The following is a 288,358-nucleotide window of genomic DNA, read 5'->3' as shown; positions in this document are numbered from 1 at the left end:
ACCGCATTTAAAGGGTAAAAAGATGTTAATTAAATTAAACGTAACAATACCAAAATTCTTCACAAGTTTATCAGATTCCTTTTTGTTTAGCCAAAGAAAGAACTGAGACTATACTTGAATGTATACATTTTATTCATTGAATTACATAAGTAACAAATACATTCATAAATAAGGAGTTACAGAAAGCAAAGCAATGTGATATGACAATCAAAGTTCAATCCATGCATTTAACATGGGGTCGTTATCACACTTTTATCAAATAGGTATAATCAGAGCTAGATAATTCATTTCACACATCAGAAAGCGGCGATTTTAGCAAAATCATCTTAATACAGAACAGAATTAACTACCCAGTGTAAGTCCTTTAATACAGGTCATTGTTCAACACGGAATTGGCAGAAGTAGAAGTTTCCCACAATTATTACACTTTGAAAAGCTCAATAAGGTTTAAGGAATCCCCTAAAGCTGCAGAAATGCTACCCTCTTGAAAGTCTCTGGAGATATCTTTATTCTGCCTGGTCATCTTCATCCAAGATTTTGGAATTAGGAATGACAGTAAGAACTGAGGTAGCCAGGTGGGTCCTGCATCCTTGTTGAGCTAAAAATTCAAACCTCAGTGCTTTCAAACACCTACCCGAAATTAACTTTCACACCAATTAAATTGCACCAAACAGGCAACCTCAGCTTTGCCCTCTAAATACATCTACTAATGTACGGATACAAAAACATCTAGAATTGCCAACAATTCACACTAAACCAATACCAGAAAAACAGTCATAATCACAAAATACTGCACCTCCACCCAAATACCAAGACTTAACAGAAAAATACCTACCTAAAACATCCACATCATCATCCTTTGAATTCAATAAGCGTAAAGGACTACTAAAACACCACAACTGCCACTTCCACCAATGGACACAACTACTAAAAACACTCTCACTTCTGACACAATAGATGCAAAGTTAATTTTGAATGTGTGGTACACTTTGGTTGGTGTGACCGTTTAAGTAGAGCAGGTGTTTGAAAGTTGTGAAGTGCGGAGAGTAACTGCCAGTTGCCAAAACATTTAGTTTTGTTTGCTTCCTTTGAGAAATGTGTGAGAAATACACAAGTTAGGCGTTACCTGGAGTAAATGTTAATTTTCTGAACCTTAACTTTATTTGAAGAGTTTTGGGGGGAGAATTGGAGGGGAGGGGAGGATTCAAATGTATACCTTCCCTTAAGTGACATCTTTGCACTTCCAGTAGGAAATGATGATTTCTTAATAATAGGAAGTTATAATTCTATACAACTTGAGTGTTTAAGGTCCATGCATTTCAGATTCACAGTTATACCATGGTACTGACACTTCCTTCTTCTCCACTTCTGCTTCATGATGCCTGAATCAGAGAGAGGGAGCACAAGGAGTGTGTAAATGAGAACCGCTTTCGACAACGGTCCAAAACCGCCCCGGACACTCCCTTTCGGATCTTACCACCAATAGCATGTCAGGTCTCCAAGAGTCCAAGAAGTGAGTAGAAAGCAGGAGACTTGGCTGCAGAATTCCAGGCAAGTTGGAAGCGCTGTTGGAAGGGCCGGAACCCTTGACACAGTCTCATGGGGGCGCCAGAAATAGTAGCAGATGAGACCTGTACGCTGTTTACAGGGTGCTCATTCAGAGCAGTGGCTGCATTTGGCCAAGTGCCAAGAGACTAGAGGGCAAAGACCAGATCCCTGATTACAGGGCGGTTGTTGGCAGCAGGCTGTGAAGACAGCACGAGGCCAAGAGACCCAGAGGGCCTCGGAGACGCACACCCTAGTTACAGGGAGGTCAAGCTGCCCATGTTATGGTCATGATTCTAATCCCCCAGATTTCAAAAGCGAGGTGCAACCTGTACCCTGATTACAGGGTGGTCGCTGGCATTAGCCAAATAGGGGAGACCATAACCTGAATTACAGGAAGGTCAAGCTGTCAAAGTACCAAAGAGCTCGATATGTCCCATCCTAGAGAGGCTTGTGACATGGACCCTAATTACAGGGTTGTCACGCTGACTAATGGGGCAGAGCACGGCGTAAAGCCAAATGAGCAAGAGGGCAGAGACCCAGACCCCAGTTACAGGGCGGTCACATTGCTCAGTTTAACAAAGAGCTCAATGCCCCTCCAAAGACACGGGGAGTTGACTTGCACCCTGATTACAGGGCAGTCACATTCACCAACTCTATAACGGAGACGCAAACCCTAGTTACAGGGAGGTCAAGCTGCCCATGTTATGGTCATGATTCTAATCCCCCAGATTTCAAAAGCGAGGTGCAACCTGTACCCTGATTACAGGGTGGTCGCTGGCATTAGCCAAATAGGGGAGACCATAACCTGAATTACAGGAAGGTCAAGCTGTCAAAGTACCAAAGAGCTCAATATGTCCCATCCTAGAGAGGCTTGTGACATAGACCCTAATTACAGGGTTGTCACGCTGACTAATGGGGCAGAGCACGGCGTAAAGCCAAATGAGCCAGAGGGCAGAGACCCGGACCCCAGATACAGGGCGGTCACATTGCTCAGTTTAACAAAGAGCTCAATGCCCCTCCAAAGACAGAGGGAAGTGACTTACACCCTGATTACAGGGCAGTCACCCTCAATAGCCAGATATCGGAGCAGAATGTCAAAACGACACAATAGCACAGACCGGGACCCAGCTTACAGGGCGGTCACGCTGCTCAAGGTATTAAGAGGCTCGAGATTTCCCTACAGTCTAATTACATGACCTGAGGCCTGATTTGAGGTTGGTTACTGTGCCCAGAGTTCCTTTCCTTTTCCTCCATCTTCTTTTCTCCTCTGTGTGTGGCATTCCTGACACTTCCTTCTTCTCCACTTGTGCTTCATGATGTCTGAAACGGAGAGAGAGAGCACAAGGCGTGTGTAAGTGAGAACGGACAATGCCATGTCCCGCACGCAAACTCAGTGTAATCTACTGATACACTGTTCCTTTCCGCATCTGCAGACAGTCTGGATATTTAGGTCCAAGACAGTTCTTTGTGGTCCTCAGACACTTCCACAAGCATTTCCCGCTCCTCCCAAGCTGCACTGGGTGAGAAAACTACTGGGCCCATTCCCCTCTAAAGCCACAATCTCCAGATTTCCCCTTGACAATTATTTCACCAGGCAGCCTCCATACAAAATCAGGAGGAATAAAATGATGAAGGGGGGTAAGGAATTAATTGACAAGTATTCTTAAATCAATATGACAAGGTATACTGCCTGGAATGACTTAGTCCAAAACAGCCCCGACACTCCCTTTCGGATCTTACCACCAGTAGCCTGTCAGATCTCCGAGAGTCCAAAAAGTGAGTAGAAAGCAGGAGACTTGGCTGCAGAATTCCAGGCAAGTTGGAAGCGCTGTTTGAAGGGCCGGAACTCTGGACACAGTGTCATGGGGGTGCCATAAATAGTAGCAGATGAGACCTGTACCCTGTTTACAGGGTGCTCATTCAGGGCAGTGGCTGCATTTGGCCAAGTGCCAAGAGACTAGAGGGCAAAGACCAGATCCCTGATTACAGGGCGGTCGTTGGCAGCAGGCTGTGAAGACAGCACGAGGCCAAGAGACCCAGAGGGCCTCGGAGACGCACACCCTAGTTACAGAGAGGTCAAGCTGCCCATGTTATGGTCATGATTCTAATCCCCCAGATTTCAAAAGCGAGATGCAACCTGTACCCTGATTACAGGGTGGTCGCTGGCATTAGCCAAAGAGGAGAGACCATAACCTGAATTACAGGAAGGTCAAGCTGTCAAAGTACCAAAGAGCTCAATATGTCCCATGCTAGAGAGGCTTGTGACATGGACCCTAATTACAGGGTTGTCACGCTGACTAATGGGGCAGAGCACGGCGTAAAGCCAAATGAGCAAGAGGGCAGAGACCCAGACCCCAGTTACAGGGCGGTCACATTGCTCAGTTGAACAAAGAGCTCAATGCCCCTCCAAAGACAGGGGGAGGTGACTTGCACCCTGATTACAGGGCAGTCACATTCACCAACTCTATAACGGAGACCCAAAGGGCCTCGGAGACGCAAACCCTAGTTACAGGGAGGTCAAGCTGCCCATGTTATGGTCATGATTCTAATCCCCCAGATTTCAAAAGCGAGGTGCAACCTGTACCCTGATTACAGGGTGGTCGCTGGCATTAGCCAAATAGGGGAGACCATAACCTGAATTACAGGAAGGTCAAGCTGTCAAAGTACCAAAGAGCTCAATATGTCCCATGCTAGAGAGGCTTGTGACATGGACCCTAATTACAGGGTTGTCACACTGACTAATGGGGCAGAGCACGGCGTAAAGCCAAATGAGCAAGAGGGCAGAGACCCAGACCCCAGTTACAGGGCGGTCACATTGCTCAGTTGAACAAAGAGCTCAATGCCCCTCCAAAGACAGGGGGAGGTGACTTGCACCCTGATTACAGGGCAGTCACATTCACCAACTCTATAACGGAGACCCAAAGGGCCTCGGAGACGCAAACCCTAGTTACAGGGAGGTCAAGCTGCCCATGTTATGGTCATGATTCTAATCCCCCAGATTTCAAAAGCGAGGTGCAACCTGTACCCTGATTACAGGGTGGTCGCTGGCATTAGCCAAATAGGGGAGACCATAACCTGAATTACAGGAAGGTCAAGCTGTCAAAGTACCAAAGAGCTCAATATGTCCCATCCTAGAGAGGCTTGTGACATAGACCCTAATTACAGGGTTGTCACGCTGACTAATGGGGCAGAGCACGGCGTAAAGCCAAATGAGCAAGAGGGCAGAGACCCGGACCCCAGATACAGGGCGGTCACATTGATCAGTTTAACAAAGAGCTCAATGCCCCTCCAAAGACAGAGGGAAGTGACTTACACCCTGATTACAGGGCAGTCACCCTCAATAGCCAGATATCGGAGCAGAATGTCAAAACGACACAATAGCACAGACCGGGACCCAGCTTACAGGGCGGTCACGCTGCTCAAGGTATTAAGAGGCTCGAGATTCCCCTACAGTCTAATTACATGACCTGAGGCCTGATTTGAGGTTGGTTACTGTGCCCAGAGTTCCTTTCCTTTTCCTCCATCTTCTTTTCTCCTCTGTGTGTGGCATTCCTGACACTTCCTTCTTCTCCACTTGTGCTTCATGATGTCTGAAACGGAGAGAGAGAGCACAAGGCGTGTGTAAGTGAGAACCGACAATGCCATGTCCCGCACGCAAACTCAGTGTAATCTACTGATACACTGTTCCTTTCCGCATCTGCAGACAGTCTGGATATTTAGGTCCAAGACAGTTCTTTGTGGTCCTCAGACACTTCCACAAGCATTTCCCGCTCCTCCCAAGCTGCACTGGGTGAGAAAACTACTGGGCCCATTCCCCTCTAAAGCCACAATCTCCAGATTTCCCCTTGACAATTATTTCACCAGGCAGCCTCCATACAAAATCAGGAGGAATAAAATGATGAAGGGGGGTAAGGAATTAATTGACAAGTATTCTTAAGTCAATGTGACAAGGTATACTGCCTGGAATGACGTAGTCCAAAACAGCCCCAGACACTCCCTTTCGGATCTTACCACCAGTAGCATGTCAGATCTCCAAGAGTCCAAAAAGTGAGTAGAAAGCAGGAGACTTGGCTGCAGAATTCCAGGCAAGTTGGAAGCGCTGTTTGAAGGGCCGGAACTCTGGACACAGTGTCATGGGGGTGCCATAAATAGTAGCAGATGAGACCTGTACCCTGTTTACAGGGTGCTCATTCAGGGCAGTGGCTGCATTTGGCCAAGTGCCAAGAGACTAGAGGGCAAAGACCAGATCCCTGATTACAGGGCGGTCGTTGGCAGCAGGCTGTGAAGACAGCACGAGGCCAAGAGACCCAGAGGGCCTCGGAGACGCACACCCTAGTTACAGGGAGGTCAAGCTGCCCATGTTATGGTCATGATTCTAATCCCCCAGATTTCAAAAGCGAGGTGCAACCTGTACCCTGATTACAGGGTGGTCGCTGGCATTAGCCAAATAGGGGAGACCATAACCTGAATTACAGGAAGGTCAAGCTGTCAAAGTACCAAAGAGCTCAATATGTCCCATCCTAGAGAGGCTTGTGACATAGACCCTAATTACAGGGTTGTCACGCTGACTAATGGGGCAGAGCACGGCGTAAAGCCAAATGAGCCAGAGGGCAGAGACCCGGACCCCAGATACAGGGCGGTCACATTGCTCAGTTTAACAAAGAGCTCAATGCCCCTCCAAAGACAGAGGGAAGTGACTTACACCCTGATTACAGGGCAGTCACCCTCAATAGCCAGATATCGGAGCAGAATGTCAAAACGACACAATAGCACAGACCGGGACCCAGCTTACAGGGCGGTCACGCTGCTCAAGGTATTAAGAGGCTCGAGATTCCCCTACAGTCTAATTACATGACCTGAGGCCTGATTTGAGGTTGGTTACTGTGCCCAGAGTTCCTTTCCTTTTCCTCCATCTTCTTTTCTCCTCTGTGTGTGGCATTCCTGACACTTCCTTCTTCTCCACTTGTGCTTCATGATGTCTGAAACGGAGAGAGAGAGCACAAGGCGTGTGTAAGTGAGAACCGACAATGCCATGTCCCGCACGAAAACTCAGTGTAATCTACTGATACACTGTTCCTTTCCGCATCTGCAGACAGTCTGGATATTTAGGTCCAAGACAGTTCTTTGTGGTCCTCAGACACTTCCACAAGCATTTCCCGCTCCTCCCAAGCTGCACTGGGTGAGAAAACTACTGGGCCCATTCCCCTCTAAAGCCACAATCTCCAGATTTCCCCTTGACAATTATTTCACCAGGCAGCCTCCATACAAAATCAGGAGGAATAAAATGATGAAGGGGGGTAAGGAATTAATTGACAAGTATTCTTAAATCAATGTGACAAGGTATACTGCCTGGAATGACTTAGTCCAAAACAGCCCCGACACTCCCTTTCGGATCTTACCACCAGTAGCATGTCAGATCTCCGAGAGTCCAAAAAGTGAGTAGAAAGCAGGAGACTTGGCTGCAGAATTCCAGGCAAGTTGGAAGCGCTGTTTGAAGGGCCGGAACTCTGGACACAGTGTCATGGGGGTGCCATAAATAGTAGCAGATGAGACCTGTACCCTGTTTACAGGGTGCTCATTCAGGGCAGTGGCTGCATTTGGCCAAGTGCCAAGAGACTAGAGGGCAAAGACCAGATCCCTGATTACAGGGCGGTCGTTGGCAGCAGGCTGTGAAGACAGCACGAGGCCAAGAGACCCAGAGGGCCTCGGAGACGCACACCCTAGTTACAGAGAGGTCAAGCTGCCCATGTTATGGTCATGATTCTAATCCCCCAGATTTCAAAAGCGAGATGCAACCTGTACCCTGATTACAGGGTGGTCGCTGGCATTAGCCAAAGAGGAGAGACCATAACCTGAATTACAGGAAGGTCAAGCTGTCAAAGTACCAAAGAGCTCAATATGTCCCATGCTAGAGAGGCTTGTGACATGGACCCTAATTACAGGGTTGTCACGCTGACTAATGGGGCAGAGCACGGCGTAAAGCCAAATGAGCAAGAGGGCAGAGACCCAGACCCCAGTTACAGGGCGGTCACATTGCTCAGTTGAACAAAGAGCTCAATGCCCCTCCAAAGACAGGGGGAGGTGACTTGCACCCTGATTACAGGGCAGTCACATTCACCAACTCTATAACGGAGACCCAAAGGGCCTCGGAGACGCAAACCCTAGTTACAGGGAGGTCAAGCTGCCCATGTTATGGTCATGATTCTAATCCCCCAGATTTCAAAAGCGAGGTGCAACCTGTACCCTGATTACAGGGTGGTCGCTGGCATTAGCCAAATAGGGGAGACCATAACCTGAATTACAGGAAGGTCAAGCTGTCAAAGTACCAAAGAGCTCAATATGTCCCATCCTAGAGAGGCTTGTGACATAGACCCTAATTACAGGGTTGTCACGCTGACTAATGGGGCAGAGCACGGCGTAAAGCCAAATGAGCAAGAGGGCAGAGACCCGGACCCCAGATACAGGGCGGTCACATTGCTCAGTTTAACAAAGAGCTCAATGCCCCTCCAAAGACAGAGGGAAGTGACTTACACCCTGATTACAGGGCAGTCACCCTCAATAGCCAGATATCGGAGCAGAATGTCAAAACGACACAATAGCACAGACCGGGACCCAGCTTACAGGGCGGTCACGCTGCTCAAGGTATTAAGAGGCTCGAGATTCCCCTACAGTCTAATTACATGACCTGAGGCCTGATTTGAGGTTGGTTACTGTGCCCAGAGTTCCTTTCCTTTTCCTCCATCTTCTTTTCTCCTCTGTGTGTGGCATTCCTGACACTTCCTTCTTCTCCACTTGTGCTTCATGATGTCTGAAACGGAGAGAGAGAGCACAAGGCGTGTGTAAGTGAGAACCGACAATGCCATGTCCCGCACGCAAACTCAGTGTAATCTACTGATACACTGTTCCTTTCCGCATCTGCAGACAGTCTGGATATTTAGGTCCAAGACAGTTCTTTGTGGTCCTCAGACACTTCCACAAGCATTTCCCGCTCCTCCCAAGCTGCACTGGGTGAGAAAACTACTGGGCCCATTCCCCTCTAAAGCCACAATCTCCAGATTTCCCCTTGACAATTATTTCACCAGGCAGCCTCCATACAAAATCAGGAGGAATAAAATGATGAAGGGGGGTAAGGAATTAATTGACAAGTATTCTTAAGTCAATGTGACAAGGTATACTGCCTGGAATGACGTAGTCCAAAACAGCCCCAGACACTCCCTTTCGGATCTTACCACCAGTAGCATGTCAGATCTCCAAGAGTCCAAAAAGTGAGTAGAAAGCAGGAGACTTGGCTGCAGAATTCCAGGCAAGTTGGAAGCGCTGTTTGAAGGGCCGGAACTCTGGACACAGTGTCATGGGGGTGCCATAAATAGTAGCAGATGAGACCTGTACCCTGTTTACAGGGTGCTCATTCAGGGCAGTGGCTGCATTTGGCCAAGTGCCAAGAGACTAGAGGGCAAAGACCAGATCCCTGATTACAGGGCGGTCGTTGGCAGCAGGCTGTGAAGACAGCACGAGGCCAAGAGACCCAGAGGGCCTCGGAGACGCACACCCTAGTTACAGGGAGGTCAAGCTGCCCATGTTATGGTCATGATTCTAATCCCCCAGATTTCAAAAGCGAGGTGCAACCTGTACCCTGATTACAGGGTGGTCGCTGGCATTAGCCAAATAGGGGAGACCATAACCTGAATTACAGGAAGGTCAAGCTGTCAAAGTACCAAAGAGCTCAATATGTCCCATCCTAGAGAGGCTTGTGACATAGACCCTAATTACAGGGTTGTCACGCTGACTAATGGGGCAGAGCACGGCGTAAAGCCAAATGAGCAAGAGGGCAGAGACCCAGACCCCAGTTACAGGGCGGTCACATTGCTCAGTTGAACAAAGAGCTCAATGCCCCTCCAAAGACAGGGGGAGGTGACTTGCACCCTGATTACAGGGCAGTCACATTCACCAACTCTATAACGGAGACCCAAAGGGCCTCGGAGACGCAAACCCTAGTTACAGGGAGGTCAAGCTGCCCATGTTATGGTCATGATTCTAATCCCCCAGATTTCAAAAGCGAGGTGCAACCTGTACCCTGATTACAGGGTGGTCGCTGGCATTAGCCAAATAGGGGAGACCATAACCTGAATTACAGGAAGGTCAAGCTGTCAAAGTACCAAAGAGCTCAATATGTCCCATCCTAGAGAGGCTTGTGACATAGACCCTAATTACAGGGTTGTCACGCTGACTAATGGGGCAGAGCACGGCGTAAAGCCAAATGAGCAAGAGGGCAGAGACCCGGACCCCAGATACAGGGCGGTCACATTGCTCAGTTTAACAAAGAGCTCAATGCCCCTCCAAAGACAGAGGGAAGTGACTTACACCCTGATTACAGGGCAGTCACCCTCAATAGCCAGATATCGGAGCAGAATGTCAAAACGACACAATAGCACAGACCGGGACCCAGCTTACAGGGCGGTCACGCTGCTCAAGGTATTAAGAGGCTCGAGATTCCCCTACAGTCTAATTACATGACCTGAGGCCTGATTTGAGGTTGGTTACTGTGCCCAGAGTTCCTTTCCTTTTCCTCCATCTTCTTTTCTCCTCTGTGTGTGGCATTCCTGACACTTCCTTCTTCTCCACTTGTGCTTCATGATGTCTGAAACGGAGAGAGAGAGCACAAGGCGTGTGTAAGTGAGAACCGACAATGCCATGTCCCGCACGCAAACTCAGTGTAATCTACTGATACACTGTTCCTTTCCGCATCTGCAGACAGTCTGGATATTTAGGTCCAAGACAGTTCTTTGTGGTCCTCAGACACTTCCACAAGCATTTCCCGCTCCTCCCAAGCTGCACTGGGTGAGAAAACTACTGGGCCCATTCCCCTCTAAAGCCACAATCTCCAGATTTCCCCTTGACAATTATTTCACCAGGCAGCCTCCATACAAAATCAGGAGGAATAAAATGATGAAGGGGGGTAAGGAATTAATTGACAAGTATTCTTAAATCAATATGACAAGGTATACTGCCTGGAATGACTTAGTCCAAAACAGCCCCGACACTCCCTTTCGGATCTTACCACCAGTAGCATGTCAGATCTCCAAGAGTCCAAAAAGTGAGTAGAAAGCAGGAGACTTGGCTGCAGAATTCCAGGCAAGTTGGAAGCGCTGTTTGAAGGGCCGGAACTCTGGACACAGTGTCATGGGGGTGCCATAAATAGTAGCAGATGAGACCTGTACCCTGTTTACAGGGTGCTCATTCAGGGCAGTGGCTGCATTTGGCCAAGTGCCAAGAGACTAGAGGGCAAAGACCAGATCCCTGATTACAGGGCGGTCGTTGGCAGCAGGCTGTGAAGACAGCACGAGGCCAAGAGACCCAGAGGGCCTCGGAGACGCACACCCTAGTTACAGGGAGGTCAAGCTGCCCATGTTATGGTCATGATTCTAATCCCCCAGATTTCAAAAGCGAGATGCAACCTGTACCCTGATTACAGGGTGGTCACTGGCATTAGCCAAAGAGGAGAGACCATAACCTGAATTACAGGAAGGTCAAGCTGTCAAAGTACCAAAGAGCTCAATATGTCCCATGGTAGAGAGGCTTGTGACATGGACCCTAATTACAGGGTTGTCACACTGACTAATGGGGCAGAGCACGGCGTAAAGCCAAATGAGCAAGAGGGCAGAGACCCAGACCCCAGTTACAGGGCGGTCACATTGCTCAGTTGAACAAAGAGCTCAATGCCCCTCCAAAGACAGGGGGAGGTGACTTGCACCCTGATTACAGGGCAGTCACATTCACCAACTCTATAACGGAGACCCAAAGGGCCTCGGAGACGCAAACCCTAGTTACAGGGAGGTCAAGCTGCCCATGTTATGGTCATGATTCTAATCCCCCAGATTTCAAAAGCGAGGTGCAACCTGTACCCTGATTACAGGGTGGTCGCTGGCATTAGCCAAATAGGGGAGACCATAACCTGAATTACAGGAAGGTCAAGCTGTCAAAGTACCAAAGAGCTCAATATGTCCCATCCTAGAGAGGCTTGTGACATAGACCCTAATTACAGGGTTGTCACGCTGACTAATGGGGCAGAGCACGGCGTAAAGCCAAATGAGCAAGAGGGCAGAGACCCGGACCCCAGATACAGGGCGGTCACATTGCTCAGTTTAACAAAGAGCTCAATGCCCCTCCAAAGACAGAGGGAAGTGACTTACACCCTGATTACAGGGCAGTCACCCTCAATAGCCAGATATCGGAGCAGAATGTCAAAACGACACAATAGCACAGACCGGGACCCAGCTTACAGGGCGGTCACGCTGCTCAAGGTATTAAGAGGCTCGAGATTCCCCTACAGTCTAATTACATGACCTGAGGCCTGATTTGAGGTTGGTTACTGTGCCCAGAGTTCCTTTCCTTTTCCTCCATCTTCTTTTCTCCTCTGTGTGTGGCATTCCTGACACTTCCTTCTTCTCCACTTGTGCTTCATGATGTCTGAAACGGAGAGAGAGAGCACAAGGCGTGTGTAAGTGAGAACCGACAATGCCATGTCCCGCACGCAAACTCAGTGTAATCTACTGATACACTGTTCCTTTCCGCATCTGCAGACAGTCTGGATATTTAGGTCCAAGACAGTTCTTTGTGGTCCTCAGACACTTCCACAAGCATTTCCCGCTCCTCCCAAGCTGCACTGGGTGAGAAAACTACTGGGCCCATTCCCCTCTAAAGCCACAATCTCCAGATTTCCCCTTGACAATTATTTCACCAGGCAGCCTCCATACAAAATCAGGAGGAATAAAATGATGAAGGGGGGTAAGGAATTAATTGACAAGTATTCTTAAATCAATATGACAAGGTATACTGCCTGGAATGACTTAGTCCAAAACAGCCCCGACACTCCCTTTCGGATCTTACCACCAGTAGCATGTCAGATCTCCAAGAGTCCAAAAAGTGAGTAGAAAGCAGGAGACTTGGCTGCAGAATTCCAGGCAAGTTGGAAGCGCTGTTTGAAGGGCCGGAACTCTGGACACAGTGTCATGGGGGTGCCATAAATAGTAGCAGATGAGACCTGTACCCTGTTTACAGGGTGCTCATTCAGGGCAGTGGCTGCATTTGGCCAAGTGCCAAGAGACTAGAGGGCAAAGACCAGATCCCTGATTACAGGGCGGTCGTTGGCAGCAGGCTGTGAAGACAGCACGAGGCCAAGAGACCCAGAGGGCCTCGGAGACGCACACCCTAGTTACAGGGAGGTCAAGCTGCCCATGTTATGGTCATGATTCTAATCCCCCAGATTTCAAAAGCGAGATGCAACCTGTACCCTGATTACAGGGTGGTCACTGGCATTAGCCAAAGAGGAGAGACCATAACCTGAATTACAGGAAGGTCAAGCTGTCAAAGTACCAAAGAGCTCAATATGTCCCATGGTAGAGAGGCTTGTGACATGGACCCTAATTACAGGGTTGTCACACTGACTAATGGGGCAGAGCACGGCGTAAAGCCAAATGAGCAAGAGGGCAGAGACCCAGACCCCAGTTACAGGGCGGTCACATTGCTCAGTTGAACAAAGAGCTCAATGCCCCTCCAAAGACAGGGGGAGGTGACTTGCACCCTGATTACAGGGCAGTCACATTCACCAACTCTATAACGGAGACCCAAAGGGCCTCGGAGACGCAAACCCTAGTTACAGGGAGGTCAAGCTGCCCATGTTATGGTCATGATTCTAATCCCCCAGATTTCAAAAGCGAGGTGCAACCTGTACCCTGATTACAGGGTGGTCGCTGGCATTAGCCAAATAGGGGAGACCATAACCTGAATTACAGGAAGGTCAAGCTGTCAAAGTACCAAAGAGCTCAATATGTCCCATCCTAGAGAGGCTTGTGACATAGACCCTAATTACAGGGTTGTCACGCTGACTAATGGGGCAGAGCACGGCGTAAAGCCAAATGAGCAAGAGGGCAGAGACCCGGACCCCAGATACAGGGCGGTCACATTGCTCAGTTTAACAAAAAGCTCAATGCCCCTCCAAAGACAGAGGGAAGTGACTTACACCCTGATTACAGGGCAGTCACCCTCAATAGCCAGATATCGGAGCAGAATGTCAAAACGACACAATAGCACAGACCGGGACCCAGCTTACAGGGCGGTCACGCTGCTCAAGGTATTAAGAGGCTCGAGATTCCCCTACAGTCTAATTACATGACCTGAGGCCTGATTTGAGGTTGGTTACTGTGCCCAGAGTTCCTTTCCTTTTCCTCCATCTTCTTTTCTCCTCTGTGTGTGGCATTCCTGACACTTCCTTCTTCTCCACTTGTGCTTCATGATGTCTGAAACGGAGAGAGAGAGCACAAGGCGTGTGTAAGTGAGAACCGACAATGCCATGTCCCGCACGCAAACTCAGTGTAATCTACTGATACACTGTTCCTTTCCGCATCTGCAGACAGTCTGGATATTTAGGTCCAAGACAGTTCTTTGTGGTCCTCAGACACTTCCACAAGCATTTCCCGCTCCTCCCAAGCTGCACTGGGTGAGAAAACTACTGGGCCCATTCCCCTCTAAAGCCACAATCTCCAGATTTCCCCTTGACAATTATTTCACCAGGCAGCCTCCATACAAAATCAGGAGGAATAAAATGATGAAGGGGGGTAAGGAATTAATTGACAAGTATTCTTAAATCAATGTGACAAGGTATACTGCCTGGAATGACGTAGTCCAAAACAGCCCCAGACACTCCCTTTCGGATCTTACCACCAGTAGCATGTCAGATCTCCAAGAGTCCAAAAAGTGAGTAGAAAGCAGGAGACTTGGCTGCAGAATTCCAGGCAAGTTGGAAGCGCTGTTTGAAGGGCCGGAACTCTGGACACAGTGTCATGGGGGTGCCATAAATAGTAGCAGATGAGACCTGTACCCTGTTTACAGGGTGCTCATTCAGGGCAGTGGCTGCATTTGGCCAAGTGCCAAGAGACTAGAGGGCAAAGACCAGATCCCTGATTACAGGGCGGTCGTTGGCAGCAGGCTGTGAAGACAGCACGAGGCCAAGAGACCCAGAGGGCCTCGGAGACGCACACCCTAGTTACAGGGAGGTCAAGCTGCCCACATAACGGAAATGATTCTAATTACCCAGATTTCAAAAGCAAGATGCAACCTGTACCCTGATTACAGGGTGGTCGCTGGCATTAGCCAAAGAGGAGAGACCGGAACCTGAATTACAGAAAGATCAAGCTGTCAAAGTACCAAAGAGCTCGATATGTCCCATCCTAGAGAGGCTTGTGACATGGACCCTAATTACAGGGTTGTCACGCTGACTAATGGGGCAGAGCACAGCGTAAAGCCAAATGAGCAAGAGGGCAGAGACCCGGACCCCAGTTACAGGGCGGTCACATTGCTCAGTTTAACAAAGAGCTCAATGCCCCTCCAAAGACACGGGGAGGTGACTTGCACCCTGATTACAGGGCAGTCACATTCACCAACTCTATAACGGAGACCCAAAGGGCCTCGGAGACGCAAACCCTAGTTACAGGGAGGTCAAGCTGCCCATGTTATGGTCATGATTCTAATCCCCCAGATTTCAAAAGCGAGGTGCAACCTGTACCCTGACTACAGGGTGGTCGCTGGCATTATCCAAATAGGGGAGACCATAACCTGAATTACAGGAAGGTCAAGCTGTCAAAGTACCAAAGAGCTCAATATGTCCCATCCTAGAGAGGCTTGTGACATGGACCCTAATTACAGGGTTGTCACGCTGACTAATGGGGCAGAGCACGGCGTAAAGCCAAATGAGCAAGAGGGTAGAGACCCAGACCCCAGTTACAGGGCGGTCACATTGCTCAGTTTAACAAAGAGCTCAATGCCCCTCCAAAGACACGGGGAGGTGACTTGCACCCTGATTGATGAATGAAGGGCAGGTACCAAAATCCTTGATACAGAGTGGTCATGTTGTCCAGGTTCTAGCACATGCTTTACTTCCTTTGACCTAAATCACGCTCATTAAAGGCCATTCATTGCCATCAACCCACTAATAGAAATTCAACCTAAAGAAAGCAGAAGTGGAGAGAGATTCTCCTATGCACTAAAAGATGATATCTGAGCTTTTACTGTTCCCTTTTGTGGGGAGGAGGAGGATAAATATATTAATACACATTCAGCTCTTTTTCCAATTCTGAGGAGAGTAAAGAAAAAGCACTGCAGTGATTTAACTGAAAGAACTCAAAATAAATAAATAAATACAGATGTTCACACCCATTTGTATCACATGCACTCACATACACATACATACAAAAGAAAGGGGGACTTCCCAGAACAGAAGGAGAGCTCACTGCAATAGGTCACTTGACCCACAGTGTTAAACTTGACCAATCTTCCTCCCCTCCAAAAAAAAAGGGAAAAGGCATAAGACCTGGATCCTGCTTACAGGGGGGTCATACTATTCAAGGGATTAAAAGGTTTGAGATCCCCATACAGTGTAATAAGATGACTGGAGGCCTGATTACAGGCAGTTTACTGTGCCCAGAGTCCCTTTCCTTTGCCTCCAGCTTCAGTGACTTCTCTTCTTTCTTCCCCTTGGCTTGACATTCCTCAACCTTTCTTCTTGTCCACTTGTGTTTGAAGATGCCTGAAACAGAGAGAGGGAGCACAGAAGCATGTGTTAGTCAGACACCCTTACAACAACTCCACAACTCTCAGATAAAATTTTCCCCTCCTGAGTCAGAAAAGTACCAAATCTTTCGCGCTGAGCTCCTCTCCTGCATCACCTCAGCCATTCCGGCCCACCCCTTCAGAGACACCTCAGCCTTTCCTGCCCAGGCTCTGACACCCCCCGCAATTCAGAGTCTCCACAGCATTTCCCGCCCAGGCTCCGAACGCTCCCCCCGTTAGGGTCACCTCAGTGTTTCCCGCCCAGGCTCTGACCCACCCCATTCAGAGTCACCACAGACTTTCGCGCCCAGGCTCTGACTCCCCTTCCCCAACCACTTCAGATTCACCTCAGTGTTTCCCATCCAGGTTCTCACCCCGCCCCCACCCGCAGTTCAGAGTCACCTCAGTGTTTTCTTGCCCAGGCTCTGACACCTCCCACTCTTCAGAATCACCACAACATTTCCCGCCCAGGCTCCAACCTCCCCACCCCCTTAGGGTCACCTCAGCTTTTCCCACCCAAGTGCCGGACTCCTCCTCCCCAGCCACCTCAGACTTTCCTGCCCAGACTCCAGGTTCCTCCTCTGGTGTTACCCAGGCTCCGAACCCACCCCCGTTCAGAGTCACCAGAGATTTTCCCATCCAGGCTCTGCAACCCCCCGCAATTCAGAGTCACCACAGCCTTTCCCACCCTGGCTCTGACCCACCCACTTCAGAGTCACCTGAGCCTTTCCCGCTCAGGCTCTGACCCAGCCCGTTCAGAGTCACCTCAGCCTTTCCAGCCCACGCTCTGACACCTCCCCCTCTTCAGAATCACCACAGCATTTCCCGCCCAGGCCCCCACCTCCCCACCCCCTTAGGGTCACCTCAGCGTTTCCCGCCCAAGTGCTGGACTCCTCCTCCTGTGCCACCTCAGACTTTCCTGCCCAGGCTCCGATCCCCGACTCTTTCGGAGTTACCTCAGCCTTTACTGCCAATGCTCCGACCTCACCCCCCTTCAGAGTCACCACAGACTTTCCCGCCCAGGCTCTGACTCCCCCTCCCCAACCACTTCATTTTCACCTCAGTTTTTCGCATCCAGGCTCTCACCGCCCCCGGTCCCCCCCCGCCGTTCAGAGTCACCTCAGTGTTTTCTTGCCCAGGCTCTGACACCTCCACCCTCTTAGGGTCACCTCAGCTTTTCCCACCCAGGCTCTGACCCAGCCCCTTCAGAGTCACCTCAGCCTTTCCCGCCAATGCTCTGACCTCACCCCCCTTCAGAGTCACCACAGACTTTCCCGCCCAGGCTGTGACCCCCGCTCCCCAACCACTTCAGATTCACCTCAGTGTTTCCCATCCAGCTCTCACCTCCCCATCCCCAGTTCAGAGTCACCTCAGCGTTTCCCGCCCAGGCTCCCACCTCCCCTCAGCGTTTCCCGCCCAAATGCTGGACTCCTCCTCCTCTGCCACCTCAGACTTTCCTGCCCAGGCTCCGACCTCCGACTCTTTCCGAGTTACCTCAGCCTTTCCCGCCAATGCTCTGACCTCACCCCCCTTCAGAGTCACCACAGACTTTCCCGCCCAGGCTGTGACCTCCACTCCCCAACCACTTCAAATTCACCTTAGTGTGCTGGTCTCCTCCTCCTCAGCCACCTCAGACTTTCCTGCCCAGACTCCAGGTTCCTCCTCTGGTGTTACCCAGGCTCTGGCCTCCCGCCTTCAGAGACACCTCAGACTTTCCCGCCCAGGCTCCGACCCAGCCCCTTCAGAGTCACCTCAGCCTTTCCAGCCCACACTCTGACACCTCCCCCTCTTCAGAATGACCACAGCATTTCCCGCCCAGGCTCCCACCTCCCCATCCCCTTAGGGTCACCTCAGCGTTTCCCGCCCAAATGCTGGACTCCTCCTCCTCTGCCACCTCAGACTTTCCTGCCCAGGCTCCGACCTCCGACTCTTTCCGAGTTACCTCAGCCTTTCCCGCCAATGCTCCGACCTCACCCACCTTCAGAGTCACCACAGACTTACCCACCCAGGCTCTGACTCCCGAACCCCAACCACTTCAGTTTCACCTCAGTTTTTCCCATCCAGGCTCTCACCGCACCCGCCCCCGCCCCGCTGTTCAGAGTCACCTCAGTGTTTTCTTGCCGAGGCTCTGACACCTCCCCCTCTTCAGAATCACCACAGCATTTCCCGCCCAAGCTCCAACCTCTCCACCCTCTGAGGGTCACCTCAGCTTTTCCCATCCAGGCTCTCACCGCCCCGCCCCTCCCCCCCCCCCCCCGCCGTTCAGAGTCACCTCAGCCTTTCCAGCCCACGCTCTGACACCTCCCCCTCTTCAGAATCACCACAGCAATTGCCGCCCAGGCTCCCACCTCCCCACCCCCTTAGGGTCACCTCAGCGTTTCCCGCCCAAGTGCTGGACTCCTCCTCCTCTGCCACCTCAGACTTTCCTGCCCAGGCTCCGATCCCCGACTCTTTCGGAGTTACCTCAGCCTTTACTGCCAATTCTCCGACCTTACCCCCTTTCAGCGTCACCACAGACTTTCCCGCCCAGGTTGTGACCCCCGCTCCCCAACCACTTAAGATTCACCTCAGTGTTTCCCATCCAGCTCTCACCTCCCCATCCCCAGTTCAGAGTCACCTCAGCGTTTCCCGCCCAGGCTCTGACCCACCCCCTTCAGAGTCACCACAGCCATTATGTTTATGTTTATGTATCTTTAGCATCCTCATAGCCAAGATGGAGTCTGCTCTGCAGGCAGCTCTGACCAAGAAAAGGGCCACGTGGGAACGCAGCAGGGAAAGATCCTTCTACCCCAGGGGCATCTGTTCCAACCCCGCCAGAGTGAACACACACACACACACACACCGGAAGAATATAGGAAAGGGAAATATTTGTTTCCACAGGGATGAAAGGAGAAAAATAACAGGGGGAAAGATGTGGGAAGCAGTAAGACAGGATTTCATTCATTACAAGGCCCCACTAGTATCACAGTCGGAAAGAACTGGGGGGAGAACGGTAATTCTATTTTGTAGAGGAGTTTGCTATTTCAAAATCAGATTTCATTCTGATTTGGAATCATATTCAAAAATTTTGAAATTCTGTGTGAAATGGAATTGCTGATCTCCACTGAGCTCTAAAGCAGCCTTGTAGGCTGCCCCAAAGCTGGAGATCCTTGGAGCCTTACAAGACCTAGCTCCACGGTAGCACACCTGGTGGGCTGTCCTGGAGCCATAGACCCTAAGAGCCCTATCTGGGGCTCCCGCAACTTTCAGGCTCCCAGCTTCCCATCAGCCCACCAGGCAGGCAGCTGAGGAGCTGGGAGCCTGGAAACCCAGGTTCCCCAGCAGCGTGCCACATGGTCTATCAAGGAGCCCGGCAGCTGAGCTGTCAGGAAGCCAAGCAAGTTCTGCCTGGCCGGCAAAATTCCATTGGAAACATGCTTGGTTTCTGGTGGATTCTGTCAGAATTGACACAGTCCTGCAGTGTGTTTCAATTTCAACAAAAGAGCAAACTCTGGCAATTGTTTCTTTCTAACAAGCTCCGCTAATTAGCAGTGGAGAGCAACACGACACAATAGTTTTAAACAATAAGGTCATCATAGACAAATCAAACAGCAGGGAAGATAATTTTTAAATAGGCAGAAGGTATGGTAATTATTCAGTGGAAATGCAACCTGCACCAATGCAGTCTTTGAGAGGTTTAGCCAACTTTACACCAGGTTAACTAGCAGCAACCTATTCTATTGAATAGTCAGTCCTGACAGATCTTTTGTTTAGCTGTGGAAGCCCTTTCTTTTTCTAGGTACGCATGATGACTCTGGCTGAGGTATGCTAGAATGGTACTTTGCTGAATTAGAGCCCTCATCATCATACCATCGGGTTTCAGGTCTCTCATAGCGGGCCATTCATCCTCTAAGAAGGAAGAAGCCAGTGCACCTGCGACTCATCAGCTGCCTCTGAACTGGGTTTAAGTGAAGGGGGAAAGGGGCAAGTCAGAGTACCAGTAAACAGAGAAAAGATGACTATTGAATCTATTGAAGTCATGGAGTTCCCCTAGTGTAACTGCAGCTGCTGCACACTTCTTCACGGGCTTTTTCTACAGCAGGCGAACAATCACCTAATATTGAGTATTTGCTTTCCAAGTTGCCCACTTTTGAATAATAAATCATAGGGCAAGGGTAATAAATAAAAAGCACATCCCCATGCATATTTCAATGGAACAAAAAGCACCTGGTATAGGAGAAATGAATTAACAAATGCAAAGAGAGAGAGGCTGTTTCAATTCATTATGCACAAGAGAGTTTTCTTCACAGCATTAGGAAAATTAATGCCTCCATAGTGAATTATATCTTCATGCACCCTACCAAAGTTAATCTCTAGTTCTCTCCCACCCCTATAGAATCTCATTTTTAGTAAAAATTCTGTTTAGTGCTTGTAGATCTCAAAACACTTTACAAATGAGGTCAGTACAATCATCTCCCCTCCCCCACTTTTTTTTTTAAATGGAGGGGGACACTGGCACAGGGAGGCAAAGTGACCACCAAGTGACCCAAGGACAGCCAGTGACCCAGCAGCAGAGGCAGGAATAGAAACCAGGTCGCCTGAATCCCAGGCCAGTGCTCTAAACCACTAGACCACACTACCTCACATGTATTAGCATATTGAAAATTGAGTGCACCGTAAAAGTCAATTTCTGAGAAACTTGGGATTGAATTAAATATAAAAATATTACATTAATCTACTTTTTAAAAAATGTCTGAACGGGAAAGGTGCAGAAACCAGGGGACCTTGCTAGTTTTAGTCCAATCTTATCATAGCCACAATCATATATTGTGCTCAGGAAGTGAGCTCTAGGGCCTGCAGATCTCAAGCAATCTATAAGCCTGGGAACAGTGAAGGAACCAAACAAAGGCCTATTCTTGTGCACCTTAGAAGCTTTAGGAGGGCAACCTTATGCACCTAAGTGGCAGTGCGATCTCCATTCTCAAGATCACACTGCAGTCTGCCCCAAACGTGTGATCCAAGAGAAAAATCAAACTTGCACCACTACAGGGTAGTTACTTCCAACGACCGCATGAAAAGGGTAAAAAGATGTTAATTAAATTAAACGTAACAATACCAAAATTCTTCACAAGTTTATCAGATTCCTTTTTGTTTAGCCAAAGAAAGAACTGAGACTATACTTGAATGTATACATTTTATTCATTGAATTACATAAATAGTAACAAATACATTCATAAATAAGGAGTTACAGAAAGCAAAGCAATGTGATATGACAATCAAAGTTCAATCCATGCATTTAACATGGGGTCGTTATCACACTTTTATCAAATAGGTATAATCAGACCTAGATAATTCATTTCACACATCAGAAAGCGGCGATTTTAGCAAAATCATCTTAATACAGAACAGAATTAACTACCAGTGTAAGTCCTTTAATACAGGTCATTGTTCAACATGGAATTGGCAGAAGTGGAAGTTTTCCACAATTATTACACTTTGAAAAGCTCAATAAGGTTTAAGGGATCCCCTAAAGCTGCAGAAATGCTACCCTCTTGAAAGTCTCTGGAGATATCTTTATTCTGCCTGGTCATCTTCATCCAAGATTTTGGAATTAGGAATGACAGTAAGAACTGAGGTAGCCAGGTGGATCCTGCATCCCTGTTGAGCTAAAAATTCAAACCTCAGTGCTTTCAAACACCTACCCGAAATTAACTTTCACACCAATCAAATTGCACCAAACAGGCAACCTCAGCTTTCCCCTCTAAAGACATCTACTAATGTACGGATACAAAAACATCTAAAATTGCCAACAATTCACACTAAACCAATACCAGAAAAATAGTCATAATCACAAAATACTGCACCTCTACCCAAATACCAAGACTTAACAGAAAAATACCTACCTAAAACATCCACATCATCATCCTTTGAATTCAAGAAGCGTAAAAGACTACTAAAACACCACGACTGCCACTTCCACCAATGGACACAACTACTAAAAACACTCTCACTTCTGACACAATAGGTGCAAAGTTAATATTGAATGTGTGGTACACTTTGGTTGGTGTGACCATTTAAGTAGAGTAGGTGTTTGAAAGTTGTGAAGTGCGGAGAGTAACTGCCAGTTGCCAGAACATTTAGTTTTGTTTGCTTCCTTTTAGAAATGTGTGAGAAATACACAAGTTAGGCCTTCTTCTCCACTTCTGCTTCATGATGCCTGAATCAGAGAGAGGGAGCACAAGGCGTGTGTAAATGAGAACCGCTTTCGACAACGGTCCAAAACCGCCCCGGACACTCACTTTCGGATCGTACCACCAATAGCATGTCAGGTCTCCAAGAGTCCAAGAAGTGAGTAGAAAGCAGGAGACTTGGCTGCAGAATTCCAGGCATGTTGGAAGCGCTGTTGGATGGGCCGGAACTCTGGACACAGTCTCATGGGGGTGCCAGAAATAGTAGTAGATAAGACCTGTACCCTGTTTACAGGGTGCTCATTCAGGGCAGTGGCTGCATTTGGCCAAGTGCCAAGAGACTAGAGGGCACAGACCCGATCCCTGATTACAGGGAAGTCGTTCGCAACAGGTTGTGAAGACAGCACGAGGCCAAGAGACCCAGAGGGCCTCGGAGACGCACACCCTAGTTACAGGGAGGCCAAGCTGCCCACATAACGGAAATGATTCTAATTACCCAGATTTCAAAAGCGAGATGCAACCTGTACCCTGATTACAGCGTGGTCGCTGGCATTAGCCAAAGAGGAGAGACCATAACCTGAATGACAGGAAGGTCAAGCTCTCAAAGTACCAAAGAGCTCAATATGTCCTATCCTAGAGAGGCTTGTGACATAGACCCTAATTACAGGGTTGTCACGCTGACTAATGGGGCAGAGCACGGCGTAAAGCCAAATGAGCAAGAGGGCAGAGACCCAGACCCCAGATACAGAGCGGTCACATTGCTCAGATTAACAAAGAGCTCAATGCCCCTCCAAAGACAGGGGGAGGAGACGTGCACCCCGATGACAGGGCAGTCACCCTCAATAGCCAGATAACGGAGCAGAATGTCAAAACGACACAATAGCACAGACCGGGACCCAGCTTACAGGGCGGTCACGCTGCTCAAGGTATTAAGAGGCTCGAGATTCCCCTACAGTCTAATTACATGACCTGAGGCCTGATTTGAGGTTGGTTACTGTGCCCAGAGTTCCTTTCCTTTTCCTCCATCTTCTTTTCTCCTCTGTGTGTGGCATTCCTGACACTTCCTTCTTCTCCACTTGTGCTTCATGATGTCTGAAACAGAGAGAGAGAGAGTGTGACAATGCAGTTCTGGCGGAACCCAACTGAGAGTGCCAACTCAGGACAAATTGCTAAAACAGGGCAGTTACAGCCCAAGGCTGGGGTTTTTCCACCTCTAAGGCCAACCAAACCAGCCAGACAAAGACTTCGGTCTCATCCCACTGGCTAACCGCAAGTCTCACAAGCAACCTCCTTAGACACTCCAGTTTCCCATTATTACCACCAGTGCCACTCGTTATGGGGACAAATGGTTATGAAAACCAATACCCCAGTAAAAGAAAAAGGTTCTCCTGATCCTAAAGGACCAAGCCCCAGACCCAGGTCAATATACAAATCAGATCTTACCCACAAATCACGCTGCTGCCAATCCTTTAGAATCTAAAATCTAAAGGTTTATTCTTAAAAGGAAAAGATAGAGATGAGAGTTAGGATTGGTTAAATGGAATCAATTACATACAGTAATGGCAAAGTTCTTGGTTCAGGCTTGCAGCGGCGATGGAATAAACTGCAGGTTCAAATCAAGTCTCTGGAATACATCCCCAGCCGGGATGGGTCCTCAGTCCTTTGTTCAGAGCTTCCGTTTGTAGCAAAGTTCCTCCAGAGGTAAGAAGCAGGATTGAAGACCAGATGGAGATGAGGCATCAGCCTTATATAGTCTTTTCCAGGTGTAAGAACACCTCTTTGTTCTTACTGTGGAAAATTACAGCAAGATGGAGCCTGGAGTCACATGGGCCAGTCCCTGCATACTTTGCTGAGTTACAAGGCGTATCTGCCTTCTCTCAATGGGTCCATTGTATAGCTGATGGTCCTTAATGGGCCATCAAGCAGGCTAGGCAGAGCTAATCTCAGCTTGTCTGGGATGTCACCCAGAAGCATAGCATAAGTTTGCCATACAGACAGTATAGAGCCAATATTCATAACTTCGACTACAAAACGGATACACACATATAGACAGCATAATCATAACCAGTAAACCATACCCTTGTCCTAGACACCCCATTTGACCCCCTTTATACAAGATTTGGGTGCCACTACAGGACTTTGGTTGCAACAATGATCTATACGGTCCCAGTTTCTGTCAATAACATCACAGAGAGCACAAGGCGTGGGTAAGTGAGAACCGACAATGCCACGTGCCGCACGCAAACTCAGTGTAATCTACTGATACACTGTTCCTTTCCGCATCTGCGGACAGTCTGGATATTTCTTCGGGCAGAATTAGACCCTCGCTAGCTGAGCACCATCTTTCGGAAACCGGCCATCGGCGGGCGCCCCCCTCTGGCCTGGCGGCCATCGGCGGGCGCCCCCCTCTGGCCTGGCGGCCATCGGCGGGCGCCCCCCTCTGGCCTGGCGGCCATCGGCGGGCGCCCCCCTCTGGCCTGGCGGCCATCGGCGGGCGCCCCCCTCTGGCCTGGCGGCCATCGGCGGGCGCCCCCCTCTGGCCTGGCGGCCATCGGCGGGCGCCCCCCTCTGGCCTGGCGGCCATCGGCGGGCGCCCCCCTCTGGCCTGGCGGCCATCGGCGGGCGCCCCCCTCTGGCCTGGCGGCCATCGGCGGGCGCCCCCCTCTGGCCTGGCGGCCATCGGCGGGCGCCCCCCTCTGGCCTGGCGGCCATCGGCGGGCGCCCCCCTCTGGCCTGGCGGCCATCGGCGGGCGCCCCCCTCTGGCCTGGCGGCCATCGGCGGGCGCCCCCCTCTGGCCTGGCGGCCATCGGCGGGCGCCCCCCTCTGGCCTGGCGGCCATCGGCGGGCGCCCCCCTCTGGCCTGGCGGCCATCGGCGGGCGCCCCCCTCTGGCCTGGCGGCCATCGGCGGGCGCCCCCCTCTGGCCTGGCGGCCATCGGCGGGCGCCCCCCTCTGGCCTGGCGGCCATCGGCGGGCGCCCCCCTCTGGCCTGGCGGCCATCGGCGGGCGCCCCCCTCTGGCCTGGCGGCCATCGGCGGGCGCCCCCCTCTGGCCTGGCGGCCATCGGCGGGCGCCCCCCTCTGGCCTGGCGGCCATCGGCGGGCGCCCCCCTCTGGCCTGGCGGCCATCGGCGGGCGCCCCCCTCTGGCCTGGCGGCCATCGGCGGGCGCCCCCCTCTGGCCTGGCGGCCATCGGCGGGCGCCCCCCTCTGGCCTGGCGGCCATCGGCGGGCGCCCCCCTCTGGCCTGGCGGCCATCGGCGGGCGCCCCCCTCTGGCCTGGCGGCCATCGGCGGGCGCCCCCCTCTGGCCTGGCGGCCATCGGCGGGCGCCCCCCTCTGGCCTGGCGGCCATCGGCGGGCGCCCCCCTCTGGCCTGGCGGCCATCGGCGGGCGCCCCCCTCTGGCCTGGCGGCCATCGGCGGGCGCCCCCCTCTGGCCTGGCGGCCATCGGCGGGCGCCCCCCTCTGGCCTGGCGGCCATCGGCGGGCGCCCCCCTCTGGCCTGGCGGCCATCGGCGGGCGCCCCCCTCTGGCCTGGCGGCCATCGGCGGGCGCCCCCCTCTGGCCTGGCGGCCATCGGCGGGCGCCCCCCTCTGGCCTGGCGGCCATCGGCGGGCGCCCCCCTCTGGCCTGGCGGCCATCGGCGGGCGCCCCCCTCTGGCCTGGCGGCCATCGGCGGGCGCCCCCCTCTGGCCTGGCGGCCATCGGCGGGCGCCCCCCTCTGGCCTGGCGGCCATCGGCGGGCGCCCCCCTCTGGCCTGGCGGCCATCGGCGGGCGCCCCCCTCTGGCCTGGCGGCCATCGGCGGGCGCCCCCCTCTGGCCTGGCGGCCATCGGCGGGCGCCCCCCTCTGGCCTGGCGGCCATCGGCGGGCGCCCCCCTCTGGCCTGGCGGCCATCGGCGGGCGCCCCCCTCTGGCCTGGCGGCCATCGGCGGGCGCCCCCCTCTGGCCTGGCGGCCATCGGCGGGCGCCCCCCTCTGGCCTGGCGGCCATCGGCGGGCGCCCCCCTCTGGCCTGGCGGCCATCGGCGGGCGCCCCCCTCTGGCCTGGCGGCCATCGGCGGGCGCCCCCCTCTGGCCTGGCGGCCATCGGCGGGCGCCCCCCTCTGGCCTGGCGGCCATCGGCGGGCGCCCCCCTCTGGCCTGGCGGCCATCGGCGGGCGCCCCCCTCTGGCCTGGCGGCCATCGGCGGGCGCCCCCCTCTGGCCTGGCGGCCATCGGCGGGCGCCCCCCTCTGGCCTGGCGGCCATCGGCGGGCGCCCCCCTCTGGCCTGGCGGCCATCGGCGGGCGCCCCCCTCTGGCCTGGCGGCCATCGGCGGGCGCCCCCCTCTGGCCTGGCGGCCATCGGCGGGCGCCCCCCTCTGGCCTGGCGGCCATCGGCGGGCGCCCCCCTCTGGCCTGGCGGCCATCGGCGGGCGCCCCCCTCTGGCCTGGCGGCCATCGGCGGGCGCCCCCCTCTGGCCTGGCGGCCATCGGCGGGCGCCCCCCTCTGGCCTGGCGGCCATCGGCGGGCGCCCCCCTCTGGCCTGGCGGCCATCGGCGGGCGCCCCCCTCTGGCCTGGCGGCCATCGGCGGGCGCCCCCCTCTGGCCTGGCGGCCATCGGCGGGCGCCCCCCTCTGGCCTGGCGGCCATCGGCGGGCGCCCCCCTCTGGCCTGGCGGCCATCGGCGGGCGCCCCCCTCTGGCCTGGCGGCCATCGGCGGGCGCCCCCCTCTGGCCTGGCGGCCATCGGCGGGCGCCCCCCTCTGGCCTGGCGGCCATCGGCGGGCGCCCCCCTCTGGCCTGGCGGCCATCGGCGGGCGCCCCCCTCTGGCCTGGCGGCCATCGGCGGGCGCCCCCCTCTGGCCTGGCGGCCATCGGCGGGCGCCCCCCTCTGGCCTGGCGGCCATCGGCGGGCGCCCCCCTCTGGCCTGGCGGCCATCGGCGGGCGCCCCCCTCTGGCCTGGCGGCCATCGGCGGGCGCCCCCCTCTGGCCTGGCGGCCATCGGCGGGCGCCCCCCTCTGGCCTGGCGGCCATCGGCGGGCGCCCCCCTCTGGCCTGGCGGCCATCGGCGGGCGCCCCCCTCTGGCCTGGCGGCCATCGGCGGGCGCCCCCCTCTGGCCTGGCGGCCATCGGCGGGCGCCCCCCTCTGGCCTGGCGGCCATCGGCGGGCGCCCCCCTCTGGCCTGGCGGCCATCGGCGGGCGCCCCCCTCTGGCCTGGCGGCCATCGGCGGGCGCCCCCCTCTGGCCTGGCGGCCATCGGCGGGCGCCCCCCTCTGGCCTGGCGGCCATCGGCGGGCGCCCCCCTCTGGCCTGGCGGCCATCGGCGGGCGCCCCCCTCTGGCCTGGCGGCCATCGGCGGGCGCCCCCCTCTGGCCTGGCGGCCATCGGCGGGCGCCCCCCTCTGGCCTGGCGGCCATCGGCGGGCGCCCCCCTCTGGCCTGGCGGCCATCGGCGGGCGCCCCCCTCTGGCCTGGCGGCCATCGGCGGGCGCCCCCCTCTGGCCTGGCGGCCATCGGCGGGCGCCCCCCTCTGGCCTGGCGGCCATCGGCGGGCGCCCCCCTCTGGCCTGGCGGCCATCGGCGGGCGCCCCCCTCTGGCCTGGCGGCCATCGGCGGGCGCCCCCCTCTGGCCTGGCGGCCATCGGCGGGCGCCCCCCTCTGGCCTGGCGGCCATCGGCGGGCGCCCCCCTCTGGCCTGGCGGCCATCGGCGGGCGCCCCCCTCTGGCCTGGCGGCCATCGGCGGGCGCCCCCCTCTGGCCTGGCGGCCATCGGCGGGCGCCCCCCTCTGGCCTGGCGGCCATCGGCGGGCGCCCCCCTCTGGCCTGGCGGCCATCGGCGGGCGCCCCCCTCTGGCCTGGCGGCCATCGGCGGGCGCCCCCCTCTGGCCTGGCGGCCATCGGCGGGCGCCCCCCTCTGGCCTGGCGGCCATCGGCGGGCGCCCCCCTCTGGCCTGGCGGCCATCGGCGGGCGCCCCCCTCTGGCCTGGCGGCCATCGGCGGGCGCCCCCCTCTGGCCTGGCGGCCATCGGCGGGCGCCCCCCTCTGGCCTGGCGGCCATCGGCGGGCGCCCCCCTCTGGCCTGGCGGCCATCGGCGGGCGCCCCCCTCTGGCCTGGCGGCCATCGGCGGGCGCCCCCCTCTGGCCTGGCGGCCATCGGCGGGCGCCCCCCTCTGGCCTGGCGGCCATCGGCGGGCGCCCCCCTCTGGCCTGGCGGCCATCGGCGGGCGCCCCCCTCTGGCCTGGCGGCCATCGGCGGGCGCCCCCCTCTGGCCTGGCGGCCATCGGCGGGCGCCCCCCTCTGGCCTGGCGGCCATCGGCGGGCGCCCCCCTCTGGCCTGGCGGCCATCGGCGGGCGCCCCCCTCTGGCCTGGCGGCCATCGGCGGGCGCCCCCCTCTGGCCTGGCGGCCATCGGCGGGCGCCCCCCTCTGGCCTGGCGGCCATCGGCGGGCGCCCCCCTCTGGCCTGGCGGCCATCGGCGGGCGCCCCCCTCTGGCCTGGCGGCCATCGGCGGGCGCCCCCCTCTGGCCTGGCGGCCATCGGCGGGCGCCCCCCTCTGGCCTGGCGGCCATCGGCGGGCGCCCCCCTCTGGCCTGGCGGCCATCGGCGGGCGCCCCCCTCTGGCCTGGCGGCCATCGGCGGGCGCCCCCCTCTGGCCTGGCGGCCATCGGCGGGCGCCCCCCTCTGGCCTGGCGGCCATCGGCGGGCGCCCCCCTCTGGCCTGGCGGCCATCGGCGGGCGCCCCCCTCTGGCCTGGCGGCCATCGGCGGGCGCCCCCCTCTGGCCTGGCGGCCATCGGCGGGCGCCCCCCTCTGGCCTGGCGGCCATCGGCGGGCGCCCCCCTCTGGCCTGGCGGCCATCGGCGGGCGCCCCCCTCTGGCCTGGCGGCCATCGGCGGGCGCCCCCCTCTGGCCTGGCGGCCATCGGCGGGCGCCCCCCTCTGGCCTGGCGGCCATCGGCGGGCGCCCCCCTCTGGCCTGGCGGCCATCGGCGGGCGCCCCCCTCTGGCCTGGCGGCCATCGGCGGGCGCCCCCCTCTGGCCTGGCGGCCATCGGCGGGCGCCCCCCTCTGGCCTGGCGGCCATCGGCGGGCGCCCCCCTCTGGCCTGGCGGCCATCGGCGGGCGCCCCCCTCTGGCCTGGCGGCCATCGGCGGGCGCCCCCCTCTGGCCTGGCGGCCATCGGCGGGCGCCCCCCTCTGGCCTGGCGGCCATCGGCGGGCGCCCCCCTCTGGCCTGGCGGCCATCGGCGGGCGCCCCCCTCTGGCCTGGCGGCCATCGGCGGGCGCCCCCCTCTGGCCTGGCGGCCATCGGCGGGCGCCCCCCTCTGGCCTGGCGGCCATCGGCGGGCGCCCCCCTCTGGCCTGGCGGCCATCGGCGGGCGCCCCCCTCTGGCCTGGCGGAAAGCCGACCAAAAGCCATATGGCCGCAGCTTTTTAAGGCCCAGCCGCCCTGGCCAGGCATTCCTTTTCTATGGCTGGAGAGTTCTGCTTCTGGGACAGCAGCTTTCTGCTCACATACCCGATGGGATGTCTCTCCCCCTTCCCGTCAATCTGCGTTGGCACCACACCCAGCCCTCTTCTGAAGCGTCAGTGAACACCGGAAAGAGCTTGTCAAAGTCCTGCTTTAACAGCACCGAGCCCTTGACCAGAGCCTCTTTCAGAGCACAGAGACGCCTCTGCCACTGCTTGGGCCAGACCACCTCATCTGGATTACCCTTCATACATACCTTAGTGATTCGGGTGGCTATGAAGCTAAAGTGGGGAACGAATCTCCGCTAGTAGCCCGCCATCCCAATGAACGCCTGGACTTGCTTTTTAATCTGGGGAACGGGCCCATCTCTGATCACCTCCACCTGAGCCGGCTCTGGCTTTAGGCAGCAGCCCCCCATTTTGTGGCAGTAAGTGACTGGGGAGCAATAAAACAAAGTGGGATTAGCGAGAGATGGGCATGCTGGAGGCTCTGAGAGGTGCAATTCCAGGAGGCGGAGGAGCCTCCGGCTTAACCCCCAAGAAAGAGTAGACCCCTGAGAATGGCTGTCGCACTGAAGGGGTTCCTCCCAGGGATTGTGGGGAGCTGAGAGAGTACAGGCCTGTGAGTCCATGACCCCTTGGGAACAGCATGGAGATGGCCTATACCCATGTCCTTAAGAAGGACATTGTAGAGCTGTGCAGAGAGAGAGAGGGCCGCGCCTTGGAAAATTCACCAAGGCACAGCTGATTGCCCAGTTGGAAGAGAATGATCACTCTAAGGAGCCAGTTCCTGAGCCAGCTGGGGCTGCGAGAGAGGCTGGGAGCAGCCAGGCAGCCCATCTCTCCGACCAGCAGGGGATCTTCCCGACCGAGTTCCCCGTTGGTGGAGCTGAGACAGTTGGAGTTGGAAAAGGGACAGAAACTGAAAGAGCTGGAGGACCATGAGAAGGAATGGGAGGACCGTCAGAGACAGAATGAACTGGCGATGGCAGAGCTGAGAAGCGGAGAGACCCCTACCGTGGTGAGTGCGGACGGGCCCAGGCTAGCTAAGCCCATAGGGAACGCAGATATAAAAGTGCTGCCTCAGTTTAAGGAAGAAGGGGATGATAGAGGTGCCTTCTTCACTGCCCTTGAGAAGGTCTGCAATGTGCACCAGGTTGACCCTGCAGACATCTTTGGCATCTCACCCCCTTACTGGGTCCCAAACCCATAGAGATGTTCAGCCAGATGGATGAGGTGGAAGCAAGGGACTATGAACTGTTCAAACAAGTCCTGCTGCGCAAGTTTGAGCTGACCCCCCGAGGCGTACAGGAAAAAGGTTCTTGAGTGTGCAGAAGACCCAGGGGGTGACCTATCTGGAACTGGTCACACTGATTGGGGAAATACACCCGCAAGTGGGTGAATGGGGCGGGGCCCAGACCAAGGAGGACGTGATTGAATTATGGAGCTGGAGCAACTGTATGAACTCTGCCCCCCTGACCTGAGGATGTAGTTTGCAGACAAGAGGCCGAAGGACCTGTGCCGTGCAGGGCTGCTGGCGGATGAGTTTGTAGTTAGCAAACTCGGGCAATGGAAGGGAATCCCAGGGGGACAGGCCCACGTCAGTGCAGAAGGGGGGGGGGGGGGTCACCCAGGGGCTTCCCTGAAGGAAGTCTTGGAGAAATCCCTCCTGAGAGGCACAGCCAATACCAAAGCTGACCCACCAGCCCCTGGAGACCAATGGGACCTGAGGTGTAATTACTGTGGGCAGGGGGGCCACAGATGGGCCCGGAGCCAAAAGCTCAGGGACAGAATGAGCAGACCGAGCCCTCAAAGGGGTTGGATCCCCAGGCAGGTGGGACTGGCAGTTTAGCAATGGCCCAAGAGGGAGAAGTCTCCCAGGCCAGCTCCTTGGGGAGGCTTGATGCTCAGTGTACAGGGTGGGTGTGGGGTGGCCCCTGAGGAGCGAGTGCCTCATTCCCCTGGAGGTGGATGGGAAGCAGGTCACTGGGACGTGAGGTGACACTGGCCCGGCCCGAGGTGGTGGCCCCAAACCGGCTGGTGTCCAACACCTACCTAACCCTGACGGGTGTCTGCGAGCCCCCATTTAAGGTACCCATGACCAGGGTACATCTGAAATAGGGGGCCAAGAAGGGCCCCAAAGATGTGGGGGTGCATTATCAGTTGCCTACCGAGGTGCTGATGGGGGGGAGTGACCTGGCAGATTGGCCGGGCAGCTCCCAGAGTGCCCTAGTCATCACTTGTAGCCAGAGCCAGCGAAGGGCATTCTGCCCTGACATGGGGGGCGGTGGCCTGCCGCGGGTGCAGGTTCCTACCCCAGCGGGAAAAGAGTCATTGGGGACAGGACTTGGCGGGGCTGCGGCCTGGGACCCAGCCACTGAGAGGGAGCAGGTCCTCATCCCTTCCCCAGCCGCTGAATTCCAGGCCGAGCTGCGGAAAGATCCCTCTTTAGAGAAGCTAAGGGAACTTGCTGGCCACAGCCCGGCAAAACCCCTGGGGGTAGGCTGCCTGGAAACATTCCTGTGGGAGAAGGGATTCCTGTCTTGGGAATGGGCTCCCCAAGGGGAAGTGGAACTGGGGGAGAGCGGGGGGGGGGGGAAGGGAGGAGATCAGGAGACAGCCAGTGGTCCCCCAGAAGTACTACCGCAGGCTACTGTACCTGGCCCATGATGTCCCTCTCTCGGGATACCAGGAAATCCAGCGCACCAGGCAGAAGCTGCTACAGAACTTACACTGGCCTGGGATCTTTGATGCCATCCAGCAGTACTGCAGGTCCTGCAATCCCTGCCAGAGGGTGGGGAAGGCCCAGGACAAGGAGAAAGCAGCTTTGAGGCCCCCGCTCATCATAGAGGAGCCTTTCCAGAAGGTGGCCGTGGACATAGTGGGACCCCTCAGCAAGGCAATTCGGACAGGGGAAAAAAATACATTCTGGGGGTGGTAGATTTCGCTACTCCCTATCTTGAGGAGGTGGCCTTGTCTGTTTTCAGCAGAGTGGGGGGTTCCCCAAGGAGCTCCTTACAGACCAGGGCTCCAATTTCATGTCAACTCTGCTCCGGTGCTTGTGGGAGAAGTGTGGGGTCCGACGCACCTGGGCCTCAGCGTATCACCTTCAGTCCAACGGGCTGGTGAAGAGGTTCAATGGGACCCTAAAGATGCTGCTGAAAACCTTCATGAACCAGCACTCACAGGACAGGGACAAGTTGTGATGTTATTGATATAATCTGGGACCATATAGGTCATTGTTGCAACCAAGGTCCTGTAGTGACACCAAATCTGGTATAAAGGAGGTCAAATAAGGTCTCTAAGACAAGGTTCTGGTTTGCTGGTTATGTTTATGCTATCTGGATGCATCGATCATTGTTGTATTTAAAGTTAGAAGTATTGGCTCTATACGGTCTGTATTTCATAATTATGCTGTGCTTCTGGGTGACACCCCAGACAGGTTAGTGTCAGCTCTGCCTAGCCTGCTTGATGGCCCCTTAAGGACCATCGGCTATACAATTGACCCATTGAGAGAAGGCAAATATGCCTTGCAACTCAGCAATGTAGGCAGGGACTTGCCCATGTGACTCCAGACTCCATTTTGCTGTAATTTTCCATAGTAAGGACAAAGAGGTGTTCTTACACCTGGAAAAGACTATAAAAGGCTGATGCCTCATCTCCATCTCGTCTTCAATCCTGCTTCTTACCTCTGGAGGGACTTTGTGTAGAGCTGCCGTTTGTAGCAAAGGACTGATGACCCATCCCAGCTGGGGATGTACGCCAGAGACTTGATTTGAACCTGCAGCTTAGTCTATCACGGCTACAAGCCTGAACCAAGAACTTTGCCATTACTGTATGTCATTGATTCCATTTAACCAATTCTCTCTCTCCTCTATATCTTTTTCCTTTTATGAATAAACCTTTAGCTTTTAGATTCTGGCAACAGCGTGATTTGTGGGTACGATCTCATTTGTATATTGACATGAGTCTGGGGCTTGGTCCTTTGGGATCCAGAGAACCTTTTTTTCTTTTACTGGGGTATTGGTTTTCATAACGAGTGGCACTGTTGGTGATACTGGGAAACTGGAGTGTTTAAAGGGAACTGCTTGTGTGACTTGTGGTTAGCCAGTGGGGTGAGACCAAAGTCCTCTTTGTGGGGCAGGTTTGGTTTGCCTTAGAGGCAGAAAAACCCCAGCCTTTGGCTATAACTGCCCTGTTTTAAGCAATTTGTCCTAAATTGGCACTCTCAGTTGTGTCCTGCCAGAACCACCATCGTTACAGTGGCGTAGTCGTGCTAGGATCCACAGAACCAGGTCAATTAAGCTCTGGGTCAGAACCCCACGCCATCCAAATTTGAATTTTGGGATTGAGAGTTTGGTTGGTTAAAGAGCAGTTGCAATGGGTAAGCAAAGAGCATATGAGGGCCTTGGCAAAGAAGCCCTGGAAGATTTGTGTTCAGAAAAGGGGATAAGCTTTAGAAAGAAAGCTACAAATCAAGAACTGAGTGAGCTGTTAATGGCCAGTGATCCGGGGGCAAGAGCGCAGCCCTTACCGGAGGCTACAGAAGATGCAGAAAAAATGAGAGTACAGAAGGTAACAAATAAACTGTAACTTGAGCATGAAAGGAATCTAGCAGATCTTCGATTGCTGGAAAAAAAACAAAAAACAGCTGAATTAGAAAGAGAAGCTGATAAGAGAGAAGAAAGAGCTCGTAAGGGGCGTCTGGAGCTGCTGGCTGCGGAGGAGAAAGCTCCACAGATGGAACAGGAGACGGCCAAACTTCAGCTCCAAGTAATGGAAGAGTGGAGAAAGTCATCACCACCTGGTGCTCCACTTCCCCACCGCCACAAGAAAAACTGGGAAAGGATGCGTCCCATTGACAATGATACTGAGGATAGAGAGGAGTTTTTGTCTACCTTTGAATGCCTCTGCAATCTGTACCAGATCCCTGATGATCAGCGAATGCCTGTCCTGCTGGCCAGACTGACTGGAAAAGCCAGGGAGGTATTTAATGAACTGGGGGAACAAGAAGCCTTGGATTATGAGCGGTTTAAAGATTCTGTGTTAAGGCCGTTCAAGGTTACTCCTGAATCTTACAGAGTTAAGTTTAGAAAGTTTAAAGTGTCTAATGATGGCACTTCTGTAGAATGTGCTCATAAGCCCATGGGCTTTGTTAAAAAGTGGGTTGTGGGAAGCAAAGGCGCATGGGAGTTTTGAAAAACTGCTGGATTTAATAATTTTGGAACAACAGTTCTTGGACATTGTGCCTGACCACGTGAGAGCAGCTGTGTGTGATAGGAACCCTGAGTCAGTCCTACGGGCTGCAGAGATTGCGGGTGCCCATACCCAAAACAGGGCTCGAGAAGGGTATAAACCCCCAGGGAAAACTAATCACCATTCTCCCCAGTTCAAGGGGGGGGGGGTGGGGAGGGGAGGAAAAGGATTTAAAAGTAAACCTGGCGCTGACTATTCTAAAGGATCTCACGGGGGCCCAGAGGATAGGAACTCTCACCACGAGAATAAACAGGTTAAATGCCATCACTGTGGTGTGCTTGGCCACATGAGACCAGATTGCCCGACCCTGAAGGGCAGCCCAAAACCAGCAACCCCAAATGCCACGGTAAATGCTAATCCTGTTATAAACTCACAGGCAGGCCACACACAGCCCACCGTTGGTGCCCTGTGTGCAAATGCTGTTTCTGTGGTCTCTGAAGAATTTGACCTTAAAACTCATATTAAAGCTAAATATGGGAAAAATAATGCAGAGTTTATTACCAGTGCAGAAGTGAATGGAGTAAGGTGTATGGCATGGAGGGACACCGCAGCCGATATTACTTTGGTTAAAGCAAGTCTTGTCAGGGAGGAAGATTATTGGCCAGATGAAAGTGTAACTGTTGTAGCCTCAGCTGAGTATTTTGTCAGGGCGTCTTTGGCTCAAATCCACCTGAAATGGAAGGGATTTGAGGGCACCATGGTTGTGGGAGTAAAAAACACAATCCCTAAGGATCTTATGATTGGAAAGGATATTAGAGCTATGTTCAGTCAAGTTAACACAAACCAGGCACAGGAGAGGTTGTGTCTAAAGTTGTGTCTTTGGAAGGTTTTTCCAAAGGTTTGTCTTTGGAAAGTAGTAGTTTGGCTGTGAACGAAGTTTCTGAATGTCTGCCTGCCTAATGTTTCAGAAGTGAATCTGGAATTAGATCAAGCACAGAAAGATCTCATTGGTCAGGAAAATGTTTCTCAGGAGCAGCTTAAAGTGGATGGACAGATGGAAGCCCCAGCTGAGGGAGGAAAGGGTAGATTTTTAAGGGGTAATGAATTGGTGGCTAGTACAGCTTATACAAGTGAACCTGAAAAGGGTAACTCTCATTTGCAGACAGTAGCTCAGGGTAGTGAATAGAGCAGCAGTTTATCTGTTGGGAGTGGAAACGTGTCTGGTAAAGAAAGTTTGGATGAGCCTAGACAACCTTGTGAGCTGATGGCTTTATCTAGTCAGCAGTTTGGGAAGGCAAGGATAGCGGAAAATGAGGGCCCCTACACCTTACTTGTTTCCTGTGGGGAGAATTGTGACAGTGAAGGAAATGTGCCTGTGTCCGTCAGGGGTATTTTAACTTGCCTACGGAGGAATCTACCTCGGTCTCCAAGCAGTTGTCTGTGAACAGCCCTGCGTGCCGGGACAAGGGAAATGAGATCCCAAGCTGCGTGTTTGGAAAAGGAGAATGCGGCTCCGGCTCTTCTTTGTGAAGCAGACAGAAGGTGCCTTTCAGCCTGTGATGGTTGAGGATAGTGCAGTGGTCTCAGAGTTGGTTCTGGATTCAACTAAAGCCCAGGAAGGGAATGGTCCTAAGTTTGTGTCTGCTAGGGAGAATGGCACTGTAACTAGGTTGCATCCAGTTAGCGTCTTAGCAAAATCCCAGAGACCGGACAGTTCTGGTGCTTGTATTTTACCTGTTGCTAATGGGTGGTTGGAAAAGGATGTAGCAATTCTGTCTGATCAGGGGGATATCCTAGCCAGGACACCAGGAGAGCAGAAAGGTGATTTGACTGATGGTGTGGAAACTTGTGGCAAGAAGGAAAAACTTCCTGAACTTGTGTGTGGCTAGCTTGTTGGAAAGACACTGGTGTTGGGACAGGAATGTCTCCATGCTAATTCCTTAAATGAGCAGTCTGTGCTTCAGGGTGTGACAGATTTGGTTACTGGTGTTTCAGAGCAGAACAGTTTTATGGCTGAATGCTTGAGGCCGGCCACAGGGGAGAGCAAGCAAACTCTCAGCCTCAGCCTCTTGGGATTTGTGTGGTCTCTCTTTAGGACAGGAGTCCAGTCTTCAAATTGGTAGCAGCTAAGAATTTAAAAGCTAGTGTTTGCGTTGATGCAAATTACCTGACTGACTGGGAGAAGACAGACTTGCTAATAGCTGTTAGCACAGACAGCCCACCCAATCAGCCAGGGAATTCTGTTAAGCAAGAGAAATCAGGATTTAAACCTTCAGGACATGGAGGAAAGAGAACTTACTTTGGCAAAGGGAAGCCCCACGTTAACCCTAAAATGCCCAAACCCCAATGGTATGGAGCCAAAGGTGTGGCATAACAAACAGGATTGTAAATGGACACTTGCAATGAATTTGTTCTTATTGCCAACGATAATTTTTGTAACTAATGTGTTGCTATTACCAAGAACTGTAAAAATGTGCAATGTGCCTAATCTGGCGGGGGCGAGGGCGAGAAAAAACAACAAACAAACAAACCACACCACCTTGAACATGTTAAAAGAATTACATGAGAACATACTTTATGTTAAGGGCCTTGTTAAACTGATAATTCACAGTTGATGCCTGTGAACAGTATGGGAATTTTCAACAGGGGAAAAGACATTCCAAACCTAATGTGCTGTATGAAAAGGGAAACCGAGGCATACTACCACATTGCTGTCACGGCTAAATGCCAGGATTCCTATACTATAGACAACATTAATCTCTACATTGACTTGATGTTAACCGGGTTCCAAACATTTGCCAGAGCTTGTATGGATAAAGTAGCTATGTTCTTTAGCATTTGGCAAAAGAAAATGAAACATACAGAAACCATGCTGCAAGAGCAGATCCAATCCATTATTGTTCTAACCAAGTTTTACCTGGAGTTTGTAACGAGATTAAAGCAGGTTATTGAACGGGACTTGGATAAACCATTTCTGTTTTACACGAATACGGCTTCTAACCCAATACTAGCTGTAGTGAGACGGAACCAAGGATGGGGGGCTCTTGGGATGTAGTCAGTGATGTTGGAGTCATCCCTTCCTGCATCAGTTTTGCATTGGGGGTGTGACATTATTGATATAATCTAGGACCATACAGATCATTGTTGCAACCACGGTCCTGTAGTGGCACCAAAGCCGGTAGAAAGGAGGTCAAATAAGGGCTCTAAGACAAGGTTCTGGTTAGGATTATGCTAGCTGGATGCATATATCATTGTTGTATTTAAAGTATTGGCTCTATACTGTCTGTATTTCAAAATCATGCTGTGCTTCTAGGTGACACCCCAGACAAGTCAGTGTCAGCTCTGCCTAGCCTGCTTGACGGCCCATTAAGGACCATCGGCTATACAACTGACCCATTGAGAGAATGCAAATACGCCTTGTAACTCAGCAAAGTAGGCAGGGACTTGCCCATGTGACTCCAGACTCCATTTTGCTGTAGTTTTCCATAGTAAGGACAAAGAGGTGTTCTTACACCTGGAAAAGACTAGAAAAGGCTGATGCCTCATCTCCATCTTGTCTTCAATCCTGCTTCTTACCTCTGGAGGGACTTTGTGTAGAGCTGCCGTTTGTAGCAAAGGACTGATGACCCATCCCAGCTGGGGATGTACTCCAGAGACTTGATTTGAACCTGCAGTTTAGTCTATCACTGCTGAAAGCCTGAACCAATAACCTTGCCCTTACTCCAGTATCAGAGGGGGAGCCGTGGTTGTTGCTTTTTACAGATTCAGACCGAGGCTCCTGGGGCACCTTTAAGACTAACAGAAGGATTGGGAGCGTAAGCTTTCGTGGGTAAGAACCTCACTTCTTCAGATGCGAGATGACTTGCATCTGAAGAAGTGAGGTTCTTACCCACGAAGGCTTACACTCCCAATCCTTCTGTTAGTCTTAAAGGTGCCCCAGGAGCCTCTGTTGCCATTACCGTATGTCATGGATCCCATTTAACCAATTCTCTCTCTCTCATCTATATCTTTTTCCTTTTATGAAGAAACCTTTAGATTCTAAAGGATTGGCAACAGTGTGATTTGTGGGTAAGATCTGATTTGTATATTGACCTGGGGCTTGGTCCTTTGGGATCAAGAGAACCTTTTTTCTTTTGCTGAGGTATTGGTTTTCATAACCATTTGTCCCCATACCAAGTGGCACGGTTGGTGATACTGGGAAACTGGAGTGTCTAAGGGAACTGCTTGTGTGACTTGTGGTTAGCCCGTGGGGTAGGACCAAAGTCTTCTTTGTCTGACCGCTTTGGTTTGCGCAGCGGTAGAAAAACCCAGCCTTGGTCTAACTGCCCTGTTTTAAGCCATTTGTCCTGAATTGGCACTCTCACTTGGGTCCCACCAGAACCAGTATTTACCCCAGCTGTTGTTCCCCTACTGGGAAGGGGCCCAGAAATCAACCGTGTTCTCTCCTTTCGAGTGGCTGTATGGGAGGAGAGTAAGGGGACCTGTGGACTTGTTGAGGGACGAATGAGAGGGGAAGGCCTCCCCGATGGAAAATCAGAAGTGGAGTATGTACTGACTTTCTGGGAAAAGCTTGCTGAGCTCATGGACTTGGCCGGGGAGAATTTAGCCAGGGCCCAACGTAAGCAAAAGGTCTGGTACAACCGCCCAGCGCGTTCCCGCTCCTATGCTACCGGGGACCAGGTGACAGCTCTCATTCCCATAAGAAAGAACAAACTACAGGCTGCCCGGGACAGGCCCTTTAAGGTCATCAAGCAGCTGAATGAGATCAACTATGTAGGGAAACCCTTGCGGCCAGAGTCAGGCGCCAGCACAGTGAGAGTCCATGAAAATGTTACATTTCTTCTGGGATGATTAGATCCTCAACAGCTGAACACATCTTTATGAAACTTAGTCAACCTAAGAATGGCCATACTGGGTCAGACCAAAGGTCCAGCTAGCCCAGTACCCGGTCTTCCACCAGTGGCCAATGCCAGGTGCCTCACAGGAAATGAAAACAACAAGTCATCATGCGATCCACCCCATCGCCCATGCCCAGTTTTGGGCAAACAGAGGCTAGGGACACCATCCCTCTTTCCAACAGATTTTGCAATTTAAAGCAGATTCACCCAGTCCCTTAACTGCCATCATAAAGACACACGTACATATGCTGGACGTGGATGTTCAAGAAGCAAACTTTTACATTTCTACCTTTCTTGTAGGACTCTCCGGGCCAAATGTTTAACAGACCTCCTTACAGGCTTCAACATTTGTAGGCAGATTTCTTTGCATGGCAAATTGATCAGTTACATGTAGTTTCTGGATTTGCTTAAGACTTTGTGCAAATGCCAAGGTTTGGTCCTAAAAGATCTGTTAGCTAGCAGTCAACAGGAAACCAAAACCTACTTCTAAAGCAGATAACTAAAAGTTACCTATTGACTTTGAAATATTGGCCCCACCTCCTCAGTATCTACTGCCTGTCCATTAGTCCTTCCCAGAAGGTCAGTAACAAGAGTAGCCACTTTTATACAGAAAATATGGGCATGCCAAGAAAAGACACCATCAAGGTGAGTTGTCCTAACCCCCTACAACAAGGTATCATGTGGATGTTAAATTGAGGGGAAGACAGTCCCTAAAGTAACAGATTTTTGTTTGAGACTTCCAGCTATGCACAACAGAAGCAGGAAACAACCCCCCTGCCCATCCCAGATGAAGCCCTGGCTGCAGCAATACATGCCTTTACCTTCCACTCTACTGCCTCAATCAGCCCAATCAAGATGAAGCTTCAATTGGTCCAGCATGCTGGCCAAACTCCTGACAGCATCACCTTGGCAACAGCTTATTAGGCCACGGTCAACGCTCTGGAGTGTCTCCCCAGTGCTGGATTTGCTTTGCGGTCCTAGGCCTAATCTATAAAGCCCCAATAATGTGAGCTAGATCGGGGCTCTGTGCAACCCTTCAAGAATACACCAAGCCACACAGGAAATATGACTGACAGCGCTTGGGGGGGCGGAAAACAAAACAACAACAAGCCCACCACTCACTGCACAAGTTACACTTCCCTCTGGAGCCGAGAGCCCTCACCTGTGGAGCATCCCTCTGCTGGGGATCAGGAAGAGCCCATATATTTTACAAAATAAAATGCTGGAACATCCTTGAAGGCCTGCCCCAATAGAGGGCAATGGGGCAACCGTCTATTTCTGGAATGGGACACATTTTGAAAATAGATCCCAGAGGGCTCATTTCTATACAGCAATGAACAATTCTTGTTCTAAATAGAATGGTGTTAGCCACCTATATAAAGTATTCGAGCGATGGCTGTTTTACTGTTGGCTAGTGTAGATACATACCCAGCAGCACTTGGCCATGGCACCAGCTGCACTATTACCTAGTGCTTCTATTTTGTGAATTACACTGGGGGGGGATGTGATCCTTTAGTTGGGTTTATTTTCTTCTTTGGGGAATCACGGCTTGCTATGCCAGTGAACAAATGAGTCAGGGGATCTCAGGTCTCTTTGCACGTATGGAATAGGCACATGTATGTATACAAATGAACTGATGTCTGCATGGATATGTTCTGCTTCACCCCACCCCCCCTACTTTTTGCAGTCCAGCATCTTGAGAGTGACAAACACACAAGCAATTCTGAACCATGCAGGTTATGACCTCAGACAGTTAGTGAGCTGGTGAAAAAGGAGTATTTAAGAAAGCATATAATTACAGGAAAATTTAAATGCCACAGTTTTTGGCAAGAGTAGTTCAATCGGGGCTAAGGAAACTGAGGCATTTAGACAGACATGCATACCTGGTTGGATGGTCTCTACACTATGCTGTTTAAGACCCTTTATCAAGGCTTTCCATTGGCATTTATACCTGGGAAGAGGAAGAGTTCTGATCTTAGGTTGAAATAATCCTGGGAAATGTAGTTCAGCAAGGGACTACAATCATTTGAATTCGCTGAATTGCAGCATCAAGTCTGTTCTATTATTCTGAGCTACAATGGCTCAGAACTACTCTACCACAAAAGATCCCACATTCCTTCTGCCTTTGAAAAACATAATTAGGGCACTGACAAACATTTAGTTTCAGATTTTCAAAAGGTAGAATGGTGGGAGCTGGCAGGTATGGGGCACTTTTGAAAGTCTGGCCGCTTCACTAAAGCGCCCAAATGGGAACTGAGCTCTTGAAAATGTGGCAACAAGGGATCAATTCTGCTACAGCACATACGTCCGGTGTCTTAGTAGTAAAGTTTCGCACTGGATTCAGGGGATGACTCATGGAATGAAAGTACTGCTCAGTGAAAGTAAAGGAGAGAGGAAGCCAGCCCTTAATGCACAGAATGGGCCTTTTCTAGTGTGGCGTTTATTTATTGTTCCAAGGCAGCACAATTTATGTAGAATTAAAACAAACAAAGACAACCTACAACCAAATTTGGGCTAGGCCAGGAGCTAAGTAAATTCAAAGGTTAGCAGCACAATTATTTATATGACTTACCAGCAATACTTATCCCATCCAAAAAAGAAGAAGTTCCAAGTAGGCAATCTTGGAGTTCATTTCTTCCAAAGGACCTATGGAATATCGAAGTAAACATTTCAAAAGCACGTGCAACCTGGAGTTGTTCCCCCACCCCCTGAACCGTGTATCCAATATGGACAAAGTAAATCACTTCATGTTAACTTGCTGTTGAAAGAATCCCTTCTGCAGAGAGGGGTCTAGCAGCACATGTACTCACGCAATATAGAAGTGGCCAAGGTCAGTCAGTCAGTCATTTACTGGTCACCAAAGGTGCTGTCATCAGCTGGATGTAGACTAGGGCTGAGATACAGTGCTTGCCGTGAGGGGTAGGAAAAGAGAGAGCGGACAAGGAAAACTACAAAAGTGTAGTTGTTTCAGACACGCTGCAATTAAAGGAATTTAAGAAAAAGCATTGTAACAGGGTTTACTCACCACCCTGCACGGCCTCATGGCCAGGCATGGCATCACAGTATCCTTGTGGGGTAGCAGCCCTTGTCAACAGTCACTCTGGGGCTGTGGTGGTTTCTTTTAGATAACTCACCCCTCCAGCCAGGGCACAGTCTTTAGTGCGGATGGCTGACCCTGGAAGGAACAGACTAAAGTTCTAAACTCTCTTAATAGAAATCAGAAGCTTCCAGCCTCTCCACAGCTCTTCTTCAGCGAGGTCACATTCAGACTGCAGCCCCCTTCCTGGGCTCAGCTACCCTTGTACACCACTTGCTGAGGGCTAGTAGGGGAATCCAGTCCCAATCTCAATTCTGGGTTACAGCCCAGGGCCATGGACTGCACAACCAAGTCAAATCCTCTACCCATAGTGCAGTTTTCCCTGCACCATTTCCTTCCTCACCTCTTTCCTTCCCTTCTCGGTCTCCCAATCTGTCCCCTGGGTGCTCACTCAAGCCCCTGCAGGCACCTTTTGACTCTCTGCATTCTCTTTCCTCCAGCCCTTCCTCAGCTGGGCCCACTCAGTAGTTAAACCTGGAATCACCTAATTTCTCTCAGGTGGGGCCCATTCTGTAATCAGGGCTGGCTTAGTCAGAGGCTCTCTATTATTATCTCAGAGCTCTGGATGAGCTCTGAGAGTTGATCTCTCTCTTTCCATATATATATAAAAAAATTATTGTCAGGCTTTGGCTCTGATCCTCTTACACCAATCACTGTAACTGACTTCTACTCTGGGTTATCTGGTTTCTTTTCATGATATTGGTCTCATGTTGGGCCAGATTCTCTCCCCCTTATGTTGACTAGTACAATACCCCACAAGCAAGCCCCATTGAAATCAGTGTTAGTAGAGTGAGGTATTACTCAGTGTGAGTAGGGGTGACAGAATCTTGCCTATTATGTCTAACTAGTCTTTCTACACGTAGCAATACCAATTAAAGGCTGTTTTCTAAAGATTACACTTTTAAAAGTAGATTTTTCTCCCTGCCTAATGCAGCTGCCATCTTGTCCTTAAGATGCAGCATGTTCCAGTCACTCTGTTTTCTCGGTCATGGAAAATTTCTCTTTGTTCAGTCTTTGGGCCCAATTCTGAGAAGTGCTCAGCACCCACTAGTTCAGTGGGAGTTCAGGGTGATCAGGACCTTGCAGGAAGTGGTTAGTGTCTCTTAGGGTTAAGCCCTTTCTTTGATGTTTTTCCTTGACCTGAAATGAAAACAAATCTAGACCGAAGAGTATGTTTTACTCTGTGAGTATGAGCATGAAAAACATCCTTCCTGAGACGTGGAATCACCTTTCCCATAGCTTGGCGGTTCTTCACCTTGTGTAAGATTTTGTGTTTAGGTAACAACTATAGCACCTCTGTCTTGTCTATTTATGTCCTTCTGCTTGTACGTCAGTCTGTGTTGTGATTAGGGTGACCAGCTGTCCCGATTTTGGGGTCTTTTTCTTATATAGGTTCCTATTACCCCCCCACTCCCTGTCCCGATTTTTCACATTTGCTGTCTGGTCACCCTAGTTGTGATCCTGTGTGTCATATCAGTGCACTTGCATTTCCTCATACATTATACAAAGAAGTATCAGACAGATGTTCAAGGAGCAGATTTATACCACACAGATTTATACCTGGGGAGGATTGATGCATTCTGACTTGCATATTTAGTCTATGTTTTTGAAAGTCAGAAAATGTCAACATAAAAGCTAGTTTAACATTTGATTATTTTCCAAATGTCAGTTGCATTGATGCTGCAATTATCTGCGCATTTGACCATCACCAGCGTGAACCCACAGTCAAGTAACCGAAAACAATCACCCCACTAAATATGAAATTGGTCTTTTGTGAAAGGAGTTGTGCTGAAGGGTTGCCACGTTGTCAGAAGTTCAGACGAATATAGGCCGAGATGAGCTTTTCTTTTAGCCAAAAAGTTCCCCGAGGTTGGAAAGCCCCTCAAGAGAAATTAGGATTAAAGGGGTTTAGTTGATGGCCCTTACTGGTTATCTAACACAGTTTTGGTCTAACAGGGAGATGAAGCTATCCATAAAAGGAAAAGTACAGGCAAGCTTGACAGAGACCGAGAGAGAGAGGAAAAGGAGGAGAAATGATGTGGGAAATAGGCCATGACATTTGTTACGGTGCCATAATTGTTAGATGAACAGTAGGAGTAAGGGAAATATAGAAGATAATTATACAGACCTAGTGGGAAGATCTGTTATTTTCTAAAAGGTATTTCTAGACTGGACAGCCCAACAGCGTTTGGCATTTTATAAAACCTCTAGCTTGGTGAAACAGTTTTTATGATGGTGTCAGGACAATAAAGATAACAGTGTCTAGTAGAATGGAGAAAACATCCTCCCCAAAACAGAAATGGTGGAACAGTAAACTGGGTGCCTTGTATAAATATACAGGGATGAACGCGAAGAAAAAAGACACTAAAAATTGTGAAAAGAAACCACCACAGGAAAAATCCGTCTCTCGCTTAGCAAGAAAATGAGGCGAGAAACACAGAACACATGGGACCAAATGGGGCCACCTCTCATCAAAGCTCAAAAATCTGGCTTTGGGTGGACTGTTTTGCCCCTGAGCCTGCTGGGTTGCCAAGGAATAGCTGCAGTGGTGCTCTAGTGGTAGAGACAAATGGGGTTCCTATACACCTCATCCATTGGTTGTCACCTACTACAGCACAGAGCTGTCTAGTGGCTACACCCGCAGCCCTCCATTCTGTTGCAAAGAAAGGCACCACAAGAGTTCAAGGGCATAGAGACTTCCCAGCACACACTCTCAGCACAGTACCGCTATTCTGCTTGTATTCTGGTCTGGTATATAAACAGAGGATAGGGCAGCATGTGTGACTTAATATAGTGGTTGACTAGTTTCTAAAATGTTTGGGAGGTTTCCTACTCTAGGAGGTGCCGGCTTTCATTCTTTTCCACAGCAAAACTGAGCAAAACGGAAGGATGTGTAATCTGATTTCATGAGGTCTTGCCCAAGAAAAGCAAGTATGTCTTAGACCACTTCACCTTTTTACATTGTAGAGACAGTCTCCCTTTGTACAGCTTATAGCCAGTCTAGAGTATCTTCTATCCTGAGATGCAGGACTGAAGGGGATAGGCCTGGGAAATACTTCAGTAACCGCAACACATTTTCAGTGTGTATATTTTCCTCACATAATGTAGGGATATTAAAGAAGGTACTAACAGTGATTCCCCCAAGAGACAGTGACCCCCTCATAATTTGGCCCCCACACTTTAAAATCCAACAGTTTCACCAAGTACAAAAATCTCTTGGGTCTTCTGTTAAAACTTGTAAGCTACTGTCTGTAGAAACCATTGATTATATCTATCCTGTGACTACTATGTAAAACTTACAAACAAGTTAACTTTGTTATACAATGTAAACAAACACTATAAGCTGTTAAGTGTCTTTCACTTCATTCAACTGCTCCTAGGACAGACCCCCACCCTCTGTGATTAAAGGGCCGGGAGTCTCAAATGAATTAGCACACACTCTGAAAGTGGTGGAGACAGTAAATTAAAATATGGTTAAGGGATGGAATGTATGCTGATGAATGCTTGATATACATGGATGGTTAGGGAGGTGCCAGCCTAGAAAAGGAGTATCCATCGGCCGAAGAATGTGTCAAGTGGATGACCAGAAACCCCCGGAGGGTAAACTGGGACCCACCCCATCACCTGGAAGGATGAGAAACACAAACTTTGGACAGTGTGGAGCCACCAGGAATGTGCCACTTTGGACAGGAATGTGTGCCATCTGCTGATTGAGTCAACAACAGCAGGATGAAACAGTTCCCATAGACTAACATAGGAATTAATTCCTATAAGAAGGGACTCTAAAGACTGATGACTTTGAGTCTCTGGTTCTGCTGCCAGCCTCCAGGAGCATCAGGTGCACCTGACACAGACTCGGCTCCATCCTCATGACCAAGATACCTGGCCAGTAACTTGGCATGAGCAACTTCTAGGCTGGTAACTATAACACCTATACAGAACTTGAATGAATGATTGTGTGAATGAATCTCTCTCTCTCTCTCTCTATATATATATATATATGTATGTGTGTATGTATAAGAAATAAGTAGTCAAACAACGTTGTTTACTTTTATCTTTTGCTTTATCAGTATATTTACAATAAATGTGGCATCTTTGCCTTATCCCTCTTAATAAGATCCTGCTGGTTTTTATTCTATTGGTATAACATTTATGCGCTTGAACTGTTTTAAGCATTTTGCTCAATTTTACATAAGGTGGTTACATCTTTACAAAAGGAAATATGATCGTATGTATAATGTACACGTACAATGTAGCATGTGCAATAAAAAGTGATGATCCCTGGCCAATGCAATGTTATAACAAATATATACACGTGGGACTCAGTTATGGCTCTAAGAGTGGGACGGGGGAGCTGCACTGCCTGAGTGGTGGAGGTACAGAACATCACACCATGAAAATGGTACATTTCTTCTGGGAGGATTAGACCCTCAATAGCTGAACACATCTTTATGAAACTTGCGGCCACCGTCGATACCGCCTCTGGCCTTGCAGCCAAGCAAGTCAGTATGTACAGCTTTCCTCTGGGTGTCTTCTTAGGGAAACGACCCAGACTATCTACACCTACATGCTGAAATGGAACCTCAATTATGGGGAGTGGCTGGAGAGGGGCCTTGACCTGGTCCTATTGCACCTGGGAGCCATACAAACTCTTCCTCAAAGTCTAACTTCTTCATTACGCCTATAGTGCAGAGGAGAACCTCCTGACAATCATTCCATCACACCGTTCTTAAGCTGTGCTATGTGGAAGAATCTTTTCATCTACTTAAGAGCCATTTGAGGTTATCCATCATGTATGACTTTAGGTCTTCCTGTGGGAAAGCCAGCCACAGGTAGATAAAAGGGGAGGAAAACACCACCAATACATCCCCACTTAAGCTCACCTTTATCATCCCACCAGCAGGCTTTCATCATAGAAATAGATGACCCGATGACTTCTGCACGGAACACAAAATCTTTCCACACAAAGCGCCTGAGTGTCCGCATCACTTCTAGGGCTTTGTGAGACCTGCCTTCTGGTCCCGATCAGCGTGGTTCCATTACAGCCACCCTGCCAGGGCTGCCCCAGGCTGGAACAATGGGTGCTGGGGGTGTGAAGCTTTAAGTAATAAGAGCCACCAAACCATGGTCTCATCGTACACTGGGTTTGCAGTTTTGTTCATTTGCTTTTAGTACCCCGCAACATCTTCCCCTGGGATTTCACCCTGGGGTGGAATACAGATGCCCAACACCGCTGCTCTGCTAAGTCTGCTTTCTCTGCTTTGCAGTGTGTCTTTCAAAAATTTGAAGCAAAAATCTCAAATTTCTTATAAAAGTGCAGGAAAACTTGGGAGACTCTAACCAAATTAATGTGCACAAAAATGTTTTCATGGTTTCTTCGTGTGATTTTTCTTTTCTTGTTGAATTAAAACACATTTCTCTGCAATGATGGAAACTCCAGCACAACAGTCTGCGCTAGGGCTTGAGATCCAGAAAATGAAACGTGACCACAGGAAGGGAAGAGAATTAAACAAAGCCCAAGCAAAGGGGAAGGCAAATGTTAAAAGAGAAGGAACCAGCAAAAGTGGTGAACACTGAATTTCAATTTTAAAAAAAATATTTGAATTCTTTCATCCCAGGGACACACTTAGTAAAAAAAATACCTAATGTGACTTCTCTGCATAACCTCCTTCTGACCACATTGGAAATCATAGTCATCCATGTGGGTACCTCTCTAGTATGTTTTATTATCCTAATTGCTCATCCTGTTTTGTGATTTATTCTCAATTTTTCACTACTGTCTGCTACTTGGAGTGATCAACAGGACATGATATTCACACCTTTCAACTACATCTATTCCTCAGCTCCGGTATGAATATTAAGATCGGGAAATAACAATTAGTTAAGGTTTCATTTTCTCAGAGCACACTCTCTCCTATAGTTTCACAGAAGGAAGAGACCGACGGTTTGTGCTGTCTACATTTTAAATGTGCCGTCTAAATTGGTGGAAATGGTTAAAGTTGAGATTTGCCAATATTTTTGAGGGGCCTAAACCTTTCCTCCAGAGACCCCCCTCTCCCTAATCACGCCTAGGACTCCCACGGCCTATCCAACGCCCCCATTCCCCATCTGCCCCGCCCCCCAGAGCCTCTGAACCATCCAAACCCCCCCACTCCCTGTCCCCTGACCGTCCCCCCGAGACCCTCTGCCCCTTATCCAACCCCTCGGCCCCGGCCCAGCACCTTTAACACACCGCTCAGAGGAGCGTGTCGAAGCCAGACACGCTGATGCGCCGATCCGCCGGAGCGCGCAGCCCCGCCCCCCAGAGCGCTGCTTTACCGTGTTATATCCGAATTCCTGTTATAACGGGCCGCCTTATAGCGGGGTAGAGGTGTACTTCCCCTCCACCCCTAAAGTACTCTGACTTCTACATATGTAGTGTGTTTCTATTATGATCAGGGTTGCTATTCATTCATCTGTCCTCATGAGAACTATTTCTAGCATTTCAAGGTTTGAGAAGCTTCCTAGAGACTTTTAAAAAAAATATGAACATACTAAATGACTTGCGAGCTTATGTGTGGAAGAGATATTTTCATTTAATTTATTGAGATCAATTCAATGAAAATTATATTTTTTCCCTTTGTATTTCAACCATTCCCTATTTCCTTTCAGCTCCGGCTGCTGCAACTACTGAGGTTAAAACAGAAGGATGCAGTGGAATCCCTCCTCTCTGCCGATTCTTCTCACAGTGACTTCTAACACTCCAGAACACTTGACGTGTTATGCGATACATTCACTCTGTCCTCATCATATAGCGGAGCTTGAGACGTTTCCTAGAGACATTTATAAAATATGTGAACTGAGCATAAGACTTGTAAGATGATGAGGTGTAGAAAGATATTTTCATTTCATGTATTGACGTTAATAAAGGGAAACATTTATTTTTCCCTTTGTGTTTCAACCAACTCTCATTTCATTCCAGCTGAGGATGCAGTGACTACAGAGCTTAAAACAGTTGGAGGAAGTTGTATCGTGCAGTGGATTCCCTCCTCTCTACTGATTTTTCCCACAGTGATTTCTAAGGCTCCAAAATGCTTGACCTTGTATTATGCAATACACTCACTCCACAATGACAGGTTTCAGAGTAGCAGCCGTGTTAGTCTGTATCCGCAAAAAGAACAGGAGTACTTGTGGCACCTTAGAGACTAACAAATTTATTAGAGCATTCTTAGTCTCTAAGGTGCCACAAGTACTCCTGTTCTTTTCACTCCATAATGAAATTCCAACTGTCCATATTACAATTTATGTGATAATACTCTGTTGATTTACTCAAAGTTTAAATTGCAAAATGAAGGACATCGATGCAAAAAAGTTACAAGAAAATTAAGAAAGGGTTAAACCTTAAACATTGTTGACATAATGCGTTTGCTATATATTTCTGTGGTTCAACTCTTCTCTGATCAAAATCTCATGTCTGAACTGTAACAGGCAGCTTAAGCACAGTATAACAGCATAACAAATATGAACTGGAAAAACTTTGCAAGAAAAAAAGATGTGCATAATTTTCCTCTAATGTCAGAACGAAGGGAGAGATTTCAGGTGGCCCCAAGGGGTTTTCAAGCTTCGAGTGTCTCTGAAGGGGAACGGCAAGGTGGCAATCTGGGAAATCTTCCTGCTGCTTTTGCAAAAATCTCTCTGAAACGACCTGAGGTGAGAGTTCCATTCAGATATTCCAACACAGACTCACCAGCAAGTTGGGCATGTGGAGACATGTTTGGTTGCAGTGATGGAAAATGGGACTCTCTGACCAGGAGGTAAGGACCATAGGCGTGCGCAGCACATTGCATTAGGGTGTGCACCCAGGGATTTTTTTTTTTTAAGGCGAACGTCATAAACGTCTGGGTGTGGGAGGGGGTGCTGTGTGCGGGAAGGGGCTCAGGGCAAGGGATTGGGGGGCTGAGGAGGGGGTGTGGGATGTATGAGGAGGCTCAGGGAAGGGGGTTGAGGTGCAAGAGGGGGCGGAGTGCAGCAGGGGGCTCAGGGCAGGGGTTCAGGGGGGGTGCTGTGTGCAGGAAGGGGCTCAGGGCAAGGGATTGGGGGGCTGAGGAGGGGGTGTGGGATGTATGAGGGGGCTCAGGGAAGGGGCTTGGGGTACAGGAGAAGTGCGGAGTGCAGGAGGGGGCTCAGGGCAAGGGATTGGGATCCAGGGTGTGGCAGGGGTCTTAGGACAGGGAGTTGGGGTGCAGGAGAGGTGCAGCAGGGGGCTCAGGACAGGGAGTTGGGGTGCAGGAGGGGTACAGGGTGCAGGCAGGGGGCTCAGGGCAGGGAGTTGTGGGGCAGGGGTTAGGGGGCAAGGTGCAGGAAGGGGGCTCAGGGCAGGGGGTTGGGGTGAGAGGTGCAGTCAGGGGGCTCAGGGCAGGGAGTTGGGATGCAGAAGGGGTACAGGGTGCAGGCAGGGGGTTCAGGGCAGGGGGTTGGAGGCAGGAGGGGGCTCAGGGCAGGGGGTTGCGGGGCAAGGTGCAGGTCGGGGGCTCAGGGCAGGGAGTTGTGGGGCAGGGGTTGGGGTGAGAGGTGCAGGCAGGGGGCTCAGGGCAGGGAGTTGGGATGCAGGAGGGGTACAACGTCCAGGCAGGGGGTTCAGGGCAGGGGGTTGGGGTGAGAGGTGCAGGCCGGGGGCTCAGGGCAGGGAGTTGTGGGGCAGGGGTTGGGGGACAAGGTGCAGGAAGGGGGCTCAGGACAGGGGGTTGGGGTGAGAGGTGCAGGCAGGGAGCTCAGGGCAGGGAGTTGGGATGCAGGAGGGGTACAGGGTGCAGGCAGGGGGTTCAGGGCAGGGGGCTGGGGTGAGAGGTGCAGGCCGGGCTCAGGGCAGGGCGTTGTGGGGCAGGGGTTGGGGGACAAGGTGCAGGAAGGGGGCTCAGGACAGGGGGTTGGGGTGAGAGGTGCAGGCCGGGGGCTCAGGGCAGGGAGTTGTGGGGTAGGGGTTGGGGGACAAGGTGCAGGAAGGGGGCTCAGGACGGGGGTTGGGGTGAGAGGTGCAGGCAGGGGGCTCAGGAGAGGGAGTTGGGGTGCAGGAGGGTAGGCTGTTTGCAGGCAGGCCCGGGGCTGGGGATCTGGGCTCTCCCGCCCTGGCAGGCAGGCTCGGGGGCCGGGCTGGGCGCTTGGGGCCAGGCCGGGAAGAGGCAGCCAGGGTGGATCGCAGGGCGCCGGGCTGCTCCCAGGGCTGGACTCAAGCCCGAGGGTGCCGGGCCGGAGTCCCCGAACAGCGCCGGGGAGCAGAGCTCGCAGCCGGGCTGCGGGAGGGGGCCTGTGGGCCGGGCTCGCCCCCTGCCCCGGGCCTGCTGGGCTCAGGGGCGGCCTGACCCCCCGGGTGGTGCCCGGGCCCCTGGCCAGCGCGGGGAGCCGCAGGCGGGTTTGGGGCGCTGGAGGGGGGCAGCTGCCTTGGGGCGGGGAGCTGGGGTAGCACCCGCGCGGGCCACCTTAAGCGGCTGTGTTGGTGCTGCCGGGTGGGAGGCTGCCAGGGAGCACATGGGGCTGTTAAAGCAGCCAGCCCAGCCCTGGGGAGGGGGAGCCCGGCTGAACGGGGTGCAGGCCGGGGGCTCAGGGCAGGGCAGGGAGAGGGGGTGCAGGAGAGGTTCAGGCTTACCCGCAGCGGCGCGCTCCCCGCCTGCCAGGGCCCCATGCCGGGCCGCTCCCCGCAGCCCCGGGGGAGGGGCGGGGCAGCACAGGGCTCTGCACGCTGCCCTTGCCACGCCTCCAGGTACCTCCCCTGAAGCTCCCATTGGCCGCAGTTCCCCGTTCCCGGCCAATGGGAGCTTCGGGAGGCGGTGCCTAGAGCAACCCCTTAGCCCCAGAGACCTGCTGCCCTGATGGCTGCTTCGGAAAGCAGCGCGGGGCCTGCGGCACCACGGGGGGCAAATCCCGCGGGCCGGATGCAAAGCCCCGAGGGGCCAGATCCGGATCCGGCCCATGGGCATGAGGGTGTGTGCCCGGGCCCACCCCGTGCGCACGCCCATGGTAAGGACCTATAGTTTCCCAGGGTGAAAGGGAAGAGAGACCAATTTCTTTCATCAGAGACAAGCAGTTCAGCCTCAGTGCTAGCAGGAGAATCCATGTGGAATTATGGGGGTTTCAAATCTAGGACAAACTCACAAAGAAGTTTAGAAATTTAAATACCAACATTTTTAGAAGTACTAATCAAAATCAAGTAATATTTTATACAGGATTTAAAATGAGATGCGGTGGAATTTTAAAAGCTGTTACTATTTAGTCTATCTGTGCACTGTGACAATAGTTTCAGATCATTTTACGCCATTTGTAACAGGATCTTTATGTCAGTCATTTATTTATTGTTCCTATTTATGTAATTATCATAGGCATTTGTTTCTGATCAATAAATAATTATTTTATATAAAAGGGCAACCTATAGCAATAATGATTTGAATTAAATACCTATTGAATCAAAACGAAAAAAGGAGAAGAGAAAAGCCCTGTAATTGTTCAGCCTTAAAACCCCAATTCCAGAGAGTACTTATGCACGTGACTAACTTAAAGTACGTGAGCCATCCCACTGCTGTTAGTGCTCCAATCAGGAACATGCTTAAATACATTGATGAATCAGTGTCCCAGTTCACAATAATTCCATATTAAAAATAATAGTTACTGAATGATAATTAGCCTTTCCATTCAAACAGACCCCACACCACACCTGAACTCTGCCACCTTTTCCTATTCTACTTTTTACCAGGTTATTTTTCCCCAGAAAACCTTGGCCATTTGGATGTTTGGTGTAGTAGACGGTTGTATTGGAAGAGGCTAGATTGGTGCCCTTTCCCCCACTAAGCAAGAGTGCATGCATCCCTTAATACATATCAATTGTTAGTTTGTAATTAGCCTGTCCATACCCCATCCATCAGGTTTATGTGCATTCACATACCCTCTCCCCCCACCCAAATCAAATCAGGTTTGTATGTATCCAACACCTACGCACAATACACTTACTAGCACTGCCCCCACTATTAAGTTTGTGCTCGCATGCACTCTTATCAGGTTTGTGCCCCCACCGCCTGATCCCATTACCTTTGTGTGCACCAGATCCAATTCATTCTTGGGCATACACCACAAACAAAATTACATGTGAATAATGAGAGCAGGAAGAGGCCATTTTGTATTAGGATTATCAAAGTTTCTCTTTGTCACCTCTAAAATGCAGCTCCCCATTTGGTGGAATACATCAATCAGTTACTACTGGAATGGGGATGGGAGAGGCGGAGCAAGGGTGGAGTCGGGCCAGGGCTGGGGGTAGAGGGGGCTTGAGCACCCACCAGCGCCACTAGAGTCTGCGCCTCTGGGGGCTACCCCTTTTGCCCTCCCCCTACCGGCCTAAAATCAAGCTTGTGTGCTCATGGACTGCATGTTCCACCAACAGCCAGTTTTATGAGCACAGTGCGTCAAAATTTCAGTTGTAATGTGAATAATGACTAAAAGTTACCCTAAACCCAATAATTTAAAACTATTTGAAAAACAAAACAAAACTAGCCCTTAGACCGGACCTAGTGAGGATCTACCTCTCTACCAAATCTGGGTACGTAGACAGTATTCTGAAGAGTTGCTACTCAACCCTAGCACTGCCTAGGACAAATTTAAGCCAGACACTAAAACTGGAGATTTCTTATTTAAAGGTTTTTAAAAGAAGTCAAACAGCCACTACATTAAATGTTCCAATAGTATAAAAACAACTTGGGTGTGAGTTCTCACAATGATTGTCAATCTCCCTTTAGAGAAAAACCAGGAACATATTCCCCACTGGCAATCCCTTTTATAATGCAACCGAAAATACGGAGTTGCTAATAGGAGCCTCTGTACATTCAAAGTCAACAGATGGCGCCACTGCAGAAGCCTTTGCTTGTCTTTCCTCTGGGGTTCTAAAACAGTTTTGATGTGGGCCTAATCTTATAAAAATTGTTCTATGGACCCTTTCCTCACCTCTTCGAGATCAGGTAACACCTTCGTGGCAGGTACAGCAAATGCTTCCAAAGAAAAGTAGTACTAGGAACATATTGACAGTAATTTCAGTACTAGGAACGTGAGATCTGCCTGCTCACTGAAGACCACCATCAGGTCCTCCATGTGCCACCACCGATACATAAACCTCAACTTGGGACCTGCTGGTTTAGAGGCACGTACAAGGAGTTAACTCTGACAACAAATGCCTATCCTTTCTTATGGTGCAGGTTTTTTTCAGTAGCTGTGCCTATCGGTAGTAGTAGTTCTTTCCTGCTCAAGTCTCTCTGCCTTCTTTCATTCCTTGGTGGAGTGGAAACCTACAGGTTATATTGACAAAACACAATTACATTAAAATGAGAGCAAAAAACAAAAACAAAAACAAAAAAATAGACTGTATAAACAAGTCAAGGATTATAAACAGATTGGTTCACAACCTCCAAGATGTATCCCCCTCTCTGGTGGTACATGGCAGTAACAGAGCATGTTGGAGCCATACACATTCTTCTTCAAAGTCTAACTAAATCATTACCCCTATGGTGCAGAGGGGAACCTCCCGCCAATCATTCCATCACACTGTTTTTAAGCTGGGCTACATATAACAAATCAATTCGTTTCCTTAAGAAGCCAGTGGGCGATTTCTATCATCTAGGATTTTAGGCCTTCCTGTGGGAAAGCCAACCTTAGGGGGATAAAAAGGGAGGAATATGCTACTACTAGATCCCCACTTAAGCTCGCCTTTATCCTACCATTGGTAGGCAGGAGGAAATAGTGACAGGTTTGTCTCCAGCTTTCATCCTAGAAAGAGATGAGGCTCTGGTTTCTGTACAGAACACAAGGTGTTTCCACACAACGTAATTTTTGTGCCACTGATATTGCAAGCTACGCCCACTAGAGCTGTGCTAGCACTGCCCCAGTCCAATGTGTGCATGCTCGCTAAAGGCCCCCCACATGGATCATAACTGTACGCAGGGCCGGCTTTAGGCCGATTCGGCCGATTCCCCCGAATGGGGCCCCGCGCCTAGAGGGCCCCACGCAGCTGTCCACCCCGCCCCCGGCCCACTTCCCCCTCCTCCCCTGAATGCTCTGCCCACCTTCTCCTCCCTCTCCCCTGCTTCCCGCGAATCAGATGTTCGCGGGAAGCCTGAAACAAGCAGCAGGCAGGAGGTAAGGGGGGGGGTGGGCGAGGAGAGTTTCAGGGAGGCGCAGTGCGGCCCAGTCCGGCCCTGGCCGAGTGCGCGGCTCCCTCCGGCCTGGCCCCGGCCGAACACCCCCAGCCCGGTCCCGGCCGAGTGTCTCTGGCCTGGTCCAGACCCCGTGGCGCCGGGCTCGGGCCCGGCTGCGCGGCTCCGGCCCAGCTCGGGCCCCGCGGCGCCAGCCCCAGCCGAGCGGCGCCAGCGCGGACCAAGAGGCCCCGGCCCTGGCCCAGCGGCTCCGGTCCAGCTCGGGCCCCGCGGTGCCGGCCCTGGCCAAGTGGCGCCGGCCCGGCCCGAGAGGCTCCGGCCCGGCCCTGGCCCAGCGGCTCCGGCCCAGACCCGGACCCAGACCCCGCCGAGCGGATCCGGCCCGGACCCGGCCCGGACCCGGACCCAGGCCCAGGCTGAGCGGGCCCAGACCGTACCTGGACCCGGGTCTGGAACCAGCCTGGACCGAGCGGACCCAGCCCAGACCTGGACCCGGGCGAGCGGCTCCAGGCAGCGCGGTAAGGGGGCAGGGAGCAGGTGTTGGAAGAGAGCAGGGGAGTTTGGATAGGGGCCGGGGCGGTCAGAGGGCAGGGAACAGGGGGATTGAATCGGGGCAAAGGTCCTGGGCGGGGCAGTCAGGAAGGAGCAGGGGTTGGGTTGGGCGGTGGGGGGCAGTCAGGGACAGAGAGAAGGGGTGGTTGGATGGGGCAGGAGTCCCAGTGGTCCATCAGGAATGAGAGGAATGGTTGGATGGGGCGGCAGGGGGCAGTCAGGGGACAGGGAAGGGGGGGTGGATGGGGCAGGGGTTCCGGGGGGGGGGGTGTCAAGAACTTTAGGTAGGCTTAGCATGCATCCGTATACATTATGCAATATATGTAATATATAATTTTGTTATTATTTATATAGTTATGGAAAGTAAATAATACATGGAAGAAATGAAGGTGTTTTTTTACGTAACTTTTTGTTTTTTTTAAGTCATCCCTGTTGGGGCCCCGCCGAAAATGTTCGAATTGGGCCCCGCACTTCCTAAAGCCGGCCCTGACTGTACGAAGAACAACCCAAGAGAGAAGTATGTGCAAAAGCATCTTACTCCACGGCACCTCATCTCACTTCCATGTGGCACAAGTAAGAGTCCCGTGCAGATGGCTCTATCCCTGCACGAATCCTCTGCAGCAGGCTCTGAGCAATTTGTAACTAACTTTCCTCAAGCAAGAGACTAGCCGTTTGCATATATGCTGCAGGGGAGCTGGAACTAGGGGCACTGGGGTGCCCAGCATGAAGTAATATTAGCAAGCGAATGCACGGTTTCCATCATACATGGGGTTTACAGTGTTGTTCAATGGCTTTCAGCATCCCCACTATAAAAATTGTTCCAGACCCCTGAATTGCTGTTACCATAGGTGCCAACCCCTTAGGGGCTCCAGGGCTGGAGCGCCCACTGAAAAAAATTAGTGGGTGCTTAGCATCCACCGGCAGCCAGCTCCCTCCCTCCCTCCCTCCCAGTGCCTCCCACCCGCCACAATCAGCTGTTCCACGGCGTGCAGGAGGCGCTGGGAGGCAGAAAGAGGAGCAGGGATGAGGCACACTCGGAGGAGGGGACAGAAGGGGGTCAGACGAGGTGAGGAGGGGGTGGGGTGGGGTGGGAAAAGGCAGGGCGGGGGTTGGGGAAGGGGTGAGGGCAGGACCTGGGGAGCAGCGGGGGCGGCAAGAGGCGGGGCGGGGGTGGGAGCTTAGGGGATGGGGGCGGGTGGGGCCGTGGGCAGAGTGGGGGGGTGGAGTAGCCCTGGAACCCAGAGGAATCCGGCACCTGTGGCTGTTACTGTACAGATTTCCTGAAAAAGGTGATTTGGCTCCCCTCCCATTACCCTGTGTTTATTTTGTCACCTTAGCCTGTCCTAGTATTCACACTACTTATTTCCCTCTCTCCTCAACAGCTTCCCCTGAACTTCACCCTGGTGGGGAATACACATCTCCAACACCCACAGAAAGTAACCGGAGAATGGGAAACATTGCAGCCATGGCTATCTGGGGGGTCTGGTAAGTCGGCCAGAGTGGTGGAGGTACAGAACGTCACAGCATGAAAATGTTATGTTTCTTCGGGCAGAATTAGACCCTCGCTAGCTGAGCACCATCTTTCGGAAACCGGCCATCGGCGGGCGCCCCCCTCTGGCCTGGCGGCCATCGGCAGGCGCCCCCCTCTGGCAAGAGGTAAATAGAGATCTGTCCACTTTTGGGAAGCACACCATTGATAAATCTACTACCATAACATAAATGGTGGACTTTGTTGTCTTTTCTGTCTTCCTGTTTCATCATTCCAGAGTTATCCTTTCTCCTATCTGCAATGAACCAAACTTGGCCATAAGTTACACTTGCCCTCAGTTACTATTTGTCTTCAGTGGAGTTCCAGACCCAGATCTGAAAGAGGAATTTAGCCCCAAATAATTAGTCTCACATTCTACTGATGCTTGGGCAGTCAACAGGGCACATGCTCTTTCACTAGTTTTGGCCCTCTGCTTTTCTGTAAGTCTAATTGTTCTGTCTGCCACCATTTAAAATTCATGGCACAGCGTAATGTAATTCCATGGTATTTAACTTCCATTCATCTCAACAGGCAGTTCTAGAAACTTAACTTTTAGTTACAAACTTAGCAGAAGTGCTTCAAAACTTGTAAATGAGAATGAATTGCAAAAGTTGCTCTTAAATATGGGATGAGGTGGGGGAACCCTCTTTATTCTTGTGCTGCAAATTATGCATTTGGAAGTTGGAGTTGCTATGGTTTAAATTTCAGTATCCTTTTCTTTGTCTAATTTAATTCACCTCAGTCTCCATTAAGGAACTACGGACTGGCTTCTGGAGCATGTTTCTCTCTTTTATTTTTTCTTTTAATGTGCGTAATTTTAATAAAGTACCTACCAACCTATTTCCTTTTTCTGGAAGTATTTTTTTCCCCAGACATCTGAAAGGATAAGTGACACTGTCAAAGAATGGGTTGGCTCTTGCTTTGCTGTGTCTCGATGTAAATTTGAAATGACTTTCTTTACACTCCACGTTTTCTGGTAATTAAGGACAGGATTCATTGCTAAGTGGCAAATGGGGATGCAGAGGTCCCTTATCTGAAAGCCTACTGTTTCAGTTTAAGACTTAGATCAAGGGTAATTCAGTTGATCAAACAGATGCCAGACAGAAACCGAGTTGATAAAATCTCTAAGAACAAACTCCAGATTTTCTAAATGCTTGCCAAGAAAGGTCAAACAAATTTGAGCGATATATATATCATGTGATCTTATCTGTTTCAGCAGATATATCTGAAAGTTGGAGGCCTTAAATATCAGAGAGGAAATGGCTTGAGAAGTATATTTGGTTATATAATATTTGCTATTTTGTTTGTCGAAAGTGCTGTCATGCAGGAGCTCTCAAGTCTATGAGGTCAGGTAGGCATGAGAACCCAAGCTCCAGCCCGAACCACAGTGTCCACACTGCTATCTTTTAACATGCTAACTTGAGCCCTGCTAGCATTAGTCTGTCTGCCCACCTGCACTGGGAGGCTCACTCTCAGCTGTAGTGTAGATATACCTATAATGTGCTTAGAGTACGTGTACACTGCAATCAGAGGTATGACTGCAGCACATGTAGACATCCCTGAGTAGCAGCATGGGCTACTCCTGGGGGAATTCTGCACCACTGTGCACATGCAGAATTCATGTCCCCCGCAGATTTCTTTGTTTCCCTGCAGAAAAATGACTTTCTGATGGGTAAGCAAAGGGAAGACGCAAGAACAGTCATGTGCCCCTCCCCAGCAGTGTGGGTGCGTTGTTTCAGGTGCCTGGAGCAGCCAGCGGAGAGGTAAATCACCACTGGGGGCAAGGTTGGCCGGGTCTGGAGATACCCCAGCTGGTGGCTCCTACCCTGCACCGAGTTCAGCTACTTGTCCCGGCTGGGCTGGGAAGGACAGGACTTGCTCTTCTCCTGAAAGAAGTGGCCAGGTCCGGGACGGGTCAGACCCACCCCAGAAAACTCCCCCGGCTGCAGGAAGCTCCACATCTCTGTCCCCATTTCCTGCCCCCATCGCTTCTCAGCCATAAGGGGAGGGTTCAGTGTGTGGGGATCTGTGCCCCCATCTGCTGAACCCCCGTGCATCTGGACCCCCATACCCAGACACCCCTCCTGAGCCTCACTCCCCCCTTGCACCCGGACCCGCCAGCTGAGCCCCCCATGCCTAGACCCCCCTCTGCCGAGCCCAATCCCCCCCACCCCCAGACACCCCCCACCCCCGCTGAGCCCCAGCCACCTTCACGTGGACCCCTGCTGCAGAGTCCTATTGCCCCTGCACCTGTACCCCCCGCTGAGCTGCCCGCACCTAGATTGTCCCACACAGAACCTTCTCACCCCACAGCTGGATCCCCTGCCACTAAGCCCCTCCACAATTGGATCCTGCCAGGCTGAGCCTGTCTGCCCACACCTGGTTTCTGGGGAAGGTCTGGGCTTTGCGCTGTGTCAGGGTCAGGTGGAGCCTCACCGCTGTATCTGTGTCCCAGTGAATTTTGCAGAATTTTAAAATATTGTGCACAGAATTTTTATTTTTTGATGCAGAATTCCCTCAGGAGAATGGGCTCTCTGTTTGAGTACATACTTAGTGTCTGGGTGATGTTCTACAGCCTGTGCTGCTATAGCTTCACTAGTATTCTTATTCAAGCAAGCTAGATCAAAGCTAGCTCAGATATGTCTACACGTGCTGCAGTCACACCTCTGACCCTTAATACAAAGCATTGTTCCATATTTTTAGAAGTACTTAACAGTTACAGTGAAATCTTTTGTCTCTAGATTGATCACTGGTGGCAGAGATGGAAGCCTGAAAAAATGGGATTGTAGCACCATTCGTTATATCCACACCCTTAAGCAAGGTAGTGGAATAACCAACAGCCTCTCCACTAGTTTGATATTTTGTATGGAACAATACGAAGCACATACTCTCATTTGCTCTCCTTTTAAGCAGGCACTTCAAGTGATGAAGTCACCGCCTGCACTTACGCTGATATTTACAGCAACAGGTGAAGCGGGGATGGGATGCTGGGAGAATCAATTATTTCATGCTCCTTATGGAAATAAGTTGTTTTGTTCTGTTGGGGGTTTTCCATAGCCATTTTTCAAGAAGGATCCTGATCCTGATTGGCTGCTGAAATTTGACTGTGCACATACTCATTAACCAGTTGTTTTCAAATGCGTAATTAAAATCACACATTACAGCATGCTAAAAGCACAGTTTTACTAGCTGCCTGAGGCCTTCAGCCTTGTGCCTCACAATGTGCCTAATGCAGGTCAGCATCCAGAATAGAACCATTCCTTGCGTGACATTGTTTATGTAAGTAGTGAGTTGAATTTGACCCAGAAACCTTTTGTAAGCACAACTAATGCTTTTTGTACCAAGATTCATAAGAATAGACTGAGGCTATCTGAAATAAATAAGGGAAACTAGTGTTACACTTCGTTCTAAGTTCCACTTTGTTCAAAAGGAGACTTATTTTTAAATAAGCTAAAGGTTGGCCTACATGATAGGATCCTGGAATGGAAAACATTGACAACCAATGTTACAATGCAAAAAAAGTTTCAGAAGCTATAAAAAAGGAAAATGGTTTAGAACCTATGGACTAGCACCATCCAGAGCTTCCTCAAGTCAAACACTGTTTTATTTCTTCCTTTTACACGTGCTAAATAACATTTTTATTTTGGAAAAGGTACATGATATCTGTTGGTTGGGACCGGAAGATCAATATTTTCCCTGTAAGTAAAGGGTAATTCATCTTTTAAATTGAACTAATCTGACTTGGAATCATTATGTGAGAAATTAGAACCCTGTGATGCCATTTTGAGTCACTTTTCAGAGTACAGCTCTGCTTTAAGTTATAAGCTATTTATTATTTCTTCTACAGTAGCACCCTGAGGCCTGAACTGAGATTGCGGCTCCACTAAGCTCTGTATACAAACAAGAATAATAGAGAGTGACAGTGTCACACAGTGGCTGAGCCAGGAACAGAACCCAAGTCTCCTGACTGTCTAATGCCCCATCTACTAGACCACACTGTCTTCCCATTCCTATTGTATCGCTGTATACTTCCTACAGGCAGGAAGATACACTAAGATACCATTAGTGCTTATCATTTGGCTTTGTTATTGTTAGTTTCTTCTCATATATTAGGATATGCTTCTAGTGGCGTTGGAACAATTTTTATAGTGGGGGTGCTGAAAACCATTGAACAAGACTGTAAACCCTGTGTATGATGGAAACCACTTCAAGCCAGGGGGTGCCGCCACGCCCCCTGCAACCCTAGTTCCAGAACCCCTGTATGCTTCCTTAGGACAATAGCTTCTGCTTCAATCTTCCTTGAACAATACTTGATGGCTCCCCAGAGATAAATACATTATTTAAATGTATTTTTTTAACCCTAGGATCTTCATAGTGAAGCATCTGAAGGGCCATGCCCACAAGTAGATTGGATTGACAGTGTGGTAAGAAATGACTTCCGTATCACTTTCAGAAAACAGAGTGTACTTGAATTCTCATTGATATTTCATTCAGAATGTTGGTTTTATTATCCCCTAATTTCTCTTGCACATGGGTTTTGGTTTTTGTTTTTTTCCTTAGGAAGACTTGTAATAAATCTAATTTTGCGAGTGAAGTTTTAGCAACTGTAAAAAAAACAAACATGTTTTTGTCACCCAAATGATCCAGGAAAATGGTCACAAAGACGATGTATTATGTGTGTCCTTCTGCCCTCCGAATCTCGTGGCCTCTTCCAGTTATGATGGTGAAATTCTCATATGGAATCCCATCTCAGGACATGTTTGTAGCCGCCTCAGTGCTGTAAGCAGGGCAGTAATGGAGGATGGGACAGGTTGGTAGCAATAGATTTTATTGCAGTTTCATTGCTTTGATAACAAAATCCTGGAGAATTTATAACGTGTGGAGAAAATAAGTCAAAGAATGAAAAGTCTCTTTCAGTTCAGAAAGCAATGCCTTAAAAACAAATGCCACATCTCCTCAGAGTCCCAGCAAGACTATTTGCTTGGCTGTAGCCATTACCACAATCCTTCCTAGGTACTGTTCATTGCCCCTCTACTCCAAAGAAACCAAAGTCCTATGCTGGGTATTTTTCATGAGGGGGGTGTGTGTGGTGTGTTGTGGTTTGGGTTGGTTGTTTTTCCTGCCTAAAAAGTGTTCTACTGAGAAAGAGCATGAGGTCCAGGATTGCAAGTTAGGAGTTCTGGATTCTGTTCTTGGCTATGCCACTGACTTAAACATGTGATCTTGGGCAAGTCACTTAACCTTAGTTTCCTCCCATCTGAAAAAGGGGCTGATAATACCTACTTCTTCTTAATTCATGCAATGTTTGTAAAAGCATTTTGAGATTATTTCTATAGCATTAAAACTCTATATAGTACTTTAGACAACTAAAAATTAAAGGCCCCTTTCTAAGGAGTTTACAATCTGAGGGCCCAATCCTGCAGCTCTTTTAGAACCAGGCCCTAAATTAGAATGTTGCATTTCTGTATGTTGCAAAGATGTGAAGTGTTATGTTAAACATTTCTCATATCAAAATATATCTGGCAAATCACCCAGCTGAGAGGACAGTTACTCATTTTAGATATTTTTTAGTTTTTAGAGACTTAGGGCTTGTCTAAACAGTGCATTAGTCGGCAGCAGAATGGTGTAAATTCTAGTGCGCACCAGCATGTTGCACATTAATGGACATGTGTAGATCCTGCTAACATGCATTAAAAGTTCACTAGTGGTGGGTTAATACAGTACGGTTTGAAATGGACTACATTAACCCACACTAGAGAACTTTTAGTGTACGCTATCAGGATCCACTCAGGCCAGTTCAGACTATTCAAATTGACTTCACAGTGTCCAGATTCAATTTAAGGACACAACATCACAGTGTAACAACATTTGCTACAACACTATAGGTGTCACATGACTGCTTATGTACCTCCCTGCTAGACTCCAGTCTGACCTATTTGAGGTGCTATTTCAATTCTTTTCCACCAGAGGATTTAATCATCAACAAAGTCACATTTCTCCAGTCAAGGTCAGAAAGGAAGACAACAGCAGCTTCTTTAGTGTCAAGTGGACCCAGAGGTAAAGTTGAAATAAAAAAGCAGCTGAGAATGGAATAAAATACTGTATTTTAGGGAAATGCCGTCTGAAATGGAATCAAAACCCAGTCTCAACCTGATACTGAACATAGAATTCTCCAGTGGCAGCATTCAGTCCAGATTGGCAACATAAATTTCAACAGAACCTGTCACAGAAGAAGGCAGGCACTGGGTATAGGAGAGTCATGCACCCTTTAGGACAGTGTGGTACATGAAGAAGGGGTGACCTTTTCTAGGTATGCCAGTGCATGCTGCTGGCTCAGAATGGAATTCAGGGGTGGGAGACTAGAGGACAGGTAAAAACTAAAAGCAGCCACACTCTGGGACCTTATCTGAACACATTATAGTCGGACCATTTGCAGGTACAGAAGACTCCACAACTCAGAGTGTTTAGATTAATAAATCTAAGAGCAGTGGTTCACCAACTTCTTCATTCTGCAGACAGTTTAATAAAAGAGAGAGCCTGTTAGAGGACCACTTCTCCTTGCAAGCCCTCAATTCCCAGCTTCTTCTTTCCCAAAATGTGTCCTTCTGTGGACCACAGGGACATCTCTGCAGGCCACTGGTAGTCCATGAAGTGCATTTTGAGAACCGCTAGCATAGTTGGACTTGCACTGAAGAAATTGTTCCTGAATTCCTTGCCATTTCTAGTATTTTGCTGCTTCAAAATATTTAAAGTCTTTGATAGGTTCAGAGATTCTGGTGTGGTTTCTGTAGTTAGTAGTTTATCTTTACTCAACTCCTCCCTTCCAGGAGTGAGAAGGGGAAATAGATATTGAAATGGTATGGGAATGTTTGAGCTTGTTCCATGGGAAAATCAGGAGACTCTGGTATAGTGTATAATCTAGAAGGGAATTTGTTCTACCTTTAAATAATTATTAATAAATGTAGGAAATGAAGGGGAGGCAGCATCCTGTCAGTAGCCACCTGGTGCTCAGTCAAGATGAAAATACTTAGACTTGTGTCAGATTACTCAAACTGTCTTTGAATTTCTGGATCAGTTGTTTGTATTGGGTGCCTTTAGTTCAAAGACCATCCCTAGACAACTTTTCCCCAGCCATTACAGAGTTTCATAAGATGCTCAGTGGCAGCTGGCTCAAAGGATACCGGGGTGCATCTTGGAAGAGAAAGTGCCATGATGGTGTGTAGAGAGATGACTTTGGGTGTTCAGCTTTGTATATATCAGTGCAATGCAGAAGTTTCCAATAAAGCTGAAAGTTATGTACCTGAATATAGAGTCTTAAGGCCTGACCTAAAGCCCCTTGAAATCAGTAGGAGTTTTTTCCATTGACTTCAATGAAGTTTGGGATTAAACTGTTAGCGTACTAATTCAAGGATCTCCAAGTAACCTGTAACACTATGATGGGTGTTAGAATAAGGTAAAGGGCAGGTACAGGGATGGGGAAAGGGAGTTGTTGAGCTCTCTCTATATATATATACACTGGACATGTGGGTGTCTAGGGTACCCCTTTCCATCTCTAACATGGGGCTCTGTGCAGTAAGGAATCAGTAGTTTTTTGTTTTAGGTAAGTGGCTTGTTTGTTTTCACAGTTTATCCATTGAGGACAGGGGTGAAATCCCTCCTTGCCTTAGGGATATGAATTTGTGAGAGAAACTGGTATTTTTATAACGTTTTGTCATCTATTGTTTTTTGTTTAATTGCACAAGGTGCTTTTCTTTTTCAAACTAAGCAACTGGTTTCCTATGTAAGAGATTGACATGTTTTTTTGTCCTCTCTGATTTTCCATGTTACATTACATTTTGGAATATATTTGGAGGAGGGAAGCTATTTGCTTATTTCATTGGAGTAAGTGCTGATTAATTCCTGTGAAAATACAGTAATAGGTAATGGGTGCTTTGATGATATAATTCAGGGGTGGGCAAACTTTTTGGCCTGAGTGCCACTTTGGGTTTCCAAAATTGTTTGGAGGGCCAGTTAGGGGAGGCTGTCTCTCCCCAAACAGCCAGGCGTGTCCCGGTCCCCGCCTCCTATCCGAAGCCCCTCTGTTCCCCACCCTCTGACCGCCCCGCCCCCTATCCACACCCCCACCCCCTGACCACCACCCCCAAACTCCCCTGCCCTCTATCCAACCCTCCCTGCCCCCTTACCGCGCTGCCTGGAGCACCGGTGGCTAGCGGCACTACAGCTGTGCTGCCCAGAGAACCGGGTCAGGCTGCGGCTCTGCAACTGCGCTGCCTGGCCGCCCAGAGTGTTGCACCAGTGGCACGGCGCACCGGGGGTGGGAGGATAGCAGGGGAGGGACCGGGAGCGAGCCTCCCAGGCCAGGAGCTCAGGGACCAGGCAGGAGGGTCCCGCTGTAGTTTGCCCACCTCTGATATAATTGTTTTTGATTGATGAAAGAAATGTTTGTTGGACAAAAGAAGGATCAATAATTTTTAATCCATATTTTTAAAGGATAGATCAAATTGGTATTTGTAGACTACAAAAGTTTAAGATGGAGTTTAACTGAGAAAATATTTACTTAGATTACCATGGTTAGTCATGGTAACCATCATTCAAGCTCCTTTATTTCAGAAGCTCTGTCACAAAGGACAAATCTTGTAATGAATTGTATTTAATCTGCATTTGTGAGTTTGATTTCCCTGGCAGTTTCAATTGGCTACTTCCTTTCATCCTGCTTTTTTGCTATTAAACAGTTATTTTACTGTAGTGCTGGAATATTTCATTGGTGGGTGATTTTGATCTCTTTAAGTCCCCCTACCCTTCTACCCAGTACATGTCATGAGGCAAATTAGATTAATGTTTGTAAGCCAATGAGATCCTTCAATGAAAATACATTATAGAATTGCAAAGTATTTAATTGATTTATGCTTCTCTCACCTGCATTCTACCCATTTATCAAACTGCAAGAGGGATTCTTTCTAAGTCATATTCATACTTTTTTGTCTTTTTAAAACCCCCAAGAACTAGAGGAAAGTCCTACTCTATTTTTAAATTTAAAGCAAACAAGCAGCTTACATAGCTGACATACTTAAAACCCCGATAGTGTTAAGTCATATTGTATATTATATACTGTTACTTTGAAAAAGTAGTACAGCTAAACAGTTTTACAGCATAGGATTACATGCCTGGAGGAGAAAAGGGCTTTCTAGAAGCATCTAAAGCAGGGGGTAGTCAATTATTTTTTTGTCAAGGTCCCCATTTGTTGTTCAAGGTATAATCAAGGTCCAGACTGGAGAAAAAAAAAAAAACCCGATGATGATAAGTAAAAAAAAAAAAGAGATTTTGGGGTCTGTTCAAAAGTGTCTGGCAGTCCGGATTTGGCCCACACGCTGCCTATTGACTACCCCGATCTAAAGCATATCAAGGGATTTAGTTTGTTAGAGAGTTTTCCCTTACTCTTAAATACAGATGTCACAGCCCATGGAGCTGTACAAGGCCTGGTATGCAGTAAACCTATAATTAAATCACCTGGTGCTAATTGCAATGGTAGTCCCACTGTGCTCTTGATCAGGAGTTTGAAATACCCAGAACAGAAACAGCCTGGGTAGACTCTAGCATAGGTTTTACATAGGACCCGTGCATGCTAGACTAAGGCATTCAGGAATTGTAGTTTGGTCTGAGCACCAAGAACTGCTAAATTACAATAATTATGACACAAACTTCCTCTTGGCCTTGGGCAAGTCTCTTCCTCAGCTGCAGAGGTGAAAGTAAGCTGGTGTGCCGTACCGGGGTGGCCTGGCTTCCCCAAGCAACAATTTAAAGGGCCTGGAGCTCCCAGCAGCAGCTGGAGCCCCAGGCTCTTTAAATTGCCGCAGAGCCCTGCTGCTGGAGCCCTGGAGTAGCAGCGGGGCTCCTGTGGCCTCTACTGCACTGGGCCCTTTAAATAGTTACTGGAGCCCCGCCGCCGCTACCCCTGGGCTCCGGGGGCTATTTAAAGGGCCGGGGCAGTAGAAGCTGGGGACTCCTGGGCCCTTTAAATAGCCCCCAGAGCCCTGGAATAGCAGCGGGGCTCCGAGGGCTATTTAAAGGGCCTGGGGCTCCTGCTGCCTCTATGGCCCCGGCCCTTTAAATAGCCGCCGGAGCCCTGGGGTAGCAGCGGCAGCTGAGGGCTGCGGCAGCGGTTTAAAGGGTCCGGGGCAGTAGCAGCAGCCGCCGAGCCTTAGGCCCTTTAAACTGCTGCCAGAGCCCCCGGCTGCCACTGCTACCCTGATGGAGGAGGGGGAGGGCACTTAGTGGTACAGGGCGGGCCGGGGCTGGCTCTGACCCCTCCCCATCCCCGCCCCTTCTGCTCGAGGCCACGCCCCTTCTGGGGGCCAGAACCGGCCCCAACCCGGCCTCGTACTGGTAAGTCCCTATTTCTACTTTCACCCCTGCTTAGCTGTAAGTGCTGTGAAATGAGGATAATATTACCTGACAGGGTAATATGAGGGTTAGTGGTGTGTAAAACATTTTGAAGACTAAAATGCTCTACAAGTACTAAGCATTAGTAACACTCTCCAACAAACACACTGGGTCTTACCCTTAATTCTGTATCTTAGTACATCATTTGTAAAAAGCTCCCAGGACCCCATGTATGTCTACACTGCAAGTGAAGGTGTAAATGTAGCACAGATAAGCATACCTGTGCTAGTTTTAATCTAGCTAGCATGGATTAAAAGTAGTAGTGAAGATGTGGTGGCTGGGACTTCAGCATGGCTAGCAACTTGAGTATGTACCCAGGTTACCTGCCAGGCTTGTATGTGGGCTAGCAACTACAGCTGAAGCCCCTGCCATGACATCTAAGCTATTATTGTTACTTGTGATAGCTTGATTAAATATGCCTACTCGCATGGGTGGGTAGGGGAGGCTGTGCTTCCCCAAACAGCCAGGCACGGCCCTGCTTCGGCCTGCCCCAGCCAGTGTTCATGCGCTACCCATGCTACAAGCACATCTTCATTTGCAGTGCAGACCTACTCTTAGATACAGAAACAAATATGCAAGCTCCTCTTTTTGTCTGTAAATAATCTGTCTGACTCAAGCCCCTCCTTTCTGTGTCTCATTGGTGGTTAGCCTGCCACCTGTTTTCATTGTATATCTTGTAGAGCATTTGCTGCCCTCATATTATGCAGCTTCCCAGTATCGTATTTGTGTAGCTAAATTATGAATGAAGAGCTTATCGTACTGCTACCAAAAATTGGTTTATGCTGCTGGGAACCTGTGGTAATAGTATTCACTGCTGCATCTTTCCTCTTTCATTTACAGTCCAAGGACAGGTCTACAATCCGTGACATGGCTGTCAGTGATGATGACTGCCTCCTGTGTGCAGCTGACCACATGGGTTACATCTATATTTGGCAAGTTTCAGAGTAACAGCCGTGTTAGTCTGTATCCGCAAAAAGAAGAACAGGAGTACTTGTGGCACCTTAGAGACTAACAAATTTATTAGAGCATAAGCTTTCGTGGACTACAGCCCCCTTCTTCGGATGCATCCACGAAAGCTTATGCTCTAATAAATTTGTTAGTCTCTAAGGTGCCACAAGTACTCCTGTTCTTCTTTTTATCTATATTTGGAGCATCACAAAATATGCTCTTCAGGGACCAGAGGAGGAACCACCAGCTTGTGAGCAACACTTTCTCCTCCCCCTTCAATCACAATGCCCCTTTACTCTGTCACATGTTGCTGATAGCTGCATAACAGATTTGTATCTTGTTTTTTTCCCCATCCCTTTGTCAAGTGCTTCTAAATTGGAGAGCTCATAGCTGCAGTGTTACAAGGTAAAATAAACTTCACAGTTGTTCTTTACTTCTTAAAGAGATGCCACTTGTTCTTCCACCTATAAATGTATCCTTAAATTATAGTTTTTCATAGGGAACATAAAACCAAGCTGCTGACTATTTGAGGTTTTTAAACATCTTATGCACTCTTCATGAGGTTAGAGAGGTCAGCCCATATTCTGGCTAATTTCTAATTAAGCAATTTCATTCTGCCTAGCTACATTTCTCATGCAGTGTTAGATGGATGCGGTATCTTACAATGGGGATAGCTGCTGGGCATAGTTATATAGTAATCATGTTCTTCCCCAGAGGTGGCTGTATTTCAGTGGTGAAGTGATTTGTGTTAGTTTGCAGACAGCTCTGAGATGAAAAACCCTTTATAAGTATGCTGATATTGGGAACTCTGCTAGTACAGCCAAGTGCAAATGATAGCCACCTCTTTTCTGTATCATTTTTTTTCTGTTCTTTTCTTTCTCTTCTCTTTTCATCCACTGTCTATCTTTCCCATGCACTATTTCAAGACTTTCTTTTGGCTGAGAGTCATTCTCTTAGGAACTGCCGGCCATGAGGGTCACTCCATCTGCTGTATGGAAGGCTCTAAATTCGGATACTGTGAGAGAACAGAGGAAGTGGGGGAGTTGCCTGGAGCAGGCGCTAAATGAGCCAACCAGAAACACCTGGTGTGGGGAGGGAACATCAAGCAGCTGGTTCCTAATAGAAGTCTCTGAGGGAGTCCGCTTTAAGCAGGGTATTTGTAAGCTGAGTGTCAGTTTGAGTTCTCTTAAGATCTATTAAAAGGATCTTATGAAGAAAAACTCTACTTACCCAGGCTTTGAGGTAAGAGCCATGCCCTGGGACAGACTTCTGGGACTTAAAGTTTTGCCTTTTGAGTTCATTTATCTGAATAAATCCAGACCCAATATGGGTGGTTATTGAATGAGCAAGTATATGGTGTTTAGTTAAAAGGGCCTGGAAGAGGGAGGATAAAGAGCAGAGCAGTGCAGAGGCACCTTGGCTAGGAGGGGACCCATGGGGTGGGGTGACTCATTTAAAGATACAATTGAGGCTTTTACTATTTTTATTCTGCCCTAATTTAACCTGGAATTATTTTCTGCTTTTAGTTGGCTCCTGCAGTCCTAGTAGAGCAGGTCAGAATGGCTAATTTAAGAGACCAAAATTTGCAAGTTTGCCAATTTCAGTGTATTATCTTTTACATTTGTTATAGTGCCTGTTTTGTTTAGCCTGCTACTTTGCTGCTGCTCATAATTTCCTAAACAGATGGGAGAACCTGTTATTTTGAATTCATTGACCATCTGGGAGTCAAATTTAGTTGTAGCTCTTTTTAAGGTCTGCATGTGGAACAAAGGAAAGCTCCCTCAGGAAGAGGGTTAAAAGAGCACGTAAGAGTGGTAACTGATGATGCTTAAGGGGCTTCATCTACACTGCAGCGGGGGGTGTGATTTGCAGCTAGTGTAGACATATCTGTGCTAGCTGTAGTATAGTTAACTTGCTAAAAATAGTAGCGAAGATGCAGTGGTGCACACTGCACAAGCCCACCCATCTCCTGGAGTACATACTTGTGCAGTCTACTCTGAACCCTGCACCGCTGCATTTGCTGCCATTCTTAGCAAGCTGGCTTGAGTATAGCTCATAATGTGACCGTGTATGTCTGGGGCAAGCTGCCAGTCACATCTGTAGCATAGATGTAGCTTAAAAGTCTCTTTCACACTCTGTATTGGTCCAATAAAATGTGGAGAACTACCATAATAATAGCTCCTAATGCATACACTTAAGGATGCCATAAAGAAGTTTGTAAAGTACATTTGAGAGGACAGGAAAATGGGAGTAGGTAAAGACATCTTAACAGGCATATAAGATTCCAGGGTTGCTTGTATTAGTTTGTTCCCATTACCTTTATTTCAATATATTCTTCCCATCATGTCAGCTTTAAGATGTGATAGACATGGCCTCCCTTGAAACATTATTCTATTAGTGTCTGTTTCTAGTTAACCCAGTTAGAATGGTTCCCAACTTCCTGGGGACTTTTTTCTTTTGGGGCTAGACTACCTGGTGCAGCAATGCACACTTCAGGAGTATAATTTCTAAAGTGCACTAACATGTTGCCTGCTAACTGGTCCTTGTAGACCCTGTTGGTGATGAACTAAAAGCTCCCTAGTGTGCTTTAACGTCATGCTGTTGCAAATAGTAGTATGGTAAAATGCACTAGGGAACTTTGAGCCTGCACCAGCAGGAACTACATGGACCAGTAACTGAGCAACACATGGATGCACTTCAGATATCTCCCCCACACTTCGAGGTGGGGGGGGGGGGAAGTGTGTGTGTGTGTATTGTTGCACCATGTGGACAAGCCCTTAGTATTACAATGTAAATCAATTTCTCTCTCTCTCTCTTCTTCCCCCCCCCCCTTTTTCAATGGAGCAGTGTTGCCCCAGTGAGTGAACACCAGTGCTTCTCACCTCATCTGTGGACTGCACGGTGAAGCTGTGGCCCTTAGAAGGGGAATATGTAGGTAAGTGAAGAACAGGGTGGAAGCAACCCACCATATTGTGAACTGGCTGCTAATGAGGATCTAACCACTGTCTGTCTGATCCCAGATAAAGTCTCTGTGACCCATAGTCATTCACAGGATTATGTTTGTGTTAAAGCAACAAGAATCTTGCTTGAGGATATGAGTCAGTGTCCAGTCCCTTGTTCATTAAGTGGCTCAGCCTTTGACCACTAAGTGATGAGTATGTCAGTAAAGGAGCTTAAACACAGTGATGATCAGCAGAAAAGAGATCCCTCCTTAAATACTGGTTTCTTCCTGCTCCTAGAACAGACTGTGAAATGGTTGTGTGGTACTACACACTTCTATCTCACTGACACCATATCAAACTTGCTCCTCTTGGTGGGGTGGGGGCAGTGATTTTTCCTTTATAACATCCAGGCCTGCAAACACAGCCTAGAATCTGGGTCTTTCCTCTTTCATCTCTCATTCTCAATAATATAGAGGTTCAAAAAGGCCAAGTTCTCCTCCCAGTGACACCTCTATAATTCCATGAGCCTTCTATGGATTTTGACCCAAAGTTTTGCTGCATATCTGCAACTTTCTGGATGAAAAATATATGCATGAAATTGCACTAGCACTGGTCCAACTACAGTTACTGTCACATGTGAATAAGTAATTTTTTGTTGTTGTTTAGCCTGAAAGTCAAGTGGCTTCTCCTATGAGCCTGATTAAAAGATGATGAAATTGCAGAAGAACTGAAACAAAGGCAGAAAGCAAAGTCCGAACACAGGTACTCACCTTCATTGATTTCAGGGGCATTTTAAAGGGCATGACACCAAGGGTCACGCTAAACTGAAGTGTGTGTGGCCGGTGGAGGAGGCACTATCAATCTCTATATTTAAAACATGATCAGTTAGCATTCTTCTATCTGAGATCTCCATCTCTACATTGCCCATGTGGGTGTGGCCAGGTCCCCCCCTTTTTCCCTTCTCCTCCCTCTTCTAACCATCCTTTTGAGTGGGGAGAATGTTCTATATATACAAAACTACTAGTGGCTTATTTCCTTGGGAGAGTCTTCTGGTCTCTTGGATCCTTTCATCCCTCTCCACTCCTCCCCAAAGAGGACCTGGGTTACTTTCCTTCTCCCTTGAAGGAATCTACACCAATCCTTGAGTTTGAGAGAGAAGATAGTGGCACTTCCTTTCCAGAGAACAGATCCTTCTTCCTCTGCATCATTCTGAGCCCATGGTGGTCCAGAAGGAGGAATTGAGTTTCTCAGAGTACATGTGCTACTAGCCAACTGCCAGGGAAGCCCAACGGGTGGGATTTGCAAACAGGAGTTAGCCAAATTGTTACAGCACCTAATTTCTAGGCAACCTGCTGCCAAGTGGAATCCATAGCCCCAGGTTAGGCACCAGGCTCCCCATACAATGGAGAAGTTAAATTGGCAGGGCAGAGGGCATCTGCTGAGAGGTGATATGCTGTAATCTCCTACTGTTTCCTGTGCAAAATGCCACCTGTTTGAAAAGCACCATAGCTTTTATGCCATTCTATGCTTTTCTGTAGGGGAAGAAAGAGTCAAACATCTAGGAGCCAGTTCAGATATTCCTACTGTAGAATATCTATTGCAAAACCACTTTCTCCAAGCTTGCACAACATGTGGGATGAATAAAGCCCATAGTAGTCTACTGCTCCTTTATGGAAATTTGTTTTGGAGTATTAACCAACGTTGTACAAAAATCAAAGTTCTTTAGACTTTTTTTTTTAAATTTGTCCCTTGAATGTTGGTATTGGTTTAGACCACACTTAAAATCTAAACATGTTAACAATTAGTCATGAAACTTGCAACAAAGATCCTAGGTGTTGTGATGTCCTATATTCAGCTAATTTAGGCAGTCTACACAACATTATAGTACACCCTGCAAGTACAAAACTGTACTGACACAGCAAATATCCCTGCTATGTACTAACTAACTTTAAAGTAATGCGGTCTACATGTACAGCCCCATAAATATTCATAGTACTCTGAAAATGAAAGCTACTCTGAAAGACTAAGCATTATTACAATTGTTATTCTATACTAGGGCAGAAAGACCTTCACTCCTAGTAGTCTGGTTTTCAGGCATGCTAAACTTTAGAATGAACAAATTCAGCATAGAGGCTTGCAGAAATCAAGCACCATGTTTTGTAGCAGAACTGTGCCAATCAATTGTTTGCTGACTGAACAAGAAAAGTTTTGACCAGAAACAACAAAATCCCTAAAAGCAAAGGGAATTTTAGCAATGCCCATCACAAAGCAGAGTGCCACCCCTTCCCTCCCCCATCCCATGCGTTGAAGCAGCAATTTGAACTTGAGTGTTTTTCTGCTCCAATGAATCGTTATTTATACAAAATTAGAACAGCTTCAACATGAGTGATGGGGAGAGACTGCCGCCTGTGCACCCTTTAGCCCAGCAATTAGGGCACTTACCAGCAATGTTGGAGGCCTAATCTGAAATCCTTGCATGAGGCAGTTTTGGGACTTAAAGCAGGGTCACCCATATCCCGAGCACGGGCTCTAGCCACAAGGTTATAGGATATTTGGGGGGGGTATTATACCACCACTTCATCCTCCACAGGTTTTAAGAATAGGAGTTAAGTCACCCTCTGACTCTAGCCTGAAATTTGTTTTGGCCAAAACTGTATTTTAACTTGAAACTGCATTTTTCAGAAAATGGTTGCCTAGTTCTAGTAACGCAATGACAATTGCATAACTTAAATATTTAAAAACTAAAGAACAGTGGCAATTAGTCCATGAGCTTATTGACAATCCTCAGAGCAGTAGCCAGTGCCCCCAGAATGTAACCTTGGAATTTGCAACTTCTGTAATTCTGGTGAGACCGTTAGTGGTTCTACACTGAGGGCATATCTACCCAGGGACAGGCTGGAATATAAATCTGAACCAACTGAAAGTGTGAATTAAAGGTAGATTTATTAAACCCCTGTGGAAAGCCAGTGATTCAGAATTAAAGCGGCCTTAATGAGAACCACATTAAGGTCACTTTAATTCTGAATCAGTAGCTCTCCACAGGGGTTTACTCAACAGCTGTGGTTAATTAAACTATATTAATCTGGATTAATTTTCTGGAGTGTCCATGTAAACAAGGCCTGCATCTTGGTCCTTGCAACTAGTCCTCTCCCTGATAACTACCTACTCTGTTACTGGCTCCCACTCGCTTTTTCAGATTAGGAAGCAGCAAAAGGGTGGCAGGAAGTTCATAGCCTGGAACTCAGTTCTGTGTTGAACAGCTAGCTGATGGAAACAGGTGGGAAAAGCATGTATGGGTAAGCATGTCCCTCAACAGTTAAGTGAAAGAGAGCATGATGGGGACGGGAGGGGAGAAGAGGAGCCAATCCCCTTGTTGGAATAGGGGTAGATTGTCCTAGAAAACCCATCACAAGCATATTGGTGTGCAGACTTCAGTACAAGTTCTTGAGTAGGACTATAGGTCTGTTTAGGGACTATCCAATTTTACCACCAGATTGTTCAGTCTCACTATAATCATGGGGTCTGGCAGTGGAAATGAATGGTAAAGTAATTCCTTCAGCCAATAAATTGTCCACTCATTAGTTGTGAAGACTTAGATCCACAAACCTTGCTTATTTTGACATTAAATACTGTAGCTAATTCTTTGATTCCTAAGCAGCCTACATTCATATTCAGTTGCTTCTGTATGCTTGTTCAGTCTAATTCACACTAACTATGCAGCATAACAAGAAAGGCAGCAAACAAAACAGATCATTACATAATTATAGATTTAAGAAATTGTATGTGCAGGTCTAGTTCTGTGACTACAGAAGATAGGCAACTGAAAACATCAAGGATACATTTTTATACCTGAAAGGTAGGGCTTATGTCTACATTTCTCACCCAAAACTTGCCACTAACTAGTCAAATATACATTTTCTTATTGTTACAATCTAGGCCACTAGATCTAAGATAATATACACAGTATTATAAGCTTGTTATATTACTTCTCCTGCTCACTGGCTAGAGTTTAATCACTGAGTCAAGGCATGGGTTCTATTCACTCCTTGCCCTGACTCAAACACTGTTTCCATAGCTGAATCTTAGGATATTACTCACCTTTATAAAACAGTTAGCTGGATCTCTAAGGAAAATGTACTGTAATAGATGTATATAATCATGCTGATTATATAGCCTCTAAAGCCATTTTAATGAATGTGGATTATTGGTTAAAGCTGGAAGAAGTTGCAGTCAGACTTATCCAAGGTCGTCACTTCACCTGTGCCCTCAGTTTTGCCATCTAAATTACGAATAATGATGCACTGTAAAGCTGAGAATTACCACTGAAAAATACTATGCAATAGCCACATTAAGCACAGAAAGTATTGCAACCAGTTGAGGGACACCAACTCAAATCTATTTGTTGAAAATGAGGTTTCTTATGTGAGTTTGCTGCTAATATTTGTGAGGAATTACATGTTTCTTTGAAGACTGCTCTGTTGCTGTGACAGAATATATGACTAAAGTATAGTAAACTAAACAAAAACAAAGCTCTCTAGTCTTTTTTGTACTAAATTTGCATGTTACTTGTACTAAAGAGTCTTGTATTTTGGTCTTTTGAGAGTCCGCTTGTGAATAGTTAATTATTCTAACTCACTTTGCCACAGCTATGCTTATGAAGGACTCAATAGGACAACCCCCCTCCCCCCCAGCAGGGGGGAGGGAGCAATGGTGGTCCTATCAACTGACAAGGATTTGACTTAAGTGGCCCATTCTCTCCCCCCCTCCCCCCCACTTCATGCATATGTTCTAAAGACTATATTCCTTTAAGTGCCAGTTAACCTGCCACTACTTTCTATGGTAAAGTCACTTGTGCTCAACAGGAGTGCTGCCAGCAAAATCACTGTCACATTTAGTATGATTAGCAATATATAGTGGAACAGGGGTAGGCAACCTATGGCACGTGTGCCAAACACAGTAAAGGAGCTGATTTTCAGTGGCACTCACTGCTGGGGTCCTGGCCACCGGTCTGGAGGGCTCTACATTTTAATTTAAAATGAAGCTTCTTAAACATTTTAAAAACCTTATTTATTTTACATACAACACTAGTTGAGTTATAGTATAGACTTATAGAAAGACGTTCTAAAAACATTAATGTATTACTAGCACATGAAACCTTAGAGTGAATAAATGAAGACTCTGCACACCACTTCTGAAAGGTTGCTGACCCCTGTAGTAGAAAATACAGATGGATTGAGAGTCACTTTAGTCTAAATACAGTATCTTAATTATTCTGCTGTACAGGTTAGCTCTTCAAAATGGCTTGCATTTTTTTCAGCACATTTGAAAACTCCCATCAGAATGTAGCCAACATAAGGGTTACTGTTTTAAACTTTCAACTGCACAAAATCTGAAATATCCTATTTTGTTTCACTACATCTTTTTTGACTTTGTATTATAAACACTGTTAAACTGAATCCTTTAACGTTTCTAATCAGCATTAATCCTGGGAATAGCTACTTCCATTATGCAAGGGAATGGCAGAAAGGTTCACTATTTAAAAAAAAAAAAATGCTCGGGGGGGGGCTTGATTATGGTTCAAGTAGCAGGTTTATATATATTTATTATAAATTATACACAACATTAATCTGAGTTGCCATTCGAAAATAAATTGAAGTATTTGTCAATTTGCACATGATCAATCACTAATATAAAGATGTAATTTACATACATAGTAAACATTTTCCATACTTTAACACTGCTGTAAGTCTATTCAAGTTTCACACAGTCCCCCTGCCTTCTGAAGATATGTTTAGAATACATAAACAAAAATGACAAATATGCAACATCCAATGACTATTAACTTGTCATGAACCACAGTTAACTACAACTTTTCAGCACTTTTAATATAGGTGGCTGGTTGTATTTAGTTCAGACTTCATTTTCAATTTAAAATACATTCTTCAAATCATAACATTGCAGTGGTTTCTGCAATGCAATGGTAGATGTTTGACATGGTAGACACCCAAAAAAAGCAGTTTTTTTTTTTTTTTTTTAAATGGTTATATCCGGTCAATCGTAGTGTAGCAACAAAACTTAAGCAAGTAGAAAATATTCATGAGGCAGTGTATTTCAGATTAACAATCACATGCAACTATAAAGTAATTATGCTAGTTATTTTACTCATTTATGTAACTGTTGGATTGTTGGACATTGTTGACCAGATCCCTGGAATTCTTCCTAAAGTATTCACTGCAAAACATTCAATATTCTTTACTATCTACTCATTTACTTTACTATTCTTCTAAAGCATATAAGGTTTATATTTACACTCTAGCTGTCTTGTGTTCACAAGTGAAAAAGTATCATGAAAAATAACCTTTAACTGAAAAGTCTGGAATAGTCAACATTTTACCCCTCTGGTAATAGGATTTTTTATTCCCATATTCTGTAACAAGTTTTCTATTTTCAGGACCACCATTTTGATGCATAGTTCTTTAGAAAGTTTAATGTACTAAAAATACAAGTAGCAAGATTTCTCTCTCAGTTAAGGGCTATTAAGCAGTAGAATAGTGTAAGGAAACTTGCCAGGCACTATCACTGCCTGTAACTAAACAGGGACTTCAGTTTAAAGGGCTGTTAATCCAGTGCCTTTCAAGCAGGGAATTCTCTTACCATCATTTGACTGAGTCCATTTGTTAAATGGGGAGGAGGGGAAGAGGTAAAAAGTAAAGATAATTATGAATAGGTGTCTACGGCTCTGAAATAGGAAATGGAAATTAAAGCCTAAACCTAGGCAAGGTAGGATACCTTAAAATTGAAGGGAAAAGGTACATATTCAGGAAGGTGTCAGATACATAACACACAATGCAAAGCAGGTATAAGTGAGGAGTTGTGCTTAATTTCCTCCAAGATGGAAATCTAATTGAATAATTAATCAGTGGTGGTTTTTGGAGCTAGAAGCCCTGCTGAAGGACAGAGGTCATAGCTATCCTGGCTGCTGGGAATGAAATTAGAACTATGTCCTGTAAGATCTGCTGCCTTCTCTGAAGCAGATCAACAGACTTGCTCCCACAACCCCACCCTATTTTAGACATTTACAGTTCAAGGTTGATCTGTGAAGACATTGGGGTAGGGTACAGATTGCAAGCTCTGTAAAGCCAGGGTGACAGAAAAGAATGTTGTGAACATCAAAAGGGGAGGTTTTTTCTGATGGAACAGCAGGAGTGGGGGTTGGGTAAGACCATGCAGTTAGTTCAACTCAAGATAAAATGACCATGCTCAGTGACTTCCATTCAACAATTTGGGGAAGGGGGGGGAAGATGATGACAGAGAAAATATGCAATATTTGAGTCTTGTTCAGAGTCAAATACTCTGATATTAAGTGCTCTAAACAGAAAGGAGGAGCTCTATTAGGAGGAAGAAATACAGGGAGGTGTTTAACTTTTTCAGCCTATATTAAATAAATTGACTATAGGGGAAACCACTGGACCATGGTTTGAAAAAGTAACAGCTAAAGCCACAGGTTGATGGCTAGACTAGCAACTTCCTTTCACTTTTAAGTATCAAACCACCCCTCACTGCATATGTAAGTTGTAACAGGCACCCATGTGCTGTTGAGATCTGTCTCAGTGATGATGCATCTCAGCTTCACCCTTGTAGGCTGTGTAATGGTGACCTAAATTACCTTCAGACAGACATGGTACTTCAAAGGAGGTGTAAAGTGTTGCCACAGCTGTAGTATGCTACAGCACCCTTACCTTTCCTTCTGTAAATTTCAGGTATATACAGAAGCACAATGCTTTAACTATCAATTAGAGAATTCATGGAGATGGGAAAAAGAAAGGAAGGCCTCTTTAATCCTATTTAGCAACTTGCCTTGGTGCCAGACTAAAATGAGCAAGAGTCAACAGACAGACAAAGGAAGAGGGCAGTAGAATCAGTTTGTGTTTAATCAGAAGTAGGGAAACAAATTCTAAAATGTGTTTTCAGTCCATTTATAATAAGATTCCTGCATACTGAACCAATGGACAGGTTTGATTATGAAGCAGAGTTTCTTGCTAGTGCATTTCAAAAACTGATGCAAATCTAGATTAGATTAAGAAAGCCAGTACAATACAAAATTTTTTGATCAGTCAATTAGCTGTTTTCATGACTCCACAATAAACTGTAAACCAAAGCTCTTGATTTCTTTGATCAACCCACTGAAGAGCTGCACATTCTGCCTTCCACCATGTTCACTCTGTAGTTCTATTTACCAGTATGTAAAGTTTTATTTTTCACTATTTTAAGCTACTGAATGGAATTAAGCTAAAACTTTAATCAAGATGGTTCTTGAAAACCTCTCTGTTCACTTTTTTAATACATCTATTTCCATACCCATAAAACAGACTCCCACTGGATCTAGAAAGTCCATGCCATTCTTAGAGGCACTGCTGCATCTGCCTCTTCCCTTGCAGGAAAAAAACTTAAGGGGTCTTCTAAAACAGCTCAGATGTGTGGACTACTAAAATATCAAGGTTAAGATGCCAGCATTTAAGTTCTAACCATCTCCTTCTTTCATTGCATAAACATAAGGCCAGGACATTCTAAATACACTACTGCTAGTACTGTGTACCCAAACACGTGTATCATTCTAATGGTGTGTCACATTGCCTAAGATGATACCTTTGTTCTTCTCAGGGTTGACAAGTGTGCCAATATATACACACGTGATTCTGAAAAATTGTGGCTTTTTTATTACTAGCAGTTATTCTATGAATCTCAAAGAAGACCTTTCAAAATTTGTGCTCAGGTAAGATTTCCTGCTAGAATATTAGACCAGGGCCTCTTAATATCAGTACACTTTTTTGAAGCTTTCAAAGTTGGACTACAGGTTTTAACCCAAGACTGTCAGAAGGGGGAAGCTTTAACTCCTGGTAACCCAATTACTACTCATGGAATAAATCTAGAAGTTGACAGGCTTTTGGATAATATCCTTATTTTCTGCAAACCATTACCATCATAAGCCTAGAAAAGACTGAGGGAGAACACAAGTAAGTAAACAAGTGTTTGGAATACTCTAGATAATTTTGCACAACCCTTCAAATATTTATTGTCCTTACATTTATACTTAATATATTAAGTGCCTCTTTCTTTTATGCTTTAAAAACTTTTAAAACCAATTTGGAAACCATGCAAATATTTCTACAGCATCTATTTTGCTACTGTGTCTCAAAGCCTCTCCTAACAGATAACTTTTGAATATAATGAAATTAACTTGGAGGTAACATATTGTAGCTGATTGTGACATTGGGTTACATCTGAGTGTATGTTTTATGAATACCTGCTTACGAGCAGTTTGGAATACTAGGCCATGCCAGATACTAGTGGGATGTAAGACTGAACGATGTAGTCATACATTTGTTAACTTAACAGGCTGTACTGTAGCTATAGGGGGGAAAAAAACTCTGAACATTAGAAAGTGTGGAAAAACTACTTTAAATCCTATTTCATAAGGATAGCTAAAATTTTAAATAAGGTCAATTTTTTTCATTGGGGGAGGGAGAGAAAAAGATTTTGCAATTAAAGGTCTGAATTTATGAAGTCTGAAAGAGAAAAATGGCAAAGTGACCATGATTCAGGATCCCAGATTGTTTTTGGTCACCACTAACATCGTTAATGCAGAAAACTACATGTCTCTAAAAACAAAAGGCTAACTAGTTAGTGTCAGCCTTTTGTATTACATCAACATTTTTATTATTGCTGTGATTTATATGGCAGTACATATTTATGTAATTGATCTTGTTTTTAGGTTGAAGATAGTATTTGTCTTCTGTTCTATAGTTTGTCAAGACCATATAAACTATCAAATCCTACAAAAGACATCTTTCCTCTGAAAGAACTGCAGTCATATTACACAGTCTAGGGTACAGTCTTCATTAATATACTGATGGAATGTAAGCACTTGCACTAAGAGCTGAAAAAGCCTGACATTTGTTTACATCTTTGCTTAGAGTCAATCCACAGCAGTAACAAGCTTAAAACAGAATAAAGACACCGAACAACTTACTTTTGGAATGTGTGATAAAAAACAATGGGATGAGGTGGCAAAATGGTTTAATGTACTATTTGGAGCTAGGCTTGACTACAAGCTGATAACATTTTATGGTCTCATCTCAGTCCCTAGTAGGGATTTTGTCATAGTTTTTCTAGAAAGTGCTACACCACCTGCACTTCCTTGAGTGCCAACTCTATACAACACTACTGCGTATGCCAGTGACTATCTAACCATGTCAGAATTTCTTAAGAAAATTTAAGGAAAGGAGTCACCAAAGACTGATTCAAAACATATTACTCCTGTTTCAAATTACACTTTTTTACACTAACCTAGGAAACAGTTTAAGATTAGAATTTTTCCCCACTAGCCTGTTAGCTCGACAAGACAAGGTGTGAAAGCAAATCATATGATTGCCCATTGTAAGTCGTCTTCATTATGAGTGTTTTGATAGTGATGCCATTTTTTAATTATAGTAAAAAATCTACAGCCTTGTCCAATATCAGTTGGAGATTTTATAATGTAAAATTTACATATTATCTAGGTTTAACTCAAATATAGATTTGAAATAAACCTTGGTTTCTCAACACTTCTGCAACAGCTTACATTTGGCAGGAATGATTCAGCTCCCCACACATAATTGGTGTACTTACTGCCTGTTTAACACATTAACATCCCTCATCATAAGGATCATTTGCCAATTATAGTGTAAATAGTCCCTTCTTTCATTTCGAATTTTCAGTAATGTAAAGGATTTAAATCCACACCTTAGAATTAAATATGCTAAAAGCCAGTTTATGAAACAATATTAGGGTTTTGGGTTTTTTTAACCTATTTCTCTGTAATGGTGTACAAAGATGTGCTGTTTGAGAAAACATGTATTGGTTTTAAGTGATGGGAAATCTAGCCAATAAAACCAGATGTAACAAGTGCAAATAAAAAAAAAAATCAATGTTTCTTTTGAAAGTGTAAGATAAAGTTAGTCCTTGCAAATTCTATGTACTACTGTAACTCTATCAGTCTACCATGAGCACAGGTACATTTGGTGCAAGTGTATGAAGAGGCCAACCAAGAATATTATTTTGAACAAATGACAAAGCCAATTTACCAGTATTTTATAATTGTTTGTTCTTAATTCTCAAATTAAGAAAATTCTCTCTAAGCTTGAATGTTTTATATGAAAAAATATAAAGACCTTACAGTTCTCATCAACAAGATGAACTAGTATACTAGCTAGCCTCTATTTTAATATTTAAATAACAGTACAATAACTAGAAAAAAGGTCAGTGGTTCAAGTGGCAATATTTACACCACTTCAATTCCAATATTTTTCCAAAATAAAGATGCAATTAAATCTACACTTCAGCATCAGTAGTGCAATACAGTGTCCTTTTCTGATTAAAGGAACTGAGGTTTATCCACAATAAAAGCTTTAAATAAGGTAGATTGTTGCTATTTATATATCAATTCTGTATGTTTGATATAAAATATATTGGGAAAGCTTAAACTGACTTTTACAATCTACATTCGGCTAAAGCTCCACATAAGCAGGATCAATGGAAATGAACATTGGAGGGTACTCAATATAAAACACATTCAAAACTACTGCAAAGAACAAAGGACAGAAAGTTGGCTAAGAATAACTGAACAGCTGTAGTGGTACCAGACATAAAAGAAGAATGGACCCTGTAGTTACTTGCACTATTTTAATTAAGTGAAAGAAATATGTAAAATTTAGTCCACTTCCATTTCTCCAGATGGTTTGGTCTGCTGAAAATTGTCCTTTGCTGGATCTGGTTTTGTTTCAGCACCACTCTGTCCATTCACTGGTCCGTTGTGTTCACCATTGGCTTTTGTTTGAGCTTCACTTGGGGGCTCCATCCTTGGCTTAGGCTTGTAAATAACAGGGTTACAGAAACTATCCAATTCCTAATTATATTAGAATTGAAAAAATAGTATGTTCATTTAGAGGTGAAACAAGCATTTAAAAACTTAAACTGTAACTTCTCAAATGTATTCCTTAGTACATCTAGGACAACAGAGCTGAGAGGCTTTCATTTCAGATTTTCCACAGAACTATTTTAGAGTTTAAAGTGTGAAAAGCTTGCATGATGGATGTTCTTTGTCTAATTCTACTTCGCTGAAAAGCTTTGAAATTGTTTGAGTTGGAATAGTTGGCAATTTCCTATAAAGCTTGATGCAGTAAAATACCAAGTACTTAATGTATAAAGCAAATAGGGTCACTGAGAAATATTTAATCCCATATCACTAAGTGTAGGATTGAGTCAGACACTAAATAAAGGTACCACCCCTCCCATTCAGGTCTCTGGTGAAAAATCCCTGTAGACTTACTATTCTAGGTCAAGACTAGGAGAAAGCCTATTAGCAAAAGTACAGGACCACCCCTAATCTCCGCTACCCCATTTTGCTCTCCAGTCTGAGATTCATGTGACTTCCATAAATATTTATCAATTTCTTCCCTTATATTAGGATGTCATAGGTACAATTATGCTTCATTACCTTAGATTTTGCTAGTATTTCTGCCACCTTCACAACTGGATCCTGAGTCAGACTTAGTTTATTCTGGGCATTCATTTTGGTGTTCAACCAATTCATGGCTTCACTGATACACTTTTCAACTTTCTCCATCTCAGCAGGATCAAGATGATCATATTTTTCATCCTAAGACGAGAAGTATTTTGTTTTAAAACACCACAATTAATTTATGGGGCTCACTCTGGTAAAAGGTGTCTACAGGATTGCACGACAACAATTTCTATGATAAATCCATGCATGAATTAAAGTTTAGAGGGAAGAAAAGCTTTGGCTCTCAAAAAAATCCTTACAGGGAGGTTTCATCTTTGTTCATATTTAAGTGCTTCAAGTTACTCTTATAGACAGCACTCTAGAGAAAACACAAATTTGTATTTTACATTTCTGTAAATTTACCATTAGCTGTTCTTTGATGCCCAATATGGTTCAATAGATCACATCAGTTTCCATAAGTAGTTTATTTTAACATATGCACTTTGGCAATCCCCACCAACTAAAATTACACTTAAAGTACAAGACTGAAATCTTGAATTATTTCATTTGACTGATACAAAGAAACCCCTTTTCCTCAAGCTCTAGGATAGTATTTCTAAAAGCACCTCCCGTATATACTCGTTCATAAGCTGAATTTTTTTAGAAAAAAAGGGAAGCACCAGAGAAGGGGATCGGCTTATGAACTGACACAGACCCTCCCCCCAACAGAGGGAGCAAGGGGAGCCAGCAGAACCAGAAGGGAAGAGGTGGGGCCAGAGTCTCTCCACTTCTGGCCACGCTGCTCTCCCCCCAGCCTCTGAAGCAGCTGCAGCCCCAGGGCTGGCAGGCTGCAGCCGCTTGGCCCTGCCCCCCAGAGCAGGCTGTGGCCGAGCTGCCTGGGCACCAGCCAGGCCAGAGCCTCCTCTGACCCTCCCCAGATAAGGTGGGAAGGGATGGGAAGGGGAGAGTAGGGGGGGTCCCAGGCTAAGGGTGGGGTCTGGTCACAGAGGTTACTCCCCTCACCCCCAGCTTCTCCCCCCCCAAAATTTTCCTCACCCGTTGCTGTCCCAGCCCCTCAGGGTAAGCAGCTGGTGCACCGGGACACTTTGTTTACTTAGGTTTACCACCACGCCTGTGGACGCTAGAGGTAGACAAACCATGTCGGCCCACCAGCGGCTTATTCTGATAGCCTGAGAGCTAAAGTTTGCTGACCCCCAAATTATACGTTTGGCTTATGAACAGGTCATAAAAATTTTCCGTTTTTACTTATCCATCTTGAGGGGGTCGGTTTATGATAGAGTATATACTGCAAGTGCCTTTGAAAACTTTATTTCTAGACTTAGGGTTGGTCTATGCTAGCAACTTAAGTCAGTGTAACTTTCTCAGGCATGTGGAAAATTCACAACTCTGAGTGTTACAGTTATACCAACCTAACCCCCGTTGTAGACAACGCTATGTCAATGGGCTTCTGCAGTCAATAACTACTGCCTTTCAGGGAGGTGGACAACCTAGGCTAAGTGGAGATGCCATCCTGTTGGCACAGATGATGTCTTCCGTGAAGCACTACAGCAGTGTAGCTATGCCACTGCAGCATTAAGTGTAGACAAGCCCTTAGTTTTTTAAAAAAAGTTTTACTCGCCTAGATAACCCCCATTCCCCAACTGTATTAATTTGTACCTTATTTTTGAATGCTTCTACTGCTTTCATTAGAAGCTGGACCTTCTTTCCCAGGTCATTTAAAGCTTTTGGTCTCTCTTCATGTTCCATGAACCTTTCCTGAATAGGCTGACCAAATTTCTGTAAGTATAAAATACAAAGACCATGGTACATTGTATAATTACCTCCAAAACAGAACTAAACTAAGTTCTGAAGAATTCCAAAACTGCACTTTTAATTAAGCACTTCTTTCCCCTGCAAACATTTATGCTTAGCCAACTCAGTGACTGAATGTGATAGTAAGGTAAAAATACCATGTCCCTTTCTGGGTGAATATCCTACAGTAAAATGTTTTCCCAGAGATTACACTTAGAACTAATATTGTGAGAGACTTATATAACAGGAAGAACCATCTAAGAAATAAGGAAATAGGATTTGAGTGCCACAAAAGTTGGCTGGGGTAATATATGGAGTTACTTTTAACATATTTTTGAAGTCTATTAGATTTCAAGTTGTTATCCTTCTAAGACACTCTTGGTTTGTAACAGGTCACAACTCGATTGTAATCATTTAGTAGGCAACAAGCCAAATAACTCCAGGAAACCGACAACTGCCAGAATCTACATTTTCTTCCTTTATGCATTCTTTAAAATACTCCTGTTCGTAAAAGAGTGCTTACTTTCTCAGTCTTACAGGACAGTCACAGTCTGAATCTCATCTATCTATCTAGCTCCCCCAGTTGGCTTATGGCAATCAGCAAAAGCTCAGTGCAGCAGCCATTTTTCAGAATTCACCTACTGCCCATAAGATTTTGTAAACATTTTTCATTATGCTGGCTTAATTTTGGGGGGGGGGGGGGAGGGAGTGTACACTAAATAGATAACAGCAGAGTACTAAATCAGCAGTTTCACTACACTGTTTGAGAATGAAGCATTTTTCAATTTGAGGTTATTAAGAGTTATGTGTCCAAGATTTTAAATTATGAAAGGTAGAGAATGCCCATGATGATAGGAATCATTGCTGAGGCACCTAACCCCACTGCCAGCAACAAAGCAGATTTCAGCTATGAGCACAATGGAATTAAAAAAACGAAGATTGCCATCTTAAGGTCTATCACATAGAAAGTGTTTTTAACAAGACCTTCTAAAAATATGGATTTAACATTTTGTGTTTCTGGAAAGTAGTTACAAGAGTCACAGAAAAGCCTTGTGCCACTTGGTCAGGTGGCACCTACTGGTGACATTCAATAGGTGGCAAAAAAATTGACAAAAATCAAGGTATGAAATAATCTTCAAATACAACGACAATATTAGACAATTGTGGTACACTAAATTCTAATTACTCTATTCATTGCACACAACAGCATAAAAACATTTTCAGATGCAAATGTGGGTGTCTAGTTTAAGATTTCATTAATCCTGAATCACGCTCCCTGATACCAGTGTTCATGAACATGCTTAAAGGGCTTTTTTAATGGATAAACATGCTCAGACACAGGGATCACTGTATTTCATCTTTAATGATGAGGTTTTTAAAAAAAAAAGTGTGTTCTGTAAAAGCAAAAAAACCCACAAAAACAAAAAACTTACTCTTAATTCCTGAAGTTTGTCCATATATACTTGTTTTGGTTGGTCCTCCCCATCTTCATAAAGCCAGTTTTCTGTATCTTCCAACATTAAGGTCAGTTTACTGGACTCCTAAAAAGCAAGTTAAGATTTTTATAGTGAAAAAAAAAAAATCATTCAGAAAAGCTCTCTCTTTATGAAGAGAACAGAATTTAGGAGGTAGCAGGACAAATACAAAAATGTCCTAATTAATTCATATCTACTGAATATGAAAGGGAATTTTGGGTTCACATGCCAGTTCATTATTAGCTAGAAAATCAAGTGGGGGAAACTAAAGACTGACCACAAGGATTTTAAGCCTACGCTATACATCCTAGTGCAGTGACATATTGCATCTTTACTAATCAGGTTTGTAATTTACTGTAACCGAGATTTTGCATATTCCTTTTTGAATACTGATAATGAAATTTTGGATTTCTCTAAAGTTAAATTATATTCACAAAGTATCTTAAGCTTCTAATTCTGTCAAATTCTCCTCCTTGGTAATATATTTGTACACAAGAAGGTTATGGGGCACTGGCAAGAGTTTAAATAGCAGTACTTCAATAAATTACATATAAGCTATTAGCCAGCTAAAGTGTAACTTATGTAGTATGGTTTTACCAATTACAGCCACCCTTGTTCATTCATAAAAAGCAGATATTGACAATATTTGGTTCAGTATTTCCACCACAGTAAAATGTTTAAGATGATTCTTGGGCTTTGTCTGGCAGAAAACTGAGGCCTCATTCTCCCTTAATTTACTCTTCAAAGGGCTTTGCGCCACATGTACTTGTGGTCTAGTACAGCATTCATCAGTTATGCTCCCAAATAACCACTGGAGCAGGCTTTGGTATCAACACTTACAGTAAGTTTAGTATCAGAGGGGTAGCTGTGTTAGTCTGGATCTGTAAAAAGCAACGAAGAGTCCTGTGGCACCTTATAGACTAACAGATGTATTGGAGCATAAGCTTTCGTGCGTGAATACCCACTTCATCAGACGCTGACGAAGTGGGTATTCACGCACGAAAGCTTATGCTCCAATACATCTGTTAGTCTATAAGGTGCCACAGGACTCTTTGTTGCTTTTTAGTAAGTTTGGTGTCGCTGTTAGCCAAAGTGGCTGCTTGGGAGTTGTAGCTGATTTCTATTTGGGCAGCTACTGGACACAGGGACACCACAATAAGACAATCAAGGAACACTGGATGCAGCCTCCAAACACATGGTAAGACACAGAGGGGATAAATTGGTGTTCTGTCTGGCATTTCTGGTTTGGGCCTGCAAGACGTACCAACCCAACAACAGCTTTTTCCCAATATGAAATACCTTTCCAGGCTAAGGAGAAAGCGAGGTTAAAGATATCAAGAGGGGCAAGCTTTGTTTGTGCCACTTCTCATTTTATTCCTCAAAAATGCTCACTCCATTTGGGACCAAATACTAACAGATATGTCACGTTTTTCTAGATTTTCATGGAGACAAGTGACATTTGAGCCTGACTGTAGTTAGACCCCAGGATGACATACCCCCATACTTGACAAATCTTTACCATCTAGAGAATTCTCTCATACAGAACTAGCGTCAGTAGACTCATGATGGTTAAAATGGAACAAAACTGAACTGAGTTGCATAGTTAGTATTCCTATGTTTTAAGGCTAGTGCACTTCTCCAAGGAATTAACCAGAAGCCCCAAAAGAAAAGCTGTACTTACTTAATTCATATAGCTCCGAACTATACCATACTCAGTATTAAATAATAAGTTCAATGTTAGAACTGTTATAAATTTATATCTGGCTCCTTACTTCCTCGGTGACGAATTTTTCGAAGACACCACACAGCTTGTCTCTGAAATCATACACATACTCTTCAACAGCATTCTTAGCATCATTTCTTTCTTTCTCTAGCTTGTCTTGCATCATCATCTTCCCCTATGGGAGGGGAAAAGAAAAAGCTCAAAATCAGTTTAAATCTGATGCACAGAAACGTAAAGAGTGCAAAATTAAAAATGTAAGTGTTATCCTGTAGAAAGCTATGCCTAGCTGTGCAGATTTTTTTCAGACTCGAGCTAATAGTAAAAGACGGTTACTCACCGTTGTAACTGTTGTTCTTCGAGATGTGTTGCTCATATCCATTCCATTAGGTGTGTGCGCGCCGCGTGCACGATCGTCGGAAGATTTTCTACCCTAGCAACACCGGCGGGTCGGCTGTGGAGCCCCCTAGAGTGGCGCCTTCATGGCGCTGAATATATACCCCAGCCAACCCGGCGCCCCCTCAGTTCCTTCTTGCCGGCTACTCCGACAGTGGGGACGGGGGGCGGGTTTGGAATGGATATGAGCAACACATCTCGAAGAACAACAGTTACAACGGTGAGTAACCGTCTTTTCTTCGAGTGCTTGCTCATATCCATTCCATTAGGTGACTCCCAAGCCCAACTTAGGTGGTGGGGTCGGAGTGAGACATTGCTGTGTGCAAAACCGCTGATCCGAAAGCAGCATCGTCTCTGGACTGCTGCACTAGTGCATAGTGAGCTGTAAATGTGTGCACTGATGACCAAACCGCCGCTCTACAAATGTCCTGGATCGGAACATGTGCCAGGAAAGCAGTCGAGGAAGCTTGCGCCCTCGTGGAGTGAGCGGTGAGGTGCGGTGCTGAGACACCTGCCAGGTCATAGCAAGTCCGGATGCAAGACGTAATCCAGGAGGATAGGCGTTGTGAGGAGACCGGTGAGCCTTTCATTCGGTCGGCCACTGCAACGAAGAGTTGCGTCGTCTTTCTAAAGTGCTTTGTGCGGTCAATATAGAAGGCCAGGGCCCTGCGTACGTCCAGGGAATGCAAACGTTGATCCTGGCGAGTGGCATGTGGTTTAGGATGAAAGACCGGGAGAAATATATCCTGGTTGATATGAAAAGGAGAAACCACCTTAGGGAGAAAGGCAGGATGTGGACGAAGCTGCACTTTATCCTTATGAAAAACTGTGTAAGGGGGCTCAGATGTAAGCGCCCTGAGTTCAGAAACACGCCTTGCTGAGGTGATGGCTACGAGGAAGGCTGTCTTCCAGGATAGGTACAGAAGTGAACAGGTGGCCAGTGGCTCGAATGGAGGACCTGTGAGCTTGGAGAGAACCAGGTTGAGGTCCCACGTCGGGACGGGCTGACGTTGTTGTGGGTACATCCGGTCTAAGCCCTTGAGGAACCTAACGACCATCGGGTTAGAGAATACCGAGGACGCGAGTTCCCCTGGGTGAAAGGCCGATATAGCGGCCAGGTGAACTCTAATTGAAGATATCGCCAACCCCTGCTGTTTTAGGGAGAGGAGATATTCCAAAATGAGAGGAATGGGTACCTGCAACGGGGACGTGGCTCGTTGTTCGCACCAACAGGAGAACCGCTTCCACTTGGCCAGGTACGTGGTGCGTGTTGAGGGCTTCCTACTGCTCAGCAGAATCTGTTGGACAGAGTGCGAGCATTGCTGCTCTGCCTGGGTGAACCATGGAGCAGCCACGCCGTGAGGTGGAGTGATTGCAGGTCGGGGTGACGCAACCGGCCGTGGTCCTGAGAAATGAGATCCGGACATAATGGAAGCGGGATCGGTGTCTGAACCGAGAGTTCCAACAGTGTGGTGTACCAATGTTGTCTCGGCCACGCTGGAGCGATCAGAATTACCTGTGCCTGGTCTCTGCGCAATTTGAGCAGTACCTTGTGGACCAGAGGAAACGGAGGGAAGGCATAAAACAGGTGGTCTTTCCAGGGAAGGAGAAACGCATCCGAGAGGGAGCCCGGAGCTCGACCTTGTAGGGAGCAGAACACGTGGCACTTCCTGTTGTCTCGAGATGCAAACAGGTCTATCTGGGGAAACCCCCACCTCCGGAAGATGGAATGTATGATGTCCGGACGGATAGACCACTCGTGCGTCTGGAAGGACCTGCTGAGTCGGTCCGCTAGAGTGTTCTGGACTCCAGGGAGGAACGATGCCGTGAGATGAATTGAGTGGGCGATGCAGAAGTCCCACAGGCGAATGGCCTCTTGGCATAGAATTGACGAACGTGCTCCTCCTTGCTTGTTGATGTAAAACATGGCCGTGGTGTTGTCGATGAGAACTAACACACAACGGCCACGTAGGAGATTGAGAAATGCCTGGCACGCCAGGCGCACCGCCATCAGTTCCCGAACATTGATGCGCAGGGCTAACTGGGGTGCAGTCCACAGGCCCTGGGTATGGTGTTCGTTGAGATGGGCGCCCCAACCCAGAGATGAAGAGTCTGTGACCAGGTGCAGAGAGGGTTGTGGGGTGTGAAAAGGGATCCCCTCGCAGACCACATTGTGATCTAGCCACCAGGTGAGGGAGGTCAGGACCGAGTTCGGGACCGTGACCACCATGTTCAGGCTGTCCCGATGTGGACGGTATATTGATGACACCCAGGTTTGAAGTGGGCGAAGCCGAAGTCTGGCATACCTGGTTACGTACGTGCAGGAAGCCATGTGACCCAGCAGGGTAAGGCACGACCTCACCGTGGTAGTTGGGAAGGCCTTGAGCCCTTGAATGAGGTTCTTGATGGTGCCAAAGCGGTTGTCTGGCAGGATGGCTTGTGCACGTCTGGAGTCTAGAACTGCGCCGATGAATTCTATTCTCTGGGTAGGTTCTAGAGTGGATTTGTCCTTGTTGAGTAGGATGCCCAACTCGTTGAATGTGTGCACTATTATGTGGACGTGAGCTTGAACTTGCTCCTTGGTGCGACCGCGTACCAGCCAGTCGTCTAGGTACGGGAACACCTGTATCCCTTGTCGACGAAGGTACGCTGCCACGACAGCCATACATTTCGTGAACACCCTTGGGGCCGAGGATAGGCCGAAGGGAAGGACTGCAAATTGGTAGTGCACCGTGTTTACCACGAATCGCAGGAAGCGTCTGTGAGGTGGGTAAATTGTGATGTGAAAATATGCGTCTTTCATGTCGAGGGCGGCGAACCAGTCTCCAGGATCGAGGGAAGGGATAATGGCCCCCAAAGAGACCATGCGGAACTTCAACTTTACTACGAATTTGTTGAGTCCGCGCAAGTCCAAGATGGGCCGCAGACCTCCTTTGGACTTGGGGATCAGGAAGTAACGGGAATAAAATCCCCTGCCCCTTAACTCTATCGGAACCTCCTCTATGGCCCCCATGGCCAGGAGCGTAGAAACCTCCTGTATAAGAAGTTGCTCGTGAGAAGGGTCCCTGAAGAGGGACGGGGAAGGGGAGGTGGGAGGGGGGGATAGAAGAAAACTGGATAGCGTATCCCCTCTCCACCGTGCGGAGGACCCAACGGTCCGAAGTTATAAGGGACCAAGCACGGTGGAAGTGGGAGAGGCGATCCCGAAAGGAGGGGGCTGGATCCTGGGGGATGACTGGGGCGCCGTCCTCGACCGCACCTTCAAAAGTTCTGCCTGGGGCCTGAAGGTGGTCTAGGTGGCCCCTGGTTCTGGCCGGGTTGAGGGCCGGTCCACCTTCTTCTACCACCTCGCCCTCGCCTCCGGGCCGAGTCCTGTCTCTGACGAGGCGGGGGGGGGGGGGTAGAAGCGCTGAGGCTGCGGCCTAAATGGCCTGCGCTGAGGGCCCGCCACATGCATCCCCAGGGAGCGCATGATTGTCCTGGAGTCTTTGAGGCTCTGCAGGCGAGAGTCCGTCTTTTCTGAAAACAACCCTTGTCCTTCGAAGGGCAGATCCTGCAGGGTTTGCTGCAGTTCCTGAGGCAAACCCGAAACCTGGAGCCAGGAGATCCTCCGCATAGCGATACCTGATGCCAGGGTTCTCGCAGCAGAGTCCGCTATGTCTAAGGCGGTCTGTAAGGAGGTCCGAGCCACCTTCTTACCCTCCTCTACCATGGCTCCAAACTCCTCCCTGGACTCCTGGGGAACCAACTCCTTAAACTTCCCCATAGAGTTCCAGGAGTTAAAGTTGTAGCGGCTCAGGAGCGCCTGCTGGTTCGCCGCTCTAAGTTGCAGCCCTCCGGCTGAGTAAACTTTGCGGCCAAACAAATCGAGCCGCTTAGCTTCCTTTGATTTAGGCGCTGCAGCCTGCTGACCGTGGCGCTCTCTTGCGTTCACTGATGCCACCACCAGTGAACACGGTTGGGGGTGGGTATACAAGTACCCGTAGTCTTTAGACGGGACAAAGTATTTCCTTTCCACCCCTCTCGCTGGGGGTGGGATAGAGGCAGGAGTTTGCCATATCGTAGCTGCATTGGCCTGTATCGTGCGGATCAGGGGTAACGCCACCCTCGATGGGGCATCCGCTCCGAGGATATTCACGATAGGGTCCTGCACCTCCACTATCTCCTCCGCCTGCAGGTCCATATTGCGGGCCATCCTACGCAGGAGATCCTGGTGAGCCCGAAGATCTATTGGAGGTGGACCTGTGCATGATGTGCCCGCCACTGCCTCATCCGGAGAGGAAGAGGAAGATGCCTCCGGTGGTACAGGATCCAAGGGAGGGTCCTGGTCCCCCTGTTCCTGGGCCGGAGCATCACCTGTGCTTGGGTCCAGGGCGTCGGGTGACGCGGACACGGAAGCCTCCATGCCCCCTGGCGGAGGCCGAGAGATGGTGGACTCCGGGGCCCTTCTAACGGAGTGACCCGAGCGAGAGGTCGAGGGTATTGGAGCCCCTTGCTCCTGGTGGTACGCCCATGGGGTCCAAAACGACCAGTGAGATGGGCCATGAGAATGGTCCTCTGTTATCTGCTGCCAATGGCCCAAGTCCTGTTCCTCGGCTTGCCCTTGAGGGGGGTATGCCGATCTCGACAGGTCCTCCGAGGAGCGAGACACCGATCTTGATGGCCATGGCGGTGCCGAGATTGACGAAACGATTCCCGTGGGCTGCGGTGCCGCACGGTGCCGGTCCGGAGATGATCTCTCTCTACGCGGTGCCGGCGAACGGTGCCGGGACCGCGATCGGTGCCGATGACCTCGTCGGTGCCGGGAGCTGGATCTGGACCTCGACGAGGACCTGGAGTATGCCCGGTGCCGGGAGCGGCCTCTCGACGTCGAGCGTCGACCGTAGCAGTGCCGAGAACTACATCTCGACGTTGATCGGTGCCGACGATCATAGCGGTGCCGAGACGTAGAGCGGTGCCGCGACGAAGATCTTGGCCGCGAGTACGACCGGTGCCGAGGTGATATTCGGCGCCGGGACTGCGAGCGGCGTGGGGACCTGCTTCGGGATCTGGACCGGTGCCGAGGTTCCAGCCCTTGCGATGGAGGGCGCATCAAGGCAGGTTTCCCCCTCGACTGGACCGGGCGAGTCAACGGTGCCGTCGGTGCCGGTGGTTGAGGCGGTGCCGGCTCCGTGAGAGCTATCAAGTCTCTCGCCGCCGCGAAGATCTCTGGAGTCGACGGGAGGCACTGTATCACCGCCGGTCTCGGTGGAGACGCTATCTGCACCGGACTCAACGGCCTCGGCGCCGGAGTCGACAGTGCTGGAGGCACCTGTTTCCGGTGCTCCACCGGCGGACTCGGCTCTACCCCCGGCACTGGGGGAGCCGGCGTCTTCGGCACGGAGGCCCCCTTCTTATGGGCTTTTTTATGCCCCGGGGATAATGACCGGCGTCGAGGCACTTGCTGTGCTTGTGGTGCCGACGAGGTCCGGTGCCGGGGAGGCTTGTCCAACGCCACTCGCGTGGTCGGCATGGCCGGTGCCGCCGGGGCACTGCGCACCGAGGCGCTAGGTGCCGGGGCCTGACTTGTAGAGGGAGCGTCCGGACTAAGTGCCGCCTCCATCAGGAGTTGCCGGAGCCGAAAGTCCCGCTCTTTCTTGGTCCTTGGTCTGAAGGCCTTACAGATCTTGCACTTATCTGTTTGATGGGACTCTCCCAGGCACTTCAGACAGGAGTCGTGCGGGTCGCTCGTGGGCATAGGCTTAGCGCAGGAGGCGCACTGCTTGAAGCCGGGAGCGTTGGGCATGAGCCCGGGCCCGCGGCCGGGGGAGAAAGGGGGAGACGACCCCCTTAATCCCCTGAACTACTATAATAACTAGAACAACTTTTAAAACTATTTAACTATTTAACTATAAACACTAGAACTAGAACTATAACTGCGAATAACTAACTAAGCTTGGGAGAGTGGAGAACAGCTATGCCGCGCTCCACAGTTCCAACGACCGTCAGGGGCGGTAAGAAGGAACTGAGGGGGCGCCGGGTCGGCTGGGGTATATATTCAGCGCCATGAAGGCACCACTCTAGGGGGCTCCACAGCCGACCCGCCGGTGTTGCTAGGGTAGAAAATCTTCCGACGATCGTGCACGCGGCGCGCACACACCTAATGGAATGGATATGAGCAAGCACTCGAAGAAGAACTTCTGTTTCAACATAAGCACTATTCAAAGCTTGTTTAGTAGCAGCACAAGAAAAAAAATTCTGAAATGCAACAGGTTTTACATTGCCTAGCTGTTTGATCACCAGTAGAGAGCAATTATCAGACGGACAATGAGAAAACAGATACTCTTGTTAATAAAGATCCAAATTGGGGATGACTGAGTAATACATCCGCTATAAACATAGGGGCTTTGACAATTTGAGGAAACACTGGTTTAAGCAACTAGGATTTTTGGAGCATTTTAGATTGAATTATACTGCAGAGTTGCCTACATATAAATCGTCTCTGCCCTTTTTTTTTCCTGACCAAATTACAGCTGTGAAATCTGATTGTAGCCCCTTCAGAAACAGGGAGATCAATACAATTTTCTATTTTTGCAACCTCTAGCAGCTTAGTTCTGCCACTTCCTTTCTTCCTCCACATAGAAGCTTCCAAACCTCTCAATTTTATTTTCTAATCCAAACTAATATCCTAAAGGAACTTGTATCTTTATTGGAGGGCAAAAGTTTGCACTCTCAGCAGATTAGAGAAAAAGAATTCTCATTTGAGCTGAGTGGCATTACTACAGATTGATGGGATCAAGAAGCATTTCTTCAGCTGAAGAATACTGGCATGGGGCTGGAGAGTGCTGCAGACAAGAGGCTAGACAATGGTTTCCAATAATGAGGAATAATTTTGCCTTTCAAGGCCTGACAATTCCTAACATGATCAAAAATGATCCTCTGAATGGCAAGCTCTGTTTGTAGAGATCACAATTTATTCCATTTCTAGACTTCCCCCCCCCCAACTCCTAGACAAACAGGATAGCTGAAGATGAAACCTCTGTTAAAACCTAAAGACTGAAAAAAAATGCATCCTGGTCAATTCTACCTTTGCCCCAAGAAGAACTAGGTCTTGTCAACCAGCTGTCTCTAATATACTACCTCACTCTGGAAGTTTAGATTCACTGCGATCCCCAAGCAAAGAAACTTATACTAAAGTTAGTGGTGGTGGTTTAGCCTGAACTGCACAGACTTTTGGAGACTAGGAGTTAGAATTTCAGTTTATTAAGAAAAAACTGGTATGACCAGTAATAGTGATGTTACAGGAATTTCAAGTAAATTTGGTAGTTCTAAATTATTTAACTCAGGAACAAGCTAGTGTATGCTACCAACTATTTCTTGGACAAGGAGAATTCTTTGCATGGAGATGTGAATATGAGTGAATCTTAAAGGAACTATGCACTTACCTCATTTTCTATGTAGCTATTGATAAGGTCCTGCCCCAACTGTTTATACAGACTAGCCTGGATAGGTAGTTCAATACTTTTGATCTTCGCTTTAGCTTTAACAGGCTGAGCCAGATGATCTGGCTTGTCTCCTGAAGCAGTCTATGGAAAGAATTACATTCTGAGAACTATTTGATACTATGTGTAACATTTCTATTGTAGTCCAAGGTATGCGATTAAAAAGGGAGAATGCCAAACATGAAAATGCAACAGCCAAGAAAGAACTGAAAAAAAATTGATGCTGCTGCACTACTCCAGGGACACTGCTACCTTAACTTTGTATTAAGTTTATCTCTATCTGCCTTTCTGAAAGGCAGAATGAGAATAATATCTATAGTAAATTTAAAATGAGAAATGATTAAATTAATATTACTATTAATTTTTGAAACACTAGCAATGCCTTATATTGAATTTGACATAAAGATGTGAAATCAGGCAGTAAGACTACATTAAACACTACTTGAAAAGAAAATCAGTCCAAGAGTTCTTTAAATTAGTTGCAGCACAATCTCTGGTGCCTGCATTTCCATAATCCATTGTTTCAAAAAAGCCTATATCATAGCATCAATGTGAATCCCATTATTTCTTTAATGTCAACTTTAGGGAAATGTTCTCTGAAGTCTTAAACTCATACATCAAAAAAGAAATGCTGAAAAAAGTTGTCATTTTTAACTGTACCATGGCAGTACTACTAATTATAGTTTTGATACTCCTAGAATAATCCTTTGTACTTCAATTGATGAGATGTACATGGGGAAGTGTATACAGATTTACATATTTATTGGGAATACCAAGCAAAGAATGGTCACATGAAGACAGGAAAAAAAATTAATATGGGCAAATTCACAAAAGTTTCCTTTATCAATACTTGATACAAACCTTTGTTTCAGTTCCTCCATGTTGTTCACTTTCCTCATCTGCTTGGCTTGGCTGTTCTGCCTGGCTTTTGTGATTACCTTCCTCTTGGTCAACCTGCATTTTATCCTAGGAAGAGAAGGTAAGATAATTGAACACCCAACCTTGCTCAAAAGATGTTCTTCTGAGTGGAGTCAACTACTACATATTAGCATTTTGTTATAAAACACAGTGGAGTCTGTTAGTTTAAAAACAGGACAAAATCCTCATATGTAACATAATTAAAGTGACATGTTTTGATGCAGTGTTATCCTGTGTACTTAATTCAGAAAAAGATGTGAACTTTTAAAGCTAAAAAATATTCTGAAATGGTCCTTTTGAATGTGGCTTGTGACAAAGTTACAATAAGCCCGCAGTACTTACACACACTTAATTGAAAATAAGTTGGAGGCAAGGACTAGAAAAGACATTTTAAAGAACACAACACCAACATGGGTAGGAGAGGAAAAGATTCTCTATGGAACAGTCAGAACTTCATGAGATATATTGCATCACCACAAGTTTACACTTTGAAATCCAATGTAAAAATACATTTTCATTGACTTAATTTTTACTTACATATATAGTCATAGTAGGACCATTAAACTAATTTCCAGTGTTAGTGTCAAAATCTTATTGCAATACTTATTGAGCATGCTGCTATTGTCCTGTATACCGCGTCACTTGCTCCAATGAAGGGGAAGCTGCCAAGAGCTTCTGACACTAGCTGTTCTTGGCTGGGTGGACACCCATTATACCAGATCAGCACTTGTTCAAAACCAGTTTTGTGAGAAGGTGGGGTACATCATCACAGTTCAGGTCTAATTTCTTCCTGAAAGGCTCAAAGGAGGGTAACTAAACACAAAACCCCTTTGAAAAATGTTATGTCAACCAGGAGCTTAACTCCCACCTGCTTTACCACTACTATATACGATCATGCTCACTAGTTCCTGTACAGTGGAGGCTCTTTGACACTTCTCAGGTGTATGGGCAAAGCAGCAAGTAGGGCAGGCCCATGATATTAGCACTTGAAAACTAGTTTTATGTACCTACTATGAATAATTTCTTTCTAAATTTGTAAATGTCAAGATACAGTTCATGTAGCATATTAGAACTATTTTTAGACAACACTAGGAGTTGCTGGCATCATTTTTTTTAAAACGAGTATGGTGATTCCCCCCCTCTCGATTTTGTTCCCCTGTATCTTTCCTCTAAGTAACAGCCCTATGGTTAGTTCACCTGTTCTGGATTCCTAGATTCAAGTTTTAATGATGACATCACAATTACTGTGAACAGTTATTCAACACAAAGTCAGTTCAACTAGCAGCTGAACTTTTTAGTAACAAAGATTTTATATGCATCCGAAGAAGTGGGCTGTAGTCCATGAAAGCTTATGCTCTAATAAATTTGTTAGTCTCTAAGGTGCCACAAGTACTCCTGTTCTTTTTGCAGATACAGACTAACACGGCTGCTACTCTGAAAGATTTTCTTGTCATGTATATACCTTTAGTAATAAAATAGGGAACACAATGTATATTAACTAAGCAGAAATGTCTCCTATTAAATTGTCACATGCACTCAACTATTTAAACACCAGAATTAAAACAACAGCAGCACTAACATTCAGAGTTCAAACTGAAGGTTGGAGTCTCAAGTACTTTAAAATCTCAAAATGGCACAAGACAGAAATCTGCCTGATTTTAAAACCTTGTGTTTGTGGTTGTAATGCATGTAAACTTATTGAAGATTTTTCAGTTTTTAATATGAGGGAAGCGATAGCCAATGAAAGCAAAGCTATATAGCACTAATATCTAGGAAAAATGACTAATACTGTTTCTAGAATTCAAAATGCATATTTTACCTGCTAATCACATTTACTCAGTTTCCTTAAAATAAATCCTTTAAATTTTAAGTGGCAAGTTCAGTATCAGTAGATTGCTAAGTTTTCATACTGTACTTAAAGGAAAGTTACCATTTTCCATTATAATAAGATTAGAAGCAATTCCTAGTAAGTGCAAAGTGAATTACTTTTAAATTTCTCTTTAGTAACTGAAACTGACAGCAACACAAAAATGCACATGGACTAACTCAATTATTTCCCTATATGTTAATAAGATTTGTTGTGAAACTCTAGGCACCAGCATATATGCTGCAACCATTATGAGCATGAAATAATTTGCTGAACTATTGTTTAACAATATACTTTAAGCAGCAGCAGGCTACTTCGGCCAAGTTCTTAGAGTTGTCTTTTCAGAAGAGAAACCAAGTTTTCAACTTATTGTTCTTACTGTTCACACAGACTACCAAAGGCAACAGTTGGAAAGAGGGGAAGGGGGAATCTTCTCTATATTTAAGAGAAACAGCTAATTATAAGAATACTACATATATGCATCACAAACCTTATCCTCAGAGTCAAGGGTATCATCCTCAATTATGAAAGAGAATTGCTGACAAGCACCATAGTAAAAACAGAAGACAAATTAGGAAGAACAGGAATATTGTCATGGAAGAAAGCCTAGGGATAAAAGTGGTTACTTTTGTATTGAGCACAGTGTATTATTATGATGAATATTCTCCACATATAGTACATTACATGGAAATGTCAGCCATGTCTTTTTCCATTACTTTTTCCATTTTACTTATTAATAAGTGTCCTCAAAATGTGTCAAAGGCACTTTTGTACTCCTTGAGAAGTATACTGTAAGTTTAAAATATTATTAACCCATTCAAGTTATCAGAGCACAAAAGTGTCCTTATGCTTATGTAATGCAAATTGCTCTACCACTTGTTCTAACCTTCATAAAAACAAAGGTTGAATGAACTAAGCAAGAAAAACTGGAAAAATATTACCGCGGGAGGAAATATAGGTGTTTGGAAGAGAAGGCTTCTTCTAAACAAGTCCCTATCCTGAGGAGCTCACAACTGAATTCAGACAAGTTCAAATCCAAGAGGATATGAGAAAATGAAATTAGTACAAATCTTCTGGAAGACAGAAAATTAGTTTTAAGAAGAGATTTAAAGGAGTAGGCAGGCAAGGTGCTTCACTTACACAATAAGAGGCTATTTTAATAGGAGTAGCAATGTTTTGGAGACAGTGGGGGAGGTGGCAGATCAATTTGAGAAGGTGAGATGTTGAGACGAAGAAGTGGTCTCAAGTCCAGGTGAATTTATGATCAAGGAACACACCAAGATTTTACCAGCAGGGACAGAGAGTCGAGGGTAGATTTCAGAAAAGTGAAAGAAGGAAACCACCAGGATTTAGCAAAAGCCTGGATGGAAAAGAAAAGGAAGGGAACACTGAAGTTGAGTCTAACTGGGAAAAGAGTTATAAATGGTAATAAAGAGAAGTGATAGTTTTGGAGGAGAACAGGAAGTTTAATATAATGACAGGAATTGCAGGAAGTGTGCCAAAGTTGGAGAGGCAAGCTTGAATGGAAGGGAAGAGACTGAACATAGAGAGCTACATTTGGAGGGACTGCCATACAAAGCATCGATGTAAAAAGGCAGATAATGGAAACAAAAAAGGAGGATACCAAGAAAAGAAATCTGAGGGATGCCAGGAAAGAAAGGAACCAGAGATACTGGAGCAATAGCAGAACATGTCAAGCCCTGTTGCAGGAGCCAAAAGATAAAGTACAAAATGAGCAGCAGCAAAAACAGTGCACAGATTGTAATAAAGTCAGACTTCTTTGTACTTGGCTCAAAATGTTCACTTGTGACCTTGAGCAATTTCTCTGGAGAAGAGAGAGAGTGGAGACTGGATTGGAAGTCCAGGCAGTGAGAATACAGTATACTCACGAATCTTTCATATGAAGTGTCAGTGGGTAAGACAGATGAGTGGATGATGAATTTAAGTTAGCAGGACACAAGAGCATGTTTTAAGGCAGAGAGAAAGGAGCACTGTTGAAGAGGAATAGTCACAGATGGATAATAGGAGGGGCACCTCATACAGAAACAAGGAATACAGGAATGGAAAAAAAGGAGGAAAGTTCTTAATTGACTTGGTCAATATGGTCTGCGGAAATTTGCGGACAGTCACCAGGAGTTGAAAGCATAACAGTCACAGAACACAGGAATTGTTTAGCAAGCTCCTTAGGCAGAACTGAAGGAATAAATAGAATGGACAGGGGTAAATAAACTTATAGTTGAATAGCAGGAAGTCAAGTCATTATTTTCACCTGAGGTACAAGTATAAAAATAGTGAATGCAAAGCAAGAGCCACGATTGGCTATTAGTAGAGTAAGATGAGGGTAAAAAAAAAAAATAATAAAATGTGGGTAGAATTGGACATACAGGCTAGAGAGCTGGCAGAGCAGCAAGTATCAGAAGGGAGAAAAGATTAGAGGTTAAGATTAGAGGTGGCAGAAATTAAATGAGCAATAGCATGAAGAAGGAGTGGGAGAGTTCTTCCTATTGCCAGAAGACTGCATGCTGCTCTTGACATCCATTGGGGTCTCCTGGGGAGTTAGGACATGCTCTCTCAGAGCCAAGCGATAGATCCCAAGAACAAAGGCAAAAATTTGGACTAACTTAGCTAAGACTGTAGTCCTGTACATGCAGCGCTCTCTCTGTCTCTCTCTCTCTAAGGGACCACATCAGGAGCAGGAAAGAAAGGTGGTTTAAGCTTGCCCATTGCTTTACCGACAGTTACAGGTCTGCAGTTGTGCATCGTAGACGATTCAGTGTCATGCAATTGTCGTATTCTCTTCTCCCTAAAGATTAGTCTGGTGCCCTCCAGGGGTTGCATGCTTTTAAGGTTAGGACATGCTGCGGTACTGGAACTGAGATGAAGACTTGAGCTGATGTCCGTCTTATGGGGATTATGTCACTAGCTAGTATATCACAAAGATTACAATGCCAATTCCTCAGTATCAGTGATTAAGTATGGCATAAAATTGTTAAAAAAAACTAACATTTCCCCATCTTTCAGTCATGCAAGCAAGTTTGCACTTAAAAGGTTTTCATGATTAAAGTATATAAAATGAAAAAATGCAAACAAATGAAAGTTTAGTTGATTGTAGTTAAAGATGAAATATAGCGATTTTCCATTAAGATGCACAGAACCTAAACTGTTTCATAAGTAAGCTTCATTCAACAAGTACTTAATTTTATGAAGTGTTTTATAAAAGTTTGTTGGAAATCATTAAATATCTTTCCTTCAAAAGCAACATAATTGTTGCCATTCAATGCTAATATTAAAAAAAATGCTGAAAACTGTAAGCAGAAGAAAAAATTTGAGGAAAATGTAACACTTTCTATGGGTATCTGTGTGAATCATATTTTCATTTGTCTTTTACACTGTAAGCTCCTTGGGGAGTGAAAGGTATGTGTCTTGTGTAGCCCTGAACATACCATTACTGCTTACTTAAAGAGAAAGCTGCATACATGATATTAATATGGGAAAATAAATCACTCAAAAGTAGACTGGAATTAACTATGATTTAATCTTTGATTCTCTGTTCTTTTGTTGCAATTACAAGAGAAGTTTTACGTACCAGCTCATCATCTTTGCCTTGATTCTTACATGATGATCCTGTGTCCATAGGTACATCACTGTGATCTCCTTCCACATTTTGCTTCTCTATTACTGATGCATTAGCCACACTGAAGATTCCATGTACATTGACACGTACTTTAACCTTTACTTTGGAATTGTCACCGTCATACTGAGGACCAACATTCTGAATAGCGAAACGCCCTAAACAAACAAGCAGCATCTGAGGATTAATCTGGTTTTCTGGAAAGTCTAGAGGGACAGTCATTCCTCAAAAATACTCCCCAGATCCGCTTTCACTACCACGCATTTTAAAAGGCCATGAAGTATTTCTCCAAAACACAAGTATTTGTAGGTTTAGAGGGGTAACTCAGTAGCTAGAACAATGTATAATTTACCCCAGAACATTCCTTTAACAAATGCAGGAACTTCAGTCGTACAATCTCTCCTGTATATAATTAATATATACCTGTGAAGAACTCCATAGTCTATATTCTGTGAGAAGCAATGGATCTAAGGAGAAAAATGAGCACACAGGGTTGGGAATCAAGTAGTCCTCAATTTTAATCTTAGTTCTGCCACTGACTGTGGCACCTTGGAAAGTCACTTTGAAAATCTGCCTCAGCCTCCCCAACTGTAAAATGAGGATCTCTTTACATGAGGCATTGCAATAATTTGTACAGTGATATTAACATGTAAAACACTATACAGAAGTACCTTTTTCTAAGTACCCCAAACTGACAGAATTGGGCTCGGAGATCACTGGAGGTCTTATTGACAAACACATTACAATCCTGGAAGATTGGAGGAATATACTTTGTACTTCACCCCATTCTCTTAAATCTTCCTTCAGACATTTTTTTTTTAAATAATATAGTTGCCCTCAAAATGGTGGTACCATCTAACCCTTTGACAATTTTACAACTTCATTCCCCTTTCAAGAAATCAATCTGCTTGCAGGAACAGAGGGCTAAATTCCATCAAGTCTTTCTGCAAATTATTCATTCAGCTCTAATTGCAACCATTCTGCTTTGATACAGACCGTAGCTATGCCTCTTAGAGCACACTGAAATATTGCATTATGGAAATGACAAAGAAGGCTGCACTGAAGAAGTTTCAGCTAGGGCAGAATCTGGTTCAATTATGGCCATGTTACCCAGGGACACAATGCCATTTGTTCACCTGTACTGGCTTCCGACTAGTTTCAAGGTGCAAGTTGAAGTGCATTACAGTGTTTAGTGACTAGTGCCATAGGCAATAACATGGCTAAAAAAAAAAAAAAAAAAAAAAAAAAAAAAACAATAGTTACCGTGTATGTGGATATTAATTGCTTACCTTAGTTTCAGACTATACCTACACGCAACAAGAAAGTTTACCAAATGGCTGCTACTCTGGTGATAACTGACATGAAGTTTCAAATTCAGCTGCTTTAGCTATATGTGCACAGAAAAGTCTTCTGAATACATTCCCCATTCTCACTCTATCTATGAGCCGAATAAGTTTTGCTCAGTCTTTCACAAAAGTTTATATTTGATTTAAGACGACCAGGCATAGAAAATATGAGCACAAGTAAGATGAGTGAATGACAAAGAACTTTAAGGTTTCTTGTCTATAATCAGAGTTCTTTGAGATGGACTCTGCACATTTCCATTCATGGGATGTGCTGATTCCACTGTCAGAATTGCACAAACTTCTCACATCAGTGCTCATTAGAGTGTTCTCAATCCTGTCCAACACCTTCTCCTCCCTGTTCCTGAGCATTCTGAGGGCAAGGCTATGAAAGGGGGTGTGGGGTACTCTGGTCATCTCAGATCCTTCTACCCCACTTCAGGGCCAAGATGATAATTATGACTCTAAAGAAGAAGGGAAGGTGGATAGGGAGTGTAAATGTATAGTCAACCTTCAAGAACTCTGATTAAAAGGTGAGTAACCTTCATTTCTTCAAGTTGTCTCTTCCCAGTCCCACTCTTGTGATAATTTAGAAAGCAGTACTCTCATCCAAGGAAGATGGGATCCAGAATCCTAATCAAACAGCAACTGAAGGACTGCTCTATCAAAATAAATCACCTGATCAGAATGCTAACTTTAACAAACAGTGCTTCATAAAAGTGGGAACATGCCTAAGGCATCCCACTGAAGCTGCCTTTGACCTTGTGGAATGTAATCCAATTCCCACTAGGACAGGAGTAGAGAAAACTTTATAGCTTTCCTCTATACACTGCCTAACCCACTTAGACAGGGCATGCAATTACATCCCAATGCCTTTATTATTCCCCCAAAAGAAAAACAACCCTCCCCCAAGCAATTTGCTGACTTTCTAAATAGGACTAAGAAATTTAGAGAGAAAAGTAAAGCATTTTTAGCAACTAGTTTGTGAAACTTTGACATATGGGAAAAGGATACTGGCAGATTACTTAACTGGCTGAGACAGAAATCAGTTATCACCTTAGCCAAAAAATGGAGTATCACTTTGTCCTTATGGAAAACTGAAGGCAGATCAGCCACGAGTTTGCTTACTCTTCTAGCAGGCATTATAGCTATAACAAATGCTATTTTGACTGACAGGTGAAACAACAAACTTCACTCAGAGCCCTCCCAATTTAAGTTGGTTATGAACCCTTGAGGGTGTTGGAGCTTTAACTAGTAAACAGATGGTACCCTTTAGGCAACTTCATACATCTCTTTAGTATGTCATGAGTAAATAGTCTTCTCAATTAGACTGTGATAAGCAGATATGGCTACTAAGTGAATTTTAACAGATAAAGAGGAACATAACCGGAGATGAAGTAGGGAGTGCACTGCTACTAGATCAGCGGATCTCAAACTGTGGGTCGGGACCCCAAAGTGGGTCGCAGCCCCCTTTGAATGGGGTCGCCAGGATTGGCTTAGATTTGCTGAGGTCCAGGGCTGAAGCCCAAGCCCCACTGCCCAGGGCCAAAGCCAAAGCTCAAGGGCTTCAGCCCTGGACAGCGGGGCTCAGGTTGCAGAAGCTGAAGCCCTTGAGCTTTGGCCCCCCTCCCCAGAGCGGTGAGGCTTGCGCTTTGCCACCCCTGCCACCTAGGGCAGAGGGACTCGGGCAGGCTCAGGCTTCGGTCCCCCCTCCTGGGGTTGTGGAGTAATTTTTGTTGTCAGAAGGGGGTCACGGTGCAATGAAGTTTGAGAACCCCTGACCTAGACCAAATATAAGGCAAATCCCAAACAGAGATAAGCCCTCAAAGTAACGAGTGCATCAGTTTTTTGGATGGCAGTTTAGACTTCTCTGTGCCATCAGCATCTCTGTGGTAATGGCCCAGGCTCACCACTTGCATCCACAGTCAAAGCTATAGTTTCCATCTCTCCAAAGGGGGTGTATCAACCTTTTTCTATGAACACAGACCAGTTGATTCAGCAGAATGTCTGAATATATCATCTAGACCCACATTCACTGTTCCTGACAGTTTAACCCATATAAGTCTGACCAATCTAGAGAGGTCCTATTTACTAGAAGTCTGACTTACTTTGATAAATTCCAGGAATCGTAGACTTCCAAGTGCTATGACTTCAAGTGGAAAAAGTTTCCAGTTTAGTCATCTAGTAAAGGGGTTCTCAAACGTCAAATTGAATATGAATCAACAAAGTGATGCAGTTGCAAAAAAGGTTAATATTCTGAAGTGTATTAACAGGAGTGTCATATTTAAGACACGTGAGAAAACTGTCTCGTTCTACTTGGCATTGGTGAGGCTTCAGCAAGAGTATGGTGTCCAATTCTGGGCACCACACTTTAGGAAAGATGTGGACATATTGGACAGAGTCCAAAGGAGAGCAACAAAAAATGATAAAAGGGTTTAGAAAACCTGTCCCATGAAGAAAAGTTTATAAAGCTGGTCAGGTTTACTCTTGAGGAAAGAGCACTGAGGACGGACCTGACAACAATCTTCAAATATATTAGGGGCTGTTATAAAGAGGATGAGACTCAATTGTTCCCCACGTCCAGCGAGGATAGGACAGGAAATAATAGATTTAAATTGCAGCAAAGGAGATTTAAGTTAGATATTAGGAAAAACTTACTAACTATAAGGGTAGTTAGCTTCTGGAATCGGCTTCCAGGGGAGGTGTGGAATCCCCATCACTGACTGTTTTTAAATACAGGTTGGACAGAACTAGGTTTACTTGGTCCTGCCTCAGTGAGGGGGTCTGGACTTGACACGGAGGTTCCCTCCAGCTCTTCATTTCTATGATTCTATGCCAAGACATTTGGCTCAGTGATTTATATAAACCATTTTAAATGAATGAATCTTTTTTTTTTTTTTAAAAGGTGTACACAAGATTATTTAAAATATATTTTCTATGATCTGTTCTCACCTATTCTGGGTTCAGGATAAGGTATTTCGTTTGGATGGGTATAATATGCTTCCAGATCAAAAGGTTCCTTCTTGTGGAAAGTAATAACTTTTGAAAATGGAGCAGCATGGTTCTTACTGAAAACTTCACATTCTCTAGAGAAACAGAAAAAGTGTTCAAGTAAATACAAGTAACAGTTTATAGAATGACTATGAATCAAGTTATATTAAACCCTGTTATGTTAGCTGTGAACATCCATGCAAATCTAGTAACTAAATGAAACATTTAATATGCATTTGCTTTGGCTCTGGAAACTTATTTTGCATTCTCTAACTTAATTGAAGTTTGAAGACAGAATGAGAGCTATAAGCTCAACCACCAACTCGACAATACTACATTTTACATGCATCTCTATGTAGAAAGCTTTTTAATGTATACAAGGTTAATTTTAACGAAGTTATGGTAAACAAATCAGAACAATGTGAAATCTGGTGACTGAAAATAACTGATAGTAAAATGGTATGTGACTCCAACTTCCTGAGGCAAAATGATTAAATGACAATACAGTATAAGAGGTAGACTAGATGAGCTATTTTATGGTTTTGCAGGTTTGATCTTCCCACACCATCAAATCTTTTTGTGTAGTTTTACGTTCAAAGTAAACTTACCCAGTTCCTTCCTCATAAGAGGACTTCCATCTTAGAGTTATTGAATAAGGAATAACATCGGTGATCGAAAACTCACGCACTTTAAATGCTGGGGAGAGAATTGCACACTGGAAGAGAAACCAAATTTTGATTATGCATAGAGTTTAGTGAAGAAACATATTTACTTGAATTTAGCATGGTTACTCTTCTATAAAGCTAACATGTTGGCCATGATTATCTCAGAATGTAAAATGTTTTTAAAATGAACTACACATACTAACATTGGGGCAATTTTAAGTCACTTTCATTAAGGATTATCTTCTTAGTTAAACTGATGAAGAGAGGCTCTAGAGTGTCATTTTAAGTTTAATTATAGTAACACTTAGCTTATAGTGACTGCCAGCCAGGGATCTCAATGAGTTTTTAAAACAGATTGAATTAAGCTTCAAAGCCACTATAAGAGGTAAACACCCCTATTTTACAGATGAAGGAAGTGACTTACCCACATTAGTGCAAAAGGTCTGTGACAGAACTAGGAAGAGAACCCAGATATTTTGACTTTCACTCCTGTACTTTAACCACAAGACCATCCTTCCCATCATTACTCTCATAATTACTACCAAACGTGACAACTACAACAAATGTTTAAATGATTAGTGAAGATGACAGTGCAAGAAAGAACGAATACTTAGTATGAAGACCTTAAATCCTGAGATGAGGGACATTTTGTTTAAGCTGCAGCATTCTTTGACTTTCGGTTAGTGAACAATTTCCAGCAGACTAGAAATAACAGACTAGAATCTTAACGGCCATACCTGTAATGCGCAACCTCTTGCGACAGCTTCATCTGCATTCAACGTAGTGCTTATATCTTTACCGAAGAACCTAGTTATTTGTTCCTTCACTGCTGGGATTCTAGTGGCTCCACCTACAATTTCTATACTGCTTATGTCTTCACGCTGTAGTTCTAGAAAAGACACAGTTCAGGCCATAAGTTAAAAAAGTTAGCTTCGAATTACCCAAAGCTGACTTTTTTTTTTTTTTGGCATATAGCTAGAGATCACATACCTGGGATTCTCACTCTTGACTCAAGGGGTTCTTAAAATCAAACTGAATATCTAGACCAGGGGTAGGTAACCTATGGCACGCATGCCGAAGACGGCACGCGAGCTGATTTTCAGTGGCACTCACACTGCCCAGGTCCTGGCCACCGGTCCGGGGGGCTCTGCATTTTAATTTAATTTTAAATGAAGCTTCTTAAACATTTTAAAAACCTTATTTACTTTACATACAACAATAGTTTAGTTATATATTATAGACTTATAGAAAGAGACCTTCAAAAAATGTTAAAATGTATTACTGGCACGCGAAACCTTAAATTAGAGTGAATAAATGAAGACTCGGCACACCACTTCTGAAAGGTTGCCGACCCCTGATCTAGACACTACAAGAACCAGTGAAGATAGGTCAATGGCCAACACTGTGCAATGAGAATTTTATATTAAATTGCAATGACTTATACTGTCAAACAAATCCTTGCCCCTCCTTTAGTCTATGGGAGTTTCAGACAAAAATCAGGTGCAAGTGCAAAAATCAAGAATAAAAAAAAGTTACTTATCTTAGTGACTGTGGTCCTTTGAGATGGCTGTCCACATGGATTCCACTTCTACTGTACATGTGCCTATGCACGCATAAAATCAGATTATTTTGACCAACAGTGTCCACTGGGACTGTGCCTAAGTGTGGCTACTCTCTCACCCACTTCCCTCCCCTCCCCGCAAGCCATAAAGTGCACAGGGGTCCTAACCATCCCATAGTTGTTCCCCCAATGCAGAAGCCAGATGGTATAGGATTCCATAGCAGCAGTGAAATAGGAGGGTCATAGATTCCATGAGCACAACATCTTAAAAGAACCATATAGTTACTGTAAGGTAAGTAGGACCCTACAAATTCATGGCTGTAGTGAGGTGGCAACAGACCAGGCGGCTGCAGAGCCAGGAAAGCCACGCCCGCCATGCTGGAAGCTCTGGGGCGGGACAGGAAGCAGAAGTACAAAATGCAGGCTGCCCTGCAGCTCAGTTGGGCTGGAGTAGCCCAGGGAGATAGATGCTTCTCCCCCGCTGCCGCCTGAGGACTGGACGTCGAGGAGGAGGACCTCCTGGGGCTGCCGCCTGAGGACTGACCAAAGCTTCCAGGGCTTCCACCTGACCGAGACACCGAGGTGATGCTGGGGTTACCACTTGAGAATTGGCCACAGCTCCCAGGGCCGCAGGCCAGCCGAGGTGCCAACAAGTGGTTGGGGCTACCACTGACCACCGACCCTGGGGAGATGGAGGATACCTACAGCACATAGGTACCAAACCCCGGGGAGGTAGGAAGTAGCCAAGGGAAACTAGACAACTCTTTGGTTGGGTCGTGGCCGGATACTAGGTCAGTGTGTTGCGGGCGGATCCCTGCTGACCCAGTGACAGACCACTCTGCCACTGTTAGGGCCCTGGACTAGGAATAGGGTGGGCCTGAGTCCCTATACCCCCTACCAGCTCACCCCTGGGGTGGCTGCCTCCCCACATTGGGCCAGGAGGCCTGTTTTGTGCTTACCCCTGCCTGAGGCCCCAAACTGCCTTACTGCTCTGTTGTTGCGAGGAGCATCTGCAACACAGAGATCAGTGCCAGAATCACTGGCACAGATGTTGGTACGAAGAGAAGTTTTAGATGGGTACTGAATTTATAATATAATCAAATATTGCCAAGGCATCCAAGGGACCTGTCTGGGTTAAACTATTGTGGATCAGCAGTCTGACAAGATCTAGGACTCATTTTATTAGGTCCTGGGGAAGGTGATGTAGGCTGGCATTCAATGAGGTCCAACCTGAGTTTCAACTCACAAGAGTGCTAGCTGAAGAAGCCTGTTCTGGCTTAGTAGGCCCTTTCCCCCTCTAGTTCTGAAGAGGCTTTCATACAGTGCACTCCTGAAGAGAGAATTTAAAAACAGACATCTCTCCTCCAAGATGGCACAGAAGAGAAGGAGATACAGATTAAACACCTATCAGGGATGTACCCCTCTTCAAGGCAAAAACAAAACAAAACAAAAACAAACAAAGGTACTTCAAATGCCTGTCATTGAGCAGAATAGCCACATGACAGGAAGGAACAAGTTTTAAACACTGGTGATTTTGTTTCAGCCATAGTAACAGGAGAAATCCCCAAAATTAATAAAAGTGTTGTGGGTTTTGTTTGTTTTTAAAGACAACGGGTATAAAGGAGGAAAAAACTAAACACACACAGAAAGTCAGACAGTGCATAGAGATGAAGCCACTGTAGGGGTTCTGTCTCACTGCCATGGCAGTAAGAAGGAACAGTTGTGCCTGCCCCGTTCTTTAAGCCCTCAGGTTTGAAGGGTGGGAAAGGTACGTGAGAGAAGGCATCCAAGGGTAGCTGCAGCCCCAATGGATGCAGCTGGCCAAGAGAATTTGATCTTGTGCGCATGGGTACGTGTGCTAGAAGTAGAATCCATGTGGACAATCACTTGAAGATGAATCTAATTATAGGGTTTCTTGGGTGAAATTGATTCTTTTTTAGGCTGCAATACAGAAATAAAAAACCACAAACACTCAAAAGAAACATGATGAACAATCTGCATTTGTGGTTTCAGGTCAAAGTTGCAGTGCTGGATTTGGGTCATATGGGCATGACTAACATGCTCTCAGGCAACTGTCAGCCATTATAAAATGTATTTTAGCTTTCAGGCTCTCTTCTCCCTCCTCATTTTTGATTTATTTATCTAGTCACATTTTATTATGTCAGCTTACAAAAGATATTAAAAGTAAAGGGAAGGAAAAATTGTGAATATGTTTAAGGGGTAGATCAGAGAGTGGCCTTTTTCTGTCTCTGAAAATCCGTCTAGATTTATTTAGTCCCCCAAAAAGGAAGTTTTCACATATGCTGCAGGGCTTACACTGCAGGCTTTGCTCCTAAATTCTCATAATTCCATCTGCACTGACCACGCTCCCCAGTCCCACTAAGCACTGTTGTGAAGCAGCTACTGCAACTCTTCAAACACTTCTGATGACTCATGCAGAGGGTTATTTCAGAATCATGTAATCTTTTTTTTATTAAAGGAAAAATAGGAAGTAAGTTACATATAAAAAGCTATGCTAAAAGAAATGTAAAGGTTGCAAAGTCAAACACTTAAAATTAGAAAACACAAGAATTAAGGTTTCTTGGTCAGTTGTATCCATAGTGCAAGCATGATACTCCTTAACTCCATGATTATATTCCATTTTTTTTCCTCATAACCCCACCACATTCATTGTTCAGGATGAATGGTGCTCAATAAATCAGAGATACATACTAATGTGTGCCATATTTGAATCAAAAATCCCATTAAAGAAAAAGTTATGTAATCACATAAGTATAGACCATATTGTCTATTGCACACATGGCAAGGGGGGCAAATTAAGCTTGCCTTGACGACCTTAACTGACATTTAACTTTTCATTGCTTAGCTTTGCATCTTTTAACTTTTTATGGTATTTAAAAAGGTTCAGCGGTTTTTCTTTTGAGCCAGATAACAAAACATAGTACCCTGAATTAACTTCTACTTACTAGCTTGATCCATTACTGTTCTTAGAGGAGGTTCCACTTTAGCTAGGAGAGGAGAACATAACTGTTCAAACTGAGCTCTGTAGAAGAAGAAATAGTGTGTTACAGGCACAACTAAAACCACCATATTCTGGTTGGAGTTAGTGTAACATGCAGTACTGTACCTGTTCATCTTACTGGAGACATCAAGGTCATCCATGAAGCACTCAATGTTGAGTGGGAGGTCAGAAGCGTTTGCACTCATAAGTTTCTTCAGTTTTTCACTTTCCTGATACAAGCGCAGCAGTGCCCGAGCATTCTCTTTCACGTTCAGTTTATATTTTGTCCTGAATTCCCCACAGAAGTAATCTACTAAAGCCTCGTCAAAGTTTCTGCCACCCAAAAAAGGGTCAAAAGCAGTAGCCAAGATCTGCATAGAAGTAAAATGTGTCAAATGTATATACTGATCCTCTACTTTCTGCCAAATCAGCATTTTCCATAATGTTCCCTTCCACTCTGTGAAGCTTACGGGCACATAGAACTGAGAAGTTCTGGACATACAGAAGGAAGAACTGGGATCTTTATCCTGTCATGCTGCAATCTCCCTATGTAAAAATATGCCATTCCATTGAGAAAGTAAAATCTGCTAATTCTCTTTCTTGCTTAAGTTTTCCATTGGGTATGCATATCCTTGTTCAGAGCACAGCACGCCTAGGGCATTTATCTAAAAAGAACTGAGACCATAGAGCACTTTAATTTTTCGCACAACTTTTGTAGCCACTGTGTTTTGTTACTGAAGACAAACATTGTCTAGGATAAAAAAGAATTAAGCCACTACCACCCCAAGATCAATAAGTAAAAATGGAAAATCTTTATGACCCATTCATAAGCCGACTCTATAATTCAGGGGTCAGCAAACTTTGGCTCCCGGGCCATCAGGATAAGCCGCTGGCGGGCCGATGGGGAGGGCCAGAGGAGGCTCTGGCCTGGCTGGTGCCCGGGCAGCTCGGCCACAGCCTGCTCTGGGGGGCAGGGCCAAGCGGCTGCAGCCTGCCAGCCCTGGGGCTGCAGCTGCTTCAGAGGCTGGGGGGAGAGCAGTGTGGCCAGAAGTGGAGAGACTCTGGCCCCACCTCTTCCCTTCTGGTTCTGCTGGCTGTGCTGCCTCTCCTTGCTCCCTCTGTTGGGGGGAGGGTCTGTGTCCCACCTCTCCCTCTCTAAACCCGTTCATAAGCCGACCCCTGTCTCTGGTGCTTCCCTTTTTCACTAAAAAAATTCGGCTTATGAACGAGTATATATGGTATTTAGTACAAACAGGTTTGCCCACACCAGGCACGACATTTAACCATTCCGAAATGCACTCCACTGGTTTCCTGAGCATTGTCCCAATTAAGAGCATTGCCTCTGGTGCAACAATGTAGTAAAAATAAACTTACCTTCAGTTTTCCTTTGTTAAAAGCACAAACTGAAACTTGGTATGCAGAATGGCCCATATCTACAAAGACTATATTTCTTGGTTTCTCCTCCAAGGCTGGTAGATCTTGCTTATAAATTCCATAAGCTAGTGCAACTGTATAAAAAAAAAAAAAAAAAAAAAACCACACGTCTCAAGCAATTGAAAATAATTTAAGTTTGTGTTTTTTTTTTTTTTTTTAAAAAGCCTACTTAAGGCTCCTTTAAAGAAAATTAGAACTGTACAAAAATTCACTTGCGATAATGTATATTGAAAGTCTACACAAATTTTCACTTTGTTAACATCGAATGATTTTGTTCTAAAGTGACAAAGGTAAGAGAAGGTTACTCACCTGGTGCAGTAACTGAGATTCTTCGAGATGTGTCCCCCTGTGGGTGCTCTATTTCAAGTGTTTGTGCATCTCTGTGCCGCTGATCAGAGAATTTCAGCAGCAGTGCCCATCTGGGTCACACATGCGCCATCTCCGCCTCACAGCGCCGTTGGCAACTCAGCTGGCACATGTGACCTGACCCCATCAGTTCCTTCTTTACTGTAGAGTACATAGTGTGAATTCCAAAGTAGAGGGGAGGAGGCTGGGTAGTGAAGCACCCCTGGGGGGACACATCTTGAAGAACCTCAGTTACTGTATCAGGTAATAACCTTTTCTTCTTCAAGTGATGTCCCTGTGAGTGCTCCACTTGACTGTAGAGCAGTGCCCCCTCTGTGCACAGAAGGGGCTTCAGAGTTTTCTGAGTGATTGAAGATAGTGCTGTTAGGCCTAGGAGTGTATCAGAGCCTAAGGTCCGGTAAATTGCGTAATGCTTTATGAATATATGTTCAGAGGCCCAGGTAGCTACTCTGTATATGTCTATGAGTGGTACACTGTTTAGAAAGGCTACTGAGATTGCTATAGATCTGGCTGAATGAGTTCTGATCCCCGGTGGAAGTTGTAAATTGTTTTGTTGGTAGCAGAGGTGAATGCACCAGGCGATCCATTCTGAGAAGGAACTGAGGGGGTCAGGTCATTTGCGCTGGATATGGCGCCAACAGCACCGTAGAACAGGGATTATGCATGTGCAACCCAGACAGGCACTGCTGCTAAAATTCTGTCTCAGGCATGCACTGACACCTGAAATGGAGCACCCACCGAAACATCACTCGAAAAAAGACATGCCATGGACAGTGGTCCCCAAACTGCGGGGCACGCCCCCCAGCAGGGTGTGGAAGAACGTCCAGGAGGGCGTGGCGGGGCATGGGCCACCCCCACGAGAGGGTGGGGAAGGAGTGCTCCAGCCAAGCTCCCTGCCACGAGCTCCTCACTCTAGAAAAGTCACTGTGATTTAAATTGCTCCACCTGGGTCCCACACAATGTACTCTACTTTGACTCTCCTACAACAGAAGCATTTCATCACAGCCACCCTTCTTTTGGCAAATGAGAATTTGATCCACCTTCTGCTGTAATCAATCACGGCTCTCAGATTGGTTGAAGAATTCGTAATACAGCAATGGACAACTGGAATGAGCAAATTACTCATACAAATGGTGTTTGTGCCAATGCTGTAATTGGACTCTAGGCTGAGACAGGCTAGAAAAGAAGGGGAGAAAGATATGTACCTAAATTTGAGGGAGAGAAAAAAATCTGATTTGGATGGAGACTTCATAATGACTATGAGTTAAGCATTTTGTCAGATGTCAAGACTGACAAAATGTCCATATCATAACCAAGAGATGCACATGTTATTGCACCTGTTAATTAAGGATAATGGATCCAGTTGCCAGGGGAGCCAAGGAATTCAAAAGTACACTAACAAATTTGGAGTGTAGAGGGAGACATTACATCATTGTTGATAGAGAAGAAACAGATCTGAATATTCTTTTATTCCCAAAAATCACTGGAGGGACTAAACTGGTAACAATTAATTTTCCACAACTTCTTTTCAGATTACTATTCCTTATTTATCTTTCATGATGAAATTTTAGAATTAATGGTCTATTAATAAAGGCATGGGCAGTCATGACTACTGTAGTCAACATTTCAACACAATTTATATTATTCTTGTTTTCAAATATGAATGAAAAATGTGACTCCCTATTGTAATATATATATTTAAGCCATACATTAGTAGGACTTCACCAAAACCAGATGAAGTTTGAAACAGGATATGGTCACACTCTGGCATGCAGACTAGTACTGTTGGCTTGATTTGGGGATTGTGGGAAGTTATAGAATCCAAGTCATTTCTAAGTATGCTCAGTAAAAATCTGCTCTCACTTGAGGCCCCCCAGAGTCCAATTTGACTAAGCGTCTGCCTACAGGATTGAATAAAGATTATGGCTTCTAGATGAATTTTTCTTGTATTTTATTTAATTTGTAGGAACTATTTGCCCCCAGACTTGAATCTTTCCTTCATTTCTTAAATATTAGCTTGTGACAAAATAACTATCTGATTGACGTGTGTGTGTGTGGTGGGGGGTGGTGGTGGTAAATCTTTTCTGCAGCACATCCATCTCCCTGAAACTAAATACTACTAAGACGAGCTATCTGGTCTCAAACCATACACATAAAGCACTCTGTGGCATGGTGCTTGGAATGTGGCAGTCCTGGTTTTAATGATTAAATAATAATAAATAATAATAATAATAATCACCCCACCCACACCCCTCACCTTCCAAAGACTTTTTTATTAATTATTATTATTATTAAAATGGAGAACAGATGTTGTATTTTAACTGGACTTTCAGAAAAGAAAAGCATACAGCTAAACTATCAATATTTTGTAGGTTACTTTATAGATTTCTAACATGCAATTGGTTATGTAATGATTAGTCAGAATCCAATCTTCCAAGTTTAAGAGACTGTTTAAAAACTGTGTAACTTATTCCTGGTCTGCTTCTAGCAAGTATCATATTTACCTGCTGTAGTTTCATTCATCAGCCTCAGACAGTTTAAACCTGCAACCTGCGCAGCTGCTATTACAGACCTTCTCTCAGCATCAGTGAAGAAACTAGGGACCTGTTTTCAAACAAAGATTGTACTCCATTATACAAATCTCATGACACACAAAATCCTATGCTCACTTTAAAAGTTAACATAGCCATAAAAAAGACGGTTACTCACCGTTGTAACTGTTGTTCTTCGAGATGTGTTGCTCATATCCATTCCATTAGGTGTGTGCGCGCCGCGTGCACGATCGTCGGAAGATTTTCTACCCTAGCAACACCGGCGGGTCGGCTGTGGAGCCCCCTAGAGTGGCGCCTTCATGGCGCTGAATATATACCCCAGCCGACCCGGCGCCCCCTCAGTTCCTTCTTGCCGGCTACTCCGACAGTGGGGACGGGGGGCGGGTTTGGAATGGATATGAGCAACACATCTCGAAGAACAACAGTTACAACGGTGAGTAACCGTCTTTTCTTCTTCGAGTGCTTGCTCATATCCATTCCATTAGGTGACTCCCAAGCCCAACTTAGGTGGTGGGGTCGGAGTGAGACATTGCTGTGTGCAAAACCGCTGACCCGAATGCAGCATCATCTCTGGACTGCTGCACTAGTGCATAGTGAGCTGTAAACGTGTGGACTGATGACCAAACCGCCGCTCTACAAATGTCCTGTATCGGAACATGTGCCAGGAAAGCAGTCGAGGAGGCTTGGGCCCTCGTGGAGTGAGCAGTGAGGTGCGGTGCTGAGACGCCTGCCAGGTCATAGCAAGTCCAGATGCAAGACGTAATCCAGGAGGATAGGCGTTGTGAGGAGACCTGTGAGCCTTTCATTCGGTCGGCCACTGCAACGAAGAGTTGCGTCGTCTTTCTAAAGTGCTTTGTGCGGTCAATATAGAAGGCCAGGGCCCTTTGTACGTCCAGGGAATGCAAACGTTGATCCTGGCGAGTGGCATGTGGTTTAGGATGAAAGACCGGGAGAAATATGTCCTGGTTGATATGAAATGGAGAAACCACCTTAGGGAGAAAGGCAGGATGTGGACGAAGCTGCACTTTATCCTTATGGAAAACTGTATAAGGGGGCTCGGATGTAAGCGCCCTGAGTTCAGAAACGCGCCTTGCTGAGGTAATGGCTACGAGGAAGGCTGTCTTCCAGGATAGATACAAAAGTGAACAGGTGGCTAGTGGTTCAAATGGAGGACATGTCAGTCTGGAGAGAACCAGATTAAGGTCCCACGTCGGGACGGGCTGACGCTGTTGTGGGTACGTCCGGTCTAAGCCCTTGAGGAATCTAACGACCATCGGGTTAGAGAATACCGAGGACGTGAATTCCCCTGGGTGAAAGGCTGATATAGCAGCCAGGTGAACTCTAATTGAAGATATCGCCAACCCCTGCTGTTTTAGGGAGAGGAGATATTCCAATATGAGAGGAATAGGTGCCTGCAACGGGGGCGTGGCTCGTTGTTCGCACCAACATGAGAACCGTTTCCACTTGGCCAGGTACGTAGTCCGTGTTGAGGGCTTCCTACTGCTCAGCAGAATCTGTTGGACAGAGTGCGAGCATTGCCGCTCTGCCTGGGTGAACCATGGAGCAGCCACGCCGTGAGGTGGAGTGATTGCAGGTCGGGGTGACGCAGCCGACCGTGGTCCTGAGAAATGAGATCCGGACATAATGGAAGCGGGATCGGTGTTTGAACCGAGAGTTCCAACAGTGTGGTGTACCAATGTTGTCTCGGCCACGCTGGAGCGATCAGAATTACCTGTGCCTGGTCTCTGCGCAATTTGAGCAGTACCTTGTGGACCAGAGGAAACGGAGGGAAGGCATAAAACAGGTGGTCTTTCCAGGGAAGGAGAAACGCATCCGAGAGGGAGCCCGGAGCTCGACCTTGTAGGGAGCAGAACACGTGGCACTTCCTGTTGTCTCGAGATGCAAACAGGTCTATCTGGGGAAACCCCCACCTCCGGAAGATGGAATGTATGATGTCCGGACGGATAGACCACTCGTGCGTCTGGAAGGACCTGCTGAGTCGGTCCGCTAGAGTGTTCTGGACTCCAGGGAGGAACGATGCCGTGAGATGGATTGAGTGGGCGATGCAGAAGTCCCACAGGCGAATGGCCTCTTGGCATAGAATTGACGAACGTGCTCCTCCTTGCTTGTTGATGTAAAACATGGCCGTGGTGTTGTCGATGAGAACTAACACACAACGGCCACGTAGGAGATTGAGAAATGCCTGGCACGCCAGGCGCACCGCCATCAGCTCCCGAACATTGATGTGCAGGGCTAACTGGGATGCAGTCCACAGGCCCTGGGTATGGTGTTCGTTGAGATGGGCGCCCCAACCCAGAGATGAAGCGTCTGTGACCAGATGCAGAGAGGGTTGTGGGGCGTGAAATGGCATCCCTTCGCAGACCACATTGTGATCTAGCCACCAGGTGAGGGAGGTCAGGACCGAGTTCGGGACCGTGACCACCATGTTCAGGCTGTCCCGATGTGGACGGTATATTGATGACACCCAGGTCTGGAGTGGGCGAAGCCGAAGTCTGGCATGCCTGGTTACGTACGTGCAGGAAGCCATGTGACCCAGCAGGGTAAGGCACGACCTCACCGTGGTAGTTGGGAAGGCCTGTAGATCTTGAATGAGGCTCGTGATGGTGCCGAAGCGGTTGTCTGGCAGGATGGCTTGTGCACGTCTGGAGTCTAGAACTGCGCCGATGAAATCTATTCTCTGGGTAGGTTCTAGAGTGGATTTGTCCTTGTTGAGTAGGATGCCCAACTCGTTGAATGTGTGCACTATTCTGTGGACGTGAGCTTGAACTTGCTCTTTGGTGCGACCGCGTACCAGCCAGTCGTCTAGGTACGGGAACACCTGTATCTCCTGCCGACGAAGGTACGCTGCCACGACAGCCATACATTTCGTGAACACCCTTGGGGCCGAGGATAGGCCGAAAGGAAGGACTGCAAATTGGTAGTGCACCGTGTTTACCACGAATCGCAGGAAGCGTCTGTGAGGTGGGTAAATTGAGATGTGAAAGTATGCGTCTTTCATGTCGAGGGCGGCGAACCAGTCTCCAGGATCGAGGGAAGAGCCCCCAAAGAGATCATGCGGAACTTCAACTTTACTACGAATTTGTTGAGTCCGCGCAAGTCCAAGATGGGCCGCAGACCTCCTTTGGACTTGGGGATCAGGAAGTAACGGGAATAAAATCCCCTGCCCCTTAACTCTATCGGAACCTCCTCTATGGCCCCCATGGCCAGGAGCGTAGAAACCTCCTGTATAAGAAGTTGCTCGTGAGAAGGGTCCCTGAAGAGGGACGGGGAAGGGGGGTGGGAGGGGGGGATAGAAGAAAACTGGATAGCGTATCCCTTCTCCACCGTGCGGAGGACCCAGCGGTCCGAAGTTATAAGGGACCAAGCACGGTGGAAGTGGGAGAGGCGATCCCGGAAGGAGGGGGCTGGATCCTGGGGGGATGACTGGGGCGCCGTCCTCGACCGCACCTTCAAAAGTTCTGCCTGGGGCCTGAAGGTGGTCTAGGTGGCCCTTGGTTTTAGCCGGGTTGAGGGCCGGTCCACCTTCTTCTACCACCTCGCCCTCGCCTCCGGGTCGAGTCCTGTCTCTGACGAGGCGGGGGGGGGTAGAAGTGCTGAGGCTGCGGCCTAAATGGTCTGCGCTGAGGGCCCACAACATGCATCCCCAGGGAGCGCATGATTGTTCTCGAGTCCTTGAGGCTCTGCAGGCGAGAGTCCGTCTTGTCCGAGAACAATCCATGTCCCTCAAAGGGCAGATCCTGTAGGGTTTGCTGCAGCTCCGGAGGCAAACCCGAAACCTGAAGCCAGGAGATCCTGCGCATAGCGATACCCGAAGCCAGGGTCCTCGCAGCTGAGTCTGCTATGTCCAAGGAGGCCTGCAAGGAGGTCCGAGCCACCTTCTTGCCCTCCTCTACCATGGCTCCAAACTCTTCCCTGGACTCCTGGGGAATCAACTCCTTAAACTTCCCCATAGAGTTCCAGGAGTTAAAATTGTAGCGGCTCAGTAGCGCCTGTTGGTTCGCCGCTCTAAGTTGCAGCCCTCCGGCTGAGTAAACCTTACGGCCAAACAAATCGAGCCGCTTAGCCTCTTTTGATTTAGGCGCTGCAGCCTGCTGGCCGTGGCGCTCTCGTGCGTTCACTGATTCCACCACCAGTGAACACGGTTGGGGGTGGGTATACAAGTACCCGTAGTCCTTAGACGGGACAAAGTATTTCCTTTCCACCCCTCTCGCTGGGGGTGGGATAGAGGCAGGAGTTTGCCATATCGTATCCGCATTCGTTTGAATCGTGCGGATCAGGGGTAACGCCACCCTCGATGGGGCATCCGCTCCGAGGATATTCACGATCGGGTCGTGCACCTCCACTATCTCCTCCACCTGCAGGTCCATATTACGGGCCATCCTGCGCAGAAGATCCTGGTGAGCCCGAAGATCTATTGGAGGTGGGCCTGTGCACGATGTGCCCGCCACTGCCTCATCCGGAGAAGAAGAGGAAGATGCCTCCGGTGGAACAGGATCCAAGGGCTGGTCCTGGTCTCCCTGTTCCTGGGCTGGAGCATCACCTGTGCCTGGGTCCAGGGCGTCAGGTGGTGCGGACCCAGAAGCCTCCATGCCCCCTGGCGGAGGCCGAGAAATGGTGGACTCCGGGGCCCCTCTGATGGAGTGACCGGAGCGAGAGGTCGAAGCAATTGGAGCCCCTTGCGCCTGATGGTACGCCCACGGGGTCCAAAACGACCAGTGAGATGGGCCATGAGAATGGTCCCCTGTGTCCTGCCAATGTCCCAAGTCCTGTTCCTCGGCTTGCCCCTGAGGGGGGTATGCCGATCTCGAGAGGTCCTCCGAGGAGTGGGACACCGATCTCGATGGCCACGACGGTGCGGAGAGCGTCGAGACGATTCCCATTGGCTGCGGTGCCGCACGGTGCCGGTCCGGAGATGATCTATCTCTACGCGGTGCCGGCGATCGGTGCCGGGACCGCGACCGGTGCCGATGACCTCGTCGGTGCCGGGAGTCGGATCTGGACCTCGACGAGGACCTGGAGTATGCCCGGTGCCGGGAGCGGCCTCTCGACGTCGAGCGTCGACCGTAGCGGTGCCGAGAACTACGTCTCGACGTTGATCGGTGCCGACGATCATAGCGGTGCCGAGACGTAGAGCGGTGCCGCGAAGAAGATCTTGGCCGCGAGTACGACCGGTGCCGAGGCGATATTCGGTGCCGGGACTGCGAGCGGCGTGGGGACCTGCTTCGGGACCTGGATCGGTGCCAAGGTTCCAGCCCTTGCGATGGAGGGCGCATCAAGGCAGGTTTCCCCCTCGACTGGACCGGGCGAGTCAACGGTGCAGTCGGTGCCGGTGGTTGAGGCGGTGCCGGCTCCGTGAGAGCTATTAAGTCTCTCGCGTCGACGGGAGGCACTGTATCACCGCCGGTCTCGGTGGAGACGCTATCTGCACCGGACTCAACGGCCTCGGCACCGGAGTCGACAGTGCTGGAGGCACCTGTTTCCGGTGCTCCACCGGCGGACGCGGCTCTACCCCCGGCACTGGGGGAGCCGGCGTCTTCGGCACGGATGTCCCCGTCTTATGGGCTTTTTTATGCCCCGGGGATGATGACCGGCGCCGAGGCACTGCTTGCGGTGCCGACGAGGTCCGGTGCCGGGGAGGCTTGTCTGACGCCACTCGCGTGGTCGTCATAGCCGGTGCCGCCGGGGCACTGCGCACCGAGGTGCTAGGTGCCGGGGCCTGACTTGTAGATGGAGCGTCCGGACTAAGTGCCGCCTCCATCAGGAGTTGCCGGAGCCGAAAGTCCCGCTCCTTCTTGGTCCTTGGTCTGAAGGCCTTACAGATCTTGCACTTATCTGTTTGATGGGACTCTCCCAGGCACTTCAGACAGGAGTCGTGCGGGTCGCTCGTGGGCATAGGCTTAGCGCAGGAGGCACACTGCTTGAAGCCGGGAGCGTTGGGCATGAGCCCGGCCCCGCGGCCGGGGGAGAAAGGGGGAGACGACCCCCTTAATCCCCTGAACTACTTAGAACAACTAGAACAACTTTTAAACTATTTAACTATTTAACTATAAACACTAGAACTATAACTATAACTGTGATACAACAAACTAAGCTAGGGAGAGTGGAGAACAGCTAAGCAGCGCTCCACAGTTCCAACGACCGTCAGGGGCGGTAAGAAGGAACTGAGGGGGCGCCGGGTCAGCTGGGGTATATATTCAGCGCCATGAAGGCGCCACTCTAGGGGGCTCCACAGCCGACCCGCCGGTGTTGCTAGGGTAGAAAATCTTCCGACGATCGTGCACGCGGCGCGCACACACCTAATGGAATGGATATGAGCAAGCACTCGAAGAAGAACAAAACAATTCCACAAATTTGACTACTGTGGAAATTTAAGATGCCAATCATATTTAGTTAATACAGACTGATTAAAATTGCTAGATCTTTTAAAAAGAAGTTCCAATTATCCAAACTGGTATTATGGTTGTGCGATGTTTTTGATCTGTGGTTGGGGATTGTTGTTGACATTGTTTGTTGTTAAGACAAATACATATCCTGCATTGTCAAGATTTACAGAATCAGTGAAAGTCCGGATGCAAGATGCACAAGTGTTTCTAAACACAAACTACATTTAATATATTTAACACTAACAAAATCCCAGATAGCGTAAGATTTCAAGAAACAAGGTTTAGATCTTAGTAAATAGTTAAACTAACTTTTTGTTAACAGAGAAAATATTTAAACATTTATATAGCACAGTAAAATTTTGGCTCACTTTCTAAACAAAACCAAGACATGTCTGACCCCAAAAGCATAAGCTATCTAAACTAAAACAAAAATATAAAATAATTCCAAAGACTGAGGTTCCTTATTACAGGAAGCTACAGCTCAATCTTAACTCCGGAGGGGTTGAAGAGTGTATCAGAATGAAGAACAGAAGGGAGGCAGAAAGAATGAAGCTAAGATAAAAATATCACACACACACACACACAGACACACACACAAAGGCACAACCAAAGTTGTTTTATTTTTTTAAATTAGAAGCTCTTTGCGGCAGAGTCTGTCTTATTTGTATGGTACATATTACATTGGCATCCAAATGTGCTATGAAAACTATTTTTTTTACATTGTGGTTCCACAAGCAAAAAGAACTGAGAGATTGTGTAGAAAAACACAAGTTAGGTATAGCTCTCACATTTCAGGAAAACTGTCGGGGGGGGGGGGGGGGGGACACCTCAAAATCACAAAGTTTCTGCATATCTGGTCTACACTTCTTGTACAGTAGGTCTAAGATCTAGCTATAGGCCAGGAGAAATTCTGTAGCATGTGTTAGGAAGCCTACTGCTGTACCAAAGTTGTCTGAGGAACACCACAAAGTCATCAAGCAAATTTTGGCTTTTAACCCCATGGAGTATAAAACCTCTACACAAGATCTGCTTGTTGTTTTTTTTGGTGAATAGGTATCAGATATTAAGAATATATTTTGTGCTTTTCAGCATATATTTAGTTTTATTTTGTTCTGGGTGGTTTCTGGCAGCACCTCACCTGGCTCTTTTCCAATTCACACACTATTAAAATGTACTGTTTACATACAATTTACCAGAGTTCTGCTTATGGGTAATATATCACAACTTACTGAAATCACACAGTCTGCCACTGGTTTTTTTAGTGCGCTTTCTGAAGTCTCTTTAAGCTTGGCCAAAAGCATTCCTGTAACCTGTTCAATTGCAAATGGTCTCTCTTCATCTAGGTATCGCACCTGAAACACAAGATTAAACAATTGCAAAGCAGACATGAGTATTGTCACAGTACAAAGAAATGTTTTGTTTTATGGGCTGTTTTATCCCAATATTTCTTTGATCTTTAAGTCCTAAGTGCAACCACTTTGTAGGTGGACAGTAGGTGTCATGTCACACTAACAAGATAGCATCTAATTATTTTAGACAAGAGTTTTCTAAATCTTTTCTCAAAAAGTTCAAATAGGAGCAGAAAAACACAAGTATTAAAAATAAGATGGAACCAAACATATCATATGTCAAGTCAGAAGACAAACCAAAGTCCTCCCAGAGATAAAAAGTAACATGTTTGGATTTCTCTTTTAGAGTTTGTCTAGTTTAGATTTCAAGCCCTTCTGGGCAGTGACATATCTTTCTCTAAGTTTTCACTACACCATGAGCCCAGACAGCACTCAAAATAACATCAACTGATGCTATAGCTAAACATTACTTATTTCACTCAAAGGATTTGAGTTGGCCAGCTGCATTTGTGTGCAGAAATCCTTGAGGGACCTGTATTAACTTGGGAGACATTCAAAGCACTGAAGTATCTGTTAAAAAAGCAGCCAACATACACAAAGATAACCAATTAAATATTAGTAATTCTGCACAACTCAGCATTGCACAACCTATTAAATACATAAATACAGGACAGTAGCTAAAATGATTATATTAAAGGATTGGGTTCCATACAGGCTAAAGAGAAAGGACTGAGATTTAATGAGAGTGGTACACACACGTTGATATAGGGAAAGCTAATCTGGTGTTGCTACTATGCAATATTCTAAATCACATTAGGGCTTGTCTACACTGTCTGTTAATGCTTTGAAGGAGCAGTATGTCAAAGTGCACTATAGAATTTTTAGTGCATGGTAGCAAGGGCCAAACAGCAGGCCAAAGCACCATAGATTTAACCCCCCAACTTGCCACACACTAACAGACACGGCACGCACTTAATTTTGAGTCAAAGTAAGTAAGACTTTCATCTTGCTGAACTTAAGTATTCACAGTTTAAATTATCAAGCCAGTTTTCCTCAAACTTGACTTCTGTAGATCAGAGTTAAAAAAAGCAGCCAAGTTAAAGGTCATGCCCTATATTTCACTGTATTTGAAGGTAGTAAACTAAATTTGTGTTACAGTGAGCATGAGATGCAAAAGCCATCAACAAACTCAATGAAGCCCAATGACATCCAAGGTAGAATCACGAAGAGGAGCTGGTGTATGAAAAGTTACTTTGGAGAAAGAATGCTTTTCATTTTCCTCATAGTTAAGACCCCACCAAATCTATGGTCCATTATGGTTAATTTCACAGCCATAGGATTTAAAAATTGGTAAATTTCACGTTTTCAGATGTTTAAATCTGAAATTTCATGGTGTTGTAACTGTGGGGGTCCCGACCCAAAAGAGGATTGGGGTGGAGGGGTCGCAGGCTCCCAGAGGTGGATCTGATCTCTCCCTGCACCCGAGCAGCTGTCCGGGGTGGACAAGTCCTGTCCCTCTCCAGCCGCGCCAAGATGGGACCCAACTCCACAATTCACCTCCAGCTGCAGGAACCTCTGGGGCTGCTGCCCAGTCCCAGAGCATCCTGCAGCAAGGGGAGGCACCCAGAAGTGGATCTCAGCCTAGAGCAGGAGTGGGGAACCTTTTCTCTATCAGGGGCCATTGACGCACAAGAAAAAAAAAAAAAAAAAAAAAAAAAAAAAAAAATCAGTTGCAGGCCACACAGCCCCCACGAGGGGGCACATAAGCTTGGGGCTTCCCCTAGGCTCCGGGGTGGGGCCAGAAATGAGGGATTCAGGGTATGAGAGGAGGCTCAGGGCTGGGGCAGGCAGTTGGGGTGTGGGATCTGAGCAGGAGTTAGGGTGCAGAAGGGGGTTCTGACCTGGAGGAGGGCGTTGGGGTGCAGGTGGGGGTGCAGGGTCTGGGAGGGAGTTGGGGTGCAGGAGAGGGTTCCAACCTGGGGCAGGGGATGCGGGTTCTGGCCAGGCGGCACTTACCTCAGGTGGCTTCTGGTTGGTGACACAGAGTGGTTAACTCAGGCTCCCTGCCTGCCCTGGCTCTGTGCTGCTCCTGGAAGTGGCCGACATGTCCAGCCCCTAGACGGAGGCACGGAGAGGCAGCTCTGCAAGGTGCCTGCAGGCACCGACCCACAGCTCCCACTGGCCGCAGTTTCTGGTCAATGGGAGCTGCGAAGCCAGCGCTAGAGGCATCACGCAGAGCTTCCCTGATTTCCCCTGCCCTGAGGGGCTGCAGGGATATGCCATCCACTTCCGGGAGCTGCGTGGAGCCGACCAGACTTTTAATGGCTGGCAACCCTAGCTTCCCCCCCACAGTAGTGCGAGCCGGTGCTCACAGCTCCAGCTTCCGGCCCGCAGCGTGGAGACTTGCTGCGGACCAGATGAAATTAAGCAGTGGCCTGAATTCGGCCCATGGGCCGTAGGTTCCCCACCTCTAACCTAGAGGGAAGAGCTGAATTTCCAGAGATCCATGGAGCACCTGAATCCACCTCAACAGTTCAGGGCTAGTGCCATGACTGTGGCCATACCAGGGACGTAAAATGTTAACAGTAAGCCTAATGCTTACCGATTAACCGATCTTAACTGTTAGCCCCCGGCCAGAGTGACCCCAGCCCCTCTCCCTTTAGTCAGTTAACTGGTTAACAGATGTAATTTTAATTTAAACAGTTAACTTTTTTAATGATATTTACATCCCTAGGCCATACACTACAGGCACAACTCACCAAAGAACTTTCACAGAAAGCACACTGATGTGAACAAGTTACACTTTTATACTCTCATCCAAAATGGCTTGTATCCCTGCACAGTAAGCACTCCAGGAAAAAGATGCCAATTCATTACCAGAAGAGCTCCCCTGCCAGAAAACCTATCTTAGTCCTGTAGCTATGATGCTTGGATAGAAGTGTATTTTGGTATCGAAGCAAGGACAGCATGACATCAATTAATCCATGGCACTGCATATGCCAGCTTGCCTTACACCAAGTCATGGAGTCCCTGATCATGTTAAGAAGCAGACCTTAAATCTCTCTTATGTTAAACTGAAAGCTGAATGGACCAGAACTGGAGTACTACCCCAATAAGGATGAGGAAAAGCAACCAAAGCCTTTAACAACATTGTTTAATACTACAAATATGTTGAGTATAATTTGGTATTCATCTGCGTAATGCAGCAAGAATGCCAACTACAAAAGGCCCCTCTCCAGCTTCTTTTTCTTCTGAGGCACCGGTGATTGCGACTGGTGCCTATCCGCTGGCTGCATGCAGTAGAAGCCGTGATGGTGCTGAGAGTCTCGTGAGGAGTCCTTCCTTGGCACCAGATCCCGGGACGATGGTGCCAGGGCACTCTGCACCAAGGAGGAGGTGCTAGGCGCGGGATGCCTGATCCAGGGTTTGACTGGGGCCAGAGTGCGGCCTCCATCAGCAGAACTTTGAGACGCTGGTCTCTGTCTTTCAAAGTTCTAGGGTGAAACCCGCAACAGATCCTGCACTGGTCTTTCTGGTGACTCTCTCCTAGACACCGCCAGCACAAAGTGTGCGGGTCACTTCTGGGCATGTGTTTACCGCAGGCCTCGCAAGTTTTAAACCCAGGAGACTGCGGCATGCCACGGCACTGGGGAACCAATGGGGGTGGGGAGGGCGGGGAGAGCCCAAAGAAGAAACCTGAACACTAAACTATACTAAGTAGTAAACAATTTTGTACAACGGACACTGCTAACGGCACTTGCCAAGGCAAGAGCTATGCGACGTTCCAGCTAACCGTCACAGGTGGTAAAAAGAGGGGGTAGCGGGTCAGCAGGGTTCTATCTTGAGCAACATGAATGCGCAACTCCAGGGGGTGCCCAGGCCAACCTGACGGGGATGCTGCTAGGGGAAAAATTTTACAGCTGCCGTGCAAATGCGCGCACACACACACCTGATTGGAATTGACATGAACAAGCACTCGAAGAAAAACTCTTCCTTTCCTCCCCCAGGTTGGATGGATATGAATATATCCAGAGCCTTTATAGAATTTAAGAAAATTAAAATAGAAAGCTCAGTGAAGCAATTTCATTTGAGAAGTAAATTACAGCCAAGCAGAATCTCTATTTGCTTGTCAAAATAATGACGCAGATTATGACAGCAGTAGGTATGCGTGGAAACAGCAAAACTCACCTTCAGACCTACACTCCCATTTGGCATCTTTTGAAGTTCATAGGGAAGTTTGACTCTTTCACCTTGTATGTAGGGATCATCAAATGCTCTTCCATGCATTTTTTTGAAGCCATGTAATGTATTCTTTACATTTGTGACAATCTGTGGAAGATAAATGTGTTGCTATGAGAGGCATATCAGAAAACACAGAAATTATGGCTTTATTTATCTCAGTGTGGCTTAAAGTTCAAAATAGGAACTAATGGCCTGCTATGAACACGAACTTCCAGCTTTTGAGCAATTTATCCTTTTCCTCACTTCCCACTGAATACAACTATTATTAAGCATGTCACTTTATTTATGAGACCAATTAATACACACAGAAAGTGGGTTTGAGTGTAAGTCAGTATTCATTTCACTAGTTTTCCCCTTCCTTATCTTAAAAGGAACTTTCTATTATACCCAATATGGACAGTGATTAACTACATACAACTATCTTAACAATGTTATTAAAATATTGGAATTAAATGTCTAGTAATTTTTAGGGCTTAAAGTACCCAAAAAATGTTTAATTCAGATCCCAATTCAATATGAGCCTTCCACTTATCTACTCGCTCAATATTTCGGGATAGTGATTTAAAAACACAGATTTTAAAGCCTGACTTTTTTGACCCATTATACAGCAAAAGAACTTGTTCATTTTGTTTTATAATGAATACAGAATTTTTAAGCCAATTACAACTGTACTCCAGGCTTTGAAAGTGTACCTTGTATTTACTAGCCTGAGAATTAAGCTTAACAGTTGGAAGTCAATGTGAAACATAAAGGCCCCCATCTCCAGCAATGTCCAGTAGCTGTGTACTGATGAGCTGTGCATGGCTGCTGAAAATGAGGGTCCACCTGCCCCGGAACATGCCTGAGGGCTCCATTCTTTTGGTTAATAGGTATAAGAGTATCTGAAATTTAACTACCCACCTTCTGGGAAGAGACATGGGGAGTTCTTTCCCTATTACTCCACAACTTCCTGACCAGGGTGCATGAGCATGGAAAGGATAAGGGATATCCTCTGTTATCATTTCCACTCCCTAGATTCTGCTGCAAGGGGTCTTTGCTATTCAATCCTCATTTTTTTGGTATTCCTCCTAGTGATTATCTCCAGTCCCAGCCTTTGCTCCTGTTCTTAGTTTTCCCAAGCAGCAGTAAGTGAAGTTACAAAGATCACAAGTTTTACTGCTGTCCAGAGTTCTGAACAGAGGTAGTGAAACTGGCAAGTCTGAATTTCACTATATTGTCTGGGAAAGCTACAAGCAGCGGCACAGACATTTGTGTCTATAAATTCAGAAAGACCGCATTCCTTCTGTTTTCATTTTCAAACTATAAGGGCCACAAGCTTTTCTTAATGAATGCTAACACTCTTCAGAAATTGAAGACTTGAGCCTATACCCATTCTTCTCCCCCCATTAAGGAAAGTTTCTTATTCTTCACTGGTGAGTAGACCAAGTCCTACATTTCTCCCTGTCTTTCCTCTAAAAAGAAAAAAAAAAAAAAAAAAAAAAAAAAATCAAGAATTAACCAGAGGCAATATTTCAATTAGTTTTAACAGAGGGGTGTACAGCCTAATGATTTAGTAATAATGGTAACAAAAGCAAGGAAATTTTAAGCATATATTTTAAGTTAAGACATGAAACAATGTATCAGATTTCTTCACCCTTACACTTCCACAACTCAACAGGAGATGAGTAATTTAAAGATCGCTTAAATTCCTGCAAAGTAGTATGATTAGATCGATTTACCTGGCTTTTTGCTGCATTTCCTATGGCCCGGGTTTTGGATCCTAGAGATATACAAGCTCTAAACAACAACAGAAAGAGAAATATTCAGCTTTGACAGAAAATGTCAGGGGAAAAGTACACTTTTTCCCCCCAGAGTAAACCCATACACTACTTTTAAAAAATCATCAATTGCTCCTTAAATTACTTTGTGGAATTCTTTAAAAGTCACATTAACATTTTCTATTGCCCGAAATTATTTCCCTTCCTTCAATTGTAAGTGTGCTGGTAGTTGATGCCCAACACCTAAAGGCCTCATGCACCAGTAATAAAATATAGTATCTGTTCCAGCACATATTTTAATGTGCATTTTATTAGAATACCTAGTTCTTATAGTGTTTTTATCAGTAGATCTCAAAGTCTTTTGCAAAGCAGGCAAATATCAGTATCCCCATTTTGCAAGCAGGGAAACTGAGGCATGGAGTTTGCCCAAGGTCACCCAACAGGCCAGCAACATCACTGGAATTTCTAGACATTAGAGATGAGAATTTTCTAACTCAAAAAGTGTTGCAGCCAACTCAATGGAAATCTTTATTGGACTTTGTTCTAACAGACAAAGAGGAACTGATCAAAGAACTAAAGTTAATGGTAGCTTAGTTACAATGTTCATGACTTGATCACATACATACTGTGCAAGCAGAATTAAGTCCATACCAATAATATAGATATGGTGCGTTAATAGGACCAATTTCACAAAGTTGAAAACAATTATGAGAAATCAGCTGGGGCAGAATTTAATCAGAAAAATGTGAATGATAATTGGAAATCATTAAATAATCCTTTCTATAAGTTCAAAAAGTCACAATCCCAATTGAGGAAGGTGGCCGTGGTAGTTAAAAAATAACCTGGTTTAGAGGGGAAGCGAAGGCAGATATATACACACAGACAAACACATACACACAAAAATCAAATGTGATCCTGAGATGAATAAGCAGGGGAATCTCAAGTAGGAGTAGAGAGGTTATTTTCCCTCTGTATTTGGCTCTGGTGCAACTGCTACTGAAATGCTGAGTCCAGTTCTGGTGCATATTTTTCTGGGCCCCCCCATTTTTCCAGGAGCCCCTGGCCAGAGCATCTATCGCCCTGCCCCCGACAAGGCTGGCTGGAGGGGGGAAGACAGGTGGCCAGATCATGCCTACTCCTCCCCCCCCCCATCATTGCCCACCCACCCAAGTATCTCCTCCTGCCTACACCACTGCTGTACCAGTAGGTCCCCGGTATCTGTCGCCCTTTTCAAGAACACAACCCTGACGTATACCGGGGACCCGCTGTATAGAGAGCGTACTGATCAAATTTGCAAATGAGACAAAGCTGAGGAGAGGGGGTTGCCAATACTTTTGGAGGATACAACTAAAATTCAGAGGGATTTTGATAGACTGGAGAACTGGGTTATAGACAACAAAATGAAATTCAACAAAGACAAATGTAAGGTGCTACACTTAGGGAAGAAAACCCCAAATGCACAAATACAAAATGGGGGAAAACTGGCTTGACAGCAGTACTGCTGAGAAGGATCTGGGAGTTGTGGTGGGTCACAACCTCAATATGAGTCACCAATGCAATGCTGTTACCAAAAAAATAAAAAGGGGGAAGATTGCAATTTTAGGTTGCATTAACAGAGGCATAGCATGCAAGTCACGGGATGTGATAGTACTGCTCTACTCGGCACTGGTTAGGCCTCAGCTGGAATATTGTGTCCAATTTTGGTCACCAATGTAGAGAAAGGATGTAGAAAAACTGGAAAGGATCCAGAGGCAACCAACAAAGATAATCAAAGGGGTGGATTGCAAGCCATATGAGCAAAGGCTGAATAAACTGGATATGTTTAGTTTGGAAAAAGAGGAGATTAATGGGGGGGGGAGGGGGAAGGGAACGACATGATAATGGTACTCCTGTGGGAATTCTGCACCACTGGGCAATGCAAAATTTGCACAGAAAAGGGTTACAGAGCTGCTGGCAGCCACCAGGGACCACTCAACCTGGCAAAACTTAGCCTGCAAATAGCAGACACTTCAAGAAGGAATGGGGTGGGAGCTGGAGGGTTCCCAGCAGATGCACTTCCTGGCATACTTCTGCAGCAGCCAGTGTGGCTAACCCCAGGGCCGCCCAAGCAGCTGGCCCCGGAGCCAGCTACTCAGGCAGCCCTGGGGACAGCCACACTGGCCAGCTGCTTGGACGGCCCCCTGGGGGTGGTGGGTTCCCCCCCCCCCAGCGGCAGCAAGCCCCCCGGGACTTCCTTCCTCCCCCCAGTGGCGGTCCCTCCAGGACTCCTCTTTCAGCGGAGGACGGAGTGGCAGCAGGCCCCTCTCCCCAAGATTCAATCATGAGTATTTTTAGTAAAAGTCATGGACAGGTCAGGGGCAAAAAACAAAACAAAAAATCACAGCCCCATGACCTGTCCATGACTTTTACTAAAAATATTCATGATTAAATGGTAGTGCTGGAGAGTAGGGATAGGGTCCAGAGTGACCTAGACAAATTGGAGGATTGGGCCAAAAGAAACCTGATGAAGTTCAACAAGTGCAAAGTCCTGCACTTACGAAGGAAGAATTACATGTACCGCTACAGGCTGGGGACCAACTGGCTAAGCAGCAGTTCTGCAGAAAAGGACCTGGGGATTACAGTGAACAAGAAGCTGGATATGAGTCAGCAGTGTGCCCTTGTTGCAAAGAAGGCCAACAGCATATTGGGCTGTATTAGTAGGAGCATTGCCAGCAGATCGAGGAACGTGATCGTTCCCCTTTATTCGACATTGGTGAGGCCTCATCTGGAATACTGTGTCCAGTTTTGGTCCCCACACTACAAGAAGGATGTGGAAAAATTGGAAAGAGTCCAGCGGAGGGCAACAAAAATGATTAGGGGTCTGGAGCACATGACTTATGAGGAGAGGCTGAGGGAACTGGGATTGTTTAGTCTCCAGAAAAGAAGAATGAGGGGGGATTTGATAGCAGCCTTCAACTACCTGAAGGGGGGTTTCAAAGAGGATGGAGCTTGACTGTTCAGTGGTGGCAGATGACAGAACAAGGAGCAATGGTCTCAAGTTGCAGTGAGAGAGGTCTAGGTTGGGTATTAGGAAACACTATTTCACTAGGAGTGTGGTGAGGCACTGGAATGGGTTACTTAGGAAGGTGGTGGAATCTCCATCCTTAGAGATTTTTAAGGCCTGGCTTAACAAAGCCCTGGCTGGGATGATTTAGTGTTGGTCCTGCTTTGAGCAGGGGATTGGACTAGATGGCCTCCTGAGGTCTCCTCCAACCCTAATATTCTATGACAACCATCTCGCTACTGGCAAGCACATTTTTCAAACCCTGTGTCTGTTGTGCATATATTGAAACTTTAAGGATTCAGTAATAACTTTATTAAGATCCCTGCAGGAATGCTAACAATCAAGATTCCTCTCAGTTACAGAGTAAAAATTTGAGAATAGTTACTAATTAAAGCAGCAGGATTCAAAAATGCATTGCTAGCTAGCATGTGCTAACTAAATACATTCTACAAGTCTAGACTGCCTTGTTTCCACAAGACTTTACCATGGGTTAGCACATGCCAATTCCTAGGGTAGACCACAAACACCTGTGTCTTGGAACAAATATTTGGGGAGGTTCAGGCTAGTTTATGATGCTGTTAACTACCTCAAGTTAGTTGGGAATGAGCAGACATACCTAAAGAACATATTTAGTTTGCATGTGTTATCTAACCTGTTAACTCCATGCCTTTAAATCCTGATCTAGGCAAAACCTAGACGGGTGGTCCCCAACTTTGCTGTTGCAATAGCATATTCACGTTCCCAGAAGAGTGTGGCGGGCACCGGATGACCAGCTGCCGAAATGCCACTGAGAACCGGCGTCATCAAGAAGTGTCGCCGCCAAAATGCCACCGAGAAGCAGCAGCATTTCGGCGGTGACACTTCTCGGCGGCAGGTTGTCCGGCAGAAGCGCTCCCTTGTCAGTAAGCGGGCGCACATAAATGCCATGGCGCCTGCGGGCACCGCGTTGGGGACCATTGACCTAGACATTTACAGAGGTTCTTAGAGCTCACCTGGGCCTTACTAAATTAGGTACACCTTTCTAAATCCAAAGTCTAAACAAAGCCGTATTGGCTTGATAAGGCTTAGTGCTCCTATGCAAAGTAAAAATTGCTTGTTTGACATTTCTATCCAGTACAATAATTCACACTACTTCAAAAAAAGCAAACAAAAATGAATTCTCTTCCTAAAGCCTCATTAGATTGTATTAGGGCTGAGTCTCAACTTGAAAAGTCAAGATAAATACCATAAGTCCTTCAACACCTAGACAAAAAGAGGAACTGTTTAATGATTTTTATAAAGCATCCTGCTGCACCCAAGTATCAAAGCACATGGTATGTTTCCTCTAGTTACATCAACTTGCTTTTGTCAGTTTGAAAACAGCTAAATTTTGTATATTATTCCATCTGATATACTAAAAGGCTAACTAAATACACTGAAATGTCTGAAGTGCATATGCAAAGAATGCACTCCAAAAACAGATGTTAAGCAGAAGTGGTATTCTAAAACAGATGGACCTGAATATACTTGATATTTGGGGATTCTTTGGAGTAGTCTCAAGACAGTGTTGCCTATTAAGAATGGTCTCTGGCACAAGTTTAAAAATAGGTTTCAAAATGTTGATGCTCACAAAAAACAACAACCACCTAGTTCCTTACTAAAAATTTTTGGAAACAAAGGAAAGGGCGGTATTATCAGATAATACATTGTGGTATTTAAAGCAAAGCGTCTTCATCATTAACATCTTAGACACATTAACCACATCAGTGCTTGGCTTTTTTTTTTTTTTTTTTTTTTTTTTTAATAAATAGACTAAAGCCTTTTTGTATATAAATAAATATTGAGAAGTTAAAACACATTTATTCCCAAGAGATGAAACAGTAAAATACTATACTCAAAACAGACTTCTCTGGAAGGAGCAAGGCTTACTTTAGTTGCTCTTTATGGGCCTGGAATTTTTTTTTTTTTTTTTTTAAACAAATGAGCATGCACTATTCAAGAAGTACAGTTTATGAGCCTTTTACATGAATTCCTGGTTTCTAGTAGAACATTACACACAGCTGAAGCTTACTTAAAGTCCTAGGTATACCCCATGGAAACAGAGGAGGCAAATCTCCACCTACTCTTGCATGTCCCATCATCACGAACATAGTCCATCCCCCCTTGCTAGAAACCTCGATATTTCACAGCCAGGAGAGGAAGCAGCAGAACAAGTAGGAAAAAGATTTTTTTGGGGGGTGGAAAGGAGAGAAGAAGAAGGGGGGGGGGGGGAAGAGGAAAGATTCCTCATATCACTCTCTTTTATCCTCCTTCAGACAACCTCCTCTTCCATCTCCTCTAGTCCCTCATACTCATTCCATCATCTGTTCTTAGTGGAATAGCTTCTGAACACTGCAAACCACTGCAATGTGAATTGTGCATAAACCCATCTGTTTAAAAGAAATCTTCGCTGACCAAATCCCGAAGTATCTATCAGAGGGCAGAGAAATTCCACTGGGTCTCAGAAAAGGCCTCCTTCAGCAGGCTATAAAATGGGTTCCTATCACCTCCCGGGCACCAGAGATGATAACCAAGAAATATCACTTGAACAGAACCCCCACCCAAAATCATCTGTCATAGAGGTGGGAGGCAGGGAAAGGAGCGCGGAGGAGGAGGGGAAGCGGATGAATGAGCAGGACCTAAACCTGCCACTGATACCGCACTGCTCCAGCAGCTCCCAGGCACAGACACACGCACCCGCCGGCCGCTGCCACTACCCGCGCTCCTCGGCTCCGCTCCCGCGGGCCGCAGGGGGCTGAGAGCGACCCGTTCCAGGCCCGGGGGCAAGAGGAGCTCTGTCCAGCAGGGGAAGTGAACGGGGATCTGCGCGCTGGGGCTTCTCAAAGCGACTATCAGAGTCCCCTCCGGGGCCACGCTGACGCGCCCTGTCCTCGGGGGGGGGGGCTGTGCACTGACGGGGAAGGCGCCGGTACCCGCGAGAGAGGCCCGGTACGCACGGGAGGGACAGCGGGCGGGGAACGGGGCCCGGTACTCACGGGGTGCAGCGGTCGCTGTACTCATTGGCGATGGTCTCGATGCCGCCGCTCCGCGCCACCGCGACATAGCAGTTGAGGAAGCCCAAGTCGATGCCGACCACAGACATAACTGCGCCCAGTGCCTTCCGCTCCCCGCGGGCCTGTCGCTGCAGCGGTCTCGGCGGCCGACACCAGCTCCCAGTCCCTACCCGTCGCGCTCCCCACTGCGGAGCAGCAGCCACCAACCGGCAGTTACTCTCCTCTGCGCAAGCGCGCTGCGCCTTCCGGCGGGGACTGCGCGAGACCCCGACGGACCTTCGGCACTTTCCGGACAGACTCGGACTGAGGCGGCTCCGGCCGACAGGAGTTCGAGAAAGATCTGGAAAGGGGAGAAGGGAGCGTTTGTATAAGGGCGACATCGTGTGGCCACACAGAAGTACTGCTGCTGCCTTCCCGCCCTCCGCTTCTAGCCGCGCCGTCCCACCGCCCACCTGGTTAAAGGGCCAGCACCCAAAATAAAGGGACTGTTCTGCAAGTGAATTGCAGTTAATGATGGTCTCTTGGTTAGAGTATAGCTGGACTGCTCCCATTACATTATAATTAGATAAAATTGGATGGTGTATAATTGGTTACATAGCTAGGGCGCCGTCATGGATCTGTGACTTTCCGCAACCTCTGAGACTTCTGCAGCAGCCAGTGTGGCCGACCCCAGGGCTGCCCAAACAGCTGGCTCTGGGGCCAGCCACATGGGCTGCTGTTGGAGCAGCTCTGCACCCAGCCACTCCTCCAGCAGCCGCTGGCAGCAAGTCCTTGGGTCGCCCAGAGCAGCAGCTGCCCCGGTGGCCCCTGACAGCTACTGCCCCTGGGCCCAGCCCCCCAGAACATAACCCCCCCCAGTAGTGCCTGTCGCCCAGTAGCACCCCCCCCCCCCGCTCCCTCTGCAGCAGTGACCTCCCAGAGTGTCCCCTGCAACAATGCCCCCCCCCCCCCCAATTTATTTAGGGGTATTTATACTATACATCACGGGCCCTGAATTTTTGTTTATTGCCTGTGACCTGTCCATGACTTTTACCAAAAATACCCGTGACTAAATCATAGCCTTAGTCATAGCATGAAATACAGCATTGCTGGCTGCTAACATGTTACTGGGAAGGGGTGCTATCTTAAAGCCCCAGCTCCAGAAGTCATGTGATTATGGGAGATGCTTAATTCTGTTTTTTAAATAGATTGTTAGTCCCCATGTTTGCAGAGGAGAGATTGAAAATGTAACATCATAAAAGCTTAAACTCCAGGCAGCAAATGAAAAGAACCCAATATTTATGAGCTTTTTAAAAGCTCATGATTGTCTTTTTATTTGACTCATGATTTTTGAACACTTGGGATTGGCTCATGCATTAATAGTTTAATGTTATAATCTTATATACATGCTAGTCTGTTACTATGTCTAATTTTATGCCCATAATCTTCCAACTGACTGTGTGGGCACAGGCGCAGAATTTATGTTAATATTTATTTAGGCTAGAGAGTAAGACAAATATAATGCTATGTTATAGTTAATTTACTGCAACATAATATTTATATAATTATAACAATCCAATATAATTACAGTTAGATAAATAATTAAGTATGGTTAATGTGATTTTATGCATCAATTATGATTAATATGTAGGTTCGCACTACATAGCCACCTTTCATCTGAAGATTTCAAAGTGTTTAGCCAATGTCAGTTCAGTTTAGATTCACAACACCTTTGCAAAGTACAATAGGTAAGTATTTAGTCCCTACTTTACCAGTGAGACACAGAGAGGTTATGTGCCCAAACCTGTAAGGTACTGAGCATCTCCTGTTAGATTTAGAGCATTCTCATCTCCAACCAAAGACAATGAGACTTTAGGAACCTCAGCATATTTCACAATAGGGTGCGTTAGGCTATAGCTCTCTCTGATTGAGAAAAGCACTCAAGCAGGTCTGTAAATGCTTTGTTGAATCAGAGCCTAATTCCTGCTCACCTTACTCATATTAGTGACTCACTGTCTTCAGTTAATCTGTTTGTGAAAGAAAAGCAGGGAAGCCCAATTTAGCTCTTAGAGATAGCACCATGCGGTCAGCAGCTGGAACCAGTTTAAAATTCATATGCATTGTTTCATACATTGCATAAACCACCACTTCCGATAGCATCATATAGAAGCCCATCATGTGTATAACCATCACTGTATAGATATATATGTCCCCTAATGTGCCTCAACGCTGTCTACAGGAATCCTCATTCTTTAAGGGTGAGTGGGTGTCCATAAATATTTGTTTAGTTGTCCATTTTGTTTGCAGTCTCAACAATTCACTCCATTTTAAGGATGGTTTTGTGATGTTGATATCTGTGCCATTAAATCATTATGTTTGGCCACTAAATTTACTTGATCATTAAACTTGGTCATATAACACCACATTTTGGTCACTGTGCCTGACAATTATGGAAAACTATTCGCAGTCTGGAAGCATTTCAATGCCAAAATTGTTATCTCCTTCTTTGTTATTTTCCTTTTCTACATAGGGAGTAGGAGACTGCATATCCATATAATGTGTACCCTTTTTCTGGGATTACTTCAATTGTGCAGGGCAATTCCAAATCCTGCAAATTTTATTTATAGGATGGTAATGTCCATAAATATCTTTCAGGTCTTGAAAAAAAAGTCACCTCCTTCTAACAAGCACTATGATATTTTGATACTGATGTTTTGATATGACACTGATGTGTAAGTTTGTCCTACTGGAAAACCGCCAAATAAATGGAAACAAGTTTGTGTCCCAGTCAGTGATTTGATTATTCCCCCCCCCCCCGCCCTCCTCTTCTTTATATCCCCATCAGTGTTGTGCACCACAACCTGCATCCTATTGGTCAAGGAGGACTGGATACCAATTCTTTTTGAACTCTTCAGTATGTCTCCATAAGCTATCAGAGATCTCACTGTTGGGCTTAAGCTAGTACGGTGTCACTGCTCAAGTAAAACAAGCTGTTGCTTTTGGTTAGCTTCAGCAATTCATGGCCCAATTTCCTTTTCTGACAGCAGAATCAGACATCTCTAGCAGCTAGACTGAAAGGGGAGGCTATTCACAGTTCAGTTTCTCCTTCTGTCTGCTTTGGGCCCCAGAAATTGTAAGATTGGTCCTGAATGACTCAAGAAACTGCTGCTGTGCATAAAACCTCTGCAGTACTCCCAACTGGCTGCCTACACAAGGTTTGGGAAACGGAGGCCAAAAATCAAACCCAAGTGTTGCGTAGCAGTTCCGAGCCTGCTATTAGGCCAACTCCAGAGGGAACCATGCAGCTTGGTAGAAGGGAGTTAGGCATCACTGCAGAGGTGTAAGCACATCACACTTGCAACTTCCTTTCTCCATAGATCCTCAGGGCAGAACTATGCCAATGTCTTCCGACTGGTCTAAAAATTACTTAGCACACTCTTGTTTCTCTCTCTATACACACACAAAATATCAATATAATTAATAACCTGACCCTCATCATAGTATCTAAGACTGATGAAAGATGATCCTACTCCAGAGAAATTAGAATGGTTTGGACAGACAGTGAAAGTTCCTGGTTTTGAATTACTGTGTGATTAATGTAAAAGTAAATTTATAGTGTTTTATTCTGAGAATGCTAATAAGAGCCAATTAAGATGAGGTTGCAGGAGAGGGTGAGGGGAACAGTCTCTGGGCTGGAGTTTGGGTGTAGGAGGTGGTGTGTGGGAAGGGGGGGTGCAGGCTTGGGGATGGAGTTTGGGTGCAGGCTCCAGGCTGGGCCAGGAGGTGGGAGTGCAGGAGAGGGTGAGGGGTGCAGGCTCTGGAAGGGGGTGGAGGGTGCGGCACTTACCTGGGGCTCCTAGGCAGGGCAGGCCAGGGGGCCTCCACACACTGCTATCCCCAGGCACTGCCCCCACAGCTTCCTATTGGCAGCAGGGGCGCTTGGGGCAGGAGTAGTGTGCATAGATACAGACCCACCCAACCCAGGGGCCACAGGGGTGAGCAGGCAGGAAGCCGCTCAGCTCCACTGCACTACTGGTGGTGAGTGGGGGCCCCGGGCGGTTTTAAATTGCCTGCGGAGTTGGGGTTCCTGGGGAAGCCCTGCATGTGCAGACTCGCTGTGGGAAACGCACAGTGTGAAGAGGGAATGCTGAATACGCCAAGATCAGACCCAGTAAGGGAAAAGCTGTGTAAGCTTCTTGCCCTGGAGACCGTATGCTCAAAGAGAGGAGGCATGCTCCCCCAGAGTCCTGACTGGCTTCGTATGGAGTAGTTTCAGAGCATCGCCCAGTGACTGTGACAACTGGTGGTAGCGGTGGGATCAAACTGCACGCTGTGGACAGAGCATCCTGCAGTGACTGGGGAGCAGTAAAATAAAGGGGGGTTAGCGAGAGATGGGCATGCTGGAGGCTCTGAGAGGTGCGGTTCCATGAGACTGAGGTGCTTATGGCTTAACCCCCAAAAGAAAGTGGACCCTTGAGAAGCGCTGTTGCACTGAAGGGGTTCCTCCCAGGGATCGTGGGAAGCTGAGTGCACACAGGCCTGTGAGTCTGGGACCCCTTGGGAACAGCATGAAGATGGCCTATAACCATCTCCTTAAGAAGGATATTGTAGAGCTGTGCAGAGATGGGGGGGGGGGGCTGCGCATTGGAAAATTCACCAAGACACTGCTGATTGCCCAGTTGGAAGAGAATGATTGCTCTAAGGAGCTGGTTCCTGAGCCAGCTGGGGCCATGAGAGAAGCTGGGAGCAGCCAGGCTGTGCCAGGGTTCCTCCCAGCCACTGACCCAGCCAGGAATGCGGGAGGGGCCGAAAGCAGCCTGGCAGCCCCAGGATCCACCAACCCAATCAGCAGGGAATCTTCCCAACCAAGTTTCCCATTGGTGGAGCTGAGACAGTTGGAGTTGGAAATGGGACGGAAACTGAAAGAGCTGGAGGACCAGGAGAAGGAATGGGAGGACCATGAGAGACAGAAGCAACTAGTGATGGCAGAGCAGAGAAGCAGAGAGACCCCAACTGTGGGCCCAGAGTGGCTAAGCCCACAGGGAACTCAGATATCAAAGTGCTGCCTCAGTTTAAGGAAGGGGATGATACACATGCCTTCTTTGCTGCCTTTGAGAAGGCCTGCAATGTGCACCAGGTTGACCTTGCAGACAGGCTTTAGCATCTCACCCCCTTACTGGGTCCCAAAGCCATAGAGATGTTTAGCCAGATGGATGAGATGGAAGCAGGGGACTATGAAGTGTTCAAACAAGCCCCGCTGCGCAAGTTTGAGCTGACCCCTGAGGTGTACAGGAAAAGGTTCCAGAGTGTGCAGAAGACCCAAGAGGATGACCTATCTGGAACTGGTCATGCTGATGGGGGGGGGAAAAATACACCTGCAAGTGGGTGAATGGGGCCTCCCCTGATGGAAAATCAGAGGTGGAATATGTACTGACTTTCCAGGAAAAGCTCGCTGGGCTCATGGACTTGGCTGGGGAGAATTTAGCCAGGACCCAAGGGAAGCAAAAGGTCTGATACAACCGCTCAGAATGTGCCCACTCCTATGCTACCGGGGACCAGGTGATTGTTCTCATTCTCATGAGAAAACGCAAACTACAGGCTGCCTGGGGTGGGCCCTTTAAGGTCAAGCAGCTGAAGGAGGTAAACTATGTAGTGAAACCCTTGCGGCCAGAGTCAGGCACAATGAGAGTCCATGAAAATATTATCCCAGAAGAAACGTGATCAGAGCCTCAATAGCTGAACACATCTTTATGAAACGTATTCAACCTAAGAATGGCCATACTGGGTCAGACCAAAGATCCATCTAGCCCAGTACCCTGTCTTCCAACAGTGGCCAATGCCAGGTACTTCAGAGGGAATGAAGAGAATAGGGAATCACCACGTGATCCATTCCCAGCTTCAGGCAAACAGAGGTTAGGGACACCATCCCTCTTTCCAACAGATTTTGCCATTTAAAGCAGATTCACTCAGTCCCTTAAGTGTCATCATAAAGACATGTACCTATGCTGGACATGGACATCAAAGAAGCAAACAGCTTTTACATTTCTACCTTTCTTGTATGACTCTCCGGGCCAAATGTTTAACAGACCTCCTTAAAGGCTTCAAGATTTGTAGGCAGATTTATTTGCATGGCAAATTGGTCAGTTACATGCAAATCCAGACACTACATAAGACTTTGTGCAAATGCCAAGGTTTGGCCCTAAAAGATCTGTTAGCTAGCACTCAAACAGGAAATTAAAACCTACTTCTAAAGCAGATAGGTAATTTATTTACTGGCTTTGAAATATTGGCTGAACCTCTTCAGTATCTACTGCCTGTCTATTAGTCCTTCCTAGAACGTAAGTAACAATAGTAGCCACTTTCATAAATAAAATATTTGCATGCCAAGAAGGGACACCATCAAGGTGAGTTGTCCTAACCCCCTACAACAAGTTATCAAGTGTATGTTAAATTGAGGGGAAAATAATCAGTAAAGTAAGTTTTATTTTATACTTCCAGGTATGAACAACAGAAGCAGGAAACAATCCCCCTGCCCAACCCAGATGAAGCCCTGGCTGCAGCAATACATGCCTTTACTTTCCACTCTACTGCCTCAATCAGCCCAATCAAGATGAAGCTTCAACTGGTCCAGCATGCTGGCCAAACTCCTGACAGCATCACCTTGGCAACAGCTTATTATGCCATGTTCATTGCACTGCAGTGTCTCTCCAGTGCAGGATTTGCTTTGAGGTCCTATCCCTAATCTATAAAGCCCCAATAATGTGAGCTAGATCAGAGGCTCTGTGCAACCCTTCAAGAATACACCAATCCACACAAGAAATATGACTGACAGAGCTTGGGGGGGGGGGGGGGGGCGAGGGGAAGAACAAGCCCACCACTTACTGCACAAGTTACACTTCCCTCTGGAGCAGAGAGCCCTCGCCTGTGGGGCATCCCTCTGATGGTGATCAGGAAGAGCCCATATATTTTACAAAATAAAATGCTGGAACATCCTTGAAGGCCTGCCCCCAATAGAGGACAATGGGGCAAACGTCAAAAATGTGTCCCATTCCATAAATACATCCCATAGGGCTCATTTTCTATACAGCAATGAACAATTTTTTTATTTTTTTTTTAAATAATGGTGTCAGCACCTATATAAAGTACTATAGTGATGGTTGTTTTACTCATGGCTAGGGAAGATACATGCTCTGCAGCAGTTGGACACAGCCCCAGCTGCACAATTATCTAGTCTTCTATTTTGTGAATTAGACTGGGGTGATATGATCCTTTATTTGGGTTGATTTTCTTATTTGGGGAATCATGGCTTGCTATGCCAGTGAGCAAATGAGTCAGGTTCCTGTGCTTGTATGGAATAGGCACATGCATGTATACAAACGAATAGATGTCTGCATGGAAATGTTCTGCTTCACCCCCCCACCCCCCCCACCCCTACTTCTTTTTGCTGTCCAGCATCTTGATACTTAGCATCTTGAGAGTGACAAACACACAAGCAATCCTAAACTATGCAGGTCATGACCTCAGACAGGTAGCAAGCTGGTGAAAAAGGAGTATTTAAGAAAGCATATAATTACAGGAAAAATTAAATACCACAGTTTTTGGAGGGAGTAGCTAAATCAGGGCTAATGAAACAGTCATTTAGACATACATGTGTACCTAGTTGGATGGTCTCCACACTATGCTGTTTAAGACCCTCTAGCAAGACTTCCTAGGTATAAATGCCAAGCTCTGGAAAGAGGAAGAGTTCTGATCTTAGGTTGAAATAATCCTGGGAAATGTAGTTCAGCAAGTGACTACAATCATTTTAATTAGTTGAATTGCAGCATCAAGTCTGTTCTATTATTCTGAGCTACAATGTCTCAAAACTACTCTACCCTAAAAGATCCCACTTTCCTTCTGCCTTTGAAGAACATAATGAGGGCACTGACAAACACCTAGCATCAGATTTTCAAAAGGCTAGAATGGTGGGAGCTGGCAGGTATGGAACACTTTTGAAAGTCTGGCCATGAAAGCACCTAAATGGGAACTGAGCTCTTGAAAATGTGGCAACAAGGAATCAATTCTGCTACAGCACTCACTTTTAGTATCTTATTAGTAAAGTTTCCCACTGAAATCAGGGGGACAACTCATGGAATAAAAGTACTGCTCAGTGAAAGTAAAGGAGAAAGGAAGCCAGCACGGAATGTGCCTTTTCTAGTTTGGAGTTTATTTATTGTTCCAAGGCAGCACAATCTATGTAGAATTAAAAAAATAAAATAAAAAAAAAAAAAAAAAAAACCAAACCACCACCAAGTTTGGGCAAGGCCAGGAGCTAAGTAAATTCAAATCTTAGCAGCACAATTATTTCTATGACTTACCAGCAACACTTATCCCAACCAAAAAAGAAGTTTCAAGTAGGCAATCTTTGATTTCATTTTGTATGAAATTTCTTCCAAAGTATTTATGGAATATGGAAGTAAAGATCTCAGAAGCAAGTGCAACCTGGAGTGATTCCCCCCACTCCCTTAACCTTGTATCCAATATGGACAAAGTAAATCACTTCATGTTCATTTGCTGTGGAAAGAATCCCTTCTGTAGATAGGGGTCTGGCAGCACACGTACTCACGCAATATGAAAGTGGCCAAGGACAGTCAGTCATTTACTGTTTGCCAAAGGTGCTATTATTAGTGAGACTGCCTTTGAAGGAAGAAGAAGCTGGATGTAGACTAGGGCTGAGATACAGTGCTTGCCATGAGGTGTAGGAAGAGAGTGGACAAGGAAAACTACAAAAATATAGTTGTTTCAGACATGCTGCAGTTAAAGTAATGTAAGGAAAAACACTAACAGTATACTCACTACTATGCACTTCCTCATGGCCAGATGTGACATCACAGTGTCCTTGTGGGTAGCAGCCCTTGTCAACAGTCACTTCAAGACTGTGGTTGTTTCTTTCAGATAACTCATTCCTCCAGCCAGGGTACAGTCTTTAGTTTGGATAGATGACCCTGGAAAGAATGGGCTAAAGTTCAAAACTATCTTAACAGAAATAAAAAGCTTCCACCTTCTCCACAGCTCTTCTTCAGCAAGATCACATTCAGCCTGCAGCCCCCCTGGCTGGGTTCAGCTACCTTTGTACACCACTTCCTTGGAGCTGGTAGGGGAATCCAGTCCCAACCTCAATTCTGGGTTACAGCCCAGGGCCTGTACTCCACAGCTAAGTCAAATCCTCTACCCACATTGCAGTTTTCCCTGCACTATTTCCTTCCTCATCTCTTTACTTCCCTTCTAAGTCTCCCAATCTGTTCTCTGGTTATTTAGGGTGCCTCCCTGCTCACTCAAGACCCTGAAGGCATCTTTTGACTCCCTGCATTCTCTTTCCTCTAGCCCTTCCTCAACTGGGCCCATTCTAGGGTGACCAGACAGCAAATGTGAAAAACTGGGACAGGGGTGGGAATAGGAGCCTATAGAAGAAAAACACCCAAAAAAATCAGAACTGTCTCTATAGAATCAGGACATCTAGTCACCCTAGCCCATTCAGTAGTTAAACCTGGAATCACCTAATTTCTTTCAGGTGGGGCCCATTCTGTAATCAGGGCTTGTTTAGTCAATCATCCCTGTGGTGGGGCAAAGACTCACTAGCACAGAACCCCCTGCTGGTTTTCCTCAGGAATTAGCTCTTTCCAGCCTGGAGCTCCCTCTGCAGGCCAGTGGCTCATCTGCTGTTGGATCCCCCACCCCCATGTCCCTCCCAGACCCTGGTGCCCTTTGCTCAGGGATTCTGCCCACCACAGTACCCCCTCTCTCTGGGTCTCCCCTCCCCAGGGAACCCCCAACCCCCTATCCCCACCTTGCCTCAATGGCTACTCTCAGTCATTGTCTAACCCCTGCTTTCTGGGCAGACTGTAGTCTATAAACCACTCATCACCAGCAAGGGGGGGGGGGGGGGTTGGACCAGCTGCCTCTGCCTATATCTGGGCTGCCCCTCTGCAGCCCTAGTAGCCTCTTGTGGGCCCTTAGCTTGGCCTGCAGCTTTGCTAGGCTAGAACTCCCCAGCTCCCTCTGCCCTTCCCCAGCCCTGCTCCATCCTAGAGACTCTCCTCAGCTTCCCAGGCAGCCAGGTCCTTCTCTCTCTGAAAGCTAGCGAGAGAGAATGTATGTCCTAGTCTCTAGCCCTCAGCCCTCTTATAGGGCTAGCTGTGGCCTGACTGGGGTATGGCCCCAGCTGTGGCTGCTTCCCCCAATCAGCCTAGCTTTCCCCCCACCACAGCCCTCTGCAGGGCTGCTTTTAACCCCTTTAGGGCCAGAGCGGGGTGACCACCTCGCTACATATCCTCCCCCTTAAGATCTCCCACGGGAGAGGTTTCTACCTGCCCAGTTTCTCCCTGAGCTGGGCCAGCAGGACATCCCTTTCCTGCCACAGCTTCTCCAACGTGAGGAGCAACCAGCCTCCCTCCTGAAGGGTTTGGGTGCCCACTGTAGCCTGCTCAGCTCCCATGTGGGTTTCCCTCCCTGTCTGGGTCTCAACCATGGCCTGTATTGCCCTCGTGTGGATTCCCCTTTTGATATGGGGCCCCTCTGCCCTAGATCCTCTCCCTTCTGGGGCCTTGGTCCTTACCACCCCCTTCTTTGGGGCAGTTTGAGACCCAGCCCGATCTTCCAGCCTCTCCCTCCTTCTCTGGAGGCAGTGCCTTTTTAAATGCCCCTTGGTGTGGCAGTGGAAGCACCTCCTATGCTTTCCCTTTGCCACAGCCCTCCCACAGTTTGTTGCAGGCTTAGCCCTTCCTTCAGGGCTAGCCTCAGCCCTGCAAGTCCCCTGAGGGCACTTCTCCTTATGTGCCCAGGCTCCTTACAGGCCCAACATGTTCAGGACCCCCCCTGTTGACCTCACAGGGGGTGTTTTTTGGGTGGGGCCTCCTTGCTCCATCCCACTAGGGACACTCCCTCTTGTGTCCCGGTCGCCCACAGGCAAAACACTTTTTAGGCCTAGCAGTGGCCTCCAGTCCCAGGTGCCTGACCCTTGATGAGGTCCATGTGCCCTCCTCCGCAACAGCTGAAGCAGTCCCGCTTGCTACTCAGCGAGACAGGCTACACAGGCTCTCCAATAGTAGTCCATTTTCTCCACCTTCAAGTCCTCCATTCTCGGATCTGGGCAACAGTCTCACAGTCCTTGCCCTGCCCCTTGTATCGGGGAGGACTACATGAGCCCACATTCTCCACCACTTGTGGCAGGGCAAAGACTTACTGGCGCAGTGCCTCCTGCTGGTCATCTCAGGAATTCGCTCTTTCCAGCCTGGAGTGCCCTCTGCAGCCCTGTGCTCACCTGCCGCTAGCCCCCATGTCCCTCCCAGACCCCGGTGCTCTTTGCTCAGGGGTTCTGCCCACCACAGTACACCCTCTCTCTGAGTCTCCCCTCCCCAGGGAACCCCCAACCCCCTATCCCCACCTTGCCTCAGTGGCTACTCTCAGTCATCGTCTAGTCCCTGCTTCCTGGGGCAGACTTCAGTCTATAAACCATTCATCATTGGCAAGGGGGGTTGGACCAGCTGCCTCTAACTATATCTGGGCTGCCCCCCTGCAACCCTAGTACCCTCTTGTGGGCCTTTAGCTTGGCCTGCAGCTTTGCTAAGCTGGAGCTCCCCAGCTCCCTCTGCCCTTCCCCAGCACTGCTCCACCCTAGGTACCCTCCTCAGCTTCCCAGGCAGCCAGGTCCTTCCCTCTCTGAAAGCTAGAGAGAGAATGTGTGTCCTAGGTTTTGGCCCTCAGCCCTCTTATAGGGCCAGCTGTGGCCTGATTGGGGTATGGCCCCAGCTGTGGCTGCTTCCCCCAATCAGCTTAGCTTTTCCCCACAACTGCCCTCTTCAGGGCGGAGTGGGGTGACCACCCCGCTACAACCCCACTAGATATAAAATTGTTCTTTTGTGAAAGGAGTTGTGCTGAAGGGTTGCCACGTTGTCAGAAGTTCAGACGAATATATTGAATAGCACAAGTCCCAATACAGATCCATGAGGGGACTCCACCATTTACTTCTGTCCTCTGTGAAAAATGACCATTTAGTCCTACCCTTTGTTTCCTATTTTTTAACCAGTAATTGATCCATGAGAGCACCTTCCTTCTTATTCCATGACTGCTTACTTTGCTTAAGAGCCTTTGGTGAGGGACCTTATCCAAGGCTTTCTGAAAGTGCTCATATATTACAGCCACTGGATCACCCTTGTCCACATGCTTGTTGACACTCTCAGAGAATTCTAATAGATTGGTGAGGCATGATTTCCCTTTACAAAGGCCATCTTGACTCTCTCCCAACAGATATGTTTGATTGGTTTATCTTTCTCATATAGTGAGGACTGACATCTGAATTTATCTTTGTTGCTTGACTTATGTTTTAAACTAGTGTTGAAAGCATGAAGTGCCTAGGATAAGTGCCTTTTTACTTTTTTTGTACATCTAAATAAGTAAATAAAATAGATGACTATGCCACAAATTTTCAAGTTTCAGCATAAAAAAAGAGTACTTCTTAAAACTGTTGCTTTTCTCTTTTAGAAATAAGAAAAGCCATACAAAATCTTAGCAGATTGTAAGATTTGACTCTTGAAGTCTGAGATTGGAGTCTGCATATGACCTATGAACCTTTTCAATATATATTTTAGGAAATGACTTTACCTTGGGTTGTAGTCTTTTGGCTAAGTCTTTACCTTGCAATCTTCACACTAAGGAGGGGTCCATCATTCTTATATTTGCATGTGTATGTAATATGTTACAACAGCTGGATTTCAGCAGACACTCAGCTTTGTGTGAGATTATCATTATGACAGTCCGGTTTATTTGATTTTGCCATTTCCAATCATTCACATGAGCAGTTTTTCTTCTTACTACTATGACAGTTCTTATTTCATCATCCCTGGATCAGTTTTCTTTGCCTGCAACTCCACTTGGAAGAACTGGTTGTACCTTGTAATTCACGGCTATGGCATCATTTTACATATATTATATTGTTTAAAATTCCAGTGGTATTTGGAACATCCCATATGTAACTATTGCATCAAAAGCAAATCAACTCTGTCTGATTCACCTGTGCGTAGGGTTCTGAAAGGAAAAGATAGAGGCAAAGCGCAGTAGAAAAGTGATGTGCTTGTGGCGACATTTGTCTGGGAGGCAACTATGTTTTCCCAAAGACATTGCTGCAATGATCACAGAAAGTAGAATAGTGCTGGTTTACTTAGAATGAACTGGAGTTTTCTGAATATATTATCTCCACAAATCCCCGCTTTTGGTCACATTCTGTATCATGTATATTCAAAACCACAAAAATTCATAAAGCTTATTACTGGAGCAGATACAGTTTTACATATGTTTCCTTTCCTTTTAAAGAAAAAGTGGAATTCAGTGCAAAAAATGATCTTGTTAATGCAGTGTTATAGAGGGGTGAGATTCATCACTACCGAGGCAGAAAGGTGCAATATAAAAGGACTTATAGTATTTCCAATTGACAAGCTGAAGTCAATGGGATTATCCATCATCTTAAAGTTAGGCATGCACAGAAGTGCTTTATGGCACCAGGCCATACAGTCAGACATTAATTATAATGCCATTACAGTCATACACAATAAATCCATGTGCAATAGGGAGTTACACTTGCAGAAATAATTATAACTTTCAATATTGATATTTCTTTGCATTCAAATTGTTAATCATAATATTGCATTAACATATTTTGCATTGACTCAGTTGTAGTCTGATGCTGCTGTTTCCCGCTGCTAAAGAAAGCCTAACAACTACATGGACATAATTCTTTTCATGTGCTGCAAAATAAACACTTTTGCCCAGATCATCTTCTGAAGATTCACATGCAGAGAGGTCATCTGGGTGAGACTTCCTCCTTTTCACATGGAAGAAAAGACTTCCCATTCCCTCCCTGGCCCTTCACAGACACTCCTATTCAGGAGCTCTAGGAATTTCTGGGGTGTGAGGGACTGGATCATGGGAGAAGGTGCTCTCCACAGCAAGCTTCTCTCCGCTCTATGCTCAGATTTCCATGTGGAAGTCATAATCAGATTACCTATGAGATGACCCCCCTTCTCATTAGTCCTACATGAAGCTTCTATTGAGTAGCAATTGGAGATCTAGGCAATGGCAGAGTGGCTCCTGTTGAAGGAGGGAGTCAACAGAGCAGCAGCCATTTTTGCAGGACTTTTCCTGGCTCAGAGGAGAAGGAAGGATTTCTAATGGAAACGTGGATGAGAGAAAGGAAAGTTTGCCCTCCCTGCCAAGTTTTCTGACTAGTATGGGTAGAGTGTTTTTGCTCAAATAATTTACTCATTTATTTTTTCCTAATTTTTCTGATGTGATGATTATGTATAAAAACAGAGATTATTTAAAAAAAATTAAACAGTAAAAGAGATCCAACCTTTCCTGGTGTTTTTCTAAAAGTTAATGGGCTCAATTCGTCCTTACCATCTCACAGATATAATTTGCATTCCCCTGCACCACTGGAGAAACTCACCCAGAAGAGAAGGGCAGATTTAAGAGCAACAGTGCCCTTCACCAAGGGAGGGCAGATTTCAATTCTTTCAGAAGCTGTACAGAAAGGTGCTGTAGTTTGCCCAGGAGAATGAACAGACACATCTCCTGTATGTCTCTCCACAACCCATCCCAGACAGCCCTGCCCCTTTGTTAGCTGTGCCAGCGAGCTCTGACACACGGGAGAGTATCAGATGTAGGGCTATTTGCACTGTTGCAAACCTACTCCTCCCTTGGCATTCTTTCCTTCATTGGAGGCCTACAAGCAGAACCAGGGAGGCAACAAAGCTCATTAAATGTAGCATTTAATCTCAGTAATTATTCTTTGATGACAGAGGGGCATCCTGAAATATCTATATTTCATAGGTGATTATCTTTTTTGTGTATCATGCATGTTTTATTTCTCATAAAAATTGAAAGTTCGGTATTTTAAACAAAAGAGCACACTATGCACAATGATTTGGGGAAAAACAAATAACTCTTTAGTTTTTATTACAGCATTAACAGCACAATAGTGAACTACTAACATGTCATCCAAATGAGGAGACTTGTATCATTATATGTTATACAGACAAAATAGATTCTTATCCATTATTTTAGTCAGATGATGAACTCTTTGAAATATCCAAATTGAAAAGTTCCTTAATTTTGTCATAAAGCACCAGCACTAACGCACCTCCAGTTCCACGAAGGACATTGGAGAAGGCTCCCCGAAAGAAAGCTTTAAGTCCCTCCTGTTTGTATATCTTGAAAAAGCAGTCAATAGTTCCTTTATATTGACGTTCAGCCTCTCCACTCTGCATGCAAATAATAAAAACAAAACATTCATGCAATACAGTGAGGAAAATGTATATGCTTAGTACACTGCAAATGTGTTTTTTTCTTCCCTTGCTAGTAATGAACGTTTAAGTATGATAGTTTGGGAACATCTTTTCCTCAGTTTGCATCCTCTCAAATGTGAGAACTTGAATTACTAAATACTTCTTTGATGTAATGCTCATTTAGCTAGTTCTCCACAGCTACATTTAGAAAGGCTGCAATCATTCTTGTGATGCTTCATTTCAGGTTTAGTAGGCAAGTGGATAGCTTAGGAGTTAAATGAGCTCACTCCTGTCCTAAGGGTGCCTTGAACCACTCTGATGCTATCAAAACTGCTGCATCACATCTTTTTTTCCTTCTTTAGTGCCACTGAATTATTGTATAGCAAGAAGATTTCAATTCTCTATTAATTAATAGAGTTCATTCAGTGTATATATATTTAAACAAAATTCCTTTAAAAGAGTGTTAAGGTTCTGACTTACACAAAAACCCAGAACCACAGGGCAGATGAGGAGGAGTGGAATCCCTGCTCCTGTGACTCAGTCTGTCAAAGGGTGGAGGATTGAGTCAATATATGCCCATCCTCCAACCCTACAAAAATCCCTCTACACAAACTCAATATGATCAGGCTCTCATGAGCTTCATGGGGTAAGGGCATGGGTGGTGGAGCCAGAAAACAGCTGATTCAGTATCCCCTGAAAAGCCACAGGGATTTACTGGCCTAAGGGATAGACCCTGTAGAGGGACAGTACTAGAAAAGCGTAATCTAAACATGAGTCATGCAGTACAGATTGCTTCTCTTCATATAGGTGCCGTAACATATGAAAGTGACGCATAAAGGAAGACTTGTTAAAGGTTTGCAGAGGCCCCAGTGCCACCTTCATTGGGGCTAGTTATAAGTGCTTACAGCTGAAGGAAAAAGCCCCTGAGCAGTGAGAGATCACATAAATTTGTCCGACTGCTTGTACACCTATAAGTAGTGACATGCATAACTCTCCCTGTATCTTCTCTAATTGTCAGCATAATGGAAAATCATAGAAGTTTAAGAGTAACAGCCGTGTTAGTCTGTATCCGCAAAAAGAAGAACAGGAGTACTTGTGACACCTTAGAGACTAACAAATTTATTAGAGCATAAGCTTTCGTGGACTACAGCCCACTTCTTCGGATGCATCCGAAGAAGTGGGCTGTAGTCCACGAAAGCTTATGCTCTAATAAATTTGTTAGTCTCTAAGGTGCCACAAGTACTCCTGTTCTTCTTTTCATAGAAGTTTACTGATCAAGAAAGCATATCATGCAGATGTTGTGCTTCTACATCTGATGGGAATGTTAATATAAGTTGTGGACTGACTGCTGTTGTAGACTTGTATATTTCAATATGCAATATAATAGGTGTAGCAGGAGGTATAATAGAGTAGCAAACACTGTTGAACTATTTGTACAGGATCTGAATCTACTGCAATACATTCAAAGGATGTTGGTGGAGGATATTGCTGTTGAGGTGAGAATTCTTCTCGTTTTTAATAAAAGCACTAACTCGCATTGGAAGCAGTAATAGTGCTATCCCCTAGTTACTCCAGGAAGTTGCCTTCAGAGCCAAATTTATTATTGGCTGGAGAAACAGAAAGTGTTGTATCAAATGTTTGGCATCAAATTCTGCATGCATGTTGTTAATTTCACTATCATAGAAATCATCCATAATAGCAATTGTATTTGTAGCTGTATCTGCAGAACCACATTAACTTTAAAAAAAAAAAAAAAACCACCACCACCACCACCGAAGGACACCATAAGCAGAATATCTTTTAGACCTATAGTTTTATGCACCAGCAAGTGCATAGATCTTCCTAATTACATTACTTGATCTCTTTCTGTTTCTTCTATGTCAGTAAAATCACTGGATGATTCTTCTGCTGGTCCTCTATGGCACCTTGTGGGTGGAGTTACCATTCCTACCATCATACTCATCATCTTTGAAACTACCTACATTATCTTGAATATTTCTACAGCTACTAAAAACCACTTGGCCCCTATCTTTTGCTGTAATGGTAGGAGTTACTGAATTACAACCAATAATTGTCATTCTTGGTGAGAACAACCTCAATAAGCACAAGTACATATTAGCGAAGACAGCATAAATAATAGGCTCATATGCCAACCAGGCATGTAAAGCAGGATCTGAAGACATGGCAAGCATGTGACAGCCCAAAAGGGAGAGATTAGCATTGATAGTGGATGCTATCTACTGCACACCTCAGGAATTTCTTGTGACTGAGAGCTAGATTTTCAGAGATGCAGAGAAGTTATTAGTGGGGTGTTCTGAAGTGCCCAAGCAGGTTAGGTGCCTAACTCCCATTGATTTTTGATGCATCAAAAGTTTTCTTTGATGCTATGAGAAGAGCAAGTACTCTTTAAATGAAACTTATGGAAACCGTTTTGGAACTGCCATCCTTTGTTCTAATACCAGGTGGTCAAGCTTCCCCAGGGATCTAGGGAAGGAGTTCCTGTTTTGTCAGGAGCATATTTAAGGTTTTTACTTTTTGGTTGAGGATAATTCCTGATAGTGAGGATTTGTTCTCTGAAGCATCCTTAAGAATTTACTTCAATGTCTTAAAACACCTGGGCTCCAAGGAGGAAAGAGAACCAAGTTTACTAGAAAAACTTTGACCATGGTTTGCACCAAACTATCTCGAATGATAATATATTTTGCCTGGGTAATCACAAGTACTTTGAAGGAATCAATCACTACATCTCAGGTAAGTTAAGTCAGTAAGAGGGAGTAGTCAAACTTTTTCTTCAGTTCTCTGTGAGCTGTCGCATTGACTGCAGCTGATAAGAGATTTTTTACCTCAGATGAAGAGTGCGATAAAGTCATGTAATAGTGACATACCAGATTCTTTTAATCCTACATGATTTTAAAAAAAGAATAGCAAAATATATTGCTTACCTGCATCATCATGCGTCTTCTGACAGTGTCAAAGGGATAAGACAGTATCCCAGAGAATGTAGTCACAGCTTGGGCAATGAGAAAGGACAAAATGAATGGTGTTTGTTTTGGATTTGGCAATAGCCCCTATAAAGAGAAAACCAACAGATGACCATGTCATTTCTGATCATCTAAAGTTAATGTCGAAATCAGTAGGTGCAAAGTGTCATTTTCCTAGCTTTCTTTTGTAATTACCGGAGAAAGATTATTTGAAATTTTATACCTCCTTTGAAATTAAAAAAATAAATATACTTTTGAGTATTTAAAATTAAAGACAAAGAAAAAAATTAACATTTTTATTAATTCCTGATGAATACTTAAAATATCTGATAAGCATGTGTTTTATCCACAAGAGTTACCTTAATGGTGTCATAACATCCAAAATAGGAAGCTCGGTACACAATGATTCCCTGTACTGAAACACCAAACCCCTGGTACAGGCCAACAAGTCCGTCTGACCTTGCAATTTTAATAATACAGTCACCCAGGCCCTTGAACTGTCGCTCAGCAAGACCTAATATAAAAGAAGTTTTCTATTAAACAACATGCATATTTGTGTCTTTGTCAGCACGCTTTAAAAGAATAAAATTTTGCATCATTTTGGGCCAAAAGACATTGTTATACAGGAGAATCCATTACATTTCTCTTACACACAGTAGAAGAACAGAGTGCTGACAGGAGAAGGAAAAAGTACTCTTCCTCTGCCGATATGCATCACTATCTAGAAAATGGCACAATAATATCTTCAAAGTTATCCAAACTTCCCAATCATTAATTAAAGTTAGCTGATTCTAACTGTTTTGCCCACAAATTCAACATTTGATGTGGGCACACAATAGAATGAAACAGACCCAAGGATAGATTTAAAGCAGCAGGCAACAATTTTATTAAATTTTAAATGTAATGGGAAGAGGGCTAACCCACCTCTCCAAAAAAATCAGACATTGACTTGTGTACCGTGCAGTGTTAAATGGTCTTCATGCCAAATACTCAATATTCAAGGTTGGACCTTTTCAGGCTAACCCTAGGATTCAGCCCAGTCTGAATTCTCTTGCCCTTTCCCTGCAAAGGGGAAAGAGGGTGTACTTGCAGGGTACCTCTCTCTGCAAAAACTTAAGGCTTCCCATTCTCCCTTCAGGCTAAAAGGGCCCATTAATTATCTACTGATACTCATACTTATCCTGGGAGCTGATCCCTTTCAGCCTTTAGCCTGCACTGGGATATTGGCTGTAGGTGGTGACAAAATGACAAACTCCATTTTTTAATTTCTTCCTTTCTCCTAAAACCAGGTTCCCAGAATTCTGTGGGGAAGATGAAAAACCCACCAGACAGGCCCACCTTCTCTCCTTAAGGAGAAATGTCCTTCCTGATCCCCCCAAACTGTCAATCTGGTCAGACCAACAACTTCCTGATAACATACCTCAACTATGGGCCGGGAGGGCACAGAAGCAATTGGGGCAAGATGACTGCTGCATGCTCAGGAGAACCCAGCACACAGCACGGGGATCAGGGAGGGCACAAAAACCCAGGTTCCTCTGTCCTCCCCAGAGCTTGGTCAATGGACAGCAGAGAAATGTCTTCTCCTCTTATGTCCCCCAGGCTAGACACAATTTCCATATATGTTCTGAGCAGGGAGGGCCCCCAAGAGTGACTGAGCCTTTTCCCTCTTTCCCTGGACCCCAGTAATTGCCTATTCTGTGACGATCCAATCAAACATTCCTCCCACTCACCCCACTAAGACATGAGGGGCATTTTCAACAAGTATAGAAACATGAAGCTATTTTACAATATAATATGCCTAGGCCTGCCTTTAACATAACTCTATTGTGTTTGCCAATCATTTTCCAGCCTTCAGCATACTGAATCCTCAGACAATTAAATAGCAGTTTGGACATTACTGATTTTTATTGTTAGAAATCTGGTTCTTTTTCCAACATAAATGGGAGCTGCAGCCATTTTGCTCTCCACCAAACTGTAACGTTTCACACAGGCTGTCTACGCTGCCTTGCAGTTTGGACTCTATGGGGATGTGATTAGCAGTGAACTCTCCCCTGTGGATGCGGCAGGTGTGAATTAAAAGATTCCTTGTTCACATTAAGGTAATACTGTTTAGCCTGGTCTACACTATGACTTTAATTCGGATTTAGCAGCGTTAAATCGAATTAACCCTGCACCCGTCCACACAACGAAGCCATTTAATTCGAAATAAAGGGCTCTTTAAATCGATTTCTGTACTCCACCCCGACGAGCGGAGTAGCGCCAAAATCGATTTTATCATTTCGAATTAGGGTTAGTGTTGCCGCAATTCGATGGTATCGGCCTCCGGGAGCTATCCCACAGTGCACCATTGTGACTACTCTGGACAGCAATCTGAACTCGGATACACTGGCCAGGTAGACAGGAAAAGCCCTGCGAACATTTGAATTTCATTTCCTGTTTGCCCAGCGTGGAGAGCACAGGTGACCATAGATAGCTCATCAGCACAGGTAACCATGCAGGCCGATAATCGAAAAAGAGCACCAGCATGGACCGTACGGGAGGTACTGGATCTGATCACTATATGGGGAGAGGATTCAGTGCTAGCAGAACTTCGTTCAAAAAGACGAAATGCAAAAACTTTTGAAAAAATCTCCAAGGGCATGATGGCGAGAGGCCACAATAGGGACTCAGATCAGTGCCGCGTGAAAATCAAGGAGCTCAGACAAGCCTATCAAAAAACAAAGGAGGCAAACGGTCGCTCCGGGTCAGAACTGCAGACATGCCGCTTCTACAACGAGCTGCATGCAGTTCTAGGGGGGGCTGCCACCACTACCCCACCTCTGACCGTGGATTCCGAGGCGGGGATAATCTCATCAGCTACACCTGAGGATTCTGCGGACGGGGAAGAGGAGGAGGAGGAGGAGGACGAGCTTGCAGAGAGCACCCAGCACTCCGTTCTCCCCAACAGCCAGGATCTTTTTATCACCCTGACTGAAGTACCCTCCCAACCCAGTATCCAAGACCACGACCCCATGGAAGGGACCTCAGGTGAGTTTACCTTTTAAAATATAAAACTTGTTTTAAAAGCAAGGGTTTTTAATGATTACTTTGCCCTGAGGACTTGGGATGCATTCGCAGCCAGTACAGCTACTGGAAAAGTCTGTTAACATGTCTGAGGATGGAGCGGAAATCCTCCAGGGACATCTCCATGAAGCTCTCCTGGAGGTACTCCAAAAGCCTTGCCACAAGGTTTCTGGGCAGTGCAGCCTTATTCTGTCCTCCATGGTAGGACACTTGACCGCGCCATGCTTGCAGCAAGTAATCTGGTATCATTGTATGACAAAGCCTGGCAGCATATGGTCCCGGTGTTTGCTGGCATTCAAGCAACATCCGTTCTTTATCTTGCTGTGTAATCCTCAGGAGAGTGATATCGCTCATGGTAACCTGGTTGAAATACGGGAATTTAATTAAGGGGACAGAGGTGGCAGTTCCTACTGGGCTGTTTGCCTGTGGCTGAAAAGAAATCCTTCTCTGCAGTTAGCCAAGCGCGGGGAGGCGGGGGGCGGGGGGGAGGAATTGGCCCAGAGCTTTTTGCGTTTGGCTAGCAGGGATCTTCCCTGATACCAGCCACGCGGTGGGGGGAGGGATAAAGCGATCATCCAGAGAATTGGATGCGGGGGAGTGGTTAGTTTGTTTTTTGCTGCTGAATGTTAACAGGAAAACCGCAGCACTCAACGGGCTTTGCTTGGTATGTGGGAAAGGAGGGTGCAGAAGCCGAAAGACAATGGCTTATCATGGCCGCATGCAAGCCGAATTCTGTTGCCCGGACCTGCGTCTGTGATCTCTAGCAGCAAAGCCACAGGCACTGAATATTAAGAGGCAAAATGTGACCTTGCACAGAAATCACATGTGCTATGTAATATGAATAGTGTTGGTCACCGTGAAAGAGTATAAGCATTGTTCTGCAAAATGTATCTTTTTAAAAAATTCTCTCCTTTTTTCCCTCCCTCCAGCAGCTGCAAATTCTTCAAGCCTTCCTCCTCCATCCCGTAGGCTATCACAGATAAGGCGTCGGAAAAAGAAGACGCGAGACAAGATGTTCGCAGAAATCATGGAATCCACCCGCAGTGACAGAGCTCATCTGAATGAGTGGAAGGACACGGTTTCAAAGTATAGGAAAGAAGCCAGTGAACGTGAGGACAGGAGGGACCAACGTGAGGACAGGAGGGACCAACGTGAGGAGAGGAGAGACGCTCGAAATGAGAGGTGGCGGCAGGAAGATCAGAGGAGGCAGGATGCAACGCTGGGGCTGCTGCGTGAGCAAACAGACATGCTCCGGCATCTGGTGGAGCTTTAGGAACGGCAGCAGGATAACAGAGTGCCGCTACAGCCCCTGTATAACCCCTCTCCCCCTCCCCATGTTCCATAGCCTCCTCACCCAGACGTGTAAGAACGCGGGGTGGGGGGGAGGCTCCGTACACCTTCCCATTCCACCCCAGTGGACAGCCCAAGCCAAAGGCTGTCATTTTTTTAACCTTTTTTTAGTGGCCTTTTCCTTCCCGCCGATCCTCCTCCCAAACCCCACCTGGGTTCCCTCCCTCTTTTTATAATCTATTAATAAAGAATAAATGATTTTTAAATGATAGTGACTTTATTTGGTTTGAAAGCAAGCTGGGGGAAGGGGGAGGGTGGGTTCCTTACAGAGAATGAATCAATAAAGGGGGCGGGTTTTCATGAAGGAGAAACAAACAGATATTTCACACTGTAGCCTGGCCAGTCATGAAACTGGTTTTCAAAGCTTCTCTGATGCACAGCGCTTCCTGGTGTGCTCTTCTAATCGCCCTGGTGTCTGGCTGCATGTAATCAGCAGCCAGGCGATTTGCCTCAGCCTCCCACCCCGCCATAAAGGTCTCCCCCTTACTTTCACAGAGATTGTGGAGCACACAGCAAGCAGAAATAACAATGGGGAGATTGGTTTGGCTGAGGTCTGAGCGAGTCAGTAACGATCGCCAGCGACCTTTTAAACGGCCAAATGCACATTCTACCACCATTCTGCACTTGCTCAGCCTGTAGTTGAACAGCTCCTGACTCCTGTCCAGGCTGCCTGTGTATGGCTTCATGAGCCATGGCATTAAGGGGTAGGCTGGGTCCCCAAGAATAACTATTGGCATTTCAACATCCCCAACGGTTATTTTCTGGTCCGGAAAGTAAGTCCCTTGCTGCAGCCCTTTAAACAGAGTAGTGTTCCTGAAGACGCGAGCGTCATGAACCCTTCCCAGCCAGCCCATGTTGAAGTTGGTGAAACGTCCCTTGTGATCCACAAGTGCTTGAAGCACCATTGAAAAGTACCCCTTGTGGTTTATGTACTGGGTACCCTGGTGCTCCGGTTCCAAGATAGGGATATGGGTTCCATCTATCGCCCCACCACAATTAGGGAATCCCATTGCAGCAAAGCCATCCACTATGACCTGCACATTTCCCAGAGTCACTACCTTTTGTAGCAGCACCTGAGTGATTGCTTTGGCTACTTGCATCACAGCAGCCCACACAGTAGATTTGCACACTCCATATTGATTCCCGACTGACCGGTAGCTGTCTGGCGTTGCAGGCTTCCACAGGGCTATCGCCACTCGCTTCTCAACTGTGAGGGCTGCTCTCATCTTGGTATTCTGGCATTTCAGGGCAGGGGACAGCAAGTCACAAAGTTCCATGAAAGTGCCCTTACGCATGTGAAAGTTCCGCAGTCACTGGGAATCGTCCCACACCTGCAACACTATGCGGTCCCACCAGTCTGTGCTTGTTTCCCTTGCCCAGAATCGGCGTTCCATGGATAGAACCTGCTCCATTAACAACATGATCTCCAAAGCACCGTGGCCCGCAGTTTGACAGAATTCTGTGTCCGTGTCCGTGTCCATGTCCATGTCCTCATCACTCTTGTCGCTGCGCTGCCGCCGCCGCTGCCTCCTCGCCTCGTTTTTCTGGTCCTGGCTCAGCATAAACTCCACAAGAACGCGCAAGGTGTTTACAATGTTCATGACTGCTGTCTTGAGCTGAGCGGGCTCCATGCTTGCCGTGGTATGGAGTCTGCAGTGTTCACCCAGGAAAAAAGGCGCGAAATGATTGTCTGCCGTCCGTTGCTTTCATGCAGAGAGGGAGGGAGGGGTGAGGCTGTACCCAGAACCACCTGCGACAATGTTTTTTGTCCCATCAGGCACTGGGATCTCAACCCAGAATTCCAATGGGCGGGGGAGACTGCGGGAACTATGGGATAGCTATGGGATAGCTACCCACAGTGCAACGCTCCAGAAATCGACGCTAGCCCCAGAACATGGACGCACACCGCCGAATTAATGTGCTTAGTGTGGCCGCATACATTCGACTTTATACAATCTGTTTCCCAAATTCGAATTATATAAAATTCGGATTAATCCCGTATTGTAGACATACCCTTTGAGGAGGATTCTTTAATGAGAATGAGGAACCTTTTAGTTCTCGCCCATATTGTCCACACGGAGGAGTTACAGCTGTGCAGCACTTTTGGTGCGCACTGTTACTCACACTCCTGTAGTCATAACTGTGGGGTCTGGTAGACAAGCCCATGGTCAGAACATCACTGAAATCATTGGGATGATGCTGATTTACACAAATTGTGAATTTGACCCTCTGATTCTAAGGGAATTTTCTTGGCATCCTATTGACAGTAGTCACATTACTGAAGAAAAGTAGCAATTTGGGACATAGTGATATGGCACCCCAGTGTCAGTTGTCTGCTTTTCTTCTGGAGAATAAAATCTAAAGGGGTATGTGGGTACACCTCAGAGCAGAACTTAAACATCTTTAATTTAGTCTTTTGAGAGATTTCTAAGATACATATCTAGGGACATATACTACCTGTAATATTTGTACAAAATTCCTATTGATATTCTTTGTGTGGAACAGAGGTGGCTGGTGCCCTGTGAAGTCTATGCCTTTAGAGTCATATGATTACAAAATAAGATCCTGCAATTGTTGGCATTTATATCTGGCAAAATCTAGTGGAGTAGCTTAATGTAAATGTGAAAAATTAAGCTATATATAAAGAAATGTAAGAATTATGCTCTGTAGTTGTCTCCAAAGATTTCCCTCTCCACACACTTTCTTTCTCTCATTTTTAATAAAGATCATACAACCCTTAAATATATTTGTTATGACTTTTTAACTGTTTGGGACATTTTTCTAAGTAATGCAAAGAACTCTAATGCACATATCTGAGTATTGATTTGGTTGTAATATACGGATATATATAAATAATCTGAAACACATCTAGGGAAAAATTAGAAGGGTAATTTAAAAGAATTCACTACCTTTCCCAATGTCAGCAGCTAATCGAGTTCGTGCAAAGTCTAGTGGATATACTACACACAAAGATGTTGCTCCAGCCGCTCCACCAGAAACTAGGTTTGCAAAAAACCATTTCCAGAACTGAAATACAAAAAATACTGCATACAGTTATGAAAATATAGAATTACAACCCCATCATACTGATTTCCCCTACGGCTATCTGAAGAATTAATGAAAATTATTAGGGTTGTCAATTAATTGCAGTTAACTCACGTGATTAACTCAAAAAATTAATCGTGATTAATTGCGCTTACAACAATAGAATACCAATTGAAATTTATTAAATATTTTTGGATGTTTTTCTACATTTTCAATATTGATTTCAATTACAACACAGAATACAAAGTGCACAATGCTCACTTTATATTATTATTTTTGATTACAAATTTATGCACTGTAAAAATGATAAACAAAAGAAACTGTTTTTTCAATTCACCTTTACAAGTACTGAAGTGCAATCTCTTTATCGTGAAAGTGTAACTTACAAATGCAGATCTTTTTTGGTTACATAACTGCACTCAAAAACAAAACAGTGTAAAATTTTAGCGCCTAGAAATCCACTCAGTCCTACTTCTTATTCTGCCAATCCCTGAGACAAACAAGTTTGTTTACATTACTGGAGATACTGCTGCATGCTTCTCATTTACAATGTCACCTGAAAGTGAAAACGGGTTCGCACGGCATTTTTTTTGCAGCCGGTGTTGCAAGGTATTTACATGCCAGATATGCTAAACATTCATATGCCCCTTCCATGCTTCGGCCACCATTCCAGAGGACATGCTTCCATGCTGATGAGGCTCGTTAAAATAATAATGCACCAATTAAATTTGTGACTGTACTCCTTGGGGGGAGAATAGTATGTCTCCTGCTCTGTTTTACCCGCATTCTGCATATATTTCATGCTATAGCAGTCTCGGATGATGACCCAAAACATGTTGTTTGATTTAAGAACACTTTCACAGCAGATTTGACAAAATGCAAAGAAGGTACCAATGTGCGATTTCTAAAAATAGCTACAGCACTTGACCCAAGGTTTAAGAATCTGAAGTGCCATTCAAAATCTGAGAGGGACGAGGTGTGGAGCATGCTTTTAGAAGTCTTAAAGGAGCAACATTCTGGCTTTGGCTACACTTGTAAGTTACAATGCTGTAAAGCCTCCCCCAGCGCTGTATCTCCCTGGGTACACCGCTGCAGGTACTCCACATCTCTGAGATGAATAACAGCTGCAGCGGAGTGGCTACGACTCACGGGTGTGAGTGTAAACGCTTGCAGCGCTGTACTAATCACCTTGTCAAGTGGCCAATCCTCTCCATTGTTGTGACCAGCTGCAGGAATGCGGAAGTGCCGGTTTCAAAGATCATACCACAGAGAAAAGCAAACAGTTTGCAGCTTGCTTTGAGTGAGTAAATGACTGAGCAGGGGGCTGGGAGTTCAGAACTTGCAAAATAGAGAGCTGACATGTTCCAAAAAGCATTCTCTCTCCCCCCACACTCCGTGTCATAATCCACCCCCCCCATTTTGAAAAGCATATTGCAGCCACATGAATGCTGGGATAGCTGCCCATAAGGCACCGCTCCCAACACAGCTGCAAATGTTGCAAGTGTGGCCACACCACTGCTCTGGCAGCTGTCAGTGTGGACAGACTGCAGCGCTTTTCCCTACTCAGCTGTACGAAGACAGGTTTACCTCACAGCGCTGTACAGCTGCAAGTGTAGCCAAGGCCTCTGATTTGGAAACTAAGGAACACAAACCACCAAAAAAGAAAATTAACCTGGTGGCATCTGACTCAGATGATGAAAATGAACATGCGTCAGTCCGCACTGCTTTGGATCATTATCAAACAGAACCCATCATCAGCATGGAAGCATGTCCTCTGGAATGGTGGTTGAAGCATGAAGGGACATATGAATCTTTAGCACATCTGGCATGTAAAAATCTTGCAACCCCAGCTACAACAGTGCCATGTGAACGCCTGCTCTCACTTTCAGGCTGACATTGTAAACAAGAAGCAGGCAGCATTATCTTCTGCAAATTGTAATCAACCTTGTTTGTCTGAGTGATTGGCTGACCAAGAAGTAGGACTGAGTGGACTTGTAGATGCTATAGTTTTACACTTTTATTTTTGATTGCAGTTTTTTTTGTACATAATTGTACATTTGTAAGTTCAGCTTTCATGAAAGATATTGCACTACAGTACTTGTATGAGGTGAATTGAAAATTTTTTTTTTGTTTTTTACAGGGTAAATATTTGTAATTAAAAATATAAAGTTAGCACTGAACATTTAGTATTTTGTGTTGTAATTGAAATTAATATATTTGAAAATGTAGTAAACATCCAAAAATATTTAAAATAAATCGTATTTTATTGTTGTTTAACAGCATGATTAATCGCGATTAATTTTTTTAATTGCTTGACAGCCTTAAAAATTATCTAGAGAATCAGATGTTATAAATTAACATATAATAAATGTTCATGCAAGGCTCAGAGAGTATGTGTAGTAGTATTTCATCCATATCAATTTGACAAAATTCCCTTTCTGTCCTAAGATTCACTACAAAACATTTGTCAGGTCTTCCCCTGCTCTATTTTTAAATCATAAAGAGCTTTTGTCATTCTCAAGAGCAAGCAAAAAACACTTTATAATACATTAGAATACGGTTCTGGTCAATGACTCTCCAAACCCACATTACTGCTGGCCTGTTGGGACTTTTTGATGACGTTACAACTGTGCACCAACTCCAGTGGTGCTCAGTTGGTACCACAACAGGAAAAAAAAGTCCCTATATCTCATGGGCCAAAGCCAATGGACTTACATCAATGATGGATTTGGCTCAGAGTGTTTAAGAGGTGCAAGGAAAAGCTAACAGGAGGGGAACAGATTAAAACATTTTGCGTCAGATTCCCAGCTGGTGAAAATTGGCTTAATTCCATTGATTTCTATGGCGCTACAGCTAACGATCTAGCACTTTAATTCCCACAACCTCTTTTATTGCTTTTAATTGATATATACATATTTTAACAGGTTTTAGCTAGCAAGGGAACTATAGCTTGTAACCTCATTCCTCTTTAGGTTTTCCCACAACACAAAACATTTACAAGGGCATCCCAATGGACTGAGCTTCAAAAAAAGAACAAACCGATTGTTTAAAAATGTCCTAATTTTTAGAGAATTGAATCCTGAGCATTGTTTCATTTATAGAACATTTGTAAAATTTGAGTCCCCAAAACATGCAAATGCATCCCACCCAGCTGGGTATATTTTTATGAGAAGGAAAAGAGATTTAAAGAACTGTGAATTCAATATTATTTACACCAAGCATAGCCCATTTTTTCCATTGTAAAGAGGTGAACTTGAAAACTGAAATTGCTTAAATATATATTTATTTTGAACAAAAGGGACCAGATTAAGAATTAGCATGCAATACAAAGAGATGAATCAGAGAATAGTGAATGTCAGGGTTCTTTCGGGTCAGTACCAACAGGAAAGCCTGAAGCAGGAATTGTTGCTGGCACTGAAGAAAAAACTTCCAGGAAGAGAAGCAGCGAACACCATATTTTTCTGAAATTACAGAAACCCACCACAGAAATCCTAAAAAGATAAGGTAAGACACATATAGATAAAGGGGATGTTTGAGCTATTTTCACATGAAACAAATTAGATAACTAATTTCTTGTCAAACATTTTGATTTAATCAAATCAGGATTTTCCATTGGAAAATTTTCAACCCGCTCTAGCCCATATCAAAACAGGTTTACTTATTAAAGTGATCAAGTCTGCTAGAGCACATTCACCTGTTTGTCTTTATCCACTCCAGACATGAAAAGCTGTTTGTATTTGTCCTTAAAAGCAAAGTTTAGAGCCTGTGTTGGAAAATATCGGATAACATTTGCCAGATTGCCACGCCAGAAGCTCAAAAAACCTGTAGGAGAAAACAGATTATTAAATTACATTTACAGTGTTTGTATTATATTACCCTGAACAGTTTATATATTACATTACTGTTGTTTCTAGTTTATGATGAGTTGTAAAAGTGGCCAAAAAAATTCCTATGGCACTGGAAATCTGATTTTTTTTCTAACACTAACCAACAGATGTCTGTTTCCCAACAATGAGAAATCTCAACTCTTGAGACTATAAGAGAAATGACAATAACTCTCAGAAATGGTGAAGGTTCCTAACTTCCTTACCTCTTAAATAAAATTTGTGATACATGTTTTTAATGTATGTGAAAAAATCTCATAACTCTTCACTGGGATATATATACCAATCATGTTCTTTATCTCATTTAAGTGTGGCTGCATGTGTATTTTAATCACTACAGAAGGAGCTTAGGATCTCTATCCAGAGAATGATGAAATGTATACCTTAAAAAAATTACCCCTTTGGACAATATAATTAAATTGTTAAGGGGACAGGCGAGTGTGTCAACTTACAGCACTGCCAAGGTGCAAATTCCACCTGTATGTGTGGAATTCTATTCGATATGTGGAGAAGTTTGCATGGAGTCCATTTGTACAATGAGTGTCTCTAACCAGTGCTGTTAGTTTTCTCAGGGCAATGCTGCCAAAATGATCCCCCCAATATCAAGATAGTGTCCAGCAGAATGAAGCCACAATATTGACTGGGGCTTTTGGGAGCTACTGTAATATAAATAAAATAATGATAACAGCAGCAATAACCTTCTAGATAAGAAGGCATGTAAATAACCTACTGGTGGGTTTTTGTGGTAGCAGGATCACTTTGGGTGAGCTTTCTAACCAAATCTCCTGTAACACCAAAATCTTTTCTGGGAATGCTGTTAGTGGAGCCCATCCCATTGCAAGAATATACATCTGCACTTCAGCTACCTAACTGGGGGGCACAAAATCAACTGATTTACTTAAGGCCGATGAATGGGAAGCTGTCTCTGGTAAGGGAGGGACATAACCCTCCATTTCTGCAGCATTTAAACCTTAACTTTAAGTTTCTAACCTTCCAACTGTGAACTAAATGTCATTATTGTCTTGCTGATAACCTGGATTACTCCTGACTGTTGCAGTTCCACAGAACACTTTAGGGTGGAATGGGACAAGCCATATATTGCCAGCTTCAAGCATTCAAAAATCATGAGTCAGGCCCCAAAACTCCATGAGATTGGCTTAAAAATCACGAGAATTTAAAAAATAGTAACTTTGGGGTTCTTTTTATTTGTCTTTTCAAGTCTTTAGATTTCATGCTTTTGTGCTTCTCTCTCTCCAATGAGCAGGGCTAGAGACTTTCTTTTCAAATGAAAGGTGAGAGTCTCACATAATTACATGACTCCAGGAGACAGGGCTTAAAGAAAAAAACAAGAAAAAAAAACCCCAAACAACATGAGAGTTGATGATCAGTTGGTCTCAATATGAAGTCAAGGGGATTACATACATATTTAAAAGTTAACCGTGTTCTTAAGTACTTTGTTGGACTGGAGCAAGAGTGCTCAGCACAGAAATGAGCCATAAAATTGAAAGCAATATGGATATAGGGCCTGACAAATTTATCAGAGATCTGCCTGCTAGAATCTGATAGGAAATATGAGGAGGTTGTGAGAAGGCCACTAACAAGAATCAGAGCAAAACCTTCAGTGCTTTAGCTGTTGCTCCTGGGTTTCTCAATCAACAGCTAAACAGTGAAACTGAGGCTATGTTTACACTGCACACCTTACAACAGCATGGCTGTGCTGCTCCAGCCATGCCATTGTAAGGTGCGCAGTGTAGCCCCTCTTTGTCGCCAGGAGAGAGGTCTCCTGGCAGTTTACCATGGCACCCATGGCGCCATGGCGCTGGGCCCAGAGTCAGAAGGGTCCCCAGCCAGCCCGAACCCCTGGCCAGCTGAGCTGGCCAGGAAAGCTTCCCCCAACCCCACTATGCCTCTTCCCCAAAGGCCCCGTCCCTGCTCCACCCCAGCCCCGTCCTTGCTCACCAGGAACCACCCCGCACCTGTTGGGCTGGTGGCCATCATGGTGTCCACCTGTAGGGTTTCAGGTTCCACTTTGGCCACAGTAGCCATCAGGTGACCCAAGTGAGCCCAGCTAGCCAACGGCTGGTGGGTACAGTGGTGGTTTATGGGGAGGAGAAGCCCCGAACCCGGCAGGAGCTGCACTGGGGGGGAGGAGAAGTCCTGACCCCAGCAGGAGCTGCACTGGGCAGGGCCGGCTCCAGGGTTTTGGCCTCCCCAAGCAGCCAAAACAAAACAAAACAAGACAAGAAAAAAAAAAAAAAAAAAAAAAAAAGCTGCGATCGCGATCTGCGACGGCAATTCAGTGGGAGGTCCTTCACTCCCAGGTGGAGTGAGGGACCATCCACCGAATTGCCGCTGAATACCTGGACCTGCCGCCCCTCTCCGGAGTGGCCGCCCCAAGCACCTGCTTGAGAAGCTGGTGCCTGGAGCTGGCCCTGGCACTGGGGGGCGGGGAGGAGAAGCCCTGACCCCGGCAGGAGCTGCACTGGGGTGGGGAGCAGAAGCTCCAACCCCGGCAGAAGATGCGGCGCTAAAGCCCCCAGCTGCCTTAGTGGTAGAAGCTGCAGGGCTGAAACCCCAACCCCTCTCTGTGCGGAGCTGGCCTGAGCCCCTCTCTCCCCCGTTCCCCCTATGTGGAGCTGGCTCTCATTCTCAGGCTGTGGAGAAATTCAGCCCAAATCTACCAACCTTGGTCTGTTGATTTCCCCCATCATGACACAGCCATGAATGGATTTAGCCTCGGAGGCAGGGTCAGTATTAGCCCCATTTGGCTGGTGGGATCTAGGGCACACAGAGGTGAAGTGACTTTCCCAAGGCTAAGCAGGGAGTCTGTGGCAGAGCAGAGAACCAAACCCAGAACACCTGGCCCCCAGGCCTGTACCTTAAACACTAGGCAACCCTTCCTACCCCAAGGAGGGGGAGCTTCCTCTGTGCTTTGAGTGCATGGGTGGGCCAGACACTAGACCAAGCCACCAGGAGGGGGGAGTAGAGAGAGAGAGATGGGAAAAGGGACATGGGTGGGAAGCAAGAAGGGGGAAACATCAGGAAGGGGAACAAGGACTTAGAGAAGAAACAATAGAGGGGGAAAGGGGCAGGGAGAGGGGAAAGACTCCCCACTGCTTGTCCCTTGCAGCTGCCAGCTTTCCACTGCCATCAGTGGCTCACAGCTCCCAAAGGGGCCCCAAGCAGGTGTGAAGCAGAGTGAACGTAATGTCTGTAAACTGGGCTGTTAGTGAAGACAGCTTGTATCTGAGTGTAATGATTTTAATACACTGTAATTCATGATAATGTAACTATATAGTTCATTATTATTTTAATGATGATATTAAGATACCCATGATAGACACACATTCAATAAGTAGAATATGAAAAGTGCATAAATATGCTGAAAATTGCCAGTTGGTGGGAGCTGAGCCGCCCCAAATACACACACACCTTGACCTTAAGGCAGGAGGGGGCAGAAAGGAGTGAGTGGGAGGCCCTCAGGAGAGGGGACCTAGGGGGAGGGGGCAAAACAGGGGCAGGAAGAGGTGGGGTAGAGTGGGGCCAGAGTCTTGGGGGAGAGGGCAGAGCTGGGATGGGGCACCCACTGGCAAAACCAAAAGTCAGCACCTATGATGGGATGGGGAAGAGAAGGGGATGGGGGAAGCGGGGGCCCAGCATGCAGATCCCCGGCAGCAGCTGGGGCTCTCCTGTTAAGCAGGCCCATCAAACCCTCACCCTGACAAGCCCCACCTCCCCTGCATCTGTACCACCCCGATGAGCCCCCCCAGACACCCTCCCCACTGAGCCCCAACTAACTACACCCCTCCCCCCGAGCTCCAACCACTTTTACTTGGTCCCCCCTGTAGACTCCCATTGCCCCTGCACCTGGAACCTCCCTGTGCATCCAGATCCTCCACTGAACTGCCTGCACCCAGACTGCCCCACACAGAACCCTCTTACCCCCATCTGGATCCCTGCACACAAAGTCCCTCTGCACTTGGATCCTGCTGACCCTCCCTGCCCACATCTGGTGTGCCTGGCACAAAAGGGGCAGGGCCCCAGGGTGTTTCTATGGCAGGCATGGCCCTTGTGCTGTGTCAGGATCAGGTTCAGCCTCACTGCACCAGGGGGGCGGGGGAGGCTGTAGGGTATTCTCCCACCTCAGTGGCCTGTGCTCCCCACTGCCATGGTGGAACTTCCACATTTATTTATTATAAAAAAAATTGCAGAATTTTAAAATATTATGCACAGAATTGGATGCAGAATTCCCTCAGGAATATAGGGCGCTGTACAGCTGTGATGGTGGGACTGTGAAGGGAGTGCTGGACAGTAGGGGATCTGTGGATTGGGAGCTGAGCAGGGGGTATGGTGTGCAGGGTGCTGTGCAGTTGTGGTGGGAGGTCAGCAGGAGGGGTCTCTGGGCAGGGGGTGCTGGGCATAGGGAGCTGTGGGGGAGGTCTCTGGGTGAAGGGGCACTGGGCATAGGGATCTATGGGGCAGGGGTGGCTCCAGGCACCAGCGTGGCAAGCCACGGGGGGTGGCGTGCCGGTCATTGTGAGAGCAGCAGTCAGGCGGCCTTCACAGCTGTACAGGTCCGCCGGTCCTGTGGTTTCAGTGGCAATTCCGCGGCGAGTATGCCGAAGCCACAGGACTGGCAGATCACCTGCAGAAATGCTACCGAATCCGCGTGACCGCGGACCGCACACAGGCATGCCGCCAAAGGCCGCCTGACTGCTGTGCTTGGGGTGGCAAAAAACATAGAGCCACCCCTGCTGTGGGGGAAGTATCTGGGTGAAGGGGTGCTGGGTAGGGGTGCAGTGTGGAAGGGGCACGGTGGCAGCGCAGGGTTGGGCGGGCCAGTGTGCGTCTAGCAGTTGTGGGTTTGTAAACAGTGCCCTTGTGCTGGGCTGAGTGGAGCCACTCTCGCTGCGCTGCATCTCATTGCCCCCAACTGGCCCCTTGCTCTGCAGACCGCCCCCCATCACATGCCCTATTTCCCCAATGGGGGCCCACAAATATGTTTGGCACCGGGCCCACAAAAAGTTAATCCAGCCCTGCTCCAGGCAACAAAAAAACCCTACCCCCGACGAAGGGCGGTAGTTCATCAACGGGAGAGTGGCTCCCGCCGCTGAAGCGCTGTCCACTCTGGCGCTTTTCGTTGTTAAAAATTTTCTCGTTCAGGGGTGTGTGTTTTTCACACCCCTGAATGACAAAAGTTTTAACAACAAAAGTGCAGTGTAGACAAAGTTTGACATGCATTAATTCAGGCTGGCCTCACTCATCTGGATTGGTTTGGGGTGGGTCTGAAAGTCCATTCACAAAGGGGAATCCTCAAAGTTTTAGGCTCCCAAAATCCCTTATTTTAAACATTATTTTTATGGGTATTAAGATTAGCATGCCAAATAGTTGCATCTATTGATAAGGGAAGACTATTAAAATATGCAACCCATAAATATGTGAACACACACTTTTGCTATTACAGCAGGTGAAGATGTGTCTGTAGATTAAACAAAGTGTCACTTCTGACTTTTCTATTATTTTTTGATTTATAAAATAAACTCAATTAAAATTGTGGAGCGTATGTACATAATTTTGTTAAAATACAACAGTGTTTCCTCAGAAAAATGCAATAGTAGTAATCAACTGAAAAAGAACAGTCAGTGAGGGAATCCTCAACTTCATTCCAGCAAGAAAAACAAAAATCAAGGTAGGATATGGTGAACTGAGGCCTGCTGGAAAAGGAAGTGTGGGGGGGCAACAAGATGTGGGTGGGTTTGGTGAAGAAGTGCTTGGAGTGGGGGGATTGGTGGTGAAGTGGGTGAGGCGGACCCTGGAGCAGCAGGGAAGGACTGTCAGTGCTCTCTTCTGACCTTGTATTGTGGCTGCTGCCTGCTCCTCTCCTGCTGGCTGCAAGCCAGTAAGGGAGCAGAGGGAGAGAAGGCAGCCTGCACACCAGGTGTCACATCATCATCTAGTGTCAGGAGGCTGAGCTACAAGGGAAATCCTGCCAAATGTCTTCAACTATGCTGGATGTACGAAATGCCAGTAGAAATAATTGCATGACATGAGTGATAAATGCAGGAGTGTAATGCAAGATACATGACTCCTAGAAACCCTAGAATTGGAAGAGATTGTGGATAGAACAAGATTGTGTGTGGGGAATGTACGCGGTGCTCCATGTAGATGCACACAAAGTAGAGCATTATGAGGACAGGAGAAGGGGGACTTTACATACCCTGCTCCTTGGGGATGCGCACGAAGCAGGGGGCAGAGGGTGCTGGGGGTCCATACCCTGCTCCTTGGGGATGCACACGAAGCAGGGGGCAGGGGGTGCTGGGGGTCCATACCCTGCTCCTTGGGGATGCACACGAAGCAGGGGGCAGGGGTTGCTGGGGGTCCATACCCTGCTCCTTGGGGATGCACACGAAGCAGGGGGCAGGGGTTGCTGGGGGTCCATACCCTGCTCCTTGGGGATGCGCACGAAGCAGTCTATCATGCCCTTGTACTGCTGGTCAGCACGGATCTGCTTGGATGAGGCCTGCACCTGCAGCAGCAGCTTCACCCGCTCGATGGGCGCAACCGTGGTCTTGGAGACGGCGGCTGCGATGCCCCCAGCCAAAAGATCTGCCCCAAAGGAGATGGGGTCGAAGAGCTGCTGATTCTCCGAGGCCTGCATGGTGCGGAGAGGAGAGGGCAGTGGCACTGGCTGGGATGGGGCAAGAGCTCCAGGCAGCAGGCTCCTCCCAGCAGGCCAAGGCCAACTGCCACTGCTCAGAACCCGCCCCTGCAGATCACATGAGCTAACCACACTGCAGCCAGCGGCTTAGGAGCACAAAGGAGCGAGGGAGAGGGGCTGGGCCTGAGACCTGGAGTCTGGAAGTGAGGAATTGAAGTTGGGTTGGCCGCAGGCTAGAGCTAGGCAACAAGGACTGACTGAGGAACCAGGGCTGGGGAGCTCCTGAAATGATCATAGTCGTGCTGGGAAAACCTTTTTCTGCCCAGCAGAGAAAGCGTCAACCAATGATCAAGGGTTCCTTGGACAGCACAATGCTTCTCATGTGAAGCTGCAGGAGCCAGACATCATGTTAACTCAGAGATTTACAAAGATCCAGCACCCAAAGAACCTTAACTCTGCTCCTGAATTCGTCCTGTTTTAGTGCCTGATCCAATTCCCAGGAAAATCAATGACTTTGACTTTACACTACAGCAGTGTTTTCGTGGGGTACTCTGGAGCCTGCTGTGATAGTACAATGATCTCATCAGCACATAGATTAATAGAAAAACTCAGAAATAGATGGAGTGTAGGGAATTTGTCACCCTTTTAAAAAGTTCTTAAATGCAGCATAAGTGGAATATGAAGCAGATTAAAGGCAATTTCTAAATCTTGGACAGAAATCAATTGCAATTTGGGTGCCTATCTAGGGGCTCAAGTGGAAATTGAGCACACAGGAATTTTCAAAGCTGGTGTTTGTCTGCATCCATGGTGCCTGCACAGAAGGGACCAGATTTTTAAAGGTCCCTAAAGGTGCTGCTTTTGAAAATCCCATTAGGCACCTGTGTGCATCTTTAAGCGCCTACATACCTTTTACAAATCTGTCCCCTTGTGCTCAGTGTGATTTTCAGAAGCACCCATGCAAATTTCCTGGATCCTCTGAGCTGAGGAGCAATGACAAATAGGTGCATTTTAGCATACGTAAAATAGCACTTTTCATATGCTAATTAGACATGGGTGCCCCATAGTGAAAGGTGTAAAAGCAGGCTATTTTCAGACACTATTGGGATGTGAGCAAAGTCACCCTGTGAATATCAACCATAATAATTAATAATAATAAGAGGCTGCCCTTGGAGTCAGGATACTAGACAAGCTGGTCAGAATCCATTATGTTTGTATCACATGCTACTCTGAAAGCTAAAGATCACTTTCTTAATGATCCCTAGGTTTTAAGCTTTTCAGGTGTGATATTGTCACTTATACCCACATGAAATCATAGTCCTTTCGTAGTGTTACAATTTTGCTCCTGAAAGGGCCTATTTGTAAGGTACTTTCCTTGTGTTTCCAATGATAATTGGTTTGGTGCATTTTCATTATGAGTCTCTGAATATGAGGGGCAATCGAATTCTGGGGCAGTTTAGGAGGCTTTATATCATTCCTGAGGGGTATGATCCATTTCTATTTTGCTATCAGTTGGTTATAACTATGAAACTTCTTAGGCTTATGTGTACTATCATCATTTGCACAGCTTGTGCAATAGAAACTAAGCAACATTCTTAATGTTCTGAGTCTTTTCATGGAGGTATCCATGGGAGCTTTGAAGTCTATGACTGGACTAGAAAAAACACATCCTAATTCACTGATTAAAATTTGCATTAACTGGATACACCCATGTTATGAATTGTCACTTTTCATAGATTAGCACTGGCATACCACTATATTATTCAATGAGCTTTAATTAACTAAGCCTTATGTTCTTGCTTATAACCGTCTCAAATAGCATTAACATATACTTATATGTCTTCATATTTATACCTTCCAATAGCATATGCTTCATAAATTCTATGAAATATTGCAGGTGCAGCACTGACACCAACTGATAATCTGTGAGAGGAAAAAACTTAATCAAATGGTATTTTGAATGTGTAAATCTTGACCCTTTGATTACTGAGCTTCAACTGCTAAAGCCACACAATGTCTCTCTTTCAAAAGTAACAAGCACCTGCCATTTCATTCACTGGCAGTATGTCTTTTATTGTCTCTACAGCATGGCATGTTTTACAGACAAATAAGGCAGAGCTGTACCCCAAGCAATTTGCAGTCCAAAAGTAACTCCTGCAAGGAATCGAAATGTGGAAGTTGCACAGTAGTTAGTGGGAGTTCCTGTGTGGAAGCTTTGCAGAAGCAGGCATCCCATCAGACAGCAAGGACTACCACAGTAAAAGACTCTATGTGTCATGCTCCTGTTACTAATACACCTTGATACCTTGCGTGTGTGTTAAGAATATTTAGCTACGGTAGTTTGAAACGTTAATATGTTTGTAGAAGGATTAGAGTCCAGCAAAAGGGTGGGAATGGGAGACAGGTCAGCAATGGAAAGTGAGCCTGGTGGATGGTGGAGAGTGAGGTTATATGGTACATAGGATGAGGATATGGTTAGCCCTGCACTTTAGGTCTTGGGTATGTACGTGAGCAGCTCCTGTGGCTTCACTGCTATTGTTACTCACTCTAGCTTTGATCTAGCTAGATCAAAGATAGCTCAAGTATGGCTATACAGGCTGCAATCATGCCTCTTGATTGCTGTGCAGACATATTCTATCTCTGCTCTTCTCCCTGCTGACCCTATGTGCTGACAATGTGATAGAAGACAAAGAAAATTGGCTGTGTCTCCCATCATGCCTCTGACCTGCTTCAAGTGAGGGTGATGAAGTAAGTAAATCCATTTATTCATGTCTGAACACTGGTGACATAACAGAATTTAATACTTAGCCTCTGTTCTGCCATCGTTCTCATGGGAGAAAAGTACAGAGGGTGGTTTCCCATTGCCTTCCTCTGGTTGGTGGCTGCTGTGCAGTAGATCCATGATTTAACTCTTTTGCCATTTGATAGCATTTCCTCCATCAAGGGTTCCACTACCCTTCTCATCTGCCCAAAGCCCTTGGCACTTCTGAGGTTTGCCAAGTTACTTGAACACCACTCAGCCAGTTGCAGGTGGTACCATCTACTGCCATTACAGTAGCAGGCTTCAATTCAGCCTACCCTGATATGGGGAAAGAGGATGCCAAATCCCCTGCTTGGTGGGAGAGAGAGAAGACACGGACACATTGCTGCATTTCCTCTCTCTCCTTCCTCGTAATAGCACAAAAGGTTGGCAGTGAGGAGAGGAGAGGTAGATAGGTAGGCTTGGTAATAGGGTCAAGGGAACTAGAAAACCAGTACTTGGTGGCCCACTAATCTCTGCAGCAGAACTCTGTCCTATGAAGCATGCAAGAAAGAGAGACTACAGTTGGGAACCTAAAGATACACCTCTACCCCGATATAACGTGACCCGATATAACATGAATTCGGATATAATGCGGTAAAGCAGCACCCCGGGGGGGGGCGGGGCTGCATGTTCCAGCGGATCAAAGCAAGTTCGATATAACGCAGTTTCACCTATAACACGGTAAGATTTTTTGGCTCCCGAGGACAGTGTTATATTGGGGTAGAGGTGTATAATGCAACAGGGAACAATGCAATGCTATGGGTATTGATCCACTAACAAATAATGCTGGGCTGAATAACATGGAAGAAAGGCTCTTAAATCTCTACCCCCATTCTTGGCTAGCCTATAATCATTTTAATCAGCAAGTGGACTTCCCAGCAACTCTCTGAAAGCTGTTGAAAGCTGTCTGCCTCCTGCTACCAGAAAGCAGAGAGTAACAGCCCAGAAAACCAGTGTCGCTGTCTGAGCGGTTTCTCAGGTTCTTTCACAACCAGCTGCTCATATAAACATTGCTTCACTTATGTCTATTTCAATTTACAAGTCAGACATATCTATTCCTCTTAGGGTTACTATTAGTAAAGCAAGATTTTTACTACCTTTTCCCCAAATTCCTGAAACTATTTTGGCTGATGAAGGTATCAACCAAAGGGGAACCGCCATGTTTTTTGTGTTTTTTTTGTGTTTTTTTTTTACAGTCAAACATTTTGCTTGTTTATGGATTTAAATACTGACTATTTCTAAATGCTGACTATTTCTTTTCTACTTCCTATATTTTGTGCTCAGTGGGAGCAAATGGTTGCATACCTGCTCCCCTGTAAAGATTTCTATAAAAAAATTGTATAAAGGCAATGAGGGACGATCACATTTCTATTGTGGCATGAAACTTGAGTTCTGACTCCTTTAGTAGCTGCTTTCCATTTATTTTCCTTTTGTCATCAACTTCATGTACCCTGATTCATAGCTATAAATTTCCCCAAAGTTACAAAAGCCAAGAGCTACACTGAATATATCTGATAAAGATCTTCCCTGCTGTGTTCTATAGGAAATTATATCCTCCCATCCTTTAGGGCTCTCCTTAAAACATGCTTCTAAAAATCTACAAAACCTAGTTCTGTACTTAGAGCAGTATTAAAAAATAAGCAATAAAAACCCTCTAACAAAAATTGAGAATTTAACAAGTTCCATACTAATTTCAGCACTCAATCACATACTTGCTGTTGCATTCCACCTCCTTGCCCCCCCTTGTCTGCACAAGGTCTGTTTAGATTGCACTCTTCAGAGCAGAGGCTTTGAGTCTTGTAGAGCACTTAGCACACTTTGGGTGCCTATGAAACCCCATCCTTCATAAGGGAGAAGTATGATGTAAATATCAGCAACAATTCCTTTGTTTAACTGCCATTTTCAGCTTCTTCTGAGTGTGCAGATGACTGAAAATGCCTTTTGACTTGTGAGTGTACACAGGATGCTGGTTTTAATTTGTCAGATTCTTCACTAGTCCTGGAATAGGAAGAGATTTACTATCTAGTTCCAGTATGTTACCTAGGTAAACTATACTATCATCACCCTTATTTCTTTGCTGCAGAGACAAAGCTGAGTATTATCTACTGCAACATAGGGTGCACCTCTATTCTTTAACTGGAATGTTGTAGCTAGGATTTTTCCACACTATTTATTTTTGAATTTGTCTAATTAGTTTGTAGGAAATACCTATAACTGACTGGTATTTTCAACAGGATAGACATTTTACATCAACAATTTACACCAATAGCTTAGGGGTATCATAGTGCAGTTAATTAATTATTAAAACAGTCCAGAGCTCCCTATGGCTTTCACTTCCATCTCCAACAGATACCAAAAGGCAATACATACCCCAACTTAAGCAAACTTTCATTCTAACACAAAATCTTAACAAGTATTAAAATAAAGTAACTTCCAAAATGCATGGAATTTGTAAAATGCATGGAATGTGAAAAGCATATGAGGTCACAGTTAAGGTTTCGCATTATAGTGCATGGTTGTTGAAGCTGGGGTATCCACTGCCTAGAGGTATCTGCTGGGGACGGAAGTGAAAGCTTTATGGAACACTGGAGTAGATGGGGTGTGTCCTGTTGAAGTCTTAACTTTAAATGTAGTTTTTGTTTGGTAATATGACACGGAACACACCACAAACACGAACAGCAGTTAAAAAAAAGTTATTACATAGGCAGCCATCTAAAGGTAGCTCATTGTCTTGCTAAATGGAGATCAGATTGTGCTGTAAGCTTGGTTCTCCGTGCCTGGGCTAGCAGGGGTTAGAAAGCAGCATGGTTAGCCTGAGGGTTTCTTAGGGAGTGACTTGCTTCACTTGTATCCCAGTAATTGATTCCAAAGAGCTTTATGTCTCGCCCATGGCTGGCCTGGGGGGATCCCCATGACATGGGTGGGGCTGGGTATAAATGGGGAACATCCCACCCAGTAACTAAAAAGGATAAGGCAAATGGAAACTGAGCGAATAGTTAAAAGAAGGCCTTTCCTGATTACATAAGTTTTATATGCAGCTACAGTTTGCAATAATCAGCTAGATACTGAAGACTAATAAACATTTTATGCACCTCTACAAAATGCTGAGATATGTATTATGAAGAATATTTTATGGAAAAACCGTTCCAATTGTTTTCCAGAAGGATCCACAATATCAGCACATTTGAAAGAGTGTAATCAGATGAATGATTATATTTTAAACTTTTATTTAGCTCAGGCACAGTCTTGTACACCAGCAAATAATTATGGAACTATTTGTCTTACAGAGCTAATACTTGAATTTTCCCTCTGTTTCCATACAGAGTATGTTTAAATTTATTCAGTACAACAAATGCGGCCAGATTTTTAAATGTATTTAGGTGCCTATCTCCGATTGGTTTGGGAGTTAGGTACCTAAATACCTTTAAAAATTTGATGGATTGTCATCAACGGGGCTTCTTCAACTGGAAGCAGTGTAGTAAAGATTGTTTTCCTTTTTTCTAAGCTCCTTCTTCCATCTGCAAAACAATCCCTCATACAGTTTAACACTAAGTAGTTTTAAAGTAGTTTTGAAGCATTTTGCCTTTCCAAAATGCTGTACACACATCAGTAATAGTACATGTACTTTACAAACAATAAAGTAAACCTCAAATCACATCTCTGTGGCGATCCTCATTCTGCAGATGGGGAACACAGATGCAGAGAGATTAAGACCAACATTTTCAAGATGGCCACTTTCACAAGTATCACTTGAATCTAGCAAAGACATGCTTCTGTTTGTACCTGTATCCCTTCTTTTATTTCAGCATATAAGTGCTTGCCTAATATGAATCGATTTAGTTAAACTGGTACAATTTTTACACGCAGACAAGACCCAAGAAATATATTTGAAAATGACAGCTGACTGCAATTACCTTTGATTTCTTCAACATTCTTCAGCTTGAGTTATCCAACCATACGGCTTAAAATGCAACTTTAAGTTTAATCATGCACTTGAATAGCTTGCATTCTCTTGCTGGGCAAACCAAGAAAAGCAACCAGCGATGACAGAACCAGAAAGAACAGTTCAACTGTTGACATGGAATGTGATGAGATGGTCCCCGAGAAGCCAGCACCAAGTGTTAGGGTTGGGGGGGGGGGGGGGGAGGAGGAGAAAGAGAAACGGGGACTAAAAACATACATTCTAAATAAAACCAGCTTTTAAGAAAGCTGTTGAAAATAGCAGGCCTGTGGATTACAAAACTTCCAATGGTTTGTAGGAAAGATGGACTTTGTAGAAGACACCTTGGTTTTGCAAGAGTTTTGTTTCCATTTGCCTCATATGAATGTTTTTTATAGGATAGTCAATAGGTATATGAAGAAAAATATCCTACTGTAAACCAAAACAAGGCTAACCAAACTAATATTGCCTAATGTGACAAACCAGAAAATGGATGAGTGTGTACAAAAAATATAGAAGGCACACAGTTTTCCCCCTACAAATATACAAAATTCTTTATTATAACAGCATCAACATCATATAAAAATATTTATGTTCGTGCCTAGCTTTCAGAAACAAAACCACCAGTTAAAGCCTTTTTTCACATATTTTCGTACCTGTTATACTTTCATAACAATCAAAATTACTCTATAACAAATGTAGTACTTCGTTATTTACAATGCTATTCATGAAATCTATTAAAATATCAATATTATTATAGCCCTTGGCTGTATGAAAGATCACAATGGATAAAAAAAATAACATGCTAATTTTGTGTGTTTTGTAGCCCCTAATCCAGATGCTTTTGGTTTTCCTTTCATTTTGATTAACAGAGGAGTACTAAAACCATTGTAAAAATTGTTCATGCCTTCAGAGCTTCATGTGCTTAATTACCAGGGAAAGTTATGTTTTTTCCACTGCTGACTGCCAAATATCTAGACAGTATATCAAGTGTAATATTTTGCACTTGATATTAGACATTGGACATTACTGGAATGTACATGTTATGCAAATTTTTTATGTAGTAAAGCTACACTCAGGATAAGTAATTCCATCTTTTTATTCATCATGATCCATTTGACTGTATCTAAAATTAATATTTTTTGCTTCTCCCAAAAACATCATCTCCCGTAGGTAGCTGATGATGTAGTAAATCAGCAATAACGTGTTACTTCAGTGTTTAACAGAGCTAGTTCACAAGGCAGATTTATCTTTTTAAAGCACTTCAAAAGAACACACAGAAGGGCATCACAATTTACTCCATTTCTGGTTATATTTAAGTGCTTTAGATGGATTCCAGCACTGTTCAAGACTGCTGTTTAGTCAGGAAGCACATCTATGTAGCTAAGCCAAAGGACAGTTTAAAAGCCAGTTCAACAGCAACTTCTGTGACTGAATCATGAAAACAGACATAAAACTCCTGAGGTTTTGGATGTAGGAAGAGTCTCCTGGAGAAAAACAAAAATCCAGTGTCAGAGGGAGGCGGTCACCATTCTAGAAATTCTATTTGTGTTTTACAAGATTTCAATAGCATGTTGAAAGTAATTGCAAACCAAGACTAATAGCAGATTTCCACAGTTCTGGAAATCTTTTAGTTCCCATTTATTAGATATTTAAAACAATTTAAATTTCACCTCTACTCAGTTTTCTTCAAGACTCTATAGGGCAAAAGTTCTTCATGTTCTCAATATTCATTCCCATGATACTGGGTTCTCTGCAATATTTCAAATCTCTGTGCTCTCAAGCTACACTCACAAGAGTGCTTGAGAAGAAACCTATATAGTATTCACATCCTTTTAAATGTAATATTGTTTTTTTCAGCAGGTACATTCCTACGTGTCAGCTCTCTGGTTGCCTACCGGGTGGGAACCAAAACCATTAAGTTATTAATATGTGAGCACAGTAGTTTTCTCCACAAGTGGTACTGAGTTTCACCTGATGTCACACATTGAGCATGCTGAAACTGGAAAACTGAAGCTTTTCTTAACAGGGCTAGTAAGAGTTTAAACTGTACCCAGGATTTTAACCTTTTTAATCCTAATAGCATTATAGATGCTCACACTAAGTAGTTACATACACTTATTTGTCTTCAGTAGTATATAGGAATTTTTCTTTTTTTTTTTTTTTTTAAATATTTGAGTTGAAGGGAAATTGGCAGTACTATAAATTGACATCCTTTGTAATAGAGATAAGAGTTGATCATAAGAACTTCTAAAATTATGATTCCAGACCAAATTCATTATTTATTAATTATTATTAGGTTACATTCACTCTAAATGCTTTAGAAACAAGAGTTTGTGCCACACACTGAAATGCGATGTTGGGAAGATTATTCAATGGTAAGCTGGTTTGTGGTCGTCTTCTCCCAAGCTAGCTGGGCAAAAGCCTTTACTATTGGCTTTATAGCTCCACAATTGAGGACACAACTTCAGTGAATCAATCAACTACAGTAAATAAACTCCAAGCCAGCCCCGTGCCCTTAATAATTTGCTGCTGGCACGTTGAAATTATGGCTCACTGGGAACCTCAGTCTTCCTTCTTTTTCTTCTTCTATCCTAACAGGACACCAAAGATAGAATGAAAGAGACAAAGAAGGAATTACTGTTGTTGATTAACAGATCGTGATCCTACTTTCTGATTACTGAAGCTATAATGCTGACAGTAAAGGCTGTGGTCTGCTATGGTGGGAGAAGAAGGATGTAGACAAGTGGTGGTTATAGAATATGGCCTAATGCCGAGGACCTAAACAATTATAAAATTTGCTACAGTCATAACTGTTCAAGTTACACTATAATTATCTTCCCACTATAGAATAGGTTTGATGTTTAATATTTACTTGACAGACTCTAGCACTGTGTGATGCCAGGCTATACAAATAAGCACGAGACAGTTGTGCAATAAGGACCATACCCACCAGAACCCAACTGAAGATCAATTTGAAGATCACTTAAGAAAAAATAATTAACACTTAATATAACCAACAACAGAAAAGTAATTATAATCCATTTACAATGATAATGGCAGAGTTTAATTTCACGTGTTTGTATTTGAAAGCACATTGAAATAAAGATGGCTTTACAAAATGTTGCAAGTGGATTGGTAGTTTAATATCTCAAATATGTTCTCCCCAATAATAGTTAAAATTGTTCACTTCTCTTTTCATCCCCTCTGAATTTTGTGCATTTCCATCGTTCATTTCCCCACACCACTGAATAAGAGTTGTGTGCTGGAATAGCAGCATAGGTATGATTCACTTGCAAAGTGGGGACAGTGCAGAGGTCTGAGAGGTTAGAAGGAGAACAAAGAAAACACAAGATAGCGCAATATACCAGAATATCAAGACACAGCTACAATAGTGGTGGCTGCTATAGAAAACTCTATGATAGATAGATACATCTGAATTTAAACCCGAGTAAGTTTCTTTCTACTTACCCTACAACCCAGTAAGTCATAGTTGGTGGTGGTTTCTTCTGGTCAGTCCAGTTATCAGGGGAACACTCAAACAAAATCCCATGTTCTCTCACTAGACTGAGGTCAGAACTTGCTTTTCTGGAATCTGAATTGCTCCCACTGTCTGCATTTTTCTTTTTCTGTAAAATAGCAAATTAAATGTTAATATAGCATGAAGTATTTTTTCTGCATAAACAGAAGGCTAATGAACTGCAAATAAATAAATTAATGGAGATATCCCATCTCCTAGAACTGGAAGGGACCTTGAAAGGTCATTGAGTCCAGCCCCCTGCCTTCACTAGCAGGACCAAGTACTGATTTTGCCCCAGATCCCTAAGTGGCCCCCTCAAGGATTGAACTCACAACCCTGGGTTTAGCAGGCCAATGCTCAAACCACTGAGCTATCCCTCCCCCCAAATGGCTGGGGGAATTCCCCATTTCCCCTGGAACCTTGCAAAGACCCCTTCTCCTTCAGAGCTGCTGCTAGGTTGAAGGGAGAGGAAAAGAGGCCTCCCTGGAAAGGAAAATATACAGAGAAAGCCTGGAAGGACTTCTGTTTGTCTTAGGCAGAAACAGATGACAGGACTTTCAACTTGGCTGTAGTATTGCAAGTTTGCCAACAGGGGTGGCAGACATTCAACTTGCTGAGTTGGGAGGGGCTGGGGGGAAAAGATTGCTAATGGAAAATATCAGAAGAGGAACCTCATGTCTACCAGCAAAGGGAGGGACAAAGATGTAAAGCCCATCAGTACTGGATTAACAGAACAGTGGATACCCATGTGGTCGAGAGGTTTTTAACTGCTCAAACTGTGCTTCTTTCCAGAGTTGATACAGTAAACTTCTGAAACACTGCTCACTAATGCAATAGTGGAGAATGAAACACAAAGTATGGGACTTCAAATACAGCCCCTCCCTAGAGCGTCTACCATTACTGCAGAGAAGAGCTGCCTGTCAGAGTCTGGTCATGCCGATGTTGCCACTTTGAAGACCTAAGGTCACCAAACAAGCTATAAATATATATATCAGCTCGCATTCCAAATACTTCTCTCAAATAAAAATGTGTAGTTGTCTTATCCAATTTTCCATTTGATGTTTGTCCACCATCCATAATCTGGCATCATTTATACTACTCATTCAGAAAGTAACAAGGACAGGAAGGGCAGGGAACTTGTAAATCAGGAATAAGGTGTATTGGCAGAGTTATGTACGCTATTAGTACTGTACTTTCATGAGCATTAAAATTCCTTCCCCTCCACATTTATACACTGATCAGAACTGTGACACACTGTACCTCAAAGTAACACCCTGGAACCTCCATATTCACCACTGTGATATGATTATGATATGTTTTGTACAAAGTATGCCTTGTGAAGCGTCATTTAAGAAGTCTTGATTTGCTGAACATTAATATCCTGTTGGATTGTATGTACTGTACCATCATTGTATATGAAGTTATGAAGTATTGCTATATGTGTTACTGAAATATGTTGTGTACTTGTTAGTTGTGACCAAAGACAATCTGAACTTAAAAGAAAAGGTTTTTCAACTTGTGTTATTTTAATTGCTTATATGCAAAACCAAAATTCTCCTTTTTTCAGCTTTTGGATTTCTATACCTCCCTATAGAAGTACCAAAGGTATAAACTAATTTGTAGCCAAGATTCTAGTCAACAGAGCCTCAATTTATGTACAGTTGATGAAAAAATTCTCACTATTAGGGTATTTTTCTAAGTATTAAGCAATCCTAACAGATTTATGTCTGGAGTAACAGTCCAATTTGGAAAGACCTCTTAGGTACACACGCCTCACACCTCCAAACTACAAACAAACTTGAAGGAAGACTTCACTGCTGTTTGCAAACTGCATTCATTCAATCTGTACCAGTGCTTTCCATTCCTCACCATTTGAGAGAATTAAAGTACAGTTTTGCCTACAGGCAGCATGGTGAGGGAATGCCACCTGGTCAATAGCTTGGGATTACTTCTTTCTCACTAACTGCTCTGTCTGCTACTTCTAAGAGCTTAAAAAAAAAGGTATACAACATCCACGTATATTTATGACAAAATGTAAAGTTTTTGCCCTCAAAGGAGTTGGAAAGTTCAAGGAATTAGTCATGGATTGTCAGTAATGACTGACAGTTGCTACAAACAAACCAGGACTGTAGAAAAAAATTGTATTGGACACACATCAGTGGATCTATTTATAATCCAAGACTCTAAAGATGTAACATTCATTTCTTTAGTTTTTTTGGTGTGCATCTACTATTATTTTGCATCTTGGTGAATTACACACAAAGTAAAACTAAGACTGTCAAGCGATTAAAAAAATGAATTGTTAAAGAAGAACAGAATGCCATTTATTTTAAATAGTTTTGGATGTTTACTAAATTTTCCAATATACTAATTTCAATTACAACACAAAATACAAAGTGTACAGTGCTCACTTTATATTTATTTTTTATTAAAAATATTTGCACTGTAAAAAACAAAAGAATTAGTATTTTTCAATTTACCTCATACAAGTACTGTAGTTCAGTCACAAATTTAATTGACGCATTTTTTTTTTTTTAAACGAGTGTCATCAGCATGGAAGCATGTCCTCTGGAATGGTGGCCGAAGCATGAAGGGGCACACAAATGTTTAGTATATCTGGCACATAAATACCTTGCAGTGCCAGCTACAAAAATGCCATGCAAATGCCTGTTCTCACTTTCAGGTGACATTGTAAATAAGAAGCGGGCAGTAGTATCTCCCATAAATGTTTTAGTGATTGTTTGTCTTAGTGATTGGCTGAACAAGAAGTAGAACTGAGTGGACTTGTAAGCTCTAAAGTTTTACTTTTATTGTTTGAGTGCAGTTATGTAAAAAAAAAAAAAAAACCACAACTACATTTGCAAGTTGCACATGCACAATATAGAGATTGCACTTCAGTACTTGTATGAGGTGAACTGAAAAATACTATTTCTTTGTCATTTTTACAGTGCAAATATCTGTAATAAAAATAATCATATAAAGAGCACTGTACCCTTTGTATTCTGTGTTGTAATTGAAATCAGTATATTTGAAAATGTAAAAAAGCACCCAAAATATTTAATAAATTGCAATTGGTATTCTATTGTTTAACAGTGCGATTAAAAGTGTAATTAATCGCGATTAATTTTTTTAATCACGATTAATTTTTTTGAGTTAATTGTGTGAGTTAACTGTGATTAAACAACAGCCGTAAGTAAAACAAATTTTTGATCAAATACTAAGTATACCCAGGTTTCAGAAATTCTTAAAACTTAATATCCTCAAAAACCTGCCTAGGCTTGCCAACCCTCCCGGTTTCACTGGGAGTCTCCCGGAATTACGCCCTATCTCTGAGGTTACTGAAGCCAAACCGGGAGATTTTAGGCACTGAAAGTCTGGTGGCACAGTGGGGCTAAGGCAGGCTTCCTCCTTGCCCTGGAACTGTGCTGCTCCCAGAAGCAGGTGGCTCGTTCCTACAGGAACTGCGCCCAATGAGAACTGCAGGGACGGAACTTGTGGGCACTGGCATGCACAGAGCCTCCTCCACACCAGGGGCCGCAGGGATGAGCCAGCTGCTTCTGGGAGTGGCGCGGGGCCAGAGCAGGCAGGGAGCCTGCCTTAGCCCCGCTGCACTGCTGCCTTGGAGCCGCCCAATGTAAGTGCCTCCCAGCCGGAACCTGCACCCCACAACCCTCCTGCACCCCAACGCTCTACCCCAGCCCGGAGCTCCCTCCTGCACCCAAACTCCCTCCCAAAACCTGCACCCGTCACCCCTCCCACACCCCAGCCCCCTCCAGCACCCATACTCCCTCCCAGAGCTTGCACCCTGCACCCACTCCTGCACCCCAATCCCCTGCCCCAGGCACAGCCTGGAGCCCCCTCCCACATTCCGAACCCCTTGGCCCCACCCCCCAGAAGAGAGCCCACACTCCCTTCTGCACCCCCAACCCCTGCCCCAGCCCGGTGAAAGTGAATGAGGGTGGGGAAGAACGAGCAACGGAGGAAGGGGGGATAGAGTGAGGGGAGTGGGGCCTCACAGAAGGGGCGTGGCAAGGGTGTTTGGGTTTGGGTGATTAAACAGTTGGCAACCCTAAATCTGTTAGAACACTGATCTTCTCCATGACTCACCATCCAAACTTCCCACTAATCCACCACTACCAGAAAAAAGACTGGGAGAACAGGAATGTTTTGCAGCTTATCCTGATAGTCACAAAGTACAAATTCTGATGACTTAAGACCTCATGTGATTTTCACAACTAAGGATCCCTTGCTAAAAAACACCCTGGCACCAGATTCCACCCAGATAAAGCTTGAAGTGACTCAGATAATCACAATTGCCATGATTTCACATGGCAGAGAGACAGTGTCTCAAGTGGATGAGGCCCATATGCACACAGCTGTTCAAACAGCCCGGAGTTCCTAAAGATGCGAGTGTCATGCACCTTTCCTGGCCATCCCACGTTGATGTCAGTGAAATGTCCTTTGTGATCCACCAGTGCTTGCAGCATCATTGAGAAGTACCCTTGTGGTTTACGTACTGGTTGGCAAGGTTGTCTGGTGCCAAGATAGGGATGATATGCATTCCGTCTATCCCCCCACCACAGTTACGGAAACTCATTGCAGCAAAGCCATCCACTATCACCTGCACATTTCCCAGAGTCTCTACCCTTGATAGCAGAAGGTTAGTGATTGCATTGGCTACTTAGATCACAGCAGCCCCCACGGTAGATTTTCCCTCTCCGAATTGATTCCTGACTGACTGGTAGCAGTTAAGTGTTGCAAGCTTCCACAGGGCTATCGCCACCCGCTTCTTAACTGTCAGGACAGGTCTGATCTTGGTACTCCTGCGCTTCAGGGCAGGGGAAAGCAACTCACACAGTTCCACATGTGAAAGTTGCGCAGCCACTGGGAATCATCCCATATCTGCAACACTATGCGGTCTCACCAGTCTGTGCTTGTTTGCCGGGCCAGAATCGGTGTTCCACTGTATCAGCTTGCCCCACTGTCGCCATGCTGTCCCAATTGCAACATCCCTTGCTTTCAGGAATGTCTGTGTCCATGTCCTCCTCACAGTCGTCCTCGTGCTGGCGTTTCATAGCCAGGTTCTGCACATACTGCAGGATAATGCGTCAGGTGTCTACAATGCTCACAACAGCAGTGGTGAGCTGAGCGGGCTCCATGCTTGCTGTGCTATGGTGTCTGCACAGGTACGCCAGGAAAAAAGGCGCGAAAAGATTGTTTGCCGTTGCTTTCTAGGAGGGAAGGAGAAAGGGAGGGGAATCTGACGACGTGTACCCAAAACCACCCGTGAAAAAGTTTTTGCCCCATCAGGCATTGGGAGCTTAACCCAGAATTCCAGTGTGCAGTGGGGACTGTGGGACAGCTACCCACAGTGCACCACTCCATGAGTCGATGCTAGTTACGGTACTGAGAACGCACTCCGCCGACCTACTGCGCTTATTGGGGACATACACAATCGACTGTATAAAATCGCTTTCTAAAGATTGAATTCTATAAATTCGACCTAATTTCCTAGTGTAGATATACCCCTAGAAGAGATTACTTGGCAACATGCTTGAAAGGAGCTGGTAGTTGCAATGTGTTTTTTACTGGACAGATGTCCACATTAAAAAACCTACCATTACAAACATTAATGGCTGGCCAATTTGTTGGCAGTTTTAGCAGGGAGGCCAAAGAGACTGCGAATGAGCTACCCTCTCACCTTCAGAGATAGTCTCTTCAGATCAGGGTTGAAACGCAGTGGCAGGGCGGGGGGGAGAGGGGAGCTTAAACCGTCACTGCACATGCTATACACTTTCTGCGGAGAAACAGAGAACTTAAATCTCCTGTGTTGTCAAGCTAGCATATTTCAAAAGGACTAAATTAACAACAACAAAAAACTGTTTTTGTAGAAGGCAGGAGAGGGTAAATGATTTTAGTTCCTCTCTTGCCATTCTCTCCTAGAGGCCTTCTGTGAAACTCTTTACTAAATTATGGACAGTACAGGAGTCATAACACCACATCCCACAAAGCAATCTAATTCTCTGATTCTCAGAGCACTGTCTTGGGGAGGTGAAGCTCTTTTGACATGCATGTTTGGTTGGACTGCCTGTCAAAGAGGTGGTCTGTACATATAAGTAAAACACTTAGTAAATTAAAAAGAACGCTCACAAAGTATCTTCTACTGGGGGACTATTTAAATGCTGAAGTGATAGTAGTCTTGAAAATATTAACTAGGAGATTTAAGTAAAGAAAAAGTACAAAGTACAAAAAGGTACAAGAAAACAATTGTATTAGACAACGTTTCTTACTTCTTTCATCACAGCCTGCTGGAAAATGGAGCGAATTGAAAGACAGCAACGATGAAAATTCTTGATTAGCTGAGGGTGGATGGATCCACTGAGCTGTTGTACTTCTTTGTGCGTAGGAGTAATAAAGATTCCTTGCATTGTTTCTAAAGAAATATAGTGGAAGAGGGTGTTCTCAGGACCAGATGTCAACCTTCAAAAATTAGAGAATAAGTGATTTTGAATGAAACTTTGGCTAGACAACATACTCTCTTACACTTTATTGCTTTCTGTTGGTGGTAACATGGTATGAGAATGGAACCAGACATTGTCAAAATTTTCCTGTTTCTACACAAGATATATTTCCTTCTAATTAAAACTGTTAACACCGATTATTTTAAAAGTGATCATGGAGGTAACTGGGAGTTACTGTCCTACTCCAAAGAGGTAGCATAACAATGGGTATTGAGCTCAGTTTCCTTGTCAGTTTGAGGAGCAGGAGTGTGGAGGGATAAGGGGAGCTTCCTAGCTCACTGGCTGGATTGAAGGGTGCAGCAGGATTAGGGGAGGGTATCACCTAAAGAAGGTGGGGAGCTGGGCTGCAGAGCCTAATGTCTGGTAGGGGCAACACCTCTTCTCCCATACCCTTAACCCTCAGATGAGGGGAGGGCAGTGGGGTCACAGCAATGGTGTTGGGGCCAGTTTAAAGGTGTGGAAGGGAGTGGTTAGGGCAGCCTTCCCCAAGATGGCAGGAATTACAGAAGGAAGAACAACCAGCACTAGATAAATTATTGCCAGGTAATTTCTCAGATATGTTAATAAAGTTGCAGCCTAGTTAAAATACATTCCTAGTGTCTTATCTCTCTATGTGTGGTGTTCAGAATAATGCATTGTGGGAGTGGGAGTGTTCATCATTTAGATATATTGTAGGGAGTAAGGCAAACTGGGTATACAATAATGTAAAAAAAAAAAAAAAAAAACTCCAACTGTTTTCCTGCTTGACCACAGTGACTGTGTCTCCTCTGTTTGTGACACAGATACTTTGCTTTTGCAGAAGCCTTGCATTGGAAACTTTTGGCTGGTGTTACGAGCTCAAATTAAGTCAACTACACAGAACTAAGGCTACAAGTATGTCATGGAGGTTGCAGAAATCACGGATTCTGTGACTTTCTGCAATCGTCATGACATTGGGGCTCCACAGCAGCCCGGCCGCCGCAGCAGTGGGGTACACCCCATGGCTCCCAGCCACTATGATGCCCCCCCCACAGCTCCCAGCCCTGCAGGGCAGTGGGGGATTCCCCAGAGCTTTCCAGCTGGCGGTAGCTGTGGGGACCCCACAGATCCCATCCCTACTGGGTGGCAGGGGATCCACAGTTCCCAGTCGTCACAGGCAGTGGGGGAACCCTCTCTCCAGCTCCCAGCCCTGCTAGGCAGCAGGGGACCACCCCCCACCCCAGCTCCTAGCCTTGTGGTCAGGGGTCCTTCTCAACTCCCTGCTGCTGCATGCAGTGGGGCAGGGTGCTGGACCCTCCTTTCTCCCCATTTTGTCAGGGATGTTTTCAGTAAAAGTCAGGGACAGGTCAAGGCTTCTGTGAATTTCTGGTCATTGCCCGTGACCTGTCCCTGACTTTTACTAAAAATATCCATGACAAAATTGTAGCCTTACTCAGAACCTTTGGTGATTTGCATATGCCTTTGGACAAAAATGGTGAATTTTGGTGTCTGAAAAATAAAATATTTAACGAAACCAATAATCTCTTACTTGACAGCATTATAGAGTTCTGTATCTTTCTCTGAAAGATTCTTTTTCAGGTTTCCTAAATGAAAAGGATTTGGAAGGGTATGTTTCTTTTTAGTGACCTAAAAAACAAATGGCACAGTAAACTAACAGAATAAGGACATCTAATCAAGGACCAAAATCCAGCCAATGACATCATTTATTTAAAATGGAAGTATTAAAAAAATTAAATAGTTTCAGCAATTTTTAGAATGTATTTTATAGTGTAAAGTCTATTTCAGGCTAAAACAAACTGGTAGCAATGTTCAATGTATACCAAGTTTCCTTGGTCAATATTGCTTATGCTTTTATAATCTTTGGAAAAATTCTCCAATTACTTTTGTAGTTTTCAACACAGCTGTGCCCAATTTAGTCATCAGAAGGCCAAATATTTAGAAGTGATGATGATCTAGATGAAAGAAACAGGTGCTAGTTGTGGTCCTAATCCAAAGCTCACTGAAGACAAGGAGAGTCTTTCAACTGACTTCAGTGTGCTTAAGCAGCTGACTAACTTTATACATATGAGTAGTCTCATTGATAGTTTTAGTTAAGAACTGAAATTATCCTAATGAAACACAGCAAAACCAATACTGACTTCTTAAGCACCAGGAGTTGAATGATATAAATCCAAAACAAATAAATACATAATTATAGCACTAAACTAGCTTTAAAATAATCAAGCATAATTTATAAACAAATATAAAGAATTATCCTGTTTCCATTTATACAGAAAAATAATTCCCAATGAATGAGTGAAATGCATCCGTTTTTGTTAATTTTTTTCATAGCTGTCTCCGTGGTCACAGAATGCAACTAGAATCCGCAACCTTACCGCACATTTCTTAGGCTATGTCTACACTATGCACGTTTTAGCGACACAGCTGTGCCACTACAGCCATGCCGCTAAAAGGCTTGCAGTGTAGCTGCTGTTTTTTCTCAGTGAATATCAGTCTGCCTCACATTTATTAAAACATTTACCATAAGAAAAGAGGCAAACATCCAGAATAGTATTGATTAATTTCTGAACATTCCCTTGGCTGTACCTACCTTCAAAAGTTAAACAGTTTAATAAATAATACATTTTAATAACAATAATACCTTGAACAAGCTACCACTTCCCGCAGACCCGCCAAAACCTTGGGATTCTTTTAGTTCATGCTTTCGGACCTGATCTACTGTAGCAAGTAGGTTAAGGCCTCCACCTTCTTCAGGACCTTCACTGCCATTGTCAGATCCTCCACTACTCCTTGAGGGACTGGGCTTACGTGTCCTTAAGGAGGAGTCAGTGAAGAGTGTTCTCTTGTTTGTTGGAGAGGTTGCGATTTTGGAAGTATTTTGCAGTTTACTGAGGATGGGTGGGGTTGTAAAGCTTTCCAGTTTGTCACGTGATGCAGGAAGGAACCAGTCAGCACAAGACAGACATGGAATGGCAGGAGATTCTAATCTTTCCTCTATGCTGGAATCTATTCCTTCCAACTGAAGTATAGTTGCTTTGACCTGATCAACGTATATACAATCTGGTCCCGGATTCCCAATGGCTTTGGAGGTGCAGCCCCCTGTCTCCAGCAAAACACACAGCATAAAGTGTCTCTGTAAAACAAATGGGTATAAAAAGATTCATCTTTGATTTAAAATACTGCATATTGTAGAATCCATTCTATATTGTACTCCTTATCAAATCTAATATGGTACCTCAGCAAATTACAAAGATTTGCAAAACTGGACACATCCCCTGCCCTCCAACACGAGCCACTTTATGTCAAAATCATTCCTTAGGGGTTTTTTTTTTTTTGCCACAATCCTCATGCAAGTGAATGTTTATTTAATCACAAGTTATGAAAAATAAATTACTGTGCATATGAGAAACTGCCTCTTAAGTAGTCATTTGCTGGTTATTTTAAAAACAATTTCTGCTCAAAATGTATGAAATATCTGACAAATGTCAGATTATAAAAGTAAAAATTTCAGCTGAAATGAACAAAAGAGCATCAAAACTATGAAAATTTGTATTTATGCTTAATTTTATAAGTTTTATGAATATTAATCATAATTTTATTCCCCAGCTGAAAAATTCTACACCAAGCCACAGCTGCAGTAAGGATGTTTTTTTAAATGATGAGATCAGTGTATGCTTAGTATTGGAAATATGTAATCACATTTAACAATGTAAAGGCAACAGCAGAACTGACAATCATAACCATGGGTGCTCTGGAAATTGTAACTTACCAAACCAACTATTAGTAAAAAGTATCTTGCTTTAGGCTCCCTGTATCCTGTAACACCTGAAGCTTCACTTGATTGGAGGTGATGATGTGGAAATACTTCTCGCCATATCACTAACTGACCAATCCTCTGTTCTGCTGCCAAGGATAACAGGCAATAGTGTCGACTATATAAAGCTATATCAATAAGATCCTCCTTTGGTAAGTGATTGCCAATCAAATAGCCCTTAATTAAAGCACACAAAAAAGGCACATTCAATAAAAATAACAATACTTTTCACTTTATAGTGTCTTTAATCTAAAGATCTCAGTGTTTTACATATTAAAATCATGAGCTCTTTGGGGCAGGTAGTGGGGACTATCTTTTTGTATTGTGTGTGTATAGTACCTAGCACAATGGGATCCTGGTCCATGACTGGGGTTTTTAGGTGCTATGATAAACAAAAACAAACAAGCAAGCAAGCAACACTCCTGCAAGTTATGATTCCAGTTTTACAGAGGTGTAAAACTGAGGTGTACAGAAGTTAAGTGGCTTGCCAAACACCTAGTTGCAGAATCAGTAATTAACAAAAACATTTTAATTCCCAGTCCCCTGTGTAACTACCACAAAACACTAGCTCTTTGACTGGAATTAATAATGTTTCCCAGACAAGGACAAGGACTGAATATACCAAAACAAGGATTTAAAATATGACCCTTATAATTGTTCATCATAAAAATTACATAGTATTAATTAAGTCCTGCTATATTTCCCTTTAGATTGAACAACAGCTTAAAAGAATTGCTGCCTGAAGACTTTATTCTGCTAGCTGCTGAGCACTTCCTGCAAGGTACTGAATATCTCAACTCCTAGGTGCCCAACTCCTCATAAGATTGGGACTGGAGTTTGAATGGTCACTAGCTTCTCACCTAAAACAGAATTGAGAGTTGTTGGCAGGCGAAGTTTTCTGCTTACACTGCCCTTTCTGTACCTCTTTTGATTTTTCACATTACATTAAAAAACACACACACAGGAAACCAGCTGCATGAGTTTTTCTAGAGCAGGTCTAGATGACATGATGGTAAAAATGCCTGTGGATCGTCTGCACTAGAGTTTCCATTATTGCTAGCATTTTGCTGGCATTGCACTGTTACACCAATCTCAGTGTAGACAGGCCTTATCCTTGTACCTTAGTCACGTGAGTAGACCTAATCCATGGGACTACCTGCATAAGTAAGGACTGGATGATTGAGACCTTAGAACATAAGCTCTGTAAAGCAGGAGTTGTATATTACTCTTTGTTTTGAATGGTTCTGAATATACTGACAATGCTCAATAAATAACATGTTTACAAATACCAGAGAGGCCAAGCTGAAAGAAAGTTATTGATTCAGTTTTTCAAGTCTTATCTATCTGGGATAACAGTTACAATCAGAGACCTTCAGTTAGTGACAGGGATGGGCAAAGAACAATGCTATCAGAATACCTCACAATAATTCTCTTCTCAATTAATATGGTAATTCATCACTGACTACTGTACCTCTTCATTCATCTCTTCACACACACCACATTTTGCAAGACTGGTTTCATAAAGATATTTTGGTGCTACATATCATACAGTAAGAATTGTTTTAAGATTTTAAATATTTTAATTGCATCTGTGAAGTAAATGGTTTTGTTCTATTCGGTGAGTTCAATTATGCCTGTAAGAAGTGTTAAACAGACAAAATGACCACACATTGTTCATATTTGTCAAACTCAGGCAAGTGGAATTCATGCTTGGCTTATGCTTCCACTTGGGGCATTTTCCAAAACTCCATGCTTTACTCAAACAGTCTCACCTTATAGAAGAGACAAGAGCCCAGAATCATATACAACCGTCTCATGTCATAGTAATCTTCAGACTGCAAACAAAAATATAGTACATTTATAACTCTTGATTGTTACATGACTGAGTGAAGGCAAGTGAAACTAATTCCAATAAATGACAGTCAGTGTTATTTAATATTTCAATTTTTCAGAGTGCCTTCTTTAAATACTAATTTATTATCAGCTGAGCATCAGAGAGGTGAAGTTAGAACAAACAGCTAAATAAAATATGACACTTAGATTTTATTGTTGGTTTTCAAGTCACTGCAGAGTCATTTTTATAGTTATTTCCAGCACAGCATAACGGGTACTCAGATTTCCTACTCAGTTCTAATCTGTAAAGCAGATGGCATTTTTATAGGGTTCTCTAAGTTTCATAGGTCATAACAGGCAGCTAGCTGTTGCATAGCTCTTGCCACCAGAGGGACCTTGTATAGCAAATCTAGGAAGACATACCAGTCCCTTTTCAGAATACCCGGAAATACGTTACCCAACATTAACTCATTTGTTTACCTTTTAATTTAATTGACAAAAGCTCTCACAATCACAACACAGATCTCAAGTGGGCAGCTTAAATTTTAAATGTAGTAGATACATATAGCTCTGCTTAATAAAACAGTATTTATAAATATTAGGAAATAATTTTATTTAGGAAACAAATGGTTTGGTTCCTATTAGACACAAATAGTAAAGTTTAACAAGAAGTGGGACTATAGACATCCATCTGCCTTGTATTTACAGTCCCAGACATTTTATTAGTTTAAAAAAAAGACAAAACCCTCAAAATGTTCAGTGGTACATATATTCAGTAATATTTTCTTTACACGTGGACATAACAGATCCATCTATAACTTCATTTTTAAATAAATTCTTGCTTCAGAAGAAACTTTAAGAGGGACTTTCATACGGAGGAGAAAACTTTCATAAGTATAAACATATTTATCTCTCACCATTTGATATGTAGTAAAAAACATACAAAAAATGATGCTTGAATGACTTGCTTCTTTCAAGTTTGTTCCAAGATAAAAATTCTTGAAAACTGTGAATGTGTATAATTGTACTGTGTAGAGAAAAGTAGCCAGTTCCGTACACACACACTTTTATGCCAATGATATATTATATCATCATTTATCATAATTCTCGAACAAGTATTAGGCTTACATCATTAAGTGTTAACAAAAATGTGGGAAGAACAATGTCTTATATTGCACCACATAGTCTTCTAGCCTTTCTGATATTGAGACAATTAGTTGCTTTCTTAAGATTGATGAGTTTTGTTCTTAATGCTGTACATCAATTTTAAGGACTATCCATAACTACTTGAAAGAAAGAGAAAAAGTTGATTTTTACTATTAACTGAAAAAGAAAATATCCCTGTTGTAGCAAAGAATGGCTTTTTAGCTGAGCTAAGCATCAGTCAAGCTTGCAATTATATCAAATCTAGTTTCTACTCAGTGTCCCTATAGTTACTGGTGTAACTACAGAGAGAAATTCATGAAGTAAAAAAGGAAAGTTCTTTAAACTTTTACTACAAATCAAGAAAAAATATGGATGACTGTTACACCATTGTGACGTAGCTTGCTTTGACTTTCAGTTGGTTAAGAAAACTAATGGGCTTTGATCCAAGATTTCTTCAAACTACTGAATGTGAACAGCACAAATTGCCTGCCCTATAAAAACATGCTCCTTACCAGCTCTGCAAAATCAGCTGCTTCCAAATCACTCAGTGCTGTGTCAATTTCCATCTGAAATATTGAAATGGTAGATACGAACATATTTTTCCAACAAATATACTGACAATTACTATGACATAGTACTGGTAGCCTCACAAGATTAAGAGTCATTATTCATTACTTTATAGGGAAATGGTAAAAAATTGTCCATACTTTTTGCATTAATAACATCAAAGATCAAGAACATCTGAATTCTCCAAAAGATTAAAGAAAAATCTTTTCCAATTTCTGCATATTTCCCTCTTCTTGGAATGATGGAAAAATCACTCTGCTTGTCTGTCTCCTGAACCCACTGTTTTATATAAAGGAGATGTCAATCTTACTTTCTTCATGGACTAAAACTTGAAGGCAGGAGGCTCCCCTGAAAGCTGGCAAAGCTTTAGTATCCAGCTGAGTTATTAGAAAAATCTTTTTCATTTTGGATTTACTTTTTGTCTCTATGGAAATTTCCAAAACTTTCTCACACGTTACCTTTGTTCTACATAAACAGCAATAAGCTTGCATATTTTTTAGCTTCTGGAGCTGTTGATTAATATAAATTTTACTAAAAGTACTTTTAGTTAAAGAACATAATAGCAGCCACCTAGGTTCATGACAAATATGCTACTTAATGAAAAGAATTTTAAAAAGGCCATGGCACCCCTTTTGGGTTCTGTAAACAAGCTCTCTCTTACTGAGATATAGTAAGTTTTTCAGATGTACAGAAATGTCAACCATTTGGCAGTCACAAATAATCATGCCTCTCGACTTCTCTCTTGGTTTAGAACTAAATTATACATTTATTCCACACAGAACTGATATTCTTATTTTTATTATTAAGGAGGATTGCCAATCCTTTCCTAACGAAGGTTGAAACTAGCTTCCAAATATAAACCCAATTTTTAACCCACTCCCAACTTCACCAAAACCAATCCCCCAGGAATTTCAACTTGTTACACAGTATCACTTTTCTGAAAAATGTGGGCACAAAGAATTTCAGAAACATAGGGGTTTGAAAAATATATAAGGACATTTTTAAAGATTTTCCTGCTACTTTCTTGGCTTTCTCTCTCCAAAACAGAGTCAGATAGAAAGTTCAAATTTCACTTCCCCAAGAATATCAAACTTACAGAAATGCCTTTCATATATTCTCTCCAGGGGGACAGATGTCAGAATTAGAGATTAACATGAGAATAAAAAAACCACAGCTATATATACAGTGCTTGAAAAGTCTGTGGTAAGTAGCAAGTTTTCCCAAGTAAGTGCCTTCATTTCTTCAGAATCCAAGCTTTTATTTAAAACAAAAACAAAATAAAGCCCCAACAAACTCAAATTTCTAGCCCTTACAGTTGCAAAGATAACCTTCCAAATATGAACTGAAAGTGAGTACTACTGTCTTCCTTAATTTTCAGACAGAAATCTACAATATCTCTGCTGCTAGTCAGAGGTTTCACAAGTTGCAGGAGAAAGAAAACTAACCAGTATATTGCCAGTTTTCACTACTGCTAATGGGAACCCAACTGGCAGCAGTGAAATTGGGAAGAATCAGGTCGGGTAAATTTCATTCTGTTGCTGCAGAGGCTGGCACTGAGCTTTTCACAGTGGAGGAGTTCAAATAGAGGCGCTGGGGGAGAGGTTGAATACTGGAGACACTCCTTGCAGGAGCCAGGAGAAAAGCAATAGAAACGCCCACCAAAGCTGCAGCAGTCAGGACTAGCAGAAACATCCCACCTGGGCTGCAGCCAGAAGGCTCTTGTGTGGGAGGAGGTAGATAGAGACTACTTCTCCCTCTCAGAACCCATGGAGTCTTAGGTAGGAATTCCCTCAACTGGGAAGTGGCGGAGATTGGCTTCTTAGTTAAATGTTGCTCCTGGATGGTGGATCCCCCTACGCTTTTATCAGTCTTAACTAGTAGGTTTAGTCTTCTGAGTTTTAGATGTCTGATATATTTCCAACCCTTATGTATTTCTAAGGGGGTGGTTGAGAGAGTTGATGCAGGTGTGTGTATGGGTTATGAGGATGGGAGAGAGAGAGAGAGAGACTGATGGGAGACATGAGGAAAGAAGAAGGGAAGAGAGATAAGATATAAGGGGATGCAGAGAACACAATGAAGAGAAAGAGCAATATGACAGTGGAGGGAGAAAGAAAAAAGAGTGAACAGGCCCTGAAAACATAGCAGAAAAAAATACACCTTTATTTATTAGAGAGACAAAGTGGGTGAGGTAATATTTTTTAGCGTAAATCTACACTCGAGACCTTACAGCGGTACATCTGTACCAATGCAGCTGCAGTACTACAAGGTTTCCCGTCTAGCCGCTCTTTGCAGATGGGAGAGAGCTCTCTCATCAGCATAATTAAACCACCTGCAATGAGCAGCGACAGCTATGTAAGCGGGAGAGCGTCTCCCACCGACATGGCACTATCCACATAGAGGCTTCTGTTGATGTAACTTAGGTCAGTCAGGGTGTGTTTTTTCACACCCCTGACCGACAAAAGTTTTACCAACAAAAGTGCTAGTTGTAAACATAGCCTTATTGACTAAACTTCTGTAAGTGAAAGATATAAGCTTTCAAGCTTCACAGAGCTGTTCTTCAGGTCAGGTAAATGTATTCAGAGTGTCACACTAAATAGAAGGGTGGAACAGATAAGGAGCGACCATTCAAGGTGAAGCGGGCAGTTAACACCTATATAGTTATGGATCACCACACTTACTTCACAGATCTAGTAACCACCCCAAACACATCAAGAAATCTGTTATCTACAGACAGAAAAGCAACAGAGGGTCCTGTGGCACCTTTGAGACTAACACAGGACCCTCTGTTGCTTTTTACAGATTCAGACTAACACGGCTACCCCTCTGATACAGATCTACAGACAGGCACTCAGACACCGCAGAACATCGGCCGAGGAGAAAATCTGGGTTACACCCCTTTACACAATTAAAGCTGACTTCACCAAACAAAGACACTCCACTGAAGGAGGAGATTGCATATGCCAGGAGTGGCCAAATTTACTGACCCTCCGACTTGCATACAACAATTTTCAGAAGTTTGAGAGCTAGGGCACACTTGCCAGGGCTCGGGCTTCAGCCCTGTGGGAGATGCCTGACAGGGCTTGAGGTTTCAGCCCTGCTCCTGCTGAAGCCCCAAGCCCCAGCAGGTGTGCCCAACTGGGCTGAAGCCCTGAGACCCCCACTTCCCGCTGGGCAGATCCCCCTATCCCACTACCCCGCTGCATGGCAGAGGTCACAAGCTCTCCCCTCCACCCCTCCAGTCTGGTAGGTGGAGAATGGGAGGACGGTGTAGGGGGCTCCGCAAGCCACACTTTAATGGTAAAAGAGCTGCATGTGGCTCACAAGCCACAGTTTGGCCATCCCTGGCATATGCAATGGGCCACCCAAATACTCAGAGAAACTGATTCAATTGTTGATTCAATACCAGGGATTTGGAGCAATCAAATTTTTCAATTGCTCCGCTCTGGCTCCGCTCCAGCTCCGGGCACAAACCTACTGCTCTGCATTCCAGCTCCGGGCTCCGCTCCAAAGCCCTTGGGAAAAAAAACCCTCAGACCATACACCCCTCGTTGTCACCTACCACTCACGCTGGAACCCGTATGTATCATTAAACAGTTACAACCCATACTCAGTGGAGACCACATCTTGCAAGAAGTCTTTCCTGAACCCCCTCTTCTGGTCTTCAAACAGCCCCCCCAACCTCTCTAAGCTCATTGTCAGAAGCAAGCTGCCCACAGACCAGGAAACACCAACTCCAGCTCCTACCAGAACAACAGATCCAAAACCTGCAGACATATCTTCAGTGCTATGATGATCAATACCCACCCCAACATACCCTTCAAGATCCATGGGTCCTACATATGCCTATCACAACATGGGGTGCACCTCATATGATGCACTAAATGACAACTATGTGGGTGAAACAGAACAGTCACTACACTTTTGAATGAACTCATACAAAAAAAAATGATAAAAGACAAAGACCACCATTATCACACGTGGTTTTCATCTTGCAACATGTGCCAATACCTTACCTGTTCCACCCTTGTATTTAGTTGTGACACTTTTGAGTGCCTTTCCCAGACCTGAACAAGAGCTTTGTGTAAGCTTGAATGATTGTGTCTTTCACCAACAGAAACTGGTTCAATAAAAAGACATTACCTCACCCACCTTGTCTCTCCAATATCCTGGGACCAACAGGGCTACAACAACACTGCAAATAACCATTATTTATTACAGAAAAGAAAGAAAAAGTGGTGTGAAGGTTGGAAAATAAAGGTTATAAAAACAAAAGAGATGCAATAAATTACCTTTCAAAAAGTGTATTAGGTCACTGATTGACCATGTGCTAGAACTGAATATACTACACTGTCCAGCATATAACTATTTTTTCCCTTTAAATTACAGGGACATGTCTTTAGGAAGTGGGGTAGGGGGCAAAGGTGTGTAGCAGCACATGTATTCATTCTGGTTAACACGTATAGTTCTTGGTGTAGAACATGTCAGATAAATTTTTCACGACCTGTATATATACATACTTCAAAAGATATCCCTGTATATATTATGTGAAGTGAAATGAACAAAAAAAGCGGGGGGGGGGGAAATCAAAGAGGTCCATTAAGCCTTACAGCTGTGCTTGGCTCATGTTATCAGACACTTCTTAAATCAAAATATAATGTAAAAATTATTACAGCATACCAAGTCCAGTAAAATGTGCACATTGACGAAGGTTATTTCAAGATTTTTTTCAACTGGAAATTGAACAGAGATGATAATTTTTTCTACTACCTGTAAAAAGACTGCTCCAAATTTGAGTTATTTTACTTAAAAATTGTGCCTGTCTTTTATTTAATAGCCAGCTGCTTATATGGCCATATTTTTGACTCCCTGGGTCTTGACATTCTTCTTACCAAAACAAAACCTACAAGGTTTGCTTGTAAAAGTTAAGAATCTTTAAATTAGTGCTAAAAGAGCATGAGTGGGCTAGAAATATGCCCTGTTGTAAACATCAGAACAGGAGTTTTATGAATTCATGCAATAAAAACCAAAAACAACAATCTTGATCTTTTGAAGTCAAAATGTCATTTTCCAAGGTAGCAGGCACCCTTCATTCTCCATTACAAAGGCTCTGTTTTGTCAAGCTGATTCAGTGCAAGCTGCTGATTTCTTGTGACTCCTACATAGATTCAGTGTCTTTAGAGCTTCATCCTAGAACTACAGTATATACTCACATTTAAGCCTTCAATTCATTTCCCTAACAACATTTTTGGAAATTAGTGTCCAGTTGTATAAAATGAAAGCCCCCACTCAAAGTGCACATAAGATTGTGGCTGGTACACATCTTACCTATTAGATCTGCTCATAGATAAGTTCAAGTCATAATAGATCTTAAGGCCAGGAGGGACTATTATGAATGAACGCAGTATACAGTGGTAATATCTCCATATTTCTACTTCATATTCCCCTGCTTATCCACCCATGGATCACATTTTATTTCTTAGCCACTGCATCGTACAGGTAGTGCATATTTGGCTGGTTAGTCATCATGACCCTTATGTCTCTGATTTCCAAAATACAGTCCCCATCCTATAACTGTGACCTGCATTCTTGGTTCCTGGATGAACTACCTTGCAGTTAGCTGTATTAAAGCACATGTTGTTCCAATGAGCCTAGATCATGTGATCCAGATCACTCTGTAGAACAGATATGTCCTAATTAACTCTACCAAAGTTGGTAGTACTGGCAAACTACCAGTAAAGATTTTTTATTTCCTTACAGATAACTGGTGAAGATTTTGATATTGCATTTGTTCATGAACAGATTCCTGTAGGATCCCATCAGAAATGCCTCACAGTATGATGACTCTCTATTTACAATTACTTTGAGATCTATCAGTTAACTAAATTTGACTTCATTTTATATGAAGTATACTGATTTTTTGTAGTGATAGCTTTTTAATCAGAATTTTGTATGGTACTAAATCTTATGAACAGCACAGGCTACAAGATGCACCATAAGGTCAGCCTCTTTAGTCTATGTCCCAGGCAGTGACTTATGGACCTGCTTCTTGACCCAGGTAGGGACTGACAACTCCTCTCTTCCTTCTCAACCAGGGAACTTAAGCACATGTCCTGGTGGATGGGGATAAAAGACTGGCAGCTCTCAGCCTCATTTGTACACTGACCCTGACTCCAACAAAAAGCTGCCTTTAAATTTTGGCCTAAGTTTCACTGCACATAAACAAGAAAATGGTATATTAAAAATAATAAGGCTATATCTCAGTCAAATTTTCCCTTCTACTTTTCCTGTGTTTTCATAAGCCTATGGTTAAGTGGTAAAAGAATATGCTTAATGGTTCCTGACATGTGTCTACTACTGAGTTAATTGCATGGTCCAGAACCTGTCAGCTAATCAGATTCTCCTTTAATCTAGGTTATTTTAGAAATGTTTATAATATATATGGTAGATAGTGGAAATAATTGTTGAATAAGACATCCTGGAAGCCATAATCAAGGGGTTTTATACTATAATTGCATTGATCTAACATCAGACTGGATTATAATTTTTTTAAACTGAGTAGGATTTTCAAAATCAAAAAAATTAAAAGTCATAGTAATAATAATGCTCGGCATGATCAAGAATAAAGCCATTGAATGCATGAGTGTGTTAGTAAAGCTACATGTCTGATACAGTACTCCTGCAGCCCTCATTGTTCAACTAAAAATTGTTCAGTTTAACAATTCAGATAAAATGTTAAAATACTAAATTAGATAAAGTGCTGTTAAAAATTAATGAGTTTCCCTGCTGTCAGGGATACTGCTGTACAGGCTAGCAATGTTATAGATGACATATAGGAACTGAGATGCTTTAAGAGATAATATGGTATAGTATGCAATTTTCACAGGTTTAAACAAGACTACATTTATTGCTAAAAGTATCTCTATCATTTAGCATCATTATATTAAGAGAGAATCCGTATATTTCATCCACCAACCCATACAATCCCCACAGCACAGGTGGGCTGTAAGCCTCCTTATCAGAAGTTAGAGGTTAATGACTTGTGTAGAGCAGGAATATCTTTATGACAAAAAGTAGGGTCATTTTAGACCACCTCCAATACAAGAAAAGTCACTTTGTAGGTGGCAATGTACTGAAACACAAAAAAGATCTGCTTCTTCTCACTCGCATTCACAATTTGATAACTGCTCAAAAATAGCCTTTTGGTCAGGTAATAAGAATCTTTTAAAGTGTTTTATTATGTATTACTGTATACTGAGTTTCTTCATATTTAAATGATATACAGTCTAAACTGGCTTTATTTGGAAGATGCAAGTTATTTGACTGAAGATTTAGTAAGTATTACATACACAAAAATCAGTGAAACAAGATATTTTAAACTAAAGTGGAGACAGCCTCTTCTGTAAAGCAAATATTTTGGTTTGTATTAAGTTGTATTAATTCTTTTAAATACTTTAGTTCATAGATAGCAGTGTGTGAAGGAACGCAAAGGAAAGAGGCTATGGCCAGCAGAATATAAGCATATATTGCAATTACAGCACACCTATTTGATTGGATGCAAAAGCTTTACATATTTAAAAATAAACATTTCCTACTTCACATAACTAGGTATTCATTATTCAGGCTCTGAATTTGGTAGATATTTGTAGTTCCTCGATACAATATTGGATTTTTTCTTCTTACAATTGGAATCTTTCCTTTGCACAACAGAACATAAGAAAATGTACAAAATATGAGAAAAAAGTGCAGCAGGCTGACGGGGGACAGAACATGACATATCTCTTCAGGGAGAGAGGTTGTGATTAGTGCTGGCAGGGAAAATGCAGTGGCTGTGCCTGTTAACTATGTGGAACCCAAGGATTCAAGGGAAATCTTGTCACCAACCCCCCAGATGCTGGGGCATTATATGCAGTGTGCTAGCCCCTTGCACATTGTGCGGATCTCTCTCTAGTCCTATGGTAGCATAATTGGCTCTATGGACATGGTGACATTGGTTCTTTGTCTGCTGATACATGCTATCACCTATCCCTTCTTGCTGGGAGTAGAAACCATACATTGCAAATTTATGCTACAAGGAGCAGATTTAACTCAATGGGGACATTGATTGATTTCCAAGGGGAGCATGTGGTCTCTAGAGTAACTGTTCCTCATGTAAAAGTCCTTCTTAAGAGATTTGTGAAGGAGATTACCTTGATTTCTTGTGGCAGCGTTAGCCAGCGTACCCCTGGGAGATTGTCTAAAAACAATGCACTGCAGCTATCATTGTGCTGAGCACTGGGGCTGGTGTTCGAGTTGAGTCTGGCAGGCTGAATTGCTCGCTGGAAGAACAGGTTGAAAAAATGATCCAAGCGGGAAACGTTTTCCACCTGGCAAAAAGCACTGAACAAACATGAACTGGAAGTTAAAATAACATTGTGAGACTGGTACCTTGTTTGTGTAATCCTCTATGCTATATTAGATACTCCATTTGGATTAAAACAAAACAAACAAAAAAACCCACTCAGTGCTAAACTACAAAAAAAACACAAGGTTGTAACTCAGAATAAAAATAGGTTTGCTAGGAAAACAACTGGCACTTTGTAATACCAATAGTTCTGCAGTTTACTTCTTACAGCAAATTGCAGATTTTGAAATATGGCTCTAAAAGACATTCATCTCTTTGGTGGCCTGGATGAGTCTACCTGCTCCTTTTCTTTAGGATATTTAATGACTTTTTAATGTACCTGCCATTGATGACTATTGTTTAATTGATGTCAACCAAAACAATTTTAAATAAAAAAAGATTATACTATAGCATGTTCTTCATATTACCTTCAGAAAATGAGAAAAAAATCAACTATTCCAAGTGTCTCCTAAAGTTGTACCAAAATAAACTGATTTATCCATCTTATTCAGTGTTTGATTCTTTTTGGAGATATACTGACAGCTGTGTACATGTATCTTTGAAACTTGCCCATGTATAAGAATTGGTGTGTGCATGTTTATTAGAGTAAACATGAGACCCAATGTCATTTGTTCTAGGCAGAATAATTTGACAACATATTTTTTTGCTATTTAACACAGGAATAGAAATAACTATTATGATTTTCACACTGAAATTATACTAACAGCGGCCCTTGGCATTATTATTGAAAATTGCAGTAGCATTCAAAATGTGCTAGGTGATTTCTGAACACAGAGGAAGACAGTCCCTGCCTCAAATAAAGTTAAAAATTATGGATTGTACATTTTAATAAAAATCTAATAATGTGATCCACCTAAAAGTCTACAAGAATAGGTCCCAGTGGCTTCAATGGACCTTCTGACATGCCTAAAGTTAAGCACACATGCAAGTCTTTGCATGATCAGGACCAAAGCTATTTAAAAAACAAACAAAAAACTGCTTATCAAAGAAGGTTAAAAGAATTTTATTAGTGTAGGGTTGGAACAAAAACAGACAACAACATACAGACATCAGGCTTCCAGTGCTATAGAATCCAGTGCAAAGCCATGTAAATAGTAAAAGCAAAACACTTGGTATAGAAACTTGCTGTGTCTGAGAGTTAACCTCAAAATTAGTTAATAAAAAACATATCCTTTGGAAGCACCTACCTGTCCAAAGAACCATACATAAATTTTAAGGTTCTGACAACATCTGTAATCATGTTCCTTAGCTGAGAAAGAGGTACACTAGCAAAACAAAACAAAATAAAAAAAAAAAACCACTTTAAACTGTGTTTACAATATGATGAAATGCATCATGGATAAAGACAGGGTGAATTTCTTTATTGCTGCTGGCCTCACTGATTCACAATTTCTAATCCACACACAAAATTAGAACAGTCTGTTTCCACTTCATAGAAACTAAAAATGGAATAGCTCTATTAGGTCATTCAGTGTATTTCACTGCTGATGCAATGTTCTTGACAGTACATTTTCTAGCATCTTGTCTGGTCTAGTTTTAAAAATCACAAGAGACTGAGCTTCCATCACTTCCTTTTGGAAAATACTCCAACACTTCTCAGCAACTATTTAATACCAAAGCACTGTATGGAGGTCCCTTATTTTTTGACAATTCATTTTACAAAATATACCCCATACCATTTTAATAGTACAGCCCGATGTGTTATAATAAGTAAAAAAATAATACAATTGTCAAAAGGAAAGGCATATTTGAATTAAGTTTATTTGCTTACTAATTTGCAAAGTTCAGTCCTTTATAATGGATCTCAAGATAAGTAGTGTTGATAAGCAGGGTCCTACAATAATAGTAAAACTTAGTATTTCATAGAGTTTGTAAAACATTAATTATGCCTCAGAACATTCCTGCCAGATAGGACTTCCTCTTCCCCTGCAGGGTCTGCTCCGGGAGCAGGGTCAGACCCACCTCTGGGAACCTCTCCGGTTGCAGGAAGTTCTGTGGCTGCTGGCTGGGACAGATCCTGACCCTGGCGGGAGACTGCAGCCCCAACTGTCAGCCCCTGACCAGGCGGAAAGGCTGTGACTCCAGCTGTCACACCCCCATTCTCCCATGTGGAGAGGCTGCAGCCCCAGCTGTAAGCCCCCGACCGGGGTGGAGAGGTTGTGACCCAAACTATCACCCCTCCCTCCAATGCATAGAGGCTGCGGCTTGAGCTGTCATCCCCTCCCGTGTGGAGAAATTGTGACTCGAGCTGTCACTCCCCCTTGTGGAGAAGCTGCAGCTCGAGCTGTCACCCCCGGTTGCAGAGAGGCTGCAGACCCAACTGTCAGTCCCTGACCCAGGCGGGAAGCTGCCAGGAAAACATGGATGTATGGTAACCCACCTTCCCATACCCTGTGACCTTCGCTTCTGTGCAGCTGCTGGTGGTGGCGCTGAGTTTAAAGCTTGGTGCCCGGCCTGCAGCCGCTGCTCTCTGGCTGCCCAGCTCTGAAGGCAGCGCCCTTGCCAGCAGCAGTGCAGAAGTAAGGGTGGCAATCCCACAATCCCCTACAATAACCTTACAATGCCCCCAAAACCCTCTTTTGGGTCAGGACCCTCATGATTACAACAGTGTGAAATTACAACAGTGTGAACATCTGAAACTGACTATTTTTAAAATCCTATGACCGTGAAATTGACCAAAATGGACTGTGAATTTGGTAGGGTCCTACACATACACTATATACTGTGACAAAGCTCTCTCCTCGTCTCTGTGGGTCCCGCACTTCCTGGCAGATTTCACTAGCCTCAAAGGCTCACTGTGACCCTCCACGTAGCCCTTTTCTCTCTAGAGGCAAGGGTCACAGCCTACTGAGCCATTTTCATCATAGCCAGCAAGGGAGAAGCTACTCTCCCTTGCACAGTCTCTGTTGTCTCCCAGTCTCAGTGATTAATTCGAGGGGAGGGAAGGGGGGAGCCCGGGTCCACCCTCTACTCTGGGCTCCAGCCCAGGGACCCTAATAGCATCAGCTATGGTAGCTGACTTTTTGGAAACAGGATGCATACAATACCCTGGGCCACTTCCCCACAGCAGCCCCCAGCTCCTTAATGTCTACTTCACCCTTACCTGAGGGCCTCCTTCCTTGTGCCCGAGATGGTTTGTACTGCTCAGTTCCTCCAACAGTGCAGCTTCCTCCTACAGCTCCTGACACCCATGCACACCTGACTAACTGGGAGGCTTTTAACTAGTTTCAGCCAGCCCCTGATTGGCTTCAGGTGTATCAATCAACCCACTGTCTTCCCTGCCTTTTGGAAAGATCTTAATTGACCCCGGGTGTCTTACTTGACCTGGAGCAGCTGCCATTTGCTTATCCTGGTAGCAAGGATTTGTTTAGCCTGTGGCTAATATATCTGTCTCCCTCTACTTTACTATAGCCATCTGGCCTTGCCCCATCACAATACTTAAATAGTAATATACAGTAGCTCCTCACTTAACATTGTAGTTATGTTCCTGAAAAATGCGACTTTAAGCAAAACGATATTAAGCGAATCCAATTTCCCCATAAGAATTAATATAAATGAGGAGGTTAGGTTCCAGGGAATTTTTTTTCACCAGACAAAAAAAAGAATACACACACACACACACACACACACACAATAAGTTTTAAACAAACAATTTAATACTGGTACACAATGATGATGATTGTGAAGCTTGGTTGAGGTGGAGGAGCCAGAGGGTGGGATATTTCCCAGGGAATGCCTTACTGCTAAATGATGAACTAGCAATTGGCTGAGCCTTGAGGGTTAACTCTCACACTCTACAAGGCAGCAGGAATGGAGGGAGGGGAGACAGCATCACAGACACACCGTGTGTGTGTGTGTGTGTGTGTGAGAGAGAGAGAGAGAGAGATGCGCATTTCCCCTTTAAGTACACTGCCTCGTTAATTAGATCAGCTTGCTGAGACTGCAGCTGCTGCCAGCAAGCTCCCTCCGTCCTGAGCCCTGTCATGTGTTCCCCCTGCTCTGTGGAAGATGGGGTAAGCGGGGTGCAGGAGCAGGGGGGAGGGGGACACCCTGACATTATCCCCTTCTTCCTCCCTTCCCCCCCGCACAGCAAGCAAGAGTCTCGGGGAGCAGCTCCAAGGCAGAGGGCAGGAGTAGCACATGGCAGTGGGAGGAGGGACAGCTGAAATTGCTAGCCTGTTGGGCAGCTGCTGCACAGGGAACTTAGGGGAGCAGGGAGCTGATAGGGGGGCTGCTGGTTCCAAGCCCCCACCAGCTAGCTGCAATGGGCTGCTCTTCCGGAAAGCCGTGGGCAAAGCAGGCAGCTGCCAATCGACGTTAGAAGGGAGCATTACACAACTTTAAATGAGCATGTTCCCTAAGTGATCAGCAATGTAACAACGAAACAACGTTAACCGGGACGACTTTAAGTGAGGAGTTACTGTACAATAGTTTTCCATTAACTGATTTACTCATAGTCACACAGAGATCAGTGGTAGAACTGGGAAAAAGAACTTGGGAGTTCCTGCCTCCCAGACCATGCACTCACTATTGTTATTTGTATGGCAGTAGCACCTACAGACCTCAATCAGGATTGCAGCCCCGTTGTGCTAAACTCTGTATACTCAGATAAAGAATAGAGTCCCTGCTGAAAAGAGATTACAATCCAAATCAGATACATCACATTAACTATAATTTTTTTCCACACAAATAGCAGTTTTTGTTCAGGGGATTTCAAGTATTCATAAAAGTCACTGTTTTTTTCCAGTGACAAACTAGTGCTGTCAAGTTCTTGGCAGTGATTTTCCATACACCGCAAGCTGAAGAATTCCTACATAGATGCAGAGTTACCAGCTATACAACTGAAAACATAGCTCTATACATATATTAAATTGACATAAGAAAGTTACTATTCCCAGGTCTTTGTACATTTAAATCATCTTCTAAAAAATAAACATGCTATGCTTAAAACTCACCTTTCCGCAGGAAGGCCAATCACAAGCAACTTGTCAGATTCTTTCCAGTAAACCACCTGAACCAGTTTCCCACATAAAAAAAGGGATGAGCTAGAAAAATAAAGCCAGAAGAAAATGTTTACTTAGGCTTTATGAAGGGTCATCATTTATTCTGAATGTTAATATATAAAGCGTCATGCTCACTTAAATACTGAGTATTCAGCTGGGTCATACAATTGCATTTATAATTATGGAATTTGAAGTGCACACTCTACAAGTTATTTGTAAGGTAATCACCTACTGCACAGTAGATTTTTTAAACAAATTGGTAGGGATACTGGGAAAATATAACAATAAAAGATCTATTTCTTAACATTTCCACAAATGGTTACCAAAAAAACTGCTAGATATCTTTCCTTTTTTTTTTCTAAATACAGCAGAATACTGGAACACACTAAAAAAAAAGGCAAAGAAAAAAATTTCTGGAGAGTGCAAACAAATTAGAAATATTGTCCAGTTTTAAATTCAGACGTATTTATACCAATGATTTTTGCAAAACACACCCAGGTTAGTCCAATGGGCACTGGGGACAGTCAAAATTCTCTACTACGTGGGAGCTCCAAAAGGTTCTGTCCCCTCTCAGGCTAGAAAAATGCCTTCTAGAGCTACAAGGATAGCAGCCACTGAACCACCCTTTAACAGCTCTCCTCTGGTCCTTGCCTCCTCATTGCCTCTTCCTGATTTCTTTGGAGTGGCTACGGATAAGAGGGAAGCTAGCTTTGCACTGTCAAACTGGGCCAGGAATAGACCACCAGATCTGGCACCAGAAGTACAAATATCTGAAGAAAAATGTGTCACTGCACAGTAACATGCAGAACGTGCTGTTAATAGTAATGAGCTTATAGACAAGCAGCACTTCACATCCAACATACAGCTCACAAAGTTACAGTTTATATAGCAGTTTGTAAGGTATGTACAGGGATTGGTTCAACCACTGAAATGCAGTCATTTGTATTTAATGGTACTTTTGTGTACTATTGTACACAAAAGAATTTCAGATAAGAAATACAGAATACTTTTTCCAGTGGAAACTACAGGGAGAATTTAGCCAGGCCAAGTATAATGACCGAGACACCACGGTTAAAGCCCCTATTGTTACAAAATGGGCCTTGGGACAAACTACCACAAATAGCGAGGACTTGCTTTATGTTCCAACCAAAAGATTCCTGAAGTAACTCCATGCCCCATGTGAGAACCAAGTACTATGTCAGAGAGATGAATGCCATCATCTCTTTCTGAGCCATTAAAGTGTTCTTAGAGGTCTTTCACTTAGCTTACAAAGTTAACAGGATTTCAGCAGAAAGTGGTATGGCTACAGACTCTGGGCAACACCTTGTTTATATTCTCATCTGAGAGACCCCCACAAGTGATTTTGGCTCCTCAGTCTCTTTTGAAACAAGACTTCAGCACTTTCAAATTTTTTACCTGAAATAATGACGGAGGTAAGCCTGAACTGTTACAGTATCAGTATATCAATCATAGAAATATATGGAGAATGTACATATTTTAAATGGAGAGTGAAGTGGGACAAAAAAGAGAGTTGGAATCCAATAATCTAGTTACCAGACTGTCTCAGATTAAATATAAAACCAACAGATTGGGTTTGTTGGTTGCTGCTAAACTTCAAGTTGTTTTAGAAGACTGTAAATACCTCTCTGCCTAAATCGAAAGGACTGAGGAAAGTGGTCTTTCTGATTAAAGTACTGTATTGGGACTCAGGAGGTCTGGGTTCAATTTTGGGCTCTGCCACAGACTTGCTGTGCAACCTTGAGCAAGTTACTTAATCTCCCTCTGCCTCAATTCCCAATCTGTAAAATTTGGGAAACAATATTTTCTGAATCATGCAATTGCTGTGACAATTAATTCATTAATGTTTATGAGATGCTGAAATACTACCCTGATGGGGGACATGAAGCCGTAGACAGACTTGGTGGGTGTAACATCCTATAATCATACTGGTACTGAAATTTTCACAGACCACAGGATTTCTAACAAGTATTACTTTCCCCACCATTCCTATTACAGCCTTAGACATTTTAAATAGCAAATTAAGATATCACTGTATCAAAGTGAAATAAAGTCAAAGAGTTTAGTTTAAAACTTAAATAAACAAATAATTTCAGTTTTCAAGCTGTCTGTCCATAATTAAATCACTCTACTTTGATCCAATATTTATATTGTATAACAATCAGTAGTGAGTTATTATAGAATTAAAGATCATTGCCATTCACCAGCACAAGAGTGACCGCCTTAGTCTTCTCCAGCTTAAGATATTCTAATGTTCTTTACAAACAAATAGTTAGATACTAGTAGTGCAGTAAATATGTATCGAAAATAGAAAACACAGCAATTCATTATATACTCAGCAACAACTCATACCTGAACAGAGGTGAAAATCAAAAGCTACTTTTCTGACTAAGGAAATGTTGGACAAAATATTGGTATTTTCTATTACATTTTCCAAACAATATGTAACAGCCTCTAGAAGCCATCAGAAATGATTTTACACTTTATAGTTTTTTACCAGCAAAAGTCAGTCTAAGTGTTTATGGATTTTTGTTACAGTTTCTTGAATACAAGAATAAAGAATGTGTAGGACATCTAGAAATAGGTTGCCTTAAGGTGTTTTTAGACAGTTTGGAGCTGCCAGAAAATGCCTCTGTGGAAGAATCTCCATTCAGCATCCATAAAGATTTACAAGAAAATCATATAATTACTGGCTATGACTGATGAAGTGCGAGTCAAAGTACTGATACCTATTATAGAATGTAAAAGGATGCAAGGGAGAACATATGTGCAAGTGCAAGAATTAGTGGTAAGCATCTGGTGCCTAAAATATGCAGACTAGGTATATGCTAATGGTTTGTGAATAAGTGAAGCAAGAAAGCAACGGTACACTAGAAAAGGGAAGCTACAGTAAAGGAAGAAGCATTTTCACAACTTTTATAGACTACACTGTTATATCATGGTTGGAGCAGGAGGCTGCAATTCCTCAAACCAAGGGCAGAACATCCAGTTGTGTCAAGGAAGCAAGATCGGAACTGAAAGAAAAAAAAAAAAAAAAAAAAGAAGAACGAGGAGTACTTGTGACACCTTAGAGACTAACAAATTTATTTAGGCATAAGCTTTCATGGGCTGAAACCCACTTCATCGGATGCATGCAGTGGAAAATACAGTAGGAAGATGTATATACACAAAGAATATGAAAAATAAATTTGTTAGTCTTGAAGGTGCCACAAGTACTCCTCATTCTTTTTGGTGATACAAACTAACATGGCAACCACTCTGAAACCTGGGGGCGGGGGAAGCAATTATTGAATCAATCAAAACTAGCAAATATTAATATTGAAGCACTTCAACAACGGAAGATAGGAGGAAAATTTAACCTAGATGTGCTGAGATTGCTTCAAAAGGGGAAAGAGGTTTTCATTATTATTTATTGCTTGCATTGTGCTAGTGCTAGACACTGCACAAACACAAAGACCATTCCTGCCCCAAAGAGCTTACATTGCAGGACATAATCTTCATGTTGCTTTAAAAAGCAAAAACAACTCTCCTCCTCCCTTAACTCCAATCAAATTAACTTTAAAGAAATGCTGTTAAGTAAATTAAAATTTTAAGTGGAGGACTTAGTCTGGCACATGCTGCGGATGTTCAGCCTGAATAAACTATACTTCAGTTGAATCAATAATTACCAGAGCATTAGAATGCATTCACTCAGTGTAGGGAGACAGAAAGAAGAGGCAGGGAAGATGACAAAGGAATATAAAAATATTAAAAACAATGCTAGATTTTCTCAGCAGTTTAATGTTCTGATGCTTAAAAAAAAAAAAAAAAAAAAAAGAAGCAGCACCATAGTATCAAAATGCTTAGAGCAAAATGGGGAAGGGGGGGGGGGGGGGGAAGAGATACAATGCCCAATATCTTTACTATTTACACTACATCAACAACAAAGTGATGTCTGTAGTCAATGTATTTATATGTTTATACGTGTATATAAACACAAATACAAAGCACCAGTAGTGGCTCTAAAGATAAGGTTTACAGCACAATTTACTTTTATTTTTTTTTTTTTAAGATTTTTTATATTAATATTTATATGAATAAGTTACCTATTTTAGTATCAGGTCAATACAGAAACTAATGCTTTCCACAATTTCTCTAACAATGACCCATGACAACCTGATAAAATATAAACCAATATTTAAATAAAGTAAAATGAAGGAGGGCAGTTAGTATTACGTTAAATTCTCCATCTTAGGTACTGAAGTTCACGCCTTGTGGAATAAGCAGAATTCAGACCTTTATTGCTATTTTTTGGCAGGAGTCAGTTTTCAGTAAGACTTAACAAGGCATCAGCATATCTATTTTTAGGTAGCTGTGCCTAGTCTACTGAAAAAAGTAGAAACCTACATTTTTTATTAAATGAAATCTTAGAATTTTCAGAATGTAGTAAACACTTTGGAGTCCCTATAAAATCACTAGTTCTACCAGTTTTGTGCTTAAACAAACAAACAAACAAACAAAGATGACTTTCTCCTTCTGATGCTAAGACAGGTGGTGTGTTGTTGTTGTGATTTTTGAGCACTCCATTGTGGGTTTTCAGTTAGGCCTTTACAGTCTCCACCATGGAAGATATTCCAGAAGTGACTTGAGACTAACAGCCCACTATCTGTGTCCAGCTCTATATACTGGGAGAGCTGTAGTCTGCATCTGTCAAACTGGGCAAGGCGATAAACACTGTGTAGTCAGAAATGACCCTTTAATGTAAACCAAGCATAGAACATTTCAGCCCAAAAGGAGAATTTTTCAGAATTCAGAGTGACCGCAGTCACAGAGGATGCTCCCTCACCCTGGATTTCAATTTGCAAGTAGACTTCACACCCTCTTACCTAAGTTCACCACAATGTACTTTATTTACAAAGACTATGCAGCTTCATTTCCCATCACCATAAGGTTTTCCGCAAACTTCAGTGTAGCTCTAGGCACAGGGGGAGAGGGTGGGGAGAGAGATCTCCACCTCTCTGAAATCATAGGTTTCTTGGGCTTTCCTTCCAGCCTTCCCTTCTCCCTTCCTATCTTCCATTTAACAGTCACCAGCTGATGAGCTGAATCTCCTTGTTAACTGGTTAATCACCCAGTCCTAATCAATTATCTCCCAGTTTGGCCCATGTGGGGACGCTTACAAAGTGCAAAGTGATGAGCTAGCCCTAAGCTACTCCAACTCTGTCACACCCTCACTAAGGTACATCAAGCATCTGACATGGACATCCAATGTCAGGAAGGCCACTGTACATGATGGATACCTCTTAAATCTGGCTCTCTTTGAATTCCCTATGAAACTGGTAGATGAGTTCAACTGCTAAGCATACCAACAATAAAAATAATATCCTAAACAATTAGATAGCATAATTAGAATAAAATTATCTATACTAACTATATTACTTGTTAAACTAAGGCACTCAATATTTATTTTGAGAGAAGGATCCGGAGAGGTTCACATCCGTGTGCTGAGGCAGATGGAAGGAACTAAGGTGGCAAAGGGCCCCACTCCCCCTTTAATAGCTTTGGCCTCATAATGTTGGAAATGCTGAGGAAAGAGGTAAGTGGGATGCACCAGTGCTCTAATGAGACGGTTCCAACATCTGAACTGCAATGAAAAGGTTCCAACATCTGGTGCTTCCCAGGAGTGGGAATATGCAGAGGATACTCAAAGAAGTACACCTCTACCCCAATATAACGCGACCCGATACAACACAAATTCGGATACAACGCGGTAAAGCAGCGCTCCGGGGGGGCGGGGCTTCGCGCTCCGGCAGATCAAAGCAAGTTCGATATAACGCGGTCTCACCTATAACACGGTAAGATTTTTTGGCTCCCGGGGACAGCGTTATATAGGGGTAGAGGCGTAATAATGAGTTGCATAAACTGGAAAAGTGATGCCTTTGCATCACACTTAGGTCTTATCTACATAGGAAAGATTTTTCTGTGTTCAATCAAGTGTAAATTTCAGCGAATGTAGTTACACTAGCATAACCCCTCTCCCCCATGTAGGTACTTTTATTTTGGTACAACAGTGCTTTTTTTCAATTTAGCTTATGTTGCTTTGGAAGGGATTTAACCTGAACTAGAAAAAGGCACTCACACCAGAATAAGAGTGTCCACACTGGGGATTATTCGACTATAGCTATATACCTGGATAGCTGGTAAAACTTTCCAATGCTTCCTTAGAAAATGGCTGACAACAGCAGTTCTTGTGCTAAATGCTTTTTTGTGCACACGTGAATATATTGTACCATCCAGTACATATCCACGTTATAAACCAGGAACATCAGTCATTGAAGATTACCACTTATAACCAGTTCACTGTGACAGGCTTGATACTTAGACACTTATGGACTGATGTGACTAGCACAGAATATATAAATCAGGAGTCAAGAGGGAGTAACATGAACTAAAATGGAACTTACTTCTAGTTTGTGAAGATGGCTGATCCTCATTATTCCTCTTTTTCCTTCACTGGCTTCCTATTCCCAAAGATTTCTTCTTCCCATTTTTATACAGCTTCATTAACTTCTCTCTACCTTACATATAATCAGGGTCCCATGTATTCTCTGGCCACATCTACATTTGGAGGTAGGGGTGTGATTCCCAGCTCATGTAGACACACTTTCACTAGCTCTCATTGAACTAGCGTGATAACAGTAATAGTGCAGTCATGGTAGTAGCATTGGCAGCATTTGCATGGGCCACCCACCCTGTGTATGTACCCAAGGAGTCCAGGCTGGTTTGTACTTAGGGTAGCTAGCTCATGCTGCCGCTTGCCATGGCCTGTGCTACCCATGACTATACTACTATTTTCAGCTATGCGAGCTAGTGTGAGTATGTCTATGTGAGCCAGGAATCACACTCCCAGTTCTAAGTGTAGACATACTCTTAGATTCTAAGGCTGTGGAATTTGCCATGCAAATGTGTTCTACGGTTTAAGCTTTCAGTTTTTAAAACTATTATGCCCCAGATTTTATAGCTGAGAAGAAAATCTTGAACTTGAAATGTGAACTAAGTTTAAAACTGTTGCAATCTCGTTTTCTTGAGTCTGCAAACAGTCTTAAAATAATGGGTGAGATTCTGTGCTGCACCTTTAAAGATGATGCAGTTACGTGCTGAGAATACAAAAATCGTTGACAAATCAAAAACAAACTCATGAAATAAAATTAATATCAAAATTAATAAATAGGAGTTACTGTACCGACTATCACTCATGTTTATATTAACTGAGTTATAATCTGAGTTTTTTTTTAATTTAAATTAAGCTGCTACAGAATGTCCATTCTACCTTACTAAAATGAAACAGAATCCAGGAATCTTGCTAAAGAATTTAGATCAAGGTTGACTGCGAGTTCATTAGATCAGATCCTGTGATACGTTACATATTATACTACATTTCTAGCCACCGAGACCTAAAGCAAAGAAACAGCCCAATATCACATAACCATTCACGGTACAGCCACATTAGGCAGACCAACTCAATCAGGCTATACCAAATAAAACATTACAGATTAGAAGGTAAACTCATTCTTGTTTTGACTAGGCATAATAACAAAGCCTGATGTACAGATGTTTTCTTCAGTATAAATAAAAAGAAAGGGAAGTTAAAAAATAAACAAAAAGGTTTTGTATTAAGTTGAAAATATGTTACCTGATAATGTGGGCTCCAGTCACATTTTCCAGCATATCACAGAGAGTGAGAAATATTCCTCTCACACTTTTCAGCTTTTGGGATGCTTCTGATATGGGGTATTGGTAAAGAATTTCTTGCTGTCAGGATATCAAATTATTAGTTAGTTAAGCAAAGGAAAAGATTGCTAAGGAAAAAGTATATCCGCAACATCAGTTATTTTAGTCCTGAAAACTTTTATCACATACCTTCCCAGCATGTTATCTAGCACTGGTTTGTTGGGGGATTTCCAGACCTTGCTACAAACTTGCAAAGTTTTTAAGCATGTGCATATATGTGTGTAAAAAAAGACTTTTGTAAATCTTTACTATAAGGGCAAATATATACAAAAATTAAAAACAACATATTGAAGAATTTCACATCTTAAAAATATTGTCATTTTAAAAAACAACAGTCCTGTGGAATCAGATTTGTTCGTGTTCGTACAGCAATCTGAACATGTGATCTGGCTCTTAAATGGAAATCTGTGAACCCCTTACTCACCATTGTGAGTATTTACTCACACTAACAGAACCACGGCCTTCTTCATTTTTCAATTATGAGTTGTCGGTTTACAGCTCCTCTAAAGATCAGGCCCTAAACTACAACATAAATACACTGCCTTTCTACACATACATCACTGATGATATATTTACATATAAAGCAAGATATTAGTAGGTACCTACTGAAAAAATTCATAGGTCATTAACAAATATGGTGTTGAGCATGCAATTGTTTACACGTGGTTGCACAGGAGCAGAAGTCTGCCTAAGGGCAAAAAATTGCAGAATCAGTAATTGTAGGGATAATAAATCTTTAGGTAAATGATTTTACCTGATTCTTTCCAGTCTTTTAAATTCCTAGGTTCTTAAAGGGAAATGCTGTAGTTACCTATTTTACATAACAGTTATATTAATTACTTCAGAAACCTTTAACTTAAAGCACTTTTGTGTGGGAATAATAAACTAAAGGATAATAATGTCCACATACTTGGTGCAGTTTGTCAACCCATGAAAATGTACAGAGCTAATAACTGATACCTACAGAGATACTGCAACCTATACAGTGTTTTCAATCTTTACTAGATGGCCTGGAAATAATCTAATTGAAATATCAAGTCTACCCAAGATAGAGAGGCCAGGAGATACTATTAAAAATTAAATTATCTTTCTTAACAAATAAAAGCAACAGTGAATTCATTAACTTTTATTTCATATGACAAAGCACATCCAGACTGTGCCAAAATTTTGTTGGGAAATTTTCTTTTCAATCAGATTAAAAGAATTTCAGTTCTCACTATTGAGAGAATTGGCAAACTCTGCCACTCTCATTCAATTTAATTAGCTCCAATTTTAAATACTTGTTTGCAACAAGGATTTTCTGCATCAACCGCTCATCAAGAAAAAAAGCCTTTTCTAATTACAGCATTGCAATGGGTTAGAAAAAAAAAATCTTTTCTTTCCCAATGAACAGGGACCTTTACACTGTTCATTTGAGAAATAACTATACACTTTCCCAGGGAAAGAAAAGACAAACATAACAAAAGATCCCAGCAGCACCATCTATATATTAATGAGTTAGTAAGGTTTAGTATCTATCACCACACAAGCAGATCAGTTGTCTTCCAAGCAAGTTGAAAAGTGTCATTTTGTCTAAATGGTGCAAAGGCCAAGGACAATTGAATTAATAAATGACAAAGTAGTTAATCTTAAAAGAATTCAATATTTTCTGAACAGAACGCTAAAATATTGCTTGGAAATATTCTTTTGTCAGTAAATCCTACCTCTTCTATTTCCATTATCCTCACTTTTCATATAATGAACTGCAAAGAAACAATTTGCTTTAATCAGAACAGTCTTGGCACCAAGAAAGATGGCTGAAAGGACTCCTGTCAAAATAGAGATGACCAGCTAAAAACCTCCCACAACCTTCAAACACAGGACACTGACAAAGGATGTTTTAAGTTGTCCTTACACCGCAGTGAAAGGAGACAATAGTCCGCTGCTTTGCTGTACACAAGAAGACTGTGAGCTCTGCAAGATTCATTCAAAAGCTATTAAAATAGGAACTATTACTGCAGAATTTACATGGTAAGTATTTGTAAAAGCCAACAGGGTCTCATTAGTTGCTCAACAATGCTTGCATTACATAGAAACTAAACAAATTCTTCCAATACTGATATCAATCATTTAGAAAAGACATGAACAACATTATTCTCTTAAAACATGAAATCACTGGAAGACTGTCCAAGTACAGAAATCTGTTACAATGGAATGAAATATTTACTCTGTTCTAAAAAGCCCAACTGAGACCCGACCTACCAGCTGAATCTGTGATTACACGGAAGACTAATTTCCATACAGGAAGATGACTTTTACATTATGCAAAAAGAAGAACAGGAGTACTTGTGGCACCTTAGAGACTAACAAATTTATTAGAGCATAAGCTTTCGTGGACTACAGCCCACTTCTTCGAATGCATCTCTAAGGTGCCACAAGTACTCCTGTTCTTCTTTTTGCGGATACAGACTAACACGGCTGCTACTCTGAAACCTGTCATTTTACATTATGATACAACAGCCAGAGCTCTGTGAGGCTTAGGATTCTCTAATTCTGCTTTTGAGTGCCCAGGGCTCAAAAGTGGGAGAAACTAGTATAAATTGCCATTATTTACTAATGAGGCTAAGATGTGATCTGCACACAAAATCAGCCACGTTATATCCGAATTTGTGTTATATCGGGTCGTGTTATATCGAGGTAGCGGTGTATTAAGTTTATATGTTTCACCAGGACAATGCTGTCTCTTTCTTTATAAGACAACTGTCTCTAGCTTTACCATATAGTCCATATTGGATGAACGGGGACAAGGAGCTGCAGCATAAGATTTTGAAAAGAAAAATTAACCATTCGCAACATGTTGTAAGTGAACTTTGATCAAGCTTTTTATTTTTATTCCATTGCCAGTTGCGAATACCTTATACGTTCTTATTGTGGGAAAATACCAATGTGAAAAATGTTCTGAGATTTTCTGTACATTGATGGAAGTAGTCTTAGGTTGCAAAAAACAGCAGAAAGTGAACCAGAATGGTCCTGAAGGATTTATAAGAGACATTTGTATAAAACTACTTTGTACCATAGCCACCTCTGATAGTGGAAGTGTAGTCTGCTAAATGATATGAGAGAGGCTTGAAAAGCAAAAGCTTACAGCAGGAGCTCTCAAACTTCATTGCACCTCCTTCTGACAATGAAGATACTACATGACCCTGGGTGGGGGTGGGGTTGGGGAGGGGAAGCGCATTGGAACTTGAGCCGTGCCGCTGTGGGTGAGGAGAAAGGGGGCTGCAGGCCAAGCCCTGCCACCCTTGGGGCTGTAGTCAGAGACCCATTTCCCCAGGTGGCGGTGGAGCTCAGGCTTCAGCTTCAGCCCTGGGTCCCAGCAAGTCTAATGCTGGCCCTAGCGACCCCATTAAAATGGGGTCATGACCCACTTTGGGATCCTGACCCACAGTTTGAGAACTGCTGGCTTACTGTATTATAATGTAGCCTTTATCCCAATAGGGAGTGGGAGGGTAAGAGTGTGTGTGTTTTCAAAGAACATTACTAGGGTTGAAAAGTTAGGCAATGCCAGATTTATAGTTGCCTGTGTAGTGTTAATTCTGCCCCTCTGTCTGTCCATCCTATACACTGACTGAAGCAGGAGTCCTGCAAAAAAAATAACATGTGACAGTATCATAAGGCATACATACAAGGGGCTGAATTAAGTAGCTGTAAATCTGACATATCCTTACTTTCAAGAGTTTGCAAAATCAAACTAAACAATTTTTTTTTTAAATGTAGGGAGGAGGAACAGGGGTTAAAGTAATTTCTTAGGTTACCTTTCTCTCCCTCACAAAGGAAAAAGGTAAAAACAAATTCCTTCATGTGCATCTGTAACACTCTTCACTCCATAATGCATTTTCAGAAGAGTTTAAACCCTAACCATCATCACTGCAGTGAAGACATCTGCCACTGCTACAGGACAAATTGCATTAGTTGGCAACTGGAGAAAGATGTTATCCCAGCAGAGGGATGGACCACTAGGGATTAGTCAGCAGCAGGAGAGGAAAAGAACATAGCCTGGCCCAGCTTTTTCTCTCACCTGCTACCCTGGGAGTTTGGAAGCTCCTGCTCTATATAGTGCCCAGAGTGAGGGGAAATGGGCTCCTGGGACCAAGTGCTGAGTCCAGGGGCAATTTAGGGTAGGGAGCCTGGTTGCTGCCCCATGTGATGCTCCTAAAGCAGCCCTGGAGTCATGTTTGGTCCAGGGCAGAGATAGTTGAGCTGGGCTGGGCTTCTCTCTCTCCCTACCTGCTACAGCTGTTCTGATAATTCCCAGTCATTTCTCGTACAGTATGTGCTGCTTCTGCTTTGTCAACGGAATGAACCCAACCTTAGAATGTTCGTGTGTTCAGTTATACTTGCACTCTGAAAACATTTTCCTGACAAACGTAAGTGAGAGAAAGGAAATAGCAATTCTCAACAGTTTCTATCTCAGCAAAAACTGAATGGAATTTCATAGGACAAAGAAAGGGCATGTCTGGAACATGAGGGTATTGTTCGTGCCTAATATCAATGGCCTGCTACAAACAATGGAGATGTTAATGTTTTTCAAAGAAAAGGTCCCATGAATCCTTTATAATGGAAAGTGTTAAACAACTTCAATATAGGGTTTGCTACCAGCTTCTCCCATAAAAAAAAATTCTGATGAGTTAGGATGCTTTGTACTTGTGCTTTACATTTATAAAGTGATGTTCAAAGCAGCATGATAAGAATATGGCAGGTAATTATTAAAACCTGAAGATATTCCTTCTCACTTTATTTCTAAGGACCTATGGTAATGTACTTTATCGAGGGACCTTCAGCAGTGCTTCAGTGTTTCAAAATGCAATTAAAGATTGTATACTGGACTCCTAACTTTTTCCTGGAATTTCAGGCCTGATTTCTATAATAGACATAATAACTTTGCAGACACTTTGACCAGAAGATGGAATCACTTAGAAAAGTATTAGTAAACATGAGGTACCTTTAAAGTCACAACAATTGACATTCTAATTAGACTCAGCAGAATCTGATTTTTAATTTTTTGCAATTTAGACTAATATTAATTTGTATTTTTAACTTTTTACTTTTTAAACTATTTTAATTTTTAGTTGTAGGAAATTAAGCTGAGGTAGGGTAGAGGTTAGGGCAGCACTGACAGTGGGTGTGCAGCGGGCGTGCAGGGGGCTCTCTCAGCAAAGCAGAGACCCCTAGCCAGAGCTGCAAGGAGGATGAAGAGCCCACACTTGGGGAGGCCACCTTGTTACTAAACAGTTTCTACACAGGACAGACCCATTCAGCAGTGGCGTCGGGGCGGCTCCAGGCACCAGCACAGCAAGCGCGTGCCTGGGGCTGCAAGCCGTGGGGGGCGGCCTGACAGTCGCCGTGAGGGCGGCAGTCAGGCGGTTTTCGGCGGCATGCCTGCAGGAGGTCCGCCGGTCCCGCGGTTTCGGCGGCGGGTACGCTGAAGTCGCAGCACCGGCAGACCTCCCGCAGGCATGCCGCCGAATCTGCATGACCGCGGGCATGCCACCAAAAGCCACCTGACTGCCGTGCTTGGGGCAGCAAAAACCATAGAGACACCCCTGAGTGAGGTGGCCTCCCCTGCAACTGGGAGCTTGTCCTCCTCCTCTTCGCAGGCCTGGCCAGGGGTCTGCTGCTCTGCCCCACCAGAACTGCAGCTTTCCCAGCACCCACATGGATCCAACATCTTTGTCTCTACGGCTGCGCCCTCTGGGTTCCACTGTCATGGCCCAGCTCACTCACTCCCGTGACACCATAGTTGCAGAGGGCTTTCTGCACTGCTACAGGGCTGGTGACACTACAACCCCGCAGGTGCAAGGTGTAGGGGGAGGCTGCACTGACGGTTATTGATGGATTTTTTTCATCGATTTCAGTGTGTCACCTGAAATCAACATTTACTGATATCTAGTGATTTAAATTGAATCCTGCCAGTCTTTTGCTTCATTTGGTTGATCACATACCTCATCCTTAGATGTTTCAGAGTCCAATTTAAGCGTGAGGTACATAACAATATGAGGCATGCCTTGGATAGCCAGCTGAAGGTCCATATTATCTTCTCCCCATAGAAGTTTGACGAGATTGTTCATAGCGGACTGTGCCTGTTTATACCTTTGTTGAGATGTTCCTTCATGCTCAAAGACTGAAGTTTCAAATGTAAGTTTCACCTATTAAAAAAAATTACATATATTATAAAAATGAGGCTGTACTTAAAGTCATGTTCAATGTCAAATAAATAAAAATATATTTTGGCTTTAAGAAGAGCTGTAATCTCTTCTATCCTTTTTTATGGTAGAGAGAGTTGTCTATAAAGAAATTTTTAAACACATATAAAAGACATAAGCATTGAAAAATCCCTGTGGTTTGAAGAAAGCCACTTATAAATTCAATGTTATATAACCACATATTACCAATGACAAAGCCAGCTATTAAATGTTTTATCAACCATGTGAACTAGGCATGTGGCCTGATAGGTTTTCATACTTGTTTTTTATTGTTTTAAAAACAGAAAAATACACTTCCTGCTCTGGAATTATTTGAACACACAATCTAGCACCACCATTTTGAAACATTATTACATAACTTGTTTCAAAATGGCATCATTTATACATTTACATGTTCTTAAGGTTCTTTTTCAAAAGTATTTTCTTAACATTTTAAACTCATCAGTTTAGAACGGTATATTAGTGCAATGTAACCTACCTAAGTTGGACCACAAACCACCAACAACCTTTTAGTATATTTTTAGGACTCAGTGGCCGTTGAATTCTTCACACAAACTAACTGGCCAGTATATTTTCATTGTTCCTTGCCATATCAATTTAAAAAAAAAAAAAAAAAAAATTAAGCAGGAAAAGAAGAGCTGTGCTGATTTATGATTGAACATTAACAACTGTCTTATATACCATCAGGGCCAGTGCAAGGAAGTTTTGTGCCCGAGGCGAAACTTCCACCTTGCGCGCCCCCCCACCGCCCTGCGGAAGCTCCCCACCCACCCTCCACCCTGAGGCGCTCCCCCCGCCCTGCCCTGAGGGCCCCCCCTGCAACAGCTCCCCCCCAGCTCACCTTTGCTCTGCCTCCTCCGTGAGCACGCCGCCGCTGCTCTAATTCTCCTCTCCTCCCAGGCTTGTGGTGCCAAACAAGCCTGGGAGGCAGGAGAAGTGGAGCAGCGACGGCGTGCTCGGGAAGGGGGCGTAGCAGAGGTGAGCTGGGGTGGGAAGCCCTGTGGCAGCTTTTTCCCCATCCCCCCGCCCTGAGGCACCCCTGCAGCAGCTTCTCACCCCCCTGGCCTGGGGAGCCATACGGCGGCTCCCCACCCCATCTCACCTCTGCTCCGCCTTCTCTCCGAGCACGCTGCCGCCGCTCTAATTCTCTTCTCCTCCCAGGCTTGCGGCGTCAAACAGCTGATTGGCGCTACAAGCCTGGGAGGCAGGAGAAGTGGAGTGGCGACCGCGCGCTCGGGGAGGGGGCATAGGAACACTGTAAAAAAAAAAAAAAAAAAAATTGGGGGCACCACTTTTTGACACCCCCAAATCTTGGCGCCCTAGGCAACTGCCTAGTTTGCCTAAATGGTAGCACCAGCCCTATATACCATCAGTAGAAAGCACAAACATTTGTTGTGTTACGGGCTGTCCCAATTCTTCTATTAAGCAAAGCACTACCGAACTTGCTCTCGAGAGTGTGACTCTCATTTATAAAAAGATGATGATTAAATCCATTTTACAAAAAAATTGTACAGTTGACAACTATTTTATATTACTTTCTTTAAAAAATAAGTATAATTTTTAGCTTTGGATATATACATTGGAATTTTAAATACCATAAAATCCAAGTATAAGTTTGGTTTGGAACTGGATTCTTCATTTTTCAAAATGTGTTTTTAAATCTGCATTTTATGTACAGTAGGCTTATGAAAGTAATTTTAATTATTTTAAAAATGATTAAATTAATTCATACAATTCTTACTTTTAATGAAAACTGCCATTAAGTATGGGAGAAGGAAAACAAAGGAATTTCTATTTCTTGTCTGAGCCTAAAATTGTACCTCTCAGAAAAGGGAAACAAAGGTTTTACCTTCTTGGATGAAGGCTTGTTTGCCCATTTGGAAAGTAACTTCAAAATATCGGATCAGACGAAAGTTCCAAAGGCAGTATACTACATGCTAAAATCCTGTCTCCATTTAAAGCCAATGGGAGCTTGGTCATTGACTTTACTGGAACCTTATTCTGTCCAGTGAACTAGAGTAGCTGATGTGAGAAAAACGCTCATGCTTCCCCAATAGCAATTAAGCTTAAGAAGCCTGAACAAAAGCAAGTAGTGTGTGTGAAAAGAAAATATATATATTTCAAAGAAAATCTAGCAAGCGATATGGACAGTATACAATATTCATGCTTGTCAAAAAAGAGCAGAGAAAAAAAAAAAAAAAAAAAAAGATACTGCAACCATTTCTACATCTGACCCTCCACTTCCCCATCCCAGCTTCCTCCCTTCCCACTGATAGCCTGGAGCTTCTCCTCTCCCATTCCTGCCACTTCCAACCTCTTCCTCTTCCCCCTTGCCCTTTCTCGTCTTTTGAGCAGCACTGCATCCAACTCTTCTTCCCTCTCCTCCTCCACGTTCCTCCCCATCACTCTTCCTTTCTCTCTGATTTCAACTCATGGCTCTCCCTCTTCCTCTCATCACAATTTCCCATCTTCAGTGGCATCAAACTTCCATTTTGATGACCCACCCACCCATCTTCTCACCCTCCCTTCCTCATTTGACCTACAGCCTTGGTTCAACTCACCCACTCACCAAATGGATATTCACTTGACATTATCTTCATCAAGCACTGCTTTCATTTCTGATCCATCACTGAGTTCCCCCTCTCTGACCATTATCTGGTCTCTTTCAGCATCACTCATCTGCCCCCTCCCTCTCACAGACCCTTCAGTGACTTCTAGGACAGGAATGGTGATGACTTCTCTTCTGCTCTCTGTCTCTTTTCCCTTTCTCCCAGTGATATCGTTGTTGATTCTCTCCATGCTTAACTATCCTTCACCTTTGCCTCTTTTGCCCTCTATTCTGTCACTGCCACCCACAGCTCTAGCTCACCCCCAATACCTGCTTCCTTCACTCCTGCTAAGTGTGTCTGTTGGAAAACCTGTGCCCATGCTGACAACCTTCACAACATACATGTTCTCTCCTCCTTCAGTTCTGGCATTTTCCTAGCCAAGGGATACTCCCACACTACCTATCCTCTCTCAAAAACACTGAGATGTTGACTCTCGCCTCCACTCTGCCAGCCATGCCAGCCTCCATCAACCATTTGGTATATTTTCAAATAACATTGTGATTTCTCCTATGCTGCCCCTCATACGTGTGAGCTCCTCATAAACATCCACAAAACGACCTCATTGTCTTCCTTCAAATCTCCCATTTAAAACTCCCCTTTGCTGTGATGTCTACAAAAAATTTGATAACAGAGATGCAGCTGATGTGCTATGACCACTGTCTATCATGCTCTCATTGTTTCTTTGGATGCCCCCATTTGTCTGTGTCTACCTTATCTCTTATCATACATGGAATGTACATTCTTTGGGGCACGGTCAATTTTTTTGTTCAGCATCTAGCACAATGGGGCCCTCATTCATGACTGGGGCTCCTAGATGCTACAAGTAATACAAAAACAACATGGAGTCTAGGGACAGGACAAAATGATGCCACAAAGTTGGTGGTTGGGCATGTCTTCCTATCCTTCCATATGGGAAAGGGGAAAATCCTATAAGACAATCTTGTATCTTCCACTCTTGGCCATTCCCTTTTCCAGCTTCAGTAGAGTTTCTGGTTAAAGAAGACACAGCAGACATGAAAAAAGCATATTAAGAAAAGGATAATCTGAATACCAAGAAAGCCAAATATCCAAAAAGATGGTTTTTATTATGTGCAGCGATGGCAGTGTCGCCTATTTAAAGTTGCCCGACACCTCCGTGTTATAAAACCCTGTTTTCAGTAGCTTATAACTTGCCAAACTAACTGTTTAGGCTGAAGTTTTCCATGCCAGGTGTCTGCCTCTGACTGAATATTTTTGGAAAGTTTCAACTAAAATAGTTCAATGATTTCCAAGAATGCAGTTAGGGAAAAATATGTTGTTTTGCCCACTTTAAAAATTCTTACAATCATTTCATTGAGAAACTCTAGAATCTCTATTCTGTTGGAGCAGGAACTATGCCTTTTGCTTTCCTCATGCAAAGCCATCCAAATTTAGCCAAGTTATAAGACTGAAAATCACAGTTTGCACAAAGTAGAAGTTTATTAGACGCTGGCAACATTCTCCAAAGATTCCATCTGTACTGAGCATGCCCACCCCAAGGATACACGCATTGAGTAGAACGTTCCCTATAATTGCTCCACCCAGCTGCCAGGGGCTGCTGTGGTGCTGGGCAGCGGAATTGAGGGAGACAATCTTTTTTTGAGCTCTCAATGCTCTTGCTGCTTGTGTCCAAGCAGCATAGAGGAGGAGGATGAAGATCTCTAACTCAAATGCAGAGGGGTGAGGTGCAGAAACAGGGATAGGAGCACAAACCAGACAGAGCAGGTTAATGGGAGCAAAGGGGGCAGGGAGAGAAGGATTCATAATCACACCACCACCACTCCACTCCAGAACTGAACTTAGGATTCCTAAGACTTAGGAAATATGAATTCATCCATCATATTCAGTGAGCACCATTCATCCTGTGCACTGAATGAAACAAGAGTCCTGTGGAAAAATAGTATGTGATCATTTACAGCCTGTATCAAAATGCACAAGGGGACCACATTAAAGTTGCACAGGCAACCTGCATTCTGGCCTTTCCTACCTTTTGAGCGCTTGACTTTACAACCTAAATAATACTTTTTCCACATAGTTTATTTGTATGTAATATCTACATATGGTGATAATCACTTACTTTGAAATCATTTATATATACACAGTACTCTAAGCAGTTGGTAGTACCATGCATCCAAAATTCTGCATCATCAATTCTATATACCAGTTACAGGGATAAGTTCACTGCTGGTGTACACAAGTGTGTTGTATTCTTTTGTGAGAATATGGCTGTAAGCCTCAGGGTCATGGCTAAATTCTGACATTCTGTCTACTTAAGATTTCTCTGTCATTTCAAATATTTAAAGATATTCTTCACTCTCTCCTGAGTGGAGGAAAGCTGCCACCTTTACGTTAGAAGTGGTTACCTTTCAGTGATACATGACATGATCTCTAGCAGTGGTGAAATGACTGGTTGACCCCTATCTCCACAAGCACAACTTCAAACTGGCCCTCCTCTACACAAGCTGGAAATGACTTTCTTTCCATGTCTTGAGCCACCTTTTGTCATCCACAATTGCCCCTTTTACCTTCAATCATTTGCTTCCCTATCATCCTGTCATCTGGGAACGGGGAGCAGACTAGAAGTTTAGCTGCTCCCAACTCTGGGCTTTAAGGCTAGAGGTAGTCCACAAGCAGACCTGGAACATGTGGGACTATAACATCAGTGCTGTGGGTTACAGCCAGCTCAGGGAATCATCCATTTAAAAAAAAAAAAGGTAATTTTAATATATATATATATATATTCTGTAAAGTTTGCCAAGTGCTTTGGGGTCTTTGGCTGAAAGACAATCCAGAAATGTCAGTTACATTCACTTAACTGAATGTTTTCAAAGTATTTGGTTAAAATAGATCCTGGAGAAAATCAGAGATTTTTTCTTATTGTTACCCTTATGACTAGGGTATGGTAGCCTGAGTGTCTTGCAATAATTTCATGGGACATAAAGAAACACAGTCAGCCAAGCTGAATTAAATTAAGTAAATCACTGTATTTACTTAAGCCTGTTCTAATATAGGGTCTGGTTTTCTTTTCTAAACAGTGGTAAAAGAAAATGAATCTTGGGTCCAGACTCATCAATATTCTTATGAGCAAAGCTAAGCAGAAGTGGGTCAACACTAACAGTGATCTGTGTCAAATTAAGTAGCAGCTGGTTTGGTTACAGCGAGTTAAAAATGTAGGTCCTGTATGGAACTAACAGTGTAAATATTCAGGATTCTCTCAGATCTTTCTGAGGCTGGGGTACTCTGTAGTCTCTAGATCATGTTCAAAGACTGCTGTAAAACCTTCAGATATTCAGTGAAAGTCTGGTTTATTAAAATAAGGATATTTTTGTTTAGCTTTTTATTTACTTCTGTATCTCTCTACCTATTGCATTATTTGCATTGTGGTAGCACCCAAATGCCTCAGAATCAGGGCATGATTGTGCTAGGTGCTGTGGAAGCAGACAGGTAGATGTGGTCCTTGCCTTGAAAAAAACACAGTCTGATGTAGCAACTGTTTGTGGTGCTGGGTGGGCATATTTTACAAATATGCTCAACTGGGCGTTATCTATCCAAAAATTGATATTTGTTAAGATAAGTACAATCCTAGAAGTACTGCTCGTGGGCAAGATAAACTATATTCACATTCACTGGGGCTAAGAGAAGTTAGAGAATTTTTTTCTGAAAGGGCAGATAGCAAAAAGTTATGTATATTTTTTGTATGTGTAAGTTATGTATACTCACAAAAGAGCTGTGACAACTTACTATGGAAATAACTGACTTAGAACATTACAGTTTGTCTTATACAGCTGCAACCTTCTTATATCCAATGTCTTTTGCAATACTTAGCGAATGATAATACACTAACCATTCAGTTTGTGAACAAGCAATCTTTCTTACTAAAGCTTGCAAGCAACAAAACTTCTGTTTCTGCTGCACCATGAACAGAATGTTTTCAATTGCAAAAAAACCAGAACTATATATTAAAATTCTCCAACAGTCTATTTAGGTAATCACTCTTCTGTCTTGACTTAAGCTGGTTCAGTTACTGGGGAATAATTGCACTTTAATAAAAGGTTTTGGAAAACCAACATGAGAAACAGTTATACATTTCAAGCAATCACTATCTGTTTGACAGATTTACTGACAATGGAAATGTTAAGGCTGCATTAACATTAACTACTATACAAAAGTTTACATGGGATGTTTGAGCAACAATATATATGCTCTAATTTAACAAGGATACAGTTAATTAAGCAACATTGTCTGCTTTTCACATTCAGTAAACAATTGTAGCTACAGCAACTACCTATTTTGTCAAGGCAGGATGCGACAGGATTCTTCTACAGTGGAGTTCTGCCAATATTTGACCACAACTTCACTAGTTTAGTCAAGCTCCATGGTGTCAAATATCTTGGAAACCTTCCTAAACTGACACACTAGCACTTAAACTTACTGCAACTGCAGATGTACAACCTACAAACACTAGCACCAACTTTGCTGTAAATGGCAGTGTGGTCATCGGAGCGTAATGACCTAGAAATCAAAAATTCTAGTTGCTGTTCACCTTCTGAATGGTAAACATATCTTCACTATTATTACTTATTTTTGTATGCCATTAGAAGAAAACAGTCAGGTTCCCAATACACTAGACAAGTTTATTGTATAGGAAATGTTTATCTGTAGGAGTTGGATTAAATCTTGAACTATTTGATCAGCATTAAGAATAGTGTACACACACAGGGACATTCTGTGATGAGAAAAAAGTTTCGTTTTTAATTTCCATTTCTCATCTCACATTATAAATCTGTACAATGTCCCTGGTGAGGTAGATTTAACAAAGTAACTTGAAATCTTTAATTATCTGGAACATGGGTAGCATGAAAATTAACAATTTCTAAGATAAACTAATTGTTTTAATAGTATATACGTTTCTATCTGCTCAGTGGCTCCTAGAAATATGGTCAATTTCAACAGTCTCAGAAGTAATGTATACTGCTTGTTATTTTGGGGAAGGCTATCTTTGTCAAAACAGCATGCAGGGGTTCATCACACTTTAGAGAATTACGGTGTGCACATGTAACTGTGGTGCTATTCACTGCTGTAAACCCTAACTAGCTATAGTGTGCAAGACAAGAGTTATAGTTTACAATTTGAACAGAAACACTAATGTTAACGTTAAAAAATTAACCTTCAAATGAAAAAAATAAGCCTTGCAATATTGTTGTTAGAAAGGTTTACAAAAACAAATAAATTCAGATCAACGCATCTAGTGTACAACATTAAAAGGGAAATGCAAAACTACACAGTGATAATAGCACTTCACCACAATTTTACATTCTAAGTACAAGAAACTGATTCAGCTTCCTGAAGAAAAAGTACTACCACAATTCTGTAAACGGTTTCCTTTTAAAAAGTTGCTCAGTGAACAATTACCAAGTTCAACCCCCTCTTATTTTTAAGTGCCTACTCTGAAAGCTGCAAGACCACAGCAAAATTTTGTTAGCTGTGGATAAAAGCTTCTGAAGGTATGTCTACCTTGCAAAAAGCCCACAGCAGTGAGTGTCAGAGACTGGGTCTACAGACTTGGGCTCGTGCTACAGAGCTAAAAACAGCCATGTAGATGTTCCAGCTCAGGCTGGTGCTCGGGCTCTGAAGCCTAGGGAAGTGGGTGGGCCAACTTTCCAATTGCACAAAACTGAACACCCTTGCCCCATTCCCTTCCCCGCCTCTTCCCTGAGGCCCCACCCTACTCCACCCCTTCTCCAAGGCTCCGCCTCCCTCGCACTCCTTCTCCCCTTCCTCCATCACTCACTCTCCCCCCACCCTCACTTTCACCAGGATGGGGCAGGGAGTTGGGGTGTGGGAGGGGGTGAGGGCTCCGGCTGTGGCTGAGGGGTTCAGAATGCAGAAGGGGGCTCAGGGCTGTGGCAGGGATTGGGGTGTGGGAGGGGGTGCAGGCTCCAGCTGGGGGTGTGGGCTCTGAGGTGGGGCTGGATGAGGAGTTTGGGGTGTGGGAGAGGTGCGGGGTGCAGGCTCTGGGAGGGAGTTAGTTTGCAGGAGAGGGTTCCGATATGGGGCAGGGTGTTGGAGGTGGTGAGGGGTGCGGGCTTCAGGGGATGCTTACCTCAGGCAGCTCCCAGAAGCAACCGGTATGTCCGGCTCCTAGGTGGAGGGGCAGTGTCAAGGCTGCTTCCCCACTTTGAACTTTAGGGTACAAATGTTGGGGCCTGCATGAAAACTTCTAAGCTTAACTACCAGCTTGGATCTGGTCCGCTGCCACCATCCCAAAGCTAATTCCCTTCCCTGGGTAGCCTTGAGAGACCTCCACCAATTCCCTGGTGAATACAGATCCAAATCCCTTGGATCTTAAAACAAGGAGAAATTAACCAGCCCCCTCCTTTCTCCCACCAACTCCTGGTGGATCAAGATCCAAACCCCTTGGATCTAAAAACAAGGAAAACATCAATCAGGTTCTTAAAAAGAAGGCTTTTAATTAAAGAAAAAAAAGGTAAAAATCCTCTCTGTAAAATCAGGATGGAAAAATAACTTTACAGGGTAATCAAACTTAAAGAGCTCTGAGGACCCCCCTCTAGCCTTAGGTTCAAAGTACAGCAAACAGAGATAAACACTCTAGCAAAAGGTACATTTACAAGTTGAGAAAACAAAGAAACTAACACGCCTTGCCTGGCTGTTTACTTACAAGTTTGAAATATGAGAGACTTGTTCATAAAGATTTGGAGAACCTGGATTGAGGTCTGGTCCTCTCAGTCCCAAAAGCGAACAACTTCCCAAAACAAAGAGCACAAACAAAAGCCTTCCCTCCACCAAGATTTGAAAGTATCTTGTCCCCTTATTGGGCCTTTGGGTCAGATGCCAGCCAGGTTACCTGAGCTTCTTAACCCTTTACAGGGAAAAGGGATTTTGGAGTCTCTGGCCAGAAGGGATTTTATAGTACTGTACACAGGACAGCTGTTACCCTTCCCTTTATAGTTATGACAGGCGGCCAGGGGGATCTGCATGTTGCCCACGCCTGCAGGTGCCACCCCCACGGTTCCCAAACAATGGGAGCTGCAGAGCCAGTACTTGGGACGGGGCGCCCCTATGTCTAGGACCCAGACATGCCAGCTGCTTCTGGGAGCCAGGGCAGGTAGGGAGCCTGCCTTAGCCCTCCTGCGCCACCAACTGGACTTTTAGCATCTTGGTCAGCAGGGCTGACCGAAGCCGCCAGGGTTCCTTTTTGACCAGGCGCTCCTGTCAAAAACCGGATGCCTGGCAAGCATAGTGGGCTTCAGAGCCTGAGCTCCAGCCTGAGCCAGAAATCTATATGGCTATTTTTAATGCTGCAGTGTGAGCCCCACAAGCCCAAGTCTGTAGCCCTAGGCTCTGAGACTCTGCTGCGGTTTTTTGTTTTGCAGTGTACATAAGAACATAAGAATGGCTGTACCGGGTCAGACCAAAAGGTCCATCCAGCCCAGTATCCTGTCTATCGACAGTGGCCAATGCCAGGTGCCCCAGAGGGAGTGGACCTAACAGGCAATGATCAGGTGATCTCTCTCCTGCCATCCATCTCCACTTTCTGACAAACAGAAGCTAGGGACACCATTCCTTACCCATCCTGGCTAATAGCCATTAATGGACTTAACCTCCATGAATTTATCTAGTTCTCTTTTAAACCCTGTTCTAGTCCTAGCCTTCACAACCTCCTCAGGCAAGGAGTTCCACAGGTTGACTGTGCGCTGTGTGAAGAACTTCCTTTTATTTGTTTTAAACCTGCTGCCCATTAATTTCATTTGGTGACCCCTAGTTCTTATATTATGGGAACTAGTAAATAACTTTTTCTTATTCACTTTCTCCACACCACTCATGATTTTATAGACCTCTATGATATCCCCCCTTAGTCTCCTCTTTTTCAAGCTGAAATGTCCTAGTCTCTTTAATCTCTCCTCATATGGGACCCATTCCAAACCCCTAATCATTTTAGTTGCCCTTCTCTGAACCTTTTCTAATGCCAGCATATCTTTTTTGAGATAAGGAGACCACATCTGTGCACAGTATTCAAGATGTGGGCGTACCATGGATTTATATAAGGGCAATAAGATATTCTCTATCCCTTTTTTAATGATTCCTAACATCCTGTTTGCTTTTTTGACTACTACTGCACACTGTATGGACATCTTCAGAGAACTATCCACGATGACTCCAAGATCTCTTTCCTGATTAGCTGTAGCTAAATTAGCCCCCATCATATTGTATGTAGAGTTGGGGTTATTTTTTCCCAATGTGCATTACTTTACATTTATCCACATTAAATTTCATTTGCCATTTTGTTGCCTAATCACTTAGTTTTGTGAAATCTTTTTGAAGTTCTTCACAGTCTGCTTTGGTCTTAACTATCTTGAGCAGTTTAGTATCATCTGCAAACTTTGCCACCTCACTGTTTACCCCCTTATCCAGATCATTTGTAAATAAGTTAAATAGGATTGGTCCTAGGACTGACCCTTGGGGAACACCACTAGTTACCCTTCTCCATTCTGAAAATTTAACATTTATTCCTACCCTTTGATCCCTGTCCTTTAACCAGTTCTCAATCCATGAAAGGATCTTCCCTCTTATCCCATGACAACTTAATTTATATAAGAGCCTTTGGTTAGGGACCTTGTCAAAGGTTTTCTGGAAATCTAGTGTAGACATATCCTTAGCCTCAAACATAAGGCCAGATTATCTGTGCTTTGTACCACACCATAGTCGGGCCTAAAACTAGCATAAGCAGCCCAAGGAAGATTACCCAGTACAAAGATAATCCCTGATGACATATATCAGCTCTAAGGGCTCTTACGCCACCTTCTCTCCCTGTTGCTGGTATAGTAGGGGAAAGGGGGTATGGCTGGGGTGCCCCTAAATCATGCTGATCCTTAGTTGTAGTTTCAGCCCCTTAGGGGGCATCTGCAGAGATCATAAAGTAATCCTCGGAAAACTCTAATTCAGTAAAAAGGGGATGGCACTGGGATTATGGAAATGCATATGTGAACTTTAAGCCACCTTTTTACCATTCCTGAATGTGCTAGTCAATCACACTCCAGAAACTGGCCCCAAGTCTGTATGAAGCCACTCACTTAACCACTGATTTAAAAATAGAGATACAGAGCACATGGAATCAAATGTTTATATAGAGATTTTCCAGCAGCAAAACAGAGCGCCATAAGGGAATAGAAATAAACCATAATAGACCACATATGTAACATTACAGTATGTAAGCAAGCTACAGAAATTTAACAGATACATAATAAATAACATTGGTACAGGAAAGGAATATCAGCAAAGTCTGAGAGGTTTTCCAGAGCTCTCACTGCCTCAATCTTGTCTAACTATTTACAGATACAGTAACTTTTATTCTACTCAAACCTTAACTTCACTGAGTAAAGGAAGATGCTTTCAGATCATTCGTTACGAACTCTTTTTTCAGTGGAAGCAGAATGTATCTGCTTATTAGAGGAAAACAGACCCAGATTGGGAAAGATGTAATTGAACTGTTATGTCTATATATCTCCATTGCAGGCAGCATAGAGGCTGTATGTCAGAGGTCAAAAAGTCTACTTGCTGTTTTCCCAGTAGCAGAATCTATAAACTTGTTATCTTGACTCCAGGATCCTTGTTCAGCTAGAAGAGCAAGTACGGGGGGAAAGAATGACATCCTCCATCTTAATCAGGGGCAATATCTTTAATATACATTTTAAACAAAAAGTTGTTGGATTTGTCATGTGTGCCTTCTGGGAGTCCAAGATCTCAATTTGATTTAGCAGAGATCTCAACAGAGTACCATCTAAATGCTCTTATGGTTAACAGGCAAGTTGTTTTTCCCTGGATGTGACTTTGTGGCCATCATTTATATTGACAAAAATTATTTTAAATTATCTATCTAGATACTTACATGATTCCCATTACCACAATAAAGACCATCTTGCCAAGACAACCTATAATTCAAAAATCCTCTTACACTCACTCTTCATCATATATATCCCCAATGTGGATTACAAACTAACAAACTCCCCATTATTCACCCACCACTTCTGACCAACAGTGTACTTGTCCATTATTATTAGCAAGACAGTGATATTTTGCCTCATACCTAACATCTACAGACCAGACATTCAACCTTCCCCATCTCAACTAGCCAGTATGATCAAGACACCACAACATTTCATATATTATCCTCTATTTACACAGATCATAGTGTTCAAAGTTGCAATTTTCACAGCAACTAAACTTGGCTCTTTGCATACACGTAATATTTATTGGGCAGCGGTAAATATATAAAAAACACAGTATACATTTCTATTAAGAGTACTATACCTGCATAGGGCCTGGAATGCAAGACAAAACCCTTTCTATATTCTCAGCATTCACATCAACATCATTTACAGCAACAAGGGCATCTCCTGGAGACAAAAAATAAATAAATAAACAAACAAACAAGGAACAAATAAATACAGGGTGTATGCAAACACCATACAAAATTCAACAGTATGTTCTCTTCAAATTTAAAATATCATCCAGTACTCTCAGATGATTTTCCTTAAATACAAGTAGGCTCCTATTAAATACATTATTTACACAAGAGAAAAGCCGAAGATTAATAGCCTGATCCTCTAAGCCTTTACTACTAAGCTAGGGTTTACTACTGCATATTGATGTCACTTTTCAAAGACAACATTCGAAGTTCTCTCTTTATCCAGGCTTATATCATTGCATGTCTTTTGATGTCTTATCATGGATGTCCCATAATTTCTTCAAATCAAACATGTCCAAAACTGAACTTTTTCCTGACCCATCTCTGTTCATCTTCAGCTTCCTCTCCACTGACAAATGAACGCTACTCCTCTCTGCTATCCTCTTAATCATGCAAGCCTGCAACCTCAGAATCATCTTGGACTCCCACCTCTTCTTATATCCAGGCTCTTGCCAAATTGTTAGGCTGCTTCTACAAGATCCCTACTACCAAAACTGTAGCCAATCACCTCATTATCCGCTCCTCCTGTCCAGTTTGCTGCCTCTCCACTCTATTCAATATGCTGCAACTAAAGGTATCTTTCTTGCTGCTGCTTCAGTCATATTATGCCCACCTCATTTCAATCCCTTCATTTGCTTTTAGTCTCATTCCACCTCAAGGTTTAACGCATCATTCTTTTTTTCAAGGCCCTGCATAATGCGGTCTTGTCTACCTCACTTATTTCTTACTACACTCCCCATCATGCACTAATCTACTAACGCCTCCTACCTAACCACATGCTTTGTTTCTTCCCACTTGTGACTTGCCTATTCCCACTCCACTCCCCACTCCTCGAACAGCCAAATACACCCTCAAGTTCCTAGTGAAGACTCTTTTTATTATCCTTTAGTCTATATGCCACAACATCTTTTCGCTCTCGCCCCACATCCTCCTTTCAGAGAATTCTTTCTGTTAATGGAAAATAAATTAGGATTACAAGTTCAGCTCCCAAAAAGGTTTTTGTTTTTTAAAAAGGAAGAAGTTGGAAAGAACAAAAACACCCACACTAGACAACTTTTCCAAATTAGTTGTATCAGTATGTGCTGCCTGCCTGGAGCCAAGACATTATGGATAGGCTGCAAAGGCTCGTTTGTCCCTCTGACCACTACTCCAGGCTGCTCATCCATATGGGCATTAATGATATTGCCAGGTATGACCCTGAGCAGATCAGCAGTGACTACAGAGATTTGGGAGCAAGGGTGAAGGAATCAGGGGCACAAATTGTGCTCTCATCCATCCTCCCATTGAGGATAAGGGCCCAGGCAGGGACATCCGCCTTCTGGAGATGAATGCATGGCTGTGCTGATAGCGTCAACAGAAGGGCTTCAGCTTTCCTCGATCATGAGATGCTGTTCCAGGAAGGAGGACTGTTGGGAAGAGATGGGGCCCACCTGACCAAGAAGGGGAAGAGCATCTTTGGGCACTGACTTGCCACCCTAGTGAGGAAGGCTTTAAACTAGGTTCAAAGGGGGGGCAGGTGACAAAAGCCTACAGGTAAGCATAAAATAACAGAGGACAAGGTGGGGCGAAGGGAAGACATGGAAATTTACAATAGGGACATAGGAGCAACAAGAAGATAATCAGTGGGAGAATCTGCTCAGTGTCTAGATGCAACTGCAAGGAGTATGGGGAATAAACAGGAAGAATTGGAAGTATTAGTACGTAAGCTAAGTTATGAATTGGTGAGATAAGTTGCATGATTGGAATATTGGTATAGAGGATATAACTTGTTCAGGAGGGACAGGCAGGGTAAGAAGGGAGGAGGTGTTGAATTATAAATCAAGAATATATACACTTGTTCTGAGGTCCAGAAGAAGGTGTGAGGCAGACCAGATGAGAGTCTCTGGATAAAAAAAAAAAGGGGGGGGGGGGTAAAAATAGGGTTAATGTCATGGTAGGGGTCTACTATAGACCACCAAATCAGGAAGAAGAAGAGGTGGACAAGGCATTTCTAAAACAAACAACAGAAATATCCAAAACACAAGACTGGGTAGTAATGGGGGACTAACTATCCAGATACATATTGGAAAAGTAATACAGAAAAACACAAAATTTCCAGAAAGTTCTTGGAATGTATTGGGGACAATTTTTTGTTTCAGAAAGAGGAGGAAGTAACAAGGGGGACAGCTATTTTAGACTTGATTGTGTCTAACAGGTAGGAACTGGTAGCAAATATGAAGGTGGAAGGCAAGTTGGGTGAAAGTGATCATGAAATGATAGATTTTGTGATTCAAAGGAAAGGAGGGAGAGAGCAGCAAAAGAAGGATAATGGACTTTGAAAAAGCAGACTTTAACAGACCCATAGAACTGGGTATGTAAGGTCCCATGGGAAGAAAATCTAAGGGAAAATTTTCAGGAGAGCTGGTAGTTTCCAAAGAGACAATATTAAAGGCACAACTGTAAACTATCCTAAAGTGAAGGAAAGATTGGAAGACTAGTAAGAGGCCAATATGGCTCCATCAGAAGTGCTTTTAATTACCTGAAAATCAAAAAGGAATCCTACAAAAAGCGGAAACATGAACTATCTGCTATGGAGGAGTATCAAAGAATAGCATAAGTATGTAGGAAAACATCAGAAAGGCTAACAAAATGAGTTAAACTTAGAATGTGACATAAAAGGCAATAAGAAGAGGTTCTTTAAATAAATTAGGAGCAAGAAAAAATGAAGGAAAGGATAGGTCATTTACTAAGCATGGAAGGAGAGCTAATAACTGATGACATCACAAAAGCTGAGATGTTTAATACTTATTTTGCTTCAAACGTCTCTAAAAAGATTAATGGGGACTAGATACTCTCAGTTATTAACAACAAGCGGGAAGGAGTGCAAGCCGAAATAGAGGAGAACAAGTTAAAGGATATTTACATAAAAGTTAAATGTATTAAAATCAGCAGGGTCTGATGAAATTCATCCTAAAATACTTAGGCCTGGTCTACACTAGGTGGTGGTGGTGGTGGGGGGGTGCTAAGTCGGTCTAAGTTACGCAACTTCAGCTACGAAAATAGCATAGCTGAAATCGATGTACTTAGAGCTACTTACCATAGTGTCTTCACTGCGGTAGGTCAACTGCTGACACTTCCCCGTTGACTCCACCTACGTTTCTCGCTCCGGTGGGCTAGAAATTAGATGGGCAGGTGGTACTGCCACCCACTTCCTCCTCTGTTGCTTGCTTAGGCACCTAACTCCAGAAGAGGGTTCACAACTGAGGCCTGGTCTACACTGGGGGATTGCAGGGGGGTGTTGATGTAAGATACGCAACTTCAGCTACGGGAATAGCGTAGCTGAAGTTGACGCATCTTATTTCAACTTACCTCCTGTCCTCACGGCGCGGGAATCGATGACCGCGGCTCCCCCATCGACTCCGCTTCCGCCACTCGCCCTGGAGGAGTTCCGGAGTCGACGGGAGCACGTTCGGGGATCTAGACGAGACGCAATATATGGATCCCCAATAGATCAATTGCTACCCACCGATCTGGCGGGTAGTCTGGACGAACCCTGAGAATCCTAAGCAGAGATAAGTGCCTAATTTCCTTTGAGGAGCAAGTTGTAGGCCACATCTCCCTTCCGGGTATTTCCTAATAGTTTAGGGCTTGTCTGTATAAACACTTAATTCATGGCAAGCTGGAATGTAAATCTACCCCCCTGCACAGTAGGGGTCTCTGTGGACCATGCTGCTGCACACTAAAAGTTCCTTAGTGTAGTTTAATCTACTGCTACTTCAAAATGGGCTAGATCAAAGCACAATAGGGACCTTTCAGCATATGAACTCTGCTGTTGTGAGGACACAGTGTGGGGCAGGGTAACATGGAATGCATTAACACCTTGATTTGCCACAAAGTGTTTGCATATACAAGCCCTTAGGGTACGTCTACACTTACCTCTGGGTCCGGCAGCAGGCAATCGATGTTCTGGGATCGATTTATCGCGTCTGGTTTAGAAGTGATAAATCGATCCCGGAAGTGCTCGCCGTCGACGCCGGTACTCCAGTTCGGCGAGAGGAGTACGCGGCATCGACGGGGGAGCCTCCCTGCCGCGTCTGGACCCGCGGTAAGTTCGGACTAAGGTACTTTGAATTCAGCTACGTTATTAACGTAGCTGAATTTGCGTACCTTAGTCCGAAGTGGGGGGTTAGTGGGGACCAGGCCTTAGGCACTCAGCTTGCTGGCTTTTGTGGATCCCATCCTTAGATGCCCCTCTCTCCACATGCATTGTATAGGGAGTGTAAGCATGTAACTTGGGGCTGTGAATTGCACTGGGTGACATGACCTCTAAAAGTTAGGCATTGCAAGACCTAATTCTCTTTGCAGATTTAGTCCCTTGTCTGACCACTTCCATAATAGAGGCCACTGACCTGCACTGAGTAATTCCAGCACTGAACCCTATAACTTGTGGCTGAAATAGATTTTTTGGGGGAAGATATGCTTGATTTAAAATTATCTTCTCTATTTAAAGTCTTCAAGTGATGGGGAATTCTCTACAAGCTGTTCCACTGGCTAATTATCCTCCCTTAAAAATCTGTGCTTTATTTTCAGTTTGAATTTTTCAGGCTATAGCTTTGATAACACTTTCTTTCTACAGACAGGAAAAATAGCTCAATTAGTTGATCATTTGCATGGTTGTCTATGCTTTCTGTCTATAGAAAATGAAGGCAAGCTAAGATGAAAAAATGAGTTTCTCATTTAAATTTTCAAAGTGATTAGTTGCACGCCCATTCTTATTTCTTGTGGGAATGAGTTGAAAATCCTAAATTCTGCACTTAATAATCAAGTTGAAAAGCAAGAGAAATTTCCTTGTGACTTATATAGACCTCTATGATACACAAAGACTATCTCAAAAAAGTTCAAACAAACCACCTGCAAAAATGAACTGCTGCCAAGCCAAAGTCAATGGAGAGAGCATGTCTATTATTGATCAGAATTGTTAATGTCTTTCTTTGAGACAGTAAGTTGCCTAGCAAGAGGTAATTAGATCTTCTTTACAGAGAAGAAGAACTGGTTTACAAATCGGCCAGTTTTAAACTAAGCATTTTCATCTGAGCACATTTGAGGCAGATAAGCTCATGCTTAATTGGTCAAATCTTCTCATTAGCATTCTCAATTTTTTAAAGCATTCTGTCTTTAATCTTCCCTTTTATTTATTTTATTGAGAAGAAAAGAGTAAATCAATGTCAATGACAGTGACAACTTCTACTTTTGAGGCTCTTTATCAGTAAACAAACTCTGTGATTCTCTAGAGTACCTGCATTCTTTATTTTTTGGGAAGAGCTGGGCAAATTTTCATCTCAAGAGCTTCCTCGGTTTCTAATAGGGTTCAGTCTTTACAACCCTGCTGGGGACATGCAAACTGCCTAAGGAGATTGTGAGATGTTTTGAGCTAGGCAACTCCTCAAGATACTAATGATATTCAACTTTACTTCTCCTTTCCACATAACCCAGATTCTGCTCTCTCATTAGCTAACAGAGATAGCAGTTCTCCCATGATGCTGGGTTCATATCAGTCCAAAGAAGGCTGAAATAATTTTGGTAGGAAATGGAATAAATTTGGAGAGGATTGTGAATGTATTCACAGTGGTGGGGTATTTCTACCCTTCAGTTCAGTGGTTGAAAGGTCTTGGAATCTGATTGAAACCCTTCCCCTTTGACAGTGGCAGGTTTAAGCGTATCTTATCTTTTTTGGCTAGATGTTTATTTAAAGTAATTGAAAATAAAACAGAAAGGGACTGAAGATTATATAAAAGATTGTCTTTTTTAAATAGAACAGGGACCTGAAACTTTCTTAGTAACACTTGACATTAGATTTTGAAGCACAATTCCCTCTAATTATTAATACCCCCAGAAAAGGAAGTGTTACACAAACAACAGCACTGATAAAATCCCTTTTTATTAGAATAGCAAAACGTCATGGGTTTCCTTAGGATAACATCCCAAGGAAAACCTTTCCTTTCAAATAATGGTAGATCTCTCTACCATTCTCTCTCCAGTTTGTATTTCTTCTGATTTACACCACAGGAAAGGCTTTGGCCTGTTTAGTCCTTGGCATGAGCATCACTTCTTCCCAATGAACAAAAAAAAAAAAAAAAAAAAAATCTCTCCCACACATTCAGGCTGCAGCATATGGTCTCTTAGTTTTGTCCCCTTCTAACTCTATAGGTTCATCTCACCTACCTATTTAATGCAAAGCACATATGGACTTTTCTTTTATGGGATTTAGTGATTATACCAGCTGTGCACTATTGGGCTCTGGTATGCAGAATTGGACTTTAGCCAATCACAGCTTAGTTTTCCAGAGGTGTTGAGCACTTACAGCTGCCCCTGAAGTCAATAGACCCCGTGGGTATTCAGCAGCTCCCTAAAACCCACCCAACAGTTTCTAGGGGCAGAAGTAATTACATTTATTTTATTTCACATTTTGAACATTTGAAAAATACATAAGATGTCCTCATCAGCCCCATAGGTATTGTAGATATTACTCCTCTTTTAAGGATGAGGAAACTGAGGCAGAGTTAAATGGCTTGCCCAAAGCAACCAAGGGGAATCCATACCAGCGCAACAGGAATCATGGGTTCCTGATTCTGTATGTGGTGTCCACACTATGATAGTAGAGACAGAAATCACAAACATTGTATGTTAAGAGGTTACGTTATCAAGAAATGCGTTTTTGTATGAACGCAGTTGGTAGAATAGAATTAGCAAAGTGCCATATTATGCAATACTTTAGTACAGGATGTTTAAGACGATCATTTAGAAGGGATGCTCAAACTAGGGGTCATGACTCCTCATGGGATCGCGAGGTTATTGCATGGAGGCGGGGTCGCGAGCTATCAGCCTCCACCCCCCAAGCCTCACTTCGCCTCCAGCATTTATAATGGTGTTAAATATATAAAAACATGTTTTTAATTTATAAGGGAGGTTCGCACTCAGAGGCTTGCTGTGAGAAAGGGGTTATCAGTACAAAAGTTTGAGAACCCCTGAATTACAGGCACTAGAGGAAATATAAAAAGTTGTTCCAGATTACTGGCATTGCTTAATAAAACAAATTTGTTTACTAGGGGATTCAAAATTTTTAGACCACTGTCTGCACAAAAGTAATCGTTTAATCCTCAGCCAAGTGAGAAAGTTCAAACCAGCTGCACACATTTTAGTAGGAACGTAAACACCTTAATATTTTTAAGTGAAAGGAAGACTTTCATACTTCCCATGTGATGTTTCAATTTCCTGAAGCGGAAAATTTTCAACTGCCTTTTAAAAGCAGTATTTATGCTGTATGTACTCAAAGTGTGTTATCATTTGATGCCTAACAGTTCATGTATTTAAAAATTTCCATTCTTGCAGTAAATATTTATTCTATTAAATTTATAATAATGTAAGCCTACACTATAAATAAATCAGCTTTTTAGAGACTCCAAGCAGTCCTACAGCTGGATCCCATTTTTTAAAAATGCCTTATTTTGTATAGATCACTCATGGTATAGTTGAGGAAAGCTACATTTCTCAGAGTCATCCTCTGAGGCTATACGGAAAGAACAGGAGCAACCAAATGTGTAGAGAACCTTAAACCAGTAAAGGAAAATAATAATCACTGGGGGAGAAGAGGTTACAAATTCTGGTATGAACATGGACTTATTTAGTAAATATGGCTACCATTTCTTAAAGAGACAATGTCACTTTGAAATCTAGCCCATTTAAAAAAAAAAAAAAAAAAAAAAGAATTAAGAATAATGGATGGATACAATACATGCAAAATCCCCCCTGCCAATTTTTTTGTAGTTTTACAACCACATTTGCCTTTTTAAGGTAATATTCCCTCCCCTTTGTTGCATACGAAACACTCCAAAAAAAAAAAAAAAAAAAAAAAAAAAAACACAACAGCAAAAATTGATTAACTAGCATAGGATCTGAAATAGAAGGTGGGCTGGTTTTGGTTTGTGCATTCTATACTGTAACAGAGGCCTTGCCTACATATAAACTTGTACTGGTACAACTCTTTTGTACCCACTGATTTCAGTTTAATAGGGTTACCATACGTCCGGATTTTCCCGGACATGTCCGGCTTTTGGGGGTTCAAATCCCCGTCCGGGGGGAAATCCCCAAAAGCCGGGCATGTCCGGGAAAATCGGGAGGGAGGGATGGAGGGCTCGGGCGGGGCCTCTTTGGCCGGGCCGGTGCGGGGCCGGGCCGGGGTCGCGGGGCCGGGGGCATGGTGCCGGGCCAGGCGCGGGGCCGGGCGGGGAGCCGGGGGCGCGGTGCCGGGCCGGGAGCCGGGCGGTGCGCCGGGCCGCGGGCCGGGGTAGCGGGGGGGGTGCGCGGGGCCGCGAGCCGGGCCGGGGTAGCGGGGGGGTGCGCGGGGCCGCGAGCCGGGGTAGCGGGGGGGTGCGCCGGGCCGCGGGGCCAGGCGGGGAGCCGGTCCGGGGTAGCGGGGGGGTGCGCCGGGCCGTGGGGCCGGGAGCCGGTCCGGGGTAGCGGGGGGGGTGCGCCGGGCCGCGGGGCCGGGCGGGGAGCCGGTCCGGGGTAGCGGGGGGGTGCGCCTGGCCGCGGGGCCGGGCGGGGAGCCGGTCCAGGGTAGCGGGGGGGGTGCGCCGGGCCGCGGGGCCGGGCGGGGAGCCGGTCCAGGGTAGCGGGGGGGTGCGCCGGGCCGCGGGGCCGGGCGGGGAGCCGGTCCAGGGTAGCGGGGGGGTGCGCCGGGCCGCGGGGCCGGGCGGGGAGCCGGTCCGGGGTAGCGGGGGGGTGCGCCGGGCCGCGGGGCCGGGCGGGGAGCCGGTCCGGGGTAGCGGGGGGTGCGCCGGGCCGCGGGGCCGGGCGGGGAGCCGGTCCGGGGTAGCGGGGGGGTGCGCCGGGCCGCGGGGCCGGGCGGGGAGCCGGGGGTGCGCGGGGCCGCGGGCCGGTCCGGGGTCGCGGGGCCGGGCCGCTGGGGGGTGCGCGGGGCCGGGAGCCGGTCCGGGATAGCGGGGGGGGTGCGCTGGGCCGCCGGGGGCCGGCAGTGCTGGGCGGGCTGGGGGTGGTCGGCCGGGGCTGGCACCCCAGGGCCCGAGCCGACCCAGGCTGGCGCCGCCGGGGGGCCAGCCTGGGCCGCGCCTGCTCCCCCCACACCTCCCCTTACCAGCTTCAGGCTTCCCGCGAATTTAATATTCGCGGGAAGCAGGGGAGGGGGCGGAGACTTTGGGGAGGGGTCGGAGTTGGGGAGGGGGCATGGGCGGGGCTGGGGGCGGGGCCGAGGCCCCGTGGAGTGTCCTCCATTTGGAGGCACAAAATATGGTAACCCTAAGTTTAAGAGTGGCTTATTGCAGTTCAGCTCATACATGCGCCTAACCAAATTAAGCTAAACCAAAATAAATATGCTGATATAGTCTTTTTGCAAGTTTAAATTTTATTTAAAAAACCCCACATCTTATGTTAAAGTGATGCAGATCTTTATACCATAGGTTCTGCATGCCAAATGCTGCCCTCATAATTCCAAAATTATACTCTTATACTTTGAGTGGGTTATACAGGTGTAAATGAGTGCATCCTTTGAAAACAATGCATTTTCACAGCTAGTGCTGCAAATGTAAATTTGTTAACAATTCTGATTATGCACAAGCCAGAAAAAAGTTTTAGTTTACTTTCCCAGGGTTGTTTAGGTTCTACACGTCTGATAGCAAAAGCCTCCCTTTTTGTTAAGGGAGATATAGAGGGCAGTAATGGACACAAAGCAGACGTGTTGAGTAAGAAGGGGGATTTTGACAGTTTTAAAAAGAACCACACTTTAATGGTAGATTTTGCTTTGTGTACCCCTTCTATATCTATCCAGACCAGGGCTATACAAAGTATCCAGAAATTGTTTTAATTGTTGAAATTTGTTTTGAATGTAAAAAGAAAACAAACAAAACATTCATGTTTTAGTATTTGATCTACGATTGTAATTGTTTTGTTCGCATTTCTGCAAGCAAATGCACTGTTAAGTATTGTATATTAAATATATCAATAGAAGCTCTGTTTAAGAGGTAGGGAACACTAGTGAAATCACAGCAATCGCTGTTTTAGGAGTACTTGTGAAGCAGCAACAAAGAAACTATCTGCAGAGCAGATTAACAGGTCAGAACTTGGGTTAGTAAGTACATCTTAAGAAAAATAAAATCATCATCATAAATGTGTAACAGATAGCTCTTCCCTCCCAGCACCTAGAGAAAATATAATTGAGCTTTTGTAGAAAAAGAATTTTTCTGATTCTCAGTCTTCAAAGAATTCCAGAGTAGTAACAAAAAACAAAAGAAAGCCTAATAGAACAGTTCTGCTGGATTGATAACATAGGAACTAAAAAGAAAACAAAACAAAAACAGGTAAATGTATTTATTTCGCCTCCTTAAATCTATTTCACCAGTTCAGATGCAGGAAATTTTGAAAAGCAGTACATAAATCCCTAGGATAAGTTTAAGGTCCAGTTAGCACCTGATGCACAGTACCTTCCCCACTACCCCTGTATCAGACAAGACATCCATGTCACTCTGTATTAGTAGTACCGTATACAGAACTAAGATGGCTTCTTTGCAAATCTTTAATGAAGTTGCCTCTTAGTCAAAGTTGAAAGCTATTACTCAGACAGTATTTAAAAACTCTTCAGACTTTTGGCAATAAGCTACATTACTCTCATACCTTCCTTCATCCATGTACAATGGGACCACCTTCCTATGTCCCAAAGCACAAGTCAGTCTAACATTCCGAAAATGTCTGTCCTCTTAAAGATATGCCTTCAGGCCCAGATCCTCAAAAAAGGTATTTAATTTCCATTGAAAAAAATCAGTGGAAGTTAGGAGCCTAAACAACTTTGAGAATCTAGGCCTCAGTGCCCTTATCCTTATTAACCTGGGGTTCAGACCAGAGATAAGTGGATATCATGTTCTGGTTGAAATGGAAAGTGGATGTCACCTTAAACGTGGAGAGTGATCTACTTCAGCACCTTGATGGGAGAGGCAATAGATAACCTTTACATGAAAGGTTGACATTCACCAGCTTCTCTAATTCCACTAAGTCACTAGGAAAAAATACTTTTAAGGGTTAATATTCCCATACTCCTTTCCAAAAACACACACATTCCACTGATGACAGATCAACTAAATTGCTACATAAACTCTATAATGAAAATTGAGACATGGCAATACTTACGCAAATACATATCGCTAGCTCTGGCGTCTAACTTTTTTCTAGTTTACATAACCCTTTCACTGAGTACAATCTCTCTCTCTTGGGAACAAAAGACAAACAAACAAAACACACACACAAACAAACAGATCCCTTAAAGTACATTGGAGCTCTCAAAGGAACTCTTTCATTGACAGGAATCCTAGCTGTGTGTTAGTTCCATTATGACAGACACAGATATCTCCCTTACAGGTATGTGCCTCTGAGTCACCTGTCTTTATGCAAAGATTACTGTTTGACAACTAGTGAAAGTTAGGCAGATTCCATTTATGGTATTATCCTCTGGTATGGCCCCCTCTCTTTCAATAACTGCCCATACCCATGGATTGGTGATGTTTTAGGATTGTATATTTATTTTTAAAATATTACACATAAAACTTGACATGAGGGTCTCCACCAATGAGGTTTGATGTTCTCATTAGGGCTGTCAAATTATTAAAAAAAAAAAAAAAAAAATTATTGTGAGATTTAAATAACTGCAGTTTTAATTGCACTGCAATTGTTAAACAATAAAACATTTAAATATTTGATGTTTTCTACATTTTCAAATATATTGATTTCAATTCGAGCAGAATAAAAAGTGCACAGCCCTCACTTTATATTGTTATAATAGTATTTTTCAATTCACCTTTTTTTGGTAGTGTAGTTTTGTAGTGTAATCTCTATCGTGAAAGCACAACTGAAAAATATAGATTTTTTTTTTAAACATAACTACACTCAAAATAAAACAATGTAAAACTTTAGAGCCTACAACTCCACTCTGTCTGTCTTCTTATTCAGCTAATCGCGAAGACAAACATGTTTGTTTACATTTACAAGAGATAATGCTGCCCGCAAACACAATAGGCCTAGCTGCTTGTTACTTTGAGCAGAAAAATAAAAACAACGTTCAGAGCAACAACGAAAAAAAACTCACAACTCTTTTGAACTCAGGCAAACCTGAGGGGTGGGTTTGTTTTAATTTTGTCTGGGATGGTGAACTATGATGGACCTCTGTGACGATTTAGGGGATCTGTCTTTACAATTAGCGAATTCTGTGTGAGATTATAAACTTTGTATGTATCCTTATCAAGCTGCAACTTCAATTTTTAGTGTGGAAGCGAGTTGCTTTCTCTATGTGCTTTGGTATTTCAGTCCAGCTTGGGAGGCAAAAGGGCAAACCAAAAAGGGTTGTTGACTTAAATGCTTGATCATTGTAGTGTAACAGCTGTAGACAAGAGTGACTCCCAGCCAGGATAATTCGTTTGTCAGGGGAGAGGTGATCTGACAATGAAGTCACTGGACTCAGTGGTCACCTGTTGAGGCTGACTAGGAAGTCATCTGACAGAGGAGGCAGAAACTACTCTATTCCTCTCTCTTTGGCCACTTTTCACCAACTTAAGATGCAAGAAGCTGCTGCGGGAGATAGATGAGACAGAGGGGTGGACCCTACATACCTGAACACAGATTGTCCCCCACAGACTGCCACGGTGAGGGGAAATGCATGTAGTTTTTTTAAATGCATGTTGTTAAATAAAGAGCAAAGTGTCTGTTATATGCTACACCTACCACGTGCCTCTTGAGAGAATCTGCAGCCCAGAAAGATCAGACCTTTGGTGAGATTCTAGGATTATATAAGCTACTGGGGTATCCTGGGAGTGCTGGAAGTGGGGGCCTACATTTCCATGAGAGAGTAACAGAGTTAGTGCCCTGGAAATATGCCAGGCAGAGCACAAGGGAAGCCTGCTAAGACCCAGGGAGGCTTAAAACACTTGGGAGATCCAGATGTGCTAAGTGGCCAAGAGAAGACCACTCAACTGAAGCTGTCACAATATACAGAAAGCTTTAGTTTTAGAACATCTTTGTAGTAAACAGTTTAAACAGACCGGGATACAGTATTTTTGTTTTGTTTCTGAAAACACACAGGGCTATTAGACAGCAAATTTTTGGTACCAGAACTGGTGTGTTTCTTCTCAGAATATAAAATGTAACCATGATTCTGACCATCTATATGGTTAAGTATTGCAAGAGAATACATTACTTCCATATGCAACCTTTGATGTTTTTTAAATGGTGTGGTGCACAAATAGACGGATGTTCAATCTTAAGTTTTAAGCTATAGTGATACAAATTTCAGAATTAACTGGACAAGATACCTTAAGGCACTATTTTAAGGAACTATGAAAAAAAGTCCATTAAAAATGTTAAGAAAGTAACTGCCTTGTCCATCTTTCTTGTTAGCCCATTTGGTTGTAAAACAAAGTGCTTAATCTGCAGTATTAATCTGCAATGTTTTTAAACTTTGACAGCTATTAAAGTAGCTACCATACTTCTCATTGAGAATACAATCTCAGAGCTGTATGAGATTACTTGGGAAAAAAGGCAGGTGTTCTGTCTGCCAGGGATACAAAACGAATATCTACAGAGTTCTGATTTAGAAATCAAATTAGAAAGTTAAATTAGATATGCCAAGTGTCCCAAGACTATTACTAATATAGTCAAAGAACAGCACTTCAAAATGTTCATGTTCAGAGGGAAAAGTTGTTTAATGCCTGGTTCTCAAGCTTATGATGAGCAGCGAGATCACATATTGTTTTACAGAGTAACAAATGCATATAGGCAAAGTAGTGTATTGTTCTGCAGGCCCTTATTGGTAAAAGATGAGAGAAATAGAGTTCTAGCAACATTGGTTAGCCTGAACCATACCATTTTGATAATCTTAACAACTGATAAACTAGTAATTCTTGTGAGTATTTAGATCAACTTAAACTTGAAGTACATCTAAATAAAGAAATGCTCAATTCAGGGCAGGATTCTTGAATCTCATCTTAAGCTTTTTCTTTTAAGTGATATTTTAGACCATAATAAACTTGTATTTTTCCTTTTCTCTTCATGTTAGTACCATGTATGTATCTAAAATTAAACAGGAGGGTCAGCCTGCAGAACTGCACTTCTGGTTTTAACCAGAGTTTGGGTGTACACTCATAAGGACCTGGCTATCTTGCCTTCCGATATACAATACAGCAATGCTAAACCAGAAGGGTTTCTGACTGGAACAAAACTAAATTAAAAGTGGTTTACAAAAAAAAAAAAAAAAAAAAAAAAAAAATTTAAGTGTTTGGGTTTTTAATTGTACATCCTTTATGCCAACTGCATTAAAATCCAAGCATTTAGGTTATGCAAAATATCTCTGGTGCCAGATACCACATATAGATTTCAGAGTACCCAACGTTCACTGCACATGTATAATTTAGAGTATTTTTATATGGAAATTATACTTTTTATGCCACTTGGCAGAGAATGTAGCACATTTTCCCCATTCAAAGCTGAATGATGGCAGTATGCTTTAAAGTATTTTGTTTCCAACATGTAAAAATATGGTTGATGGTAGCTCAGGACATGTAATAAACCACCAACCTCTGAGGTTTAAGTAACTGGGACATCTGTTTAAAACAAAACAAAGATTTCATTTCTCCCCACACCCTCTTAACATGCTATTGCCTCCTTAGGTCTTAAGGATAAATGCAATACTGACATACCTGCCATGGAAACAGAAACAGTTGAGGAGTTAATCTCATCTCCTAGGCCTGGTACTTGTCATAGTGATCTGCCTGTATGCCCATTCTTGTAGACAATCAGGAGAGAAGAGAATACTACTTTAACTCAGGACTAGTGTGACCAGATGTCCCAATTTTATAGAGACAGTCCTGATATTCAGGGTTTGTGTCTCATATAGGTGCCTATTACCTCTTACCGCCTGTCCTGCTTTTTCACACTTGCTGTCTGGTCATCTTAAGTGTGACCCAAGCGAAGGAATTACATTGTTAGTGTGGTGGTAGGCATTTACAAACTGTTGGTTAATGAAATGTATGCATATAAACCAGGGCCTATCAAGCTGAAGATACAGCCTGAGTCTCCCTCCAACCTTATTTATATATTAGCCCTTTCCTATTTTATGGCACAACTTGAAGGGTTATTCATTTTTTTACAAGGGAATATTCTTTAATACTCTTAACCAAAACATGCATTATTGAGTCAATGTGTGATCTGTCTTTATGTGTACAAGGTAGAATTTTCAAGAGTGCTTACGTGATTTGATGTTCAAATGGGACTTACGCTCCTAAATTATTTAAGAGTTTTTGAAAATCCCATCCAGAGTATACATCTTTACTCCCTTCTCTCCAGAGAACAATTTGAAGGCTAATATCACCAGTCCTTTACAGATGAACAGGTAGAGGTTTTGTGCAATATGTATCTGTTCTCACAATACATTTAGACCATTATACTTACAGACTGTTTCCTCTTGAGCATTTAAGGTAATTGCAGAGTTTCTACCAAGACCCCGTAAAATGGTGGCCTAGGACTATCATTCCTTCCCCCCACCCACCCACCCACATGCTTCCCTTACCCAACGTGCTTCCCTCCCATACTTTAATTTAGTTTCAGAATACACACACACACATACATTTCAAAGCTTCATACTTTGGATCACACAGTGACTGTCTTATTGCATTACCACAAAATTGCCACGGGGATAACTGCATCTCTGATCCCTTTGTAGTCTCCTTGAGGGCACTCCTACTCAGATCTCAGGCCTCTAGCCATCACCTTTTTCCAGGGTAGGAATTCATGTCCCTCTCCCTCCAGACTAGGGATTTGGGCTGTAATTTCCTTGCAAGTTACAGTGAGGGTTGCCAGCCCTCCGGGATTGTCCTGAAGTCTCCAAGAATAAAAGATTAATCTTTAATTAAAGATTATTTCATGTGATGAAAGCTCTAAGAATACATCCAACCAAAATTGGGAACCCTAGTTACAGTGCTTCTCCAAGCAAATCTCACTTTAGAAGAACTGCAGGTGCTGGACTATCTACCAGAAACTATGACAGGTTTACCAGTGACCAATCAATTTTCACAAACCACATTACATTTAGGACAAAAATATTACAGAGAAAAAAGGTATTACAAAACCGAAAGTCTACATGCAGGCTAATCTCACCAGGCACGGGATTCTCGTAGGTCCATACACCAGTTTATCAGTTCTTTGTTCCACAGTGCCTCACACACTGAATCAGCTCAGGCTCACCCTTTACACAGTTTGGAGCCTTTGTTTGCTGCTCCTCTTGAACCCAGTCAAAACGAGTATATGCCGTCCCACTTATCTTGTCTCCCTCTCCAACCATGGTACTCCTACAGACTTCAGCTGCCTAGAGAGTTGCCTTAATTGCCCCCAGTGATCCAAGACCCAACATGCCAGGAGCACAAAAACACATTAATTGCTTATTGGTAATAGTCTATGAATAGCCTATGTGCCTATAGCTTATTGTGGATAAAAATTGATTTTTTAAAAATAAAAATATGTTTTTTTTATTTAAATACAATTTTTTTTATTTCAATTACAATGTTTTTCTTTTAGAAGATAAACCTGTTTAAAATGAAATCCGAATTTAATATCAAATATGTTGAGGCCTAAACTATTTTTAAGATAGCTGTAAATGTGGATCATATTTTGATAAGAGAAGTTTATGTATCCAAAACATATGGTTGTTTTGTTTAATAAAAAAGTTATATATGCTGTTTTGTGTTCAACTAAATTCCAGTTACAGTAGAACCTCAGAGTTATGAGCCAACCAGCTCAAATATACTTAAAATGTCAGAAATATTTAAGTTATCCTTTATATCTACTGAAAATGCTTGTTAGTAGAGGTTTTGCTGCAATTTAAAGAGTAATTTAGTATCTGCATTGGTTTTAATCAGAGCAAGCACATCAGTGTTCATTGGGTTACTTACCAATCAAGATTTGACCTGTTTTTATGGCTGAGCTGCCTGGGACCAAGCCATGAACTACAAGCTTCTCTTCATTGATCCCTTTGTTGCTTCTGTCTTGTTCTTGCTTTTCAGCTCTTCTGCTGCTCCATGAAGACTGATGAACAATCCCTACCAATGCCTCCAGAAGCTTGAGTTTTTCCCTTGCTCCATCGTTGGGTAGTCTTTTTGGATTTATATAAACACATACATCTTTGTACTGTTGCTGGACTATGACTCCCACCTTCTGAGTGGATTGGTGTTTCAGTATGGAGGTTGGGCCAGAAGGTTGCCCACAACTACCACCAGTTCCTTTCTTACCAGAATGCTTTGGTAAAAGGCTTTTCTTTTTTAAAATTTTGGTGATTTTTTTCAGTCTGGGTTCATACTTTCTTTCTTTTCGTGGTCCCTCTTGAATTACCTCAGCTTCATTGTCACGGAACCTGACATGATTCACTGCAGGCACCTCCAAAGAACTGTCTTGAAGAAGAGTTTCTTCTTCACCTTCACTCAGTTCTAGATAAAATAATTCCCCATTTTTCTGCACACTGTCCAACCATTCAGGCTCAAGGTCGCTGAGAGAGAGAAACACAATTAAATGCTAATGCAGACAAGGAAGATAGCAATACCAACTACGTTTGTTTACTTTGGGGAGGGAGTGAGAAAAAGTCTCTCTCTTGAAATTCTATGGCCTTGGTGCTCTAGATCGTGTTGAATATAAAAATCCTTACGGAAGAAAAGAAAGGAAAAAAAAGCAGTGGGAGAACCACAACTGCCCTTCCAGAGTCTGAAGTAGCTTTTTATAGTGTCTTACTATTCATCCATTGCAAAAGCATCATTCACAGAAGCCAATTTCATTGAACCGTTCCTTTCACAGCCATGTCTGAATAAGTAACCATTATCCATCAGAGTGAGGGGTTCTCTTTTAGTCAAACAAGAATGACATCTTGTCCATTCTCTCCCATGTTTCTCCCTTAAGCCATCTGAAAGAACAGTTGTATTGATGGCATTTATGAACAGCATACAAATAAAAATTGAGTTAGCAGTGTACTTTAGCAATAAAAGATAACAGACTATCAATGCTTTGTTTATGGGAAGATTTCCACCTCCCTTCCCTATCCCAACTGGGTTTATTTTTAAGTATCAATAAAATAAGCTTCCATTTAGAACTGATAACAGTACAATATTAGTTCCGTAGTCAGTCTAAATTAAGAGACTCTTTTGGTAATATAGGTTTCCATGGGTTTAGGTGAGTAAAGCACATTATATGCAGTCAGCTATATAATTGAAGATCTAAGGGACAATTGAGGTGACTCCAACTGGACAGATTTCTGATGGAATGTTTATGAAGGAACTTCATGATACTGTTTTTCCTTCCTGAGGCCCCCATGAGAGCCCTTCTGAGGAAGATCCACAGTTTTGTTTACTTAGATTGTAACGTCTTGGAAGCAAGGAATATATGTTTTCTGTGTTTGTACAGCACCTACCATAATGGGGTCCTAGCCCACACCTGGACTCCTAATTGCCAAGATAATATAAATAACTTGGTGGCAGGAGTCATTCTGCACAGCATTCTCCATCTGCAGACAAACAAACATCTGCACACAAGTTCATGCTGCTTGGGGGGAAAGTTAACTGAGTTTCCATGTCTCTCCCATCCTCATCCCCATTATCCATCCTCCAGCTTCCACAGGAGTACTGCAGCTGGGGAGGGAGGAGCAAGCAGAGCAGCAGCATAGAGGGATTTGCTCATAGGGGGGGAGGGTTGGGAGTTCTGGGAGGGGGGCTGTCAAGGGGCAGGGGTGGGGAGAGGGATCGGAACAGTCAGGGAACAGGGAGCAGAGGGGTTTAGATGGGTCGGGAGTTCTGGGGGGGACTGTCAGGGGGTGGGGAGTGGTTGGATGGGGCGTGGGAGTCCCAGGGGTCTGTCTGGGGGTGTGGATAAGGGTTGGGGCAGTCAAAGGACAGGTAGGGGGTAGTGTCTCAGGAGGGGGCAGTCAGGGGACAAGAGGCAGGGAGGCTTAGGTAGGGGGTGGAGTCCTGGGGGGCAGTTAGGGGCAGGGGTCAGTCAGGGGACAAGGAGCGGGGGGAGGGTTGGGGGTTCTGAGGGGGGCGGGAAATGGGAGGGGCAGGGCTAGGGCAGGGGCGGGGCTCCTCCCATCCTCTTTTTTGCTTGCTGAAATATGGTAACCCTAGTTTCGTCAGAACCCTTCCTGGTTTCTGCCAGCTTGCCTGGTGGGCTGCTGAGGAGACCAGTATCTAGGGCTTTTAGGATCTATGCTGAACAGCTGGGGAGCCTTGGCTCTGCAACAGGAAGTCTGGAAGCCCCAAGAACTCCAGCTTGAAAAAGGCTCACAGTGCTTCCAAGCTGATTGGGAGCTAGAGCTCATGGCTCGGTGGCAAACTCTGAGGCTATGGTTCAGCCTCTCGCAGAGGTGGATTAACTAAGCTGATGGGAGAAGCTCACTCTCGTTGGCTTAAAGCAGTGCTGGGCTGCGTGCAGGCCACAGATTGCCCACCACTGGCTTAGAGCATCTTCACTAAAGTGCTACAGGGGCATAACTGCATCAGTGAAGCTGTGCTGATGCAGCATTTTAAGCTTAGATCTGCCCTTAGTTACAAGATGGTCATCTGCAGGGAACAGGATTTGCCTCCAGAAGAAGCATAACACTCTAATGAGATGCACAGAAGCAGTGTAACTGTGAACCTTACTGGTGTTTCTGGAAGAGAAGAATTCCTATGCAAACTTCCAGACCTTGCTGTAGTAGCAGAACTACTCTGAGGCTGCTACTCCAGCCTTAATCTAAAATAGTCACTACAACAGAGGCTGGAGTAGTATAATCAAAAGGAAGGTTAGACAACAGTAGCAAGGTTATTTCAGGATTCTGATCTCAGGGAAAGGATCAGGGAGTAGGTTAGCTGTGCAGAAGTAACAGGTTTCTGTAGATTTCAAGGTGTTTGCTACTTCTGTGGGCTGAGGCCCTTACTCATTCCACCAAACATAGAAAGGAGCTACAGAAAACTCAAGCTACATTTACACTACGGAACTATACTGGGACAGCTCTGGCACCATAGGGTAGCCACAGTCCGTGTCTACACTACAAATTTATGTTGACCTAGTTTATGTCAGCATACAGCCATCACAGTTATTAACTCGCTTGTGCATACTTGGCTCCTTGTGCTTGTGGTGTGCATCCTCACCAGAGGCGCTTGTATTGACTGTATTGTCAGTGTGGGACATTGTGAGGTGGCTCCTCAAAGCCAGTAACAATCAATGTGTAAGCCATGCGTGGACCTATTTACATTGACCATGACTGTATGCCACTCAGGAAGGTGATGTTACTAAATCAGCAGAGAGGCACTTACATCACCAGGAGCCAAATTAAGTGAAGATACTCTCACAACTAGGTTGATGCAAGGCAGCTTAAATCAACCTAACCCTGTAGTGTAGACCAGGCCACAGTCTATATCAAACAATCATAGCTAAGTCAACGGAGACATTTTTTCCCCCATCAATCTAGCTGCATGTTCATTGGGGTTAGGTCAGCATAGAGTTCACAGAACTACAGAGTTCAGGTGGGTGGATTTTTCACATACCTGTGATGTAGCTATGTCAACCTAACTTTTAAGTGTAGGCGAGGCTTTAGCCTACAACCAGCACAAAATGAACAATGTTTTGGAAACAGAATAAAAAAAAAAAAAAAAAAAAATCAGTTTTCTGCCCAGCACTTGGGGAAGTGAGGAATCAACATGGTTTATGTTTTAGCTAGGGGAAGGAACAACAGTGTAACCCTACAACCACCATCTGTAGCCATCTGAAATCAACAGAAGCTCCTGGGAGCAAATCACACCACTTATCTAGGTATCTAAATATGGACTTAAGATCCTAACTTTAGGTTTTCAGATCCCAGCTGCCATAATCTGCAGAAATGCATAATACTTGGCACATTCATATTTATGCATGAATAGTAATTTTAATCATAATAAACTGTTACAAATATTACTTTTAACAGCCAAGTCTCCTTCTGGGAGCTATTTAAATTATTAATAAGATTAACAAAATTGATTAACTGAACCTCCCTATATGGACTCAAATATAAGGGCTGAAACTGTAGTGAGGCCATTTCCCCTTTTACAGTACCTTACGCCCAAGAATCTCAAAGCACCTTCTGACAGGACAGGGAGCCCTTCCTACCCCTTTTCTATGGTGGGAAACAGAGGCACAGAGCGCGAAGCTGTTTGCCCGAGTTCTCACAACTGAAGAGTGGAAAGGGGGAGCATGAAATCCAAGCTCTTCTGAATGGAGCTGGGTGGCAGGAGCCTCAGGATGCCGAGGTGCGCTTTCTCACACCTGGTGCCCTGGAAGCCAGCCAGCCTGGGAGCGAAGGCTGCAGCGCTTGACCCCAGGGGACGGAGCAGCCTGGCCAGAACTGAGTCCTTCCCTCCCGATAGCGAGGGCCAGAAAACACGGTCACTCTCTACCCCAGACCCACGGGGTGGGGGCGCCCTTACTCAGAGCCCCCGGAGAACGATGCAGAGCAGGAGCCGGTCTCGCTGCTTTCCTCGCTGCCGCCCGCAGCTTGTTCCTCCTGCCGCGGCGCCGGCTCCCGGGGCATCTCGAACGACAGTGGCTCTTCCATGCCGGGGGGGGTTCTCACCCCACCGCTACGGAGCCCCCAGCCGCCATGATACCAACACCCGGAAACACGAGGGCGACATGTGATGCCCGTCCCGCCCTTCTATTGGTGCCGCCGGCCGGGTGCCATGGAGACGGGAGAAGCCCTGTGGAGCGAGAGAGGCCGGTGGCGGCGAGGCCGCTCCTGCTGCACCAGCGACCGGGTAGCGCCGTCGGGCTCGGGCTCTGACTCCTCCCTGCCTGAGCCCCCCCCCCCCCCCCACGCGGCACCGGGTCCGGGCCTGCGGAACAGCGCGGGGGGCTCCCCGCTAGGCGCGGGCTCTGGCCGGCCTCGCCCCGGAGCGCTCCCCCCAGGCGCTGTGTCCCCCCAGTAGAGACAAGGGCAGGCGGGGCCGGAGCAACAGACACGACCCCTGTGCCCTAACGGCGCCTGTGGCCGCACGCCAGGGCGAGGGTACCGATTCCCATCCCACGTCTCAGCCTGAACAGCGGACTGCGCCTTCATTTGCGAGGGATAGACCCTGGCACCAGCAGTGGAAAGACTCAGGGCTTAGGTGTATTTCACACCATAATAATAAGCTCTGCTCTTATTCAAGGCTTTTCATCATTCACTCTCCTACCGCTTTGCAAAAGGAGTCAGTATTGTCATCACCACTTTACTGGTAGGGAAACTGAGGTAGGGTAAGGTAGAGTGATTTGCCTAAAGTCACCCAGCAGAACTGGTGACAGAGCTAAGGACAAAACCTAGGTGTTTTGAGTTTCTGCTCACTTTCTATCCTCCAGGCCCCACTACCTTCCCCAGAACGGAACTAAGATAAAATAGAAACTGAACATAAGCTTATTTCCAGTAGTGATTCCCCCTTACACCTGCTATCCCAAAAGCAAGCATGTGTTCAAATACAACCACTATTTAGGATAAACTGATGGCTTGCTTATTGCTAGAAGGCACATAATACATCAATATGATTGACTGAACAGAAGCAAGTGTTTACATGGAATCATCTTTAATTTTGCTAATTGCTTCATGTGAAATTATAGTTTTCAAAACAAACGAACAAAATGAAAAAGGGTCACTTTGGGAAGTTCATGTGGCCTGTAATAATTTTCAAACATTTTGGAATCCAGCTCATTTTTTAAGGAACGCTAAACCTTTCCCAAACCATAGATCTTGTTCCAGTAATAAAAAAAAGCAGAAGTTAAACCCCTGAAATTCTTTTCAATTCAAATCTAATGCAATTACTAGTTAATAATGTACTTTAAAGCCCTATCCACACTACAGCTTTGAATTGTGTTTGTAACACATTACTGATATGGGGAGTTCAGTGGCACCTTAAAGACTAACAGATTTATTTGGGCGTAAGTTTTCGTGGGTAAAAAACCCACATCTTCAGATGCTGCATCTGAAGAAATGGTTTTTTTTTAAACCACAAAAGCTTATGCCCAAATAAATCTGTTAGTCTTTAAGGTGCCACCAGACTCCTCGTTGTTTTTGTGGATACAGACTAACACGGCTACCCCTCTGATTACTGGTATGGTTAGTTGTAAACATGGTTCAGGTCTACAGCTACAAGGTTAAAGCTTATTGATTAGTTGCCACAACAGCAGTTTAATCTTTACCAGAGATTTTGGCTGGTTCATGGTTGTTTTTCATTATGGCCTTAGATAGCTTAGAATTTAAGATGTGTAGACAAAACTACTGCCTTTAACCTGCTAAATTGGCTGAGTTGAAGCCTTGGGAAATCCTAGGCTTTGAATTGACCAATTTAGCACATGTTAAAAGCAGTGTGCCATTTCACTATACTTAAAATGTGCTAGTTAGAGCGTCAACATGTTAATATCACAACTTTAAATCCCAGTCCAGAAAATGCCTGAGGCCTTTTATTAAAGTGTTTTTAACATGTTAGCTAATTGTTGAAATTTCAGTGCAGACAAGGCAAGTTGTAGTTTTAACATGTTATCTGGCTGAGTTTCTGTAATCTCCTAAAATTCTCTGAACATATCAATATAGCAATAAATAAAGGAGAACCAGTTGACAATTTATTGAGAATTCCAAAAGGCCTTTGACAGGATCCTGCACAAGAGGCTCCTAAAGAAGCTAAGTAGGCCCTGGGTGAGAAGCAAAAATATCATCATATATCAAAAACTGGCTTGGAGACAGAAAGTGTGGGATTAAATGGACAGTTTTCACCTTGGCAAAAAAGGTTAACAGCAGAGTGCCTCAAGGTTTCATACTAGGTCCCAAGTGTTTAATACATTTATTAAATGATCTGAAAGTCAGGTGAGTAGTGAAATAGCAATTTTGCAGATGACACAAAGTTATTTAGGTTAGTCTGAACCACAGAGGAGTGAAGAACTTCAGAGACCTAAATGAGCAACACATTGGTAAATGAAATTCAGTGTAAACAAATGCAGAATAATACACATCGGAGGAAAAAATTAAGGTATCCTACAGGGTTCTATCAACTCAAAAACTGGGTGTCACAGTAAACAATTCAATGAAAACCTATGCTGGATGCGCAGCTGTAGTCAATAACCACAACAAGATGCTAGGGTGCATACAGAATGGGATGGGATAGAATTGTTGGAACATTTCTAAAAGTGTGGAATTGATCTGTGTTCTGAAGATCTAGACGTTACACTGCTGGAGCTTATTGCAGTAGGTGTAAGATTCTAGTGTGAAACTTCTGTACTTGAAACAGTCTCACAGAAAATGTTAACTAGTGAACAGATGATTCTAAGTGAATTAACAAAGGAGTGCTTTGGACACGTCTTTCTTAGCTACACAACTAACTTTTCAACTGGGACTGTTACAGAAATCTCAGACTAGAATTTTGTGGTCCCTCTGAAGTAGGCTCTAGGCAAGACTTGTGCTTTTGCTCCTAAAAGTAAAAGCCTGTTATCTATGAATGCAAGTATATAGGCTTAGTCATACAAGTCCATCCACACATAGGGAAGGATACATGTATATATGCTCTTCTTATGGAAGAAAATAAGAGAAAATTAAGAAAACATATAGTACAAAAAAACCCTAACTGTTCAGTTCAGCTTCAGGATAGGAAGTAATAGGCAGGGTTTAAGCTTTTCCTATCTTAGGTGACATAAAAATTTCACTGAAAGTATACCAATCTTAATGGTGGAGAATTCTTAAACAAGTTCAGACCTATGACTTCTATTTTAGACTAGCACATGGTAATTTTAAGGCATGGCATAAAGGCAAGATAAAAGAAGGCAAGTCAGAGTATATTACTTCCAGATAAGCAGGAGGGGAAACTCCAACTTCTCAAGCAATTCACCTCCTCAAACCGAAACATTCTGGATAAACAGGAGACACATGAACTCCTCCAAATTACTCAGTGTCTGGTGATTTTCTAAATGGAATATTACACAAGAAATCAGGATTTTAATAAAAAGTTGGAGGTGAGATATTCAATCCCTCCCTGCTTAATTCCATTTATATTTGCTAGCACCTTTAATGCAGCGAACAGCACATGAAAATGTCTCTGTTGAGAAGTGATGGGACCATCTGGCATAGACTTATGTTAAATTTCACTGAGTTCAAGGGTTGGTTAATTGTTTCCAATTATTAGTTCAACAAGTGAGAAGTACAGACTTCCCTCCCCAAAAGAAGGAAAGCCCATGCACTGCTGTTTTCGAGGATAACCGTATTAGAGAGCAAAGCACCACAGAACATCGGTTTACTGAAAGCAGTAGTGGCAAATCTCCCAAGTATATTTTCTGAAACATTTATGATTTTTGCTGGTGTGGAAACAACTAAGCAAAGGCACTGTCTCTCACAGCAGGATGTTATTTGAATAGAGACAGAATTTCCCATAAGATCTCTGTGGAAGGGAAAACCCTGACACCATTCCCTATACAGAAGAATTATAAGCAGCTTTGAAATAATCATTCATATGGAAGACCCTTTATATTTAACATGATTAGCTGGACTGGTACTACTCTTGACTTGGAAGTCTAGTGAACCTTCTCTCCAATGCTTCCTGCATTAACAACAAACAGACGTTCTGCCACAGGCTATCGTTGGCACTGATATAATAACTATCTCCTATTAGACAACTGGTTAACGCATTACTTTATATAAATGAAAATAAATATAGTTATTGACTAAATTGAAAATTAAACTATTGCTTTTGAGTATTATTTTCTCCACTGTTATTCACTGGTAACTGGTTTTTCCAATGGGAAGTTGCAAAAGGAAGGTCTGGCATTTGCAGAAAACGTGTTCTCTTTTGTGGTAGAAGTATAAAGAATGGTTGTTTTGCTTTTATAAATATGGAAGTGCCCTCACTCTCTTATAGCACAGTTTGGTCTATTGACACAACAAGACCACTCTTAACACCTTACCTAGGAACCATGATTAAACATAATTTGCTAAAAAGATGCCAGCATGATTTCTTTGGTTAGTGTAGACAAGATATAGCCATGGGTCTTGGGTGTGGCTGAATTCCCCTCCATGCAGGACTGAAAGTGATGGCATGGTGACTGCATGCCACCTTTGCACCTCCTGTATTTGGGGCCAGCCAGGGTTGCTTCAACTCATGGCTGTTATCTATGGCCCTGAAGGACCACTACAGGAATAGCTAGAACTGAGAGATTTTTCAGCCACACCCTTTCCCCTCCATCTACACCCCCAATGTCAGAGGCTGTAGGTGTGTTGGCGGGGGGGAGGGGGAGAGGAGGAAAGTGCATATATCTGTTGTGCTGCTGGCTCTATTGGGGTAGAGATTCCCCCAAAGCCAGGACAATTTCCTGGTGGCTGGATCTGCCAGCTCTGTGGCCCCTTTGCATAGTATAGCCAGTATAAATAGACCCTAGCAAACAATGAATGTGCTTTGACTACAACAGAATGTGTCTTTCTTAACTGCCAATGCTTAACATTTTAAATGGTCCCCAGCTTTCTTCCTCTCCCCCATTTTCCACTGGACTTTGAAGTTACAGGTTTTGTTTCTTTAAAGATAACGGAGAAAACGATACAAGATTATTTGCTGCTTTTATTTAATATCTGAAATTCAGGTCTGTTCGACTTGTTTTTCTCTTGGAAGACTCTATGGTCAACTGGAGAACTAGTAGGAATATGATATTATAAATACCAAGCAAGTAAAACCACAGTGGAGCGGGGAAGTGATTTTCATTTTAGTTTAAGATTCTGTTTGTTTTTGTTAACGCCTACTTTGCTCAAATAACTGAAAGAAAGTTGGAAGAAAAAAAAACCCCTCTTTTGTTAAGAGCAACAACAAGTCCCATGGCACCTTAAAGACTAACAGATTTATTTGGGCAAAAAAGATTTTATTTTGATAAAGATTCACTACCCTGGCCCTTTCAATGTAGGAGTACATTTGTGTTCTCCAAGGGACATCTGGTAATCAGCAAAACAGGGAAGGGAAGACATACAAATATGAAAAAAAAATGTAAAGTTAAAAACAAGCAGAAAAAAAAGCTTGTGTTTGAAGGGTGAGTGGCATGGACTTTCAGGTCTTTAATACTTTATAAAAGCAAACAAACAAGCATCATAAAACCTTTTGTTCACAACTTTGCTACTATTACTGTGTGGGGACAGTTTACTTCAAGGCAAGGTGAATTTAATAGGGAAATGGTGTTCATTTTAGATTAGTGTATTTAAATTAAGATAACCTAAAGCCATAGTGAAGGCTACCTTTGTGACAGAAAATAATAGAAACTTTGGGGAAAAAGCCTTCAGGTTTGCAAATACCACATACAAAATAAGTAAATGCAGATTTCACTTTTTTTTTTGTCTCTTTCCATTTCCTCTGTCATTGGTGTCCTCAGTGCAGTAAGAAGAACAAATATTGGAAGACAAATATGAAAAAAAAAAAAAATCAGGAAGACCACACCAACCCAGGTGACTCCTTTGGGGGAGTATTTTATAGAGTCACCAACTACTTTAATTTCCAGCAACCACTGCCTATTAGCATTTAAAGTAGTAATAATTTGAAATTGGATTTTTCCACAACTTGCTTTTTTTTTGTTAAATTCCACAGCCTTTATTAGGATCACTTAGATATGGCATATAGGTCAAGCACAAAGAATACAGTGATTCTTTGCAGTCAGTCAAAATGCAAATGTAAGTACAAATAGTACTCCAGTGCATGGAAAGTAAATTAAAATAAGAAATACTACTGGGCAACATTTTGCTACTGTGACTTAAAAAACCCACAACACCCACTCAGCTTTACAGTCTCTGACAAATGCATCCATACTGTTCAGATTTCAGAAGGTTCCCAGTCGCATATGGCAGCATTTATCTGTAATTCAGATAAAGTTGCTTCACAGTGCGATATGAGAGCAGGTCTATTCCAGAATTCCCTATCTATTTATTTCCAGGGTAGTATTTGTCTCTATTTTCATAGCTACAATTTTGTAGATATTGATTTTAAACTTTTTTCAGTTGCAGCTGTGTTAATAATTAGGTTTCATTTTCAGTAGCGATATCTATTTGGAGCTGGCACTGACATGACAGATTGCATTTCATTTGCAATAACAAATAAAACAATTTAGCAGAAAGTGTGTTTTGAGAAACAGATGCTCTATTAGACACAGGCTACTTATGAGCTTTTATTAAATACTGCTCAATAGACTCATTTTCGTATTGTAATGTGTGATTTGGTCATGAGCCTTTTCTAGTTAGTGCTGGGAAATTGTCTTTGGGATCTTTTTTTAGCGTCCTTTCTTTACTAGCCCCTTTGATAAGGTCTCATTGTGAGTGCTTCTTTGGGGAAAACTGTGGAAAATTGCATGTTAGGGATGGTGAGGGCGGGGGAAGGGGGAAAAGAAGCAATTTCTTTTCAGCGTTCCTCTTGCACTCTCAAAGGTCCAGACGATTTCCCATCTGGCATAGCGTTGTGCTTTTTTTAAAAAAGCAGAAAAATTCAAGATGATCATGTAAGTGATTCCTCTTGTCCCCTCCCCCAACATTTCTATTAAGTGTAAGCCTGTATATTTCCCTGAAACCCCTCAAATTGTATTGCTTAGATTTTTATAGTGCCCTTACAAAGTATCAATACAGCCTTCCTTCCCTCTCTATGTGGCAACTACAGTAAATACCAGTACCCTTAAAACAGGGAGCTAAACAAGAGAATTATTACTTACTGTATTCTAAAATCAGCCAGCCCTTTTATTTAGTCTTAGCATTAAAGAAGTAAAAATTCTTCTCATCCTCTTGGTTACCCGACACAAATAGCCCCGGCTCAATATTCTCTCCATCTAATCCATTTTACCCCCATGCCTCCGAATCGTACATCTCCTATAATGCTTTGAAAGTTTGGGTTTCTTATCGAGCATGCTTCTTTTGTAGGTCAAACATTAAACATTTCCCCATCCTCGACTGAATAACAGAAAAAGGGGGAAACAGCACATTCTCATTTCCTGTCTGAACAACAAAAGACACTCTGCCCACTAATCACCCTCCTGGAGAAAGCGGAAAGTTAATAACTGTGTCTCCCAGTTTTAATTTTTAGCTGGTTCTGAGAGCGGTAGTAGTTACTGCACTGAACTGCTGCCTCTTGTAAGTATCATGTGTCTGTTACAGCAGGAACGAGCACAGTGAGAGATGATCTCTTTATTTATCTTTCTCTACAGGAAGCTCATTGCTCAGTGGCTGAGGGTGTCACACAGTAGTTCTTAGCCCTTCCATTTTTTTTTTTTTTTTAAGTTTAGCAATACACCCCTTTCCGGGGTGCCTAGAGAGAAGGGGGAGTTCCCTTTACCATAGCACTGGAGAAGTTCCCTTTACCATAGCATATTAGTGGAATTACAGGAGATCCTGTTGCCTGTGTGTGTACGGGGGTCAGAAGGACTTCAGATCCGACTGCTCCTGTCCCAGAGGAAACAGCTAGAAAGAAGTGGAAAACAAGAATTGCCAATGCCTTTCACTTACGTTAAAAAAAAAAAATCAAAACCAGTTCTTCACCAGTCTGAACTGAGTGCCTGGTGGGAAAGGGAAGGTCTGTGAGCTCCCTCTCCTGCCTTTCAGCTCCCTCCCCCCTCACACTAACCTGTGCAGTAGGATACTTTGCACTGAGTCCAGATCCTCCAGATTCCTGGTGACAGGTCTCGGGATGCTGTACCTGCCAACGCTGAACATGTTGCACAGGAGAGGCCACTTCATTGCAGACACAGAACTGCTCGCCAGGTTTCACGCAAGCCCCTCTCCCCGAGTGCTAGTGATCAGCTGCGTGACTGCACCGGGGTGGGTTAGCTATTTCAGAGCAATGAGCAAGCTTGTCATTTCAGGAGAAGTAGAGAGGAAGGAGTGAATGTTCCCTCCGAGCAATTCTTCTGTGATCCAAAGAAAACATGAGTCGAACAGTTTCTGCCTCCAGAGAGCAGGAGAATCTCCTCCTTCCCCCAAAAGCCGATGCCTGCAGATACCAGCACTCACTCAAGAGCTTTCCTGAATGTTTTGAGGAAGGGCCCAGTGTCTATCCGAAGAAGGAGAGAGTCGCTTGCTACTGAGGCTACTGCTCCAACCTCCAAGGCAAACTTCTAATCTGCAGATGAAACTTTGAAAGCAATTCAAACCGAGCAGGTGGGAGCTGTTCAATTCTCCTGCTTCCTCCCGGACTTCCCCTGGTCCTAAAGTCCTCCACGCATCGTCTGCTAAGGATCAAGGTAACTTTTGGGGGTGGAAGTCCCAAACGGCAGTCCTGGAATCAACTATTTGTTCCATGAAAAAACAGGTACTAACTTTTCTGGTAAGGACATAATGATCTCTTATCTTCTGAAACCTGTGAATGTAAAGGGAACTGAAATTATGAACTGCTTCACAGTCTGTTGTCAGCTATAGCAACTGGCCTGCCTTGAAATGTAGTAAGGATCTGAAGAATGCTGTTAATATGATATGATGTTGCTGTTAGTCTATCCCCCCACCACAAAAAAATAGATATGGGCCCGTGGAAATGAACTCAAGTTTTGTATAAAGAAAAACAATTCTTTACTGGCAGCTCTAGATCCTTCAGGTAACAACTTCTTCCATTCAGCCAGGGCTCCTGCAATGTCGGAAAATCTTTTTTTGACATATTTTACTAGCAGTTGCAATAGTGAATACTCTTGCACCTGCCAGTTTTATTCTTCGTCATAACAAATGTATATGAAAAATGAAAAATAAAAGAACATACAGAATTTCATCCAACCTAGGGTGGGGTTGGGTGTGTTGTGAATACAAAAACAAGCAAACAAATAAAAAAACGGAACACTCCTCATCAAAGAATCTAGTTGCCTTTACATAGTTATTGAATCACAGGAGGCAATGTTTCCTTTACATCAAACACAGCTCCATTTAAGTAAATGGTGTAAATCTGGTTTGAGGACCATATCCTCTGCCATTCTCATTTCCTATTTATAAATTATAGTCTTTCATATGATGCTTCTTTCTTCTGCTTAATTCTTTGTGAAATGCCTTCATGAAGAGATGAGTTTTGCATCATTTCCAGAACTTAACAAGACTTGGCTTTATCCTGATTTCCAGTGATAGGTAGTTCCACAGTTTGGGACTATGAGCTGATAAGATCCTTGGTATTGTCTCCCTAGTCTCTCTCAGCCATAGTATGCAAGATAATCATAGTAAATACAGCACCGCAATGAAAAAGGAGTGGTTCCTAAGACAGACCAATAAGGTCCTTAAAGATCAGGACCACTACTATGAAACAGATCTGATAATAAACAGGAACTAGGTGAAAGTTGTGGAGAACTGATGTTAGCTGCTCTGCTGTCTTCAACATGACCGCTTGGGAGTTAGGCCACCATGTAGTGGAAAAGCTGCACCTTTCTTGGAGTCTTTGCCTTCAGCTCCAGACTGATTGAGTAGCAATAGTCCAGCCTGGAGGTGATGAGTGCAGAATCACTATTGCTAGGTGGTTAGAGTTAATGTCATATTAATTCTGAGTGAGATGTCTCTAATGTCTGAGTGCCTAACTTCTTTCTCTGGTAAGGGTCAGAAATTCTGACAGAGAGACAGTCTCCTCAGAATTCTACTATTACAAAGTATGTTGTTAGATATTTTTGTGTACATATCTTTCATCTTCATTCCCACAAAGGCTTTATTGTGATCTTTAAAGCCAGGTCTGTATTGCTAGGGAGATGGAGGGTTATGCAGAAGTGTGGTGCCCAAGTAGCAGTCGCTGGAAGCATTATGAATGTATGGTACTAACTTCCAGGGCCACTTAGCTGAGCATGCTTAGAAGAGGCTCTTGCACTCTCCACCACACTGGCTTTGGAAGGTGTGCAGGGCAGAGCACTGGTCACATCCCCGTCTTGCCAAGACCCACCCACTTTAAGGTGTAGCACACCTGGTTGCACTATGGTGCTTCCTGCACTAGGTGTGCATCAGGGAGAAAAGGAAAGGTCATGAGTTTTGTTTCCTTCTTTCATGTAGCTGCTTCAGGATCCTTACAAAATATTTGCCACAGCCAAGAGGCTGTTCAGAAAGATAGAGTATAAGTGGTACATTCCATCTCCTATGTGGATTACAATGGACAGAAAAAAGAGATTAGCTAATACTGCTCAGAGCAGCATCAATTAATCCTAAAACATTTTGTTACTCTCCTTAGAGGAGTCACAGAGCACAACCAGCGCTCAGTTGCCAATGGCAGCAGGAACAGGAGCCAGCCGCGCTGCCATTGTATGTATGAGCTCTCAGGAGCACTGAGGGAATAGTCCCTTCATAAGCCAAGATAGGATCTGAAAAATTTAGAATAGGATATCTTTTGGATTCTCGGCTTCAGCAGTTTATCTGGCCTTGCCTCCAGTCTGCCCTCCCTACATTCCTGCTGGCCTTGCAAAGTGGAGGTATAGGAACAATATTGCATAATAGCAACACACAAAAAGTGGTAGAAGTTTTGTATTATTTTGTTCCCTTCCATTTTTTATGCCTTACGGAAACGTAGGTGTTACAGTCATTTTGGACTCAGAGGGCTGTGTATTTAACCAATTTAGTTAGGACAATGTAAAACCTAGTTCTGGTACTAGCGTTTGCTGGTGAAGCACAACAGTAGAATGACACATTGAACATTAAAATCACATTGTGTTGCCAGTAGACTTTCCATGCAACTTGTTAGCTTTTCTCCATCTTTCAGCTACTTCTCCCAAGAGACCATTTATTGCTTTTCCTGTAGTTATGCACCTAATTCTATTTTTAATGATATTATCTGCTGTGAGCAATATTACATTTTGAACACACTCATAACAAAATGCATGTGAAAAATCTTTATTAGAATCTTTTATGCCTCAGGACAAAAAGAGCTTGTAAAATAAATTAAAAATTTTTAAAGCCCCCAAAGCTTGCCAAAATGTGAAAGTGTAAAATATTTGGTTTAGGATTACTTTGGCTTATGAGGTACAGTAACAAAAGATCCAACAGGGCCTTGCTGTTGACAAACTGATAAAATTACGAAGTTTAAAGTCCAATAAAATATATCGCTACACACTAATTTGTATATTTTCCAAGGTCACTACACCTCAGATCAATACATCCAGATAACAGAAGTGACAAAAAGAAAGAAGAGGAACAATCCAAATGTGATGCAGTGAATACATTCAAGAAAGTATATTTTCTTTCCTGGATCTATTTATGTTCCTACAGCTGTAGACAAGTTCCTCACAGCTAAAGAAAAAGCTCCAAGCAAGCAGGACTAATCCTCAAACATGATTTCTGCAAATTCTTAACCTTTGACATTTACAAGAATTATTTTAGTTGAGTCTTGAGCATGTAAATTTGAGATGACTAAACTACAGAGATTACAAAATTACTATTTTATTGTAATTTTTTTCAGGATTTTACAGAGTACCCCAGAAGTAGCTATTTATATATGCTAGGAAGGAAAGGCTGTTAGGGATCACTATATTTGAAATCTGTCCACTTTTATTACTTAGCTCTTATTACAAGAAACAGTTTTGGGAGGGATGGGGGAGGGGAATCCAGAATGTATTTTTAACCTATTGAAATGCATTGGACTAGAGAGAGTTTATGGAAGAACAGAAATGTAACATTAAAAAAATTAAGGGAATGAAGAAAAAGAAACACATTCTTTAAAGTGGCACCCTGCCTGCCAGAAAAATTCTAGTGCATCTGATCCCACTCTCCACCTGAAAAGCTTTACTGTCAGACCCTTTAAAAGGGCTCCCCACTTTTGACTGTGTTGATTATTGTTTATAATGTAAGAAAGATTGGGAAGGATTGTTATGTTATGTTTATGAAATAAATTTTTGCCTAATACTGCACACTATGTAAGGTTATTAGCACTTGTCATTGGCCTGACATGCTATACTGGCCTCTGTGGTACTATCCAGTTGGCCCTCTGAAATGTGTGATCCAGTGGAGCTAGGGAGTAATATCGTGAGGAGATTTTAAATCCCTAACCTTTGAAGGAAATGTTGATGACTTCTTTTAAAGACACAGTTGTTAGGCCCTTGCTCAAGAAACTCTCTCGTGACAGTGTTTCTATAATCTTCCTTTCTGGAGGAAGATTAGGAAGAAGGTGATATTGAATCAACTTTTGCTATATCTGAAGTATTCAGATTTCCTTGACTGTGGCTGGTTGGGTTTTAGGCCTGGATACGGCCAAAATGACATTGCTTTAATTGGTTAATGATCTCCTTCTGGCAATGGATAAAAATCAAATGATCATTCTTTTAGATCTATCATTTGCCATTGATACCATTAACCAGAAGGTGTTAATATATTATAGATCTTGGTAGTGATAGATGAAGTCATACAGAAGTGGCTCTGTTCTTGTCTTTCAAAGAGTACCCAAAAGGAAATGTAGGATAATTGCTTATTGGCCAGAAATGTTTTATAATGGGAGATTTATTCTGTCACTCCTCCTGAGGGAGCATGGACTGGTGCATATGTCCAATATTGAGATGATAAACAACTTTACATTTCTATTTCCTTGGACCTGGCTAATGTGGTTGATTGACTAACACACTATCTTGCTGGGATTTAGGCTTGGATGAGAGTGAGCTGGCTGTCATTCCATCTGGCTAAGACTGAAGTTATGATGGTAGTTTGAAGGAATTCAATGGATTTGAGGAGATGGCAGAAACCGTTCACCTCTTTTTTTTTTTTTTTTTAGGATCAGCCCTTTAGGTCAGATTTTTGATTTATAGTTATAGTGACAAGTAAATCCACAACTACAGCTTGTTGCCTATATTAAGTGGATTTCAGTTACAGCCCTGAGTATGGGTTTACCTGCTTGGCTGTTATAACCAGGTCAGTAACCAATTCTCAGCAGGCACTGACAATACAGAGATTTTCTTTTCTGATTATGTCACCTGTACACCCTTTCTTATTTTTAATCTAAGAAATAGCTTCCTCATCTGTACATGCTAAGCAGAAGCTTTTTGTTACCACATAGAAGAAAAAAGAACAAAGAAAACTGCTAAACTAGCACTGTTGTGTTGTCTATCTATTTAGAATGTGACTGTTTTCCTCAACTTCTTCATACACAATGCCAAACATGCTTAATACCAGTGCTTAATAAACAATCATAACAATTCTGAAGCTGTGGCAATTGCTGCACAATCAAGGGGTGGCTGCATAAATTAGTACAAAATCAGCCATTTTTATCAGTGAAGTTACCCTTGCAATATGTCAAGCCATGAAGTAGGCACTTATAGAAAAATTTTCCTCTCTGTGCTAAGAATGCGCCCCAATCCTAAACTGCAGTGTAATTTGGTTTTCATGTTTGTCCAGGCCACAGTTAGTAGTTGTGGTGGTGGTGGTTTTGTGGTGTGGACATCTGTTCTCCAAGAATTGGACAGACTATTGAGCAGCCATAACAAGGTAATAACTGGACTAAATTTGAACATGTGACTTAAAGATGAAAGGTTCAATATCCCCGTAACAAACCTGTGCTCTAAACCAGTGATTCTCAATCAGGGGTATGTATAATCCTGGGGGTACACAGAGGCTACTCAGAGGTACATCAACTCATCTAGATATTTGCCTAGTTTTACAACAGGTTACATAAAAAATACTGGTATGTAAGTACAATATTTATATTCCAGTTGATTTATTTTATATTGTATGGTAACAATGAAAAAGTAAGCAATTTTTCAGTAATAGTGTGCTGTAATACTTCCATATTTTTATGTCTGACTTTATGAGCATGTAGTTTTTAAGTGAGGTGAAACTTGGGGGTATGCAAGACAAATCAGACTCCTGAAAGGAGTACAGTAGTCTGGAAAAATTCAGAGCCACTGCTCTAAACCGTTCAGTTTGTCCACTATCCTATATCCTATGTTACTTCTCTAAATTTTTACCCTTCTTTTGTTTGCTTGTTTGTTTTTGAGATTCTGGTTAATGACCTCAGTGGCTCCACACCTACATGATGGTTGCACCTCCCATTGGAGGAGAGGGGGGCTCTAAAAAGGCAGAGGCAGCAGCATGCCCTTTCCTTCCCCCAACAGAAAATATGGGCACACACCTTAGGAGCAGCTAGGATTCTTTCTACCCCTACTGAGGAAGCCAGGGGTGGCTTACCCCTGCAGGTGTATCCCCAGGTGTATCAGGTTGGGACAGGTTGGGTCAGGCTCATTACCCTCTTTTCCTCCTTTATATACAGAGTTCTCTGTTGGGTTGGTGCTGGTGGGGCCCCCCAGAGCAGCAGGTTTTGGTATTAACATCCTACTAAAATTCATGAGACAGTTCATACCTCTGAGAATTATGATGTCAGACTCCTGGCAGATGTCACTGCAGTGGTCATGCTGGGTTCATAGTTTATTTGCAACCATTAAGGCTTGAGACTTAATTATTTAAAAAAAATGAAAGTTGAGATTTTGATGTCATCACATGACTCTAGAAACTGTGCCTGTATTGCCTATGCCTTAATCCAACTCTGGTTAATGCATATTAATGAGCATCTTCAAAAGAAAGGCATAGATTGAAGAAAAATAGAAGGAAGGGAGTGGGAAAAGTAGAGTGAAAACAGTAGGAAGAAAGACAGGGAAAAGAAGTGTTTGTTTTTTCTATTCCTTTTTATGTGTCCCTTGTCTGTCCTTCCTCCTTTCTTTGTGTATTATGTCCTAAGTACCTAAATATTAAATAAATATATCTTCATCTTTTCTTCCCTCTCCTGGATGCATTTCTGATCTCCAGTTCCTCCATACTTTCCCCCCTACACACAGAATAAGCTCTGTTTACTCTGAACTAAAATAAAAATGCAGGCACCTATTTGCATAAAGCCTGTTCCTGGTTGTAGTATATACAGTGATGGAAAATATACTGAATCAAATTATTCCTTGGTGTAATATGATTGAAATCAATGGTGTTGCATTAGGGGTAAATTTGGGACATTATATCATTCAAAATGTGATTATATCATGCCTACCCCATGCAGGAGAACAAAAGGTTCACAGGAGTTTGAGACCTCGGTTAGCTCACCTTGCTGCACCTGGAGGGTGTGTCAAGCTTGATTTGTTATTAGACCCTAGTGTTGAGGAGCTGGGGCTTTATAAAAGAAGGAAGTGAAAGCTATAAGGGAGGTTTAGGGAAGACCGAGAAACCACTGAGTGCTGAGGTCATGTGTTCATTTTTGCTGGTGGGCCTTACTCTGCGGTGGGCCTTAGAAAGGGGGCAGGTCACAGGTAGCTCGTTCTGAAGGAGCAATGTTCCAGCAGACAAAGGAGGCGCTGGGAGAAGCTGGTGGATGGGGAACCAGAGGAGAGCCTCTGTTAAACACAAACTAGAGGGAGGTAGGAAGTTGCTATATGAAACAAGAAGATGCAAATTTTAACTGTTAAACCAAGGTCCCTAGGCCATGGTCCAGGGTCTGGATTCCCCTACCAGCTCTGAGGAAAGGGTGCATAAGTCTGATATAAGGTGTATGAATGCTAAGGTATGGTGGAAGACTAAACCTAACTGACAGGCTGAGGAAAAGCCTCAAAGGTGGCAGAAGGCTGCCTTGTGTTGTACTCTTGTTTACCTGGGAAGGGTGGAATTAAATTGTGACCTGGCTGGAGGGCTGTCACAAGAAGAGGTATACTACCACAGGACTGGAGAGCCTGTTGGTGAGGGATGCTGGAGAAGAGATCATCTGTTATGCTGGTCCCAGCTACAAGAGAGCACTTCAGTGGTGAGTCCCCACAGAGCAACAATCAGTAAAATTACTAAGGCTTTTATAGTCCCTGTGCTCTTTTGTGTCAGCCCTCCTTCAGCTAGGCTGATATGATGGGATATCTTGACCAGGGTAGTGGTTAGGGTTATAAAAACTGAAAAGACTGGCAGATCATTTTAACATTTTTCTAGGTCTTTTATTTTTACTCTAGCACCATATGCACACTAGAAAAGTGTAGCTGTTTTTAGTTGCCCTGGTACTAGCAAAGGTACAAACTCTGGTGTAGACAGGACTCAATTTTCAGCATTGTCATTGCTCTGACCCTCTGAGAGATTACAAATATTTTCCAGGTTGAGTTTTGCTATTTGATCCCTTCTGTGCTTTACCATTTACTCAGTGAAAGAGTATCTCTGAAATGCACTCCTCCTATAAAGCCAGACTTACTTTGTAAATCTTAAAGTTGTGTTTAGTTGAATAACTGTTCTATGCAGAATTACTTCTGCAACTTATAGTGGCTAGAGCATAAGACGGGGATCAGGATTCCTTTTGGGCTGCTCTGATTTACACTAAAGACCAGACTGGTTTCCGTCTGGTTCCAGGAGCTCCAAAGGTGGTTACCATTGCCTCTTATGTGGCTGTATGCTGAGTGCAGATTGGCTAGATCAGAAAACTTGGTTCAGGACATTTAAAGTATTCAGTATTCCTAAACCACAGAGTTCACAAATCACAACTTAGAACCCCCAAAATCATGACTTAAAAACATAGATTTTTTTTTTCTTAAAATGATTTTTGGTCTGTTTTCTGTTTTTTAGCTTCCTCCTGAGAACCCCCCGCCCCATGTGTGTCTGACAATTACAGACTGAAATCCAAACTTCTACACATAACTATGTGTACACACATACACCTACACCTGTTTCCCCACTCTCCAGTTCCCCAGATAGGATCCTGCAGTCCCTGAAACCTGTCTTCCGGGCTGGCTTCTTCAATCCCCTATTGTCCCAGCAAGGCCCTATAGTCTCCATATTCCCTGGCAGGTTCCAGCTTCTGTCCCCTCTTTCCAGCCTGCAGGGTAAGGGGCTGCCCTGGCCTGTTATCTCCATTAACTCTCTAGTCCTGCACTGTCATGGTGAGGTTGAGGTTATGGTTGCTAATCTTGAAGGGAGGGGAGGGTCCAGCTCTGCCCTGCTCAGAGTACACCTGGGATACAACTGGAATAAGACCTGCAGCACAGGTGTGGCTGGCCTGGGGTGGCTGACTCTGGCTCAGGCTGCAGGGTTAAAAACTGCACTGTAGGTGTTCAGGCTTGAGCCCAGACTTTTAGCCTTGTAGCCTGAGTTAATTGAGCTGGGTTCTGAAAGTATGTCTAGACTGCAGTCAGACAGTCATGGCTGGTCCATGCTAGCTGACTCTGGCTTGGGCTAAGGGGCTGTTTAATTCTGGTGTAGACATTCAGATTGGAGTCCAGGCTCTAGGACCTTGAGAGTTAAGAGAGTCCCAAAGCTTGGGCTGCAGCTTGAGCCCTAATGTCTACACTGCAGTTAAACAGCTGCTTAGTCTGAGCCCCATGAGCCTGAGTCAGCTGGCAGGCAACAGCCATGGGTGTCTAATTGCAGTGTTAACATACTGTGAGACTTGGGGCTGTGGGTTTTTTATTGCGATATAGACCTACCCATGGATGCCTGGATACTGCAGGCAGCTGCCTGTGGCAGAGTGGCTTCTAGTGGCCAAAGGAGAAAACTGTAGGTAACTTAAGCAAAATTCCTGAGCTGTTTGTGTTTTATGATACGATCCCCACAAAAGCAGCTGCAATAACTCTGCTCATGTTGGCAGCACTGCGTGTTATACCAGTTTTGTCAGTTTGATACAAATAATCCCCAGGCGGGCAGGGGACTGGACTCGATGACCTCTCGAGGTCCCTTCCAGTCCTAGAATCTATGAATCCTGGAAACAATATTATGCTAGTTTAATTACGTCTTCTGGAACTTCCTCAGCAATCCAAGACTTACTGAAAATTGACATTAATGGTCCATTGAACTCCTCGGCTCGCTCTTTCAACAAGATGCAAGTTATCTGGACTTGCTGATTTAAAAATGTTTAACTTTAGTAGCTTCTGTTAAACATCCTCCAGAGATACTAGTGGAATGGAAAGAGTGTTTTGCCATATGATAAGATTGTATCATCTGTTTTTTCCCAAATACAGAACAGAAATATTTATTGAACACTTCTGCCTTTTCTGAATTATTATTGATAATTCTACCATTTCCATCTAGTAACAGACCAAAACCATTGTCAGGAATTTTTGTTGTTGTTCCTAATATATATTTTTGAAAGCCTCCACATTGTCCTTAACTCCACTGACCATAGATTTCTCCTTGTCTCTTTGCTTCCCTTATCAACTTTCTACAATTCTTATCTTCTGATTTATATTCATTACTATCAACTTCCCCTTTCTTCCATTTGTTATATATATTTTATAGCTGCCATCGCTTCCCCTCTAAATCAGTACATTTTTTTTTAAACAGCCTGGCCTTCCTCCACCCCCAATTGTGGCTTTTGGGGCATGTAGTAAGGTGTTCTTAAATGATTCACAATTATAATTCACAATTTTCTGATTAGATTCTTCCTCTCAGCTGATCTGGCTTGTAATTGTTTCCAGCTTTGTGAAACTGGACCCATTAAAAAGAACAGGAGTACTTGTGGCACCTTAGAGACTAACAAATTTATTAGAGCATAAGCTTTCGTGGGCTACAGCCCACTTCTTCAGATGCATAGAATGGAACATATATTGAGGACCCATTAAAGCACCAAACATGTATTTTAGTAGTCTGGACTTTATTCTTCTTGCAAGTTATGGGATCAAGTCATGATCACTTGTACCTAAGCTACCATTATTTTTTTTTCCCTATGGTCATTTTCTCTTTAGGATAAGATCTAATAAAGAATTCCCCCATGTTGGGAACTCAACTTTTGAGTTAAGAAATTTAATCTATAATGTTTAGACATTCCAAGGATGTGTTAGTCCTGGCAGTATGACACCACCAGCATATGCCACTCAAATTGAAGTCCTTCTGTGATCACACAGTTCTTCCCCCCCCCCCTACATGTTAGGCGCATAAGGAGGCGCATAAGATAGGCGCATAAGGAGGCAGTCATCCTGTTCACTAGTGAAATTTGGTGATCTGTAGCAGATGCCAACTAATATCCCATCTTGTGCTTTATCGGTTAGGATATTGATCCATAAGCATTCAAGTTCACTTTCTCCACAAATTATCAGTGACTTGGAAACAGGTCATGCCATTTTTGACAGAATGTCCCTCCTGCATCCTCTTCTCCACCCCCAACTCAATCCTTCCTAAATAGATAACTATTGATTTTAACAATCCAATCATGCAAATCATCCCACCAGGTTTCAGTAATACCAACTTGATCAAATTTATGCTCATAAATGAGCAGTTCCAATTCCTCTGGTTACCCAGGCTCCTAGCATTGGTGTATAGGCAATTCAAGAATTTCTTCTCCATGTCCTTGGGAACAAAATTCCTCAAGAAACCAAACATCTTACTTTTGTGCTATCGGAGTTTATATCTTCCCTATTTTTCCTTTTTTGCTATTAGTTTAACCCTCTCCTGACTATTCTAGCCAGCCTGTCCCTGAGGTCCCCCTTCTACTGAGGTGGAGGACATCCAAACTATACAGCCCAATTTCCCTTTTAAGACAGTCTTGTGACTTTGGGGTGAGGGGGCTGACTCATGAATTTTTAATGCTTGGGCCTAGTAATACTGAATATGCCTCAAATTAACAGAAGAAATGGAGAGAAGGAACAACTCCTTTCATACTTGCATTTAAAAAAAAAGGAATGAAAAGTTTTATGGCCAATAATCCAGATATTCTGCCCTTAATTCTCTCTCCCCCTCTTGTCCACTTTATAGACTATGTGTCATGTCAGCTGGTTGTAACTGAAATTCCACTTTTGTGGGTTTAAGCCACACTCTTAGAAGCAAATGTAGTATTTTTGTGGATTAAGCATTTATATAACTCTTTTCAACATGAGTTAATCAGGATTATTTGCAAAACCTTAAGACATTTATTTTTGTTTCATATCATGTATGCTCTGAAAATCCATAGTTCCTTAAAATGCTGAATACATGATCATTAAAGCAGTCACATAACTGGCCTATAATTTGATGCAATAGATACTTTTCTCTCTAGTTTAGATTTTCTCAAAATTTATCCTTTTAATATCTAAATATTTCACATGCTTTCTAAAAATAGCAAAATAGCACCATCTGGTGTCAGAGTTTTTACCTTTAACTCCTATATACTTGTTGGGGATTCTTTCTTATTATCCAGAGAATTGGTACAAAAGCTAAATGTGGAACTCAGGCTTTTGAAGGGCTGCTGCACGTTGGGCTCCTACGCATCTTCTAAAGTAAAATAGTAACACCTATTCTTTCATGTGAACAGAAAAAATGGTTTTAAAGAATGAAACACAAAGTTATTTTGAGGAAAATTTAAAAGATGATAGGGAATGAAATGGGGAGATTTTTCAAAAGCACAGAGGGGAGTTCGTTGTGTGTGACTTTTGAAAACCTCCCCCTTAGTGAAGACAAATAATTCCAATCAGACTTTTGCTGTACTGTTTCATGGCTCCTTTATCATATACTCTGCAAGGTCTAATCCCCAGTCAGACCTATGTTCTGGGCATTTGCTGCAGCATTAGAGGAGAGATCTCCCATGTTGTTGCACTCAGGACACAGGAAGCAATGGATAGGTTGGCACTATGGGGAGAGGGGAACACCCCCCCCCAACTGAGCTGTCATGCCAGAAATGGGCAAATCCTAATATTTGATTACACAAGGGATGAACATGACCTTGAAAAGACTGCACTTACTTGGCCACTGAAAGCTTGAAAAGAATAAAGAAAAATCTATAGCACTGGGGGTGGGAAGAAGAGAACAACAGTTTTATGAGAATGATTGATTAGGGTGGCAGCTGACAGGAGGGGAAGAAGTAAGCAGTGGTACAAATGAAAGCTGTGAATAAATAGCACTCTCCCAAATTTTACTGAGAAAGGAAGAAGACAGTCCGGGTAGCCTTTGTTCAAGAGAAAGGGGGTCAAATATTTGTTCTGCTCCTAGTACAATGGAGTCCTGGTCCATGACTAGGTATCATAGGGTCTATGTTAATATAAATAATGTTTCCTTGTCCATGTCGGAGACCAGAGCTTGTTTGAATGCAGAAAAAAGGACAAGAGAGAGGAAATAATGAGTAACAAAAGGGATAAAGCAGAGGTTCTCAAACTTTTGTACTAGTGACCCCTTTCACACAGCAAGCCTCTGAGTGTGACCCCCCCCTCTATAAATTAAAAACACCTTTTTATATATTTAACACCATTATAAATGCTGGAGGCAAAACAGGGTTTGGAGTGGAGGCTGACAGCTCCCAATCACCAGTTTGAGAACCACAGAGATAAAGAACTGTGAAAAAGCATAGAAGGAAGGGAATCCTAACTTTAGACCATTAGGCAGATGCAGATTAGAGCCACAATAGGAGAATTAAACTATTTTGGCCTTGCATGGTTGCACAGAGGCAGAAAAGTATAAGGATACTTTTTTTGTCCCCTTGGTGATGAGCACAGGTATTCAGATTGTCACTGGTCAGAGGAGTACATGGATTGCTACTTTTGTGTGTCTCCGAAGGTGCAAATTGCTTCAAGGGGGAGAGAAAAGGGTAGGGAGAAGATGGAGCCATTGGCCTACCTCACTCAATATGAAATGAAAATGGCTGGCTGCAGAGAAAGAAGCTGTTCCAGCCTAAGGTATGGTGTAGCTTGCCTGTCTATCAGTATGCTGGCAACTACAGGAAGGATTGTGACTCCCTTCCTTCCCCCCCCACCCCTGTCCCCATCGCTGCTCAGCTGCAGGGGGAGGGGTCAGTGTATGGGGAGCTGCTCACTGTCCACCCAACCATGATGCATCTGGACCCCCCCAGAGCCAGAACCTCTAGCTGAGCCTCATCCACACCACCGAGTCCCTGGACCCGAACCCCCACCCTGCTGAGCCTCACCACCTGCATATGGAGCCCCATGCACTTGGATCACCCCCTGGCGAGCCCTGCATCCCGACCCCCCTCCCCACCAAGCTCTGCCCTCTTACATGCAGATCCCCATTGAGCCCCTCCCCCCTGCATCTGGATCCCCACCCGTTCACCCAGTCCACTCTCCGCTGAGTCCCCCACATTCAACCCCCCACCCCAATGAGCCCCACCCTCCCTGCACCTGGACCAGTATGGTGAGCCCCCCAGCACCTAGACCCCCACCCCAATGAACCCCACCTATCCTGCACCTGGACCTCCACCCTAGTAAGCCTCGCTCCCCCAGTACATAGACCCCCCTACAGAGCTCCCCACACCCAGTCCCACCTGCTGAGCCCCAACCATCTTCACCTAGACCACCCTGAAGAATCCCATTCCCCCTGTACCCAGAACCCCCCAAGAAGCTCCTGTGTATCCAGCTGCCCCCTGCACCCCACCGAGCTGCCTGTACCCATATTGCCCCACCCAGAAATCTCTTGCCCCACACTTGGATCCTGCTGGGCTGAGCCTGCTTGCCCCACACCTGGATCCAGGGGGTCAGGGCTGGGTGTGTGTATGAGACTCTGTCCCTCTCACTTACTATCTTAGTGCACCTGGTGTGGAAGGGCAGGCCTGGCCCTTTTGCTATGTCAGGGTCAGGTGCAGCCTCGCTACTGAGTCCATGTCCTAGAGAAGGCTGGGGGCTGCAGGGTAATCTCCCACCTCGACGCAGCCAGTGGCCTGTGCTCCCCACTGCCATGCTGGAGCCTCTGTATTTATTTATTGACAAACAAAATTTGCAGAATTTTAAAAGATTGTGTGCAGAATTTTTATTTTTTTGGTGCAGAATTCCCTCAGGAGTAACTATAACCCACAGATCCTTTTCAGCAGTACTCCTTCCTAAACAATCATTTCCTATTGTCTATTTGTGCAGTTGGTTATTCCTTTCTAAGCGTAGTACTTTTGCTCCGCCCCTCCCCCAAAGAATTTCATCCTGTTTATTTCAGATAATTTCTCCAGGTTTTTCAAGATCATCTTGAATTCTAATCCTGTCCTCCAAAGTGCTTGCAACTCCTCCACAAACTTTAAAAGTGTATTCTCTATGCCATTATCCAAATTTATTTATGAAGATCCTGAATAGAACCAGACCTAGGAAAGATCCCTGCAGGGCTCCACTTGATTTGCCTTTCTAGCTTGAATGAGTGTGATTTTCCAATAGTTGTGCAAACATCTGGGTTATATTTCACTAGTTTCCTTATGAGGCGATCATGTGAGACAATACCAAAAGCATTACTAAAGTTGAGCTAGATCACATGTACTGGTTTCCCCCCCCCCACCATCCACATTGTTTGTTACCCTGCCAAAGAAGAATATTAGGTTGGTCTGAAAGGATTACTTCTTGACAAATCCTTGTGGACTGTTACTTATCACTAGGGCTCCGTGTTTATCAGGGAGGTTGCGGAAGTCACGGATTCCATGACTTCTGTAGTGGCCAGTGTGGCTGACCCCAGGGCTGCCCAAGCAGCTGGCTCTGGAGCCCCAACCTGGAGCCAGCTGCTCAGGCAGCTATGGAGACAGCCACACCGTCCGCTGCTGGAGTGGCTCTGCAGCCAGACTCTCTGGCAGCCCAGCACCGAGCTGCACCAGTCACTGCTGGAGTGGCGCCAGCCGCACTGGCGGCTGTTCTGGCAGCCCCAGGCAGCTGTCCCCAGGGCCTGTCTGAGTGGTGGCTGATGCAGCTGGCCCTGGGGACCACCTGAGCAGTGGTCCTGGGGGCGGCTGGAGCAGCTGCAGTTTGGCGGTTCCCAGCAGGGGTCCCTTCCACCACCCATGGCGATGTCTGGAGCACTGCTGGCCCCCCAGAGCTTCCCCCACCCCCCGGGCAGCTGGTGCCTTGGGTTATGACCCCCTCCACCCTGGCAGTGCCCTCCTAAGCTTCAATCAGGGGTATTTATGGTATAAGTCATGGACAGGTCACAGGCTGTGATTTTTTTGTTTGTTTTGTTTTTTGTTTTTGTTTCTTGCCTGTGACCTATCCATGAATTTTACTAAAAATATCCATGATTACTTATCACCTTCTTATCTTCTAGGTGCTTACAAATTAATTATTTGCTCCATTATCTGTCTGGGTACCAAAGTTAAGCTGACTGATCTATCGTTCCCTGGGTTGTCCTTATTCACATTTTTGTAGATAGTATGACCAGTAATATACCTATTGTTCCCTTCACTCTGTGGTCTATTTTTAACTTTTAAAGGTGAACTGTAAATCATTCTTGTAAAATGATTTGTTTTACAAAAACCATCTCAGAAAGCATCCCACTAACAAGATCACTATGAATAAATCATTACACAGCAGCTCCATGTCAGTCACAACATAAATTTGGGAAGTTTAACATCCAAAAGTGTATAAATCATTTTTTAAATGGAAGTCAGTTTAGTAAGGAAGAACTAAGCAGCCCTTCTTGCCTTGATCATGAAATGCTGGTTAGATAGGTAATATAAGGGATAAAAAGCAGTGATACTGAGTGACACTAAGGAGAATATAAATTCAGAGATTAAGTATTAGTGTTCTAGAAAAAGTGTATTTGTAAAAATAACTTTTTTGAGTAATTGAATATTGGCAAATCATTTATCTGTGTGAAAACAGGCTATACCTGATTAATTTAATTACCTAGATACTGTATATCTTCCCAGGTGTGCAGTGAGAGTGAACTTCACCCCCCGAGATAGCTAACAAAAGCTCTTCATGCTGACCTGTTGTACAGAGGTGGTTTCATCCTGAATGAGGCAGGGTTCTGTAGGAGTCAGTGTTGGCTTGGCCACCCCCAGTTTCCCCTTTTAATAATCTGATTTGTTCCAGTTGTAAAAATCTGTCCTCATTTAGCTCTACAAAAGAAGTTAAAGATGTAAAAAATAAATTGTTTAAAGAATCAGTTGAGATTGCTAAGGGGTAATGATCACATCACATTATTGCCTCTCACATAAAACATAAGCACTTCATGTGAATGAATGAATGCTTTAATTGTGAAACTTACTTATTTTTTGGACCATGTATGTTCTAATCAAGTATAATGATGCATATTTCATCATAGCACAACCTTAATTTTGACCCACAGTATTGTTCTTTCAGCAGTAATCTTAAGAAACCTGCTAACCAACTGTTAAAAAAAAAATCAAAAATTATGTATGTGGACATTGACACACACTGACCTAATTCAAGTTCACATACATAGATCAATACTATACAAAAATATAGACTTTAAAATACACGCTAGTCTCAAGAAACAGCAATTATAAGCACTTTTCCAAAAGATGCAACTAATAACCATATTTACTACTATAATCTTTTAAAAATATCCCTTCAATAGTTAATATTTTAAATATATTCTTGTGATCTTTATTTCATTAACAAACAAACCACCCAACAGTCCAGAAGTCAAACCCACCCCAGATAAGAATAAAGCCCCTTTCCAGTAACAGAGATTCTCTTTCTTTCATAGACTTTAAGGTCAGAAGGGACCATTATGATTATCTGGTCTGACCCCCTGCATGCTGCAGGCCACAAAACCCTTCCCTGGACTCTGCCGTTGAAGTCCCCAATCCTGTATTTTAGTGACTTCAATCGGCAGAGACCCTCCTGCTAGAGATCCCTGCCCCATGCTGCGGAGGAAGGCGAAAAACCTCCAGAGGCTCAGCCAATCTACCCTGGAGGAAAATTCCTTCCCGACCCCAAATATGGCGATCAGTAAGACCCCGAGCATGTAGGCAAGAGTCTCTAGCCTGACCCCTGTTGGCCATTATACTATTTACGTACCATTGATTGGTTTTCCTTGGCTACTATGTTTTACCATTAAACCATTCCCTCCATAAACTTATCTAACTTAATCTTAAAACCAGACAGGTCCGTCGCCCCCACCGTTTCCCTAGGAAGGCCGTTCCAATATTTCACCCCTCTGACGGTCAGAAACCTTCGTCTAATTTCAAGCCTGAACTTCCCCACGGCCAGTTTATACCCATTCGTTCTCGTGTCCACATTAGTACTAAGCTGGAATAATATTAGTACTAAGCTGGAATAATATTATTCTACAAAAAGGCAGGCAATACTAACATCACTTCACAGACCTTTGGTGACTGCAATAGGTCAAGATGGGGCAGGGAGGTGCAATTTGCAGGGTTGAGCCCATTCTGTACTTGGTGAATGGAAAGTGTTATAAAGCAAATACATTTAGGCTACCAGTTATGATTAATAGGCCTAAAATTAAAACGGATCTATAGGTTTTAGAAAGGAAAATAATATTGTATAAATCTCAGGAGTTTCAGAAATTTTAAATTCAAAGGGTTTAAAATTACACATTCAATGGATCTGTAAATGATTCTGCTTCAGCAAAGTATAGAATACATTGAGAAGTTATTATTGCTTCATTTCCTATTAGAAAATCAAAATGTTCATAGTATTTTAGCTTGCAAAAATGGGAGCAGCAAAAAAAAAAAAAATTTAGATTTCCTACCTCTTTGGTGATATACTAGCTCTGTTGAAGTCAATGGGAGCTTTGCCATTGACTTCAAGGGGTCAGGTTTTCACGCATTGGTCAATCACCTTTCAGACTGAGTATCTAGTGTACATTAGCTTCTGTGTCCACTTCTCATGTATGGACATTAGCAGTAGAACAGGTTTCTGAGTACACTGTATCAGCTTTAAAAACACCAGTAAAATTATTGGCCATGGTACTCTAGGTTATGCTAAAAATAGTATGTAATTACATGCTCAGCTTTATTGAAGTTTAAGCAGTCCAGATATTGATGTATTAGGATAAAATAAATGATCCAGGCAATTATCTCCCAGCTTTGTGTTCTTCAGTTTAAAATAAATTCTCTTTTCAATTCATCCTTAAGGGGCTGAGTGAAGTTGAGAAACTCCATTAATTCAGTGTAGTGCCTCTATCAAATGGATTGGCAAACTTCCCTTAGTCGTTCATGAGGTATCTGTAATTTCCTATGTTGACTGCTGCCATGTAAAACTACACAAATAAATGAACTGTTAAGCAGGTGAATCTGATTTCTAAAGATAAGCTGCCTTAATTTCCAACTTGGTTACCAGCTAAAGTTGTATTAGGTCAAATCCTTCTTACTTTATTTCAAGTTGCTCCAGTGACCTCAATGAGGCTCTGAATAGGGCAATCGGAGTTTTGTTCCATAAGTATCTGCAAAAATTCTGATTTTTTTTTTCAGGAATATTGAAGACAAAATCTATGAATAAAAATAGTCTTATTTATATCAGATTAAAGATTTATCACATAAAAGCCTACACTGTGCATTATATCCAGAGCCCCATGTGTTCTGCAACTGTCTTTCTGAAATCCATCCTTTCCTACAGAAGAGTACTCCAGATGAAAACTTTTATTTAAAAATAATATGATGGGCCATATTGTCCCATTATTAAGTCTCTAATCCACCACTTGGTTGTGAAATAAATCTTCAAAATCTGAACAGGGTTTAAACAGATTCAGCGTTGCA

The 288,358-nt window shown here is 44.5% G+C and overlaps 3 protein-coding genes and 1 long non-coding RNA gene across 9 annotated transcripts; all 4 read right to left on the bottom strand.

Moving 5' to 3' along the window:
- Positions 1 to 49,525: 49,525 nt before the first annotated feature.
- LOC128838149 (uncharacterized) lies at positions 49,526 to 53,776 on the bottom strand. The gene is made up of 2 exons (XR_008445110.1): positions 52,582 to 53,776; positions 49,526 to 49,771 (listed from the first exon to the last, which is right to left on the bottom strand). It is a non-coding gene; the product is annotated as an uncharacterized LOC128838149 (long non-coding RNA).
- Positions 53,777 to 77,582: 23,806 nt separating this feature from the next.
- On the bottom strand, positions 77,583 to 138,342 carry HSPA4L (heat shock protein family A (Hsp70) member 4 like). Of its 2 annotated transcripts, XM_054028996.1 has the most exons (20): positions 138,096 to 138,342; positions 132,000 to 132,057; positions 130,228 to 130,368; positions 125,920 to 126,042; positions 118,239 to 118,338; positions 115,309 to 115,442; positions 114,061 to 114,305; positions 113,900 to 113,976; positions 110,110 to 110,261; positions 109,316 to 109,422; positions 108,669 to 108,802; positions 104,329 to 104,531; positions 101,233 to 101,280; positions 98,819 to 98,923; positions 97,901 to 98,041; positions 90,133 to 90,258; positions 88,319 to 88,426; positions 86,751 to 86,870; positions 85,068 to 85,229; positions 77,583 to 84,476 (listed from the first exon to the last, which is right to left on the bottom strand). In XM_054028996.1, exons 1-20 carry the CDS (start codon positions 138,200 to 138,202, stop codon positions 84,282 to 84,284), a joined length of 2,586 nt encoding a protein of 861 aa, XP_053884971.1. In that variant the 5' UTR covers positions 138,203 to 138,342; the 3' UTR covers positions 77,583 to 84,281. The 2 variants fall into 2 exon arrangements, with proteins under 2 accessions (XP_053884971.1, XP_053884972.1); XM_054028997.1 differs by lacking the exon at positions 101,233 to 101,280 and having other exon boundaries at positions 138,096 to 138,341.
- A 14,842-nt stretch (positions 138,343 to 153,184) lies between these two features.
- On the bottom strand, positions 153,185 to 174,390 carry SLC25A31 (solute carrier family 25 member 31). Its single transcript, XM_054030483.1, has 6 exons — positions 174,174 to 174,390; positions 167,543 to 167,670; positions 163,713 to 163,830; positions 156,750 to 156,904; positions 156,352 to 156,477; positions 153,185 to 153,385 (listed from the first exon to the last, which is right to left on the bottom strand). Exons 1-6 carry the CDS (start codon positions 174,388 to 174,390, stop codon positions 153,185 to 153,187), a joined length of 945 nt encoding a protein of 314 aa, XP_053886458.1.
- Positions 174,391 to 182,211: 7,821 nt separating this feature from the next.
- Positions 182,212 to 269,190, bottom strand: INTU (inturned planar cell polarity protein). Of its 5 annotated transcripts, none has more exons than XM_054030710.1 (17): positions 268,715 to 269,190; positions 256,034 to 256,623; positions 238,901 to 238,986; positions 225,684 to 225,887; positions 219,605 to 219,723; positions 211,867 to 211,956; positions 208,683 to 208,745; positions 208,099 to 208,176; positions 206,697 to 206,886; positions 198,456 to 198,509; positions 196,737 to 196,799; positions 194,920 to 195,141; positions 193,792 to 194,283; positions 192,679 to 192,776; positions 190,941 to 191,130; positions 184,602 to 184,759; positions 182,212 to 182,617 (listed from the first exon to the last, which is right to left on the bottom strand). In XM_054030710.1, the coding sequence occupies exons 1-17, from the start codon at positions 268,825 to 268,827 to the stop codon at positions 182,506 to 182,508; spliced, it is 2,922 nt and encodes a 973-aa protein (XP_053886685.1). In that variant the 5' UTR covers positions 268,828 to 269,190; the 3' UTR covers positions 182,212 to 182,505. The 5 variants fall into 5 exon arrangements, with proteins under 5 accessions (XP_053886685.1, XP_053886684.1, XP_053886687.1 ...); XM_054030709.1 differs by lacking the exon at positions 268,715 to 269,190 and adding an exon at positions 260,561 to 260,736; XM_054030712.1 differs by lacking the exon at positions 208,683 to 208,745.
- Positions 269,191 to 288,358: the final 19,168 nt, after the last annotated feature.

This window comes from Malaclemys terrapin, chromosome 5 (genome assembly GCF_027887155.1).
Source record: "Malaclemys terrapin pileata isolate rMalTer1 chromosome 5, rMalTer1.hap1, whole genome shotgun sequence".
Lineage (NCBI taxonomy): Eukaryota > Metazoa > Chordata > Testudines > Emydidae > Malaclemys > Malaclemys terrapin.
This window is presented reverse-complemented; position numbering and strand designations above follow the sequence as displayed.

Coding starts and splice junctions, on each gene's coding strand:
- INTU (XM_054030709.1), bottom strand. CDS start 260,688: ATGGAAGAGCCACTGTCGTTCGAGATGCCCCGGGAGCCGGCGCCGCGG. Junction 225,888..238,900: donor GCATTCCAGGCCCTATGCAG/GTATAGTACTCT, acceptor TTTTTTTAATAG/GTGAAACTTACATTTGAAAC. Junction 191,131..192,678: donor GAACTCTATAATGCTGTCAA/GTAAGAGATTAT, acceptor TAATTTTTGAAG/GTTGACATCTGGTCCTGAGA.
- SLC25A31 (XM_054030483.1), bottom strand. CDS start 174,390: ATGCAGGCCTCGGAGAATCAGCAGCTCTTCGACCCCATCTCCTTTGGG. Junction 156,478..156,749: donor GATGTTATGACACCATTAAG/GTAACTCTTGTG, acceptor TTCTCTTTATAG/GGGCTATTGCCAAATCCAAA. Junction 153,386..156,351: donor GAAGACGCATGATGATGCAG/GTAAGCAATATA, acceptor ATTTGCATGCAG/AGTGGAGAGGCTGAACGTCA.
- HSPA4L (XM_054028996.1), bottom strand. CDS start 138,202: ATGTCTGTGGTCGGCATCGACTTGGGCTTCCTCAACTGCTATGTCGCG. Junction 113,977..114,060: donor GTCTCCAGTAAGATGAACAG/GTACAGTACTGC, acceptor CTTCTTCTACAG/AGCTCAGTTTGAACAGTTAT. Junction 88,427..90,132: donor AAAAATTCGTCACCGAGGAA/GTAAGGAGCCAG, acceptor CTTGCTTTTTAG/GAGTCCAGTAAACTGACCTT.